This window comes from Syngnathus acus, chromosome 21 (genome assembly GCF_901709675.1).
Source record: "Syngnathus acus chromosome 21, fSynAcu1.2, whole genome shotgun sequence".
Classification (NCBI taxonomy): domain Eukaryota; kingdom Metazoa; phylum Chordata; class Actinopteri; order Syngnathiformes; family Syngnathidae; genus Syngnathus; species Syngnathus acus.
The window spans coordinates 13090178-13321626 of record NC_051105.1 but is presented as its reverse complement, the minus strand read 5'-3'; the positions used below and the strand labels follow the sequence as shown (position 1 = coordinate 13321626).

At 45.0% G+C, this 231449-nt stretch overlaps 3 protein-coding genes, 4 long non-coding RNA genes and 2 pseudogenes across 18 annotated transcripts; 6 read left to right on the top strand and 3 right to left on the bottom strand.

Annotated features, from left to right (window-relative positions):
• Positions 1-4186: 4186 nt before the first annotated feature.
• Positions 4187-5488, top strand: LOC119115097 (piggyBac transposable element-derived protein 3-like). Its single transcript, XM_037239284.1, has one exon. The coding sequence runs from the start codon at positions 4187-4189 to the stop codon at positions 5486-5488; it is 1302 nt and encodes a 433-aa protein (XP_037095179.1).
• A 10103-nt stretch (positions 5489-15591) lies between these two features.
• LOC119115731 lies at positions 15592-15710 on the top strand (annotated as a pseudogene).
• A 4847-nt stretch (positions 15711-20557) lies between these two features.
• On the top strand, positions 20558-20676 carry LOC119115729 (annotated as a pseudogene).
• Positions 20677-44193: 23517 nt separating this feature from the next.
• Positions 44194-45263, bottom strand: LOC119139729. The gene is made up of 2 exons (XR_005101428.1): positions 45139-45263; positions 44194-44334 (listed from the first exon to the last, which is right to left on the bottom strand). It is a non-coding gene; the product is annotated as an uncharacterized LOC119139729 (long non-coding RNA).
• Positions 45264-49639: 4376 nt separating this feature from the next.
• On the bottom strand, positions 49640-89996 carry mmadhcb (metabolism of cobalamin associated Db). 5 transcript variants are annotated; one of them, XM_037280671.1, is made up of 8 exons: positions 89872-89996; positions 81122-81158; positions 75313-75475; positions 74925-75133; positions 62745-62847; positions 62248-62378; positions 58960-59046; positions 49640-49993 (listed from the first exon to the last, which is right to left on the bottom strand). In XM_037280671.1, exons 1-8 carry the CDS (start codon positions 89940-89942, stop codon positions 49799-49801), a joined length of 996 nt encoding a protein of 331 aa, XP_037136566.1. In that variant the 5' UTR covers positions 89943-89996; the 3' UTR covers positions 49640-49798. The 5 variants fall into 5 exon arrangements, with proteins under 5 accessions (XP_037136566.1, XP_037136567.1, XP_037136564.1 ...); XM_037280672.1 differs by having other exon boundaries at positions 75313-75457; positions 89872-89995; XM_037280669.1 differs by having other exon boundaries at positions 75313-75457; positions 89868-89970.
• On the top strand, positions 56077-70900 carry LOC119139744. The gene is made up of 3 exons (XR_005101442.1): positions 56077-56202; positions 66832-66837; positions 70889-70900. It is a non-coding gene; the product is annotated as an uncharacterized LOC119139744 (long non-coding RNA).
• A 6601-nt stretch (positions 89997-96597) lies between the features above and the next one.
• On the bottom strand, positions 96598-165263 carry LOC119139698 (interferon alpha/beta receptor 2-like). 8 transcript variants are annotated; one of them, XM_037280646.1, is made up of 9 exons: positions 165010-165263; positions 163954-164047; positions 157388-157508; positions 149467-149630; positions 145720-145886; positions 133090-133246; positions 130051-130178; positions 104671-105400; positions 96598-96630 (listed from the first exon to the last, which is right to left on the bottom strand). In XM_037280646.1, the coding sequence occupies exons 2-8, from the start codon at positions 164000-164002 to the stop codon at positions 104699-104701; spliced, it is 1488 nt and encodes a 495-aa protein (XP_037136541.1). In that variant the 5' UTR covers positions 164003-164047; positions 165010-165263; the 3' UTR covers positions 96598-96630; positions 104671-104698. The 8 variants fall into 8 exon arrangements, 2 of the variants coding, with proteins under 2 accessions (XP_037136541.1, XP_037136542.1); XR_005101409.1 differs by lacking the exon at positions 96598-96630 and adding an exon at positions 101538-101635 and having other exon boundaries at positions 104615-105400; positions 149463-149630; positions 165050-165263; XR_005101407.1 differs by lacking the exon at positions 96598-96630 and adding an exon at positions 101542-101635 and having other exon boundaries at positions 104615-105400; positions 165050-165263.
• A 32219-nt stretch (positions 165264-197482) lies between these two features.
• Positions 197483-219556, top strand: LOC119139735. Its single transcript, XR_005101434.1, has 3 exons — positions 197483-197783; positions 218699-218703; positions 219545-219556. It is a non-coding gene; the product is annotated as an uncharacterized LOC119139735 (long non-coding RNA).
• Positions 219557-227847: 8291 nt separating this feature from the next.
• Positions 227848-230613, top strand: LOC119139733. Its single transcript, XR_005101432.1, has 3 exons — positions 227848-227896; positions 228770-228772; positions 230370-230613. It is a non-coding gene; the product is annotated as an uncharacterized LOC119139733 (long non-coding RNA).
• Positions 230614-231449: the final 836 nt, after the last annotated feature.

Here is a 231449-nt window from a genome sequence, read left to right as displayed (position 1 = left end):
GAGTGATGGATGGGTTGGCTCTGAAGCAACAACAAAAGAACACCAACATGAAGGGGTGAGGTGCTGCAAAAGACACGAGACATGAAGTGTCCGACAACCAAATCGCACTCCTTGCTGAGGCGTTACCAAACTTGGTGGAGCTTGGGTCAAAGTGGACGGGAGCTTCCTTGTGCACTGAGTTTGACAAAACTGAGGAGATTTGATAAAAAATTGAATAATGTGAGAGCTGAAGAGAAAAGCATCATGATCGGAGATTGAACAGATTTGGATAAAACAGATAGGTTAAAACGGTAGGAAACAAGACCGAGATCTGATATTTTGGCTCGTCAGGCTTAAGAAGTAGAAGTCGAGTTATATAAATTTTAGAATAGGACATTTGGACTAAAGTGAATTCAGTCAAGCGGAAGCTAGGTTGCTCAATGTACCTACTCAATACGATAGAAGTTCGTTGCACCACAGTGGAGGTTGGGTGGTCAGGTAGTTGGATATGTTCAAGACGGAACGGCCATAGGAATTTTTGACTTTCACACAATCATGCATAGGAGTCGCCCAAGGTGACAGTTAACAAGATAATGACTGCGATAGGGCTCAATTACGACTGCACCGACATGGCAAAGTAGAAGCAAGAGAGCTGAGTAAGGGATTATATGCTAAACAGTCCGCTATCGAGTTACCAATAGGAGATTCTATCAAAAGAAGTACTAAGAGGTGGATGTGAAGATAACAGGAGGACGTAGATTTTCGGAGGTTTGATAAGGGTTCAAACTCCATTGTCAAAGATAGAATTAGAGCGAGTGGGAATGGGGACATTTTGGCGTTTTAACAGGGATTGACAGCAAGGGAGATTGAGGATAGAAGATCTGGACAGCAATGACGTAAATTACATTAAAAACTGCTCATTCGAGGGAGAGCTGCAGTTTTGCAGAGGGGGGCAGATCGCGCAAGTGAGTGGATGAAAGGAGTGGTAATAGGCAATGACGTAAGGAAGCAGGGAGAGGTGCTGGATGGTGTGACAGGCAGGATTTTTAGGGGAAAAAAAGGGGGGGAGTGAGACTCGCCAAGTGGGGCAATAAAGAGAAGCAGACTGAGAAACATATTTGAGCTAGACAAAAGGGAAACAGGGGGGAGCCAAAGGATGAAGTAAGAGGTCAGAGGGAGTGGTCTGACTACTCTTTCTTAAATTTGAATTAGGATAAGTAAAAGGGATCGAGTTTGTAGGAGCAATCTGAGGTTATGGAGGCTCCCCCAAAACGCGGGCCCCACAGTTACCCTCTCAGATAGACATATATGACAATTTGCGATGAATCTGATTGGCGAGTTTATGGAAAATTGAATTGGAGATTTTACAATAGGTCTGGTTGACGAGTATGTCCAAATGAGAAGAGTTATGTTTAGGAGTCAATGTTTGCCTGCTCACTGACATACTAACTTTGCTTAGTGTGGGATGAGTGCTGAGTGATAGTGACGAATGAGTGTGTCTGTGAGTGTGGAGATGGGTGCGCGCGCGTGTGATCGTCTATGACTGTGTGTGCGCAGTATGATTGGCCAGAGAGGTCTGAAGTTGGGATGATGTGATCACAATTGAGGATAAAATTCCTCTCACCTGAAGGGGTGGTGCAGATTGGAGGGACTGGAACTGGTAAGTGATGAGTTCTGACCGGAACCATGGTTCAATGATCAATCAGGGGCCCCATCGACAACAAAATGGTAACTGGGCAGTCTGGTACGGATCTTGCGGCCCAGGAACAACTCAGAAGGTGACTTGCCACTTTCCAGCGGGGCTGCTCTATACGACATCAGAGCCAAGTATGGGTCAGTATTGCTACGTGCTGCCTTTACACTGTCTGTACTCCTTTCTCTGCCTTACCGTTGGACTGTGGATAAAGAGGACTGGAGGTCACATGATTGAACTCATATTCCGAAACAAATCTCCGAAACTCATGACTAGCATAGGCAGGGCCATTATCCGAAACAAGAGTTAGCGGAATGCCCTGCCTGAAAAAGATTGCCCTCAATTGTGTTATCACAGCTCGAGATGTGATGCTGGGTAATAGATACATTTCAGGATAGTTTGAATAGTAATCTATTACTAGCAAATAGTCCTTGCCCTCATATTGAAATAAGTCAGTTCCAACCTTCTCCCACGGGTGTGACGGTAGCTCAGTGGGAATAAGGGGCTCCTTTGTTTGCTTGTACTGATACTCCTGGCATATAGCACACTCACTAACCAACCTGTCAATGTTCATATTTGGCCAGTAGAAGACCTCGCGTGCTCTTCTTTTAGATTTTTCTGCACCCAGGTGCCCTTCGTGAATCCTGGTGAGCATTTCTCTTTGCATGGCTGTGGGCACCACAATCCTGTTGCCTCTGAGCAGAAGTCCATCCACCACAGAGAGCTCTGACTGGAAGTGATAATATTGCATACACACCCCTTCTTCCACCCATCATTTAGATTTTCCATTACCCTCCAGAGTATGGGGTCTTTCACCGTTTCCGCTGCAATCTTAGACAATTGTTCCTGCGAGGCTGGCAATGCAGCATAGACCATGTTCACAAAAAGAGCCACGTCCCCTTCTGCCTCAGCATCATGTATGACAGCAGGTGCAGCCCTGGACAGTGTATCTGCAATGTACATTTGTGATCCTGGCACATACGCAAGTTCGAAATCATAGCGCTGCAATTTCATCATTAATCTCTGTACCCGTGGTGACATGTCACACAGGTTCTTTTTAGCAATGCCAGACAAAGGCTTGTGATCCGTCTCATGAATGACCCTCGGAAGTCCATATATGTATGTATGAAATTTTTCACATCCAAAGGCCAGACCCAGACATTCCTTTTCTATTTGTGCATATCTGCACTCGGTAGCTGTCATCGAACGTGATGCATACGCCACTGGATGCCAAGCCCCCTCCTCCTCCTGGAGTACAGCCCCCAGCCCATCTTTCGAGGCGTCCGTAGAAACCTTTGTTCTCTTTTCAGGGCAGAAAATTCGATTAGCAGTTCTGACAGTCAAATTTGGCACAAATTTTCCCAGATAATTTATCATTCCAAGGGCTCTCTGTACCCCTTTTTTGTCCTTTGGCTTCTCCATGTAATGTATGGCTTTCACCTTCATCTCATCTGGTTGAACACCAGGTCTTGTCACCAAGGAACATGATTTCTCTGACACTGAACTGACATTGTTCCTTGTTTAATTTGAGTCCATAGTCCTGTATCCTCTTGAGTGTCTTCTCCAGTCTTGTGTCATGCTCTTTCTGAGTTGAGCCCCAGACTACCACATCATCTACATACACCCTCACCCCCTCCTGCCCCTCAATAATTTGCTCCATAGCACGGTGAAAATTTTCAGGGGCAGAACTAATCCCAAAGGGCAAGCGTCGGTATGAATACCGTCCAAATGGAGTATTAAAGGTGCAAAGTTTAGCACTGTCTTTGTCAATCTTCAGTTGCCAAAACCCATGTGATGCGTCCATCTTAGAAAAGTATTTATCTCCTGTCATTTCACTTATTATTTCTTCTCTTCTCGATATCTGATAGTGTTCCCTTTTAACGTTAGCGTTCAGATCCTTTGGGTCCATGCAAACGCACAGTTTGTCACTTTTCCTTAATCTGACACAGACCATAGAATTCACCCAGTCAGTGGGCTCTTCCACTCTCTGTATGACACCCAGACTCTCCATACGGTCCAGTTCTTCCTTGAGTCTGCTGCGGAGTGCAACTGGGACCCTTCTGGGTGCGTGAATGACAGGTTGCGCATCCTCTCTCAGTTTGATGGAGTATGTTAAGTTTCAGCCTATAGTCTGCATGTAGACGCTCCAATTTCCGCAGCTTCCGACGCCCTCAAATGACGACAAGCATTCGTGCCGATTGTATCCGGTTATAACCAACCTTTGACCAGTCGAACCCGGAAGCGCTGCCATTTTCCCAGTTTATGAGTCACTCGTGCGAGGTGAGCGAAGCCGGACGATCGCGATTCACGATGGAAGATGCAAAAAGGTGAGCTCCGGGAAATTATGATAGACTCGAGATAGCGGGGTGAAACTTTTAGGGAACAATTATCATATAATGGTTATTGACATATGTGATTGCAGTGATGATTCGCCCTAACATATTTCCTCTATGTATTGTTTTATGCGAAACATCTATACATAGACTTTCCGCGTCTATGGGTACACAGTCGGCGATGGATGTCCTCGATGCAATCGAAGATGACGACGCAGTTGTGGATAAAATCTTCATTGCTCCACCCGTGGTCAGTGTGGAGTCTGACGAAGACACGGGCGAGGAAGACGGCGGAGGAACGCTCGATAATCTCTCGGGACGGCAGCTTAGCGCTCCCGCCGTGGTGGTCCTCGCCGACGGACGTGTGATCGGAGATGATGATGGCGACACTGAGGAAGAAGAGGAGCCCCAACAGGCCTCCACCTCAAAGAAACGCTCGCAGAAAGATGCGTTGGACTACAAATGGACCAACAGTAAAACGCGCCTGACAAAATTCCCGGACGCCAGGCCTCTCGCCGTCCCCACGATTGTCGTTGGAAAGAGCGCAGTTCAGAAGCTGGACTTCTTCCTTTCTGATGTATATCCTCACCTTGTTCGAGAGACCATCAAGTATGCGGCGGTGACTGACTCCAACTTCCAGCTCACCATCGGAGAATTGAAGCGCGTGGTGGGGATCTTGCTGCTCTCGGGTTACCACCAGCTCCCCAGTCGCCGACACTACTGGAACACAGATGAAGATCTCCATTGCGCCCTCGTTGCTGGGGCCATGTCACGCAACAGGTTCGAGGAGATCATCCGCTACATTCACTGCGCCGACAACGCGCACCTGAACCGCAGCGACCGGATGACAAAGCTGCGTCCCATGATGGACCTCCTCAACGCTCGGTTCGGGGAGGCGTATCCAATGGACTGCAATCTTGATCTGGACGTGGCAATGATTGAATACTTTGGAAGACACGGATGCAAGCAAGCAATCCGAAACAAGCCGGTGCGGTTCGGCTTCAAGGCCTGGTGCCTGAACAGTGGGACCAACGGCTTCCTGCTCCACTTCGACATCTACCAGGGGGCGAGTGTAGATGCCTCTGAAGTGGAACGCAAGTTCGGCAAGGGCGGTGGCACGCTCCTTCGACTTCTGGACAACTTGCCCGATGCTGTGCGTGCACTTCCGCTACGCATCTACATAGACAACTACTTCACCGGCCTCCCGCTAGTTGCAGAGCTGCGCAGGCGGGGCTACGCTTGCACGGGGACGATCCGAGAAAACCGCATCCCGCGCTCTTGCCCGATCACAGATCAGAAGGCTATGAAGAGGAAGCCGCGTGGTGCCGTGTCTGTCGTGTACGACACGGCAAACAAGATTGCCCTCACTCGGTGGAAGGATAACGCCGTGGTCACCATCGCCTCCACCCTCGCCGCTGAGCATCCTCTGCAGAAGGTGTCACGCTGGTCAAGGAAGGAGAAGAAGAAGGTGGCAGTGGACTAGCCATTTGTTGTCCAGCTGTACAACCGCAGCATGGGCGGCACGGACCGCGCCGACCAGAGCAACGGGCTCTACCGCATCAACATGCGCCGGAAGAAGTGGTGGTGGCCGATATTCACCTGGATGCTGGACGCGGCCGTCTTCAATGCATGGGTGCTGCACCGGCTGGATGAGCACGGCGGGATGTCTCTGCTGGAGTTCCGACGCGAGGTGGCCCGAACTCTGGTTGCAGCACCAGGCTACACTCGAGCTCGGAGATCGGGCAGACCGCGCGTGTGCGCAGTTGCCGATGACTCCCGCTTCGACAGCATGGAGCACTGGCCGGAAGTGGCGGAGCAAGGCCGAAAGTGCGCACTGCCGACTTGCAAGTCGCGTCCGTCCAGTGCGTGCTCCAAGTGCCGCGTGGCACTGTGCACTGTGAAGTGTTTCCGTGCTTACCACCAGCCGGAATAAAATGTGTGAGAAGCACTGGTCGCGTGATCCGTTTTCTGACCGGAAGTGGCGGCGCAAGGCTGAACATAATCACTGCTGAGTTACAGTTTATATCTGCGTTTATGGTACCGCAAGTTTGAAAGTTTGTTGTTGAACGTTTGTTGCAAATAAATACGGCTATGAAAGCCACTTGTGTTCATAGAAACTTCGGCATTTTCTTACGGCTGGTCCCCATACCCTGGGGATGACGGCCGCCGTTGCACATGCATGCCCATTGAAAATTGTGGAAATGGTCCCTTTCATGTTGCAGACAGCTGTTACGTGTAAAACACAACTATCTCTGAACATTCAAATAAATTACATCACGTTACACTTGCAAATCATCAGAATGCTCCGATTTTTGTGCACGTATCAGCACATAGTCTATTTATAGATGCCGCATATTTCGTATACGCGACGTCATAACCAAAAAAGCGCGGCATATTCGTACTTAGGGACACCTAAGGACCCAAAAAATATGCACCTTTTTAGAAATAACAATTTGGGCAGAACCGGGTTTAAGGGCAGTGCTCCAAAGCCCTGAAAGGCATCTGCATACTTGTGCACTATTGCAGCATGAGACAGTCCTGCACTGCTTGACGAGGTACATAGTACATCCAGCGTTTAATTTATGGCATAAACTCGCTTGACCAAGCCTAAATCCACTAAGTCCCCCAGTAATGTCTCATGTCCATCTGGTACAACTGTGAACATTACATTATGCCTGCGGTTCTTGTGTTCGATTGTCAGCCTGCATGTACCTCTTGTCTCAATGCTCTGTCCATTATATGCCTTCAAAGCCACAGTTTTGCTCAATATCTTGGGCCTCACCTTGAGACTTTGTACATCCCTCCAGTTTATTAAATTTGCCTTCGCGCCCGTGTCCAGCTTGAAAGGAACTATGGTGTCATTAACCAGAAGAGGAGCAATCCAAACTTCACTGTGTAGATCCACTGCATGCACATTCTCTACATCCGCAGCCTGTTGTGATTCACAATGCACAGTTCCCACATACAGCTGCTCTTCAGTGTCAATAGCATGACTGTCTTTTTTTGTCTTTTCCATAGGCACATCTTAGCAAAGTGGTACCTGCCTTTACAGTTTGCAAGCTTTCCCATATGCTGGACACTGCCGGGCTGCATGTCTGTTACCGCACCGCTTGCAATCGTATGGCTCAATATTCCTTGACTCCGCACGCCCTCTTGTGCTCGTCTTGTTCACGACGTCCACCAACATGTCCTCTTGTCCAAACGCACTCGCCGCCAATGCCGTTGCACAGGCGTCATCTGCAGCAGCGTCACTTTGTCCAAATGTTTTTACGTGCATGGCGGAAAGTTCACTCGCATGACAGATCTTCACTGCGCCGTCCAACGAGAGGTCACTGTCGCTCAGCATTTTTTCTCTCACACGCTTATCACGTATGCCAAACACAATTTGATCCCGTACCATCAAGTTCTTTAGCTCCCCGAAGTTACATGTTTGTGCTATGGTCTTCAAGTCGGTCAAAAATGCACCAGGGGATTCACCCTGTTTTTGCAACACGGGAACAAAAAACATACCTCTCATAGACTTCATTTTCCGGGGTGTGCAATAGTCATCAAAAAGTCCAAGCACCGTGGCCAGATCACTTTGGTCCTTTTATTCCACAAACGTGAATGTATTAAACACCTCAATAGCTGGCGGGCCGGCCACTGTCAGCAACAAAGACACATTACGTTCCCCTGAATTAGACGAAGCCCCAATCGCAGTGAGGCACAGAAGAAAACGTTGCTTGAAGGATCGCCAGTTTTTGGCCACATTTCCATCCAGTTGCAGTTTTATTCCCTTCATCGTTTTAATATGTCCTCCTCGTGCGTTCGATAACTCCCGGTACGATGTATTGTTGTTAGATGTAACAAAGACATTTCACACGTAATCGTTCTAAGTATGTTCTCTTTTTATGTCCTTCAATGCTCTGGTGGTACACTTTTTGGCAGGCCGTCAACTGTCTCTTTTTACGACAGTTCCTGCTATCAGTACAGTACATGAATGGGAGACTGCCTGGGAATACTAGGTGATGTGAGCTTTTTTTTTTTTTGCACTTCAATCATTAAAGCAAATTTTTACAACACCCATCACGTATGGCATTCGGAAACTGCAAGCCTAACCAGCTCAGTGGCCTAGTGGTAGAGTGTCCGCCCTGAGACTGGAAGGTTGTGGGTTCAAACCCCGGCCGGGTCATACCAAAGACTATAAAAATGGGACCCATTGCCTCCCTGCTTGGCACTCAGCATTAAGGGTTGGAATTGGGGGGTTAGATCACCAACTGATTCCCGAGCGCGGCACCGCTGCTGCTCATTGCTCCCCTCTCCCCCAGGGGATGGATTAAAATCACACGGGGATGGGTTAAATGCAGAGGACAAATTTCACCACACCCAGGTGTGTGAGTGACGATCATTGGGACTTTAACTTTAACTTAACTTTAACTCAGCCAGCCGGCTGGACGCTCGATGCTCACACCCAGGTGGACGAGGGCTCCCCGGGGAACAAGAGAACTGTTCGTGACGCCAAAAATGTGGTGAATTCTTTTCGATGTTCTGCTGGTCTCCAAGATCAAACGGTGGATAGGTGGCTGGCTCAGGGAAGGAAAACTTCAGTGACACACGGCTGATTGGGGAAAGATTTTATTCAACCGATGTCAGAATTGAAGTGTCTCTCTCTAGCCAAAAAAAGAAGCCCCCCTGTCTTCTCCCGCCTTGGGTCTTATACCCCGCGCCCGACTCGCTGCGATTGCGCGGTCGGACTAGATGACAAAAAATCAGCCTCCTGCGCACCGAATTCCACTCAAATTTTGGAATATCTTCTAAGTTTCAGTGACGGCGCTGTCACAATAATGCGTCCGGCCCGCTGTGGTTGCGCGATCGGACCGAAATAACAAAAAATAAGCCTCCTGCGCACAGAGGTCCATTAAAATTTTGGAAAGTACATCCGGACTTTTACAATATTTGCTAAGTTTCAGCGACGGCGTTGTCACAGTATTGTGTCTGGCGGGCTGCGGTCGGACTAGATGACAAAAAATCAGCCCGCTGTGCACCGAAATTTCACGCAAACTTTGGAATATTTGCTAAGTTTCAGCGACGGCGCTGTCACAATAATGCGTCCGGCGCGCTGCGGTTGCGCGGTCGGACGGAAATGACAAAAAATCAGCCTCTCCAGCCGGGATGTCAGCTCCAATTTAGGAATATTTTCTATTTGTGTCAGCGACGGCGTCGTTACACTAATGCGTCCGGCGTGCTGCATTTGCGCGATCGGACCGAAATAACAAAAAATAAGCCTCCTGCGCACGGAGGCTCACTAAAATTTTGGAAAGTACATTCGGATTTTTGGAATATTTGCTAAATTTCAGCGACGGCGCTGTCACAATAATGTGTCCGTCACGCTGCAGTTGCGCGGTCGGGCAGAAATGACGAAAAATCACCTTTTCCAGCCAAGAGGTCAGCTGCAGATTTGGTATTTATTCTATTTGTGTCAGCGACGGCGCTGTTACAATAATGCGTCCAGCGTGCTGCTTTTGCGCAATCGGACCGAAATGATGAAAAATAAGCTCCTGCGCACAGAGGTCCATTAAAATTTTGGAAAGTACATCCGGACTTTTGCAATATTTTTTAAGTGTCAGCAACGGGGCTGTCACAATAATGCGTCCGGCGCGCTGCGGTTGTGCGGTCGGATAGAAATGACGATAAATGAAATCGCGATAAATGAACCGCGATGTAGCAAGGGATTACTGCAATCTGAACTGCAACTGCGGCGCATACGCGGCAGTGTTTTACATAGAGGACAAAGGATTCGATCACAGGATTTAATGACTTGGAGTGATAGAGATTGTTTGATAAAATTCTTGTTTATGATTACATGGGCCTGTGGAATATTTTGAAGTGCAACCGCCGTCAGCGGCGCGCACCCGGCATTGTTGACATAAAGGACGATCGATGGATTTAATGATTTGGAGTGACACAAATGGTTTGATAATAATATTGCTTATATGATAGTTATTTGATATATAATTTATATATCGTTATATGGGCCTGTGGAATATTTTGAAGTGCAACCACCGTCAGCGGCGCGCACCCGGCATTGTTGACATAAAGGACGATCGATGGATTTAATTATTTGGAGTGACACAGATGGTTTGATAATAATATTGCGTATATGATAGTTATTTTATATCTAATTTATATATCGTTATATGGGCCTGTGGAATAATTTAAAGTGCAACCGCTGTCATTGTTAACATAAAGGACGATGATTGGATTTAATGATTGTTTGATAAAGGTGTTATTTATGTTATAGTTATTTGGATAACTGTCAATGTTACATCAGGCAGCTCTTCCTCTCAGCTCTTCGTTTGTGTTTGTCAGGTTAGCATACCGTATCGTTTAGCCTGTTGTTAAGTCAAGTCAAGTCAATTTTATTTGTATAGCCCTAAATCACAAGCAGTCTTAAAGGGCTTCACATAGACAAACAATTGACAATTATTCTCAAAGCATCCCCTGATCTTAAGCTCCCAGAAGGGCAAGGAAAAACTAAAAAAAAAAAACTACCAGGGGAAAAATGAGAAACCTTGAGAAGGGACCACAGATGGAAGGATCCCCCTTTCAGGATGACCAGGCTGCAATGAATGCAGAGAGGACACATAAAATACGTAATATGAAAATCAATGAAAAAGTGGATGTCCAAGTCAAAGCAAAGAGCTGCCGCTTGTTGCTCGTTCATGTCTGTTCTTGGTGTTGGATTTTGTCGAATACATTTTCCCTAAAATGCGACTTGTCCTCTGGAGCGACTTATATATGTTTTTTTTTCACTTTATTGTGCATTTTAAGGCTAATGCGACGTATATTCTGGAGCATCTTTTAGTCCGAAAAATACGTTAGTTTAAATAATTATAATTTATTTTTAATTTAAATTTAAAGTTTATTTAAAGTCCCAATGATCTTCACACACACACCTGGGTGCGGTGAAATTTGTCCTCTGCATTTAACCCATCCCCGTGTACCAATTTCAGGCAAAGTGATGCACATTGAATCTGTTCTGTTACAGACTAAAAAACAATATTAATAGTTATTCTTTATTGTAAGTTGATCTTTCTTTTTTTATTTATATTTTGTTTTTTCTTTAATGTTAATAACATGGTGGGGGGGGCGCGAAATGTTTGATTCTCCCTAGGGGGGTTATCAAAGTAAATTATTGAGAAGCACTGATCTAAAGAAACACAACGTTACAGACAGATGACAAAAAACACTAGATATTAAATACATCAGCTTAACTACGGAAATTAGTTAATATAGCCACAGTGTTTGAACACTTTAACAGTGACAGAGACCGACAGCAGTTCAGTCTAACTGCGCAAATTGCGCTAATAGCTATTAGCCGTCATTCGAACGTCCACGCAATAAACGTCTAAAAAACTTTCACATATTTTATAGTCGTGTTATAGACGTCTATAGCACCACTATTCGGCCGCTTTTTGACGGCTTTTTGACGACTATTCGCATAGCGGTCTAAAAGCGGTCAATCCCGTAGATGTCTACGGGAAAGACGTCAATGAAACTTTCACTTGTAGTCCTTTTTTAGCCGAGTTATAGATGTCTAGGTAGCATATGGCGGTCTGTTAGACCGCTTTTAGATCAGAAAATGCTCAGTGGGTTTATATAGGCTTTTTGTGATGACGTCATTAACAGGCAAAATGGAGAAAAAAAATAAAAAATAGAACTTAATGGCGAAGCCAGAGGAAAATGGCAAAGCACCATCGGTGGGAATGATCGGGGCACAAACGAGGGACTCATCATTTGTAGGGAAAGCCGCTAACCCTTCGACCACAGCCTGTTGAGCTCGAATATGGATTTTCTTTGTATTTGTAGAGCATGTTGAACATCTGAGCTGTAAAAGTCTACAATGACACTGAAGTACAAAGAAGCGAGTGTTATTTAACATATCTGCAATGGTCGCATGGATAAAGGTTTTGTCTTTCGTTCAACCAATTCGGGTTCAATTATTGGCCATCACTCTGTTTAATTTGTAAATGATGGGCAGAGTGGGTCTCGGAACCGCATTGCCTGATATGATACCATTCGTATCCGTAGAAACATTTGTTCTGACAAATGAAAGAATTTTTTAGTTGTTACCTGCTGCTGACAGTTTCGACTGCACACTTCAGTCTTCCAGTCAAGGTGGTCCTTGCAGAAGGGAATCCCAGGTCTGCGTTAGGGTGTACGCCCCCTCGTCCCTGTTGATGGTCCTACTTGCTCGCTTCCTGATTTCAATGGCCTCTTTGATCCACCGCTTAAATTTGTTAAATTTGTTGGATTCTGTTGTTAGGAGTTTTTCCCGTCCCTGTCCATGATATGGTTGTTTCTCCTGCAGTGGTCTGTGATGGACCACCGGGGGCGGACGGGCCGGCTCGGCGGACTTTAACAGGTCTGCCGAGCCGGCCAATGAATAAATGACACGTCACCAACACGTCAGATGACGGCTCTGAGGAAGACTGGAGTGCACAGTCGAAACTGTCAGCAGCAGGTAACAACATAAAAATTCTTTCATTTGTCTGATCAAATGAATCTACGGATAGCATTCAGAAAACATTATGAATCTAATTGAAATAATGATACCATTCGGCCATCATGCCGTCGTTTCGGACGGAATATTTATTTCGCGTATGTCCAGAGTAGTAGCCCAATACAGACAACTGCCGTGGTAGAGTGAGTTCTCAGTTACTCTTGTGGTTATGGTGTTAACCTTGTGATCAGGAAAACCGAGTTTGAGTCCCACACATTCCATCCTTCAGTGTAAATGATAAATGTTACATAAAGGTCTTACATAGGGTCTTCTGAACACCAAAACTCAAACCTTTTTCCATGGAAATCTACATTTTTTTTTAAGGTGTACCTCACAATCAACTGACAATGCCATGATTTTTTTTGCACGTCAATTGCGAACGGAAAATTTTACAACTGCCATCAAGTACCGTCGCCACTTGGCATGGGTTTTCAGGGGCGATTGTGTCTACAGAATGTTAAATTAAGAAACTAATCACGGTTTACGGCCATACTACCCTGAGAAAGCCTGATCTCAGAAGCTAAGCAGGGTCGGGCCTGGATGGGAGACTGCCTGGGAATACCAGGTGCTGTTAGCTTTTTTTTACAAATAGAATTATTTTTGCACTTCGATCGTTAAAACAAATTGTTACAACAGCTGTGATGGCAGTTTCCGAACTGCAAGCCTAGTTTCAACTCCGATTTTGAAACTCGAACCCAAGTTTGAAACCTACGTATAGTGTGGCGTCAGCCATAAGCTTTGTAGTTTACATTGTTTACCGCAGACTATGTCCATTGAATAAAGAGGCTGGCTCCTTGTGAAGTCAAATTAGTAGTCTTTATTTTTTAAAAGAACCCAACACAACACTTTGCCCTCCCATGTCGTGTTTTTCCCCTTTTCATGACATTTACTTTAATAGAGAAAACAGCACGTCGCGACAGCAAATTTGTGCTACTACCGTGATTTACCATGCATAATGCGCAAAATTTAACTACCGTTTTTTCCGTGTATAATACGCAAAATTTAACTAATTTATTGTCCTAAAATCTGGGGTGCGCATTATACATGGGTACAAATTTTTTAAATTATTTTTTTTTTTAAATTTTTTTTTTAAGAAAATCATGGTACAACAAAACCAACAACAGGACTGACCGACAAAGACGTGGAACAAAAAGACAGGGTGACATTACCAAAGACAGGAACAGACACCAAACAGACATCATGACAGTAACACATGCAATGATCCGACGGTGAGCGAGGGGCAGACAGGACTTAAATACAAAACACGTTACAAGAACAATAGTGTGTTTGTACTGTGCTCTGGTCATTTCGTCAAAGAAGGGATAATAGTTGACTGACAATGAATGTGATAGTTTAATACAATCAGCAAATAACAAAATGCGTATTACAGGTAATATTTTATTTCACAACACTTTGCCTTGTTCCTTTCGTCTCTGCTGTTCACTTCAAACACGCTCCAGACGAACGCAATGCTCTCGTATCAGACGCTTGCTCGATCACCTGCTCGTTTGCTGTCACAATGTACCCTACACAAATCCGAAACATTTGTTGCGGCTCCGAGTCACGACGAGGGGCAAGTTTTGGTTTCCAAGGGTGTTTTTATTCCTCTTCAACGTCTCTCCCATACAGAGCCGCCTTTTTCACATGTCCGCACGTCACTTTCCTCTCTTTTCATCTGATCGCGGTGGTGCCTTTACGGGCAGTCGGAGAAATCAACGCCAACAAAAACAAATACATCCAGCCTAGTTAAGACCATACCAAAGACTATAAAAATGGGACCCATTGCCTCCCTGCGTGTGTGACGATCATTGGGACTTAAAAAAAAAAAAAAAAAAAATTTAAAAAAAAAAAAAAAAAAAGAAAATTGGGTGCGTATTATACATGGGTACAGGCTTTTTTCCAGCATCAACATGCCATTTTTAGGGTGCGTATTATACATGGGGGCGCATTATACACGAAAAAAAACGGTAATTTATTGTCCTAAAATCTGGGGTGCGCATTATGCATGGGTACAACAATTTTTGAAGAAAATTTCCCTCGAAATAAAACTTGAAATCACACCTTTCTTCTTGTTTGTTGTCAATCGCGCATCGCATTCAGCCATCCTGCCCAACACACTTAGTCAGTAAAATTCATAATTGACGACACATCGTTTGATGCGATGGTGCAATCCTTGATGGTGTGTTATTGTCAAATATTGTTTGTTTTTTAATCTCCATCGCAGACCGGATATCATACGGAGGCCGCCATGACAGTATGCGCAGAACGGATGCGCAAGACACGTCAGCGATATAAAGAGCGAGAGTTCAGTTCTCTACCTATTAGTTTCAATTCACAGTTTAATTAGCAGTTTCAATCAGCAAATAACAAAATGCGTATTACAGGTAATATTTTATTTCACAACACTTTGCCTTGTTCCTTTCTTCTCTTCTGTTCACTTCAAACACGCTCCATACGAACACAATGCTCTCGTATCAGACGCTTGCTCGATCACCTGCTCGTTTGCTGTCACAATGTACCCTACACAAATCCGAAACATTTCTTCGCTATCGAGTTTGCTAGCGCATGCGCAGTGATACTGACCGGCAGAATAACATCCGGTTGTTCCCAAAGATGATCTTTTTTCTGAAATAATTTTATGTTTACGGACTTAAGGAAGAGTCAAAATTTGGGTGCGTATTTATACATGGGTACAGGCTCTTTTCCAGCATCAACATGCCATTTTTAGGGTGCGTATTATGCACGGGGGCGCATTTTGCATGGAAAAACACGGTACATAAAAAGTTGTCGATGACTTTTCTTGATAGACATGTTTCCATGAAACACCAAAAGTCGTGTTGTCTGATCTTGGAAGAAAGCCCGTTTCGGACCTGGTTGTGACAGGGATGGGAGACCGTCAGGGAATACCAGGTGCTGAAAGCCTTTTTTTCCCCGCGTTAGTCGTGAAAGGAAACTTACAACAGCCATCAAGTAGCGTCGCTGCTTGACATGGGGTTTCAGGGGCGATTGTGTCTATAAAATGGAAACTTTTGAGGCCATATATGGCTTACGGCCATGCTACCCTGAGAACGCCCAACCTCGTCCGATCTCGGAAGCTAAGCAGGGTCGGGCCTGGTCAGTAATTGGATGGGAGACTGCCTGGGAATACCGGTTGCTGTAAGCTTTTTAAATTTTTTTACTTCAATCGTTAGAGCAAATTTTTACAGCAGCCATCGTATACGGCATTCGCAAACTGCAAGCCTAGTTTCAACTTCAACATTGAAACTATAACCCGAGTTTGAAACCTATCTTGTGAATGTCATCCGTAGCCTTGAAGTTCGCATTTTTACCGCTAAAGGGCAGACTATGTCCATTGAAAAATTGTTCGGGGGCATTTGTGTCTATAGCAGCGGTCACCAACACGGTGCCCGCGGGCACCAGGTCGCCCGTGAGAACCGCATGAGTCGCCCGCAGGACTGTTCTAAAATTACCGTTTTTTGCCATGTATAATGCGCAAAATTTAACTAATTTATTGTCCTAAAATCTGGGGTGCGCATTATACATGGGTACAATTTTTTTAAATTTCTTTTTTTTTTTTTTTTCTTTTTTTTTTTTTTGTGAAGAAAATCATGGTACAACAATTTTTGAAGAAAATCTTGTCACGGATGGTTCTTCACAACGTCACTTTCCTCTCTTTTCATTTTAACCTAACTGATCGCGGTGGTGCCTTTCTGGGCAGTCGGAGAAATCAACGGCAACAAAAAAAATACATCCAGCCTAGTTAAGAAATCACCAGAAAGATCACCATGACAATTGTGAATAATAAATAAATAATTATTATATATATTATATATATTATTATTATAATAATAAATAATTGTGATAAATAACTGGAACATCACTCAAATATTGGTGATCCCGTTGAGAGTCTCACATATTTCTTCGCTATCGAGTTTGCTACTGCATGCGCAGTGATACTGACCGGCAGAATAACATCCGGTTGTTCCCAAAGATGATCTTTTTTCTGAAATAATTTTACGTACGGGTCATACCAAAGACTATAAAAATGGGACCCATTGCCTCCCTGCTTGGCACTCAGCATTAAGGGTTGGAATTGGGGGGTTAGATCACCAAATGATTCCCGAGCGCGGCGCCGCTGCTGCTCACTGCTCCCCTCTCCCCCAGGGGATGGATCAAAATCACATGGGGATGGGTCAAATGCAGAGGACAAATTTCACCACACCCAGACGCGTGTGTGATGACCATTGGGACTTTAAAAAAAAAAAAAAAAAAGAAGTCAAAATTTGGGTGCGTATTATACATGGGTACAGGCTTTTTTCCAGCATCGACATGCCATTTTTAGGGTGCGTATTATACATGGGGGCGCATTATACATGGAAAAAAACGGTAGCTCAAATAGCGGCACTTGTCAGTGAGCTGTATCTATTTATTTTACAGTCAAACTTCGGTTTCCGAACGTCCCGGTTCTCGAAAAAATCGGAATTTGAACAAAAAATTCGAGATTTCTTTGCTTCGTTTGTTGAACAAAATTCAGAGGTCGAACCTCGCGAGATGAGCCGGGAGGACTCGAGAAAACCCGACCGCGCGGCCCGGATGCCGACTGACTCCGTAGTTATTGTATTTTCGTTACTTTGAGGATTGTATTAACCCCTAATCATGCCTCCAAAGAAAGCAAGTGGGAGCAGTAAAGCCATCCTAAAACACAAAGACGCTCCTAAAGCAATGCGACAGTGAGCGCCTGGCGCTCTGCGGTTGCGCGATCGGACCAAATTAAGCTCCCTGCGCACTGAGGTCCACTTAAATTTTGGAAAGTACATCAGGACTTTAAAAATATTTTCTAAATTTCAGCGACGGCTTTGTCACAATAATGCGAACAGCGCGGTGCAGTTGCGCGGTGGGCGGTGCGCTGCAGTTGCGCGATCGGACAAAAATGCGCAAATGAGAAAATGCTTTAAAAAAAAAAAGCCGTTTTTTTTAGTCTTGGAACGGACTAAAATTTTTTCTATTATTTGTAATGGGAAAAATAGATTCGGAATTCGACCGATTCGCTTCTTGAACCGCCTTCTGGAATGGATTGTGGTCGAAAACCGAGGTTTGACTGTATTTTTGCTATTCTTGTTAAAATCACACTTATATGTGAACTGGTAATGAAAATAATAACACATAGTGAAAGCCAAATTAAGCAAATTGTTTATTTCAGAAGTGTGTGTCAAACTGGTAGCCCTTTGCCTTAATCAGTACCCAGGAAGTAGCTCTCTGTTTAATCTTATCAAATATAGTAACATCTATGGTGTTTCGGGTCATTTTGGACCTGTATATATTTACTTCAAGAAAAGTGCAAAAACAAGTCTTTTTTTTCCACACAATAGAACTTTAATACAATATTAAACAATATGGAAAACAGAACAGTCATAAATAATAAAAAAATACAATAAAACAAAGATTTGCAAGGTCAAATAAACAACAACCAATCGAGAAAATCACCAAAAGAAATCAAGTACTTGTTCTACAAATACTATGTATGGGCAAAGAACATGCCTGTGTGTGTGTGTGTGTGTGTGTGTGTGTGTGTGTGTGTGTGTGTGTGTGTGTGTGTGGGTGTGTGTAGGTGTGTGTGCGCACGCGTGCTTGTGTGTGTTTACATGCATGTGTTGCAAACACTGTTAGCGTGTTCTTTGCAGATGTTTTTCTTGCAGGTGATGCACACTATGTATGTTTTTCTGTCCATACTGCTAGGGCAGACCTGACACCTCTTTCTTTTTGAGCGAGGTGGTCTCACTGGCTCTGTGGCTGTGGATGTGGATGGAGTGCTTGAGGCAGGACTGGTTGCTGAAGGGGAAGGTGATGCTGATGTTCTTCTGGTTGCTGTGGATGTGGATGGCGTGCTTGGTGAACCCTGAAGCTGTCTGACCAAGTCTGCAGCAACTCGGTCTCGGGGCACCCGTTCCCGTTGCTTGATGTGCGGCTGGATAAGGGAATTCCCGAGCTCCTCAATAAAAATTCTCCGCTTGGTGTTTTTGGTTGCATTCCACCCTTGGTCAATATGGGTCCACAACACAAATGCATTGTATGCAGACACATTGAGGATGTTGTAAAACACAACCATTGGCCATCTCCTGGTCATTCGCTGGCAAGTGTATGTGGCAGTCAGCTTGTCCAGATTGTCCACTCCTCCTTTGTTTTTGTTGTAGTCCAGGATTATGATGGGCTTTTTGTCTCTTCCTGATGACACAGCAGCATCTTTGTGAAGAGTGGACATCAGTAACACATTCCGTCTTTTTTTTGGACAATATGAAACAACAGTGGTGGTATCTGTGAAAACAAATTTGGAGGAAAGTGGAGCCCTGTCCTTCACCAGCAACATTTCAGCGGGCAGCTCAGGTTTATTTTTTCTTACTGTGCCCACCATGGTGAGTTTCCTCTTGAGAAGTTCTTGTCCAAGGTCATAGCTGGTAAAAAAATTGTCACAAGTGATGTTGTGACCCTGCAGTCCAGTAGTCAAATCGAGAACTACACGTTTTCCTTGTTTTTTTTCAGGGATGCCGCTTGCAGATTTGCCTGTGTAAATCTGTAGGTTCCACGCATAGCTTGTTTTAGCATCACAGGCTGCCCAGATTTTTATGCCATATTTGCCTGGCTTGGTGGGCATGTATTGCCGGAATGGGCATTTTCCTCGGAAAGGGAGAAAACGTTCATCCACTGTCACCTCTGGCCCTGGGTTGAACATCAGTGGAAGGAGTTGCACCCATCTCTCCCAAACATCCCTGATGGGAGCAAGCTTGTCAGATTTTGCTCTGGTGTCTCGATTGTCAAATCTGAGGACTCCTGAGATCATTTGAAAGGTCTGAAGAGACATTGTTGCCCGGAAAATATGTCTGCCCGTTGTTTTATCCCAGAGACTCTCAGTTGCCTCATTGCTGGATCTGTAAACTCCAGCAAGGAGTAGAACACCAAAGTAGGCATCCAGGAACGTCTCATCAATGTCTTTCCACGTGTTGCCATGGACTTTTTTCCCCTCAAGGTTTGTCATAGCAATTATGACGTTTTTTAGTGACAATGGCAAAAACAGATCAAAGCACGTCTTGATGTCATTTACTCTTGTCACAGCAAACCTCGTGACGCCTGGGGTCATTTTGATGATGTTTGCAGCAGCTGTCCTTCCATGCACATCAGGAGGAACTGTGCTCCAACGTATGTTGCCACATTTGGATTGGAATGATTCAGCAGGAGCAACTTCAGCACCAGTGACCTCCTCTTCAGACTCATCAGTTGTTTCTTCCAATTGGTACTCCACATCATCTTCGTCCTCAGAGGCCTGCTCATTTCCCTCGCTAAGATCCTGTGTGTCCTCTCCCTCATTTGCAGCAAAGATGTGGTCCAAAGCTTCATTTACATTCAATCTCTTCATTGTTGCGTCCTGTGAATTTGCAGCAAAGGTGTGATCCAAAGCTTCGTTTGCAGTCAATCTTCTCCTTATTGTTGCGTCCTGTCAATTTGCAGCAAAGGTGTGATCCAAAACTTTATTTACAATCGCTCTTCTCCTCATTGTTGCATGCTGGGAAATCGCGATGTGTACTCTGCAAGTCACCACCCCCGCACTCAAAAGCACCGCCCCCACACTCAAATGGCTCGCAAAAAGCCCCTAAATGAAGCTAAAGTGGTTGGACGAAGAGGCTGTTGGTTGATTGTGTGTTTATGATTTCATTGTTGGCATTTTTTATTGTTTTATAATCGAAAATTTTAACCGCTACGAAATGACCCGAACAAGGCAAAAGTAGCTTCTTTCACCAGAGCACTTTATAATTTAGTAAAAAAAAAAAAAATTATAATTTTGTTTAAATGGAAGTCCCTGACAAAGTCAAAAAGCTTCAACGCAGTTAACAAATGTATGAAGTACTTTATGCATGCTAAAACTAAAAAAAAAACAATAATGACCCTAACACGTTCTAAAGGTTAAGATAGGTTGGTGACCCCTGGTCTATAGAATACAAAATTTTGAGGCCAACCTCAGCTTACGGCCATACTACCCTGAGAACGCCCGATCTCGTCCGATCTTAGACGCTAAGCAGGGTGGGGCCTGGTCAGTACTTGGATGGGAGACCGCTTGGGAATACCGGGTGCTGTAAACAGTTTTTTTTTTTTTTTTTACTTCAATCGTTAGAGCAAATTTTTACAGCAGCCATCGCGTACGGCATTCGGAAACTGCAAGCCTAGTTTCAACTCCAACATTGAAACTATAACCCAAATTTGAAACCTATATTGCGAGTGTCATCCGTAGCCTGGTAGTTCACATTTTTACTGCTAGAGGGCAGACTATGTCCATTAAATTAAGAGCTCCCTGTGGAGTCAAATCAGTAGTCTTTATTTTTGACACATTTATTTTTGGACACATTGCTTGTCCATGTAGTGTTTTTCCCCTTTTCATGACATTTACTTTGATACAGAAAACAGCACATTGCGACGACACAGCCTCGCCTAGCCGGTTTCGATCCATCGACCTCTGAGTTACGGGCCCAGCATGCACCCGCTGCGCCACTCTGCTGCACAGCACTCGTCCTTCACGATGTCCTCTAATCCTCGCCTTGCCGTTTCGATTCATCGAACTCTGGGTTACGGGCCCAGCACTCCCGCTGCGCCACTCTGCTGCTCAGCACTTGTATTTCATGATGTCCTCTAATCTTCGCTTTGACGGATTCGATCCATCGACCTCTGGGTTATGGGCCCAACACTCCCGCTGCGCCGCTCTTCTGCTCAGCACTAGTCCTTCATGATGTCCTCTAATCGTCGCCTTGCCGGTTTCGATACATCAACCTCTGGGTTACGGGCCCAGCACGCTCCCGCTGCGCCATTCTGCTGCTCAGCACTAGTCCTTCATGATGTCCTCTAATCCTCGCCTTGCCGGTTTCGATCCATCGACCTCTGGGTTACGGGCCCAGCACACTCCCGCTGCGCCACTCTGCTGCTCAGCACTAGTCCTTCATGATGTCCTCTAATCCTCACCTTGCCTTTCTTATCTTAACTTTTCTTATCTTATCTTAATTTAACTTAACTTAATTTATCTTATTTTATCTTAACTTGCCTTCCCTTGCCGGTTTTGATGACCCAGCACGCTCCCGCAGCGACATTCTGCTGCTCAGCACTAGTCATTCGTGATGTCCTCTAATACTTGCCTTGCCTTGTCTGACCTTGCCGTTTTTGATCCATCGACCTCTGGGTTATGGGCCCAGCATGCTCCCGCTGTGCCACTCTGCTCAGCACTAGTCATTCATGATAACAACTTCATCGTTTTATCCCTTAGCTCACCCAACATTGAGTACTGGTGGCAGGAAATCTTGTGGCCGCATCGCAGCCGGTACTCCTGAAGGTACGTATGGGTTGGGGGCAAAAAAGGCATTCATTTTCTCTTGTACTAACAAATCATCAGTGACATACGTACATCACCATCTGTAAATATTAAGCTTAAATATCCCTTGACCCCAGCAGTGACTACAGGTGGCAGGAAATCTCATGGCTGCACTAAAGCCAGAACTCCTGAAGGTACATGGGGGTGGGGGCAAAAAAAGGCATTCATTTTCTTTTCTACTAACAAATAATCAGTGACATATGTATGTTTCAGGAAGTAAGATGGCGGCGCGTGCACACGCAGCGGCCTCTCTCTGTCCCGAACGGTGTTTTGTTTTGTCGTTTAATGTGGGTTTGTCCGACAGTTTTGTGTGTTCGTCTCGTCGTACTGGGTTGTGCTACAAGTACAGCGGGCTGGTTCTGCTCGACATCGGCGAAAGCGAGTTTTGTGGCGTTCTGGACTTTGAAGCGGGGACATTAAAGGCGCTCGGTCTGCTCCGTCCTGAAGCGTCGCCGGACTCGCCTGCTATTCCTCCCCCGGTTGGAAAGCGTCTGAAGCGGTGTGCGAGGAGGCTGAAGAGGGGCGAGAGCGGGGGCGTCCGGGCCAGGCTGGCGGCCAACCCAGCTCGCCCGTGCCTTCCATTCTTCTGGCGAATGTTCGGTCGCTGGACATCAACATGGTTTGCTTTCGCCTGCTGAGATCTACGAACCGGACAGTGCGTAACTGCTGTGTGCTCGTGTTCACTGGGACTTGGTTGACCGTCATCATTCCGGACTCTGCTGTGCATCTGGAGCGGCTAGCGTGCTATCGGGCGGACCGGGCCATTGTACGAGGGGGAAAGTCGCGAGGAGGTGGGATGTGCGTCTACATCCGTGACGGAGGGTGCCGGGACTCTGTGGTGGTATGCGAGCACTGCTCGCCACTGGCGGAGTTTGTGATCTCCAGGCTGTTAGGGTCCTGAACTCTCTCCCCCCTTCTGCGTGGCGTCCTGTACTTTTGCGCTTTGTTCTGACTGTCTGCTGTGCGCTCTTGCTCCGTTTTGCTCCTCTTATCTACTGTGTTATTTGTTTATTTATTATTTATTCATCACTCTTATTGTTCATTGTTTGTGCCTTCTTGTTTTTATTTTGCGTTGTTTACTTGTATGTTTATCGTGTACTGTGTCTCGTCACCGTGGGATAGGGGAAACGTAATTTCGATTTCTTTGTGTGTCTTGGCATGAAGGAATTGACAATAAAGCTGACTCTGACTCTCTGACTCTGATTACCACCTGTAAAAATTAATCTTAAATAAACTTTGACCCCAGCAGTGACTACAGCTGGCAGGAAATCTCATGGCTGCACTACAGCCAGAACTCCTGAAGGTACATAGTAATTCCTTGTTGTACCAGTCCGTGTTCTAAGTTAAATATGTCCATCCATCCATTTTCTATACCGCTTGTCCCCACGGGGGTCGCGGGCGTGCTGGAGTCTATCCCAGCAGTCATTGGGGGACATCCTGAACCGGTTGCCAGCCGATCGCAGGGCACAGAGAGACGTACAACGATCCGCACTCGCACTCACACCTAGGGGCAATTTGGAGTGCTCAATTGGCCTACCAAGCATGTTTTAGGGATGTGGGAGGAAACCGAAGTGCCCGGGGAAAACCCACGCGGGCAAGGGGAGAACATGCAAACTCCACACAGGGAGGGTCGGATTCGAATCAGCATCCTCCTGAGAGGCAGACGTGCTAACCAGTGTGCCACCGAGCCGCATTATATTAATTTGTGCAATAATTTAACTTTTAAGAATTGTGCATTTTACTCATATTTTTCCTTATTTTCACACGTGTATTTGCCATTGCTACTTTTCCATACTGTCTCTAGCTCTCCCCTTATTTGTTTTTTACTGATGCTATAATGATTTCTGTGAAAGTTTGTCAGTTGTAATTGACTCGTGTCCGTCCCCAGCTTCTTGCCAAAATCACCTGGAATAGGCTAAATTGATAATTTTTTATTCATGCCATGAGGAAAATTCAATTGTCACAGTCGCAATACACAGGGTAACAGACAAATACAGTAGACAGATATATTGAATTGAGTTGAATTGAAAGAGGCATTTGACGTACCCAGGCATCATACGATCAAGTAGGGGAGATCAAGTTGAATAGTGCTGGCGTGAAGCTTTACCCTGCTTCTTCAATAGAAAATGTATGTTGCCTGTGATGCGAGAAAAAAAAAGCACTTACAGAGAAACTCACACTTCCCATTTCTCCTCCCTCTCTTTCGCTCTTGCTGCTCATTTTGGGTGTCATGTGAAAGACAGGCGAAACATAGCTTAACGTTCCTGCGTGGTTTACACTAGACGTTGTTAATGAAATTAATGCAATTTAGAATGCCATTAAAAATATTGTAAGAGAATAAAAGTTTTTTTATGCTGAGCATCCATCCATCCATCCATTTTCTATACCGCTTATCCCCACGGGGGTCGTGGGCGTGCTGGAGTAGGCTCCCAGCATTCATCATATTTCATTCAATTAATTTTGTCACCTTTCTGTTTAAGATATTATTTAACATCCAAGAAGTTAAAAAGTTAAAAGCACTTGGATTTGTCCAGTTTGTCATTGAAACAGGTTCAAACCGTGTGAAAGTTTTCACTTCAGTCAATCCATGCTGCAGGAAGCGTGTCCTTTGGCACTACCTGGTGGACAAAACGGGAAGAAAACACACATGCTGAAATCAATGTTTCAAACATTTCAAGATTCAAGAGGTTTATAGGCCATGTTTGGGCATGCCAAACAAGGAATTTGACTTTGGTCGATCTCAGCCTCTGTTCAACATTTAGGTGACTAACAACATTCAGGACATGTGCGAAAATTGACAATTATTCTCAAACATCCCCTGATCTTAAACTCCCAGGAGGGCAAGGAAAATTTCAAAACTCCTACTAGGGGAAATGAGAAATCTTGAGAAGAGACCACAGATGGGAGGATCCCTCTTCTAGGATGACCAGGCTGCAATGGATGCAGAGAGGACACATAGTACATGTAATATAGACGATTCAAAGATAAAGCGTCGCGAGCAGGATGTTATTGCACAGCAATGACTCTGAGACTCTATGAGTGTTGTGAGTTCATCAGAGCGACAGCCTGGGGGAAGAAGCTGTGTCTGTGTCTGCTGGTTTAGGCATACAGCGCTCTGTAATGCCGTCCGATGGGGAGTAGTTCGAACAGACTGTGACCTGGGTGAGTAGGGTCTGTAGAGATGTTACTTGCACGTTTCCTGGTCCTGGACAGGTACAAGTCTTGGATAGATGGGAGGTTGGTCCCGATTATCTTTTCCGCAGTCCTGATTGTCCGTTGCGGTCTATGCTTGTCTTGTTTGGTGGCCGATCCAAACCAGACAGTAATGGAGGTCCAGAGGATAGACTGGATGATGGCAGTATAGAAGGTCTTCAGCAGCTCCTGTGGCAAGTTGAACTTCCTGAGCTGTCTCAGAAAGTACAGCTGCTGCTGGGCCTTCTTCCGGGCAGCGTCTATGTGGACGGTCCATTTCAGGTCCCGAGAGATTGTGGATGCCAGGAACTTGAAGGTGGCTGTGGAGGGAATAGCATTAGTGAGGATAGTGAGTGGTGGAAGTGGTGAAGGGTCTCTTCTGAAGTCCACTGTCATCTCCACGGTCTTGAGCAGGTTCACCTCCAGGTGGTTTTGGCTGCACCAGTGGACCAGCCGCTCCACCTCCTGTCTGTACACAGTCTCGTCACCGTTCCGGATTAGTCCGGTGAGATTGGTGTTGTCCGCATACTTCAGGAGCTTCACAGAAGAGTCGCCTGAGGAGCAATCATTGGTATAGAGAAAGAAGAGCAGTGGGGAGAGGACGCACCCCTGGGGGGCGCCAGTGTTGGTGGTACGGGTGTCTGATGTGATGGTCCCCAGCCTTACGTGGTTTTGGCTGCACCAGTGGACCAGCCGCTCCACCTCCTGTCTGTACGCAGTCTCATCACCGTCCTGGATCAGTCCGATGAGAGTGGTGTCGTCTGCATACTTCAGGAGCTTCAGAGTAGAGTCACCTGAGGAGAAATCGTTGGTGTAGAGAGAGAAGAGCAGTGGGGAGAGGACGCCCCCCTGAGGGGCTCCAGTATTGGTGGTCCGGGTGTCAGATGTGATGCTCCCCAGCCTCACACGCTGTCTCCTGTTGGTCAGGAAGCTGGTGATCCACTGACAGGTGGAGGCAGGCACCACTAGCTGGATGAGCTTCTGGTGGAGGATGTCAGGAGCGATGGTGTTGAACGCTATGCTGAAGTCCACAAATCCTGGCATACGTCCCTCGGGTGCCGGGGTGTTGCAGGATGTAGTGCAGTCCCACGTTTACCGCATCGTCCACCGACCTGTTTGCACGGTAGGCAAACTGCAGGGGGTCGAGCAGGGGGCCCGTAATGTCCTTCAGGTGGTTCAACACCAACCTCTCAAAGGATTTCAGAGACCACAGATGTCAGGGCGACAGGTCTGTAATCATTCAAACCTGTGATGGCGGGCTTTTTGGCCACCGGTACAATTGTGGAGCTCTTGAAGCACGAGGAAACCTCACACAGCTCCAGGGAACAGTTGAAGATCCGTGCAAAGGTGGGTGCCAGTTTTTCACCACAGAATTTCAGGCAGGAGGGGGACACGCCGTCTGGGCCTGGTGCCTTCCTGACCTTTTGTCTCCGGAACATCTGACACACCTCCTCCTCGCGGAGCTGGAGTGCAGGCGTGGCTTCTGAAAGAGAGAGAGTAGGTGATAACGATGATGGAGGTGTGGACAGAGGGGTTGTGGGTGGAGGTGTGTATGTCGATTGTACTGCAGGAGGTCCTGTTGTGTGGGTGGACCGTTCAAACCTGCAGTAAAACCTGTTTAGCTGGTTTGCAAGCCTTGGGATCTCTACAGGGAGCCCGTGATGCTCTACAGGCCTTTCCACACTGTTGAGGGATCAGGATTGGCAGCGAGGTGTCTCCCCAGGCACTCCCCATAACACCTCTTGGCTTTCCTGATGTCTCGGTTCAGTGTTTCTGGTCTGCCCTTAACAGTTCCCGTTCCCCACTCCTGTAGGCCTCCTCCTTGTCTTTGCGCAGCATCCTGAGGTTTGGTGTAAACCAAGGTTTGTTGTTGTACGCGCAGAAGGTCTTAGTTTGCACACACAAGTCCTCACAAAAGCTAAAGTATGATGTCACAGTATCGGTGAGTTCATGCAGGTCTGAAGCTGCAGCTTCAAAAACACCCCAATCGGTGCAGTCAAAGCAGGCCTGGAGGTCCTGCTTTGACTCCACTGTCCATTTCCTCACAGTCCTCTCCACAGGCTTAGAAGTTTTTAATTTCTGCCTCTAGGTTGGGATCAGATGAACTAGACAGTGGTCCGAGAGTCCTAAAGCTGCACGGGGCACAGAGCGGTATGCGTCCTTTATTACGGTGTAGCAGTCCAGTGTTTGTGTTCCTCGGGTGGGACACGTTATGTGCTGTCTGTATTTGGGAAGTTCGTGTGCGAGGTTCGCTCTGTTAAAATCACCCAGAACAATGATCAGTGAGTTTGGTAGTTTTTTCTCCATGTCTGTTACCTGGTCAGCCAGCAGCTGCGTGGCTTCGATTGCATGTGCGTGTGGTGGAATGTAAACAGCCGCCATAACAATCGAGGAGAACTCACATGGTGAATAAAACGGCCGGCAGTTTATGAAAAGTGTTTCTAGGAGAGGACTCTTTCAACACTGTGACATCAGTACACCAACCTGCATTAATATAGAAACATAGACCACCTCCCTTTGTTTTTCCCGTGAGCTCCACGCTGCGATCTGCGCGTAGTAGCTGAAACCCAGTTAGCTCTACGGTGTGGTGGGGTGTGCGTTCGTCAAGCCACGTTTCGACGAAGCACAGGGCGGCGGATCTGCTAATGTCCGTGTTCCTTGAAATGAGAAGCAGCAGTTCGTCTATCTTGTTAGCCAGAGAGCGGACATTCGCCAGATGAATTTATGGTAGGGGAACACAGAACCCTCTCTGCCTCAACTTCACGAGGGCTCCGGCGCGCTTGCCACGCCGCTGTCTTCGGCATGCTAGCTTGCTCGCTCCACTGAGGATGCCATCTCCTCCGTTCTTCACCTGAGCCTGGCTCACCTGGAGGAGAGGAACACCCACGTGCGGTTGCTGTTCCTGGACTTCAGCTCAGCGTTTAACACCATCATTCCACAACATCTGGTGGAAAAACTGGAACACCTGGGCTTCAGCACCCCCCTTCGAAACTGGCTGCTAGACTTCCTCACCAACAGACCTCAGTCAGTCCGGGTCGGACAGAACACCTCAGATGTCATCACCTTCAGCACAGGCTCCCCTCAGGGCTGCGTCCTGAGCCCCCTGATGTTCACCCTGATGACACACGACTGCGCCCCCAGGTTGCGCCACCAATCACATCGTGAAGTTTGCAGACGACACAACGGTGGTGGGCCTCATCAGGGACAACAACGACCTGGACTACAGAGAGGAGGTGGAGCAGTTGGTGGGCTGGTGCAGAGAAAATAGCCTGATCCTGAATGTGGAGAAGACGAAGGAGATCATCGTCGACTTCAGGAAGAACCAGCCTCACCACGCTCCACTGATCATCAACAGCTCAGCTGTGGAGGTGGTCAGCAGCACTAAATTCCTGGGAGTCCACATCACAGACGACCTCACCTGGACTGTGAACACCACAACACTGGTCAAGAGGGCACAGAAGCGCTTGTACTTCCTGCGGAGGATGAGGAGAGCCCACCTGCCCCCACCCATCATGAGGACGTTCTACCGAAGCACCATAGAGAGCATTCTGACAAGCTGTCTCTCGGTGTGGTGTGGAGGTTGCAGCGCCTCCGATTGGAAGAACCTGAGGAGAGTGGTGAGGACAGCAGAGAGGATCATCGGGGCTCCTCTTCCCTCCATTCAGGACTTGTCATCCCAGCGCTGCGTGTCCCGAGCCCGTAATATTATCAGTGACCCATCACACCCCCACCATGGACTGTTCTCCCTGCTGCCCTCTGGGAAGAGGTTTCGCAGCATCCGCTGCAGGTCCACCAGGTTCTGCAATAGTTTTTTCCCTGCTGTCGTCAGACTGTTGAACATTCAAACGTAGCATTCCTCTGCACACTTGTAAATACTGCTTTTGTCTCCTGCACTGTTTACATACTTTATCACTGCTGCACTTTGTACTTTATAATTATCTTATTTCATATTTTTATATAGAATGTCACTTTTTTAACCAGCCGAAATACCACTACATTGTTGAAAGCCGTATGCAACGAAATTTCGTTTTGTACACACCTAGTGTTGACAAAATGACAATAAAGTTCTGTCTAAGTCTAAGTCTAAGTCTTGTAGAGCGCCGCCGCTCCGGCTAAAATCTCCGTCAAGCAGTCTGAGTCAGTGAGAACCGGAGAGAATGTTTCAGGAGAAGACTGTTCGATGTTTAACAGTTCTTCTCTGGTAAAAGTGATCCGGGGTGGGCAGCAGAAGACGCAAAAACACACATAGTAACACACAAAATAACACAAAGAAGCAGAGAGCGAGTCACCGAGGCGGCCATCCGCGGCGCCTTCTTGAGGGATATTTGTACATTTATGAAAGTGTGCATGTGTTTCACCAGTGAAGAGCGCAGGGCAGCACTGGACTTCTCTCCAACTGCAGCTCGCTGACCTAAAAGACATGGTAACATTGGAACCATTCTACTTTTAAACTTTTAGCCTTACAAGCTGGTTTGGCTTAGCTCGGGAGACCAGATGTCCTCTTTTTCCTGGACATGTCCTACTTTTGAGCCCTAAAAAAACGTACGGGCGGAATTTCAAAAATATAATACATGTACAGTACATTGTCAATAGAATTGCCACTCCGTTCCATTTCACTCAATTTCAGGTTTTTCTGTATCGTTCGCAAATAATTATACCAGTCCTTCTCAAATAGTGGGGGGGCACGGTGCGATGTCGGTGGGGGGGGGGCGTGTGACCCCGGGGAACATGCTTTTTTGGCTGTACTAGATTAAAGGGTAATTAGACATCCACGGCAGTAGGTTGTCGAGTTACATGGTGGATAGGATGGTAAAAGATGGTGCGTGAGTGTGTATTGGATTTGGCCCAGACGAATTGGTTAAGATGAAATTCCAAATTTCAAAGCTTGACATGGAAGAAGAGGGGGCCTGACTAGGGGTTACTTAAAAGTTAGTTCTTCAAAATTACCTATAGTTAAATTGGTAAAGGGGAATTTGTTGGCTGAACCAGTAAACCTTCATTCTCGTTCCAAATTTCACCAGAAGATGGTGCCAAAGTCAGACTGACCTAACATAGTAAATTAATTGTTTAAAAAGTCATCGATTAGATGAAGACTTTTTCTGAAGCACAGCAACACACAATTTTGGATTATGTTATATTATTTTGTTTTGCTATAATATACTTTGAAACTGCTTGAATATTTTAATTTGCTAACTAGGGAAGCCCATGCTCATCGTTGGGTAATGAGAATGAGACATGTTAACCACAGTTAGAGTAAGCTACAATATACATTTTTTTATTCTGCTTTGCAATATTGTATAGTTAATAGCAACTTGAGCAGCATCATAGCACTGATGTTTCATTTACACATGAATGTATTAAGAGTTGAGTAAGGACAAGGGGTTGACAGTGATACCGTGGGTGGAAGACTGCAATCCCACGCTTGAGCTTGACCAGTTTATCAACATACGTTTTGAAGCTGCTTGAGTGTTGTAATCTGCTAACTAAGAGAACCCATGATCATAGTTCTGATTATGTGTTAAATTGACTATTGTGAAAATATGTGTTATTATTGTCACAATGTTTAATCAGTATCAAACATGTATGTAATATTGATGGTCCATTTACAAATTAATGTATAAATGTGTGCGAAGACAAAGAGGCGGAAAGGGTTAATGGTGATACTAAGTGGTGGAAGACTGAGATCCCACACATGAGCGTGACCTCGGTCACGTTCATCCAGTTGAGAATTTCCCGAGGGACACGGTCGATTGCCTTCTCCAAGTCCACAAAAAACATGTGGACTGGTTGAGTGAACTCCCATGCACCCTCGAGGATCCTGCCGAGGGTATAGAGCTGGTCCACTGTTCCACGGCGAGGACGAAAACCACACTCCTCCTGAATCCGAGATTTGACCTCCCGATGGACCCTCCTCTCCAGCACCCCTGAATAGACCTTATCAGGGAGGCTGAGGAGTGCGATTCCTCTGTAGTTTGAACACACCCTCCGGTCCCCCTTCTTAAAGAGGGGAACCACCACCCCAGTCTGTCGATCCAGAGGCACCGTCCTCGATGTCCACGCAATGCTGTAAAGGCGTGTCAGCCAGGAAAGCCCCACAACATCCAGAGCCTTTAGGGACACTAGGTGGATCTCATCGACCCCTGGGGCCTTGCCTCCGAGGAGTTTTTTGACTGCCTCAGTGACTTCGACCTCAGAGATTGGAGAGCCCACCTCAAAGTATCCAGGCCCTGCTTCCACAATGGAAGGCGTGTCGGTGGAATTGAGGAGGTCTTCGAAGTATTCTCCCCACCGACTCACGACGTCCCGAGTCGAGGTCAGCAGCACGCCATCTCCACTGTAAACAGTGATGACGGTGCACTGCTTCCCCCTTCTGAGACGCCGGATGGTGGACCAGAATTTCCTCAAAGCCATCCAGAAGTCATTCTCCAAGGCCTCACCGAACTCCTCCCACACCGGGGTTTTTGCCTCAACAACCGCTGAAGCCGCGTTGCGTTTGGCCATCCGGTACCTGTCGGCCGCCGAAACGGCCCGATAGGACTCCTTCTTCAGCTTGACAGCATCCCTTACCGCTGGTGTCCACCAGCAGGTTCGGGGGTTGCCGCCACGACAGGCACCGACCACCTTATCGCCACAGCTCCGGTCAGCTGCCTCAGCAATGGGGGCACGGAACATGGTCCACTCGGACTCAATGTCCCCCGCCTCCTCAGGGATGTGGGAAAAGCTCTGCCGGAGGTGGGAGTTGAAGCTCTTCCTGACAGGGGATTCTGCCAGAAGTTCCCAGCAGACCCTCACAGTACGTTTTGGTCTGCCAGGTCGGACCGGCATCTTCCCCCACATTCGGAGCCAACCCACCACCAGGTGGTGATCAGTTGACAGCTCCGCCCCTCTCCGAAGCATTCGGCCACAAATCCGATGACACAACTACAAAGTCGATCATCGAACTGCGGCTTAGGATGTCCTGGTGCCAAGTACACACATGGACACCCTTATGTTTGAACATGGTGTTCATTATTGACAATCCCTGTCGAGCACAGAAGTCCAACAATAGAACACCGCTCTGGTTCAGATCGGAGGGGCCGTTCCTCCCAATCACACCCTTCCAGGTCTCACTGTCATTGCCCACATGAGCATTAAAGTCACCCAGAAGAACGATGGAGTCCCCAGAAGGAGCGCTCTCCAGCACTTCTTCCAAGGACTCCAAAAAGGGTGGGTACTCTGAGCTGCCATTTGGTGAATAGACACAATCAACAGTCAGGACACGTCCCCCCACCCTAAAGCGGAGGGAGGCTACCCTCTCGTTCACCGGGGTGAACCCCAATGCGCAGGCGCCCAGCCGGGGGGCAATAAGTATACACACACCTGCTCGACGCCTCTCACCGTGGGCAACTCCAGAGTGGAAGAGAGTCCAGCCCCTCTCGAAAGGGCTTGTACCAGAACCCAAACTGTGTGTGGAGGCAAGTCCGACTATGTCTAGTCGGAACTTTTCTGCCTCGCAGCCCAGCTTGGGCTCCTTTCCAGCCAGAGAGGTGACATTCCATGTACCAAGAGCCAACTTTTGCAGCCGGGGATCGCACCGCCAAGGTCCCCGCCTTTGGCTGCCACCCAGCTCTCTTTGCACCTGACCCCTTTGGCCCCTCCCACAGGTGGTGAGCCCATGGGCAGGGTGACCCACGTTTCCTTTTCGGGTTGTGCTCGGCCGGGCCCCATGGGCAAAGGCCCGGCCACCAGACGCTCGCCTTCGAGCCCCCACACCAGGCCTACCTCCAGAGGGGCGCCCCGGTTACCCACGTCCGGGCGAGGGAAAACGAGATCCAATTTTCTTAATCGTCATAAGGGGTTTTTGTGAGCCGTGCTTTGTCTGGCCCCTCACCTAGGACGCACCAGACAACATGGCTCCTAGGATCATTGGGACACGCAAACCCCTCCACCACAATAAGATGACGACTCACAGAGGCGTAAATAATAATAATAAAAGTACATTTCAGACCAGCAATCTAATGTGAACTTGCAGTAGATATATTGGATAGCAATATTTAGGCATATATATGCATACGCAACACGTTCACTGACTGATCCGTTGATGCACGGGAATTCAGTTCACTCACTGTTTCGTTCGCGAACAGGAAAGTCAGCACTCGTTCACTCACTGATCGATTCTCGCGATGAACTGAAAAAAGAACGAATCACTTCAGGAAGTGAAGTCATTCACTCTCGTTCACTGAAAATGTTCAGAATCTTAAGATTCGTTCCTTTGAACGAATCGTTCACTCACAAGCCAACACTAGTGGGAGTGGCAGTATCATTGTAAGAGTGTACACAAGGAGTATTCGCTATAGTGTAGAGCGCACGGATTATACGCACACACAGTACAGAGCAGGCGATAAAAAGTGCAGTGGGACACCATGGAAAAATATTTAACAGGATTGAAAACAACGGGGGGGCAGCTTGGTAGAGCACTAGTTAGCACAGTTAGGAGGGTGCTGGTTCGATTCCACCTCCGACCTTCCCTGTGTGGAGTTTGCATGTTCCCTAGGTGTAAGTGCGAGTAAGGATGGTTGTTCGTCTCTGTGTGCCCTGCGATCGGCTGGCAACCGGTTCAGGGTGTCCCCCGCCTACTGTCCGATGACTGCCGAGATGGGCTCCAGCATGCCCACGACCCCTGTGGGGGACAAGCAGTCTAGAAAATGGATGGTCACCCGAAAGCTAAGACAAGGAAATATGACGAAGCGTACTCAGCACTCGGCTTCAGTGTGACTATGGTGGGAGACGAGGAAAGACCGGTGTGTTTACTGTGCCTTAAAATGTTGGCAGCGGACAGTATGAAGCCAAAATATTAAGGCGGCACTTAAAGACATTGCACCCCAATCACGCTGATAAGATGCTTGAGTTTTTTCAGTGAAAACGGCCTATATATATCTTCCCGCTTTGTGAACGCTACTTCAGTCAATCAGCGAGCATTGTTAGCATCATATAAAGAAGCGGTCCAAATTGCTCAGTGCAAAATAAACCCCACACCATTGCAGAAGAGCTGATACCGCCTGCAGCCGTGGACATGGTCTGTCATGCTGCCTCATTTTGATTAAAAAAAAAAAAAAAAAGGTTTTTGTTTTGTAGGTTAAAATGCTTTATATATTGTGGTACTGAGTTAATGTTTACTTTGAATTGAATATTATTTATTGCTGTTATTTAATATTATTTATGTTTATTATTTTATTTTATTTTTTTCAGCAAAAAATGGCAGTTGGTCAAGAATGTTTATAGTTTAAGTAATTTATTTTTTAATTTCTGGCAAGGTGATGCACTTGGAATCTGATCTGTTACAGACTAAAAACAATGCTATTAATAAAGTTATTCTTTGTTGTACGTTGGTCTTTCTTTTTTATTTATTTTTTGTTTTTTCTTTAATGCTAATAAGGATACAAGCATGGGGGGCGCGAAATGTTTTCTTCTCCCTGGGGGTGGGGCATCACTGAAAATAATTGAGAAGAACTGTATTATACTGTGGCGCTTGCATACAGAATTCCCCTATGGAACTAATGGATTGTTATAATACGCCTCTTTGGCACTTGTGATTAGCTAGGGAGCTTCAACTATGTTGTTATATTGGTGTAACCTTTCTCTTGCTTTTACTGGCTTTCCCTTTTCTATGACACTCTTTGCACATATGTAGAAGTCAATCTCAGTTAAGACTACAAGGTCACACATTATCACACAGGCTAGGCAGAGTCGCCTCCTTGAAGGAGGACGTAGAGTAGTAAAAGAATGGAGGTGGGGTTAGACCTTCTTCCGCAATCTCGCAGAGCAGGCTCCACAGCTGTGTATCAATCTTTCCGGCATACATTAAATAGTTAAACTGAGAAGGCAGGCTATTGGTAATTACTGTTAGCATAGCGAGCTTTAAAGATAAAGAACTGGGACCACCTGGACACCCCAGGAACATACGCCATGATCCTGTTTGTGGACTTCAGCTCGGCGTTCAACACCATCGCTGCTGACATCCTCCAACAGAAGCTCATCCAGCTCGCGGTGGTTGCCTCCACCTGTCAGTGGATCACCAGCTTCCTGACCAACAGGAGACAGCGTGTGAGGCTGGGGAGCATCACATCTGACACCCGGACCACCAATACTGGAGCCCCTCAGGGGTGCGTCCTCTCCCCACTGCTCTTCTCTCTCTACACCGATTTCTCCTCAGGTGACTCTCCTGTGAAGCTCCTGAAGTATGCAGACGATACCACTCTCATCGGACTGATCCAGGACGGCGATGAGACTGCGTACAGACAGGAGGTGGAGCGGCTGGTCCACTGGTGCAGCCAAAACCACCTGGAGCTGAACCCGCTCAAGACCGTGGAGATGACACTGGACTTCAGGCGAGACCCTTCACCACTTTCACCCCTCACTATCCGCAGTAATACTATTCTCTCCACAGACACCTTCAAGTTCCTGGGAACCACAATCTCTCGGGACCTGAAATGGACCGGCCACATAGACTCTGTCCGGAAGAAGGCCCAGCAGAGGCGGTACTTCCTGAGACAGCTCAAGAAGTTCAACCTGCCGCGGGAGCTGCTGAAGACCTTCTACACTGCCATCATCCAGTCTGTCCTCTGCACCTCCATCACTGTCTGGTTTGGATCGGCCTCCAAACAAGACAAGCACAGAATGCAACGGACAATCAGGACTGCAGAAAAGATAATTGGAATCAACCTCCCATCTAGCTAAGACTTGTACTTGTACCTGTCCAGGACCAGGAAACGTGCAAGTAACATCTCTACAGACGCTTCTCACCCAGGTTGCAGTCTGTTTGAACTACTCCCCTCCGGACGGCATTATAGAGCTCTTTACGCCAATACCAGCAGACACAGAGACAGCTTCTTCCCCCAGGCTGTTGCTCTGATGAACTCACACCACTCTTAGAGTCTCAGAGTCATTACTGTGCAATAACATCCTGCTCTCCACACCTTTTTTGAATTTGTCTACACTGTTTGTACTGTGTCCTCTCTGCATCCATTGCAGCCTGGTCATCCTGGAAGAGGGACCTTCCCATCTGTGGTCTCTTCTCAAGGTTTCTCTTTTCCCCTAGCTGGAGTTTTTAGTTTTTCCTTGCCCTTTTGGGAGTTTAAGATCAGGGGATGTTTGAGAATATTTGCCATTTTTCACATGTCCTGAGTGTTGTTAGTCACCTAAATGTTGAACAGAGGGTGTGATTTACCGAAGTCAAATTCCTTGTTTGGCACGCTCAAACATGGCGAATAAAAACTCTTGAATCTTGAATTTTGGCCCCTTATAAAATAAAAATATAGCTTTCCTTTTAACCAGCTCAAACATTCAATGAACATTCAATGAACCAAAAATAATATTAACATTAAACATGAATGATAAACAAAAAACACAAATTAAACAGTTAAGAAAAAGAGCCTTTAACCTGAACTCTCAAACTGCACTAATGTCCTCCACCATTGATGTTTCATATTTTATCCCGACTGTGTCATGTCTCGTCCCCAGTTCTGTGTCTGTGTGCTTGCCCCTCCCTTCCTGTGTGCCCTTGTTTAGTGTAATCACACGCACCTGCCTCGTTACCTGTGTCTTATTTAAGTTCTGTTTGCGTGTCACTCGCGGTCGGAGCATTGCACGAGAAGTGTGGACAATGCATGTCTCACTGTCACGCGGTTTGTTTTGTTCCTGTCTTTTGTTTCACGCTTTGGCGGTCAGTCCTTTTGGTTTTGTTTAGTCACGTCAGTTTGCCGGGTTTGTATTTTGAGTTATCTGCAATAAACCCTGGTCCAAGCTGCACTTGGTCGCCTCGCTCCATTACTCCCCCCCGTTCGTGACAGAATGCTCCGACCAACACAGCGACCAGCGCTTGGACCCTTCGCCATCAGCTCCCGTCCGAGAAGGTTCCGGCGCCATCGGACTTCGCTCCGCGACGCCCGATCGACCTCCATCGTCCGAGAAGGTTCCGGCGCCATCGGACTTCGCTCCAGCGACGCCCGATCCACGTCCATCGTCCGAGAAGGTTCCGGCGCCATCGGACTTCGCTCCAGTGACGCCCGATCCTCGTCCATCGTCCAAGCAGGTTCCAGCGTGATCGGACTCCACTGCCGCTGATCGCGGTCCTGACTTTACAAGTTTCCGCCGAGCACGGTCCCGATCCCCGAGTTTCCACCCGAGTGCGGTTCTGTATCCCCGAGTTTCCGCCCGAGTGCGGTTCTGTATCCCCGAGTTTCCGCCCGAGTGCGGTTCTGTATCCCCGAGTTTCCGCCAGAGTGCAGTTCTGTTCCCCCAGTCGCCGCCGTGCGCCGTTCGAACCACTTCGAGAACCAGTAGGGCCTTTTGGACTAGTGTTTCGAGTAAATCTACGGATCGATATGGAAGGGAAACATAGGTAAGTAGTACCAATGCGTTAGATCGAACTTTAATCAGTTCCGATCATTTTATAGGAGATCGTTTGAGAAACGCGATTGTTTACACTTTGCTGAGGCTCATGGGAGATTGCGAGCTGAGGCTCATGGGACTTTGCGGATGGCTAATGCTATAACCAGGGCTGTGGACTCGGACTCGGGGACTCGGGCTCGGTCATTTTTGCCGGACTCGGACTCGGTGCTGATTTTGACCGAGTCCACCGAGTCCGACAATAAAAAAAATACGTTCAATTTTATTTTCATCATGCTGCTGAGAATGCGCGTAGGAATACTGTCCACAGCCCTGCTACGGTTATTTAATGTTTTGGTTGCCCTGGTTACAGAGGCGTTGCTACACTAAAGGGAGGGAAGATTGTGTCTGTAGCAACGCTGATTAGCTAAAGAATGTAGTGTGGTGTTAATTAGCACTCAACCAGCTGTTCGTCTCCTATTGTTGGCTGACTCGTCCGCGAGTGAGATCAGATAACTTGAATTGCCGCTTTCCTGTGGAACAATGCAACTAAACCTTTGCTAGACTTTATCTACTTAGTAAATTAACACACAATAACAATAAGTAACTTGTCCTAAACACTTAAACAAACATTGAGTAAATATGGGATAACTTGTACGCAACTACTTCAAACTGTATATAACGCTTGACAAAGAAAAACAGTTCTGACCAACAACAATCTATGAACCAAATCAGAACACTTCGCCTATGCAAATATGCTCTGCTCATTGTTGGTGAAGGCCTCTTACAGGAACAAAAACACACACACATAACAAAAGGACAGTAAGGACTCGGAGACAGATGGCTGACAGGGAACAAAAGACATCTCTGTCACTAAAGAGGAAGAATTTAAATAGCAACCCGCGACGGTGAGATTAAAATCAAGACTCTTGCCATCAAGGACACCGACGGGGGGCATGACAGTGAGGCGGTCAAGAATGTCATCAACGCCGTCATCAAGGATTTTGACCTGCATGTCCTCTCCATCGTCGTCGATAACGCAGCGACCATGAGCAAAGCCGTGCGGCTCATCAATGAGGATGACAAAGATGCTGATGATACTGAAAACGAAATGGATGAGGACGAGGGGGGCGTCAATCTGGACGACGAGGTCCAGCTTGAGAAGTTCGCTGGGATTCAGGATGCCGATTTTCGAATGATTCATCACATGCACTGTGCTATTCACACGCTGCAACTGGCAATTCGTGACGGATTGAAGGCGGAGCATGTCATGAAACTACTGGATAAAGTCCGACGGGTGGTGAAGAGACTGCGGACCCCCAATCTGCTTGCTGTCCTTCGTCGTCGAGGAGGTCTTCTCCCTGTCGTCGATGTGCCCACCCGTTGGGGAAGCACCTACCTCATGACAAAACGGCTCCTTCATCTACGAGAGCATGTCCAGGACTTGGCGGCTGCTTCTCCGGAACTTCTCCTTAACGAGTCAGAATGGAAAAAGCTTGAGACCTTGGCCACGATCCTCAAGATGCCATACGATGTCACGGTCAAGCTCCAGTCGGCCTCAATCACCCCCGGTAGCTTTCTCAAGGAGTGGTCGGCCTTGAAGGCAGCGTTGCGCAAGCAGCCCCTTCTGGCTTCACCAATCGCCAATTCAATGGAGCAACGAGAGGACAAGCTCTTCGACAATGATTTTTTTCTGGCAGCCGTCTTCGTCGATGCGCGTTACCGCATTCTCCTCAGCGAAGAGCAGATGGAGAGCGCCAAGAATGGCCTCCGTGCCGTTGTGAGGCGAATCCGGTCTCGTACCCACCAGCACCTGGAGGGGCCGTCAATGGAGGCCGAGGTTGATGGCTCCACATCGACGGAGGAGGATGAGTTTGAAAAAGAACTTGACAGCATTGAGCGCCGCCAGCGTTTGTCGGCCGCCACCTCGCCAACCGACATAGATGAAGAAATTGGGGCAATGTTGGCACTTGGTCGAATGAAAGAGAGCCCATTTGTTACAGCTGATCGTTATCCGTCCGGCCTCAAGGCAGCGACTCGGACACTAAAAGCAATGCCAATCAGCCAAGTCAGCGTAGAGTGCCTGTTTTCCGGGCTCAAGTTTATCATGTCTGATCAGCGCGGCGCGATGAAGGCTGACTTGGTTGAGGCGATTTTGTTCCTAAGAACAAACTTAAGTCGTTGAATTGAAACTTGAAAGTATCTGTTTATTGTAGTTCGTTTATATGTTTAATAAAGACAAAGCCATCACAAAACTGTTGTAATTATTTAGATTTTGATCTAAATTAGCCTTGAATAAAGACTAAGCAGTCACATGAATTAACAGAAAAAATGGACAGCCGGACTCGGAGCAAAAATCCGACCGAGTCCACAGCCCTGGCTATAACGATAGCTGCTATATGTACCAGGCTATTTCATGTCAAAATTGGCTGCTCTGTTAATGTTTCGAGTAAATCTACGGATCGATATGGAAGGGAAACATAGGTAAGTAGTACCAATGCGTTAGATCGAACTTTAGTCAGTTCCGATCATTTTATAGGAGATCGTTTGAGAAACGCGATTGTTTACACTTTGCTGAGGCTCATGGGAGATTGCGAGCTGAGGCTCGTGGGACTTTGCGGATGGCTAATGCTATAACGATAGCTGCTATACGTACCAGGCTATTTCATGTCAAAATAGGCTGCTCTGTTAATGTTTCGAGTAAATCTACGGATCGATATGGAAGGGAAACATAGGTAAGTAGTACCAATGCGTTAGATCAAACTTTAGTCAGTTCCGATCATTTTATAGGAGATCGTTTGAGAAACGCGATTGTTTACACTTTGCTGAGGCTCATGGGAGATTGCGAGCTGAGGCTCGTGGGACTTTGCGGATGGCTAATGCTATAACGATAGCTGCTATACGTACCAGGCTATTTCATGTCAAAATAGGCTGCTCTGTTAATGTTTCGAGTAAATCTACGGATCGATATGGAAGGGAAACATAGGTAAGTAGTACCAATGCGTTAGATCGAACTTTAGTCAGTTCCGATCATTTTATAGGAGATCGTTTGAGAAACGCGATTGTTTACAGAGGGCTCGTTGGTTATTGGCTAGTGCAGGGGTGGCCAACCAGTCAGAGACTAAGAGCCACATTTTTTACTGTGTCATCGCAAAGAGCCACATCATACACATGAGCACACATGAACCCCCCCCCCCCCCCCCACACACACACACACGCACACAAACACGCAAGCGCACGCACACGCACGCGCATACGCACACGCACCCCTCTGCTCAGCCAAATTTATTGTGTGACATTATTATGTCACGCACCAACATGATAATGACAAATTGACTCCTACAGTACAACCACAGACCAAAGACCACATTTTCAACAATGAACATTGTGTGCATTGTCTCACACAGACAAACTCTCAGTTCAACAAATTCCACAAACAAAAACATAATAAGTTTTTTCACTTACTATGCGTGGCGGGACAGACCATTCGTTTGAGTTCGTCGTTTTCAGGAGACAAGATTTCAATAACGTCACTGAGGCATATTTTAACGAACTCCACTTCATTGTATGGCTTTTTAGCCCGTGCAATGTTCCAAGCCAGTTGAAACAATGCAAGTGTGACAGTCTCTGAGTGCTTCGTAATTTTTTTGAAAAACTGTACCTATTTTTCTGCCTGACTTTTCAAAGTCTCCAAACTTGTGCTTGCGAAATTCAGTCCCTTTTGCAAAGTCCTTATCGATATTGGCATGAAGTGAGCTGAAGTGGCGCTGACCATTTGAAGCTTTTAAATGCGCCAATGACGTCCGACATATGAGGTAGAATGGCTTGCCATAGCGTTCAACAAAAAACAACTTTAACTCTGTTAAAAACGTCCTGTGTTCATCGTCATATATTCGTTTAGCTGTGCATTTTTTCCTTGCCATTTTGGCAAGCGTCTTGTCAGCTTTTCTGGACCTAATGGGCCCCCGTAGTCACAGTCGCCATTCATTAAAAAGCCAGCAAAACCAATCGCTCTGTTTGTCCCTCCTCCTTTGCGGGATTTCACCTCACGCGCATGCGCGTTTGACCAAAATACCATATTGAACTCAAGCGAAGCAAATACGCACGAAAAATAAACACAAATGTTGATATGAACGTAAAAGAGCCGCATGAAACTAGCCAAAGAGCCGCATGCGGCTCGCGAGCCGCGGGTTGGCCACCGCTGGGCTAGTGGATGCATACCGCAACCCTCGTCAACCTCAGTTTGTTGCAGTATAGCTTCTATTTTATGCGCCTTATAATCCGGTGCGCCTTATATATGGACAAAGTTTTAAAATGGGCCGTTCATTGAAGGTGCGCCTTATAATCCGGTGCGCCTTTTAGGGCGGAAAATACGGTAAGTTGATAAGTTTGAACATTAAATATGTTGTCTTTGTAGTGTATTCAATTGAATATGGGTTGAGAAGGATTTTCAAATCGTTGTATTTTGTTTTTATTTACATTTTACACAATTTTCAACGGCCACTGTCGTTTTTGCTCCTCCAAGTCTTCTTTCGGTAACATCTCTGCAAAGCCTATGCCTTCCCATTTGCAAATCACAGAACCTTTTGTTCTCCGCCACACCTCATCTCTTACGTCTCTGTGCAAATAGAATAACAGCTTGCCTTGTGCGGTTGTCTTCTTTTTTCTCAAGTCTGTGAACAACATCTATTGCGAGGTCCATTTTCACTGCGAACTCTGGAACAATCCTGTACAGCAGTGGTCCCCAACCACCGGGCCGCGGACCGGTACCGGTCCGTGGGTCACTTGGTACCGGGCCGCCAAGCCACGCAGAAAAAAAAAAAAAAAAGTTTTAATCGACGATCAATTAATTCAGGTCAAGACGCTCGTCCCGGTCACGTGACATGTTTCCCCAGTCGAGCCCGCAAAGCTAGCAAAAATGAGTAAGTATTTATTTTGAAAAATATAAAAAAATTGGCGATTCTCTCCCAATTACATCCGTCGGTTCAGGTCAAGACGCTCGTCTCGGTCACGTGACATGTCACCGCAGTTGAGCCCGCGAAGCAAGCAAAAATTAGCAAGAAACAGAGATGTTTGGAAAGCTTCTTCGGAAAGGGAAAAAAGCCCAATGAGGAGACGGAAGAAGAAGAGGCTACGACTTCTAAGAAAAGGAAAGCTGCATTTAAAAGACTATGACGCGCCTGTCATGCCTCGTCCACAGTTTTGTGATGTCATCGTTTCTGTGTGCTCGCCCCTCCCTTCCTGTGTGCCCTTGATTAGTGTAATCACACGCACCTGCCTCTCGTTACCTGTGTCTTATTTAAGTTCTGTTTGCGTGTCACTCGCCGTGGGAGCATTGCTTGAGATGTGCGGACAATGCACGTGTCACTGTCATGAGTTTGTTTGGTTCCTGTCTTTTGTTTCGGCGATCAGTCCTTTTGGTTTTGTTGTTTAGTCACGTCAGTTTGCCGGGTTTGTCCTTTGAGTTTGCTACATTAAACCCTGGTCCAAGCTGCATTTGGTCGTCCTCGCTCCATCAACACTCCGTTCGTGACAGTGCCAAGCCCACTCTGCATAATATGTGGCGACAGGCTAGCTAACGAGGCAATGAAGCCCTCAAAACTGCTTCGGCACATGGAGACCAAGCATCCTGCATTAAAAGACAAACCTTAACCACTTCGGGTGTCATTGTCTCCGATTACGCCTAGATGGGACCGGCTCGTTTCTGAGAAACAAGCTCAGTGCTCCCACTAATTCAATGTAATGGTGAGTTTTATTTTAATGTCGTTTATACTTGTTTTTATGCCAGTCGTATCATTTTATTTCATCGTATTCATATATTTGTTATAAATGTATTATTTATTTATATAAATGTATTATTTAGTTATATAAATCTATTATTTATTTATATAAAGGCCGGTCCGCGAAAATATTTCTGACACGTAACCGGTCCGTGGCGCAAAAAAGGTTGGGGATCACTGCTGTACAGTATGTGAATCACAGTCTTCCGAAGATTTTCATCTCTCGTTTCCTTAATACCTCTGACTCGAAGACATGACCGCATGTTATAGCGTTGTTGTTCAGTTTGTTCTTCAATTCTTTGTTTACGTTCAGCACACCGATATTCTCATTCTTGAGCTCCGCCACTCTCTTCATTAGCTATGCTCCGAGTTGAATTGAACGGTTTTAGTTGACAATCATGGCGGTGTTCTGCCCATTTTGTTCTCTGATGTCTAATTGCAACTCAATCCCAGACATTTTCCCAACACAAGTATCACTTCGAGAATACAGTAATCCCTCGCTACATCACGGTTCGTTTATTCTGGTTTCACTACATTGCGGATTTTTTTTCCAAATTAAAAAAAAATTCAAATTCAAAATAAAACTTCTAATTTGGGGAATTATGGCACGAAAGTTGCCCACACGCCAGCAAAAGGCAGGGAGTGCCGACACAATTGCAGTGCGTACACTTGTACCTTTTTATATATTTTTTTAATAATAAGAGTTCTAAAAACATATTTACAGTGTTGTAACTTGTTATAGAAAAATAGTTATAATAATAAGAGTTCTAAAAACAGATTTACAGTATGTACACTTGGAAAAACGTAATAATAATAATAAAAGCATATAAATAAAAAAAACAAGCAATAAAAACATATAATTCTCCATGTTATGTTATTCAGTCGTGCTTTGATTTGAGGTAGGGTGCTTAATTTTGAAGGCCGTTTTCAGGCGATACCACTTCCTGTTTCACGTTCGTGTACATACATGTTACAGTGGTACAGCAGTCATTGACGATGTAAGTGGGTCTCCTAATAAGAGAAATGAATGATCACATATGTCTAACCTTAAGGACAATGTCGTATTGCTCCAAATGTTGGTTTACATTACAGGTCCGTTTTCGCGTGTTAGCACGATCGCGAATTAGCATCTTTCTGCTAACTCGTTAGCCTGCCCAGTAGTTCTTGTTAACATGTTACACGCACACACGTAGGATATATATATATATATATATATATATATCAAATGAGGCCTCGCCTCCAAATTTTGTGAGCACTCATGTCCTCGCAAGAAGGGTGGGAGTGTGGCCCATAATTTCCTAATCTGATCTCAGACTTATTCCTCGCTTGAATAATGCATTTGAAACAAAAGAAGTTTTGTAAAACTTGCTCCACAGATGATAGAGGTTTTTTGATTGATGACTTGTTGACTCATGTTATCTTCAAACTGCACTCTGGTGAATGATGCCTTCCTCTTACTATCATATATAAAAAAATGGTTATAACAATAAGAGTTCTAAAAACATATTTACAGTGTTGTACCTTGTTATAGAAAAATTGTTAGAATAATAAGAGTTCTAAAACCATATTTACAGTATGTACACTTGTACCTTATTATAATTTTTTTTATAATACAAGCTGTTCTAAAAAAATATTTACAGTATGTGTTGAGAATTCTCCATTTTATTTATGTTATTCAGCCGTGCTTTGATTTGGGATTTGTAGGGTGCTTTATTTTGAAGGCCGTTTTCAACGATACCACTTCCTGTTTCACGTTCGTGTACATATGTCGATTACAGTGGTACAGCAGTCATTGACGATGTAAGTGGGTCTCCTAATAAGTGACAAATGAACGATCACGTGTGTCTAACCTTTAGGACAATTTAGTATTGCTCCAAATGTTCGTTTACATTCCTTTAGAAGTCCGTTTTCGCGTGTTGGCATGATCGCGAATTAGGATCTTTCCGCTAACTCGTTAGCCTGCCCAGTACTTCTTAACGTGTGTGTTATTCACCTACAGTCACATCTACATGTTACACGCACACACGTATAATATTTATATTTTCAATATTTATACAACATTTTCTGTGTTATTTATACTATTAATGTATTATTTACATGTTTGAAACAATTATTTAATGTTCTAATAATAAAATATGCACTTAAATTGTTTCATATACATTTATTGACAAAAAATGTACAGATGAGTGGGTGACCCTACTTCGCGGATTTCACTTATCGCGGGTGGTTTTTGGAACCAATTATCCGCGATAAACGAGGAGTTACTGTATCATCATTGGTAGCTTGTTCATCCTCTTTCTCTTCAGTAGTCTTAGCTTGCTTTCTCCTTCATCGACTTACTTGGCGTTGACAGCGTGGAGCCTTGTCTGCGTTTTGCCTGCGTTGTCACATCCATTGAATAATAGTCATGTTCGTTTTCCTTCGTTATTCCTAGCATTTTAGGTCTCGTAGAGGCTAGATGTTTTAATGTTGCTGGTTTTAATATCTTCTGTGTGTCCATCGTTTTACTTTGAGTTGAGTAAAGTAAGGTCAAACAATAGAATTTTGCAGTTTTTTAGCGGGCTTCCAAAAAACGCGGCAACTACTCCGCCATCTTCCCAGCCTCCCCGGTCCGTGAAAATATTGCCTGACTAATCTGGTCCGTGGTAATAAGGTGGTTGGGGACCATTGCTATAGAGGTTTCTTCCAGCCACTAAAGGGCACTGGGCTATTTTTGATGACATCTTGTTGCGTCACCCTTTTCAGGGTCATATCTTAACAGGTGTTGTGCTCGATTTGGTTCCCCCGTGAGATTTTGTTCCCCCTGCTGCGGGAGCGCGCACGCCTTGTTTGGAAAGCGAAAATCCGATGCCGTACGGCGTCAGCACTGTTGTTTTCAATAAAAACATGAAGAACTCACGTTTGCGCCAGTCAATTAAAATTTTTAGAAAGGATTATTCTCATTTGATGTCTTTAAATTCATCCGCGTTCTGCCGTTGAAGCGGGGTACTTTCAAAGACCAGTCGTACAGACGGAACACTCATTCACTTCACCAAAAGGCAACAACATAATTACATGAGCTTTTTGCATAAACTTCGATGCAAAGAAACTCCTCTTTTTGGGTATCATTACATGCTACAAGGAGTATATATTACAAAGGAGACTTTATACTTAATTGTGATCATCATTCATCCATCCATTTGCTTTGGAAATACCTGAGTAATAAAATGAATGCTCCAGCAGACCACCCCATAAAAAATGGCGGACGCCACCACAGAGTCGTAGAAGGTCCTCAGGAGGCCGTCCCTCACTCCGAAGGACCTCAGTCTGCGCAGCAGGTGGAGTCTGCTCTGGCCCTTCTTGTATAGGGCCTGAGTGTTACCAGTCCAGTCCAGTTTATTGTTCAGGTGAACACCCAGGTACTTGTAAGAGTCCACAATCTCTACGTCCGTTCCCTGGATGTTCACCGGCGAGGGGGGGTCTTTGCGCCGGCGGAAGTCCACCACCAGCTCCTTTGTTTTCCCAGAGTTAATCTGGAGGCGGTTCTGCTGGCACCAGTCCACGAATCTGTGATTCAGTCCTCGGTACTCCGTCTCGTCTCCGTTGTTAATGAGACCGACGATGGCGGAGTCGTCCGAGAACCTCTGGAGGTGGCAGGTCGATGTGTGGTGGGTGAAGTCAGCTGTGTAGATGGTGAAGAGGAGGGGGGCCAGGACGGTCCCCTGTGGATCTCCTGTGCTGCAGACCACTGTGTCAGACACACGGCCTCCTGTCCTCACAAACTGTGGTCTGTTTGTGAGGAAGTCCAGGACCCATGATGTCAGCTGCTGGCAGGCTCCAGCATGATGCAGTTTGTTCCCCAGCAGTTCTGGCTGGATGGTGTTGAAGGCACTGGAGAAATCATAAAACATGATCCTCACAGTGCTTCCAGCCCGCTCCAGGTGAGCCAGGGACCTCTGCATGAGGAAGATGACGGGGTCCTCAACCCCGATGCTCGGCCGGTAGGCGAACTGCAGGGGGTCGGCGGAGGAGCTCACCAGGGGGCGCAGGTGGTGGAGGACCAGCCTCTCCAGGGTCTTCGCCAGGTGGGATGTCAGGGCCACCGGCCGGTAGTGGTTGAAGTCACTGGGGCGAGATGACTTGGGCACCGGTACCAGGCAGGACGTCTTCCACAGCTGTGGTACCCTGTGCAGCCTCAGGCTCATGTTGAACATGTGCTCCACGATCCTGCACAGTTGCCCGGAGCAGGATCTGAGCAGCCTGGAGGTGATGCCATCTGGACCCGTCGCCTTCTTCACCTTGAGCCTGGCCAGTCCTCTCTCCACCTGGGCTGTGGAGAGCACCATGCTGGGTGGGTGGGGGGTAGTGGGGGGGGGGGGGGGGTGGGGGGTTGCAGGGCAGATGGTTGGTGGGTTCGGTGGAGTTGAGAATGGGCTGGGGGGTCTTGGAGGGGGTGTAGCAGGGGGCGGGGTTGAGGTGAGAGTCCTCGGAGCAGAAGAGGCTCCAGTCGGGGGAAGTTGCAGCAGGGCTGGGTGGGTGGGGGGAGGAGTGGATGGTTGTTCAAACTGGGTGAAGAACCGGTTCAGGTCATTCACCCACTCCTGATCCCTGTCCAGCGCAGGTCTGGAGTTGCTACGTCCTGAGATGGTGTTCAGGCTCCTCCAGACCCCGCTGACATCGTCCCGCTGCAGTTGGTCTTCCATCCTCCTCCTGTAGTTGCTCTTCCCCTCCCTGATCTTCTTCCTCAAGTCCCTCTGCACCGTTTTCAGCAGGTCCCTGTCTCCCGATTTAAAGACCCTCCTTTTGTCCCTGAGCAGGTCTTTGATCTCAGGGGTGATCCAAGGTTTGCTGTTTGCAAAAACTCTGACTGTTTTGGTGGGTATGGTGGAGTCTACACAAAAGTTAATGTAGTCTGTGACACAGCTGGTGAGACCGTCGATGTCGTCCCCGTAGTCCTCACAGAACACGTCCCACACCGTGGTCTCAAAACAGTCCTGAAGAGTCTCCAGAGATTCTTCCGACCAGATCTGTCTGGTGTGGGTGACTGCTGGTTGCCTGTGCACCAGAGGCTGATACACGGGGAGAAGGTGGATCAGATCGTGATCAGATCTTCCAAGGGGGGGTAGGGGGGATGATGTATATGCCTCCTTAAGGTTGGCATAAAAAAGGTCCAGTGTTTTATTCCCTCTGGTACTGCAGGTGACATATTGGCTGAAAGTTGGAAGTGTGGATGAAGGAGAGGCATGATTGAAGTCCCCGGTAATAAGAAGGAGGGCATGTGGATGCTGTGTTTGCAGCCTGCTTACACTGCTGTGCAGGACATCGCGGGCTGCGTCGGCATTAGCATTTGGGGGAACATACGCAGTTATCGCGATAACGTGCGAGAGTTCCCGCGGCAGGTAGTGTGGCCTCAAGCTAACGGCTAGCAGCTCAATGTCCGCGCTGCAGAGTTGCTCTTTGATAGTGATGTGCCCAGGGTTGCACCATCTATCGTTCACAAACACAGCAAGCCCCCCTCCTTTCCTCTTACCGCTCTCTCGTGTCCTGTCTGCCCTTATCAGGTTGAATCCGTCCAGAGCGACGGCAGAGTCCGGTGTTTGCTCCGTTAGCCAGGTCTCCGTGAAAAGCAGCATGCTACATTCCCTGTATTCCCGTTGGTGCCGTGCTAGCGCCGTTAGCTCATCCATCTTATTGCAAATGGACCTCACATTCCCGGTGATGATGGTGGGGAGTGTGGGCTTGAAGCGGCGTTTCTTTTTCCGGCACATAACACCCGAGCGTTGTCCTCTTTTCCTCCTCTTCAGCTCGGGGGAAACATTGGGCTTGTAGCCTGTTAGCTTCCCTTGGCTACAGAGGGCTAACAGCTGACCACGGGTGTAAACAATGGAGCGTTTACTGCCTGCTTCGGTGAATGCTGGAGTGATGAACCAGGTGAAAAATAGGACAAATAAAAGGGCCAGCCTCACTGTTTTTGCAAACATGTTTCTGCCCGGTAAAAAAAGAAAACACAGTACTGAGAGACAGAAAAAAAAAGAGTAAAAAAGAACATAAAACGAGACAATATACAGACGAGTCGACGGAGCTGCTGCAAACGTGTCGCCACTATCGCGGCGCCAACATACAGGTTTGTATGTTTGCAGAGCTCCTTCATCACTGTCAATAAACGTTATGTTAATAAAAGGTATGCGTCCACAAATAACCATCTCTTCCCTGACAATCCTTTTTGTGTAAACATGCGGCTTATATGTGAAAGAAAAAAAATCCCCCTAATTTTAGCTGAGACGGCTTATAATCAGGTGCGTTTTATAGTCTGGAAAATCCGGTATGCATTTGACAGATACGGAAAAATTATTTTAAATATTACAGGACAAAAATGTTTAATTTGAGATTTTATTGTGAAACAATAACAACCTTTTAAAGTTTTCATGCAAGCATTACATTCAGTCCACTAAATAATGATACCAACACGCAAACCGTAGATAGATTTTAGCTAAGAACATTTCGATTACAAAAAAGCATATGGACTTGTGTTTAAAAGCCATGACAATTCTTTATATTAAGGTTGCTGGGTGGTGCGTTGGTAAATATTATTCCCACAAACACATGTGACCCCCACAAAGGATGTTGAATAACTCTACAGCAACCCAGGTCTTCAATCTGAAAGCCAAGAAGACGGTACCTGTCGTCTGTCTCAAACAATGTCTTGTTTGTGTAAGGTCCAAAAAACTAGGGAGGAAAAAAAAGCGAGTGAATTAAATGAAAGAGGGAAATTACATACACAAGAAAACTCATGTTATGCTCGGAAAATATACATGCATAAGTGTTATTAAACTGGTATGCCATTCAGCAAAACTGTCAAACCAACTTGAAATGTTTGTATTATTTAAACAGTTTTTAGTCAGACAGGGAAGATTATTTTACCTGCTTTACAGTAATCCCTCGCTACTGCGCGGTTTACCTATCGCAAGCTCGGTCCATCACGGATTTTTTGTGAACAATTACCGTAATTTTCCATGTAGAATACGCCCCCGTGCATAATACGCACCCTAAAAATGGCATGTTGATGCTGGAAAAAAGCCTGTACCCATGTATAATACGCACCCAAATTTTGACTCTTAAGTCCGTAAACGTCAAATTATTTCAGAAAAAAGATCATCTTTGGGAACAACCGGATGTTATTCTGCCGGTCAGTATCACTGCGCATGCGCTAGCAAACTCGATAGCGAAGAAATATTTCGGATTTGTGTAGGGTACATTGTGACAGCAAACGAGCAGGTGATCGAGCAAGCGTCTGATACGAGAGCATTGTGTTTGTATGGAGCGTGTTTGAAGTGAACAGCAGAGAAGAAAGGAACAAGGCAAAGTGTTGTGAAATAAAATATTACCTGTAATACACATTTTGTTATTTGCTGATTGAAACTGCTAATTAAACAGTGAATTGAAACTAATAGGTAGAGAACTGAACTCTCGCTCTTTATATAGCTGACGTGTCTTGCGCATCCGTTCTGCGCATACTGTCATGGCGGCCTCCATATGATATCCGGTCTGCGATGGAGATTAAAAAACAAACAATATTTGACAATAACACACCATCAAGGATTGCACCATCGCATCAAACGATGTGTCGTCAATTATGAATTTTACTGACTAAGTGTGTTGGGCAGGATGGCTGAATGCGATGCGCGATTGACAACAAACAAGAAGAAAGGTGATTTCAAGTTTTATTTCGAGGGAGATTTTCTTCAAAAATTGTCGTACCCATGCATAATGCGCACCCCAGATTTTAGGACAATAAATTTGTTAAATCTTGCGCATTATGCATGGGAAATCACGGTATTGCAGATAGATTCGGATTTTTTTTGTTAAGTCTCACACATACGTACACACATTCACACCGTCATACGCAATAAAGCACACAAGACAGGCAACAAGACAGGCAAGTCCACCCCTACACCCGATGCGTTGCGGCTTTTTGCGGCACTTGCAGCTTGGAGATCAGGGCTTTATCTGCCCATATGACACTAATGGCCAATGGGAACTTGTTGATCTGTGTCCTAGCAGCTGATTGGCTTAGCAGTTTTGTGCAGCACACTTTATCTCAGCCTCGTGCACTTTATTCATTCCGTCTGTGTCAACATATAGGCAGCACCTCAGACTTGTACTTCATTACACACAAGCGAGCTCACGCACGCACCCACACGCCCGCACTCACGCAGACGCGCGCGCGCACACGCACACACACACACACTATCACGTCTCTGCTCTTCAATCGCCAAGCAGAGTAGAGCCGAGTGTGTGCTTGTCACTCCCGATTAGATTGTCCTGTTTGCACGTCAAATGCAGGAATCGAAGCACACAAGTGCACCCCTACACCATCAGCGACTACCCGATGCGACACGCGCCTCAGAGGTCTAGCGCGGACGGCGTGTGATGCCATAGGCCAGCAGGGCAAGAGCGGAGACGTGACACACCCACGCATGAAGGAAAAATGCACCACCGTGCAGAAACAGCCGGGACAACGGCAGTAATGTGTGGGCTGCCGGGGTGCGTCAGCCGGTCAGCACCGCAAGAGCGGAGCCGTGACACATTCACCAGGGTGAGAATCGCAAATGTGAAAAAACACTGAAAAGTAGCCGGGGGTCTGGGGGGCCGACCGGGGGTCTGGGGGGGCCGATGATAAATATATACCGTATTTATTCTAATTAGCGCCCAGGGCGATAATTAGAGAAGGTTTATGTCCAAAAGGGGGGTGGGCGATTAATAGAGAACACTTTTTGTCCGATCGCCAAGGGGCACTGAAATGGGCGATAATGTGTATATTTTCCTTGTGTAGTGCAATACCTGCATCTCACTGGTGTTCTTAACACTAGAACAGCGGCTGTTTTGATCTACCTCTAACAGCGGGGTGCGTCAATTGACGCTCCATCGATGCGACACGTTACCGTCGCAAATCACATGTTGCGCACGTCATGTTATCGCGATCGTCTTGTTCGAGTGCACGCCCCGATAACGTAATTGTGTGAGGATATTGTAGCGGAGTGACGAGTGTAATTGTATCATAGTTTATGGAGAAAAACAATTTAAAGGGGACATTCAACGTGCTGTCAAATCAGTCATATTTAAACTTGCGCAATGACGTCGGCATGCGGTCGCGGAGGAAAACGTAAGTTTGGGGGGGAATTTTTAGCAGCATCGGCGATAATTAGAGGTATCAATGTTTTTTATTTATGTCATCGCTAACACACTGGGCGATTATTAGAATATGGGCGATAATTAGAATAAATACGGGATATATATATATATATATATATATAGTGCCTTGCGAAAGTATTCGGCCCCCTTGAACCTTTCAAAATTTCGCCACATTTCAGGCTTCAAACAAAGATATAAAATTTTAATTTTTTGTCAAGAATCAACAACAAGTGGGACACAATCGTGAAGTGGAACGAAATTTATTGGATAATTTAAACTTTTTTAACAAATAAAAAACTGAAAAGTGGGGCGTGCAATATTATTCGGCCCCTTTACTTTCAGTGCAGCAAACTCACTCCAGAAGTTCAGTGAGGATCTTTGAATGATCCAATGTTGTCCTAAATGACTGATGATGATAAATAGAAAGCACCTGTGTGTAATCAAGTCTCCGTATAAATGCACCCGCTCTTTGATAGTCTCAGGGTTCTGTTTAAAGCGCAGAGAGAACCATGAAGACAAAGGAACACACCAGGCAGGTCCGAGATACTGTTGTGGAGAAGTTTAAAGCCGGATTTGGATACAAAAAGATTTCCCAAGCTTTAAACATCTCAAGGAGCACTGTGCAAGCAATTATATTGAAATGGAAGGAGTATCAGACCACTGCAAATCTACCAAGACCCGGCCGTCCCTCCAAACTTTCATCTCAAACAAGGAGAAGACTGATCAGAGATGCAGCCAAGAGGCCCATGATCACTCTGGATGAACTGCAGATAACTACAGCTGAGGTGGGAGAGTCTGTCCATAGGACAACAATCAGTCGTGCACTGCACAAATCTGGCCTTTATGGAAGAGTGGCAAGAAGAAAGCCATTTCTCAAAGATATCCATAAAAAGTCTCGTTTAAAGTTTGCCACAAGCCACCTGGGAGACACACCAAACATGTGGAAGAAGGTGCTCTGGTCAGATGAAACCAAAATCGAACTTTTTGGCCACAATGCAAAACGACATGTTTGGCGTAAAAGCAACACAGCTCATCACCCTGAACACACCATCCCCACTGTCAAACATGGTGGTGGCAGCATCATGGTTTGGGCCTGCTTTTCTTCAGCAGGGACAGGGAAGATGGCTAAAATTGATGGGATGATGGATGGAGCCAAATACAGGACCATTCTGGAAGAAAACCTGTTGGAGTCTGCAAAAGACCTGAGCCTGGGACGGAGATTTATCTTCCAACAGGACAATGATCCAAAACATAAAGCCAAATCTACAATGGAATGGTTCACAAATAGACGTATCCAGGTGTTAGAATGGCCAAGTCAAAGTCCAGACCTGAATCCAATCGAGAATCTGTGGAAAGAGCTGAAGACTGCTGTTCACAAACGCTCTCCATCCAACCTCACTGAGCTCAAGCTGTTTTGCAAGGAAGAATGGGCAAGAATTCCAGTCTCTCGATGTGCAAAACTGATAGACATACCCCAAGCGACTTGCAGCTGTAATTGCAGCAAAAGGTGGCGCTACAAAGTATTAGCGCAAGGGGGCCGAATAATATTAAAGGAACACTTTGAAAACACATCATACTTCAATGGTGAAAAGAAAAAGTTTGATATCTATACTGATATGGACAGTTTAATGTCTCAGGAACAAAAGGATGCCACATCTTTTGATGGAAATAAAAGTTTTCAGCCTACAGAGGGCTCAGTATATAGACACCCCAAAAATCAAAGTGAAAAAATGATGTGGCAGGCTCGTTCGTCCATTTTGCCTAAATTCAATTTCTGCAACTCAAAATTCTTTTCAATATCTTGTGTGGCCCCCACGAGCTTGTATGCATGCTTGACAACGTCACGGCATGCTCCTAATGAGACGACGGATGGTGTCTTGTGGGATGTCCTCCCAGATCTGTCTAAGGGCATCAGCAAGCTCCTGTAAAGTCTGAGGAGCAACCTGGCGGCGTATGATGGACCGAAACATTATGTCCCAGGGGTGTTCTATCGGGTTTAGATCAGGTGAACGTGAGGGCCATTAAATTGTGTCAATTCCTTCATCCTCCAGATACTGTCTGCATACTCTTGCCACATGAGGCCGGGCATTGTTGTGGATCAGGAGGAACCCAGGACCTACTGCACCAGCGTAGGGTCTGACCATGGGTGCAAGGATTTCATCCCGGTACCTAATGGCAGTCAGACCTCCGTTCTCTAGCCTGTAGAGGTCTGTTCGTCCCTCCATGAAAATGCCTCCCCAGACCCACCACCGAACCAGTCATGCTGAATGATGTTGCAGGCAGCATAGCGCTCTCCTTGGCTTCTCCAGACCCTTTCACGTCTATCACAGGTGCTCAGGGTAAACCTGCTCTCATCTGTGAAAAGCACAGGGCGCCAGTGGCGGACTTGCTAATTCTGCTGTTCTATGGCAAATGCCAATCGAGCTCCACGGTGCTGAGCAATGAGCACAGGGCACACTACAGGACGTCGTGCCCTGAGGCCACTCTCGTGAAGTCTGATTCTGACTGTTTGGGCAGAGACATTCACACCAGTAGCCTGCTGGAGGTCATTCTGTAGGGCTCGGGCAGTGCTCAACCTGTTCCTCCTTGCACAAAGTAGCAGATATCAGTCCTGCTGATGGAATGAGGACCGTCTACGGCCCTGTCCAGCTCTCCTAGAGTAACTGCCTGTCTCCTGGAATCTCCTCCATGCTCTGGAGATTGTACTGGGGGAGACATCAAATCTTCTTGCAACAGCACGCATGGATGTGCCATCCTGGAGGAGTTGGACAATCTGCGCAACTTCAGGAGGGTTAAGATATCGCCTCATGTTCCCAGTCGTGATAATGACTCTAGCTAAAGCCAACACTTGTGGAAAAACTGTTAAAAAAGATCAAGAGGGAGGAACATGAAATGGCCTCCACCTGCAAAACCAGTTCTGTTTTGGGGACCATCTCGTTGTTGCCCCTCTAGTGCACCTGTTGTTAATTCCATCAACACCAATGCAGCTGAAACTGATTAACAACCCCTTCTGCCACCTACCTGACCAAAACCTTATCAGAAAAGTCTAATTGAATTCATGCCATACCCTGATAAAAAACTGTTCCTTTAATTTTTTTGAGCAGTGTATTTTGATCAATGTCATAATCACGATTATTAATCACAATGATTTATTACCTACACTACTTACATAAAAACTAATATAATTGCACAATGGTTTTCTAATCATCCATTAGCCTTCTAACACAATTAGCAAATACAATGAACCATTAGAACACTGGAGGGATGCTTGCTGGAAATGGGCCTTTATATACCTATGTAGGAGTTGCATTCTAAGCCTACAGCCAAAAATTGATAAAAACAAGGCAGACCTCGAACTTTCATCATCTTTTCCCAATAACACTAGTGAAACTTGGGACCCTACGATAATGCTAGATCAGTGGTTCTTAACCTTGTTTGAGGCACCGAACCCCACCAGTTTTATATGCGCATTCACCGAACCCCTAGTTGGTGAAAAGTTATTTTCTTTAAATTCAAGACATGGATATTTTTTACTGGTGCACAAAATGAGCTGTGCATGAACATCACCTTGTTCAAAGAACAAAACCAACCAGCATGAACTCACAACAAATTACATACTGGCAAAATAGAATTTACAGGATAAATCAGGTTTGTTTGGACCTCCTCAGTGGAGGCTCTGTCGAACCCCTGAGACCGACTCACCTAACCCCTAGGGTTCGATCGAACCCAGGTTAAGAACCACTGTGCTAGACGATTTAACTAACGAGCAGCAACAGGTAGTGAGGGAAATGCTCTGGGAAGATTGCAGGGCATTTGGTGAAGACGAAAATGATGTCGGCAGCATTCCTACTCTCCGCATGCACATTTCCCTTCATGATAATACACCAGTCCAAAAAACATACATTAGCGTCCCAAAACCCCTACACCAGGAAGTAAAATCTTATCTGCAGGATTTAATCAACCGGGGTTGGGTCACGAAATCAAAGTCCCTGTACTCTTCACCAATAGTGCGTGTAAGAAAGAAATCGGGAGACTTTAAACTCCTTGTAGACTACCGCGAACTTAATCAGCACCTGACAGACACCCAATTCCCTGGATACAAGACATGCTTGATACCCTGACGGGTAGTTCGTGGTTTACAGTGCTTGATCAGGGGTCACCCAAGGGTTTTTGAATGAAGAAAGTCAGCCACTAACAGCATTCATCACGCCTTGAGGTCTATACCAGTGGGTGCGGATCCCATTTGGCCTTAGTTCTATCCTGGCCATATTTCAGGAATGCATGGAGGAGTGTCTGTGGGGGTTGCGGGATGACATTTGCCTACCCTACCTTGATGAGAACTTAGTTCACAGTAAGTCGTCAGGACCATGTTGAACACCTGAGGACAGTTTTGCAAAGGTACCAGAAGGACAGTGTCAAACTAAGTCCTAAGAAATGTGAACTAAGCCTAAAGTCAGGTTTTTGGGCAGGGTTGTGTCGAAAGAAGGTCCACACATATCCGGGATTTGCCTCTGTTTTACTTTGGAACAGGCATCGTGGATGCACATCATTGAGTTGGTTGTGTCACCCGCTTGATATTTCCTGCCTTCTACATTGTGTGTAATTCCTCTTTCACTTTGTCTTATGCTCGCTGCTCCTTTTCCTTCGCCGCCATCCTCACGGAAATGTTCGATTGGGCCTAAAAATAAGGTGAGCGGAATACCTTCTTTGAATAGAAACACTTCAGCCTACCTCCAAGGGGTAGATTGTTGAAACTTCTGAGCAGGAGGATTGGGATTTGTGTTTTAGATGTACTGTCGTTACACGATATTGTGTGTTGCAGTAAATGCCAGAAAGAACAATTTTTACGTCTTTATATAAAGAAGCCACAGGGGTGAAAGAGTGTTTTAAAAATTATTTGTTCAAATAGATATCTGTTCAAGTAGGTGGTTTTTTTGGATGAGTAATTCTTTTGTCAAACAGTCCCTTCCTGGGAAATGTCAAGGGGTGTAAGTGTTCAAAGATGATTGTCAAACAGCCCCTTTAGATGGCAAGAGTCTTTCTTCAAATACGTGTGTTAGGGTTGAAAAAATTATCTTGATCGTATGATTATGTTGGAATTCAAGATTCAAGAATTTTTATTCGCCATGTTTGGGCGTGCCAAACAAGGAATTTGACTTCGGTACATCACAGCCTCTGTTCAACATTTAGGTGACTAACAACACTCAGGACGTGTGAAAAATGACAAATATTCTATGATCTTAAACTCCCAGAAGGGCAAGGAAAAACTCAAAACTCCAACTAGGGGAAATGAGAAACCTTGGGAAGAGACCACAGATGGGAGGATCCCTCTTCCAGGATGACCAGGCTGAAATGGATGCAGAAAGGACACAGAGTGCAAATAGCGTAGACAATTCAAAAAGGGTGTGGGGAGCAGGATGTTATTGCACAGCAGTGACTGTAGACTATATTGATTAACCAGTTGCTGCACTGCTTGACCAGCTGCAGAGGAAGAAATCAAACTTCTTCTGTTTCCCCCAACATCGTAAAACAAAGTGCTAAGACCCCCTGCTCTGATTTGAACAGATGCCGGGGATTCACCAAACCTGTCTACGCTAACCCCCACCCTGTTTTCTTTCAATCAATATGCCCTTACAAGAGGTCTAAGTCAGACTGCTTTCAAGCATCTCTGTGCCACACAGGGTGCTGATGGCATCTCCGCTTGCAAGCGTAAAATGGCCAAACTGTTGCGCGTGTGGTTCTTGCAAAGAAGTTAGAGTGAGAAACACTCTAACAAAGTTCTCAGATACTATTTCGCAAACAGCCCCAGACAGGGGTGTAAGAGTGTTTAAAATAAGTATTTGTACAAGTATTTGTTCATAAAATATTTGTTAAACAGCACTAGAGAGGGATGCAAGTGTCTTGATGTATTATTAATTCAAGAAACAGCCATCATTCATAGCGCTATAGGCCTACAGTAAGTACATCAAGGGTGAATGACTGTTTCAAACTCCACCTGAACCTCGATTTTATACGCTTGGACTCCACGCGACTTTCTGTCTAACACAGTTTGGTCATGAACCCCATTTTTTTTTTCATCATAAATACATTTTCAAGTAGTATTTTAAATGGATGATATAGGGACCATACGAAGCTAAATGACTAGCGCGTAAACCTTAGCGCTAGTGATTTGATGAATTTTCATGACCAATTTAAAGTTGTTTCATAATAATAAGTACTTGATCTTTATGATTGCTTTATTACAGTGTTACGGATAGCTAGGATTGTTTTTGATTCAGAAAGGGGGAAGTTCATGTAAGCACCTCATCTACACAGTCACTCACAAGTCAAAAAGCGTGGCCGAACACAGTAGGAGACTAAGTGGCTTCTTTATTTTCTCTTCCATCCAGTTCACATAGCATGAAAATGACTTACTCAATCTGCCTGATATTGTCATCAACGCATTGCCTCTTTTTTAATAAAATGCTGTTTAGTTTCGTTTCGTTTATACATGGTCTTACCGCCAGGCCTGAGGACGGATCTATGAAGTCTGCCCAGAATCCTTCTCTATGGAGAATGAAGCAGATCTCCTTCGCTCCATCTACAAACTACAAAGGTCATAGTTTAGTTTTGTGTATTTGCTCAAGCACCTGCCCTTCAGATGGGCAGTTTTATTTTTGAACCCCACAGTTATCAATTTCCAATCTACTATATGTAATGTTCCCTACATGAGTTTGGTGGAGGGGTTTGCGCATGCCAATGAGCGTAGGAGCTACGTTATTGGAGGATTTATGCCCCTGGCAGGGTCACCCATGGCAAACAGGTCCTAGGTTAGGGGCCAGACAAAGCATGGCTTAAAAGATCCCTTATGATGAATACAACAAATCGATGTAGTTTTTGCTTCCCTGGACGCGGATCTAGCTCCCTCTGGAGCTAGGCCTGGAGGTGGAGCTCATTGGCGAGCGCCCGGTGGCCGGGCGGGCCTGCAACCATGGAGCCTGAATGGACAATGTGTATACCTTTCCGATAGGCTCACCACCTGCGACAAAGGGGTCGGGTGCGGTTTGAGCTGGGTGTCAGCCAAAGGCGGGGATGTTGGCGGTCTGATCCCCGGATACAGAAGCTGGCTCTAGAGACATCTAACCTTATCTCTCTGGCAGGGAAGGAGCCCAAGCTGATGTGTGAGGCAGAAAAGTTCAGCTGTTCTTTGTTTTCGACTCTCCCATGATCTTGCTGGCAAAGCCTGTAGACACGATGGCTGGCAGACAAGGCCGTCAAACAGACGCTACAAATGGCACGTTTTACGTACCTATGGCACCAGGTATGTGGAAGTGTGTTTCTGTAGACAGCGTTTGGGCTGGGACTTTGAAATGGCCTCTGTTTCAACGTCAGTGATGGGCGCGGACTCTCTGTGCCTTTAATCTGCTTGTGGACGTTACAAACTGCCACCTTATTGATGTGGTCTCTTTTGCTATGTACCCCTGCATGCTTGGAGGGGCTGGCGCACTCTGCCTATCAAATAGACTACCTACCAGTATGAATACCTGCTCACCGAGTTCCATGACTTCACCAAACCACACGTTCTCCGTTCTTGACAGCTGTAGCTAAGCTTGGCGTGGAGCACCACATCACCATTGTAGGCCCAACGGTCTATAGTCGTGCGCAGGGCCTTAACTCTGCCAAACTTGCAATTGCCAAAGAGGAGTTCGCTACCATGAAACTCCTTGGTATAGTCCGCCACTCGAACAGCACGTGGGCTTCCCCCTCGCACATGATGACCCGATGGCGGTCGGCAGCCCTGTGGTTATTTCTGTCACCTAAAATATGCCACAACCAATTTTCCCTCTAATTTTTCAAGTGTCTGTGCAAACACACAAGCTCTCTGTGCACACTGTGGACCACTGTGTGCAACACCAGATTGATTGATTAAAGACAGACAGACAGACAGACAGACAGACAGACAGACTGATTTAAAAAATAAATAGAATATTGTCAATGAGAACTTTAACTTGCTCGGGGTCGGATTTTGTTTTGTGTGACAGCTCGTTCCTTTTCTGTCGGTCTTTTGCGCTCTCTCGCAATAATGTACCGATCCCTTGTCCCATTTTGAGTCTTTGTACAATTCCAACTGCTTTCAAATGACATTTCTGCTGAATGTGACGCCAACTTCCATTCCTTCCATATTTTTCCCTCCGTATACTCGCCCGCCACTTTGGGTTCACTACATGTTTTTCAGAGGAGACCTTTCTCATTCGAAAAAGAGAAAATCTCACCCAGTTTCACCGTTTCCTCTTGTACTTGCACACACTCCGACAGCCATTCAATCTTAAAAGAACTGCCGCATCTCCTTTATTTTGGCTTGGCGAGTGGATGTGTGGCTGCTCATTCGTTTCACCATGATTAGCTAATTTAGCATTTGCATCGCTTGACTCCGCCGCACTGTCGTTAGCTAGCTAACCTGCGCGGCACAGATGGGCAGGACACATGTTCAGGCACTGTCAATCCTATGATTGCTTATGTAGCATAAGTGAACCATATCATATCATTGGCTGGACACCTGTCAATTACTGATTTACACTACAAAAAGGCACAGGAAGAAAATAATTCGTCCACTTAATTAGATTAGATTACATCTAACATTAGATATTAATCAATCAGTTTATGCAGAATTTTGTGCTTTTTTTGTTTTTTGTGCGCAGAGACTGCGCGACCAGTGCGCAATTGCGCAGCTGCACAGTTTAGAGGGAACACTGGCCACAACCCCCAACCGGTATTCCATCTTGCAAATACAGGACTTCTCTGCCCACCTGACGGGGGCCACCATCTTTTCCAAGGTACATTTGATAAACGATTACAATCAGTTACCAGTACACCCGCAGGATGTACCTAAAACAGCAGTCATTACAGCTTTGCACGTTTGAGTTTCTGTGGATGCCTCAGCCTCAAAGGGGCAGCACAGACATTTCAGTGCCTTATGGACTATATGCTGTGTGACATGCCGTTTTTGTTTGTCGACTTGAATGACATCGTCAGACATTGTAGTGTGAGCAGTGGGTTGTGGGACCTGGCAACCAGTGGCAGGCAGCTCTGTGTCAATGACAGGTAGTACAGCACCTTTGACAGAGTGCTCCTAGGCCTTTTCCTTAACCCCTGGTTTCTCTTGGAGGCCCACCAGTTCACTGCCTTCGTGGACCACAAATATTTGCCATGGCCAAGACATTAAAGCCATGGTCTGATCAGCAACAATGCCAACTTGCTGCCATATCTGAGTTCACTACAGACATCCAGCACATGGCCGTCCAGGACAACGTTGCTGACTGCCTTTTCCGGTTGGTAATGAGGACATTCACCTGCGACTTGATTATGCTGCCATAACTGGCGACCTGTGGCATTCAAGCCTACCGTAAGGCCCAACTGCACTTCCCCATTGTTTGTTGACAAAATAGATCTTACATCTTGAATTTCTCACGGTGGCGAACTGTTTAGCACGTCCACCTCATGGTTCGGAGGTTGTGAGTTTGATTCTACCTCTGGCCCTCTCTGTGTGTACATATTCTCCCCGTAGGTGAGTGCGAGTGTGGATGGTTGTTCGCCTGTGTGTGCCCTGCTACTGGCTGACTGCTGACTCCAGCATGCCTGCGACCCCCGTGGGGAAAAGCGGTACAGGAAATGGATGGTGTAAGAACATTTTCTGTTCAGTCACAAAAGGATTTAAGAAATGTTTTCTTTGCTTTCTTTAAATTCAGTGACAATTTTGTTTAAAGGGTATCAACATTTTTTCCAGTGTCTGCATGTTTAGGATAGCTCACCTTGTCAAGCATGTGGTCTCTCTCTTCTTCCACTGCTAAACACCATGCTGTCATATCGTTCTTAGTCTTTTGAGTCACGGTGATCACTGTCACATGAGAGCTTGACGCCTCGGGAAACAGGTATTGCAGATCTGGTTATCACAATATTTAAGAGAAATCACCAACAGTTAGGAATATATGATATTCCTGTTGTAAAAAACAAAAAAACTCAAAAATGGGATACCTGTCTTTAAGTGTGGGGTTCTGTAACATGACAAGTGAAGGTAAACAGAAGAAAAACAATTCTAATACATTTTCACTGATTCAGAGACATAGACATACTAATTTGCGAACCACTGAACTGAGAAGTAATGCGCCAATGATTCAACACACCTCACAAACATTAAAGATGGTATTTCAAACACATAACATACCTCACACTACGTACCTAACCTAACTACCTCATAAACTACATTTTAGGAGAATGTTACGTTTATAGTGTAGGCTCTGTGAATTACCTTGTTTTAGTTTTTCGGGGCATGACTGTATGATGCACTCCACAGATGAGTTGTCTAAATCCTGGTTTTCTTTACGGGTGCTGTGATTCGTAGCTGGGTCGTGCTGCACATTCATTAATGAGACCACACATGCAAAAACATACACAACAAAACTGTTAAGGTTTAGATTTTTGTTCAGGGTAGTTTCGCTGTGATTCCAAATTTTAATTCCAGATGATTAGTGTTCCAACATCACATATCACTGCCAATTACAATGTTATGTTGTATCACATTAGCTTTCACAACAAAAATTGAAGTATTCAGATAGCCACCGACAAGCCGCACCATTAAGTTTGTATAATATTTTGTACAGTAATACTTAAAGTGTAACTCCGGGGCTCTTACATTTAGGTCTTGATGGGTAAAGAGAGCAATATCCTAAAGTTTGCTAAGTATCTGGTGCTTCAATTTTTGTGTCTAGTCTTGTATTTGCTAAAATAACTCCCTGGTTTATTTTAATGCACAATGCTGTGTATCTGATGTCAAGTCATTGACTGGGCTGTCAACTTGCATCTACCACTCGCGATTGAGTGATATGCCAGATTGCTTATGGGGATGTCTAGCGTAACGTTGCTAACCGTCATTTCTGTTAGGGTTGATAGATTAGTTTGATCCTATGCTTATGTTGGAATGTAACCTGTAATAATTAACCAAACGTGTCCTGTCTTAACAAAAGTAGTAGAACAAAGTGCTAAGATCTTTTGAACTGATTGACCAGCTGCAGAGGAAGCAATCAAAGTTGTTCTGTTTACACAACGTCGTAAAACACCCCTGCTATGCTTTGACCAGAGGCCAGGGGCTTGAACCCCATCCTGTCCACTCTCACCCCCACTCTCACCCCACCCTGTTTCTCTCAATAAAAATGCTCTTGCAAGAGGCCTGAGTCAGACCTCATTCGATCATCACTGTATGCACAGCGACGGATGTCTCTCCACTTGCAAGTGCTTAAAAGGGCATACTGTTTCCCGTGTGGTTCTTGCAAAATAAGTTAGAGTGAGCACCACTCTAACAATTTCCGTGTCCAAGGGTCTGTTACTTAGATACAAACACAATGCCTGTCACATTTTACACTTCTCAAAATGACTGAAAAGAGGTCTGAATTCATACAACTCAAATAGAGTTGTAAATGCTAGTGTGCTGGCAGGCCTGAAACATAAAGTACAGGCTTGAATGAGAAATAGAATTAACCGTATTTTCCGGACTATCAGTCGCAATCTTTTTTCAATTTGGCCGGGGGCGTGACTTATAGTCAGGAGCGACTTATGTGTGAAATTATTAACACATTATATCATCTCACATATGATTTTCACACTAAACCCCAAGAGGTTGCTCTAGGCCTGTGGAATAATTGGAACTGCAACTGACGATGAGTCTGACGTAAGCGACGTAGAAGAGGAAGCGCTGCATCTTCTACTTCCGGAGTTAGCGGAGTTGTTTATAAGTGACACAGAGGATGAAGATTTCGTTGGATTTAATGATTTGGAGTGACACGGATGGTTCGATAAACTTGTTAGCATGTTATTTATGCTATAGTTATTTGAATAACTCTTAATATGTTACGTCAGGCACATTCTCAGTTCCTTGTTTATGTGTTTATCTAACGTTAGCATACCGTACCGTTCAGCCTGTTGTTGCCTATTCTATTTTTATTTTAAATTACCTTTCAAGATGACATTTCTGTTCTTGGTGATAGATTTTATCAAATAAATTTCCCCCGACTTATACTCCAGTGCGACTTGTATGTTTGTTTTTTTCTTCTTTATTTATTTTATGACTGTGTGGGGCAGCTTGGTGGCACACTGTTAGCACGTCCGCCTCGCAGTTAGGAGGGTGCCGGTTCAATTCCACCTCGGACCCTCCCTGTGTGGAGTTTGCATGTTCTCCCCGTGCCCGCGTGGGTTTTCTCCGGGCATTCCGGTTTCCTCCCACATCCCAAAAACATGCTTGGTAGGCCAATTGAGCACTCGAAATTGTCCCTAGGTGTGAGTGCGAGTGTGGATGGTTGTTCGTCTCTGTGTGCCCTGTGATCGTCTGGCAACCGGTTCTGGTTGTCCCCCGCCTACTGCGCGATGACTGCTGGGATAGGCTCCACCACGCCCGCGACCCCCGTGGGGACAAGCGGTATAGAAAATGAATGGATGGATGGATGGCTGGTGCGACTTATACTCCGGAGCAACTTATAGTCCGGAAATACGGTACAAGCTTGAAGTGAGTAAGTAGCTAAGCGGCGGGCTGGCTAACGGGGTCCACGGAGGGCCTCCTCGCTCTACAGCGGGCTGGCCAACTCCGTTTGTTTGTCCACGGAAAGTCTCCGAGCTACGTTGATCCTTTCTTTCGGCGTGTTGCGACACCTGACTACCACACATCTACTATTGGGCATCTTAGCTGCCTTAAACTTTCAACAAATAGTGCATTCCAAAACAACAGGACGTTGACTAAGTATAATAAGCAAGTCAGAAAACAAGGGTGATATCCCTTAGCTTCCTTCACTGACATCGTAAGGCTGATGTAAAAAGTGGGCGTCAGTAAGTCCACCGCAACTACGTTCCAAAATACTGTCAAATCACTTCTGAATTATTTTGTCAGGGGGAACTTGTAGCACTGACATAATCTTTTAATAGTCCTATCATATAAGAGACAATGTTGGACCAGCTTTACTGTTTTGAGACGTATCATGGAAAATCCACTTTGTTAGCTTTTATATTCATTTTATTGTGTACTTGGAGTCTCCAAAATTGTAGAAAAGTTTAATCTATCCCTACATGTGCTGCAGAGATAATTTTATGATCTGTTTGGGGGTTATTTTATTACTCTGTTGAGTTTTCTCCGTTTTCTATTACCGTTTTTTTCCATGTATAATGCGCAAAATTTAACTAACTTATTGTCCTAAAATCTGGGGTGCGCATTATACATGGGTACAATTGTTTTTTTTTTTGTTTTTTTTTAAGAAAATCATGGTACAACAATTTTTGAAGAAAATCTTGTCACGGATGGAGTGTGGAAAGGAGCGGGGCGACCAAGTGCAGCTTGGACCAGGGTTTATTGGAGGAACTCAAAACACAGACTTGGTAAACTAATTGTGATAAATAACTGGAACATCACTCAAATATTGGTGATCCCGTTGAGAGTCTCACATATTTCTTCGCTATCGAGTTTGCTACTGCATGCGCAGTGATACTGACCGGCAGAATAACATCCGGTTGTTCCCAAAGATGATCTTTTTTCTGAAATAATTTTACGTTTACGGACTTAAGTAACCCGGCCGGGTCATACCAAAGACTATAAAAATGGGACCCATTGCCTCCCTGCTTGGCACTCAGCATTAAGGGTTGGAATTGGGGGGTTAGATCACCAAATGATTCCCGAGCGCGGCGCCGCTGCTGCTCACTGCTCCCCTCTCCCCCAAGGGATGGATCAAAATCACACGGGGATGGGTCAAATGCAGAAGACAAATTTCACCACACCCAGATGCGTGTGTGACGATCATTGGGACTTTAAAAAAAAAAAAGAAAAAAAAAAAGTCAAAATTTGGGTGCGTATTATACATGGGTACAGTCTTTTTTCCAGCATCGACATGCCATTTTTAGGGTGCGTATTATACATGGGGGCGCATTATACATGGAAAATTTTTTTAATCAATTACATCACACCCATTGGGGCAGGACTACCAAACTAGTGTGGCCAAACAGTTTAGCAAATTTTTATGTTTTATGTTTTTATGTTTTTTGGAGCATGTGCTCTGGTATGCTAGCAGGCCTGCTAGCACTAGCCAGCTTTGCTAGCCTTGCTATCTGTTAGCCGTGCTAGCCACCATCAACCTACACAGCAGCCCAACTGCCACCAGACTGCTGCAGCCTGCCACCTGGCTTCAGCAGCCCACCTACCATCCGGCTACTGCAGCCTACAGCAGTTACCATCAGACTAAAGGGGCCCAGCTACCATTAGGCTACTGCAGCCAATAGCTACCACCAGGCTACTGAAGCCTGCAGCAGCTACCACCAGACTACAGACTGCAGAGGCCCAGCTACCTACCACCAGGGTACGGTAGACTACAGTAGTTACCTCCGGACTACAGATGCCCAGCTACCACCAGGCCGCTGTAGCTTCCAGTAGCTACCCCCAGGCTGCATAAGCCACCAGGCTGCTGCAGCCTACAGTTGCCACCACTGGACTACAGAGGCACAGCTACCACCACGCTACTTCAGCCCAGCTGTGATTTTTGGCAAGCTAATCCAACTCAAGAGGCCCAATCTTAGTGCATGCTAACACTAGCATGTCTGTCAGGACATCACCCCCGGACCACCTCACGCTGGCCGAGCTGTCCCATGGATTCCTCAACCTACAGAAGCAAGTTTCCCTCCTGACCTCCACCCTCCTCCAAGATCCAACCCAAGCTGACACCCTGCTCCTGGTGCGACAAGCCTGCAATGCTGCTGCAGTGGAGGAGCCACCGCAGAGCCCTTGCTCCACAGCCCGTCGCCACTCAGAGCTCTGGATAGAACCGCACGTCAACCGCAAGAGGGGGGGATGGGACTCACGCATCAGCACCTCACCCTCAGGTGACGTCCCCACACACCCAAACCGTTTCAGGCTCCTGGCTGAGAAGGAGGCTCGTCTCCACTCACCCAGGGCCAAGAAGCCAAGAAGCTCCTTCTCCTCCACCCTCAAACCACCAATAGCCTTTCACTTACACCCCCAACCCTAAGCGGTCCTCTCTCCCCCCAAACTGGGAGAAGTTATTGGAACAGACTGGTCGCTGTGCGCTGTTTCAGGCACCTTCTCCCCCTTGCCATCCGCCTCAAACCCCCCCCGGCCCTCCTTGCCCCCCTACCCCCACACCTTCCTCTTCGCCCCCCCCCTTCCACGCCCCCTGCCACAGCCCCCCTGGGAAGTACCGAGAGTACTCTCCCCTTCCCCTCATCAACCTCCATCACCCTTGCCAACCCCGCCCCCCCTACTGTAGCCTTCCCCAATACCTGGCCCGCTGACGGCAGGACAACCAGCAGAGCATCCACCATCCACAACCCACCTCCTAGGCAGACACGGCGATGCCAAAACCCCCGCCCCACCCTTTTCTACCCACCACCATTCCAGCCACACTCCTGGCCATTTCAACGCAGGCCAGCTCTCCTCCCTACCCCTCCCTACCCACCGTCCTCTCTGCCGCGTGCCTTAACAAGCCACTGGCCAGCTCACTGTAGACCAGCTCTCCTCCCTACCCCTCCCTACCCACCATCTTCTCTGCCACACGCTTTAACACGCCACTGGCCAGCTCACTCTCGACCAGCTCTCCTCCGAACCCCCCGCTACCCACCACCTTTCCTCCCACCCCCTCCCCGTCACCCCCTTTTCAAGCCCTCACTTCCCCGACCCCTCCCACCACACCACGCTCAGAGCCACCAGCAATCTGACAGGACACGGACCGCAGCCCTGCCGGCACCAAACTGTCCACCCACCCATACGCGCGTCCCCTCTGTGCTGGTGATTGGATCCTCAATGGTACGCCACGTTTCCCTCCCCAAAGCTGAGACCCACTCATTCTCCGGAGCCAAGGTCCTCGACATCAACACCCGCATCCCCCAACTGACAGCTCACCGTCCACAGATCTCCACTGTCATCATACACATCGGGACCAATGACATCAAACGCCAGCAGTCAGAGACGCTCACACAACATTTTCGCACACTCATCTCCACCGTTTCTGCAACTGGTAATGAAGATTATCTCCGGCCCCTTTCCATCTCCACGACTCACCGACACCCAGTTCAGTCGGATCCGTGATCTACACATCTGGCTCCAGGCCCATTGCACCGCCAACAAGATCCCCTATACTAGGGGTGTCCAAACTACGGCCCGCGGGCCAACTGCGGTCCGCGGTCCAGTTTTTATTGGCCCGCAGCAAATTCTGAAAACATAATTGAATGTGGCCCGCACAACAGCTTGAGCACTTCTCAGTTTCCACACTAGATGGAGCCCGCCACACAAAGCGCTTGACGTCCGATTAGCCCCCCATCCCCCCCCCGGGAGGGAAGCGAACGCGCAGCGTTTGATTTGACGTCACACTAGCCGCCCCCCCCGGGAGAGAAGCGAACGCGCTGCGCTTGACGTCCGACTATCCAATATTATAAAAAATATAAAAACAAAGGAATATATCATAATTGGCGACTTGAACTTAGACTACAAAGACAAATCATCCAAACCTCTAAAAAGCATGGCAGAAAAATTAGGACACCACCAACTGATAAAAGAACCAACGAGAATGTGTCACACTCGCAGCTCTATTCTTGATCTCATCTTCACCAATCAACCCGCAAAATATAGCATATCAGGAGTCATCCACGTAGCTGTATCAGACCATTCTCTCATATACACAGTTAGGAAAAACCCGAAACCTCGGAAAAATCATCAACAGTGCACTATTTCAAATATACCAAGATCTAAGCTACCACAGTATGAAACCGAAATAAAGAATATTGATTGGAGCAATCAACTAGCACTCACCGACCCAGAACAAATCTTAGCAGATTTCCAGAATCGTATAGAAGCCATACGGAAAAAATACACTACTACCAGAAAACTCAGTCTACGACAGAATAAATTACCATGGATAAACTCTGATATTCTCAATTTAATCGCACAGAAAACCACTGCACTGAAATTGTATAGGTCGATAAAAACTATTGAAAATAAAACAGCTCTCACACATCTTAGAAATAAATGCACTTTAGAGATAAGTACGGCTAAAACCACTTACTTCCAGAAGCAAATCACTCAGGCCGCTACGAACCCCAAAATCCTCTGGCAGACACTAAAATCCATCACTGGGCAAACTCATGCAAATACAAACAACAACTTACAAATATCTTTACAAAATACACTCACTACTGATCAGGAACAGATTGCAAATGCATTTAATAATGACTTCATCACCTCTATTAAAGAACTGACAGAACACTTTGATCCTCCGTCTCCACCCACACCTATAACTCCCTCATCAGACAAGCTAACCTTTTCTGAGATTACGCTCTCAGAGTTATCCAGTATTCTCAGCTCACTCAATAACTCAAAGGCCAAAGACATATATCAACTAAACACAGACTTTTACAAAACCCATGCCAGTAGCTTCCTGCCCCTAATGCTCCATTTAATGAATCTCTGCATAAGACATTCCATATTTCCGACTGCGTGGAAAAAAGCAAAAATTACCCCCATATTTAAATCAGACGACCGAACAACCCTATCCAACTACCGTCCCATATCAATCCTCCCACCTATATCAAAGTAAAAAAAAAGTCAAAGTCTGCTTTATTGTCAACCTCTTCACATGCCAAGACACACAAAGAAATCGAAATTACGTTTCCACTATCCCACGGTGACAAGACATAGTACACGACATACATACAAGCAAACAACACAAAATAAAAAACAAGAAGGCACAAACAATGAATAATAAGAGTGATGAATAAATAATAAATAAACAAATAACACAACAAATAAATAAATAAGAGGAGCAAAACAGTGCAGCTACCACCCCAAACAGCAATACAACTGGAGAGGACGCTCTCAATGGTGCCACGGTAAAATGTAGTCATGACGGCCGGAGGAGCACACGCTCGCCTGAGTTTCCGCAGGAAGTACAGGCGGCGCTGGGCCTTCTTCGCCAGTGATGCGGTGTTGGTGGACCAGGAGAGATCCTCACTGATGTGCACCCCCAGGAACCTGGTGCTGCTCACTCTCTCCACCACAGCACCGTCGATGGTCAGCGGCAGGTGTCGGGTGTGACCCTCCCGGAAGTCAACAACAATCTCCTTGGTCTTGTTGACGTTCAGCAGGAGGTTGTTGTCCTTGCACCACGTGGTCAGAAGGTCAACCTTCAACCTGTATTGAGTCTCGTCACCCTCGGTGATGAGACCCACCAGAGTCGTGTCGTCAGCAAATTTCACCATGCGGTTGGCGCTGTAGGTTGCAGCGCAGTCATGCGTCAGCAGGGTGAAGAGCAGCGGACTGAGCACGCAGCCTTGGGGGGCCCCCGTGCTCAGCGTGATGCTGGCGGAGATCTTGTCGCCAACACGTACCACCTGAGGTCTCTGACTGAGGAAGTCCAGTAGCCAGTTGCAGAGGTAGGTACTGAGGCCCAGCTTGGCGAGTTTGCAGATGAGTCGTTGTGGCACAATGGTGTTGAAGGCAGAACTGAAGTCCACAAACAGCAATCTCACATACGAGTCCCTACTCTCCAGGTGGGTGAGGGCCGAGTGGAGAGCCGAGCAGATGGCATCCTCAGAGGACCGTTTGGCTCGGTACGCAAACTGGAAGGGGTCTATGGTGGGGGGTAGAATGGATCTGATGTGCTCCATGACAAGCCTCTCAAAGCACTTCATGATGATGGGCGTCAGTGCCACGGGGCGGTAGTCATTGAAGCAGGACGGGGCAGGTTTCTTCGGGACAGGTACGATGGTGGCAGCCTTGAAACACGAAGGGACGACGGCTTGCTGCAGGGAAATGTTGAAGATGTCCGTGAAGACACCCGTCAGCTCCCCAGCGCAGTCCCTCAGCGCTCGACCCGGGATGTTGTCAGGGCCCGCCGCCTTACGAGTGTTGATAGCGGCAAGCGCCCTCCTCACGCTATCAGCAGAGAGGCACAGGGGCTGCTCTTGTGGAGGAGGAGGGGCCTTCAGCGGGCAAGTGCTGTTCTGAGCGTCGAAGCGAGCAAAGAAGCGATTGAGATCGTTGAGCAGACGGATGTCGCCCTCACAGCTCTGCGGCGCGGGCTTGTAGTCCGTGATGGTCTGAATGCCCTGCCAAAGGCTCCGTGCGTCCTTGAAGTGGGCGGTAATCCTGCAAGAGAACGCCCTTTTCGCCTCCTTGATGCCCCGGGACAGGTCGGCCCTCGCTGTCCTCAAGCCAGCCTCATCCCCCGCTCTGAAGGCTTTGTCCCTGGCCCTCAGCAGCCTGAGGACAGCCCCAGTCAGCCACGGCTTCCAGTTAGCCCGAGTGACGATGTATTTCGAGTGGGTCACATCATCAATCAACAAAACTATCCAATACATTTCGTTCCACTTCACGATTGTGTCCCACTTGTTGACTATAATATCAAAACTTTTAGAAAAAACCCTGTCAAAACAACTTATAGAACATCTTGAAACAAACAACCTTCTCAACAACTCACAATTTGGCTTCCGATCAGCTCGTTCTACACTATCTGCACAGCTACTACTCACAGAATATATACGCACTTCTCTTAATAAAGGCCACATCACAGGAGCAGTCTTTGTAGATTTCCGTAAAGCCTTTGACACAGTTAATCACCAAATACTCCATAACAAACTAGCTTCCTTTCATCTCTCCCCCTCAGTGCTAACTATGCTCTCATCATACCTCTCGGATAGAATCCAGGTTGTTAATATTGGTCAGGCCACATCTACTCCATTACCATCTCCCACTGGTGTTCCCCAGGGCAGCATACTGGGCCCATTATTATTCATTATGTACATCAATGACATGCCTAACATATGCAAACAAACTCAAATCATATTATATGCTGACGACACAGTTACAGTGCCTTGCGAAAGTATTCGGCCCCCTTGAACCTTTCAACATTTCGCCACATTTCAGGCTTCAAACATAAAGATATAAAATTTAAATTTTTTGTCAAGAATCAACAACAAGTGGGACACAATCGTGAAGTGGAACGAAATTTATTGGATAATTTAACATTTTTTAACAAATAAAAACTGAAAAGTGGGGCGTGCAATATTATTCGGCCCCTTTACTTTCAATGCAGCAAACTCAATCCAGAAGTTCAGTGAGGCTCTTTGAATGATCCAATGTTGTCCTAAATGACTGATGATGATAAATAGAATGCAACTGTGTGTAATCAAGTCTCCGTATAAATGCACCTGCTCTTTGATAGTCTCAGGGTTCTGTTTGAAGCGCAGAGAGAACCATGAAGACAAAGGAACACACCAGGCAGGTCCGAGATACTGTTGTGGAGAAGTTTAAAGCCGGGTTTGGATACAAAAAGATTTCCCAAGCTTTAAACATCTCAAGGAGCACTGTGCAAGCAATTATATTGAAATGGAAGGAGTATCAGACCACTGCAAATCTACCAAGACCCAACCGTCCCTCCAAACTTCCATCTCAAACAAGGAGAAGACTGATCAGAGATGCAGCCAAGAGGCCCATGATCACTCTGGATGAACTGCAGATAACTACAGCTGAGGTGGGAGAGTCTGTCCATAGGACAACAATCAGTCGTGCACTGCACAAATCTGGCCTTTATGGAAGAGTGGCAAGAAGAAAGCCATTTCTCAAAGATATCCATAAAAAGTCTCGATTAAAGTTTGCCACAAGCCACCTGCGAGACACACCTAACATGTGGAAGAAGGTGCTCTGGTCAGATGAAACCAAAATCGAACTTTTTGGCCACAATGCAAAACGATATGTTTGGCGTAAAAGCAACACAGCTCATCACCCTGAACACACCATCCCCACTGTCAAACATGGTGGTGGCAGCATCATGGTTTGGGCCTGCTTTTCTTCAGCAGGGACAGGGAAGATGGCTAAAATTGATGGGAAGATGGATGGAGCCAAATACAGGACCATTCTGGAAGAAAACCTGTTGGAGTCTGCAAAAGACCTGAGACTGGGACGGAGATTTATCTTCCAACAGGACAATGATCCAAAACATGAAGCCAAATCTACAATGGAATGGTTCACAAATAGACGTATCCAGGTGTTAGAATGGCCAAGTCAAAGTCCAGACCTGAATCCAATCGAGAATCTGTGGAAAGAGCTGAAGACTGCTGTTCACAAACGCTCTCCATCCAACCTCACTGAGTTCGAGCTGTTTTGCAAGGAAGAATGGGCAAGAATTCCAGTCTCTCGATGTGCAAAACTGATAGAGACATACCCCAAGCGACTTGCAGCTGTAATTTCAGCAAAAGGTGGCGCTACAAAGTATTAGCGCAAGGGGGCCGAATAATATTGCACGCCCCACTTTTCAGTTTTTTATTTGTTAAAAAAGTTTAAATTATCCAATAAATTCCGTTCCACTTCACGATTGTGTCCCACTTGTTGTTGATTCTTGACAAAAAATGTAAATTTTATATCTTCATGTTTGAAGCCTGAAATGTGGCGAAATGTTGAAAAGTTCAAGGGGGCCGAATACTTTCGCAAGGCACTGTATGTACTCCTCTACGTGTTAAGTCAAATCCTCTGATTGTTTTTCTGCCCTGATCTATGTAAAACATAATGTCCTCTGATTGGTTCATCGGGTCTTCATATTTCGCCTGTACATTACAGAAACCACACAAAACAACTTTACAGATTTTGGAATTTGGTCCACACAAAAGGCACACCTTATCAAAAGGTGCACATTCGTTTTCTGAGAAAATTGAAGGCTTTTAGGTGTGCCTTATGTTGCAAAAAATACGGTAGTTGTATCAGATGAATTGCAATGAATGTGCAGTATTATTCTTGGGGAACACAATAATGTGTTAAATGCATTCGTTAGCTTCTCGCTAACCCGAGCATTAGCTTACTGGTTAACTTGACTGCAGTGCTTGTACAAGACATGTTCATAAATATTGTGAGGGGATTTATTTTGTTACGTGTTATGTATGTAGGACAAGTCTTCTGCCGTTGACATCTTTTAATCTATCAAAAACTTTGCTGCGCAAGTAAATGCTACCTCGGCTAAAAAAATACAAATATGTCAGACCAGAAAGAAACACATGCGATTGGCTGGCAACCGGTTCAGGGTTTCCCCCGCCTACTGCCCGATGACCGCTGGGATAGGCTCCAACACGCCCGCGACCCCCGTGGGGACAAAGCGGTACAGAAAATGGATGGATGGATGAATCCCTACAATGTCATAGAGGAAGTGAGGCAGACAAACCCAGTAAAATCTGCCTTGGATTGTGCAAAGGAGGAAGTGAAAACATCCCAGAGAGCACCATCTTTGCCACTGTCAGATAATCCATTAAGGGATGAGAATGGCAAATGTGAAAAAAACACTGAAAAGTAGCTGGGGGTCTGGGGGGGCCGATGATATAACAAAACGCCCAAAGCCCCACACTCTACACACCCTACTGCCCCATAACACACTGAACCCCAAACCGACCACCACTGTGCTATACTTACAAAAAAATCTTTGATAAGCAGTCCAGAGATACATCTCTCAGGTCTCGATGGGGTATGCAGCGGATCAGGGATCATCTTTTTTGTCAGAATCCTCTTTTGTTCTGAAACCTTCAAATTACATTCAAACCCTGCACTACCAGGCATGCAGTAGAGGTGGTCTTTGACATTAGAAGGACTCATGGTCTCATCATGCTGCAATCTAAGAGGTCCTGAAACAGAAAGCAACTGCAACTGTAAATAAACAAGCAGTATTTCAGTAGTATAACAGTATTTTTTAAATCTGGTCCAGAAATTTGCTCAAATTCTGAACAAAAAGCACTTAGTCAATACAGCGGCCTTTTAATTTTCTCCCGATTTAAAATGTGAAAGAGAAAATGGCAAGCCATACCATTTATGGATGTAGGTACTGCAGCATGGGGATCACCAGAGCCATAGGATCCAATAGTAGAGTAACCCATGGTGCTGGCAATGTGCTGCACCAGACCATTAATCCCAGGGAGATAGGTTGCCAGCCTGGTTTTACTGTACAACACCTGATCGAATAAGCACACCTAGTTTATGTTAGTTGCAAACAAACACATATAAAACACCAGAGGCTTTTCAAAAAATTACCAAGCACCGAGACTATAGCAGATGTCCTAAAGGGAGTTGACACCGACTTGGCACCTTCTCGGCCAAATCACGAAGTTGTTGTGTGAGGGTGTAACGCCTTTAATGAATATACGTGTGTGTATAAAATGTTCTGTGTATGTTCAGTCAAAGTCAAAGTCTGCTTTATTGTCAATTTCTTCACATGCCAAGACACACAAAGAAATCGAAATAACGTTCCCACTATCCCACGGTGACAAGACATAGTACACAATATACATACAAGTAAACACAAAAAAAATAAAAACAAGAAGGCACAAACAATGAATAAATAAGAGTGATGAATAAATAATAAATAAACAAATAACAATAAATAAGAGGAGCAAAAATGGAGCAAGTGTGCATACAGCAGACAGTCAGAATATAGCGCAAAAGTACAGGACGCTACGCAGAAGGGGCGAGAGAGTTCAGGATCCTAACAGCCTGGAGAATGAAGCTGTTGGTGAGTCTGGTGGTGCGGGAGCGCAGGCTCCTGTACCTCTTCCCAGAGGGCAGAAGATCGAACAAAGAGTGAAGGGGGTGACTCACAACACTCACAATCGTGGTCGCCTTGCGGGTGAGATGGGAGGTGTAAATGTCCTTCAGGGAGGGGAGTGAAGCACCAATAATCTTACCAGCCGTGTTCACTATGCGCTGCAGGGCCTTCATGTTGTAGTCAGTGCAGCTACCACCCCAGACAGCGATACAACTGGAGAGGACGCTCTCAATGGTGCCACGGTAGAATGTAGCCATGACGGCCGGAGTCTCGCCTGAGTTTCCGCAGGAAGTACAGGCGGCGCTGAGCTTTCTTTGCCAGCTCAGTCCACTTGTGTACAGTATTCTCCTTAATGTTTTAAGGGGAGCTGACACACCACGAAAACACAGCTAGTAGGCAAATGGTTGTCTGTGTGCCCTACTGGCAACCAGTTCAGGGTGTCCCCTGTCGACTGCCCGTAAATCAGCTGGGATAGACTCCAGCACGTCCTCGACGAGCATGAGGATAAGCGGTTCAGATGATGGCTAGATGGATGTTTCGCAACATGATAGTAAGAGGAAGGCATCATTCACCAGAGTGCAGTTTGAAGCTGATGAGTCAACAAGTCATCAATCAAAACACCTCTATCATCTGTGGAGCAAGTTTTACAAAACGTCTTTTGTTTCAAATGCATTATTCAAGCGAGGAATAAGTCTGAGATCAGATTAGGAAATTACGGGCGACACTCCCACCCTTCTTGCGAGGACATGCGACATGAGCGCTCACAAAGTTTGGAGGCGAGGCCTCATTAAGCGGCAGCGGCACTCATTAAGTTTTAACCAGGTCTCACAAAGACCAATCATGTTAAGATTATGGTCTCTAATGTGGTCATTAACTCGTAGCCCTTTTGCAGAAAGTTATCTAATACAGTAATCCCTCGTTTATCGCGGATAATTGGTTCCAAAAACCACCCGCGATAAGTGAAATCTGCGAAGTAGAGTCACCCTCTTATCTGTACATTTTTTGTGTGTCAATAAATGTATATGAAACAATTTAAGTGGATATTCTATTATTAGAACATTAAATAATTGTTTCAAACATATAATATATTAATAGTATAAATAACACAGAAAATGTTGTATAAATATTGAAAATATAAATACTATACGTGTGTGCGTGTAACATGTAGATGTGACTGTAGGTGAATAACACACACGTTAAGAAGTACTGGGCAGGCTAACGAGTTAGCGGAAAGATCCTAATTCGCGATCATGCCAACACGCGAAAACGGACCTCTAAAGGAATGTAAACGAACATTTGGAGCAATACTAAATTGTCCTAAAGGTTAGACACGTGATCGTTCATTTGTCACTTGTTAGGAGACCCACTTACATCGTCAATGACTGCTGTACCACTGTAATCGACATATGTACACGAACGTGAAACAGGAAGTGGTATCGCCTGAAAACGGCCTTCAAAATAAAGCACCCTACAAATCCCAAATCAAAGCACGGCTGAATAACATAAATAAAATGGAGAATTCTCAACATACTGTAAATATTTTTTTAGAACAGCTTTTATTATTATAACAATTTTTTATAACAAGGTACAAGTGTACATACTGTAAATATGGTTTTAGAACTCTTATTATAAAACAAATTCTATAACAAAGTTCAACACTGTAAATATGTTTTTAGAACTCTTATTATTCTAACAATTTTTCTATAACAAGGTACAACACTGTAAATATGTTTTTAGAACTCTTATTGTTATAACCATTTTTTTTTTTATAAAAAGGTACAAGTGTACACACTGCAATTGTGTGAGCACTCCCTGCCTTCTGCTGGCGTGTGGGCAACTTTTGTGCCATAATTCCTCAATTTAGAAGTTTTATTTTGAATTTAGATTTCTTTTCATTTGGGGAAAAAATCTGCGATGTAGTGAAACAACGATAAATGAACCGCGATGTAGCGAGGGATTACTGTATTCATAAAACCGAGATTCAATCTTCGGTAAATGTTCATACAGTCTTCACTTAGTACATTCTTTAAGATACTTTCTTTTAGTAACACAGAGGCGAGTTTGTTTACCTGCTTGACAAAACATGTCATTTCTTTAAATGAGATTCATTCTAGTAGGTTAATCCAAGTTATTTCCCATGGGAGAATGTTTAGACGAAATTTGAGTGAGATTGCGTTGTCCAAGTCCAGCATTAAATTTAAAATGATTATTTACACAGCGGGATAAGCGGTTCAGATGATGGCTGGCTGGATGGATGGATGGGTTGTACAGATCAGCAATTTCAGTTAAATATACCATAGAGCAGATGAACGCAGTGATATTTAAGAAGTAAAAGGAAGTTTATTAGATTTACAGAAGATTTAAAGGCTTTTTGAAGACAAGATTTACGACAAACTGGTCCACACCCTTTTGGAGTTTGCTTCTTCTTTTTTTCTTTTCAAACTCAGCCTGTCGATGTCACCTAAGGCAGGCAGACAAGCAATGCAATACGTATTGTTTACTGGCTTGGCTTGTCCATTCTGTTTTTACCAAGTCTTTAAAATGCCAATTTGCCACTGTCAATGGTCCACCCGCTTTTGGAGTTCGCTTCATGGTTTTTTTCCAATCTCAGCCTGTCTTTGTCCTGGCAAGCATTGCAATACGTATTGTTTCCCAGCTTGGCTTGTCACATTCTGCTGTCATCAAGTGTTTGAAATGGTGATTTGCCACCAAAATTCATATTCACATTACTACTCTTGTTCACTTTAACTTGTGAAAATCTGAAAGACAACATTAGCAAAACCATTTCAGCTTCTTAACAGCCAGACATGGGGGCTCTGTGTCGCAGACACCCCGTCATCAATCAGTAGCCAGAGCTCACTCCCTGACAACGACCTCATTCACTGATGCCAGTGAGGGGCGGCCAGCAGCACGTTCTTCGCCAGACTTGCCAGTCTCATTGGCCAGCTACGTTGCTGGGAAGCTCTCTCGCTGCCGCCGTCGGTGTTTGCAGGACTTGCTGGCGCATCGGCCGGCCCCATTACTAGGAAGCTTTCTACCCGCAACTGACCGTGTTTGATGACGCTGATGAGGCAAGCATCATCTCCTCTGGACTTGCCCGTGGCGGCCACCCACCGTTCAGTGCCGTACATCCCGCTGCCAATCAGCTGGCCTATGTGCGTCATGCTGCTGCCAATCACCCAGCCCGTGTACATCAATTTTGGATTACAAACTTTTGAGACAACCCCCAGAGGTTGGCTTGTCAAAATTGAAAATTTGGAGCACCGGACTTCCAGCGAGGGGGCTGGGAGTGCTATCATTCCCTTTCTCATTCTCGCTTCAGTATATCCAAATATGGGAGACTGTATTTTCTTCTTCATTTTTTGATTTGGAAGTGTGCAGTGTTCTCATGATTATATTTTTTGTACTTTGGAGTACAACTAGGGCTGTGCAATTGATCTAAATTAAAAAATATTATTAATACATAATGTTGATATTCAATGTATTATGTTTATATGTTGTACTATGTTTAAAAAAACCTTTGTTGAATTTATAAATTTACACTTTTTTTTACTTTAAAATAAAGTATTTTAAAATTGTGTTTGGTCAAAAGGGAACCTATGTGTAATAACGTGTGTGTGTGTGTGTGTGTGTATGTGTGTGTGTGCGTGTGTGTGTATATAAAGTGTTTCAAAGGAATTTATTTGCCTTAACATTTTTTTACATTATATTTTCTTGTGTTGCAAAAAATAATTATCGTTTTAATAATTGTGATTTCAATTATTACCAAAATAATCGGATTAATATTTTTTCCATAATGGAGCACAGGGTCCACCAGAATGATCTGACACATTTGTAGGTTTAATAAAATGCAAATAAATTAAGAAAACTTTTTTTTTTCAAAAAGTATATATAATGCCCTTTTGTTTTGTTTTGTTTCATTTCATTTTCGTTTTGTTGTCGAATAATGTTATTTTCTGGAGTTCTGGCGGTACGAGGTAGGCCAATTGATTTTTGTTTCAATGCTAATCCACTGGTTCTAAAGTTAGTAACCCATAACAAGATTGTATTTCTAGTAGGTACGGGATCATGTCTACCAAGTCTGAAGCGCAAACGGAACGCTCGTTGTGTTGCAGTTACAGATTCGTTCTTGATAAACGTTTCCACAATGAAAGCGCGATGCTCACCGGTCCAATTCATGTTAGCAACTGAAACGAAACAAAATAACATTACTCGAACACGAAAAAGAAATGAAACGAAACAAAACAAGATGGCATTATATGTACTTTTCGAAAATAAAAAAAAAACGTTTTTGTTTCTTTAATTTATTTGCATTTTGTTCGGGTTTACAGATTATCTTGATCATATGATTATGTTGGAATGTAGACTAGAATTATTAACTTTGTTTCAACCTTTTACCTTTCCTTGACTCTGAAAAGTTTAACCATTCAGTTGTTGAAACTTTCCAAATGGTGTGGAAACATTCTTGCTTAGTTAGTCATCTAAAATGCTCCACTAGTTTCTGTTTCCACGACCTTGTAAAACAATGAGCTGGGACCCTCCGCACTGATTAACCAGTTGCTGAGGTGACCACCAAACATGTCCAATGTCACCCCCACCCTGCTTGTTCTCAATAAATATGCTCTTGCAAGAGGCCTGAGCCAGACCTCATTCGATCGTCGCTGTGAATGACTCTCCACTTGCAGGTGTTTAAAAGGGCATACTGTCTCCCGTGTGGTTCTTGCAAAATAAGTTAGAGTGAGCACCACTCTAACACATTTTAATAAACCTGCAAATGTGTCAGATCATTTTGCCGGGCCCAGTACAACTGTAATGTCAAATAATTTTTTAGGCCTCTCTGAAATCTTAGGCAATTTTCATAAAATAACAATTCAAAAGTCAAAAATGCTGTAGTTTTGTGCAGTCTCTTACATTTGAGATGACAATCTTATGTTTTGTTCAAAACTCTTGAATCTTGAAATCCATGTGGTGGTGTATAAAGGTCAAAATAAAAAAACATTGCAATCGTCCAAACACCTCTGCACCTAGTTGTACCTATTAAATGTCATGAAAATAATACAAGCACTGAACTTACAGTCGCCATACTCCTCTTGCAGTTTACAGTTGGGTATCTGTGGAGTGAGAAAAAGTGTCAGTAAGAAAGCATTTCCAAGCATATCAAATTATCTGGGAGGACATGCCTCAAAATGATGTCAGTGTTTGAAGAGACAAGGATATACATATTTTACTCATGTCAATCTGCTGAAAGAAGTCAATATTTTCAAGCATAGGGATGGAAGGACATGATTAAATATTGGCAGACATTTATATGAAATTTCCATTTTAAACCCTGATATGATGACAAAGCAGCACCACAAGTATCAGAGGCCTATTTTAACACCAAAATTAATTTAAAATCATAAAAAAAAAAAAAAGTACACGTGTCAGACGTTGGCGTACATAAGAAACAGGGATGGTCTGATCCGATGGATCGATATTGAATCTGATTCAGGCCAAAATACCTGGATCGGTATGTGTTTTTTTTAATTAGGACCAGTCTGATCCAGTCCAAAAGCCCAAACTATATCATTTATACTTAACTTCACTTTGCGTGACCTGCCTTAAAACAGATTAGCTATTGCCACATTGTGTTTTCGTCACATGAACAGTTTTTCAGTGAACGTTGTTTTTAGATGTCAGTATTAACAGCGATGAGAATGGAGAATGGAGAATTGAAGATTTATTCTTGAATGATATTGTGACAATAGCCTAACATTAGCTTACATGTAACATGTTACTTTCTAAACCCACATTCTTGTAAAAGTAAAAACGTACCTTTGTGTTTTTTGTTTCGATGTGCTCCTTAATGTCCCTAGCGCCGCGATCTCCATAGCTTATCACATCTTGACAAAGAATGCACAAAACCTTCCCCGGGACATCTAATTTACGGATATGTTCCATCAGGCAGGTGGTTACGGACTGTGTTCCGAGTTGTAAGATGACGCTGCTCTCGAGCCATGCCCATCTTAAGCAGCTCTTGATCCCGTTCGACTTGTCTATTTCCCTGGCACGATCCTAGTCTTTTTTCTCTAAAACATTCGCCATGCTGGCGAAAACTTTTGCTGGTTAGGCAAATGAGTAGGCAAATGATGTGACGTAAGTAGCGCCAAAAGTTAAAGTTAAAGTCCCAATGATCGTCACACACACATCTGGGTGTGGTGAAATTTGTCCTCTGCATTTAACCCATCCCCGTGTGATTTTAATCCATCCCCTGGGGGAGAGGGGAGCAGTGAGCAGCAGCGGTGTCGCGCTCGGGAATCAGTTGGTGATCTAACCCCCCAATTCCAACCCTTAATGCTGAGTGCCAAGCAGGGAGGCAATGGGTCCCATTTTTATAGTCTTTGGTATGACCCGGCCGGGGTTTGAACCCACAACCTTCCAGTCTCAGGGCGGACACTCTACCACTAGGCCTACTAAGCATGTTTTTGGGATGTGGGAGGAAACCGGAGTGCCCGGAGAAAACCCACGCGGGCACGGGGAGAACATGCAAACTCCACACAGGGAGGGTCGGAGGTGGAATCGAACTGGTGTTACATGACAACTTGCTCCCATATTACCGTAATTTTCGGACTAAAAGTCGCTCCGGAATATAGGTCGCATTAGCCATAAAATGCACAATAACGTGAAAAAAAACATATATAAGTCGCTCCGGAGCATAAGTCGCATTTTGGGGGGAAATTTATTCGACAGAATCCAACACCAAGAACAGACATGAACGAGCAACAACAGGCTAAACGATAGGTATGCTAACGTGACATAAACACAAACGAAGAGCTGAGAACGGGCCTGACGTAACATTCAGAGTTATTCAAAAACTATTACATAAATAACACGTTTATAAAACCATCTGTGTCACTCCAATTCATTAAATCCATCGATCGTCCTTTATGTCAACAATGGGTGCGCGCCGCTGACGGCGCTTGCACTTCAAAATATTCCACAGGCCCATATAACAATATATAAATTATATATCAAATAACTATTATATAAGCAATCATATTATCAAACCATCTGTGTCACTCCAAATTATTAAATCCATCGATCAAATTCCTCGTCCTTTGTCAACAACGCCGCGCGTGCGCCCTGACGTCAGCCTTGTCGTTATTCCACAGATCTTTGCCTGCTTTGTGATGTTTTCACCGATTCACGACCACGGTCCATTGGGCGCCGTTGAACTGGGCTGCCCTTACACCTGTCTATGGACCCCGTGGAGGCTATTTTGTGTGTTTTGGGGTGTTCTCTTGTATTGTGGGGTGCTGGTTGGCCGCTGTTACTTTTTTTCCTTTGTCTTTTAGCTTTGATTTGCTTTGATGGCTTTTATCTTGAGCACTTTCTGACTTTCTTTGTGGCGCCGTTGTGTGGCAGCCTTATGAGAGCCTGTTGAGTTGCACTTATGCCATCTGTGTGTCTTTTGTGTACCCACTCTGTGGTATGGGGATACTGCTGGGGCCTGAATTTCCCCACCCCTGGGGATCAATAAATATTCAATCAATCAATCAATCAATCTACTATATACGTAACTATATTGTAGCGTTAACAAAGTACAAGGAAAGACGTGGGTTTGGTAAACGGCTCTTTATTTAACAAAACAAACTTCCAGGCGTGTGGCGTCGTGGACTTCCAGCCACGGAGGTGGAAGAGAGATCCATAGAATAGGACCGGGCGTGCGTAAAAGCCATGACCGAGCCCCATCCACCGTCCCCGGACAGCCACCCGGCCGAGCACCGGCCCCCGACTTCTATCCACGGAGGTGAAAGAGAGCTCCGTAGAGTAGGACCGGGCGTGCGTAAAAGCCATAATAGTTTTTTAAACCTTCTGTGTCACTCCAAATCCTTAAATCCTTCAAACTCTTCGTCCTCCGTGTCACTTGGAAACAAAGCCGCTAATGATGCCGGTAGTACGTGGGGCCCTTCGTCATCTTCGTCATCCCGTGATCAATCTTTGTCTTTTTTGTAAACAACCGCCGCGCCACGCCGCTGACATCACTTGAAATTCAAATTAAGTAATCCCTTGCTACATCGCGGTTTGTTTATCGCGGTCCCCCCTTTTTTTTTTTTTTTTTTTTGAAAGAATTCACATATAAGTCGCTCCTTAATATAAGTCGCCCCCCCACCCAAACTATGGAAAAAAACGCGACTTATCGTCCGAAAATTACGGTATCTTCCTCCCTGTCTCGAGTTACGACTGTTAGGGTAAAGCGAGTTGCACAGTTTTGTGTTTCGCGACTGCAGATTCGTCACAAGCGACATGGAATTTGCCTGATTGCTGTTCAAATTCGCAATAAAAACGTTGAACGAAACGTCTCGTTAACATTTCTGACTGGCTGCAAGAAATAGCAAACACTAAAAAATCTGCGGGATTTGAACCCGTGACGTAAAGAAATAAAGGACAGCTCACTTGGCACCGTCTTAACTCCTGTGCTATCGCATACTCACTGCAACTGGATTAAATTATCTTCAATGTAGTCAAAACTAAATTACCCGGCGAGGGTACGCGTTGATCTGATGCCTTGTGTATACCCACCCATGTTAACTGGATCCTCGGAAACAACTTGACATGGTCGCGTTCCCAGGCTTCACGCTAACCTCGCAGCAGGGCATCATGCATTTATGACATGATCAACTTTCTAGACACATAACGAATAGGTCCAAGCACGAAAGCAGCGGTGTTATATTGATCGGCTTTGTGTATTAATTCCTATTAAGAGAGAATAGAATTTCACAAATGGTTGTCTGTCATGCAACGCACGGAGGGTGAGCGATGGGATATACAAAAGTTTACCGCTGAAAAGGTGGTACACTTGCACAAACCCCATCCATCCATCCATCCATCCATCCATCCATCTTCTTCCGCTTATCCGGGGTCGGGTCGCAGGGGCAGCAGCTTTAGGAGGGACTCCCAGACTTCCTTCTCCCCAGCCACTTCATCCAGCTCATCCCGGGGGATCCCAAGGCGTTCCCAGGCCAGCTGAGAGACAGTCTCTCCAGCGCGTCCTGGGTCATCCCCGGGGTCTCCTACCGGTGGGATATGCCCGGAACACCTCCCCAGGGAGTCGTCCAGGAGGCATCCTGATGAGATGCCCGAGCCACCTCATCTGGCTCCTCTCAACGTGGAGGAGTAGCGACTTTACTCCGAGTCTCTCCCGGATGACCGAGCTTCTCACCCTATCTCTAAGGGAGAGCCCGGACATCCTGCGGAGAAAACTCATTTCGGCCGCTTGTATCCGGGATCTCGTTCTTTCGGTCACGTCCCATAGCTCGTGACCATAGGTGAGGGTAGGAGCGTAAATCGACTGGTAAATTGAGAGCTTTGCCTTTTGGCTCAGCTTTCTCTTCACCACGACGGACCGGTACAGAGACCGTATTACTGCGGTGACAAAGGATAGCCTTGGCGGAGTCCAACCCTCACTGGGAACGAATCCAACTTACTGCCGGAAATGCGGACCAAACCCATGCATCGGTGATACAGGGACCGAACCGCCCTTATCAGTTGGCTCAGCACCCCGTACTCCCGAAGCACCCTCCACAGAACCTCCCGAGGGACACGGTCGAACGCCTTCTCCAAGTCCACAAAACACATGTGGACTGGTTGGGCGAACTCCCATGCACCCTCGAGGATCCTGCCGAGGGTGTAGAGCAGGTCCACTGTTCCACGGCCAGGACGAAAGCCACACCGCTCCTCCTGAATCCGAGGTTCGACCTCCCAACGGACCCTCCTCTCCAGCACTCCTGAATAGACCTTATCAGGGAGGCTGAGGAGTGTGATTCCCCTGTAATGGGAACACACCCTCCGGTCCCCCTTCTTAAAGAGGGGAACCACCACCCCAGTCTGCCAATCCAGAGGCACTGTCCCTGATGTCCACGCAATGTTATAGAGGTGTGTCAGCCATGACAGCTCCAAAACATCCAGAGCCTTTAAGAACTCCGGAGTCCCGCAGGCCAAAACGGCCTGATAGGACTCCTTCTTCAGCTTGACGGCATACCTTACCACCAGTGTCCACCAGCGGGTTCGGGAATTGCCGCCACGACAGGCACCAACGACCTTACGGCAACAGCTCCGGTCGGCCGCCTCAACAATGGAGGCATGGAACATGGTCCACTCGGACTCAATGTCCCCCGCCTCCCCTGGGACGTGGGAAAAGCTCTGCCGGAGGTGGGAGTTGAAGCGCTTCCTGACAGGGGATTCTGCCAGATGTTCCCAGCAGACACTCACAGAGCGTTTGGGTCTGCCAGGTCGGACCGGCATCTTCCCCCACCATCGGAGCCAACCCACCACCAGGTGGTGATCAGTTGCCAGCTCCACCCCTCTCTTCGCCCGAGTGTCCAAAACATGCTGCCGCTAATCCGATGACACGACTACAAAGTCGATCATCGAACTGCCGCCTAGGGTGTCCTGGTGCCAAGTGCACACATGGACACCCTTATGTTTGAACATGGTGTTCATTATAGAAAATCTGTGTCGAGCACAGAAGTCCAATAATAGAACACTGCTCGGGTTCAGATCGGGGGGACCGTTCCTCCCAATCATGCCCTTCCAGGTCTCACTGTCATTGCCCACGTGAGCATTGAAGTCACCCAGTAGAACGATGGAGTCCCCAGAAGGAACGCTCTCCAGCACTTCCTCCAGGGACTCCAAGAAGGGTGGGTACTCTGAGCTGCCGTTTGGTGCATAGACACAAACAACAGTCAGGACCCGTCCCCCCACCCGAAGGCGGAGGGAGGCTACCCTCTTGTTCTCCGGGGTGAACCCCAATGTGCAGGCGCCCAGCCGGGGGGGCAATAAGTATACCCACACCTGCTCGACGCCTCTCACCGTGGGCAACTCCAGAGTGGAAGAGAGTACAGCCCCTCTCGAGAGGGCTTGTACCGGAACCCAAACTGTGTGTGGCGGCAAGTCCGACTATGTCTAGTCGGAACTTTTCTGCCTCGCACAGCAGCTCAGGCTCCTTTCCAGCAACATTCCATGTCCCAAGAGCCAGCTTCTGCAGTCGGGGATCGGACCGCCAAGGTCCCTGCCTTTGGCCGCCGCCCAGCTTACACTGCACCCGACCCCTTAGGCCCCTCCCACAGGTGGTGAGCCCATGGGAAGAGGAACCCACGTTTCCTTTTCGGGCTGTTCCCGGCCGGGCCCCATGGCCCCAGACGCTCGCCTTCGAGCCCCGCCTCCAGGCCTGGCTCCAGAGGGGGGCCTCGGTGACCCGCGTCCGGGCGAGGGAAAATGAAATCCACTTGTGTTTTTCTTCATAAGGGGCATGCTTTGTCTGGCCCCTCACCTAGGACCCGTTTGCCATGGGTGACCCTACCTGGGGCATGAAGCCCCAGACAACATGGCTCCTAGGATCATAGGGGCACGCAAACCCCTCCACCATGATAAGGTGACGACTCACGGAGTGGGCCCTCCAGCCAAGGAATATTTATTGTTCTGTTAAGTTTGACATCATAGCACTCTTTGCAAAACGTTGACATTAATAAGTCCTTAGAGTCATTTGAATCCACGCGCACCCAATGTTCAAGTTTGACAGCTTCCTCGCGAGAGTCTAATTCAGGGGTCACCAACCTTTCTTAAACCGAGAGCTACTTCCTGGGTACTGATTAGGGCAAAGGGCTACCAGTTTGACACACACTTCTGAAATAGCCAATTTGCTCAATTTAGCTTTCACTATGTGTTATTATTGTCATTTCCAGTTCACATGTAAGTGTGATTTTAACAAGAATAGCAAAAATACAGTCAAACCTCGGTTTTCGACCACAATCCGTTCGAGAAGCGAATAGGTCGAATTCCGAATCTATTTTTCCCATTACAAATAATAGAAAAATTTTTAGTCCGTTCCAAGACTTAAAAAAAAAAAACGCTTTTTTTTAAAGCATTTTTTCATTTGCGCATTTTTGTCCGATTGCGCAACTGCAGCGCACCGCCGAACGCACAACCGTAGCGCGTCGTCCACCGCGCAACTGCACCGTGCTGGTCGCATTATTGTGACAGAGCCATCGCTGAAATTTAGAAAATATTTTTAAAATCTTGATGTACTTTCCAGAATTTAAGTGGACCTAAGTGCGCAGGGAGCTTAATTTTGTCCGATCGCGCAACTGCAGCACACCGCCGAACGCGCAACCGTAGCGCGTCGCCGACCGCGCAACTGCACCGTGCTGGTTGCATTATTGTGTCAGGGCCGTCGCTGAAATTTAGAAAATATTTTTAAAGCCCTTATGTACTTTCCAAAATTTAAGTGGACCTCAGTGCGCAGGGAGCTAAATTTGGTCCGATCGCGCAACCGCAGCGCACTGGGCGCTCACTGTCGCATTGCTTTAGGAGCGTCTTTGTGTTTTAGGATGGCTTTACTGCTTTCTTTGGAGGCATGATTAGGGGTTAATACAAACCTCAAAGTAACGAAAATACAATAACTACGGAGTCAGTCGGCATCCGGGCCGCGCGGTCGGGTTTTCTCGGTTCCTCACGGCTCACAGAAGCAACGGCCGTTTTCGTTTTTTGTGGACTTTGTGTATGGCCAAGCCAAGGCTCGAAATGACCCAAACTTCAGCCTCTCCATCGGTAGCCAGCCGTACGGCAAAGGTGAGAAAGCTCCATTCAAACGAAAAATCATCGGGGCTCCTCTTCCCTCCATTCAGGACTTGTCATCCCAGCGCTGCGTGTCCCGAGCCCGTAATATTATCAGTGACCCATCACACCCCCACCATGGACTGTTCTCCCTGCTGCCCTCTGGGAAGAGGTTTCGCAGCATCCGCTGCAGGTCCACCAGGTTCTGCAATAGTTTTTTCCCTGCTGTCGTCAGACTGTTGAACATTCAAACGTAGCATTCCTCTGCACACTTGTAAATACTGTTTTTGTCTCCTGCACTGTTTACATACTTTATCACTGCTGCACTTTGTACTTTATACTTATCTTATTTCATATTTTTATATAGAATGTCACTTTTAACCAGCCGCAATACCACTACATTGTTGAAAGCCGTATGCAACGAAATTTCGTTTTGTGTACACCTAGTGTTGACAAAATGACAATAAAGTTTGTCTAAGTCTAAGTCATCTCGCGAGGTTCGACCTCTGAATTTTGTTCAACAACCCAAGCAAAAAAATCTCGAATTTTTTGTTCAAATTCCGATTTGTTCGAGAAACGGGACGTTCGGAAACCGAGGTTTGACTGTAAAATAAATAGATGCAGCTCGCTGACAAGTGCCGCTATTTGAGCTAATTTAACAGTCCTGCGGGCGACTCATGCGGCCCTCACGGGCGACCTGGTGCCCGCGGGCACCATGTTGGTAACCCCTGGTCTAATTTATGTTGTATTGTGTTATTAGGTTATGTTTGTGTTACACAAGTAAAAATCACCTTTATTGACTTTACAGTTATTTGTCTCTATTCATCACAATTTAACGGTCCTTACACTACTATTTCAAAATCCATCACCGGCACCCTCCTAACTGTGAGGCGGACGTGCTAACCAGTGCCCCACCGAGCCGCCCGATATAAGGACCGTATGAAGCTAAATAACTAGCACGTAAACCTTAGTGCTAGGGATTTGATTAACTTCTGAGACCATTTTAAAAGCATTTGATAATAAGAAGTTATGCTGTTTGATCTTTCTGAATGCTTTATTACAGTGTTACGGATAGCTAGGATTGTATTTTATTCGGAAAGGGGGAAGTTCGCCGAAGCCCCTCATTCACAGTCACACACAAGTCAAACAGCGTGGCCGGACACAGTAGTAGAATAAGTGGCTTCTTTATCCTTTCTTCCATCCAATTCACATCGCATCAAAATTACTTACTCAATTCTCCTGATATTTTGATTGGCGTATTGCTTCTCCAAATAAATGTCAACAGACTGTGTGGGGAGCATTCACGGTCACGGGCGGTAGGCGGACCCCTTCGGCTGCCCAACAACATGCCTGACATAAATTAACGCAACAAAGAACTCCTTCAGTTGCCTAAAAACATGCCTTTCTATAAAAACAAGACTTTCCATACAACGCACTTTGGGGGTTAACGCGATTCCAAAATTCTGGACCCCAAAATCCGCGTCAAATCGAGGTTTAGGTGTATTATTATCAACTTTTAAAGTGACTAAAAGAATCTGATCAGTACAGACTTTTAAGGATGTTGGTATTCATTCAACACATGCACATCCTAGCGAACCTTAGACATCTCTTCGATATCTCGTCTAAATTTAGACCAAAATTCGGTTGATCAATAGAGGTCAGGGTCAACTGATTGGTTTGGCCGAATGTCAGGGCGATGTTTTGTGCTTTATTTGCAGGCTAAAATGTCACTCATAATAACAACATTGAGAAAAACATTCTGAACTTATCATTTATTGGACACAGATTAATAAATGTAGTATTAAGTGTGAAATATATAAAACATGCAAGATTAAAAAGTCAATCATTTAGATACATCGATGGATCGTTCATCAAATGGATAGGTAGAGAGAGAGAGAGAGAGAGAGAGAGAGAGAGAGAGAGAGAGAGAGAGAGACAGACAGACAGACAGACAGACAGACAGACAGACATGCACAAGGGATATGACCGCTCACTAGGGGTCGCCGCTGCGTCAAGAGAAAAGGAGATAAAAGAGCAGCGTCAGCGCAAGACTGCGCCATAAAAAAAAAAAACTTCTCACACACACACATCCTCATATACACATTCCTACACACACTTGCTCACAACACACACATCCACCTGCCTTCACGTCCCAATACACAGCGTAGCTTGGATTTATTTAGACATCTCAATCAAGACCTCATATGTCTCTAGACTAAATCTGGACAATTACATTAAATACATTAAATGACCCCCCAAAATAACTGCACAACTGCATTAGAGTAAAATAAAATGACAAGAAGTGACAGGACAAGGTACTCGAGGTGTACATTTGAAGACAGTAAGAAATTTGAGGACCTAACGTGGAGGTCCCACTCAGATTTTCCCAGTTCCGACCACAAAGCGTTCAAGGCGAATGCAATGGCAATAACAACCATGGCTGGTTCAGATAGATTGTTGGTCTCGTTCATCACAACCCATTTTGATCTTTTGCAAACCTTTGTAATTTCCTAAATATATATTTTGACGTCTAATAGACGTCTAAAATGGTCCGTGGCGCAAAAAAAGGTTGGGGACCACTGCATTAGGCGGCCGTGTGATTACGCAATCCTCAGAGGAGGCAAGGCAAGAAGTTGGCTCCTCCGAACGAATCGTCTTCGGTTTTAAAATATTTATAAAAATTCAGCAATTTGTGTTCAAAATGATACAAAACTACTGAAATTCAAAGGAAAATGACTTTATAATAAAAACAATTGAATTTGCAAGTGGGACACAATCGTGAAGTGGAACGAAATTTATTGGATAATTTAAACTTTTTTAACAAATAAAAAACTGAAAAGTGGGGCGTGCAATATTATTCGGCCCCTTTACTTTCAGTGCAGCAAACTCACTCCAGAAGTTCAGTGAGGATCTTTGAATGATCCATTGTTGTCCTAAATGACTGATGATGATAAATAGAATGCACCTGTGTGTAATCAAGTCTCCGTATAAATGCACCTGCTCTTTGATAGTCTCAGGGTTCTGTTTAAAGCGCAGAGAGAACCATGAAGACAAAGGAACACACCAGGCAGGTCCGAGATACTGTTGTGGAGAAGTTTAAAGCCGGATTTGGATACAAAAAGATTTCCCAAGCTTTAAACATCTCAAGGAGCACTGTGCAAGCAATTATATTGAAATGGAAGGAGTATCAGACCACTGCAAATCTACCAAGACCCGGCCGTCCCTCCAAACTTTCATCTCAAACAAAGAGAAGACTGATCAGAGATGCAGCCAAGAGGCCCATGATCACTCTGGATGAACTGCAGATAACTACAGCTGAGGTGGGAGAGTCTGTCCATAGGACAACAATCAGTCGTGCACTGCACAAATCTGGCCTTTATGGAAGAGTGGCAAGAAGAAAGCCATTTCTCAAAGATATCCATAAAAAGTCTCGTTTAAAGTTTGCCACAAGCCACCTGGGAGACACACCAAACATGTGGAAGAAGGTGCTCTGGTCAGATGAAACCAAAATCGAACTTTTTGGCCACAATGCAAAACGATATGTTTGGCGTAAAAGCAACACAGCTCATCACCCTGAACACACCATCCCCACTGTCAAACATGGTGGTGGCAGCATCATGGTTTGGGCCTGCTTTTCTTCAGCAGGGACAGGGAAGATGGCTAAAATTGATGGGATGATGGATGGAGCCAAATACAGGACCATTCTGGAAGAAAACCTGTTGGAGCAAAAGACCTGAGACTGGGACGGAGATTTATCTTCCAACAGGACAATGATCCAAAACATAAAGCCAAATCTACAATGGAATGGTTCACAAATAGACGTATCCAGGTGTTAGAATGGCCAAGTCAAAGTCCAGACCTGAATCCAATCGAGAATCTGTGGAAAGAGCTGAAGACTGCTGTTCACAAACGCTCTCCATCCAACCTCACTGAGCTCGAGCTGTTTTGTAAGGAAGAATGGGCAAGAATTCCAGTCTCTCGATGTGCAAAACTGATAGAGACATACCCCAAGCGACTTGCAGCTGTAATTGCAGCAAAAGGTGGCGCTACAAAGTATTAGCGCAAGGGGGCCGAATAATATTGCACGCCCCACTTTTCAGTTTTTTATTTGTTAAAAAAGTTTAGATTATCCAATAAATTTCGTTCCACTTCACGATTGTGTCCCACTTGTTGATTCTTGACAAAAAATTAAAATTTTATATCTTTATGTTTGAAGCCTGAAATGTGGCGAAATGTTGAAAGGTTCAAGGGGGCCGAATACTTTCGCAAGGCACTGTACATATTATTATAATATTATATACAGAATATATAAATATAATTGGTTCACATGACCTCGAAGTTGTTGATCAAAAACGCCAATATTTACAGTAATAAATTCATTAAAAAATATTTCATGCATTGAAATGAAATTCTAAGAGGTGTATCTCAACCAGCCCAAGTGGGACTACCATCCTTCACTGTTTGGAGTCAACAAGTCCCATGACCTAGGAGCTATTGAGCTAAGGCTAATATTTCCAGTAATAAATTCATAAAAAAATATTTGAAGCATTGGAATGACATTCTAAGAGGTGTATCTCAATCAGCCCATGTGGGGCTATCATCTTGCAATGTTTGGGGTCAATAGGTTACATGACCTGCGAGCTATTGAGCATGAGTCCTTGGGCATTCTTAATAGTTCTGACAAGGGCTCAACTGATTATCGTTCTTCCAAATAAATCGGGCAGATATCTTTTCAAAATAATCATTATCAGCCTATTAGGCTGGGTATTCTTTAAGTCTCTCAAACAGTACATACATGCTGATTTTCCCTAAAAAAAACAAGACAAATTGCGTCCCGGGAGAGATGGGGGAAAAACCCCATTGTATAGCTGGTAAAAAAAAAAAAAAAAACTGGTGGCAATGTATCACCAGCAAAGCATTCCCATTCCAACATACTTCACTGTGGGAACCACACATGTATGATCCCTCCACTCACCTTTTCTGCACCTTACAAAGACATGGGGATTGGAACCAAAAGTCTTACATTTGGACTCATCAGCCCAAAGGACAGATTTCCACTGCTTTATTGTCCACGGTTTATGTTCCTCGGCCTATTTTCTCCCTTTTTTTGTTCTTGCTTAGAAGTTTTTTCCCACCCAGGAATTCGACCAAATTCCAGATTCATGCCATCTTCTCTAAACAGTAGATGGCGTAGTCGTAGTATCTATCCTTTATTCTTCTGTTTTAATCCCATGATTATTTTAATCCACTTTATTAACTGCATCTGGATTAATGCTTGATTTTAATCATTTTAATTTTATTTCATATAATTTTATGATTTTTTTCAAGGTCTTCATATTTTGTTCCTCTTTCTGTAATGCTTTGTTTATGTAAAGCATTTTGAATTGTCTTGTACTGTATTTTTCGAGCTATAAATCGCAGCTTTTTTTTCATAGTTTGGCCAGGGTGTGACTTATACTCAGGAGCGACTTATGTGTGAAATTATTAACATATTATTATATCATTTCACATGTTCTTGTCACACAAAACCGCAGGAGGGCGCTCTAGGCCTGTGGAATAATTGGAACTGCAACTGGCAAGTGTATTTTAACGTCATGAAAAGGAAGGACTTGACCAGACTGGGATTCCACTCTTTGTTCGGGTTTTTAATGAGCGAAACAATCAAGGTGAAAAACCGGTAGTCCCTTTGGTCTCCTCTTCCCATGAGTTTTTTCCTTTCTCCGTGAAGCTCAGTGTGATTCGTTGCTACTGCTGTGTTGCTCGCTGATCGAAAGGATTGTTGTTTGCGGCTGCTGCTCACTGGACAAGAGGATTGTGCTGTTTGCTGCTTATGAACCCTGGTGTGTGCGTGCTCCCAATGAGGATAGATTGCGCTCAGCTGTTGAGGCGCTCTGAGGAGCGCCACTGCGTGCTGCGTGTTCACGTCATACACCTGCAGTGACCCCTTGTGGTCACATGCACCCACAGACAGGTGCGCACCTCCTAGGTCGCCGCAACCATGACGATGAGTTTGACGTAAGCCACGTAGAAGAGGAAGCGCTGCATCTTCTACCTCCGGAGTTAGCGGGGTTGGATGAAGATTTCATTGGCTTTAGAGTGACACGGATGGTTAGGTAAACTTGTTAGCATGTTATTTATAGTTATCTGAATAACTCTTAATATGTTATGCCAGGCACGTTCTCAGTTCGTTCTTTATGTGTCGTGTAACATTAGAGTACCGTACAATTACCGTTTTTTCCCATGTATAATGCGCCCCCATGTATAATACGCACCCTAAAAATGGCATGTCGATGCTGGAAAAAAGCCTGTACCTATGTATAATACGCACCCAATTTTTATTTTTTTTTAAAGTCCCAATGATCGTCACACACGCATCTGGGTGTGGGGAAATTTGTCCTCTGCATTTGACCCATCCCCGTGTGATTTTGATCCATCCCCTGGGGGAGAGGGGAGCAGTGAGCAGCAGCGGCGCCGCGCTCGGGAATCATTTGGTGATCTAACCCCCCAATTCCAACCCTTAATGCTGAGTGCCAAGCAGGGAGGCAATGGGTCCCATTTTTATAGTCTTTGGTATGACCCGGCCGGGTTATTTAAGTCCGTAAACGTAAAATTATTTCAGAAAAAAGATCATCTTTGAGAACAACCGGATGTTATTCTGCCGGTCAGTATCACTGCGCATGCAGTAGCAAACTCGATAGCGAAGAAATATGTGAGACTCTCAACGGGATCACCAATATTTGAGTGATGTTCCAGTTATTTATCACAATTATTTATTATTATAATAATAATATATATAATATATATAATAATTATTTATTTATTATTCACAATTGTCATGGTGATCTTTCTGGTGATTTCTTAACTAGGCTGGATGTATTTTTTTTGTTGGCGTTGATTTCGCCGACTGCCCATAAAGGCACCACCGCGATCAGTTAGGTGAAAATGAAAAGAGAGGAAAGTGACGTGCGGACATGTGAAAAAGGCGGCTCTGTATGGGAGAGAAGTTGAAGAGGAATAAAAACACCCTTGGAAACCAAAACTTGCCCCTCGTCGTGACTCGGAGCCGCAACAAATGTTTCGGATTTGTGTAGGGTACATTGTGACAGCAAACGAGCAGGTGATCGAGCAAGCGTCTGATACGAGAGCTTGTTTGAAGTGAACAGCAGAGAAGAAAGGAACAAGGCAAAGTGTTGTGAAATAACATATTACCTGTAATACGCATTTAGGTAGAGAACTGAACTCTCGCTCTTTATATAGCTGACGTGTCAAAAAAGAAAATTGTACCCATGTATAATGCGCACCCCAGATTTTAGGACAATAAATTAGTTAAATTTTGCGCATTATACATGGAAAAAAACGGTATTCAGCCCGTTATCGCCTCTATTCTATTTTTATTTTAAATTGCCTTTCCAGATGACACATCTGTTCTTGATGTTGGATTTGATCAAATAATTTCCCCCATAAATGCAACTTATATATAAGCTTTTCTTCTTCATTGTGAATGTTATGGCTGGTGCGACTTGTACTTTGGAGCGACTTATGGTCCAGAAGATTTATTGATTGATTGAAACCTTTATTGTCACTTCTGGGGAAAATCAGTTGTCAGTTGTCAAACAGCTCATGAAGTTTAAAAAGAGGAAGACAAACAGAAAAACAGAGTTGACAATGTAAAATATAAACACACTGCTGGTCCAATAAATATGCAATGCAAGCTGGAAGTTTGCTAAAATGCATCATGTGCAAACAAAAGTCCCAAGTCAGTTAGCCTATCAACTCTAGCTCCCGGTCTCCCCATGCCGGCAGGGCCTGGTTGTAGCGTTGGAGTGCAGCTGGAATAAACGACTGTCCAAATCTCTTTGTGCTCTGACGGGGGAGGACAAATATGTCGCTGAATTTGCTCCTCATCCCCGTCAGCTCGATGTACTGTGGATGGGAGGGATTGGCCAACATGATTTTCCCCATCCTCTGTTCAGCCACCACCTCCAGGCTGTCCAACCCGGCCCCCACCACCGAGCTGGCCTTCTTCACCCGCTTGTTCAGCCTGGTAGCGTCCCTGGCACAGATGTTGTCTCCCCAGCAGGCCACAGCAAAGAACAGGACACTGGAGACCACTGACTGGTAAAACATTCTCAGTAGCCTATTAGAAACATTAAACAACCTCAGCCTTCTCAGGAAAAACATCCTGCTCTTCCCCTTCTTGATAAGAGCCTCGGTGTTGTCGGTCTAGTCCAGTTTGTTGTTAATGTGTACCCCCAGGTACCTGTAGGAGTCCACTCTTTCAACTTCCACTCCCTTGATGGTGATGGGGGCTGAGGTCCCTCTCTTCCTCCTAAAATCCACCACCAGCTTCTTGGTTTTACTGGTGTTGAGCAGAAGGTGGTTGGTATCGCACCACTGCACAAAGTTCTCCACCAGGGCCTTGTACGATATGGTAATACGGTATATGAAATGTGCTTTACAAATAAACGTGCCTTGCCATGCTATTCCTTGAGCTTTGTGAAGCATTTAGGTGGGCTCTTATCCGGGGGGGGCTGTTTACTTGTGGTTTCTGAGGCTAGTTAAGTCTGATGAATTTGCCTTGGGGCCCTAAGTTTTCAATTTCCTGGGGCAGTCCTGAGCCAGTTTCATCATAATCTTAAATGGTCTCTGTGACTGTACCATGGGATAGTTTTAGAAAACTTTAAATCAGATTAGAACAGTACTCAAATAGGGACACTCACTGTATTGCAACTCTCCATTTTCAACACAACTGATGGTCTCAAACACATTAAGAGGTCAAGAAATTCAAACTATTAACTCTTGAAAATGCACATCTTTTAAATGAACGTTGTCAGCATCTTTCCGTTCAGGAGAAGATGGAGTAAATCTGTTTTAATGGCTCAGTGGCACCTGCAGGAGTGGCTGAAGAGCCCGACCTGTGAGTGACAGTCTCTATTACACTTGGTCTAAATCAGGGGTGTCCAAACTTTTTTCATGGAGGGCCACATGCAGAAAAATATATGAAAGGCTGGGCCACTCACTAGAGATGAGGTTTATTGCCTCACCTCTAGTGTATTAAAGTTAACAAAGTCAAATTTCAAATGTAGGTAAATTATGCTTAATAATTGAATATGCTTAAAGGAAAAAAAAACCTACATCACAACTTTCCATTAATGGATTTTTATTTATATTTGTTTCAAAAAGGATTGGCAGCTCATTTTCAAAACAGCAGCCTTAGATTGCCTCTTAGTCAGGATGGTGATCCCGCTTCATAGCACTGTATAAAGGGAGAAAATAAGATATTTATGCAAATAAGTTATTAAATAATTGAGCTTGTGAACACATGAATACTGTAAAATATCTTTTTTAACTCACCTTTAATAGGAACAGCGTTGCACTTAGTGGGAGCAGTGATGCTGCGCTTTGGACTGAAGGATCGCTGGCAGGTCAGGAGTGAGTTTGGTGGTTGAGCTGCGAAGGACATCACACAGATGGCTGTCGGTCATTTTGGTTCTCAATCTGCTTTTGTTCAGAGTTAACAGAGAAAACGTTTGCTCACATATGTATGTCGAGCCGAACAGACTCATCATCCTTTTTGCGTGACATCGCATCAGAGGAAACTTGGCCTTTTCCAAGCTCTGGTAGAAGTCGGGTAGGGAGAGAAGCTGATGTTGATTCTTCAGAGAATCATCACACTGCATTTCGATAAGTTCCAATTGGAGACTGTCTTCCACTTTTTCTGCATCCATCAGGAAGGGAGTCGAGAACAGCTTGATTTCTTTCTCAATGATAGAGAAATCTTGGAAACGCTGACTGAATTCTTTCTTAAGAGATGTGACCACAGACACATATTTCTCCTTTTTAGCAGAGAGGTTGCTCTTTGGAAAACCACACTTGATTTCGGACAGCGTGGGGAAGTGCGCAACATTGAAGTTGTGCAGTTGTGACTCAAAGAGACGGAGCTTCGCGCAGAATGATTTCATGTGCGCATACAGCTGTGGCACAAGCTGGTATTTGCCTTGCAGGCTCTTGTTCAGTGTGTTAAGATGACCAGTAAGATCAACTAGAAATGCCAGGTCTGCCAACCACAGAGGGTCACTCAGTTCACGGAGAGGTTTGTCCTTCTCTTTCAAAAACTGATCAATTTCTGATCTCAGGGAATAAAACCGCTGCAGCATGGAACCGCAGCTGAGCCAGCGCACATCACAATGATAAAGTACGTCCCCGTATTCAGCATCGACATCAGATAGGAAAGCTTGAAATTCTCTATGATAGAGCCCTCGTGCTCGAATTATGTTCACCGTTTTCACAACTGTATTCATCACATCGCCAAGCTGGACTGTCTTGGCACAGAGGGCTTCTTGGTGGATGATACAGTGCATTTTAGCAGCCTCACCTCTACTCTCTCGCACCCTGGCGGACACCATAGAGGCCATTCCTTTGCGCTCGCCTGTCATAGCCGGAGCCCCATCCGTTGTAACTCCACACAGCTTGTCCCATTTAAGATCCATCTTGTCAAGTGCATCTGACACAGCTTCAAACATGTCCTTTCCCGTTGTTGTGCCCTTTAGACTCCTAAGATCAAGCAGCTCCTCCGTAACGCAAAAGTTATCTTCTACTCCTCGCAGAAAAATCAGCAGCTGTGCGGTGTCTGTAGCATCTGTGCTCTCATCACATGCAATCGAGTAAAAGTCAAAAGCACAAGCTTTATGTGACACTTGATGTTCTAAATTAGCTGACAGATCTTCGATTCGCCGCACAACTGTGTTTCTGGACATGCTCACGTTGTTAAATTCCTGCATCTTTTCTGGGCACACTGTTTCTGCGACTGTGGTGAGGCACTGTTTTATGAAGTCACCGTCTGAGAAAGGTTTCCCGTGCCTCGCTATGCGCTGAGCTACCTTATAGCTTGCTATTGTGGCGGTTTCTTGTGTTTTGTTAGCACGGAGAAAATACTGCTGTTGAGCTAGCAGGCAAGCTGCCATTTGCTTAACTTTCTCTTCTCGCTCAGCACCAGTGTAGGACGTGTAGGTCTGATGTTTGGTTTCATAGTGTCTTCGCACATTATAGTCTTTCATCAATGCAACACTTTCTTGGCAAATCAAACAGACACATTTCCCCTTGACTTCTATGAAGAAATATTCATTTTCCCACCGTTTCTGAAATTTTCTGCACTCACTTGCTATCTTGCGTTTCTTTGGTTCTCCCATTTTTCTCGTGGCAAATGTTTTCTTTTATTTATTTTATTTAGTGGAAAACCTGTCTTGTTGAAAACTGGCGCTCCACCTAGTGTTGAAACTAAGAATTACAACACAGTCCAGTGGAAGTTTCATGTGAGGGCCATATTCAATTATATTTTTAAAACTTGCTGCGGGCCAATAAAAAATGGACCATGGGCCGCAGTTGGCCCGCGGGCCGTAGTTTGGACACCACTGGTCTAAATGAACATTGTTTAATTCTGTCTTGCACTCTCTTCTCCTTCCTCCTAGCCCTTTTTCTCAGCAAGGCCCTCATGTTTTGCTTTTTCACCCTCTTACACTGCTTCTCGTGCAGTCCTCGGCATCAATACGACACTGCTTTAGGTCCTTCTTGGATACATCCTGCAAAGGTGGCCGAGTGTCTCCCTCCCTCTCTCTCTCTCTCTCTCTCTCTCTCTCTCTCTCTCTCTCTCTCTCTCTCTCTCTCTCTCTCTCTCTCAGGATGGCCACCATGCTCATTATACCGGCATGTACCAGCGCCTCCGGGTCTGGTACCTCATCCTTCGAGATTTGCTGAATGTGAGGCAGTATCTTTGGCGGAAACTGGAGTTTCCTCCACTGTCTCGCATCTGGTTGCAGGCCTTGTTGCCATAGAGGGGAGTCCTGAGCATGCAGGCTTGGTAGACATGCAGCTTGGTCTTCTCCATAAGGCTGGAGTTGTTCCAGACTCTGGTGTAATGCGGATAAGACTGCTCTTGACTGCTGCCTCAGGGTGCGCAAGCTTGTGATGGTGGACCCAAGGTAGATGACGTTGTTCACAGCCACGAAGCATGTGTCCATCAATGGTGGTTGTTAAAGGGTGGTCTGTGCCCTGTCCCATGACGTTCGTCTTGTTCTTGCAGGCATCAGAGATTCAGCTATAAAGTGAATGTAATTCTGGTCATAAAGCATCATCCACATCATAAAGCTGACTGAGAAAATGAAAAGCATGAGAAACAAGATGGCCGCATCGAGAGTGAGCACGTCTTGAGCTCGAGTCTGCCAACTGCTTCCATATTAGCGTACTGAATCCTGAGCGTCTTTCCAATTCAACTAATCTAACCTACATAGGAGCCTTAATCTAACAGGACATTTCGTGGACTACTTATGGTACGATGGCTGCAGCAAATGATGCTACAGGCAGTGTTGGCTGCTATTCAACAGGTGAGAGCTGATATGCTGCCTCACCTGGACACAAAAATTGATACAGTCCAGACCAGCTTGGATATGATTCAAAGCTCACTATCCACCCAGTCTGAGCAATTCGATCTGCTTGAACAACACATCTCATCTAATGAAGACAACGTAACGATCTCATGACCCGCATTTAACGACTGGAGTCGGACAAACAAAGTTGAGGATCTTGAAAATCGCAGCCGACATAACAACCTTTGTTTTGTTGGTGTACCTGAGTTTGCAGAATCTGGAGACATGGTCAGACTCATGACACAGCAGATCTTCCACATTCTGGGGCTGGAGAACTTCCCATCACCGCTTAAGATCTAGAGTGCTCACCGCACTCCTACCACTTTTCCGAAGCGTCCAGATCCCCGCAACAAACCAAGAAGCATCTTAATCAAACTTCTTGATTTTCAGGACAAGAATGTTTGAGTGAATGTTATGTATGTTGTACACGTTTGTTATTTGTTATCTGTTTATTTCCATTTTTGCAAAACTTTGTTTTTTTATTTTTACCTGGTACCCCTTTGAAAATGAGGTGATACATATAAATTTGAACAAAATACCAAGATGTGCAAAGTTGTCTCCGTTAAAAAGTGCTTACCGTAAATTCCGGACTATAAGCCGCGACTTTTTTCCAACATTTTGAACCCTGCGGCTTATAGTCAGGTGCGGCTTATATAAGGATTTTTTTTGTGATTTTTGTGATCTTGATCACTTTTATACACTGCGGTATCTTGAAGAAAAAAACAACAACAAAAATACTATTTTGAAACACTACTATGGCTGCTGCTTATTCTGGCTGTGTTGCTTGTGACTATTATGAGCTTTAGTAGGAATGCACGCTAGGTGACCTGCGTCAAAGGGCTCTAAACCCTTTCTCTTACTCTGCCATGTGACTCAGAGATTACACAAAGCAGTGGCGCTGTTTGGACCATCTGCATTATATTAAAACCCAATCAATCAGCATTTAAATTAAATTCTTCTGACATTTTGCTCACCAAAAACAAGTTGTAATGAACGTGAACTTTTAATGCATTTTTTTCAGAAGGTTACTTTGAACCCCGAGGCTTAAATGGCGGCGCGGCGTATTTATGGATTTTTACGGCCTTCAGGGGGCGCTCTAGCAGGAAGCAAGAGCGAGACAGACGAAGAAGAGATAATGCGCCGAAGAAGACGTGCTAGTTTGTGTTTTGAACATTTCGCGCATCACGCACACACCCTCATCATGGAAAACACACGAAGAAATGCATTTGATGCAGCTTTTAAGTTAAAAGCAATCGATTCGGCTGTCAAAGAGGGAAATAGAGCTTAAATGGCGGCGCGGCGTATTTATGGCTTTTTACGGCCTCCGGGGCGCTCTAGCAGGAAGCAAGAGCGAGACAGATAAAGAAGAGATAATGCGCCGAAGAAGACGTGCTAGTTTGTGTTTTGATAGGCGTATAATTCACACGAAGAAGAGACAGAACGAGATCAAGACGGACATTACTGAAAGGGAGCTTTTATACACAAACCGTCATTATGGGGGACAAAAGAAATGCATATGATGCCGCTTTTAAGCTAAAGCCAGTCGATGTTGATGACATTGTGTTACGTCACCCTTTTCTTTATTTCGTGGTCCCGTCTACTCTGGAGCTATACGTGTCGCTCGCTAGTTTAATGTAATTTAGCGCTTCGTGCATGAATAAAATTACCGTTTTTTTTCATGTATAATGCGCAAAATTTAACTAATTTATTGTCCTAAAATCCGGGGTGCGCATTATACATGGCTACAATTTAAAAAAATGTTTTTATTTTTTAAAAATTGTTTTTTTTTTTTTGAAGAAAATCATGGTACAACAATTTTTGAAGAAAATCTTGTCACGGATGGAATGTGGAAAGGAAGAGGGCGACCAAGTGCAGCTTGAACCAGGGTTCATTGGAGGAACTCAAAACACAGACTTGGTAAACTAACATAACTCTCTAACAAAACCAACAACAGGACTGACCGACAAAGACGTGGAACAAAAAGACAGGGGGACATTACCAAAGACAGGAACAGAAACCTGTGTTATTGTCAAATATTGTTTGTTTTTTAATCTCCATCGCGGACTGGACGTCATACGGAGGCAGTATCACTGCGCATGGGCACTATGGATCCGATGCGAATAGTCCTCTTCTCTTCTTGACTGACAATGAATGTGATAGTTTAATACATACAAACAGCAAATAACAAAATACGTATTACAGGTAATATTTTATTTCACAACACTTTGCCTTGTTCCTTTCGTCTCTGCTGTTCACTTCAAACACGCCCCATACGAACGCAATGCTCTCGTATCAGACGCTTGCTCGATCACCTGCTCGTTTGCTGTCACAATGTACCCTACACAAATCCGAAACATTTGTTGCGGCTCCGAGTCACGACGAGGGGCAAGTTTTGGTTTCCAAGGGTGTTTTTATTCCTCTTCAACTTCTCTCCCATACAGAGCCGCCTTTTTCACATGGTGCCTTTATGGGCAGTCGGAGAAATCAACGCCAACAAAAAAAATACATCCAGCCTAGTTAAGACCATACCAAAGACTATAAAAATGGGACCCATTGCCTCCCTGCTTGGCACTCAGCATTAAGGGTTGGAATTGGGGGGTTAGATCACCAAATGATTCCCGAGCGCGGCGCCGCTGCTGCTCACTGCTCCCCTCTCCCCCAGGGGATGGATCAAAATCACACGGGGATGGGTCAAATGCAGAGGACAAATTTCACCACACCCAGATGCGTGTGTGACGATCATTGGGACTTAAAAAAAAAAAAAAAAAGTCAAAATTTGGGTGCGTATTATACATGGGTACAGGCTTTTTTCCAGCATTGACATGCCATTTTTAGGGTGCGTATTATACATGGGGGCGCATTATACATGGAAAAAAACGGTAGCATGAACAGACCCTCATCACACTCGAAGAAATGCATAAAAGCGACGACGAAAGAGAGACTGAGAAAGTGTGAGGCGAAGGATATCTAACGCTATTCCAATCGGACGCTGAGGAGGAAGACTTCGATGGTTTCAGTGCACAGGAGGAAGATGAAGACGATGAAGCTCTTTTTTTACTTTTACTGGTATGTTTTTTAACGAGCCCTGTTGGTGCTGTACTACCGTGTTGCTGCTCTGTTACCGCAGCTTCTCAGTGACTTTTACCGGGTATGTTTTTTTTAATCCAGCCCTATTAGTCTTGTGTTACTTCCGTGTTGCTGCGGTGTTACTGCCGCGTCACGGGCAGTGTTTGGAAAGAAATGTTAAGGTATGTTATTAAAACTTTAAAAAAGCTTTCTGTGTCCAGTCTTTCTTTGTTAATAACTCGCGTGCACACTTCCGTGTTGCTGCGGTACTACTGCTGCGTCACAGGCAATGTTTAGAAAGACATGTTAAAGTATGTTATTAAAACTTTAAAAAGGCTTTCTGTGAACGGTCTTTCTTTGTAAAAAACGCGTGTGCACGTGCGGCTTATAGTCCGGTGCGGCTTATATAAGAAAAAAACTAAAATATCCCCCAATTTTAGCTGGTGCGGCTTATAGTCCGGTGCGGCTTATAGTCCGGAATTTACGGTACTTTGAAAAAAATGAACAGGTAACTGAGGCAACATGTGTGTCTAGTAATTTTTTCTATGACTGTATGTTGCAGAAGCAAATCAGCGTCGCACATATCCTAAGAATTGTTCTTCGTCCAACCTATCTTGTGTTTCAACGTCATCACACTTACTCTCATAGCGAGTTTCACCAAAGCATGTATAGACCGTTGATGTCAAGTCATTTAAGTCTGTATGGACCAAAATTTCATTTGTCTCTCTGAACATTAAAGGTTCAGAAAGCCTCAAAGAATCAACAAGTTCTTTCTCGCATATGGTTATAGCAGTCAGAGTCACAGATGATAGGTTGACATTTTCAGACACGCTGACAGTATTCTCATTAATTTCCTCTTCCAACTCAAACATGAGTTGCTCCTTGACTTCCATTTCAGGTTGCTGAAACAAAATAGTGCAATTTTCAACTCCAGTCTTGAATTGATCCAGCTCTGCTGAAACAGTCCCAGATGATAACTTAGATGCATCTGCTTCAGTGTGTGACCTCACAGTCAAACTTGTCCTTAATACATCACCAGAATAACGACAGGAACTTTCCTGTGAGGACGTTTCACCATCTCTGTTAATGTAGAAATCATTTCCTTCACTTTCTTCCTCTTCATCCACTTCCCCCTCATCCTTCCCTGAGCATGTGGTTCTGTGGGCAGGATATAATGCTGTGGCAATAGTACACTTCTGTTTGTATGTATCTGTGCAAACTGAGATGAAATCAGGGCTCGTTTCCTCTACTGCCAGAGATTTGGCATGCATCTACAGTGGGGGGGGGAAATAAATAGCAATTAGTACTTTTTTTTCATTCAAACTTTGATTTCAGGTCACTCCAAGTTAAAGCATGATCACTGCACGGACCTTGGACAAAAACCAAGGCTACCAGACAAACACAACAGCAAGAGGGGGAAAAAAGAAACGCAAAGAAAAAAAGGGGGTTAACGTCAAAGGCCTAGTTAGATCAGGGCGTATTTGCAGAATGACAAATGTTGTGACGTGGCCTTTATACAACACCAGAATGGATGTGATTTACGTGTAGATGTTCAGCTTTAATTATGGGATTTTGTGTATTGTGTTTTTGATGTATTTATTTACAGTGCCTTGCGAAAGTATCCGGCCCCCTTGAACCTTTCAACATTTCGCCACATTTCAGGCTTCAAACATAAAGATATAAAATTGTAATTTTTTGTCAAGAATCAACAACAAGTGGGACACAATCGTGAAGTGGAACGAAATTTATTGGATAATTTAAACTTTTTTAACAAATAAAAAACTGAAAAGTGGGGCGTGCAATATTATTCGGCCCCTTTACTTTCAGCAAACTCACTCCAGAAGTTCAGTGAGGATCTTTGAATGATCCAATGTTGTCCTAAATGACTGATGATGATAAATAGAATGCACCTGTCTGTAATCAAGTCTCCGTATAAATGCACCTGCTTTTGATAGTCTCAGGGTTCTGTTTAAAGCGCAGAGAGAACCATGAAGACAAAGGAACACACCAGGCAGGTCCGAGATACTGTTGTGGAGAAGTTTAAAGCCGGATTTGGATACAAAAAGATTTCCCAAGCTTTAAACATCTCAAGGAGCACTGTGCAAGCAATTATATTGAAATGGAAGGAGTATCAGACCACTGCAAATCTACCAAGACCCGGCCGTCCCTCCAAACTTTCATCTCAAACAAGGAGAAGACTGATCAGAGATGCAGCCAAGAGGCCCATGATCACTCTGGATGAACTGCAGATAACTACAGCTGAGGTGGGAGAGTCTGTCCATAGGACAACAATCAGTCGTGCACTGCACAAATCTGGCCTTTATGGAAGAGTGGCAAGAAGAAAGCCATTTCTCAAAGATATCCATAAAAAGTCTCGTTTAAAGTTTGCCACAAGCCACCTGGGAGACACACCAAACATGTGGAAGAAGGTGCTCTGGTCAGATGAAACCAAAATCTAACTTTTTGGCCACAATGCAAAACGATACCATCCCCACTGTCAAACATGGTGGCAGCATCATGGTTTGGGCCTGTTTTTCTTCAGCAGGGACAGGGAAGATGGCTAAAATTGATGGGAAGATGGATGGAGCCAAATACAGGACCATTCTGGAAGAAAACCTGTTTGAGTCTGCAAAAGACCTGAGACTGGGACGGAGATTTATCTTCCAACAGGACAATGATCCAAAACATAAAGCCAAATCTACAATGGAATGGTTCATAAATAGACGTATCCAGGTGTTAGAATGGCAAAGTCAAAGTCCAGATTTGAATCCAATCGAGAATCTGTGGAAAGAGCTGAAGACTGCTGTTCACAAACACTCTCCATCCAACCTCACTGAGCTCGAGCTGTTTTGCAAGGAAGAATGGGCAAGAATTCCAGTCTCTCGATGTGCAAAACTGATAGAGACATACCCCAAGCGACTTGCAGCTGTAATTGCAGCAAAAGGTGGCGCTACAAAGTATTAGCGCAAGGGGGCCGAATAATATTGCACGCCCCACTTTTCAGTTTTTTATTTGTTAAAAAAGTTTAAATTATCCAATAAATTTCGTTCCACTTCACGATTGTGTCCCACTTGTTGTTGATTCTTGACAAAAAATTAAAATTTTATATCTTTATGTTTGAAGCCTGAAATGTCGCGAAATGTTGAAATGTTCAAGGGGGCCGGATACTTTCGCAAGGCACTGTATATTAAGGAAGTAAGGCCACTCTATGCAGTTAGTCCTTTTAAGGGACTCAATAATACTAGGAAAAGCTATATTCTTGAAAACTTGTATAAATGTTTTTCAGTCAATGACTGGAGTCCAGATCCCATTAACATGCATGCACCAACATACAGTATCTCACAAAAGTGAGTACACCCCTCTCATTTCTGCAATGTTTTAATTATATCTTGTCAACACTGAAGAAATGACACTTTGAGACAATGTTAAGTAGGCACTGTAGAGCTTGGATAGCAAAGTAAATTTATTGTTACTTCAAAGTAACTCAAAATACAACAATGAATGTGTAAAGTGCTGGCAACAAAAGTGAGTACACCCCACCTGAAAATGTCAAAATTGGACCCAAATGTCAATATTTTGTGTGGCCACCATTATTTTCCAGGACCGCCGTAACCCATTTAGGCATGGCGTTCACCAGAGCTTCACAGGTCGCCGCTGGAATCCTCTTCCACTCTTCCATGATGACATCACGGAGCTGGTGGATGTCGGAGACCTTGCGCTCCTCCACCTTCTGTTTGAGGATGCCCCACAGATGTTCAATAGGGTTTAGGTCTGGGGACATGCTTGGCCAGTCCATCACCTTCACCCTCAGCTTCTTTAGGAAGGCAGTGGTCGTCTTGGAGGTGTGTTTGGGGTCATTATCGTGTTGGAATACTGCTCCGCGGCCCAGTTTACGGAGGGAGGGAATCATGCTCTGCTTTAGTATTCCACAGTACATGTTGGCATTCATTATTCCCTCAATGAACTGTAGCTCCCCAGTGCCAGCAGCACTCATAAAGCCCCAGACCATGACGCTCCCACCACCATGCTTGACTGTAGGCAAGACACACTTGTCTTTGTACTATTCACCTGGTTGCCACCACACACACTGGACACCATCTGAACCAAATATGTTTATCTTGGTCTCATCAGACCACAGGACATGGATCCAGTAACCCATATCCATATCCTGAAGACAAGCAGACTAAGATTTCAAAGCTAATCTATCCACAATGTATAATTGCAAATTTCAACTCTATGACTGGTTAAACTTAACTCCTCCTGTTCAAATGACCGGATTGGATTACAGAGGCCTTCAGCCTATCCCTGAGCAGGAGGCGGGCCAAGTTTTCTTGCGGTTATAGGTCGGGCTACTTCCTCTTCTCCCTGGACACTCGCTTCTTGGCCTCTCTCTTGCTGGAACCTTTGGTGAAAGTCTCCCCTCTCTGCTGTTGGAGGGGGCCTGAGGTTCTTTGTTCACGGAACAAGCACATTACCTCACTACTTTGGTCCTGAAATCTATTTCTTGTTTATTTGGCTGTGTGCCAGCACTGGTCCACATGTCGCTGCTTGCCAAGGCAATGCGTGTGAGCTCATATCGGTCCCTGCCCAACTCCACCATGGTGGGTTCAGCATGCCAGAACTTCTTGCAAGTCCAAACCAGGCCGGATACTGCAAAAGGCAGGTGTGTATCACCAGGGCAGCACTGGTTGAGAGCTCCCCCTGACCACATGCTGTGCAAAGCCAGCCTATTTCAATTTTCCCGTTTTTATTTTTATATTTTCTTCCTACATGGCCTGCCTTACTGAAAAGACACTCCCAAACTGCCTCCGGCTTCAGACAAGAACACAATCAGAGTCAGTCAGAGTCAGCTTTATTGTCAATTCCTTCATGCTAAGACACACAAAGAAACCGAAATACCGTTCCCCCTATCCCACGGTGACGAGACACAGCACACGATTAACACACAAGTAAAACAACGGGGAGAGAGTTCAGGACCCCAACAGCCTGGAAATCACAAACTTCGCCAGTGGCGAGCAGTGCTGGCATCCCACAACAAAGTCCCGGCACCATTCGTCACGGATGCAGACGCACAGTCCACCTCTTCGCGATGTTCCCCCTCGTACAATGGCCCGGTCCGCCCGATAGCACGCCATCCGCTCCAGATGCACAGCAGCTACGCACTGTCCGGTCCGCAGAACTCAGCAGGCATGTTGATGTCCAGCGATCAAACGTTCGCCAGAAGAACGGAAGGCACGGCCGGGCGAGCTGGGTTGGCCGCCAGCCAGGCCCGGACGCCCAACCGGGGGAGGAATAGCAGGCGAGTCCGGCGACGCTCCAGGACGGAGCAGACCGAGCGCCTTTAATGTCCCCGCGTCAAAGTCCAGATCGCCACAAAACTCGCTTTCGCCGATGTCGAGCAGAACCAGCCCGCCGCACTTGTAGCACAACCCGGTACGACGAGACGAACACACAAAACTGGCGGACAAACCCACATTAAACGACAAAACAAAACACCGTTCGGGACAGAGAGAGGCCGCTGCGTGTGCACGCGCCGCCATCTTACATCTTGCACTCAGTGAGTGCAATCTACCAGTGTACAAATACTAGTGCATAGATTAGAGCACAGGTGTCAAACTCAAGGCCCGGGGGCCAGATACGGCCCGCCACATCATTTTATGTGGCCCGCGAAGACAAATTGTGCATCAAATTCGTGTCATTACTAGAATTGCAAATCGTATTCACTTTTAATAATATCTTTTTTTTTCAAATATTTGACCAGTTTTTACTCATCTGATTTGAAAACGAGATATTTGTCAGTTTGTTTTGTAGCTTTTACTGTATATAATATAAGGTGCTCATACATTTATTTGGGTTGACAGTCATAATGGCCCTCGGAAAGAAGCTATGACTACAATGCGGCCCGCGAAAAAAACGAGTTTAAAACCCCTGGATTAGAGGAAAAGGAGTTAAGCTTTCTCACTTTTTTGCACATTCATACCAGATCGCTGATTTTATCATTTATCTTGTCTATCCGATGATATTCTTATTTCTTTGCTATTCTTTAGTTTTCTTTCCCAACATACTCATTATGATTCCCTTGTAGATTTACCCAATAAATGTCCACATTATTAAACGGCATCGGTTATTGTGTGTGTGCGTGTGTGTGTGTCAGTTCATGTCAGGTATGGGGGCACGCGTCGCGGTGACGCTTCGCTGCGCTCACCTTCTTGCCCCACTCCATTGGTGACCATACGGCGTAGGACCGAGCGCATGCCCGGCCCGACACCCTCACAGTCTCAAGATGCTTCCCGAGCTGCTCTAACCACCGCGCACGCGGTCGCTCTACTAGGCGCTTCCACCCCCTCGGGTCCGGAGCGGACAGGATCCTGTTCGCTGGATCCGAGGGCTGGTAGCGTACCACGTGGCCGTAGAAGCGCAGCTGTCGCTCCCATATCTGTCAGTTGACGGACTCCATCCCCGCTTGCTCGAGAACCGTCTGTTATAGTGCAAACTAGAGTCATAAACGAGAGTACACTACAGCAATTACACACCGACCTCCAGGCTAAAGACTGGGGCAATGTTTATCTGTGCAGTGATCCAAACACGGCATATGACAGCCTGGTCCTGGCAATCAGTGATGCAATATTAAATACCATCCCTGTCAAGACTGTCATATGCGGCAAGAGGGAAACCTGGGTAACCCAAGGGCTAATTCCATCAAGCAGAAAAATAAATTATGCAAAAGATATTTAAGACAGACAACAATTGAAAATAAAAATAAATATACCGCCTACAAAAAAAAACTTACACATTTATTAAGGATAAGTAAAGCCAACCATTATAGCAAACTCCTGCAAGATGCGCAGGGTGACTCAAAAAAATCTTGGCACATATTAAACAATGTCCTAAACCAGTGGTTCCCAAACTTTTGCAGGCTGGCGCCCCCTTTGGCTCCCCAGTGAATTCCTAGCGCCCCCCCCCCCCCCCCCCCCCCAAGGACCGGCATTTATATAAATAAATAATACATTTATATAAATAAATAAATAATACATTTATAATATCATTACCATTACGTTGAATTAGTGGGAGCACTGAGTTTGTTTCTCAGAAACGAGCCGGTCCCATCTAGACGTAATCGGAGACAATGACACCCGAAGTGATTTAAGGTTTGTCTTTTATTGCAGGATGCTTGGTCTCCATGTGTTGAAGCAGTTTTGAATGCTTCACTGCCTGGTTAGTTAGCCTGTCGCCACATATTAGCTTTGCGGGCTCGACTGGGGAAACATGTCACGTGACCGGGACGAGTGTCTTGACCTGAATTAATTGATCGTCGATAAAAAAAAAATTCTGTGCGGCTTGGCGGCCCGGTACCAAGTGACCCACGGACCGGTACCGGTCCGCGGCCCGGTGGTTGGGGACCACTGCCCTAACCAGCTCAACACAACACGGCGCGTTCTGGCGAGTCCCCAATTTCATGTTGACTTGAACTCAAGATGATGTTGACCGCCAGAATGCGGTTTTTATTATAAGATAAAATTCTGAACATTACAAGCTTGAAATTACAAACCTGAGCTTTTGCTTTTGTAGTCTATGCTGTCGGATCTGACTGGGCCAGAGCGGCGTGTTGTGTACAAATCGACTGCCGCCCCCCTACCGCCCCCCTACCGCCCCTTTCTTCCTCACCGCCCCCCCAGATCTTTCCACCGCCCCCAGGGGGGCGGTACCGCCCACTTTGGGAACCACTGTCCTAAACAGACGCCATAAACAAACTACGCTCCCCGACTCCTTTACTAACAGCAACATTGACCTCGCTAATTAATTCAATGACTACTTTATATCCATAGGTGAGAATTTATCAAATAAGATCAGCCAACTTCAGGGAGCTTCGTATCAACATTACCTGACAGGTATTTACCCAACCTCTTTCTTCCTGAAATCAACAGACAAAAATGAAATTCTCAACATCATAAAGTCCATGAAGACCTCCAACTCAGCTGGTCAGGATGAGATTAACAGCAGAATTTTAAAATCTATAGCAAATGTAATTGCTGACCCACTGTCTCAACCTCTACCTATCCACAGGCATTGTTCCCGAAAGGACAAACATTGCAAAAATCATCCCTATATACAAATCTGGTGACAAAAATTATAAGACCAATTACCGGCCCACATCTTCTTGGTATGGCGCCGTGACTGGCTGCCTCCCAGCAGTGTTCTCTCTTTTCCTCTTTATTTCCTTCTTTTCTCCTTTTTCTTTCTGTCTTTTTGTCCATTCGGCGATGCTGGTGCCTTCTACCGCACCTCGGTATCTCTTCGGATTGGGTATTTTTATTTTATTTTTTTCTTCCTGGGACCGGGATCATCAGTCGAGACCGGCGTTACTCTACGACGGCTTCCTGCTTATCCGGCCAGTGATGACCGGGTCCCTCGCCTTGGCCTTGCAGCCGCAACCCCTGTGGGGAGTCCGCTCCCTCGTGCTCGTCGGAACCAACGACTTTCGCCATGCTAGCCCCGTGGTGACCATCTGCACGTGCCCCGACTGGGTGCCCCGGACGCTGCTCACACGTTTGCCTGCTTTGTGATGTTTTCACCGATTCACGACCACGGTCCATTGGGCGCTGTTGAACTGGACTGCCCTTACACCTGTCTATGGACCCCGTGGAGGCTATTTTGTGTGTTTTGGGGTGTTCTCTTGTATTGAGGGGTGCTGGTTGGCCGCTGTTACTTTTTTTCCTTTGTCCTTTAGCTTTGATTTGCTTTGATGGCTTTTATCTTGTGCACTTTCTGACTTTCTTTGTGGCGCCGTTGTGTGGCAGCCTTATGAGAGCCTATTGAGTTGCGCTCTTGCCATCTGTGTGTCTTTGTATACCCACTCTGTGGTATGGGTACTGCTGGGGCCTGAATTTCCCCACCCCTGGGGATCAATAAATATTCAATCAATCAATCAATAGCTATACTACCCACCCTCTCCAAAATATTGGACTTTTGATAAATTGAATGATTATGGGATCCGTGGCTTAGCTCTTAACTGGTTCAAAAGTTATCTTACTCAGCGACAACAATATGTCAGCATTAATAACACTAAGTCGCCACAGAAATGCATCAAGTGTGGGGTCCCACAAGGCTCTATTCTTGGCCCGTTGCTCTTCATCATCTATATAAACGACTTGGTTAATTCCTCTAAAACTCTCCATAAAATAATTTTTGCAGATAACACCAACCTGTTTATATCACGCAATAATATTTATGAACTTCATGACCTCAACAAGGAACTACAGAGGGTGAACTCTTGGCTTAAAGTAAACAAACTTTCCCTCAACATTGGGAAAACCAATTATATGCTATTCCACTCTAACAAAGAACAATTAAAAATGGAAAATCTTATCACTAAAATAAAAATAGATGGTGAAGAGATTAAAAGGGTCCACTCTACCAAATTCCTTGGGGTCCACATAGATGACTGTTTAAATTTCAAAAGTCACATAGACTACCTAGCTCATAAACTGTCAAAATATGTTGGTCTTTTCTTCAAGCTGCGGCCCCTGCTGCCATGCTCATTCCTTCTCACTTTATATAAAACTTTATTTGAACCACATCTTAACTATTGTAATATTATTTGGTGCAACATCTATCCCATCCATATCAAGAAACTGGAAATATTACAGAAAAAGGTCATTCGCGCCATCTCCTGGACAAAACCAAACTCACCCACCCGTCACCTGTTTGCCCGTTATCGTATCCTTCGACTCAACGATTTCAATTACTATCACAACGCTTGTGTAATATATCAGGTCATCTCAGACTCAAACCACAGATTAAAACAGCTCATTCAAAGTCAAAGTCAAAGTCAGCTTTATTGTCAATCCCTTCATATGTCAAGACACACAAAGAAACCGAAATTCCGTTTCCTCCATCCCACGGTGACGAGACATACAAGTAGGCGACACAAAACAAGAAGGCACAAACCATAAATAATAAATAATAAATAAAATAAAATGAGCGATGAATAAATAACAGACCAATAACCCATTAAATAAGAGGGGCAAAACCGAGCCAGTGCGCATACAGCAAGAACAGGACGCTACGCTGAAAGGGGGAGCGAGTTCAGGATCCTAACAGCCTGGAGTACGAAGCTGTTGGAAAGTCTGGTGGTGCGGGAGCGCAGGCACCTGTACCGCCTCCCAGAGGGCAGAAGTTCAAACAAAGAGTGAGCGGGGTGACTCACATCACTCACGATCTTGGTCGCCTTGCGGGTGAGATGGGAGGTGTAAATGTCCTTCAAGGAGGGGAGAGAAGCACCAATAGTCTTACTAGCCGTTTTCACTATGCGCCGCAGGGCCTTCAAGTCGTGGTCAGTGCAGCTGCCACCCCAGACAGCAATACAGTTCCCATCTGTTCCCCAGCACACCCACAATACTAGACACAAACACCTCATTGTAGGTAGAAAACGCAAATTAATGAGAACCAGTATGAGTGTGGTGTGCCGGGGACCACAGATTTGGAATGAGCTGAGCGACAGCCTCAAAATATCACAATCTGTCTCCATATTCAAACATCAACTAAAACATCAACTGTTGAACTCTTACACATAATTATACTTTATGGGATCACAAACTGGATGTTAAATGTATATTGTTATGTTATGTTAAGTGTACATTGTCATGTTAGTGTCATGTTATGTTAGGTTATGTTAAATGTCCGTTGCGTTACACGCAGCATGTTAAATGTATGTAAATGTCATGTATGTAAATGTCCTATGTGTATGTCTATTATAATGATAGCTCACCAACAACTAACTCTACACAGAAGGCTCCTACCATAAGCTTTAGTTAGCTTCCTCAGGAGACCTATTCACATGCCTAAAATGATATGTCCAGCAAGCTGTATACATGATCTGTGTGTGTGTGAATAAACGTAACTAACTAACTAACTAACTAACTAACTAACTAACTAACTAACTAACTAACTAACTAACTTTGACACACGGTCTCGCCAGTGGATCCCGAGGATGCGACGGAGGGAAGTGCACACAAAGGTGTTCAGTCTTCGCCTTTGCGCGCCAGTCAATGTCCATGCTTCACAAGAGTAAAGCAGGCCGGACATGACCAGCGAGCGAAAAACTCGAACCTTTGTCAACGTGCTCAGATATCGGGAGTGCCAAACAGTCCCATTCAGTGAGCCCATCGCTCCATGCGCAAGACTAAGCCGACAAACGACCTCAGCCTCACACGAAGTGGAGCGGTGAACTACGCTGCCGAGATAAGTGAACTTGTCTACGATCTCCACCTCCTCGCCCGCCACATCGGCTGACTCGATAGCAGCATCCAGAAAGTCACCGAAGGCCTGGATACAAGTGCTGAAAAGTGATGGGGCACCCCTGCCTCACCCCAGTATTGACTGTAAAGAAGTCAGAGGTGGTGCCTCCGGACTTAACAGCACTTTCTGTGTCGGAGTATAGAGCCGAGATGAGATGGACAAGCTGCGGGGGGATCCCGCGTAGCCCCAGAAGTCTCCACAGAGCATCTCTACTGACTGAATCGAACGCCTTCTTGAAATCGATATACAGGCTGCAAGCAGCTTTCTATCGAATTCTCGAAAGCGCCCGGTGAGGACACGAAGCGCGAGGATGCGGTCTACGGTTGGTTGATCTTTTGGTGTGAAACCAGACTGTTCAGGGCGCTGGTGGTCTAAGAGCTGATGACTTATCCTGTTTAGAAGTACACGGGCGAAGACTTTGCCTGGCACAGAGAGAATGGTAACCCCTCGGTGGTTGTTACACTCCCGGATATCACCCTTCCCCTTCCAGATAGGGACGACAACGCCCCTTTTCCCGTCGGTTGGGATGAGCCCCGAGTTCCATACGGAGCAAATCAGTGCGTGCAACCACCGGAGGGCGGCATCCCCTCCAGCTTTGAGCATCTCTGCACAGACACCACAGATTTCCGGAGTCTTTCCATCCCTCGGCTGGCCCAGAGCCTTTCGGACTTCCTCAAGGGTAGGCGCATCAATGCTGAGGGGTGGGTTAGGCACCAGTTTCTGGATGCTTACAGCAGAGAGCTCGCAACGTGGACGTTCGGCCCGATACAACTCCTCGAAGTACTCGGCCCAGCGCTTCAGCCCATCTTCCTCCGAGAGTACACTGCCATCAGCCGCAAGGATCGTCGAGCTGCGCAGGCAGGGCCTGGACGAGTGGAGTTCTCGAATTGCCTCGTAAGCCGGGCGAGCGTCACTTTTACCCAAGTGAACCTCGACCGCCTCACAGGGATCTCGATCTCGCCAGGACTGAGTCTCTGAAGCACTCCCACAGTGCCTGCGGGTCCTCCGTTGCGCCTAGCCCACCAAGCCTCCCAGCTAAGTTCCCGGCATACGCGTCCGCCACGCCAGGCTCCTGCAGTCGACTGACGTTCAGCCGAATCTGGCCGGGCGCCGCTCTCCTCGGAGCTCGAAGGCGTAGTTTCAGCGTTGCCACAAGAAGCCTGTGGTCGGTGTTGAAGAACTGTGCACTTCGGAACACACTGCAGTTCTGCAGCAGGGTCCAGCGACCGTCCACAAGTACATGGTCAATCTCCTTCCTGACCAGGCCAGTATTTGAATACCAGGTCCAATATAATATGAATATGAATGAATATGGATATTCACCTGCCCTGATCTCGCCAGAGCCCGGCCGCTGCACTTCAGAGAAAGCAGCCACCGCGATGCCCAGCCGAGCGAGCTCTGCCGACAAGGCGAGCACGCGAGAGTCATCCTGGAGTGAGAGTACGTTCCAGGCGGCCAACCGAACCGAACGCCTCAGGTTCAACCGAGGGTTTCATGATCGGGTAAGCGACACCTCTGCACCACCACAATGCGAGGCCGCACCCATATCGTCCCGGTTGCTCCGAGGTTTGCCCTCAATCAGGCTGTGGGGGTCTTGAGGGCTTTGCCTCGCCGCCTTCATACGGCGCCATATTTTAGCATCGGGGGTACTTCCCCGGAGTGAGTTTCTAGTATGGTTTTGTCGACGTTTTGTTGCGGGAGAAATTTAAGGGGGTGGGGGTGCAAGCCCCACTCCCCCGTGGCTATGGATGCAAGAGATGCCACCCTTTTCAGCACCTGGGCAAGTGCCCAAGTACCGCCGATAGCTAGCTAGTGTGTGTGTGTGCGTGCGTGCGTGTCTAAATTAAAGTTAGGGACCTCTAAGTTTTTCCAAACCAAATTCATTCAGTTACTAACTATGGCTTCCTTTGGATCTATGGACTGATTTCAGATTTCTGTTAGTTTAAAACCCTATTAAACTATAAGGAAAAAAACAACATGGTGCCCCTAGTGGTGGTTGATTATACTGCTGGCAGTTGATTTACACCACTCATACCAAAATAATTATTGAACTAGCTAATTGATAATTATTTACTTATTTTAATTAATTTTATCCTTAATTACCCCATCTTTACTACACATTCAATAACAAATGTCAGACTTTAGGAATTCTGGACAGATTTCATCCACTCCAGGGGCTGGGCCAATGAAGACCATTTTAACTCCTTTGGTAACTTCAACCTCAGAGACAGTAAAGCCCTCCTTAAATTCCCAGAGTATACTTTATCAAAGGAATGAATGTTGGTGGAATTGAGATACACGAGACACACAAATCTTCATATAGGTATACTGCCCACCAACTCATAATGTCGCGCATCGAGGTTAGCAGCACCCAGTCGCCACTGGAGCTACTGTGGTGTACACAGTACTGCGCCGCTTCCCCCTCCTGAGAATGGATAGTGGAGATCGTGGGGAACTCGATCTCCATGAACTCACTGAACTCCAACATCTGAGTTTTTGCCTTAATTTACCACTGAACCAATTTCACTTGCCTGCTGTACCAATCAACTGCCTCCCACTCTCACGGGCCAAAAAGTATGACTTGACAGCATCCTCTACCACAGGTGTCCGCCAAACTGGTTGAGGGATTGCCGCCACGACAGTCGACCACCACTTCATTGACAGGTTTAGTTTGCCTCAACAAAGGATGTGCAGATCATGGCCCACTGGAGCTCAATGTCCCCCGGGACGTTAAACTTCTGCCTGAGGTAGAAGTTGAAATACCTTCTGACAGGGGATTCTGCCAGATCCTCTGACCAGATGTTCATTAGATGTTTGGGTCTGGCAGGTCAGATCAGCATCTACTCCCATCAGCCAACTCACTACCAGCCAACTCACTACCAGGTGGTGATCAGTTCACAGACACACCCGAGTGTCCAACACATGGCTGCAAGTCCAATGACACGACCAAAAAGTCGATCATTAAACTGGGGCATGGATAGACAACTATAAGTTTGAACCTAGTGTTCATTAGCGACAATCCAACATGAGCAAAGAAGTCCAATATGAAAAACCATTTGGGTTATGATCAAGTAGGGCATTCCTCTCTATCATGCCACCAAGAGTTTCACTGTAACTGTCCATGTGAGCATTTAAGTCCACCAGCAAAACAAGGGAGCACTCCACAACATCACCTGCAAAGAACTCCAAGAAGGGTGGATATGCTGAAATGCTATTTGGTGCACAGGCATTACCCCCTAGCAGAAAGGAGAGGTGGGGTACCCTTTCGTCCACCAGGGTAAAACCCAACGTACAGGCACCGAGATGTGGAGCAATAATTATGCTCATCCCTTGCTTGGCGCCCCTCACAGTGGGCAACTCCAGAGTGAAATAGAATCCAACATTTCCAAAGAGTCCTGATATTAGATTTGAATGTCGAGGCTAGTCTGACTGTATTGAGTCAGAACGCAACTCCACACACAAACTCCTTACCGGCAGAGAGGTGACATTTCACATCTGTAGAGAAAGCTGGGAATGGATGGCCAGGGTCTCAAACCTGAGTCACCACCCAGCTCTTTAAGCATTCAAATTGCTTGGCCCCACTTGCAGGTAGTCTCTCTCTTTCGTGTAACATCAGAGCTCCAACTTGGTGTTGTGGAGCCACGCTAGCATCTCTGGTCCCAGGTCAAAGAGGCCGGCCTCCGAGGGTGGTCTATATAGAGGGCAGGTGTTGATGTGGTCGGCTGTCTGCTCGGGGTCACCGCACTCGCATGCAGCACTGTCCGCCAGTCCCCACTGCCGCATAGATGTGTTGAAGCGCCCAACACCAGTTCTTAAACGGTTCAGTGTGGTCCACTGCTGGCGAGGTAGTTCGTCTCCTCCTTTGGCGCCGTCTCCTGGTTCCCAGATGTAACGGTGCATGAGGGAGGGACCAGCTGCCTCCCACTCCTGCTTCCAAGCTGCTGCCAGCCAAGCATCTCTGGAGATGTCCTCAGGGATGGAATTGAGCATCTCTTGTGCTACCATGTTGTAGGGGTGGCGCGCCTTGAGTCTGCTTGGTGGAGCTGGAGTTGTTGTGGTGCTGTGCAGGATGTGCCAGTTGTTATTTTTTGCCTTCCTGGCGAGAACGAGGGTGGCAGCCTCTCGACGAAAGTTGGCCGGCGTTATTCCGCAAGGACAGGCAAGAGGGACACAGGAGTGGGCTTCAGGCATCCTGTTATAGTTCGGAGGGCGTTGTTAATTGCCACATCTACCTTTTTGGCATGGGGGCTTCTGTTCCAAACTGGGGCACAGTAATCTGCTGCAGAGAAGACCAGCGCTTGAGTTGATATCCGCAAGGTCTTAGCAGAGGCTCCCCACGATGTTCCAGCAAGGCGGCGGATCAGTGCAACCCTTGATGTCACCTTTGCCTTCAGTTCTTCAAGGTTGTTAGAAAAATGTATATATATGTTATCATGCGTTCTCTAATCAATGCTTTACCGCAATATTACTGCAATATATGCTTGCTGTTTGGCCTTGCTGTTTTTATGATGTACCACAGAAGAGAAAAGGTACGGCTGGGCCAGGAGAGAGGTCAGACAGGACGCAGCTGATAACTCAGCAAAAAGAAGACATCTACCGAGACAGTTCCTTCTTAACAAAGACCGCTTTGTTAGACAACATGCCTCATTGCTGTCTTGCACTTCAGATGAACCTACAAGTGACCATCAAAGTCTGGGTTTTCCAAGCTATCTTGATCGTTAGATTATGTTTGTGCGTATCCAGTAATTAATAACCTAGCTTGTCTCATCCTACTCAAGGTCGTAAAACCTCCCTTGCTAGAGCTCAAGGACTTTCTCTTCTCAACTCAAACTCCTTTTTCTCACGTTCTTATTATTTTGCTTACGAGGCAAAGCCCACGTGCTCCCCCCCCTTCCTTTAGGGGCTTTTGCCTCACAATTGTGGGTAGGGCAAATCCAAATAAAAAGAGCGGGAGTGTACACAGATATTTAGTGTTGTGAGATTGTTGTAAACTATCTGTACTGCACTCCTCGCGAGAAAAGACTTGATATTCTGTCTCACATGTGGTTTGTTTGCTGATGCTCTTCTCTTAATAGTTGTTCAGTCAGCGATTTAAACCTGACAGAAATTGGGGGCTCGTTCCGGGACCTCGACACACCTTGAACGGTTCCAGCGGACTCTTCGACACAGGCGAAAATCCTCGGCCGAGGTAAACAAAAGCCCTTTGACGGGACTGTCTCGATCAGTCCGGCTGGACACCGGGAGGGTTGACGAGGCTATCCGAGGAGGAGAATCAGCAGACCGTGAGTAGGAATATTAATTCTACTAAAAAGAAATGGATGAGCGGTGACAAGAGGTCACCTAATGAATGAGCGGTGACGAGGTCACTTAAAACGAGCAGTGACAAGAAGTCACTTAAAGACCTTGAGAATTCTAGACCCTATCAAGTGCAATAGGAGCAGTTAAATTCCGCAGGGGCGTTGTGGAGCCCCCTAACTTGTACGTTAGTTAAATTCCGCAGTGGGAGGGGCGGACTCCTCTGTTATTCCTAAAAAAAAACGCGCGTGGTGTGTTTGTGTTTGTGTACGGTTTGACTGAGAGTGATCTCATTTGAGCGCTCCTCTATATAAACACACAGGATTGTAAACAGTGGCTTTGTGTGGGGGCAGAGGCAAGAACTCTCCGCTCCCTTCGGGGAGGTGAAAGGAGACTTACCACACATCGAACTTTTAACCACTGTCCTGTGAATAAAGTTGGTTTTAGGACACTGTAGGTGCCATTCAAACCACCAACTCCAAAATTTAGAAAAATAAACCATGGGAAACTTAAATAGTAAGCGAAAGTCCCTACCCCGACATGAACTAAAATGCAAAGATTGGAAAATAATTGAAAGGCAGGATCCCGACCGACTGAAAAAAGATTTCGATAAATGGGTTAAAAAATATAAATTTGAGGGAGAACTAGAAGAAGTACAAGAGCGGGAAGAGAAAACACATGCTACAAATTCAAAACTAAAGATCATAGCGAAGTTGTATCCGCAAATACATGACACACACACAATTGAGAAATCACCTCCTCCTTATGGGTTGATGGACAGAGCCACTAGGCAGAAAAGCCCGCTAGAAATGGATTGGTCAAGGGAAATCAGAGCAAATTATACAGAAATAGGGAGAACAAAGCAAAATGATAATGAAACCTTTGATGAGTATCGAGTGCGCATGACAAAAGTTTTTAAAACACACAGTGGACTGGTGGAAGATAATGCGCCTCAAGGTGCTTATCAACAGCAATTAAAAAATGCCATCCACGCAGGGTCCAGACCAGCAATACAAGGCTGGGTGATCAAACATTATATAGGCATGAACACCGGAACTTTGGAGGAATACATAAATCATGCCCTCCATGCGGAAAAAGTAGTAATAGACAAACAAAAACGAAAACGAATGAAAGCTACAAAAGACACTTTTCTGGTAGACCAGGATAGTGACACTTTTTACCAAAATGCAGGCAGAGGACAGAAAGGCCAGAGAGGGCGAGCAATGTCTAACAGAGGAGGCTTTAGAGGCCGAGGAAGAGGAGTTGTGCAACCTCCAATAGAATGCTGGAATTGCGGAGAAAACGGTCACATGGCACGTGACTGCACAAATTAACAAAGACAGTTATGGCTAGGCCAAAACCAAATCAAATCAGGTTTCCATGTAATGAAGTGGGAACCTGGCTGCAAAAATTAAAGAGAAATTAGCTTAAATATACAGGAGATATTTGTGTTAAAAGGATAAAGTAAGATAAAGAAACACTGAAGTTAAAATTGGCTAAATAAATGGAAAAGAATTACAAATAGCTTCTAAAAGTAAAATAAAGAATAAATCTGACAAGTAAGACGAGCAAACAGTTGTTCTTAGTGGGATCTATGTGGTCTTATACGTATGTTGTGCGTCATCCTTTTGTGTGTGTGCGTGTGCGCGCAGAGGATCCTCATGAATGTTGTGTGTATGAGTGTGAGTGCGATGTGGGTCCTATGGAAGAAATCAGTAATGGAGAATGTTCAGGAGGCTGTTGAGCGATAATAGGGAAATTGAGAAGTAGACGATGATGTGTTTAAGTTGGTTGGAGAAACTAAGATGAGCAGTGTGTGGAAGTAGAGAAAATAAGACGTGTGTGGCAGAAAGTGACTAGAACGGTGGTTTGATAGGATGAGAATAAGAGACAGCAAATGTTGTGTAGAAGACAGTGAAAGATGTCGAATGTGAACATGATGAAGGGGGCAACAGCAAAGTTGGCCTGCCCTTTGAGAAGGTGAGACTGATAAGCGTGCCTGCGTTCGCGCGTAGTCGCGGGGCGGGGCTGTGCGCTTGGGCCTTTGCTATGCTCGTGTGGGCGGTGGGCCGGCATCATGATTGTTGCAGGAAATGGCCAGCCTGTGACCAATCAACATTGATGCTGCGCCCCCCCCTCGCACGAGGGGTGCTATGGCTGCGGGCGAAGCAGGGAAAGTGTGAGTTTCTCAGAGTATGTTTGAATATTTGTAACAGGGTGATGCTTAAGGAAGATGTGACAATATTTGCATGAAGGATAATAGACACTGATGAGAAAAAAGTATAACCAAAAACGTCAAAACAGAGGATGATGTTGGCGCAGCGTTGTTTGTTGGTATTGTTTGTGAGCTGTGGCTGCTGTTTTTGTGTTGTCTGTGTGCTGTCAGTGTTATGTGTTAAAATTGGCTAATGTAGGTGCACAAAAGAATTTGCTAGACTGTAGTCTATCTGATTTGCACCGCAAAACAAAAGCAATTTTGTGAAAATAAGAAGAAAAGAAAGGCGAGCAATTTTTTGTGGGCAGAAACTGGTCCACACTGCATTAATGCCTAGCCCTGATGAAACAAAATTTGAGAGATGGAAAGAACTTGCTTTCTGGAATTGGATGAAGCAAAATTATTAAATAACAACATTTCAAAGCTAAATTTAGAAGAAATAGTCGATTGGTTGTGTCAAGACTACACAAGTTTTTACATTTGAGAATAAGAGAGTGATTGAGTTAGTTAAAGTTAAGAAACAACAACAATTGACTATTATATTAATTTACTGGCGGTTATTTTGTTGGTTTTTATCTTTTTATCTTGATTGGTTTGACACCTTGAGGGAGAAAAGATTAGGATGTGGAACACGGGTTGAGACAACCAGTTACACACGCAAAGCATGTGTGCACTGGGACACTGAGAAGCATTTTGAAAGGTGTGTCAAATTAAATGAAGATGAAATCATATGTAGTAATACAACACTTTACTACCTATGGATGCTCTAAATCATACAATTGAGTAAAATAAAACATACATTTTGATTTTCATTCAAATTGCTAAGATTCTTGTGATAAACGATGAGAGAATGATTGAAAAGAAACTGCAAAAAACTACAAGAAACTACAACTACGCTAGTTGTGGAAGCAGTCCAATTGCCACGAAAAATAGCTATATGCACGTGTGCAGGGCACACATGAGACTGATAAGGTGCCAAGAGGTAACAAGCTTGCGGACGGAACCGCATAGCTGTAGTGCAAAAGACGCTTCAAATTTTGTACACACAAGAAGCAGATTAAATTACTGAAACGTTTTTAAAGATGTGCAGCGACAAAGTCCATAGGCTGAAATTCGATTATGGACGAAAAGGGGGCAAGAGTGGAGAATGGTATCTATAAATGACCAGAAGACTGACCTATCCTACAAAAAACCTATACAAGTGGGCAGCAATATTGAGCCATGGTTGTGTGTCGCATGGCTCAAGAGGGGGGATAATGGGGCAGTTCAGTCAGCTTTATACAACATATGAATTGATTCATATTCAAAACATTTATAAAACTAAATTTTTGTAGAGTTTAACATGTGCTAATCACAATCCACAGGGTTATAATGCCTGGTCATAATAGATGCATTCTCAAAATGGTTTGAATTGGCTTCAACAAAAACACTGAATGCCTTAACAGTGGCAAAAAACGTTATGTAAAGAAATAATGCCGAGATATGAGATTTCAGAAATTAATTCTCATGACAGGACATAAAGTGTGAAAATGTGCATGGAAAAAACTGGAAGATCATGGACAAAATGTTTAGACCCGGTCAAACTGTTCATAAATATTACAATTACTGTGGGTTTAACCCCGTATAAAATTGTTTGGGCGACAATATAGATTACCATGTTTTGGAACCAAGTGGGAAACTAAGGATGATTAAAATTTGGTAGAAATAAAAAAGAAAAAGGAAACAATGTTGTTTAAAAGATCAATTTGACCTTTGCAGGATGATCTGCTGTGTCGGATCTGGACTGCAATGAAAATATGATGTTTATATGTGTACTTTGTCAACAACCACTGTAGATGTTAAAGAATGGGATGATTATATCTAAAATTAATGTGGATATTTTGTTTCAGGTAACTATAAGAGTTACTGAAAAACGAAACAATTGATTGCTAATGGCAAAACAAGCTGTAAAGACAAGAAGCAAAAATTGAATATGTCATATGTATGGATTTGCAACCGATTCTTTATGTTGTATCGTTGCCATTGACCAAAGATTGTGTGAAATCTGTCACATCTACTGATTGTGAAATGTGTGACAGAGCATTCTATATAGTAATATCCATTGAAAAAAGAAAAAAGAAGCCATTGCTTTCAGAGAATGTAGTCAAGCTAAATTGTATATGTATCAACATGCCAAGATCTGGGAAAAAGCTGGAAAAACAAACAAACAAAATGTCTTTAAATTTGAGAGGCGACAATGATCTGACTGAAATTGATGCAATCAGAGTCCCCAGAGGAGTTCCTGATTAATAAGAATTAATTGACCAAATTGTAGCAGGATGGGAGTCTTCCATTTGCTGGTGGTGTACGATGAACAAGAACGTCGACATGATACATTACAACCATTGCAACATGCAGAAATTGGGCAAAGGACACAAGCGGGACTTGAGGCAGTGCACGAACAGCTAGCCACGCCTTCCCTAATGTCAATCCAGAACCGCAATGCTCTTGTTATGTTGTTGTCTGAGAAAGGAAGGGTCTACGCAATGTTCAGGGAACAATGCTGCACCTTCATCCAGAATGACACCGCCCCTGATGGGAGCCTGACGAAGGCGATTGCAAGCTTGCAATCCCTCAAAACGAGGATGAAAGAGCACAACAAGTGGATGACTGCTTTTGGGAAGTATAAAGCCCTTGTGTCCTCAATTACTGCTATACTCACCTTGTGTGGTTGTTGTTGTATTCCATGTCTCCGTGCTCTGTTTAATCGTCTCATCACTACAGCAATATCGCCCATGGAAGACAAGATGGCCGGGGTATGCCTCTAATGTCTGAACGCCAGCATGTTGATGATAACGATGATGATGATGGAATTTTTGCACTTGGGTCTACAGACTTCTTCCCAGATCTGGGTGTTTCCGAATGATAGTATCGCAACGTTTATCCTTTCTTGGTGTAAACTTATTTGTGCTCATACTTGTGATCCTACGGCTGAAAATCTTTTTGAAGTGGCCGGTTTTCGGTGATAAGATGGTCTCTGAGAACTTATGATACTCAGGGGGGAATTGTTAGAAAAATGTATATATATGTTATCATGCGTTCTCTAATCAATGCTTTACCGCAATATTACTGCAATATATGCTTGCTGTTTGGCCTTGCTGTTTTTATGATGTACCACAGAAGAGAAAAGGTACGGCTGGGCCAGGAGAGAGGTCAGACAGGACGCAGCTGATAACTCAGCAAAAAGAAGACATCTACCGAGACAGTTCCTTCTTAACAAAGACCGCTTTGTTAGACAACATGCCTCATTGCTGTCTTGCACTTCAGATGAACCTACAAGTGACCATCAAAGTCTGGGTTTTCCAAGCTATCTTGATCGTTAGATTATGTTTGTGCGTATCCAGTAATTAATAACCTAGCTTGTCTCATCCTACTCAAGGTCGTAAAACCTCCCTTGCTAGAGCTCAAGGACTTTCTCTTCTCAACTCAAACTCCTTTTTCTCACGTTCTTATTATTTTGCTTACGAGGCAAAGCCCACGTGCTCCCCCCCCTTCCTTTAGGGGCTTTTGCCTCACAATTGTGGGTAGGGCAAATCCAAATAAAAAGAGCGGGAGTGTACACAGATATTTAGTGTTGTGAGATTGTTGTAAACTATCTGTACTGCACTCCTCGCGAGAAAAGACTTGATATTCTGTCTCACATGTGGTTTGTTTGCTGATGCTCTTCTCTTAATAGTTGTTCAGTCAGCGATTTAAACCTGACAAAGGTGTTGTTTGAAGGATAGGGTCCGATCCAGACGCACGCCAAGGTACTTCGGGGGTTGTTGAACCTCCAGGCGTTTGCCCTCAATGCTCACTACAAGTTCTTTCCTTGCTTCCCTGGTGCTGAGATGGTATGACGCAGCAACAGTCTTTCCAACGCTGAGCTGGAGACGCCACTTTCGAAGGTATGCTACCATGGTGCGCATGTCTTCATTCAGGCCGTCTTCCGTTGCCTTCCACGTTGGTCGGCTCAGCATGATGGCAAGGTCATCTGCATAGCCATACTTTCTGGATGCTGTGTCCGGTAGGTCGTATATATGGATGTTAAATAGCATTGGTGAGAGAACTGACCCTTGCGGTACCCCGCTCCTCAGTCTTCGGAGCCTACTGCACTGTCCAGTGCCGGTTTGGAGAGTAAAGCTGCGGTTGGAAAGCGTCTCCATGGTGAACTGCACCATGTGCCGGTCCGGTATGGTCCTCAGCAGCTTCAGGTGGAGTCCCCGGTGCCACACAGTGTCATTTGCAGCAGTTAGGTCCAGGTATACCACTCCAGCTTTCTCCTTATCTTGGAAACTGTTCTCGATGTCTTGGGAGAGTGGGGTAATCTGGTCTGCTGTTGACCTTCCTCGACGGAAACCAGCTTGTTCCCGTGGGAGCTGTGAGTCCATCACTGGCTCTATGCGGCTGTGTATCATTTTTTCCAAGATCTTAAATGGGACACTCAGCAGTGAGATGGGCCTGTATGACTTGGGGTCCTCCACATCTTTATTTGGCTTCAGCAGAGCTATCACAGAGGCCCTACGCCAGATCTTCGGGAGCTTTAACCTCCGGTAGCATGATGTGAAGAAAGCACTAAGCCATCTAGATGTTGTTGGGCCCTGGTGGATGACGAACTCCGGGTGGAAGTTGTCACGGCCCGGGGATTTGCCCGGCTTGAGCTTGCTCATGGCCTCACTGAGTTCCTCTGCTCTAAAGGCTCCCGAGAGATTGGAATTGACGTTGGCTGCTCTTGAGATACATGACACCTCACGCGATATCAGTCGTGCAAAGTCTTTGTCTGCATCCGGGAAGCGGCCATTCTTCAGGAGTTGGGAGGCGATTGCGTCTGCAGTGACTGGGCATCTGTGGGCTGATGTATTTCTGCCTGTAAGCAGCCTTGCAGCTGGAATGGGTGAAGTAGATTGATTCAACGACTTCTGTCCATCTCGCCTTGCAGGTGGCGTCCAGCTTTTCGAGCAGTGCTGCTGCCGTTGCGTCCTCCTCTTTTCTGGAGCTGGCTCTCTGGTGTTTACTCAGGAGGCGGCTACACCCCTCATCCCAGCCTGGAATGTAGTTCCTGTTATACCCACGTGGGATGGTCTTCTTTGCCGCACGCAGGAGGACCTGGCAGTAGGCTGCATAGGCTGCATTTACATCTGTGGACTCTGGATCTGGCAGGCCGGCTGACCTCCTTTCCGTCTTCTCAGCATACGACTCCCAATTGGCTTTTTGGAAGTTCCATCTCTTCACAGGCTTCCCTGGCACCGGTTCCACCAGTGATGGAACTTTGATGATGGAAGGTCGGTGGTGTGAGCGGGGGAACCTGTCAAGGACACGCCTCTCCGGTCTTGGGTCGTTGCTGCGGCAAATGCCGAAGGCCAGGTCCGGGTTGGTGGTGGTGTTCCAGCGTGCAGAGAAGAAGGTTGGGGGTTCCTTGGGGTCCACAGCAGCAGGGCATCAGTGTTGGAGGGCCATTCACACAGCGCCACTCCGCTAGGTGTTGAGTGGTTGTACCCCCAGTCTGTGTGCTGACAGTTAAAGTCGCCTGTGTAGATTGCGGGTGCAGTTACAGATGGGAGTGACGTTGTGGTTAGCTCCGATGGTGGGGGCTTGTAAACGTTGATGACTGAAGTTTCCTGGATTTTAGTAAGCAGCCACTTGATGTTGGAGCCTGGTGGGGATTAGCTACAGGCTGCCCAGCTTATTCCAGTGCAAACGAAGGTTGCCACACCTTGTTGCTTGGTGTTGATGGACCCGGCAAGATGGAACCCAGGGATCTTGAGGATGTTGTTGGTCGTGCAGTGCGTCTCCTGTAGAAGCAGGACCGCGGCCCCATTGGAGTCGGCCAGGTGCCGAAGAACTTCAAGTTTGGCGGTGGTAAGGCCCTCGACATTAAGTTGAAGCACTGACAGGCCTCGGTTTTCGACGGTCGGGATGGCAGCCCGTCCGCCATTCCTCAGTCTGCCGGCTTTGCGTTTGTTTGGAGACATTAGTTTCACAAGCGGGTCTTCCACCCCGACCTTGCTGCTCACAGGGAAGACCGCGTGAAGGTTGTCGTCCATCTTCCCCGGTAGTGAGGCCATGGCAAGGGAGAGCCTCTTTACGGTGTGTCCAGTCAGCCAGAACACTCTCCAGCAAACATACTTGAAGATGTTAAAGGGACAGTAAAGCAAACCCAAAATTGGCACTTATATGATAGGGCTGTATTAAAATGTCAGTACAGTGATCACTCACTAGTTTGCGGTTCGTTCGTTCGTTCGCGGGTTTTTAAGAATATAAAATATTGCAGCTATTTTGGTGCATCGTGGCTTTTTGCGGCGTTACTTCAAGCACGGTGCTTTGTCTGCCTATATGACTTTACAGCGCACTATTGGCCGGTAGAGGAGACGAGCCCAATGGGAACGTGTTGATCTGTAGCCTTACCGCTGATCAGCTTAGAGCACTTCTAACCACGCTTTATCTCAGTATCCACTTTTCCACTTCATTCACGTCAGCAGAATCAGCAGCATCTCTGATTTGCCCTTTGTTTTGTCACCAATGAGGCAGGACAACCAAATGCAACACGAGCTCTTTATTTGGGGAATGGGGAAAAGAAGACAAGGGTTGGAATGCCGGCAGAGCAGGATGACGAGGCAAACTGACAAGCCGGTCAGCGAGCGCACGTCATGAGTCATTGAAGCAGACGGGCATAGCACACTTGTGATCGAGGACAGGCAAAGAGTCGAGCCAAACAGAGTCCAAAGCAGATCATAAAAACAGGCTTTCGCTACACAGCAAATCGAATTTTCACTTGTCTTGGAACCAATTATAAGCGATAAACGAGGGATCACTGTACTATAATTCCCCCCTGATAAAAAATAAATTAATAAACTGGGCTAGTTAATGAAAAATGTCAAGTGGGATAGGTTTCTCCCTGCGGTGGTGAACACGGGATGGATGTTATATTAATGTAATAATGATTGCAAAACTTGTATTACTCCTGACAGCCTCTAGAATTGTATATTATACTTAACAGTTTTAAACAATTTTAATTCCTAATGCAATGCAACAGTTTTAATTCCTTTTTGTCCATTTTATCAAAACACATTGTAAAACACACTTTTTTTTACTTACAATTAGTGCTCTTGGAAGAGTTGCTTGAAATTTAGAAGCGAATCCATTGTGGTACAGACAATATGTTAATGTCATCAAGGCACCAATGCAAAAAATCCCAAGACCTATCAATGTGCCGGGAACAGGTACTGTGGAAATAAACACACATGCACACAGACGCAAAATAAAATGTTTGTTCCTTCAACTGCCCCTAGAATGTTAATCCATTAGATAAAGAAAAGAGTCTGAAGGAAGAAGCAAGCAACAATTGTATTTGACGAATGATTAATTCAAAACAAAGGCCACGTTTTACACCTTGTAAAATTGAGGATGTATTTTGAACATTTTGGTGAAACACTATGTTTGGGCAGTTCTTTTGTCTCCCACTTTCAAAAGTATATTTTGTTACATATGGGTGTTTGACAATATACTACAAAATGCCCCACCAAATACCTTTACCATTGTGACAGTTGTAAAAAGTCAAGCATATTGGTGGCCTTGCTCAAGCACTGACACCGCTTGTATGTTACTGTAGCAGGTCACCACTAGCAGTAAATTGTCAGCACCACTGTGGGTATCAGACAAGATCAGAAAACATAGGGAAAACCAAGATCAAATATTGTAGAAAGTAAAATATTAGTGCAATAACAAAATATACATAATAAAATAATCAAATTATAGGATTTGTAATTCATTAATCTAATAACAACATTTTAAGAACATATCCGTAGATTCTTTTCTTCAGACAAATGAAAGAATTTTTAGTTGTTACCTGCTGCTGACAGTTTCGACTGCGCACTCCAGTCTTTCTCAGAGCCGTCATCCGACGTGTTGGTGACGTGTCATTTATTCATCGGCCGGCGCGGCAGATCTGTCAAAGTCCGCCGAGCCGGCCCGTCCGACCCCGTTGGTCCTTGGAGCAGGGAATCTCAGGTGTGCGATAGGGTGTACGCCCCCTCGTCCCTGTTGATGGTCCTGCTAGCCCACTTCCTGATTTCGATGGCCTCCTTGATCCACCGCTTAAATTTGTTGGATTCTGTTATGATTTTTCCCCCGTCCCAGTCCATGATGTGATTGTTTTTCTTGCAGTGATCTGTGATGGCTGATTTGAGGTTTTCTTGTTCTGCCTTTTCTCTAAGTGACCTTGTGAATTGCCCCACTGTCTCCTTTTCGCATTCTTTTTGATGTTCCCTTTTCCTTATGCTGAATGACCTGCCTGTTTCCCCAATGTATGTTTTGTTGCATGACTTCCACGGTATCTCGTAGATAGTGTTGCACTTTTGTTCCGGTGTTATTTTATCTTTGGGATGCACGAGTAGTTGTTGGAGTTTGGTGTAATGTTTGATGGCTGTGTTGATGTGATGTCTCTTCATTGCTCGTTGTATTGGTTCCGTTATCCCTCGGATGTTTGGTAAAATTATGATGTCTGATGGTTTCTCCGTCTGTTGTGTACGTTTTGTATTCCTTTTCCTTGTCTTGTCCTCTTTATTTTTGACTTGTTGTTTTCCTTTGTTTATGGCCCATCTTGGATATTGACAGTGTGAGAGCTTGTTCAATGTGTCTTTCCTCCTCCTGTCTGTCTTTCGCTTCAGTTATGCTGGTGGTCCGGTCGTATAATGTTCTGACTACTGATAGTTTGTGTGCTGTAGGGTGTTCTGATGTCCAGAGGAGGTATTGGTCCGTTTGAGTAGGTTTTCTGTATACTGTAATCTTGATGCTGCCGTCATCTTTGTGGTGGATGTTCATGTCCAGGAAAGATATCGTCCGGTTTATTTCCTTGTGTGTGAATTGTATGTTGCCAGTGTTGTACATGGTGTTCAGATGGTTGGTGAGTTCTTGTGTGTGTCCAGATTTAATTTTTCCCAGGATGTCATCAACATATCTTTTCCAGAGTGTGGGTTTGCAGAGCGTGGGTGCTGTGTTGATGGCTTTGGTTTCTCGGTCCTCCAGGAAAAGACTGCTCGGATAGTTCACATAGCATTGCGAATCCTTCTGTCCGTGTGTATATTATGTTTTTAAAATGGAAGTGTGTGGATTTGGCTACAAAATTAAGTAATGTGGTGGTTTCACTAACTGTCAGGTTTGTGCGTTTTTTGAGGGTCCGGTCTTCCTTAAGGCCTTCTTGTACAATGCGTAATGTGATGTCAACAGGGTTTTTTGTGAATAAAGAAACTACATTTTGGGAAATGAGGATTTCATCTTTTTGCACTGTTATATTGTTAAGTTCATGTTTCAGTTGTTTTGAATTTTTGCAGTGGTGTTCTGTTGTGCCAAGGAGGGGTTTGAGTATTTCAATGAGTACTTTTGATAGATTATATGTGACCGATCCAATGCTGCCAACTATTGGGCGTAATGGGATGTCTTTTTTTATGTATTTTAGGTGTACCATATATCCGGCGGACTTTGACAGGTCTGCCGAGCCGGCCGATGAATAAATGACACGTCACCAACACATCGGATGACGGCTCTGAGGATGACTGGAGTGCGCAGTCGAAACTGTCAGCAGCAGGTAACAACTAAGAATTCTTTCATTTGTCTGAAAAAAAGAATCTACGGCTAGCATTCAGAAGACATTATGAAGCTAATTGAAATAATTTTAAGCTCATATCTGGTAAAGGGTCCCCAAATAAAGATTTTGGATTCTAGAACATTACAAAATTGCATGACTAATCAGTTGGATACAGAGAAGAGACGATTTGAATTCTACCTTGAAATTGGTGAAGTGTGCTTGATAAATGAAGTTCAAAAGGAAAAAAGGTCACACACATCAGCAAACAAGCGCTGCATGCTGTGCTCCAAGCTTTTGCAGTATTTTTGTTGGTTTTGTGAGTTTCATGAACGACATTCTCATTGCGCTGAAGTTTAATAAAATATGCTGAAGCAGACGCCATCAGACACGGGCCAAGTTTGACCTTATTTGACAACTGAGGCATAATTTCCCCCTTTTGTGTTCTTTCAGTTTCCAAAATTATTCAGCCTTTATGTGCATGACTGGAGGCTCCACTCTGTCAGAAAAAGTCACAATTTACAAACTGTGGTAGCTTTTACTGTTCACCTTACCTCTGATCAAATCTGCAGTCGTACTTGTGAAGGTGCATACCCAGGTTGATGGCTTAGTATTATTATTCATGGTAATCTCAGTTTGAATCTGTACACAGTACTCTTTGCCCGTCTCCAAGTTGTCAATTTTAACACTACTGGCTTCAGTTTTGCAAACCTGTAAATCAGAGGTAAAATAAGTGAATGCACAAATACAGCGTTGGGAATTTTATCAATGCCCCTTTCACTGACAATTGATACAAACACACCAGCCTGTTTCGCACGTGGGTTACTTCGAGAGGACTGCACTGACTATACAGGTGCTGGACAGTAAATTAGAATAGCGTCAAAAAGTTGAATTAGTTCAGTAATTGCATTCAAAAGTGAAACTTTTACATTATATTCATGTCCTGCACACAGACTGATGTATTTCTGAGACGAAGACTGAGAGACCATTTAAAGGCCTTTGCAGGTGTTTTGAGTTATTCAGCTGATTATTGTGGCACCAGGTGGCCTCTATATTGAACCTTTTCAAATTATTCAAATTTTCGGAGATACTGAATTTGGTGTTTTCATAAACTGTCAGTTATAATAATCAAAACTAAAATGAATAAACACTTGAAACACATCAGTCTGTGTGGAAGGAAAGTATACAGCATACAAATTTCACTTTTATAATGGAATTACTGAAATAATTCCACTATTTGATGATATTCTAATTTACTGACCAGCACCTGTATAGTCAGTGCAGAGAAAGAGAGAGAGAGAGAGAGAGAGAGAGGGGGAGAAAGAGAGAGAAGTTATTTTTCATCATAATCTTTTTAATGATTTAATGATTTTTTAATGATTTTCCCAAAAAATACCTACTACTCACTAAATTAAATAACTATATACCATATTTTCCGGACTATAAGTCAGTTTATTTCATAGTTTGGCCGGAGGTGCGACTTATAATCAGGAGCGATTTATATGTGAAATTATTAACACATTATTACTTGATCATTAACACATGACTTACTTACTAGTATAGTTGATCACTTCACGTTATTTCCAAGGCAATATAGGTATAGCAACCCCAAAACCATTAATTTCATCACTCGATTTCAACAGTTTTGCTGAAAACATATTCCTGCTTGGTGGGCTACCAAGGTGAATATAATACAGTCAAGCCTCGGTTTTCGACCACAATCCATTCCAGAAGGCGGTTCGAGAAGCGAATCAGTCGAATTCCTAATCTATTTTTCCCATTACAAATAATGGAAAATTTTTTAATCCGTTCCAAGACTTTTATAAGCATTTTTTTCATTTGCGCATTTTCGTCTGATCGCGCAAATGCAGCGCACCGCCGAACGCACAACCGTAGGGCGTCGCCGACCGTGCAACTGCACCGCGCTGGTTGCATTATTGTGACAGAGCCGTCGCTGAAATTTAGAAAATATTTTTAAACTCTGATGTACTTTCCAAAATTCAAGTGGACCAAGGTGCGCAGGGAGCTTAATTTTGTCCGATCGCGCAACTGCAGCGCACCGCCGAACGCGGAACGTGAATTTTGCTCTTGTCATTTACATTATCTTTCAGAAAATAATAGTTTGTGTCAGGTCTACAGGTCCATAACATCAACAGTCTTAACATGGCCACTTCGTAGCTTGCTTTAGTAATATTTATTTTTGACTCACAGTCCCGTGTGAAGAATCGCTGTTGTGATGCCAGTTCAGCTTGGAGCTGCTTCACTTTATCAGCGCGGTCACTCCCTGTTAGCTGGTAGTTTGTGTTCGCATGTTTAGTCTGATAGTGTCTCTTTAAGTTGAAATCCTTAAACAAGGCAACCGTCTCTTTACAAACTAACCTTTAGGACAATGTAGTATTGCTCCAAATGTTCGTTTAATTTCCTTTAGAGGTCCGTTTGCACGTGGTAGCACGATCGCGAATTAGCATATTTCCGCTAACTCGTTAGCCTGCCCAGTACTTCTTCTTTGCTGCGGGCCAATAAAAACTGGACCGCGGGCCGCAGTTTGGACACCCCTGGTTTAGACGCATTAGGCTCAAGACTAACTGCTGACATTTAATCTTTTAATTTCGAATAAAGGTGATTTTCTATTTAAACCTTTTTTCTTTAACTTTTATTCTCTTAAATCATTAACTTTCGATTGAGACTTTGTTTAGACGCATTAGGCTCAAGACTAACTGCTGACATTTAATCTTTTAATTTTGAATAAAGGTGATTTTCTATTGAAACCTTTTTTCTTTAACTTTTATTCTCTTAAATCATTAACTTTCAATTGAGGGATTGTTTAGATTTATTAGGCTCAAGACTAACTGCTGACATTTAATCTTTTAATTTCGAATAAAGGTGATTTTCTATTTAAACCTTTTTTCTTTAACTTTTATTCTCTTAAATCATTAACTTTCGATTGAGGGATTGTTTAGACGCATTAGGCTCAAGACTAACTGCTGACATTTAATCTTTTAATTTTGAATAAAGGTGATTTTCTATTTAAACCTTTTTTCTTTAACTTTTATTCTCTTAAATCATTAACATTCGATTGAGGGATTGTTTAGACCAGGGGTGTCCAAACGTTTTGCAAGAAGGGCCAGATTTAATAAAGTGAAGGGGCCCGGGGGCCAATAGTTTTTTCAGACATTTTTTAACTACAAACATTTCATGCAAATACACACTGTTATAAAACAAATTTCATTGTCACAATTGTATTTATTTTTCAAATGACAAAATAATCAAATATAAGCCATTCAGGCAGATGTGAACAACTCTAAAACACAAATTCTGCCTTTCATTCATATCTGAAGAGTCAGATAACATTGAACAAACTGTTTGAAATACCTTACATTTACATGAGTTTAAAATTATTTTTGCCTCATGAACATTTTAAACAGCAGTTATAAGTACCGTATTTTCCGCCCTAAAAGGCGCACCGGGTTATAAGGCGCACCTTCAATGAACGGCCCATTTTAAAACTTTGTCCATATATAAGGCGCACCGGATTATAAGGCGCATAAAACAGAAGATATACTGCATCAAACTGAGGTTGACTAGGGTTGCGGTATGCATCCACTAGCCAATAACCAACGAGCCCTCTGTAAACAATCGCGTTTCTCAAACGATCTCCTATAAAATGATCAGAACTGACTAAAGTTCGATCTAACGCATTGGTACTACTTACCTATGTTTCCCTTCCATATCGATCCGTAGATTTACTCGAAACATTAACAGAGCAGCCTATTTTGACATGAAATAGCCTGGTACGTATAGCAGCTATCGCAATAGCATTAGCCATCCGCAAAGTCTCACGAGCCTCAGCTCGCAATCTCCCATGAGCCTCAGCAAAGTGTAAACAATCGCGTTTCTCAAACGATCTCCTATAAAATGATCGGAACTGACTAAAGTTCGATCTAACGCATTGGTACTACTTACCTATGTTTCCCTTCCATATCGATCCGTAGATTTACTCGAAACATTAACAGAGCAGCCTATTTTGACATGAAATAGCCTGGTACGTATAGCAGCTATCGCAATAGCATTAGCCATCCGCAAAGTCTCACGAGCCTCAGCTCGCAATCTCCCATGAGCCTCAGCAAAGTGTAAACAATCGCGTTTCTCAAACGATCTCCTATAAAATGATCAGAACTGACTAAAGTTCGATCTAACGCATTGGTACTACTTACCTATGTTTCCCTTCCATATCGATCCGTAGATTTACTCGAAACATTAACAGAGCAGCCTATTTTGACATGAAATAGCCTGGTACGTATAGCAGCTATCGCAATAGCATTAGCCATCCGCAAAGTCTCACGAGCCTCAGCTCGCAATCTCCCATGAGCCTCAGCAAAGTGTAAACAATCGCGTTTCTCAAACGATCTCCTATAAAATGATCAGAAGTGACTAAAGTTCGATCTAACGCATTGGTACTACTTACCTATGTTTCCCTTCCATATCGATCCGTAGATTTACTCGAAACATTAACAGAGCAGCCTATTTTGACATGAAATAGCCTGGTACGTATAGCAGCTATCGCAATAGCATTAGCCATCCGCAAAGTCCCACGAGCCTCAGCTCGCAATCTCCCATGAGCCTCAGCAAAGTGTAAACAATCGCGTTTCTCAAACGATCTCCTATAAAATGATCGGAACTGACTAAAGTTCGATCTAACGCATTGGTACTACTTACCTATGTTTCCCTTCCATATCGATCCGTAGATTTACTCGAAACATTAACAGAGCAGCCTATTTTGACATGAAATAGCCTGGTACGTATAGCAGCTATCGCAATAGCATTAGCCATCCGCAAAGTCTCACGAGCCTCAGCTCGCAATCTCCCATGAGCCTCAGCAAAGTGTAAACAATCGCGTTTCTCAAACGATCTCCTATAAAATGATCGGAACTGACTAAAGTTCGATCTAACGCATTGGTACTACTTACCTATGTTTCCCTTCCATATCGATCCGTAGATTTACTCGAAACATTAACAGAGCAGCCTATTTTTAAATGAAATAGCCTCGCGGGTACAACAGCTATTCGGTGACGCCCCCTGACTCCAGTAGCCGTAATGTTGGGAAGCGATGCGACCTTGTAATTTACTAGTCGTACTAAAACGTACTGAAACATTTTGGCAGAGCACTGTGTACAACCAGTATGGATCAACAAATTCATCAATTGATCCATATATAAGGCGCACTGGCCTATAAGGCGCACTGTCGGCTTTTGAGAAATTTTTAGGTTTTTAGGTGCGCCTTTTAGGGCGGAAAATACGGTAATGCAAATTTGTCTGTTATTATTAAAGCTTAAAACAAGTGAGTTTTGCTCTTGTCATTTACAACAGTGGTCCCCAACCACCGGGCCGCGGACCGGTACCGGTCCGTGGGTCACTTGGTACCGGGCCGCGGAGCTGCACAGGAAAAAAAAAAAAAAAAAAAAAAAGAATTTCTTTTTTTTTTTCATTGACGATCAATTCATTCAGGTTAAGACGCTCGTCCCGGTCACGTGACATGTTTCCCCAGTCGAGCCCGCAAAGCTAGCAAAAATGAGTAAGAATTTATTTTGAAAAATATAAAAAATTTGGCGAATCTCTCCCAATTACATCTGTCGGTGCATCTGAAAAATAAGGACTCTTGACACAGGGCGCTCGTCTCGGTCACGTGACATGTCACCACAGTCAAGCCCGCGAGGCAAGCAAAAATGAGCAAGAAACAGAGAAGTTTGGAAAGCTTCTTCGGAAAGGGAAAAACGTCCAATGCGGACACTGAAGAAGAAGAGGCTACGACTTCTAAGAAAAGGAAAGCTGCATTTAAAAGAACATTTCTGGAGTCCTACTTAAAATATGGATTTATCGCCACAGGTGACTCTGACGCGCCAAGTGCACTCCGCATATGTGGCGAAAGGCTAGCTAACGAGGCAATGAAGCCTTCAAACCTGCTTCGGCACATGGAGACCAAGCATCCTGCATTTAAAGACAAACCTTAACCACTTCGGGTGTCATTGTCTCCGATTACGCCTAGATGGGAACGGCTCATTTCTGAGAAAAGAGCTCGGTGCTCCCACTAATTCAACGTTTTATTTTTATGTGGTTTATATTTGTTTTTATGCCAGTCGTATCATTTTATTTCATCCTATTTATATATATAGATATTTAAATAATAAATATATAAATATATTTATTTATATAAAGGCCGGTCCGCGAAAATATTTCTGACACGTTACCGGTCCGTGGTGCAAAAAAGGTTGGGGACCACTGATTTACAAGATCTTTCAGAAAGTAATAGTTTGTGTCATGTCTACAGGTTTATAACATCAACAGTATTAACATGGCCACTTCGTAATATTTAATATTAAGTACCGTTTTTTTCCGTGTATAATGCGCCCCCATGTATAATACGCACCCTAAAAATGGCATGTTGATGCTGGAAAAAAGCCTGTACCCATGTATAATACGCACCCAATTTATTTTTATTTATTTATTTTTTTTAAATTTTTTTTTTTTTTTTTAAGTCCCAATGATCGTCACACACGCAGGGAGGCAATGGGTCCCATTTTTATAGTCTTTGGTATGGTCTTAACTAGGCTGGATGTATTTTTTGATTTCTCCGACTGCCCGTAAAGGCACCACCGCGATCAGATGAAAAGAGAGGAAAGTGACGTGCAGACATGTGAAGAAGGCGGCTCTGTATGGGAGAGACGTTGAAGAGGAATAAAAACACCCTTGGAAACCAAAACTTGCCCCTCGTCGTGACTCGGAGCCGCAACAAATGTTTCGGATTTGTGTAGGGTACATTGTGACAGCAAACGAGCAGGTGATCGAGCAAGCGTCTGATACGAGAGCATTGCGTTCGTATGGAGCGCGTTTGAAGTGAACAGCAGAGACGAAAGGAACAAGGCAAAGTGTTGTGAAATAAAATATTACCTGTAATACGCATTTTGTTATTTGCTGATTGTATTAAACTATCACATTCATTGTCAGTCAAGAAGAGAAGAGGACTATTATCCCTTCTTTGACGAAATGACCAGAGCACAGTACAAACACACTATTGTCGGTCAGTCCTGTTGTTGGTTTTGTTGTACCATGATTTTCTTAAAAAAAAAATAAATAAAAATAAATTAAAAAAAAAAAAAAAAGTTTTTATTTGTACCCATGTATAATGCGCACCCCAGATTTTAGGACAATAAATTAGTTAAATTTTGCGCATTATACACGGAAAAAAACGGTAATATTTAATTTTTATTTAATTTTGACTCACAGCCCCGCGTGAAGAATCGCTGTTGTGATGCCATTTCAGCTTGGAGCTGCTTCACTTTATCAGCGCGGTTACTCCCTGTTAGCTTGTCGTATGTGTCAGCATGTTTAGTCTACTAGTGTCTCTTTAGGTTGAAATCCTTAAACAAGGCAACCGTCTCTTTAGAAATTAAAACACAATTGCCTTGATTTTTAGCGAAGAAGTATTGTAATTCCCATTTCTCTTGAAAGCGACGTTCCTCAATGTCAACTGTCCTCCTTTTCTTTGCAGTCGCCATGGCAGAAATGAGCAGCGAGGGGTGGTGCTGCCACCCTTTGGTAATAGGAGGAATTACAGGTTCAAGTTTCTTTTTTTTTTTTATATTCAGTTTGACAGTGCAAGCGGTCCATAAATAATACATTATAAGACCGAAGCTGCGGGCCATATGAAATCTGATCGGGGGCCGGATTTGGCCCGCGGGCCGGACTTTGGACATGCCTGGTTTAGACGCATTAGGCTCAAGACTAACTGCTGACATTTAATCTTTTAATTTTGAATAAAGGTGATTTTCTATTTAAACCTTTTTCTTTAACTTTTATTCTCTTAAATCATTAACATTCGATTGAGGGATTGTTTAGACGCATTAGGTTTGAGACTAACTGCTGACATTTAATCTTAGAATTTCGAAAAAAAGTGATTTTCTATTTAAACCTTTTTTCTTTAACTTTTATTCTCTTAAATCATTAACATTCGATTGAGGGATTGTTTAGAAGCATTAGGTTTGAGACTAACTGCTGACATCTAGTCTTTTGATTTCGAATGACAGTAATTTGCTATTTAATCTTTTTTCTTCAATTTCTAGTATCCTAAATCATATAATTTCAATTATATGATTGACGACTTAAATCTTTTTTATCTGAATTACATTGAATAGTGGGGACATGTTAATCTTATAAACCTTATATTTCTTTTCTTCTACTATCTTAGTCATACTGTAAACCGTTGAGTTCTTTTTTAAGTGAAGACAGTTTTAATCCTGACATCAAGGAGTGTCAGATCTGGTTCGAAACCGTCATCTTAAGCTCAGCTAGTGTGAGTGCACGCTAGTGAAAATAAACGAGTTCCCGCGGTCTTAACAAAAACAGCTAAACTATTCCGAGCAGATAACAAAAGCAACAATCTTAACAGGAGAGAGAGCCACTGCAGACGGCCGCGATTGAGGAGATCCTGGGTCTCGACAAAGTAGTTACTCAACCCTCGGGTTTCTTTGATTTCAGCAAGACTGGCGTCCGAAAAGACGGAATTGATCTAGCGATAGATTAGTTACCTGAACAGTGGTGAGACTCGTAACGAATCCTCTCTCCGAACCGGCTTAAATAAATTCACGTCTCCCCTGCATACTGCGTTACAGCAGAGGGGTTCAAGTACAGAATTTTACCCTTTAAACGGAGAGCCGGACACTTACAATTGTTAAGTGCACGATTGACACACCTCAGATCCATTCTGAGAATTGCCACAACAAAACTAACTCCAAACTTTGATGCACTGGCAAAAAAGGGAGAACAACACTGTTCCCATTGAAATGCGAGTTTCTCTACTGCAGGGGTGTCCAAACTTTTTGCAAGGAGGGCCAGATTTAGTAACGTGAAGGGGCCCGGGGGCCAATATTTTTTTTCGCTTCTCTTCCGGGGGGTGTGCTACTGGGACGTCAAACGCTGCGCGTTCACTTCTCTTCCCGGGGGGGAGGGGGGGGGGGGTTCGTGGGGTGTGTCGAGTGGCATGGTGGTACAGATGGTGTAAAATTAGGTATTGAATTTGGCCCAGGCACATTGGCTATCCCAAAACATGTCGTAGTTCAATATTTCACCAGGAGATGGTGTTAAAGCTTGACATAGGGGTGACCGGATGGAAATTAACAAATCTAATCAATTACATTGTTAGCAATTGGGAGGACACGACCTGTTCAAACACGTAGCAACGCACAATTTTGGAATAAGAGTTTGCTATGCCATAATTTTAAGATGTAACAGCTTGAGCAATATCCATATATGTGTTTAAGTTGGAGGAACCCATTATGGTGTTAAGTACTATTATGTGACAAGATATATGTGATTCATGTTGCAATGTTTTGTCCAACCTGTATTTAACATTGGTGTTCCATCCATACCTGAATGTATTAAGTTGAAGAGGAGACATTAAGGGCTATATACTAAATGCCGGAACGAGCAAAACAGGAAACACCTATTAAGGGTGATTGCTGCTTGAAGCAAGGTTGCCAGGACAACCGAGGTACACCCACGTATTCCGGTGAGGTAATTCCGATGAGGTAATGCCGGAACGAGCAAAACAGGAAACACCTATTAAGGGTGATTGCTGCTTGAAGCAAGGTTGCCAGGACAACCGAGGTGCACCCACGTATTCCGGTGGGGTAATTCCGGTGAGGTAATTCCGATGAGGTAATGCCGGAACGAGCAAAACAGGAAACACCTATTAAGGGTGATTGCTGCTTGAAGCAAGGTTGCCAGGACAACCGAGGTGCACCCACGTATTCCGGTGGGGTAATTCCGGTGAGGTAATTCCGATGAGGTAATGCCAGAAGCATATAAATATGACGGCAGGACACAGAGCGGCGCGCTCCTCCTCCCCAGTCGGGGCGGCGCTTCTCCGAAATCACGGCGATGGCCGTGTCGCTGCCCGGACTAAAAGAACGAAGATGGACTTTGCATTCTTTTTCAGATTGAACCAAAATCTACTAAGATGAATTTCCAGAGTCTTCGAATTGGACTTTGTCAAATTTTAAGCTTCGAGGAAGGCAGAGGAGACAGCCGCTGGGGCAGAAAGGAGAAGTCGCCAATTTTACTTTTTAGGCTAGGCTCCTCACGGCCAGACCTTTCCTCTTTTTTAAACAGAATTCGGATTTTGGAACAAAGGAGAGCCGATCACTCGACTTGTTCAACCAAATAGGATTTTAGACCTTTAGTCTCCTCTTTTGTTCTGTGTGGGTGAGTCTTGTTTTTTGTTTTTTCGACTTGTAAGTCTTTTTCTGGCTTATTCATTAAATCTCTTCTTAAGCCTTAATTCGGTTATCGATTATTTCGTATTAACTATGTCGAGCATGGTTTTATATGCGGTAATTACAACTTTAAAATGTCTTTATTTCCCTATCATAGTCATTCTTTAAATCCGTTCAATTCTTTTTAAAGTGAAGACAGCTTTAATCCTTAACATCAGGAATTGTCAGATCTGGTTCGAAGTAGTTATCTTGAGTTCAGCTAGAGCGAGGGCGCTCTAGTAAATTAACGAATCCTTGAGGTCTTAACAAAGACATCTAAAAAATATCCGTAACGTAATACCAGCATCAAACAACCGAAGGGAGCCATCATTACGGCGCGGTCATATCGACGACTCGCCTCGAATAGAGTTACTCGGCTCGCGCGTCGGATGACTTAAAAAGGATTGGCGTCGTAAAGAAATTAGATTGATTCTGGTAGAATCAATTTAACTCGGGTGGTCAGCTACGGACGAGTCCCTTCACCCCCGGCTTATTGAACCCGTTACTGGGGAGCCGGTGCCACTATAATAAAGTGCGCGTTTGACAGGTGCTAATGGGACGTCAAACGCTGCGTGTTCGCTTCTCTTCCGGGGGGGGGGGGCTGCTAATGGGTCGTCAAACGCTTTGCTTGGCGGGCTCCATCTAGTGTGGTAACTGAGAAGTGCAACAGAGTTGAGCTCAAGCTTCTTGTGCGGGCCATATTCAATTATGTTTTCAGAATTTGCTGCGGGCCAATAAAAACTGGACCGCGGGCCGCAGTTGGCCCGCGGGCCGTAGTTTGGACACCCCTGCTCTACTGTGTTGTGAAAAAATAGCAACTTGCACATTTACGCACAGCAGCGGTACAGTAGCTTAATTAACATGCTGCACATCGCTCTCAATTTAAAGACCCCTTTCTTTCGTTGGGTAATAATATGTTCTGAATGTTGAAAGTGATTCGATTGATTCAGTCTGGTTTTAGAGCTAATCATTCCACCGAGACAGCACTTGCTAAAGTGACCAATGATCTCCTCTTAGCTATGGATTCTAACACTTCATCGGTATTATTATTACTCGATCTTAGTGCTGCCTTCGACACTGTAGACTTCGATATTTTATTAGAGCGCCTTAAAAGCTGTGTTGGTATTGCAGGGACAGCACTACGCTGGTTCTATTCCTATTTATCAGACAGGACTCACAGAGTGGTCCATGGTAATGCGACTTCTGAGCTCTATAACGTTACGTGTGGTGTCCCGCAGGGATCGGTACTCGGACCAATTCTATTTAATATTTATATGATCCCGCTTGGGGACATAATACGTAAATATAACATTAGTTTTCAATGTTACGCGGATGACACTCAATTATATATGCCGTTATCGATGACAAACCCGCGGGACTGTTGTAATCTTGAGGCGTGCCTTGCGGAGATCAAGCAATGGATGTCACTCAATTTCCTCCATCTTAACCCAGATAAAACTGAGATGTTGATAACTGGTCCAGCTCATTATCACCACTTATTTAAGGAAACCACTATAACTATGGATAACTGTACTATCACTCCGAGTGATACTGTAACTAATCTCGGGGTAATATTTGACCAAACACTCTCCCCTTTCAAAAGCACATTAAGAACAAAACTAGAAATGCTTTTTTTCACCTCCGGAATATGTCTAAGATTCATCCGATTCTCTCGACCGATGATGCGGAAACTATTATACATGCGTTTATTACGTCGCGCCTGGACTACTGTAACGCATTACTCTCTGGTCTTCCTAAGTCCAGTATCAAAAGTCTACAGTTAGTGCAAAATGCGGCTGCAAGGCTGCTATCACGGACAAGAAAATGTGATCACATTAACCCAATATTAGCCAACTTACACTGGCTCCTGGTCCATTTAAGATGTGACTTCAAGGTTCTCCTATTAACTTATAAATCCTTGCATGGTTTAGCACCCTCATATATCGCTGACCTAGTTGTTCCTTACGTTCCTCCGCTCGCAAAACGCTAGTCTTTTGATGACCCCGAGAGCCAAAAAATGTCTGCAGGGTCTAGAGCAGGGGTGGCCAACCGGTCAGAGACTAAGAGCCACATTTTTTTACTGTGTACCGCAAAGAGCCACATCCCCCCCCCGAAGCGAAGCGAACACGCAGCGTTTGACGTCCCATTAACCCCCCCCCCCCCCCCCCCCCCCCCCCCCCCCCGGAGCGAAGCGAACGTAAAGGAGCCGCATGAAACACGGCAAAGAGCCGCATGCGGCTCGCGAGCCCGAACGTAAAGGAGCCGCATGAAACCCGGCAAAGAGCCGCATGCGGCTCGCGAGCCGCGGGTTGGCCACTCCTGGTCTAGAGCATTTTCTATTCGGGCTCCAGAGCTTTGGAATGCCCTACCAATGGACATTAGAACTGCTACCTCTGTAGAAACATTTAAGACACGATTAAAGACACATTTCTATGATATGGCCTTTAATTAACCTGTGGTGTCCGATTCGGCTGGAGTTTGTGTTTTCGCTCCCCCAACCATACTGTAAATATGTTTTTAGAACAGCTTTTATTATTAGAATCATTTTTTATAACAAGGTACAAGTGTACATACTGTAAATGTTTTTAGAACTCTTTTATTATTATAGCAATTTTTTATAACAAAGTACAACACTGTAAATATGTTTTTAGAACTCATTATTATTATTTTTTTTATAAAAAGGTACAAGTGTACGCACTCCCTGCCTTCTGCTGGCGTGTGGGCAACGTCCGAGACATAATTCCCCAAATTTGAAGTTTTATTTTGAATTTTCTTTAATTTGGAAAAGAAATCCGCGATGTAGTGAAACCGCAATAAACGAACCGCGATGTAGCGAGGGATTACTGTACTTTAACATCTGTGAGTAGAATTCCTTACCTCAGTTTTGTTAGATTTCTTCCACAAGACCCTGAACTTTCCTTTGTAGAAGGCCAGGATGTCATTGTTTGGTATTCCTGAGCTTTTGTCAGCCTTGGGCAGGGATATGTTGATAAGAATGCAGTTGCCACAGTCAGTCACCATTACCTTTGGAGGACCTATCAGAGCTAGGAACAATAAGAGAACATATTTTTAACATAGGTTGCGTTCACACTGCAGGGCTTGATGCCCAATTGGGATTTTTTGCCAAATCCTCATTTTTTATGTGGTTCTTCACATTACAAAATCAAATGTGATAATTTTGGAGAATTAATTAAAGCCATTATCTATTAAATTAAAGCCATCGCGCTCAAGCGTAATTAGTCTGTTGCTAGAGTATATGATGCCCTTGTGCATTTGATAAGATAACTACATGTCACTTGTGAAGGCATATAAACTGAACCTTTGCATTAACAAATGAACTTCCCACTCTCACAGCCAATGTGTCGTGTTATTATTTTCCACAAAAACATCTACCGTATTTTACAGACTATAAGTCGCGTTTTTTTTCACAGTTTGGGTGGGGGGGCGACTTATACTGAGGAGCGACTTATATTCACGAATTTTCATAATAAAAAAAAAAAAAGTGAAACCGTGATAAATGAACCGCGATGTAGCAAGGGATTACTGTAGTTTGAACTGCGAGTGACGTCAGCAGCGCGGCGGTTGTTTACATAAAGGACAAAGGATTCGATCACGGGATGACGAAGATGACGAAGGGCCCCAAGTACTACCGGCATCATTAGCGGCTTTGTTTGTAAGTGACACGGAGGACGAAGAGTTTGAAGGATTTAACGATTTGGAGTGACACAGAAGGTTTGAAAAACTATTATGGCTTTTACACATGTCCAGTCCTACTCTACGGAGCTCTCTTTCACCTCCGTGGATGGAAGGCGGGGGCCGGCGCTCGGCCAGGTGGCTGTCCGGGGACGGTGGATGGGGCTCGGACATGGCTTTTACGCACGCCCGGTCCTATTCTATGGAGCTCTCTTCCACCTCCGTGGCTGGAAGTGCCACCTCCGGGGATGGAAGTCCACGCCGCCACACGCCTGGAAGTCGACGCCGGTGCTTGGGGCCGTGTGGCGGTGAACTATTTATGTTATAGTTATTTGATATATTTTATTTCGTGTAGCAACTTGTATATGTTTTTATCGTTACAGTTCAGTAGTTGTTGGCTCGTTAAACTCTTGTTTTGTTAAATAAAGAGCCGTTTACCAAACCCACGTCTTTCCTGGTACTTTGTTAACGCTACAATATTATTATATTCTAGATCTGTGGAATAACAACGAGGCTGACGTCAGCGGCGAATTTGATCGATGGATTTAATGATTTGGAGTGACACAGATGGTTTGATAATATTGTTGTGTATATGATAGTTATTTGATGTATACTTTATATATCGTTATATGGGTCTGTGGAATATTTAGAATATCTAGACGTCAGCGGCGCGGTGCATACGCAGCATCGTTTCCATAAAGGACGATCGATTGATTTAATGAATTGGAGTGACACAGATAGTTTGATAAACGTGTTATTTATGTAATAGTTATTCGAATAACTGAATGTTACGTCAGGCCTGTTCTCAGCTCTTCGTGTTTGTTACGTTAGCATACCTATCGTTTAGCCTGTTGTTGCTCCTTCATGTCTGTTCTTGGTGTTGTATTTTGTCGAATAAATTTCCCGCAATATGCGACTTATACTCCGGGGCGACTTATGTTTTTTTTCACTTTATTGTGCATTTTATGGCTAATGCGACGTATATTCCGGAGCGACTTTTAGTCCGAAAAATACAGTAATTGTGAACGCAACACAGCCATGATGTGACATACATACGCACAAAAAACGTGTGACGTACACACACAAAAAAAGACATCACGTGGCACAGTGTTTACAGAAGTAAACAACTAAAGAAACTAAACCACTAAAGATGTCAGGCCCCATTGCTGCATCTAATAGTACCGTAATTTTCGGACTAAAAGTCACGTTTTTTTTCATAGTTTGGGTGGGGGGGCGACTTGTAATGAGGAGCGACTTATATGTGAATTTTTTCAAAGATTTTCAAAAAAAAAAAAAAAAAAGTGAAATCACGATAAACGAACCGCGATGTAGCAAGGGATTACTGTAATTTGAATTTCAAGTGACGTCAGCAGCGCGGCGTGGCGGTTGTTTACAAAAAAATTAAAAGTTAAAGTTAAAGTCCCAATGATCGTCACACACACACCTGGGTGTGGTGAAATTTGTCCTCTGCATTTAACCCATCCCCGTGTGATTTTAATCCATCCCCTAGGGGAGAGGGGAGCAGTGAGCAGCAGCGGTGCCGCGCTCGGGAATCAGTTGGTGATCTAACCCCCCAATTCCAACCCTTAATGCTGAGTGCCAAGCAGGGAGGCAATGGGTCCCATAATTATAGTTTTTGGTATGACCCGGCCGGGGTTTGAACCCACAACCTTCCAGTCTCAGGGCGGACACTCTACCACTAGGCCACTGAGCTGAAAAAGGACAAAGATTGATGACGGGATGACGAAGATGACGAAGGGCCCCACGTACTACCGGCATCATTAGCGGCTTTGTTTCTAAGTGACACGGAGGATGAAGAGTTTGAAGGATTTAAAGATTTGGAGTGACACAGAAGGTTTGAAAACCTATTATGGCTTTTACGCACGCCCGGTCCTACTCTACGGAGCTCTCTTTCACCTCCGTGGATTGAAGTCGGGGGCCGGCGCTCGGCCGGGTGGCTGTCCAGGGACGGTGGATGGGGCTCGTACATGGCTTTTACGCACGCCCGGTCCTACTCTACGGAGCTCTCTTTCACCTCCGTGGATAGAAGTCGGGGGCCGGCGCTCGGCCGGGTGGCTGTCCGGGGACGGCGGATGGGGCTCGGTCATGGCTTTTACGCACGCCCGGTCCTATTCTATGGATCTCTCTTCCACCTCCGTGGCTGGAAGTCCACACCGCCACACGCCTGGAAGTTTATTTTGTTAAATAAAGAGCCGTTTACCAAACCCACGTCTATCCTTGTACTTTGTTAACGCTACAATATAGTTATATAGTAGATCTGTGGAATAACGACGAGGCTGACGTCAGGGCGCACGCGCGGCGTTGACAAAGGACGAGGAATTTGATCGATGGATTTAATGATTTGGAGTGACACAGATGGTTTGATAATATGATTGCTTATATAATAGTTATTTGATATATAATTTATATGTCGTTATATGGGCCTGTGGAATATTTTGAAGTGCAAGCGCCGTCAGCGGCGCGCACCCATTGTTGACATAAAGGACGATCGATGGATTCAATGAATTGGAGTGACACAGATGGTTTTATAAACGTGTTATTTATGTAATAGTTTTTTTAATAACTCTGAATGTTACGTCAGGCCCGTTCTCAGCTCTTCGTTAGTGTTTATGTCACGTTAGCATACCTATCGTTTAGCCTGTTGTTGCTCGTTCATGTCTGTTCTTGGTGTTGCATTTTGTCGAATAAATTTCCCCCCGAAATGCGACTTATACTCCGGAGCGACTTATATATGTTTTTTTTCATGTTATTGTGCATTTTATGGCTAATGCGACCTATATTCCGGAGCGACTTTTAGTCCGAAAATTACGGTAAATGAAACTTTTATCACCATATATGTGCACCATATGCTTCATGTTTTAAGTGGGATTAAACAAAAGTTTTCATGTAAAAATGTTCATGCTTACATACTTTGTTCAAAAGGAGTGAACGAGATTTCTTCAGACTCTGGAGACCAGGTTCCATTGAAGAATGCTTGGACAGTCAAATAGTACTTATAATCATCCAACCTCAGCTGTAAAGACGTTGCAGTTGTGTAGTCATTCAGTGCTTCTTTTACCTTTTCACCGCTTAACCTGCACAAAGACATTTTTCAACGTATTCAAGTTTCCTGTGCTGCGTTCAACCTCAACATTATGCCAAATAAGTAAATTAAGGCAATAATGGCTACATTTACAGTAAGTAATGTCAAGACATTAATTTTAAGTGATTTCTAATTGGAATTCATAAGCGTCATGGAAGAATGTAATTTATAGTTGGAATAAATCCTGACTTGTAATATGTTCAAACGTCCTGATACTTGACTTGAGGGCCATGAGAAGGTCAAATATGCAGAATGCAATCAATAAATAATGGCATTAGGGTTGTTCAATCTAAAAAAAATAAATAAATAAAAAACCATCATGCAAATTATTCACTATGACTGTTACAAGGAATGGGTTTCCTGCAGGTGCCTCCATATGAGGTAAGTGGTGTCGCCATCTGATGTGAATTAATTATCCTATCAGCCAAGATTAAGTTCTCTTGCTGCCTTCGTGTGCGTATTAGCTAGCGCTACATTATCAGACCATATGACATTATTTAGGCCCATTCACTGGATTTAATATGCTTTATATCATCCTTGAGAGTCGTTGGTGACTTGTTCTTCTCTGTTCCAGAAACCACACTCGCACTCCCAGACATACATCCCACATACACATACAAAAACCCATCCATACCTGTCGGTCGGCACAACCAATCATCAGCTCACCTACGCAAATACACAATAACTTACCTGATTGGAGACTGGACACTACTGGATACCAAACAGTGTGGACATATTAATTAAATATGGAATTAAATAAACCAATGTGTTATTAAATGTGTCAATTAATTAAATTTCCCTTGTAAGTGAGAGTGCGAATGGTTGTTGAATTGTGTGCTGTGCGATTGTCTGGCAATCAGTTCAGGGTGTCCTCTGCTCACTGCCCGAAGTCAGCTGCCATAGGCTCGAGCGTGCCCGTGGCCCTCATGAGGAAAAGCAGTTCAGAAAATGGATGGATGGTTATAGGAAAACATAGATACTAGGGGTGTAACGATTCATCGATACACATCGATTAATCGATATAATGCTCTACGATTTATTGGCATCGATGCTAAACGTAAACATCGATTTATATCGCCGTGTTTGACCTCGGACATTCGACGCGACTTTATTTTGAAATCCAGTTCATTGTCGCTTGCTTCCTCTTTCCGGGAGCAGTACGCGGCGTGTTATGTTGTGAGCAGAGCAGGCACGTGAAAGGGGAGCCGACAACTACGCGGCTCCTGGGCTGGTGCTATGGCTAGTGTCCAAGAAGACGAGGAAATTCACTCCCCTTTGGGCTTCAAGTCATTCGTTTGGAAGCACTTTGGATTCCAAAGAAAAGATGGCTCAACGGACAATTAAAATTATTGTAAATAAATAGTTCAGTAATGCACTTTAAAGTTAATGGTATTACAAAAAAAGAAAGAATATTCATTTTTCTTTACTTATATGAGAAAAAATATAGGAATTTGATAAAGTTCAGTGTTAAAAGAAGCACTTTGTATACTACAATACGCTTGTAATTTCCTAAATAAAGAGTTTGCAGTACCTTGTTGATTTTGCGTATGAATTGTTATAAATCAGGATATTGTTCTATATTTTTTATTTAAAAAATAAAAATATCGATCGTGTAGCACTATATCGTGATGTATCGTGAATGAATCACAGCAGGCTTTAAGATATCGGCAAATATCGTATCGTGGTTCTTTGTATCGATATATCGTATCGTGACAAAACCCGCGATTTACACCCCTAATAAATACATAATTATCCCTCTCTTGCATTACAATTTTCATGGGCTGTGTTACTATGTGCAATGAATTTATTTTAACTGTCAAACTCACCCATCAAAGTTTGTTGGGCAGGTCCTCACATGATTGGTTAGCCTGCTCATCAAGTCAGGGCAAATCAATTCCACAATAATGGATTGATACAGAGCTAGTGGCATACTCTGATAAGTTGGGTGGCGCCATTGCGTTCTTCGTTGGTGTGAATACATAAACCAACTAAGCGTCTTTGGGTACTTGAAAAGTGCTATATAAATTGAATGAATTATTATTGTTAGGGCGGACAGAGTGGTGCTCGCTCTAACTATTATTATTAGTGTGAAGGTGAAGGCGAATAAACTAGTGTGGAAGGCACCTGCTGTTGTGAGCACGGAACTACCTGATCTGGCATCTACAGCAGGTCAGCAAGTGTTGGCGAGGCTGCTGTCTATCAAAGACAACCCCGAACACCCACTGTACAGCAGTCACTGGGCAGATGAGCAGATTTAGTGACAGGCTTCTGACACCGTCTTGCTCCACGGAGAGGTTGAGGGGTTCCATCCTTCCCTATGCCGTGATCATTTTTAACTCGTCGCGGGGTTTGGGGGCGCGCTCATGAAAGTGCCACTGTTTATTTATTTGATCCATTAATTATTAAACTATGTTTATTTATTTGATCTATTTATTCATTTGATCTATTAATTATTTATTAATATGCTATCTTCTGTTATCGATGTTAGTATTGTCTATCTGTTTATCTATCTGTGTGTTACTGTATCTAACTGTTAGCTCCTGAATTTCCACCGGGGTTCAACAAAGTATCAAAGTATCTATCTATCTACACTGCTCAAAATAATTAAAAGAACACTTTGAAAATACATCAGATTTCAATGGTGACAACAAAAATGTTGGATATCTATACTGATATGGACAGTTTAATGTCTCAGGAACAAAATGATGCCACATCTTTTGATGGAAATAAAAGTTTTCAGCCTACAGAGGGCTCAGTATATAGACACCCCAAAAATCTAAGTGAAAAAATGATATGGCAGGCTCGTCCATTTTGCCTAAATTCAATTTCTGCAACTCGAAATTCTTTTCAATATCTTGTGTGGCCCCCCAAGTGCTTGTATGCATGCTTGACAACGTCGCGGCATGCTCCTAATGAGACGACAGATGCTGTCTTGTGGGATGTCCTCCCAGATCTGTCTAAGGGCATCAGTGAGCTCCTGTAAAGTCTGAGGAGCAACCTGGCGGCATCTGATGGACTGAAACACTATGTCCCAGAGGTGTTCTATCGGGTTTAGCTCAGGTGATCGTGAGGGCCATTCAATTGTGTCAATTCCTTCATCCTCCAGATACTGTCTGCATACTCCTGCCACATGAGGCATTGTCGTGGATCAGGAGGAACCCAGGACCTACTGCACCAGCGTAGGGTCTCACCATGGGTGCAAGGATTTCATCCTGATACCTAATGGCAGTCAGACTGCCGTTCTCTAGCCTGTAGAGGTCTGTTCGTCCCTCCATGGAAATGCCTCCCCAGACCATCACTGACCCACCACCGAACCGGTCATACTGAATGATGTTGCACACCAGTAGCCTGTTGGAGGTCATTCTGTAGGACTCGGGCAGTGCTCAACCTGTTTCTCCTTGCACAAAGCAGCAGATATCGGTGCCGCTGATGGGATGAGGACCGTCTACGGCCCTGTCCAGCTCTCCTAGAGTAACTGCCTGCCTCCTGGAATCTCCTCCATGCTCTGGAGATTGTACTGGGAGACACATCAAATCTTCTTGCAACAGCACGCATGGATGTGCCATCCTGGAGGAGTTGGACAATCTGCGCAACTTCAGGAGGGTTAAGAAATCGCCTCATGTTCCCAGTCGTGATAATGACTCTGGCTAAAGCCAACACTTGTGGAAAAACAGTTAAAAAAGATCAAGAGGGAGGAACATGAAATGGCCACCACCTGCAAAACCAGTTCTGTTTTAGGGACCATCTCGTTGTTGCCCCTCTAGTGCACCTGTTGTTAATTCCATCAACACCAATGCAGCTGAAACTGATTAACAACCCCTTCTGCCACATACTTGACCAAAACCTTATCAGAAAAGTGTAATTAAATTCATGCCATACCCTGATAAAAAACTGTTCCTTTAATTTTTTTGAGCAGTGTATCTATCTATCTATCTATCTATCTATCTATCTATCTATCTATCTATCTATCTATCTATCTATCTATCTATCTATCTATCTATCTAGCAAGTGCTCCTCCGGCCGTCATGACTACATTTTACCGTGGCACCATTGAGAGCGTCCTCTCCAGTTGTATCACTGTTTGGGGTGGTAGCTGCACTGAATACAACTTGAAGGCCCTGCAGCGCATAGTGAACACGGCTGGTAAGGTTATTGGTGCTTCACTCCCCTCCTTGAAGGACATTTACACCTCCCATCTCACCCGCAAGGCGGCCACGATTGTGAGTGATGTGAGTCACCCCGCTCACTCTTTGTTCGATCTTCTGCCCTCTGGGAAGAGGTACAAGGAGCCTGCGCTCCCGCACCACCAGACTCACCAACAGCTTCATTCTCCAGGCTGTTAGGATCCTGAACTTTTGCGCTATATTCTGACTGTCTGCTGTATGCACACTTGCTCCATTTTTGCTCCTCTTATTTATCGTGTTATTTGTTTATTTATTATTTATTCATCACTCTTATTTATTCATTGTTTGTGCCTTCTTGTTTTTATTTTTTTGTGTTGTTTACTTGTATGTATATTGTGTACTATGTCTTGTCACCGTGGGATAGTGGGAACGTAATTTCGATTTCTTTGTGTCTTGGCATGTGAAGAAATTGACAATAAAGCAGACTTTGATCTATCTATCTATCTATCTATCTATCTATCTATCTATCTATCTATCTATCTATCTATCTATCTATCTATCTATCTATCTATCTATCTAATTGTTTCATGGCACATTTGTTTGATTTATTGAATTCAATTTTAATCAATAAATAAAACATTTAATGAAAATTTTAATTAAACAATTCTTGCAACCAGTTCAGGTTGTCCCCCACCTGGTTGTCTCACACCCTCATGAGAATTAGCGGCTTAGAATGAATGAATTTCATGGTTTGCTTTATCTTTTATTCATGCATGCGTCCATGCCTGCGTCCATGCCTGCGTCCATGCCTGCGTCCATGCCTGCGTCCATGCCTGCGTCCATGCCTGCGTCCATGCCTGCGTCCATGCCTGCGTCCATGCATGTGTCCACCATGCATGCGTCCACCATGCATGCGTCCACCATGCATGCGTCCACCATGCATGCGTCCACCATGCATGCGTTCATTTTGGCACTTTTGGTTCTACATACCATGTGATCCTGAACAGGAAAGGTAATATTGACAAGGACGGGAGGGAGGTACTTTCGACGGTGCATTGAGACTCACTAAGCTCTCTATGGCAGCAGATCCTCTGTAGAACTAAGTTGTTCCATTAGTCATGGGATGTTGGTTTCAAGCACTGAGATATTTTCCACTAATATAGCACATCAAGATAGCTTTATCACAAACAATAGCATCCATCCATTTTCTGAACGCTTACCCTCATGAGGTTAGACACCAAATTGTCTTATACAATGGCTAAACTTTCTCCTAATAACAAATAATTATTTTAACTAATTAATGAACTAATAACAATTGATTGTGTGTAAGTGTGTGTGTGTGTGTACACACACACACACACACACACACACACACACACACACACACACACACACACACACACACACACACACACACAATCAAACCTCGGTTTTCGAACGTCCCGGTTACCAGCTCAGTGGCCTAGTGGTAGAGTGTCCGCCCTGAGACTGGAAGGTTGTGGGTTCAAACCCCGGCCGGGTCATACCAAAGACTATAAAAATGGGACCCATTGCCTCCCTGCTTGGCACTCAGCATTAAGGGTTGGAATTGGGGGGTTAGATCACCAACTGATTCCCGAGCGCGGCACCGCTGCTGCTCACTGCTCCCCTCTCCCCCAGGGGATGGATTAAAATCACACGGGGATGGGTTAAATGCAGAGGACAAATTTCACCACACCCAGGTGTGTGTGTGACGATCATTGGGACTTTAATCTTTAATCTTTAATCTTTTTAATCTTTAATCTTCTCGAACAAATCGGAATTCGAACAAAAGATTCAAGATTTTTTTGCTTCGGTTGTCGAACAAAACTTCAGAGGTCGAACCTCGCGACATGAGCCGAGAGGACCCGAGAAAAACCGACCGCGCGGCCCGGATGCCGACTGACTCCGTTCGTTGTTATTGTATTTTCGTTACTTTGAGGATTGTATTAACCCCTAATCATGCCTCCAAAGAAAGCAAGTGGGAGCAGTAAAGCCATCCTAAAACACAAAGACGCTCTTAAAGCAATGAGACAGTGAGCACGCTGCGGTTGCGCGATCGGACCAGATTAAGCTCCCTGCGCCCTGAGGTCCACTTAAATTTTGGAAAGTACATCAGGACTTTAAAAATATTTTCTAAATTTCAGCGACGGCTCTGTCACAATAATGTCACCAGCGCGGTGGAGTTTCGCGGTTGGCGGCGTGCTACGGTTGCGCGTTCGGCGGTGCGCTGCAGTTGCGCGATCGGACAAAAATGTGCAAATGAAAAAATGCTTAAAAAGGTGTTTTTTTTTAGTCTTGGAACACCAGCTCAGTGGCCTAATGGTAGAGTGTCCGCCCTGAGACTGGAAGGTTGTGGGTTCAAACCCCGGCCGGGTCATACCAAAGACTATAAAAATGGGACCCATTGCCTCCCTGCTTGGCACTCCGCATCATGGGTTGGAATTGGGGGGTTAGATCACCAAATGATTCCCGAGCACGGCATCGCTGCTGCTCACTGCTCCCTTCTCCCCCAGGGGATGGATCAAAATCACACGGGGCTGGGTTAAATGCAGAGGACAAATTTCACCACACCCAGTGTGTGTGACGATCATTGGGACTTTAACTTTAACTTATATACACAGGGTCCGGCCATAAGATCAGACACATTTGTAGGTTTAATAAAATGCAAATAAGATTCAAGATTCATGAAGTTTATTGGCTATGTTTGGGCATGCCAAACAAGGAATTTGACTCCGGTAGATCTCAGCCTCTGTTCAACATTTAGGTGACTAACAACATTCAGGACATGTGCGAAAATTGACATTTATTCTCAAACATCCCTGATCTTAAACTCCCAGGAGGGCAAGGAAAAACTCAAAACTCCTACTAGGGGAAATGAGAAAATAAAATTAAAGAAACAAAAACGTTTATTTTTATTTTCGAAAAGTACATATAATGCCATTTTATTATGTTTTGTTTCCTTTCATTTTCGTTTAGTTTTCAAATAATGTTATTTTGTTCTTACCGCTTCCACATTTTCTGGAGTTCTGGCGGTGCAAGGTCGGCAGGTTGATTTTCGTTTCAATGCTGATCCACTCGCTTTGAAGTTAGTAACCCATAACACGATCGTGTTTCGAGCAGGTACGGGTTCATGTCTAACAAGTTTGAAGCGCAAACGGAACGCTCATTGTGTTGCAGTTACAGATTCGTTCTTGATCAACATTTCCACAATGAAAGCACGATGCTCACCGGTCCAATTCATGTTAGCAACTGAAACGAAACAAAATAACATTATTCGAAAACGAAACGAAAATGAAATGAAACGAAACAAAGCAAAACAAAACAAAATGGCAATATATATACTTTTCGAAAATTAAAAAAAAACGTTTTTGTTTATTTAATTTATTTGCATTTTATTAAACCTACAAATGGGTCAGATCATTTTGCCAGACCCTGTATACAAATAAAGTTATAACAATGCTACGTTCAAACTTCAAATGCTTCCTTGCAATACGAAGAGCAAGCACATTTAAAATGCTTACATGAGACTCCTAACAGTCTCCACTCCATTGAAATTCTGTCATAGTTGGATTACAAAAAAATATGTTTCATGAATTTACTCTACCTTGAGAAGACCGTGTACTGTACACCTGGTGGGGTTCCAGGCCCAGGATCCCAATGCAGGATGTGAAGGAAGTTAACGGAGTTAACAGATAGATTAGATGGCGTAGGGAGTGTACCAAGGACTGTGTAAAACATGACAGTCATGTTAGTGTCGCAGAAAAAGTTACAGAAACACAAACACAAAGCATCATCATAATTTTGATTACCGTATTTTCCGGACTATAAGTCGTGGGTTTTTTCATAATTTGGGTGGGGGGGGGGCGACTTATACTAAGGAGTGACTTATATATGAATTTTTTCACAAATTATTACTTGGTCATTAACACTTTACTTACTAGTATAGTTGATCACTTCACATGTTATTTTCACTTAAAACCGCATGAGGGCGCACTATGGCTGTGGAATAATTGGAGCCTCACTGACAATGAGTTCCATTCACTGACTTCCAAAGTCGGGAGATTTAATGATTTGGAGTGACACAGATTATTCGATAAACTTGTTATTTATGTTATAGTTATTTGACATATAGTTTATTTAGAGTAGCAACGTGTATGTTGTTAGACTTCAGTAGTTTCCGATTTTCTAGGGAGGCCGTGAAGGCAGCAGTGGGGGGAGGCGGAAGAGCGATCCAGGGCGCTTGCGTGTGTTGGCTCACATGTTGAGCTCTTGATTTGTGAAATAAAAGAGCCGGTTACCAAACCCACGTCTTGCCTGGCACTTTGGTAACGCTACAATATAGTTATATACGTAGATGTGTGGAATAATTGGAGCTGCCAACTGACAACGAGGCTGACGTCAGCGGCGCACGTAGGTCCGGAATCGACAGATGGTTTTTTTGGGGGGTTTTTTGACACAGAGGATGAATATTCCGGTGGATATAATGATTTTGAGTGACACGGATGGTTCGTTAAAATTGTTGTTTATATTACATTTATTTGATATATCTAGTCTGACGTCAGCGGTGCACATAGTTCCGGTGTTAACAGCTGTGTTTTTTTTTTTTTTTAAGTGACACGGAAGACGAAGATTCTGATGAATATATTGATTTGGAGTGACACGGATGGTTCGATAAAATTGTTGTTTATATTACATACTATATTTGATATATCTAGTCTGACATCAGTGGCTGCAGTTGCGCGATCGGACAAAATTAAGCTCCCTGCGCACTGATGTCCACTTAAATTTTGGAAAGTACAGCAGGACTTTAAAAATATTTTCTAAATTTCAGCGACGGCTCTGTCAATAATGCGCCCAGCGCGGTGTAGTTGCGCGGTCGGCGACGCGCTACGGTTGCGCGTTCGGCGGTGCGCTGCAGTTGCGCGATCGAACAAAATTAAGCTCCCTGCGCACTGAGGTCCACTTAAATTTTGGAAAGTACATCAGGACTTTAAAAATATTTTCTAAATTTCAGCGACGGCTCTGTCACAATAATGCGACCAGCGCGGTGCAGTTGCGCGATCGGCGACGCGCTACGGTTGCGTGTTCGGCGGTGCGCTGCAGTGGCGCGATCGGACAAAAATGCGCAACTGAAAAAATGCTTAAAAAAGGCGGGGTTTTTTTTTGCTTGGAACGGATTTTCTTTTGCCATTATTTGTAATGGGAAAACATGAGTCGGAATTCGAACGATTCACTTCTCGAATAGCCTTCTGGAACGGATTGTGGTCGAAGACCGAGGCACCACTGTATAATAAGTTAATATTGTTATGGAAGTTAAATTTATATCCTCATCATACAGCATAGTATAATCAAGTGGTCCGTCATTCTCTCCAGGATGTGCTGCAGGAAAAATAGAAATCAAACACGAACGCTCCTTATGTATTTGTACCCTACTTAGCCATTGGATAGTAGGCTAATATAGCTAATATAGACGCAGCCCATGTTGCGTTTATTATAAGGCTTATATCAGACTATTCTTTTTTTTGCGGCTCCAGACAGATCTGTTTTTTTGTTGGTCCAGTATGGCTCTTTAAACATTTTGGGTTGCTGACTCCTGGCGTAGGCATATGAACTCGTTTTTTTTTCTTTTAATTCACGAGACGTCATCTACAACCTACAGACCTTCCATTTCAGCTAACTATGTACATAGCTTGGCATGAGTCAGACATTTGAAAGGCAAGAAACGAGTTTGAATTAAACATAACAAAAAAACACTATTTAAAAAGAAAACGTGCTTAACCATGGTAGAAGAGCCAAAGACCCCAAAATGATGTCCCAAAAGCGTATCAATGAGAATGAAAGGATGGCTATTATTTACAAATAGCTCTCTTTTACTTTTATTTTTTATTTTTTTCCACCTGAAGTCAACTCTTCAGCGTGCACTCCGTACCCTTCCCCCGTGATCTTGTGGTCTCGTGGGCGGAGATTTCCGGAGCCGCAACGCAGTTGATTGCCGCCGTTGTGAGCTGTAGTGCGCCAGTGTTCCGCGGATAAACTGCACCGCAGCCATTTCGTACCCGGTGTGAGCGAGGCGTAAAGCTTATTCTGACAATCATTTGTGGGCGGAAGGAGGGAAGGACGGAGAGAGAGAGAGAGAGAGAGAGAGAGAGAGAGAGAGAGAGAGAGAGAGAGAGAGAGAGAGAGAGAGAGAGAGAGACATTGGGCACACGCTTCACACTTCCGTGTTAGCAACCGTTGGGAGGTACATCCGGTGCTGTCTAGTAATGTATTTAGTGTACACGTGATCACCAGCTCATTCAAATGAATGGGAGCGAGTCTGTTGTATTCTCACTATTTTTGTTGCAATGCACGTCTTCCTCAACTGTAATTTTTTTGTGCGCATCTGTGGATTTTATTTTCAACAAAAAGTCGTACAATAAAACACTGTATCGTATGAGGAGCCTCAAAACCTGACAGGTCAACGTACCATTGCTCATTATGCAGTGGTGATGTTTTTTTGTCCCTATATCAGTGTTTTCCAACCAATGTGCCATGGAACACTGTTGTGTCGTGAGAGATGTTATAGATCAGGGGTCACCAACTCCGGTCCTCAAGGGCGCCAATCCAGCCTGTTTTAGGTGCAGCCCTGCAACAACACACCTGATTCAAATGATCAGCTCATCAGCAAGCTCTATTAAGGCTGATAGCGATCCTGATTATTTGAATCAGGTGTGTTGCAGGGGGGATACATCTAAAACAGGCTGGATTGGCGCCCTTGAGGACCGGAGTTGGTGACCCCTGTTATAGATGTATATAATGTATATAATAATCTCGCTGTCTCTTGCACTCTTTTTCTCTCTCTGAATAGGACTATTTATATAGCACTTTCACGACATCTTTTGTCGCAACATAACTAATTTTTTGTGGCGGTGACATTTTTTCCAATGAAAAGGTGTGCCGTGGATGTAAAAGTTTAGGAAACTGCCCTATAGCCAACGCTACCATGAAGACATAGATAGATAGATAGATAGATAGATAGATAGATAGATAGATAGATAGATAGATAGATAGATAGATAGATAGATAGATAGATAGATAGATAGATAGATACCGTAAATTTCGGACTATAAGCCGCGACTTTTTTCTCAGATTTTGAACCCTGCGGCTTATAGTCCGGTGCGGCTTAGATAGGATTTTTTCCGTGATTTTTGTGATGACTTGATCACTTTTATACACTCGTAAAAAGGCTGTGGACCGCTGTTGTGCGGCACCGCTTTGCTGGGCGGAGGGATGTATGACACGATCACTGGGGAGAAAAGTGGTGTGTTGATCGCATGTCCATCCGCCAGGCAAATAGTGCCGTAAAATTTACACAAAGATGAGACAGAACGAGATCAAGACGGACAATACTGAAAGGAAGCTTTTATACACAAACCGTCATTATGGGGGGCTTATATATGATTTTTTCTGTGATTTTTGTGACGACTTGATCACTTTTATACACTCGTAAAAAGGCTGTGGACTGCTGTTGTGCAGCACCGCTTTGCTGGGCGGAGGGTTTTGACATGGTCACTGGGGAGAAAAGTGGTGTGTTGATCGCATGTCCATCCGCCAGGCAAATAGTGCCGTAAAATTTACACAAAGATGAGACAGAACGAGATCAAGACGGACATTACTGAAAGGAAGCTTTTATACACAAACCATCATTATGGGGGCTTATATATGATTACCGTCTTTTTCCATGTATAATGCGCAAAATTTAACTAATTTATTGTCCTAAAATCTGGGGTGCGCATTATACATGGGTACAACAATTTTTGAAGAAAATCTCCCTCGAAATAAAACTTGAAATCACCTTTCTTCTTGTTTGTTGCCAATCGCGCATCGCATTCAGCCATCCTGCCCAACACAGTCAGTAAAATTCATAATTGACGACACATCGTTTGATGCGATGGTGCAATCCTTGATGGTGTGTTATTGTCAAATATTGTTTGTTTTTTAATCTCCATCGCAGACCGGATATCATACGGAGGCCGCCATGACAGTCTGCGCAGAACGGATGCGCAAGACACGTCAATCGCGCATCGCATTCAGCCATCCTGCCCAACACACTTAGTCAGTAAAATTCATAATTGACGACACATCGTTTGATGCGATGGTGCAATCCTTGATGGTGTGTTATTGTCAAATATTGTTTGTTTTTTTAATCTCCATCGCAAACCGGATATCATACGGAGGCCCCCATTACAGATGCGCAGAACGGATGCGCAAGACACGTCAGCTATATAAAGAGCGAGACTTCAGTTCTCTACCTAAATGCGTATTACAGGTAATATTTTATTTCACAACACTTTGCCTTGTTCCTTTCTTCTCTGCTGTTCACGTCAAACACGCTCCATACGAACACAATGCTCTCGTATCAGACGCTTGCTCAATCACCTGCTCGTTTGCTGTCACAATGTACCCTACACAAATCCGAAACATTTCTCCGCTATCGAGTTTGCTAGCGCATGCGCAGTGATACTGACCGGCAGAATAACATCCGGTTGTTCCCAAAGATGATCTTTTTTCTGAAATAATTTTACGTTTACGGACTTAAGTAAGAGTCAAAATTTGGGTGCGTATTATACATGGGTACAGGCTTTTTTCCAGCATCGACATGTCATTTTTAGGGTGCGTATTATACATGGAAAATTACGGTATTTTTCCGTGATTTTTGTGACGACTTGATTACTTTTATACACTCGTAAAAAGGCTGTGGACCGCTGTTGTGCGGCACCGCTTTGCTGGGCGGAGGGATATATGACACGGTCACTGGGGAGAAAAGTGGTGTGTTGATCGCATGTCCATCCGCCAGGCAAATAGTGCCGTATAATTCACACAAAGAAGAGACAGAACGAGATCAAGACGGACAATACTGAAAGGAAGCTTTTATACACAAACCGTCATTATGGGGGACAAAAGAAATGCATATGATGCCGCTTTTAAGCTAAAGGCAGTCGATGTTGATGACATTGTGTTGCATCACCCTTTTCTTTATTTCGTGGTCCCGTCCACTCTGGAGCTATACGTGTCGCTCGCTAGTTTAATGTAATTTAGCGCTTCGTGCATGAATAAAATTAGCATGAACAGACCCTCATCATGGAAAATGATAGAAGAAATGCATAAAACCGACGACGAAAGAGATACTGAGAAAGTGTGTGGCAAAGGATAACTAACGCTATTCCAATCGGAAGACTTCGATGGTTTCAGTGCACAGGAGGAAGATGAAGACGATGAAGCTCTTTTTTTTACTTTTACTTGTATGCTTTTTTAATCAGCCCTGTTAGTGCTGTGCTACCGTGTTGCTGCTGTGTTACCGCCGCGTCTCAGTGACTTTTACCGGTATGTTTTATTTAATCAAACCCTATTAGTGCTGTGTTACTTCCGTGTTGCTGCGGTATTACTGCCGCGTCACAGGCAGTGTTTGGAAAGAAATGTTAAGGTATGTTATTAAAACTTTAAAAAAGCTTTCTGTGTCCAGTCTTTCTTTGTTAATAACTCGCGTGCACACTTCCGTGTTGCTGCGGTACTACTGCTGCGTCACAGGCAATGTTTAGAAAGACATGTTAAAGTATGTTATTAAAACTTTAAAAAGGCTTTCTGTGTACTGTCTTTCTTTGTAGAAAAACTCGTGTGCACGTGCGGCTTATCGTCCGGTGCGGCTTATATAAGAAAAAAACTAAAACATCCCCGGATTTTAGCTGGTGCGGCTTATAGTCCGGTGCGGTTTATAGTCCGGAAGTTACGGTAGATAGATAGATAGATAGATAGATAGATAGATAGATAGATAGATAGATAGATAGATAGATAGATAGATAGATAGATAGATAGATAGATAGATAGATAGATAGATAACAACACACAGGTTGCCGTTGATATATGCCCGCACAAACACTTTTGTTATAGCATAACATTAGAATTAAACATTAGTTGCAGTAAAATATGATTTTAATAGAACTTTTTATTGACAACTTTATTTTATGGCTGTCAGTAAATTCTAATAAAACTACTACACTTTCACTTCATCTGTTTTATTCTTTATAGAAAATCTTAGTTTTCATTGAACCCATTGTAAAATTATTGCTGTATCCTGAGAGATGCAAGAATATCAAGAAAATAAATGTTGTCACACAACACGATTTTACTCACCTGAATCAAGCAGAAACACCACATTTAAGGAACAAAACACCCAGTTCATCTTGCCCTATGCCTAGGCCATCGCAGTTATTCCTTAAGGAGTGCACTTGCCATGTTGAAAAGAAAAGATGTCAGGCATAATATATATTCAAAATGATACAGTCATGTGATACTTTTTTCTTACGTGCAAGATACCACACTAACATATCCTCAAGTTAATAATAAGGTATGTGCATTTCTGCATAAGTAAGGCTATTGCTCAAATCGAAAAGCTTTCTGTGCACCTGCCAAATTTTAACATAAATTGGTTGAGACAGTTTGTTAGGTCCCGTGTGATGTTACTCTGACATGCCATGATTGCATTACTTCCAACGCTTATAACCAACTGCAAATGCCTCTTTATGCTGCTATATTTCTTTCATGCAATGTATATTAACCATTTATGGAGTACTGGTTTATTTGACTCAAAATTACATTTTTTCAATGAATGTCTCAGGGTATACAATTTTTTACAGCAATAAATCATTATTTATTTTAGCAACATTCACATACAGTACCTCTTATATTATAGTATATTGTTTTACTAAATGGTTTTAGATTATATTCTGCTGAAAATTTCTGTTTTGTAGTCAATGTAGTAGTTTTCACATGATTTTTCTTGTGCTAAGATTTACATACTGTTTAGCATTGTGACTGAAATTGCGCAATTAACTACTTAATTAGAAAGAACATCATTGTAGTGCCGTATGTGTTTAGCAAGCTTTCCTATGACTAGGAATAAAATACGGATTTAGAACATTTGGAACTTGTAAACAAGGATTCCACAAAAAGGTCACATAAAAAATCTCAACTACCCCGAATGACTTTGGTCAGGAATTGGTACATTTCACTGTCTTTAAACAGTAACAACATGCCTAATACAGTACAATACTATAATAGTACAATACGCAGAAAGTATATTGGAATAGTCGAGCTCTGTTTGATAATTGTGGTTACGTGTAAATCAACAGATCTCTGAAATTTTACACACATCTATATTAAGTACTCCAAAGACAATTCCAAACTTGCTGTCACATGCTTAAGTATCCAAATAGTAACGTTCACTCACCCGGTTTCCTGACAAACCATAAGCTCTTTCCGTCGTTCTGGCTAGTGAACCGTAATGCCGTTCAATTCTTCGAAATACTCGCTTTACAGCTAAATGCAAAACAAACATTCAAGACTGTCGCCACAGAATGACTTGACTAAAATCGCCCGCTTGTCTGAAGGTGGTTGCCGATATGCAATTCTGTTGGGGTGTTGGCGGTTATTATTCCATAACCTGTGTTTAGAGACAACGTCCTGTTAGGTTTTCAAAGTAAAGTCTAAAGGTTCGTTCCAAACGTTCATTCGGCGGCTGAAATATATTTGTTTTGGTTTCTGTTCTTGTGCTTTCCAAACGTCACACGGTGGTTTCCAAGTTCCAACTTTCCAGTTTCTTTCATAAGTATCGCAGGTATATTGGGGTTATGTTTTGTACTTGAAAAAAACAAACAAACTCATATTTGAAAAATTAACACTTGAAACTGAAATTAAACCTATTGAGTTTGAATTTTGAAAAATCAAACAATATATTCAAATCAATAATACTTGTATGAAATGTTTTCTCGGGTTGAAAATAGTTTTGATAGATAGGTCAAGATTAAATATTAGTGAATGTTAACTTCTCATGTTGGCATATGAATTAAAGTACCGTTTTTTCCCATGTATAATGCGCAAAATGTAACTAATTTATTGTCCTAAAATCTGGGGTGCGCATTATACATGGGTACAAATTATTATTATTTTTTGTTTTGTTTTTTGTTGTTTTTTTTTTATCCGGATATCATACGGAGGCCGCCATTACAGATGCGCTTTCTTCTCTGCTGTTCACTTCAAACACGCTCCATACGAACACAATGCTCTCGTATCAGACGCTTGCTCGATCACCTGCTCGTTTGCTGTCACAATGTACCCTACACAAATCCGAAACATTTCTTCGCTATTGAGTTTGGTAGCGCATGCGCAGTGATACTGACCGGCATGAGGGTAGGAGCGTAGACGGTAGCTTGGGTAGCGGAACGAAGTGGGCCATCTTGCTGAAACGGTCGATAATGGTGAGGATGACTGTTGCCTTCGGACGGAGGAAGGCCGGTGACGAAGTCCACCGCCAGGTGCGACCACGGGCGCCGTGGGATGGGCAGCGGCTGAAGCGTGTTTTGTTCCAATTACAGGTCGGACGGTCGCGGACAAACTCCTGGTTGTCATTCCTCTTGGTGGGCCACCAAAAACGTTGCTTGACCAGGAACACTCCACTCCCGGGTGAAAGGCAAGGGCGGAGTCATGCCCCCATTGAAGCACCTGGGGACAGAGATTCTCTGTAACAAAATGTCTGTCATCTGGACAGGGGCTGGAGCCCGGTTGGTCCATTTCACTTGCTCCTCAATGTCCCAGGAAATGGCCGCGACCATGACTGACAACAAGGACCGGAGCTGGTAGCTGACCTTTAGCCGTTGGGCGAGGTTCGAGTCCATAATGTTGGCCTCCGCTCTGAAGTCGACCAGGGCAGTCAGCGTGTTGGTGTCGTTGGCGAGCATGAGACGGGCTAGCAATAAGGTCTCACAAGGATCCCTTCCTGCGCAAGTCTCTGCCTTTCAAGGGGCACGAGACCGCTCGATGACCCTTGCCTCCGCAGTACAGGCACAGATTAGAGAGAAGCCGCCACTGGCACTCCTCCAGTGGAGGCCTGGTCCGCCCAACCTCCATGGGCTCTACCCGAATTAACGGAGGTTGCGGCTAGAGTAGGCAGAGTTCCTAACATCGGTGCTGCTGGCCCTGCTCCTTTCTCCGCGCCTGGATGCGGCGATCAATTCACGTGGTCAAGTCAATAGCTTCGTCAAGCATGGTGGGAAGCTCGTATGACACCGACTCATCGGCCAAACCATAGTAGAGTACATCCACCACCGCTGAGTCGTTCCATGAGCTTCATCAGGCCACTATGTGAAAGTCCAGGGTGTAGTCGGTCAGCATGCGGCTACCCTGGCAGATCTTTAAGAGGTCTCGGGACGCATCTGTCTTGGAAGAGCCCTCATCGAAACACCTTGATCATTCTCTGTGCAAATGAGTCAAAGGAGGTGCAGATGCCGGTCGGGCTGTCGAATTTCACGGTGCCCCAGAGGTAAGGCCTTCCGGTGATATGGGTAATGGTGTAACCCACCTTGGCGCCCTGTGTGGCAAAAGTTCGGGGCTGGAGGGCAAATTGGATCTGGCAACTAGACAGAAAGGCCCGGATCTGGCAGGGATCACTATCAAAATGTTGCAGGCTCCCGACCTTGGGTTCCGCAGTCTCCAGGGCTGGCACCAGGGACACAGGAGATGGTTCCTTGAAGGGTCAACGCAGTTGCGCCAGGCGAATGGGAGTGGACGAAGTAGTGGTGGCACCAACACTCCGGAGCACCTGATAGAGCAGTTGTGTGAGGTGCTTTACCTCATCTGAGAGTTCGCTTGTCCAAGCGTCCCTCGGCACGGACAACAGGATCCACCTCCGGCAGTGTGCGCTGGTTATGGGTATGGTCAGTTCATGCTGACATGGACCAGACAGAACAACCAAGTGCGTCATACTCTGTTTATTGTTCTTAGGGGAAAAGGGACGTGGAGATCGGGGGCAGCGTGGCCGGAGGGCGAGCCGAAGACATAGTCGGGGACAGGCGTCAGTCAGGGCTGGTGGCGTTCAGACATAGTCGAGGACGGGCATTCGGTCGGGGCTGGCAGTGTTCAGGCGTGGTCGGTCACTTGAGACAGAACGAGATCAGCAACTGGAGACTAGCACAGGCAACAAGCACAAGGCAGGAGGCAAAGGAGCAAACATGTGGCATACGGGGACATACTGACAAGGACTGAAAAAGCGTGGCTTTTGAAAATGGGAGTTAATGAGCTGGGAATAGGTGTGGTGATTATTAACGAGGGACAGATGTCAGGCAATGAACGCTGAATGCTCTGTGACTGATGTAAACATTAACGGAGAACTGACCAGGGTGCTAGAAGAGCTGGAGCTTCACATTGTGAGGAAAGAAATATGCAATCACTCTATAAATGTTCAGCCCCAAAACTAACACATGCATAAAATTAGATCTGCTCAGTAGTCTGCCTCTTACAAAGGAGTAATCACACCTTGGATAGCTATTCCACCAAGTGGACTGACATGAATCATGGCTCCAAAACGAGATATATCAATTGAAACAAAGGAGAGGATTATCAAACTCTTAAAAGAGGGTAAATCAAACAATTTCCATATGTTTTCCCTCTGCTTGGTCTAAAGCAGTACCCGTTACTGATTGCCAAAATAATTTTTCTTGATATACTTGATTTATTGATTTTTTTAAATTTCTTGTCTTAAAGCTAAAACGTTGCCATTCGAAATGATTTCAGTTTTGTATCATGTCTGTAATCTGTTTCCCCCCCCCTACAAAATCAAACAACTGAATAAACATCTTCCGAAGCCCGTGATCTCATAATTTTTGCCAGGGGTTGTAGATGCTGAGCGAGCCTTAATTATCTTCTCGACCACCTTCATGCTTGGCTGTTTCTGGCACAACTCTGTTGTTGAACGAGTAGGGTTGATGAGGGCTTTGTTGGGTTCTCGCTCTTGCTCTCTCATGGGATACCTCACTGAATCCGGAAGGAAGTGATTCACTTCCTCATTTGATCACTCATGCCGGCTGCTGCGCTTTTCCCCGAGCAGTTGTTTTGTAAAGGCAAAGGGTTTGGCTATCAAGGCTGCCCGCTTCTTAGCTCCCTCTCTTCCTCGTCTCCAATGCCACTCTGCTCTGCGAAGGATTATCCATTTCTTCTGCAGGATGTATTACAGTTCTGCTGAAGGTCTAGCCTTTCCTATAGAAATCTGTGTTCTGCCTAAGGTAGGGATTTCCTGCAACTGGTGTGCATAATCCTGACATTCCGACTCAATATTTGTGTGTGTTTTTTTTTTAAAGTTCTTATCTTCATGCAGGAGGTGGCAAGAGGCTGTATTAAGATCTTGTAATCCATATATTACCACCTGCTGGTCTTTTCGTGTCACGGCAGTGATCCCGGAAGTTGTGCCTAGAAGTTAAATGGTCATGGAATAGTAAATTAGCCAGCTCATGGGGTTTAAATCTCAAGTCATGTGTATTATAAAACCTTGGTTTTGATAAGATTTCTCATCTATTGGAATGTGGCACCTCCCCTTTGGAATGCAATGGACGGACCTTGGACATGAGGCCTATTCAAGGACAAATACCTATGAATAAGGACGGAGGGTTGAGGACGTAAGGGGGTACAGGTTGCAGACGAATACATTTGGTAAAGTGCCCATGATGATCATGAGTTGCCACATAGTAGACTTGCCGCCCATCACCGTTTTCCCCGGAATAGTTCTTTTATCAGCTGTGGCCCCGTCTTTGGTAAAGCCTGATTTTACGGATAGGGCAACTATTTCTTTGAATTATTTTGGCCCGCGCCCGCAAAGTCTTTGTCTTTGTTTGCGGCTGAGGTGAAATGTATCACCGTGAAAGGCACATTGCAACCCTTGCCAGAAGGCACCGGCCTCACTGAGGACACTCCTCCTCCACATTGGCACACATTGCGCTCCAAGAAGAGGTCATTAGGTGGCCTTAAATCAGTGTTGGGGAAAAATGGAAGTGCACTTTTCCAGGCATCTGCATGTCGAAACATTGTGGCCACGTCTTGTGAACATCTTGGACAACTCTCCAGGTCTTGCTGAAAGACCGCCCAGGAACCAAGAAAAAGCACAAGACTGGATGGAAAACCAGCCATGCAGCGCTTGCGGGTGTACCCCAAGGTTCTACGCCGGCACCTCTACGTTTGCACGTTTCTCTAAGTGCATTTTGCAATAAGCTGTCAAACGTTGCTCAGCATTTGTCAAGCTGATCTTGCTTTTTGAAAGTAGGCACCTTAGTTCTCTGAAGGCCTCCGCTAAATCTGAAAGGCATAATGGCGCATTGGGGAAGTTGTTGACTGGATTGAAATGGTGTTGAGTGAGGGGCTTCAGCAAAAATGTCTAAATCAAAATTTGGATCAAGGCCCCGTTTTCATCATTCATTCATTCATCGCATGGCCTAGAAGGCCATAGGGATGTCATGGTGGATGCTTGGGCAGTCAGGGATCTCCAGTGCTCACGATCTTCTGTTGTTTGTAGCAGGGTTTGGAAGCTGCAGCCAGTCTTTGACGTTATCCATCCAGGCCTTCCTTTGCCCGCCTCTTCTCTGCTTTCCCTCTACTGTTCCCTGTAAGATGGTCTTTAACAGGGAGGTGTGCCTTGTGACATGCCCATACCAGGTCAGCTTGCGACGTTTGACTGTTGAGAGCATTCTCCTTAACATTTGCTTTCAAAGGACTGTGTCCTGCGCTCAGTGTCCTGAGCGTCCAGCTCTCACAACCACAGAGTAAGGTGGAAAGAACGAGTGACTTGTAAAGTCTGATCTTCACCTGGAAGCTGATGGTATGGCTTTTCCAGATACTGGTCAGTCTTGACATGCATGATGTTGCTTTGCCTATTCTTGTTCTGATCTCTTTTGTGGAGCTGCCATCTTCGTTCACAAGGGACCCAAGGTATTTAAAGTCCTTTATTTCCTCCAGGGTTTGTCCATTCAATGTGACGTTCGGTGGAGATATTTGATTGTGACTGTTGACCAGGATCTTGCTTTTCTCTGCCCTTATCTCCATTCCGTAAGCTCTCGCCACCTCTTCCAGTCTGATGGTCAGTTCCTGGAGTTCAGCCTCACTTCCTCCCACAAGGTCGATGTCATCCGCGAAGCGAAGGTTGGAGATAGGTCTTCCTCCGATGGTAACGGAGGTGTGGAATTCTTGGAGTGCTTTTTCCATGATGTTCTCCATGCCAGACACACTCAAAGGCTTTTTTAAAGTCAATGAAGTTGTGGTATAAATTGCGCTGGTGTTGAAGGTGCTTCTCAATCAGTAGTCTGACGTTGAAGATATGTTCGGTGGTGTTCCATTTTGGTCAGAATCCAGCCTGTTCCTCGATGAGGATTTCCTCTGCCTTGTTCCTCAGTCTGTTCAGTCTGTTATCTGCAGCATTACTTCGCTAGCGTAACAGATGAGACTGACGGTTCTGTAAATTTGGCACTGCCTTGAATTCCCTTTCATATGGAGGGGGATTATCAGAGATTGGGTTAATTTTTGGGGCCACTGCTTGATTTCCCAGATCTTTTGGCAGATGTGTCAGTGCTATTATAATGCCCCCCCTCCAATCTTCCAAAGCTCTGCTTGGATGTTATCGATGCCTGATGATTTGCGCATTTCTAGGCTTTTTACTGCCTCCCCGACTTCAGCTTGCAGTATTGTTGCATCCTCATATTCTCCACTGGACTTCATGGCATTGGCTAGTATGGTGGGGTCTGGTGATATTGTATAGTTGTATAGTTCCTGGCAGTACTCTGTCCATCGTTGGGTTATTTCTGCTTTCTCTGTTAGTAGTGAACCATGCTTGTCTTCTATTATTGTGGCTATAAGTTGTTGTGTACTTGTCAGTTTCTTTAGCGTTGTGTAGGCTGCTTTACTGTTGCCCTTCATCTGTGCTTCACACTGTTCTGTGATCCACTTCTCTTTTGCTTCCCTCATCATCTCCCTGATGTTTCTGTTCACAGAGGTATGTTGGGTTGCTGGCTCTGTGTTATCCTTCTGTCTTCTTTGTCTAAGGTCACATTGATCTAGGACAGATGTTAGGCAAACTACGGCCCGCGGGCCACATCCGGCCCACGGGGCCGTTTAATCCGGCCCGCCAAACCTGAATAAATTAATTTTTTTTGGGTCATTTTCCCTGCAATTACTATGTTTCCCCAGTAGATGGGGAAGCGCCCGCCCGCGCATTTACTCCCGGGAGCCGTGTCAGAAAGCTCGGTGCACACTCACAAGTGCGTGTGCGTACTCAGTAGTACGTAGTAATTTCATCTATCAGTGCCGAATTTCGAGTGTAGGCTGTGACGTCAATATTCTCGTAATTCGCGCGCTGAGTTTTCAGATACAGTTTTACGCTAATGCCACCCACAAACCTTCCCCTGGAATCCTTCCATTAAAATGAGTGGCCCGAAGAAAAGAAAGGTGGACGCTGAGTGCCGAATGTTAAAAAAGAGTGGACAATTTGGCTCGACCTACGTGTGAGAAGACGTTCAGCCACATGAACGTCAACAAAGCCCGTCACAGATCTAGGTTAACGGACCGACACCTCGGCTCTATCCTAAGAATTACCACAACAAATTTTACTCCAGACTATGATGCACTAGCAAAAAAGGGAAACCAACAATACTATTGATTTCTTTATTACTTTATTTAGATGTATTCTTTCACTGATTCTTCAAGATGATGTATTTGGTCAGAATGTTTGCCGTTGGATGTGATTTCGCCTCATTAGATAAACATATTTCATAAATCTGACCTGCAGGTGCTGAAGTGATGGAAAATGTTATTCATCATAACAGTGTCGTATTTAATAAGAATCACTGATAATAGTTTTTTGGTGAAATATTTTTTTTATGCTGTTAATAAATGCATTTGTTTTCAAAAAGCTTTTTTTAATATCCATGCTTTAGTATCTACTAAAAGTAAAAACCTTTTATGCAATGACCTTTACATGTCATTTATATTACTTCACACAAACACTACATCCATCTGCTCCTGGTTCGGCCCCCCGGTCAAAATTTAGAACCCAATTCGGCCCGCAAGTCAAAAGGTTTGCCCACCCCTGATCTAGGATGTCATCAGTGATCCATGATTTGTTTTTCTTTCTGTCCTTCCCTAGTACTTCAGTTGCTGATTCTATGATTGCTTTCTCCATGTTATCTGTCATTGAGTCTACGTCTTGCAGTAAGTTAAATGTTGCAAATTTCCCTCCAATGTCAAATACTCCTGCAACTTGTGTGTCTTTAAGTCTGTCTGGACTAAACCTGAAGCGTGGATTTTTTATTTTTTTTGGAGTCTTCAGTTTAAGTTAAACGTCATTAGTACCATGTCATGGTCAGTGTCTGCACCCGGAAAAATTCTGGTTTGGGCTTTGTTGATGCTTGACTTGAACCTTTGTGGCGTGAGTATGAAGGCAATTTGGTGATGTATATTTCTGTTTGGTGCATGCTAGGGGTGTAACGATTCATCGATACACATCGATTCATCGATATAATGCTCTACGATTTATTGGCATCGATGCTAAACGTAAACATCGATTTATATCGCCGTGTTTGACCTCGGACATTAGACGCGACTTTATTTTGAAATCCAGTTCATTGTTGCTTGCTTCCTCTTTCCGGGAGCAGTACGCGGCGTGTTGTGTTATGAGCAGAGCAGGCACGTGAAAGGGGAGCCGACAACTACGCGGCTCCTGGGCTGGTGCTATGGCTAGTGTCCAAGAAGACGAGGAAATTCGCTCCCCTTTGGGCTTCAAGTCATTCGTTTGGAAGCACTTTGGATTCCAAAGAAAAGATGGCTCAACGGACAATTACAATTATTGTAAATAAATAGTTCAGTAATGCACTTTAAAGGTATTACAAAAAAAGAAAGAATATTCATTTTTCTTTACTTATATGAGAAAAAATATAGGAATTTGATAAAGTTCAGTGTTAAAATAAGCACTTTGTATACTACAATACTCTTGTAATTTCCTAAATAAAGAGTTTGATGTACCTTGTTGATTTTGCGTATGAATTGTTATAAATCAGGATATTGTTCTATATTTGTTATTTAAAAATATATATATATATATCGATCGTGGAGCACTATATCGTGATGTATCGTGAATGAATCACAGCAGGCTTTAAGATATCGGCAAATATCGTATCGCGGTTCTTTGTATCGATATGATATCGTATCGTGACAAAACCCGCGATTTACACCCCTAGTGCATGCCATATTGCTCTCCGGGAGGTTTTATGTGGAAACAGCATATTGGCTACAGTGAGTTTATGGCTTTTAGCAAAGTTTAGAAGTCGCAGTCCTCTGTCATTCGTTTCGCCTAGCCCAAACTCTCCCGCTGTTCCTCCTCAGTGGTCGTATGCATCGGCACCTATTTTGGCATTCCAGTCTTTTTGGATGACTACAAAGTCCTTCTTGGGAGTTTTCTTGATGGCGTTCTCTAGCTCCTCATAGAAGGTTTCAACTGCTTTATCATCATAGTCTGACGTTGGAGCATACACTGGTTATGTTCATGGGCCGCGCAACAATCCGGATGCTGATGAGACTGCTGGATATAGGTGTGCAGCTGATGACTGAGTTTATTTTTCTTTTGTTGACAATAAAGCCAACTCCATAGAATAGAATAGAATAGAATAGATCTTTATTGTCATTGTCACATGTACAACGAAATTCAAAAAGTACCAACCGATCCGCGCATGCGATAAAAAATATATAGAATAAATAGAATAAAAAAGATAAAAAAAACAAGATAAAAACCCACAGAAGAACATACACAGACATAATCATTTACGTTTAGCTGCATTCAATGTGACTACCGCTGTAGGGTAAAAACTGTTGGCGAATCTGCTAGTCCTCGACCTAATTGATCTGTAGCGTCTGCCTGATGGCAACAGTTCGAAAAGGGAGTGGCCAGGGTGGGAAGTGTCCTTCAGAATGTTCTGTGTTTTTTTGAGACAGCGGGTTCTGTGTAGGTCTTCCAGTGTGGGGAGAGGCCAGCCAATGATCTTCTGTGCTGTGTTGATGACCCCTTGGAGCTTTTTCCTCTGAGCAGCAGTGCAGCTGGAGTACCAAACACATACAGTACGTTAAAGTGCTTTCTATGGAGCAGCGATAGAAGGACACCAGCAGTCTCCGTGTAATGCTGTACCTCCTCAGCACCCTTAAAAAGTAGAGTCTCTGTTGGGCCTTTTTAAGCAGCTCAGAGGTGTTCACGCCCCAGGTGAAGTCCTCCTCGATGTGGACTCCCAGGTAGCGGAAGGAGGACACCCTCTTCACACAGACCCCGTCGATGATGAGTGGTGGAATGTCCGTTTTATTTTTCCTCCTAAAATCAATGACCAGTTCTTGGGTTTTAGCCGTGTTTAGGAGCAGATTGTTCTCTCCGCACCACTCCGATAGCTGGACCACTTCGTCCCTGTAGGCAGACTCATCCCCCTTTGAGATGAGCCCCACCACGGTTGTGTCATCCGCAAATTTCACAATGGTGTTGCTGCGGTGGGCGGGGGTGCATGCATGTGTGTAGAGCGTGTAAAGCAGTGGGCTCAGTACGCAGCCCTGTGGGGAGCCGGTACCAAGACTGAGAGGTGTGGATGTATGACGGCCCACTTTCACCCTCTGGCTGCGACCCGTCAGGAAGCTCTTAATCCACCTGCAAGTATTATGTGGAAGTCCCAGGCCCTCCAGTATGTCCACCAGTCTGTGGGGGAGGATGGTGTTAAAAGCAGAGCTAAAGTCCACGAAGAGCATCCGCACATAGCTCCCCGGCTGCTCCAGGTGGGACAGTGCAGCGTGGAGGGCTGTAGCTACTGCGTCCTCTGTGGATCTATTTGCCCTGTAGGCAAACTGGTGGGGGTCAAAACCTCTGAACAGGAGTGCTGTGATGTGACCCCGTACCAGCTTTTCAAAGCACTTCATGACCACCGGGGTGAGTGCGACTGGCCGGTAGTCATTGAGGCTGGTGATGTGGCGTTTCTTGGGCAGGGGGACTATAGTTGAGGATTTTAAACAGGATGGGACAGTGGACTCAGTAAGGGACTGGTTGAAAATCTTTGTGAAGACCCCAGCCAGCTGATCTGCGCAGTCCTTCAGGACACGCCCAGTGACGCCGTCAGGACCCGCAGCCTTCCTCGGGTTGATGGTCCGCAGCGTGCGCCTCACCTCGTGCTCCTTCACTGTGAGGGTGAAGCTGCTGCGGTCTGTGGGATGTGATGTGGCCCCTTCAGGTGGCTCGGACTCGAACCGGGCGAAGAAGGTATTGAGGACCTCTGCCAGTGAGGCGTCCCCTTCAGCAGCTCCGATGGTGGTTCTGTAGTTGGTGAGATGCTGGACTCCCTGCCACACCTGCTTGCTGTTGTTGCTGTCCAGGTGATCCTCAATCCTCTTCTTGTAGGCAAGCTGGGCCTCTCTGATGCCTCTCCTCAGGTTGGCTCTGGCTGTGCTGTAGAGAGCCCCGTCCTCAGACCTGAGGGACAGGGCGGTGTCCCTCTCCTCCAGCAGCCGAAGGACCTCCCGGGTCATCCAGGGCTTCTGGTTGGGGTATATCCGTATAAGTTTGTCCATTGTGACAGTGTCTGTGCAGTGCTTGATATAACACAGAACACTGTCTGTGAACACGTTCAAGTCCCGGTGTTCGAAGATGTCCCAGTTAGTCCTGTCGAAGCAGTCCTGCAACTGCTGAGAGGCGTCATTAGGCCAGGTTTTAACAGTTTTAGTGATGATAGGAGCTGATTTCCTGATGGTGGTATATGCCGGGATTAATAGCAGTGACATATGGTCAGACTGGCCCAGGTGAGGTAGCTGTTTTGCCCTGTAGCCTAGCTTGATGTTGGAGTAGACCTTGTCCAGAGTGTTTACTCCTCTAGTGGCACATTTAACATGCTGATGGAAACTAGGGAGTGCTGCTTTCAAATCTACATGATTAAAGTCCCCTGCCATGATGTGGACTGCGTCAGGATATCTGCTCAGCTGGCTGCTAATACTGCCATGTAATAGTCCGATAGCTAGCTTAGCATTAGCCTCCGGAGGTATGTAAACAACAGTCGTCATGACTACGGTAAATTCACGAGGGAGGTAAAAGGGCCTGCATTTAATAGTCACGTACTCCAGGTCCGGGCAGCAGTGACTGTCTACAGTCACCATATTAGTACACCAGTTGTTATTGACGTACATACAGAGCCCTCCCCCCTTGCTCTTACCGGAGTTCTCAGTCCTGTCATGACGCTGTGTGGTGTATCCTGCTAGCTCGATAGCAGAGTCCGGTATGAGTGGATGAAGCCAGGTTTCGGTGATCAGTACCATGCAGCAGTCCTTCACGGTCTGGTTCGCAGACATCTGTAGCCTTAGTTCATCCATTTTGTTAGCAAGAGACCTGGCGTTGGTAAGAAACAGGCTAGGGAGCGGTGGTTTGAACGGCTGCTTCCGTAGCCTGGTTAGCGCGCCGGCCCTGCAGCCTCGTTTTTGCCTCCTCTCTCTGCGCTGCCTTCGCTTCCTCCCAGCGGGGATGGTGATCCAAGGGGAGCCGGGGCGCCTGATGATATCCTCCGGTATGTTTTTCGAGCGGTGAAACTCCGCTGCGACACTCAACTCGCAGCAAACACCTATCCTGAGGAGCTCCTGCCGGTTGTAGGTGGTGTATGATTGACATACAGTGGGTACAAACACTAACAAAAAACAAACAATGCGTAGATCGGGAGAGCACTGAGCCGCTGCAACTGCGTGCGCCGCCATCTTTCCGTAGTCCGCCATGTTGACGTCTACAGTCCTCTCCACTATACCATAGCGCGTGGCCTTCTTCTGTGATGGTCTCACCACTGCTCGTCCACCTGACCTCAGCCAGACCAAGGATGTGACCAAGGATGTCCCATCTGTATCTGTCTAGTTCATGAGTCAGTTCTTTCACTGTCTCACAGGCATACAGTGTGCGGACGTTCCATGTCCCAGTAATGGTGTCATTTATTGGGAAGCTGGGTGTTGATGTTGATCTTGTCCCAATAGTGAACTTGTCACCCCCACCAGGGGACAAGGCAGTGAGTTGTTGTTTTTCCAGGCCTCGACCGGTCCGGCATGTACGTAGATACTTGACTGTTTTTCCATCATGACATTTCATTAGGCAAATAAGCTTGTTGCTGACTATCTCCTCTCCAAGTTGGGCCACAGGTATGGAGATCCTGGGCTGCCCAGATGTCAAGATCCCCCTCTCGTCTGAGCTGGCATAGTCCAAAGGAAAGGATGAAACAATATGTTTGGCACCAGCAGTTGCTTGCTAGTACTAACTGGGCGCAACTCCTACTAGTAGGTTTGTATCAGGATTTCTCCCTAGCCTTATGACCTCCCGGTCTAAATCCACAAATCAGTGGAGGCAAAACTAGGTTTGGGCGCCTACTACTCGCCTGATGGCTTCTTCAAAGAGCACTTGAGGTATTTTATAGAAACAGGTGTGCCACCACTCTGTCCCACCTCGCTCTCCAAAACCATCAAGTTGGATGCAGTTTAATGACATATCCAGGTCATAATTAATTGCATCATGATAGATAGATAGATAGATAGATAGATAGATAGATAGATAGATAGATAGATAGATAGATAGATAGATAGATAGATAGATAGATTGATTGATTGATTGATTGATTGATTGATTGTGTTAGGGTTGATAGATTAGTTTGATCCTATGCTTATGTTGGAATGTAACCTGTAATAATGAACCTAGCTTGTCCTGTCTTAACAAAAGTAGTAGAACAAAGTGCTAAGATATTTTGAACTGATTGACCAGCTGAAGAGGAAGCAATCAAAGTTGTTCTGTTTACACAACGTCGTAAAAGACCCCCTGCTATGCTTTGATCAGAGGCCAGGGGCTTCAACCCCATCCTGTCCACTCTCACCTCCACTCTCACCTCCACTCTCACCCCCACTCCCACCCCCACCCTGTTTCTCTCAATAAAAATGCTCTTGCAAGAGGCCTGAGTCAGACCTCATTCGATCATCGCTGTACGCACAGCGACGAATGACTCCCCACTTGCAAGTGCTTAAAAAGGGCATACTGTCTCCCGTGTGGTTCTTGCAAAAATAAGTTAGAGTGAGCACCACTCTAACAGATTGATCGATTGATTAGCTCAACGTTTAGTAGCATTGTGTCATAACTGTTTCACAATATTTGACTGTGTGCCGGATGACTGACTGAAGATTCATACGTTAATGACTGAATGAAATCCACAAAGACGGGTGTGATTTCAAATTCTGTCAAGGTCGTTGGCCACTTGCTCATGAAATGTTTGACGAGTTGGCTTGAACACAGATTGGCATTCTCCTGTCGTTGTAGTGCACTGGCTCTGACTTTTTTTTTTGGTAGCCCTCATGACTCATGCTGCCTCATGCTGCATGTTAAAAACGTTTTCAGCCCAGTGCTTGCTCAAAGTACTTTGGATAAAAAAATAAAACTATATAAATCTAAATAAAATATTTTACTATATATAATGATGATAATAATAATAATAATAATAATAATGATAAAAAAATAAAATGGTGCTGTGCCATCAGTGTCTGGTCAAGTACCGTCTTTTTCCATGTATAATGCGCAAAATTTAACTAATTTATTGCCCTAAAATCTGGGGTGCACATTATACATGGGTACTTTTTTTTTTTTTTTTTTTAAGAAAATCTCCCTCGAAATAAAACTTGAAATCACCTTTCTTCTTGTTTGTTGTCAATCGCGCATCACATTCAGCCATCCTGCCCAACACACTTAGTTAGAAAAATTCGTAATTGACGACACATCGTTTGATGCGATGGTGCAATCCTTGATGGTGTGTTATTGTCAAATATTGTTTGTTTTTTTAATCTCCATCGCAAACCGGATATCATACGGAGGCCGCCATTACAGATGCGCAGAACGGATGCGCAAGACACGTCAGCTATATACTAAAGAGCGAGAGTTCAGTTCTAAACCTAAATGCGTATTACAGGTAATATTTTATTTCACAACACTTTGCCTTGTTCCTTTCGTCTCTGCTGTTCACTTCAAACACGCTCCATACGAACACAATGCTCTCGTATCAGACGCTTGCTCGATCACCTGCTCGTTTGCTGTCACAATGTACCCTACACAAATCCGAAACATTTCTTCGCTATCGAGTTTGCTAGCGCATGCGCAGTGATACTGACCGGCAGAATAACATCCGGTTGTTCCCAAAGATGATCTTTTTTCTGAAATAATTTTACGTTTACGGACTTAAGTAGGAGTCAAAATTTGGGTGCGTATTATACATGGGTACATGCTTTTTTCCAGCATCGACATGCCATTTTTAGGGTGCGTATTATACATTGGGGCGTATTATACATGGAAAATTACGGTATAACTTAGGAACTCCTTAGCGGCACCTCAATAACTGCTTCAAGATACGAGTGCTTTAAGTGGGCCGGTACGCAGGCGTACAGAGAAATGGTACTTCTCGGTTTTAGCCTCTAGCGTACAGGTGTTCTAAAATGTCTTCCTACCCGTCAAGATGTCCTACCAATGCCCAGTGCACTTGTAGGAAGGAATTTGGTCTTTCATATACATCCCTAAACTTCCCTTTCCCTAGCCACTTCTTCCAGCTCTCCTGTAGGGATCCCGAGATGTTTCCAGTCCGGCTTCGAGACATAGACACTTCAGCATGTCCTGGGTCGTTCCTGGGGTGTCCTGCCAGTGGAACATGCCCGTAACATCTCCTCAGGGATGCGTCAAGGATGAATCCTTATCAGACTCCCAAGCCACCTCATTTGGCTGCTCTCAATGCGGAGGAGCAGAGGAGGCACTCTGAGTCTCTACCGCACTGGTGTCAAACTCAAGGCCCGGAGGCCAGATACGGCCCGCCACATCATTTTATGTGGCCTGCGAAGACAAATTGTGCATCAAATTCGTGTCATTACTAGAATTGCAAATTGTCTTCACTTTTAATAATATCTTTTTTTTTTTTTTTAATATTTGACCAGTTTTTACTCGTCTAATTTGAAAACGAGTTATTTGTCAGTTTGTTTTGTAGCTTTTACTGTATATCAGGGGTCCCCAAACTTTTTCCTGTGAGGGCCACATAACTTTTCCCTTCTCTGATGGGGGGCCGGTGTCAGTTTGTAACAGAAAAAGTGTGACGATCGTAGGGGAGCTTAAAAAATATATTGTTTTCCAGAAAGCCACACATAACCAAATAACGGTTATTTAATAACCCTTTCCAGGTTCTTTACAGAAAAAAAGTCAGGAAACAAATAATAACACTATTAATGAAATAAATAATAACTAAATAACCCTCTCTGAGTTCTTCACAGAAAAAACAGGAAATAAATAATAACTAAATAACTCTCTCTGGGTTCCTCATAGAAAAAAAAGCCATGGAACATTAACTTTCTGTTGTGCCATGCACAATCTTAACAGATAAAAGTTCAGCTCAGTTGTCAGAGCAGAATCTCTCTGACACATATGAGCAGTCTCTTAAAGTTCTTGTGTTCCTTCCTTATAATCCTTTTGTAGATTCCAGTAGGCTTGTAGACACCGCTGTCTTTTTTGTTAAAGTTTGCTAGTGCGTCATAGTCTGGAGTAAAATTTGTTGTGGCAATTCTTAGGCGAGATCCGAGGTGTTGGTCCGTTTACCTTGATCTGTGACGGGTTGATGTTGACGTTCATGTGGCTGAACGTCACGTCGCGTACGTCGAGCCAAATTGGCCACTCTCTTTTAAACGCTCGGCACTGTGTCCACCTTGCTTTTCCTTGGGCGACTCATTTTAATGGAAGGATTCCAGGGGAAGGTTTGTGGGCGGCTTTAGCGCAAAACTGCATCTGAAAGCTCAGCGCGCGAATTACAAGAATGCTGTCGTCACAGCCTACGCTCTAAATTCGGGACTGATACAAATAGAGCGCGAGTGCGCCATGTCCGTACTACTGAGTACGTACACGCACTTGTGAGTGTGCACCGAGCTTTCTGACACGGCTTCCGGTAGTAAATGCGCAGGCGAGCGCTTCCCCACCTACTGGGGAAACGCAGTCATTGCAGGCAAAATGACCAAAAAAAAAAGTTTAATAATACAATTTGTTCAGGGTTGGCGGGCCGGATTAAACGGTCCCGTGGGCCGTATCCGGCCCGCGGGCCGTAGTTTGGTGACTGATTTGGAGTGACACAGATGGCTTGATAATATTATTGTTTATATAATAGTTATTTGATATATAATTAATATATTGTTATATGGACCTGTGGAATATTTTGAAGTGCAACTGCCGTCAGCAGCGCGCAACCCGGCCGGCATTGTTGGCATAAAGGACGATCAATGGATTTAATGAATTGGAGTGACACAGATGGTTTTATAAATGTGTTATTTATGTAATAGTTATTTGAATAACTCTGAATGTTTCGTCAGGCCCATTCTCAGCTCTTCGTTTGTGTTTATGTCACGTTAGCATACCTATCGTTTAGCCTGTTGTTGCTCGTTCATGTCTGTTCTTGGTGTTGGATTTTGTCGAATAAATTTCCCCCAAAATGCGACTTATACTCCGGAGCGACTTATATATGTTTTTTTTCACATTATTGTGCATTTTATGGCTAATGTGACCTATATTCCGGAGCGACTTTTAGTCCGAAAAATACGGTACACCTCATGAGCTGGCTAATTTAATATTCATGTCCATTTAAGTTACGGGAACTTCAGGGTTCACCGCCGTGACACAAAAAGACCAGCAGGTGGTACTTTTTTACACGATTTGTTTGGAATCAATTCTATTTCTATTTTAAGTGTTGTAAAAATTATTTTACAAAGATCAGTGACTCACTTTAGTTTCTTTTGCCAACTCTTGAATGAAGAAACAAACTTTTTTTAACATCACATCATTCACATTCAGTACGAGTGTAAGGATTACACACGCCAGGCAGAGCCATGAAATCCCTATCTTTGGCAGACCACAGATTTTTATAGGAAAGGCTAGATAGCAGTGTTGGTGCTGTAGCAGGCAAGCAGACAGCCAGGCCGCAATTGGCCCGCTGGCTGTAGTTTGGACACCACTGCTTTAAAGGCTCTGGATGTTGCGGGGCTGTTCTGGTTGAGACGCCTCGACAACAAGGAAGCGAAAAAGGCATTCTCTCGCAAGATTACCGCCCACTTCAAAGACAGCAGGGACGCACGGAGCCTATGGCAAGGCATTCAGACCATCACGGACTACAAGCCCGCACCGCAGAACTGTGAGGGCAACATCCCTCTGCTCAACGATCTGAACCGCTTCTTTGCTCGTTTCGATGCTCAGAACAGCACTTGCCCGCTGAAGACCCCTCCCCCTCCACACGAGCAGCCCCTGTGCCTCTCTGCCGATAGCGTGAGGAGGACGCTTGCCGCTATCAACACCCGTAAGGCGGCGGGCCCAGACGACATCCCAGGTCGAGCGCTGAAGGACTGCGCTGAGGAGCTGATGGGTGTCTTCACGGACATATTTAACATTTCCCTGCAGCAGGCCATCGTCCCATCATGTTTCAAGGCTGCCACCATCGTACCTGTGCCGAAGAAACCTGCTCCATCCTGCTTCAATGACTACCGCCCCGTGGCACTGACACCCATCATCACGAAGTGCTTTGAGCGGCTTGTCATGGAGCACATCAGATCCATTCTCCCCCCCACCATAGAACCCTTCCAGTTTGCGTACCGAGCCAAACGGTCCTCTGAGGATGCCATCTGCTCTGCCCTCCACTCAGCCCTCACCCACCTGGAGAGAAGGGACTCGTATGTGAGATTGCTGTTTGTGGACTTAAGCTCTGCATTCAACACCATTGTACCACAGCGACTCATCTGCAAACTCGACAAGCTGGGCCTCAGTACCTACCTCTGCAACTGGCTACTGGACTTCCTCTGTCAGAGGCCTCAGGTAGTACATGTTGGCGATAATATCTTCGCCAGCATCACGCTGAGCACGGGGGCACCCAGTCCGCTGCTCTTCACCCTGCTGACGCATGACTGCACTGCAACTTACAGCAGCAACCGCGTGCTGAAATATGCCGACGACACGACTCTGGTAGGTCTCATCACCGAGGGCGACGAGACTCAATACAGGTCGGAGGTCGACCTTCTGGGCATATGGTGCAGGGAAAACAACCTCCTGCTGAACGTCAACAAGACCAAGGAGATTGTTGTTGTCTTCCGGAAGGGTCACACCCAACACCTGCCACTGACCATCAACGGTGCTGTGGTGGAGAGAGTGAGCAGCAACAGATTCCTGGGGGTGCATATCAGTGAGGACCTCTCCTGGGCCACCAACACTGCATCACTGGCGAAGAAAGCTCAGCGCCTCCTGTACTTCCTGCGGAAACTCAGGCGAGCAAGTGCTCCTCCGGCCATCATGACCACATTTTACCGTGGCACCATTGAGAGCGTCCTCTCCAGTTGTATCGCTGTGTGGGGTGGTAGCTGCACTGAATACAACATGAAGGCCCTGCAGCGCATAGTGAACACAGCTGGTAAGATTATTGGTGCTTCACTCCCCTCCCTGAAGGACATTTACACCTCCCATCTCACCCGCAAGGCGACCACGATTGTGTGTGATGTGAGTCACCCCGCTCACTCTTTGTTTGATCTTCTGCCCTCTGGGAAGAGGTACAGGAGCCTGCGCTCCCGCACCACCAGACTCACCAACAGCTTCATACTCCAGGCTGTTAGGATCCTGAACTCTCTCCACCCTCGGCTGCATAACGTCCTGTACTTTTGCGCTATATTCTGACTGTCTGCTGTATGCACACTTGCTCCATATTTGCTCCTCTTATTTATTATGTTATTTATTTATTTATTATTTATGCATCGCTCTTATTTATTCATTGTTTGTGCCTTCTTGTTTTTACTTTTTGTGCTGTTTACTTGTAGGTATATTGTGTACTATGTCTTGTCACCGTGGGATAGTGGGAAACGTAATTTCAATCTCTTTGTGTGTCTTGACATGTGAATAAATTGACAATAAAGCAGACGTTGACTTTGACTTTGAACATCGCATGGACATCACGGGGTGGACCGGGATGGTGGTCTCCCTTTTTAAGAAGGGGGAGGGTCCGTCAGTAGGCCAAATCTCAGATTCAAGAGGAGCAATATGGGTTGGACTTTGCAAGGCTGCCTTTGTCATAGTCCCTGTTCATAACATTTATGGACAGAAATCGAAGCACAGCCAAGGCTTCGTCAAGCCATTATTTCCAACCCTCACTGGAGCTGTTAGCAGCCGAGTGTGAAGTGGTCGGAATGAAAAGCAGCACCTCCAAATCTGAGACCATGGTCCTCAGTCGTAAAAGGATGGAATGGCGTCTCTGGGTCGGGGAGATCCTGCGCCAAATCAAGGAGTTTTAGTATTTTGGGGTCTTGTTCCAAGTAAGGGCAGGATGGAGCGTGAGATTGTTAGAATATGCCTCTTTGGCACGCTACGTAGCTTGAGCTATGCCGTTATCATGCTGTGACCTTTCTCTTGCTTTCACTAGATTTCCCTTCTCTATGACACTCTTTGCACATAGTACATATTAGTTAATCTCAGTTAAGATTGCAAGGTCACACATTATCACACAGGCTAGGCAGAGTCGTCGCCTTGCAGGAGGGCAGCCGAGAGTAGTATAAGAGTAGGGACCTTGGAGGTGGGGTTAGACCAGGTATAGGCAAATTATGGCCCGCGGGCCATGTACAGCCCGTTTGGCTTTGTAAAATCAGGCCTGCCAAAGTTGTTTAAACTATCGTATTTTCACAACCATATAGGTAAGGTGCACCTAAAAGTCGGGAATTTTCTCCAACATGGCCTTATTGTGCGGTGTGCCCTAACGTGTGACCAAAGCCTGTGGACGCGGTTGTGTGAATTGGAGCATTTCTAGGCGGCACGCTCTTTGTATAGAGGAAAGGCGGAAGTAACTGAGGCCAGCTTGCGGATGTTAGACTGTGAAGGTTTCATGTCAGAGATCACGCCAAAGGCACGCCCTACTATCCACTATTGCCCCCCGTGTGTAAATAGTTCTGGTGTCACAACTCGTCTCCGTTCGTTCCCTTATGCGTCGATGTTGTCATGGTTTTCGTTTGCGTCTCTTTGCAATCGCCCCTCCCCTCCTGTGACTACCTAAATCAGTGTAATCACCATGACCTGCCTCTCGTTACATGTTGTGTATTTAAATCCCGTCTGCGTGTCACTCCTTGGTCGCGTTGTTCTGTGTCAGTTTCCTTTCAGCTCTGTGTCTGTTAGTGTCTGTTACTCTGTAAGTTTTGTTCTGTGAGTTTGTTTCTGTTCGTCTGTCTGTTCCTCTGCGAGTTTGTGCATCTGTCGGTTCCCCCTGTCAATCTGCCTCCGTAAATTATGTTAGTTTGCCAATTCCAGCTTGTTTGTTCCCCTCATCCTCTTCTCCAACACCCTTTTCCCTCAATAAACCCTGGTCCAAGCTGCATTTGGTTGCCCTGCTCCATTCCTGCCCGTGACCGCTGGTATGTGCGTTGTACAACACAACACAACATTGGTTTGGCAAAGCAGCATTACTCTCTTCTTTGCCATTTTAACATTGCACGTCTGAGCCCTTCTGTGAAAATGAGCGGACCGAAGAAATGTGGACAGTGAGTGTCGAGTCTTTAAGAAAGTGGACAACAAAATATGTTTTCACCAATGTCGGAACACCAGCGGCATGTCTGATATTCCAGGAAACTGTTGTGGTTTTTACATCAACTGTCACTTTGCAATGTAGCATGCAATCTATGCTAGCCGGCACACGAGCAAGAGGTCACGCAGAGAAGTTGCGAGTGAATTTACACACTCAACAACATCAACTTACAAACATTAATTAAATTTTCCTGTACCAAGGCAAGTTTTTTGCTGGCATTCAAATTGGCAAAGACTTTCTCAGAAGGTGAATTTTTGAAAGACTGCATGACGGAGACAGCAAGTCTCTTATGTTTAGAGAAAAAGGCAAGTTTGAAAAGATCTGTTTATCATGAAGGACAGTGACTCGCCGGGTGGAACCGATTGATGAAAATATTGCCGGTGAGTTAAACAAAAAGTAAGAGTCCTTTACATTATATTCATTAGCACTGGATGAAAGTAATGAAATAAGACACTGCCCACCTCCTAGTTTTTATATGGCGTATTAACAAAAGTTTTGAGATAAAGGAAGAGTTTTTAACCATGGAGTCCCAAAAAGGAAAAATGCAGTGAGAGGACTTGTATGACAGGGTGTCGACTGCCATCGAGAGAATGAAGCAACCTTGGAGTAAACTTGTCAATATCACCACAGAAGGATCGCCAAATTTAACTGGACGGGCTGCTGAAAAGAATCCAGGTTAAAGTGAAAGAGAAACCCTGACCTGTTTTCCTTCACTCCATTATTCATCATAAATCTCTGTGTAAGTCTGTGCTGCAACATAATCACGTAGTGATTCCAGTGGTAAAACTTGTGAACTTTATACGAGCAAGGGGACTACAGCACCGCCAGTTCATTGCATTCCTGGAGGATACCGATGCAGATCACCAAGATTTGCTTTACCACTCTCGTGTCCACTGGTTAAGTTGGGAAAAGTTTTTCAAAAAGTGTGGGAGCTCAAAGAAGAGATTTGCATGTTTTTGAAGTTAGTGGGGAAATCCAACGAATTGAGTGACAAGAACTGGCTTTGTGACTTTGTTTGCTATTTTCCCACATGAATGAGATGAACGTGAAGCTACAGGGAAAAGATCAGTTTGTGCACGACAGGGGTCTCAGACTCGCGGCCCGCGGGCGAACTGCGGCCCCCGGGCCCCTGTCATAATATGAAAGATTAATGTTTGTGCGGCCTGCAAGATTGATATGAATGACACGTGTGCGGAGCTGAAGGAACCAATCACGGTGAGGTATATGGTTCTGGAGGGCGGGACATCAGCCGAGTTGTCCAGTGCTTCGCTCACTTATTAATTCATTCCTCCAGTCAGCTGGGCGGAGGAGAAGCCATGAAACCGCTCGGATGGCGCTCGGAGGGCGCTCGGAGGGCGATCGGAGAGCGAAAGTGCGCATGCGCCACAGCCCCACGCAACTGAAAGTTAAAGTTAAACCCGAGACCTACTCCAAGTGGAATCACATATTACAGAGCCCCAAAGATTTCTCTTTCAAAGCCTGCAGTGAAGAGAAAGGTCGGTGATGAGCACAGACAATTTCAGGAAAAGTGGGGAGTGCAATATTTCTTTGTTGAGCACAGGGGCACCCCGACGTCTTATTTGCACTGAAAAAGTTGCAGTGCACAAGGAATACAATTTGAAACGTCATTATACAACTAGACATGCCGAGGAGTACGAAAAATACCAGGGAGATGAGAGAGCCAACCAGGTTGCCAGTCTCAAAAGACATCTACTGAGGCAACAAGATTTCTTTAAGAAAGCAACCAAAGAGAATAATGCAGCAATCTAAGCAAGCTACATCGTTAGTGAAATGATTGCTAAAGCAGGAAAGCCATTCACAGAAGGTGAATTTGTCAAAAAGTGGATATTACAGGCTGCACAAATTGTCTGTCCAGATAAGAAATGTCAGTTTAACAACATCAGCCTTTTTGCCAACACCGTGGCAGAGCGCATTTCTGACCTGTCAGGTGACAGTTATGATTAACTGTGTGAGAAAGCAAAATGTTTCAGTGTATATTCAGTGGCTCTTGATGAGACCACAGACATCACAGACACTGCCCAGATTGCAATATATGTCCGTGGTGTTGCTGACAATTTTGAAGTGATGGAGGAGTTGCTCACAGTAATTCCAATGCATGGCCAGACCACCGCTAAAGAAATATTTCACCAGCTGTGTGATGCCATTGAGAATGCCGGTTTGCCATGGAAGAGCTTTGTTGGAATAACTGATGGATCTCCATCAATGACAGGGATGAAGAATTGACTGGTAGCACTTGTTAAAAAAAACTGGAAGAGGAGGGTGTGGAGGAGGCCATAGCTCTGCACTGCATTATCCATCAGCAGGCCCTTTGCAGCAGATGCCTGAAGTTCTACAATGTGATGTCTGTCGTTGTGAAATGCATCAACCAAATCACATCCAGGGGCTTAAAGCATAGAAAGTTCCGTGCTTTTTTAGAGGAAATGGAGTCAGAATATGGGGATGTGCTCTACTTCACTGAGGTACGTTGGCTCAGCAGGGGAAACGTATTGAAGAGATATTTTGAGTTGGGAGCAGAAGTAAAAGGCTTCATGGAGAAGGACGGGGTGGCTGTTCCTGTGCTAAGTGATATAACACATGAGCTTAATGTACTGAACAAGAAGCTACAAGGCCAGGGGCAACTTGTCAGTGCTGCCGATGACAACGTGAGAGCATTCTGTACAGCAGTGGTCCCCAACCACCGGGCCGCGGACCGGTACCGGTCCGTGGGTCACTTGGTACCGGGCCGCCAAGCCACACAGAAAAAAAAAAAAAAAAAAGTTTTAATCGACGATCAATTAATTCAGGTCAAGACGCTCGTCCCGGTCACGTGACATGTTTCCCCAGTCGAGCCCGCAAAGCTAGCAAAAATGAGTAAGTATTTATTTTGAAAAATATAAAAAAATTGGCGATTCTCTCCCAATTACATCCGTCGGTTCAGGTCAAGACGCTCGTCTCGGTCACGTGACATGTCACCTCAGTTGAGCCCGCGAAGCAAGCAAAAATGAGCAAGAAACAGAGATGTTTGGAAAGCTTCTTCGGAAAGGGAAAAAAGCCCAATGAGGAGACGGAAGAAGAAGAGGCTACGACTTCTAAGAAAAGGAAAGCTGCATGTATTAAAAGACTATGACGCGCCAAGCCCACTCTGCATAATATGTGGCGACAGGCTAGCTAACGAGGCAATGAAGCCCTCAAAACTGCTTCGGCACATGGAGACCAAGCATCCTGCATTAAAAGACAAACCTTAACCACTTCGGGTGTCATTGTCTCCGATTACGCCTAGATGGGACCGGCTCGTTTCTGAGAAACAAGCTCAGTGCTCCCACTAATTCAATGTAATGGTGAGTTTTATTTTAATGTCGTTTATACTTGTTTTTATGCCAGTCGTATCATTTTATTTCATCGTATTCCTATATTTATTATAAATGTATTATTTAGTTATATAAATCTATTATTTAGTTATATAAATCTATTATTTATTTATATAAAGGCCGGTCCGCGAAAATATTTCTGACACGTAACCGGTCCGTGGCGCAAAAAAGGTTGGGGATCACTGCTGTACAGAACTCAGCTCCCAGCTCTCTCAGACAAACCTTTGCCATTTCCCAGCATGCAAGGCACTCGTGGATGCAGGCACACCATTCTCAGTGGTGAGAAGTATGTTGATGTTAATTTCAAGCTCAATTTCATTCTCCAAGGCCTCGCCAAACTCCTCCCACGCCCGGGTTTCTGCTTCAGCAACCGCCGAAGCCGCGTTCCGCTTGGCCATCCGGTACCTCTCGGCTGCCTCTGGAGTCCCACAGGCCAAAACGGCCCATAGGACTCCTTCTTCAGCTTGACGGCATCCCTGACCGCCGATGTCCACCAGCTGGTTCGGGGGTTTCCGCCACGACAGCCCCACAACATCCAGAGCCTTTAAAAACTCTGGGCGGATCTCATCCACCCCCGGGGCCTTGCCCCCGAGGAGTTTTCAGTGACTTCAACCCCAGAGATTGGAGAGTCCACCTCAGAGTCTCCAGGCCCTGCTTCCACAATGGAAGGCGGGTCGGTGGAATTGAGGAGGTCTTCGAAGTACTCTCCCCACCGACTCACGACGTCCCGAGTCGGGGTCAGCAGCACGCCATCTCCACTATAAACAGTGTTGACGGTTCACTGCTTCCCCCTCCTGAGACGCCGGATGGTGGACCAGAATTTCCTCGAAGCCGTCCGGAAGTCGTTCTCTATGGCCTCGCCAAACTCCTCCCACGCCCGTTTTTTTTGCCTCAGCAACCGCTGAAGCCGCGTTCCGCTTGGCAATCCGGTACCTGTCAGCTGCCTCCGGAGTCCCGCAGGCCAAAACGGCTCGATAAGACTCCTTCTTCAGCTTGATGGCATCCCTTACCGCCGGTGTCTACCAGCGGGTTCGGGGATTGCCGCCACGACAAGCACCAACCACCTTACGGCCACAGCTCCGGTCGGCTGCCTCAACAATGAAGGCACGGAACATGGTCCACTTGGACTCAATAGCCCTCTCCTCCTGTGGGACGTGGGAAAAGCTCTGCCGGAGGTGGGAGTTGAAGCTCCTCCTGACAGGGGATTCTGCCAGACATTCCCAGCAGACCCTGACAGTACGTTTGGGTCTACCAGGTCGGACAGGCATCTTCCCCCACCATCGGAGCCAACCCACCACCAGGTGGTGATCAGTTGACAGCTCCGCCGCTCTCTTCACCCGAGTGTCCAAAACATGCGGCCGGCCGCAAATCCGATGACAGAACTACAAAGTCGATCATTGAACTGCGGCCTCGGGTGTACTGGTGCCAAGTGCACACATGGACACGCTTATGTTTGAACATGGTGTTCATTATGGACAATCCATGTCGAGCACAGAAGTAATAATTAAACACCGCTCGGGTTCAGATCGGGGGGGCCTTTCTTCCCAATCACGCCCTTCCAGGTCTCACTGTCATTGCCCATATCAGCATTGAAGTCACCCAGTAGAACGATGGAGTCCCCAGAAGGGGCGCCCTCCAGTACTTCTTTCAAGGACTCCAAGAAGGGTGGGTACTCTGAGCTACCGTTTGGTACATAGACTCAAACAACAGTCAGGACTCGTCCCCCCCACCCAAAGGCGGAGGGAGGCTACCCTCTTGTTCACCGGCGTGAACCCCAATGTGCAAGCGCCCAGCCGGGAGGCAATAAGTATACCCACACCTGCTCGATGCCTCTCACCATGGGCAACTCCAGAGTGGAAGAGATTCCAGCCCCTCTTGAGAGGGCTTGTACCAGAACCCAAACTGTGTGTGGAGGCAAGTTCGACTATGTCTAGTCGGAACTTTTATGCCTCGCACACCAGCTCGGGCTCCTTACCAGCAAGAGAGGTGACATTCCATATCCCAAGAGCAAGCTTCTGCAGCCAGGGATCACCACAGGTGGTGAGCCCATGGGAAGGGGAACCCACATTTCCTTTTTGGGCTGTGCCCGGCCGGGCCCCATGGGCGAAGGCCCGGCCACCAGACGCTCGCCTTCGAGTCCCACCTCCAGGTCTGGCTTCAGAAGGGGGCCCCAGTGACCCGCGTCCGGGCGAGGGAAAACGAAATCCATTTGTAGTACTCGTCATAAGGGGTTCTTGTGAGCCGTGCTTTGTCTGGCCCCTCACCTAGGACCCGCTTGCCATGGGTGACCCTACCAGGGGCATGAAGCCCCAGACAACTTAGCTCCTAGGATCATTAGGACACGCAAAGCCCTCCACCACGATAAGGTGACGACTCACGGAGGTGTTCATTCATTATTTTGTGATAAATTATTGTGTTAATTCATTATTTTGTGTTAAAATAAAGATATTTGAGAACATTGGAATGTATTATCAGCGCTTTTCTTGTGGAAATCCTGATGCAGCCCAGCCTCACCCAGACTCTGCCTCCAGCGGCCCCCAGGTAAATTGAGTTTGAGACCCCTAGTGTACGACATGTACACAAATGTGAGAGCCTTCAAATCCAAGCTGACTTTATTCTCCAGACAAATTTCAAACTAGTCTTTCTCTCATTTTCCCACATTAGCCACACAGAAAGAGGCCACCCGAAACGCAAAGAAGTACAGCAAACCACTGGACGTTTCTGACGTTGGTTCGCTGATCTTGAAAGAATCGAAAAATCACTTCAGCTATTGTCCTGTCCCCTGTCACCGGACCCTGAAACAGCACCACTGGACCAGCAATTAGAACTGATTGATCTTCAGTCTGACTCCACCTTAAGTTTAACGCTCTTAAACTGAATGACTTTTATGCTTCACTCAACAAAGCCACATTTCCAAACCTTTGGAGAATGGCACAGATCCTGGTTTTGTTTGCCTTGACCTGCTTGTGTGAACAGACATTCAGCGTCATGAACACAAACAAATCCTGTCACAGATCCACGTTAAGTGACCAACACCTCAGCTCTATCCTGAGAATCGCCACAACAAAACTAACCCCAGACTTTGATGCACTGGAAAAAAATGGGAGACCAGCAGCACTTTTCCCAATGAAATTTTACGCGAGTAAATCTCATGTTCTGAAATAAATGCAATTGTAAAATCATTTTTAAATAAGCCTTGCATATGTATGCTTTGCTGCCTGTAAAAGGCCAAAACCTTTAAAATAATGTTTTTTGCATATGATTTACATTGGTACAAATAAACACTCCATCCATATGCTCTTTAGCCAGCCCGCCTGTCAAATTTTAGAACTCTGTGTGGTCCATCAGTCAAAGAGTTTGCCCACCCCTGGGTTAGACATTCTTCTGCAATCATGCAGAGAAGGCTCCACAGCTGTGTCTCAGTCTTTCTGTCATACATTAAATAGTTAAACTGAGAAGGCAGCTTCCTGGTAATTCCTATTAGCATAACAAGCATTAAAGATAAAGAACTGGGACAAAATATAACAAATGGTGCCGAAACACCTGCTCATGCTGCTCTCACATATCCGCCATGTCAGCAACAAGGGGATGGACCATCTCCACTGCATGGAAATTAAGTGAAGGAGCATATAAGCCAGAAGGCAAAGCTTTCGATTTAACGATTGATCCACATTCCTACTCTCACCTATGGTCAGAAGCTGTGGGTTGTGAGCAATAGAAAAAAAAAAGTGGCCAAAATGAGTTTCTTCCTCAGAGTGTCAGTGCCTTAGAGATAGGGTGAGAAGCTTGGTCATCCGGTAGAGCAGGGGTGTCAAACTCATTTTTTTCGCGGGCCACATTGGAGTCATAGCTTCTTTCGGAGGGCCATTAAGACTGTCAACCCATATAAATATATGAGCACCTCATATTATATACAGCAGTGGTCACCAAACTACGGCCCGCGGGCCGGATACGGCCCACGGGACCCTTTAATCCGGCCCGCCAACCCTGAACAAATTGTATTATTAAACTTTTTTTTTTGGTCATTTTGCCTGCAATGACTGCGTTTCCCCAGTAGGTGGGGAAGCGCTCGCCTGCGCATTTACTACCGGAAGCCGTGTCAGAAAGCTCGGTGCACACTCACAAGTGCGTGTACGTACTCAGTAGTACGGACATGGCGCACTCGCGCTCTATTTGTATCAGTCCCGAATTTAGAGCGTGGGCTGTGACGACAGCATTCTTGTAATTCGCGCGCTGAGCTTTCAGATGCAGTTTTGCGCTAAAGCCGCCCACAAACCTTCCCCTGGAATCCTTCCATTAAAATGGGTCGCCCAAGGAAAAGCAAGGTGGACACAGTGCCGAGCGTTTAAAAGAGAGTGGCCAATTTGGCTCGACGTACGCGACGTGACGTTCAGCCACATGAACGTCAACATCAACCCGTCACAGATCGAGGTAAACGGACCAACACCTCGGATCTCGCCTAAGAATTGCCACAACAAATTTTACTCCAGACTATGACGCACTAGCAAACTTTAACAAAAAAGACAGCGGTGTCTACAAGCCTACTGGAATCTACAAAAGGATTATAAGGAAGGAACACAAGAACTTTAAGAGACTGCTCATATGTGTCAGAGAGATTCTGCTCTGACAACTGAGCTGAACTTTTATCTGTTAAGATTGTGCATGGCACAACAGAAAGTTAATGTTCCATGGCTTTTTTTTCTATGAGGAACCCAGAGAGAGTTATTTAGTTATTATTTATTTCCTGTTTTTTCTGTGAAGAACTCAGAGAGGGTTATTTAGTTATTATTTATTTCATTAATAGTGTTATTATTTGTTTCCTGACTTTTTTTCTGTAAAGAACCTGGAAAGGGTTATTAAATAACCGTTATTTGGTTATGTGTGGCTTTCTGGAAAACAATATATTTTTTAAGCTCCCCTACGATCGTCACACTTTTTCTGTTACAAACTGACACCGGCCCCCATCAGAGAAGGGAAAAGTTATGTGGCCCTCACAGGAAAAAGTTTGGGGACCCCTGCTCCAAATCATTAAATCCATCCACCGTCCTTTATGTCAACAATGACGGCCGGGTGCGCGCTGCTGACGGCGCTTGCACTTCAAAATATTCCACAGGCCCATATAACGATATATAAATTATATATCAAATAACTATTATAGAATAGAATAGAATAGATCTTTATTGTCATTGTCACACATGTACAACGAAATTTAAAAAGTGCCAACCGATCAGTGCATGAAAATAAAAAAATAAATAGAATAAAAAGATTAAAAAAAATACAAACTAAAAACCCACAGAAGAACATACACAGACAATCATTTTCTTTTAGCGGCATTCAATGTGACTACCGCTGCAGGGTAAAAACTGTTGGCGAATCTGCTAGTCCTTGACCTAATTGATCTGTAGCGTCTGCCTGATGGCAACAGTTCGAAAAGGGAGTGGCCAGGGTGGGAAGTGTCCTTCAGAATGTTCTGTGTTTTTTTGAGACAGCGGGTTCTGTGTAGGTCTTCCAGTGTGGGGAGAGGGCAGCCAATGATCTTCTGTGCTGTGTTGATGACCCCTTGGAGCTTTTTCCTCTGAGCAGCAGTGCAGCTGGAGTACCAAACACATATACAGTATGTTAAAGTGCTCTCTATGGAGCAGCGATAGAAGGACACCAGCAGTCTTTGTGTAATGCTGTGCCTCCTCAGCACCCTTAGGAAGTAGAGTCTCCGCTGGGCCTTTTTTAGCAGCTCAGAGGTGTTCACGCTCCAGGTGAAGTCCTCCTCGATGTGGACTCCCAGGTAGCGGAAGGAGGACACCCTCTCCACACAGACCCCGTTGATAATAACTGGTAGAATGTCCGTTTTATTTTTCCTCCTAAAATCAATGACCAGTTCTTGGGTTTTAGCCGTGTTTAGGAGCAGATTGTTCTCTCCGCACCACTCCGATAGCTGCACCACTTTGTCCATGTAAGCAGACTCATCCCGCTTTGAGATGAGCCTCACTACGGTGGTGTCATCCGCAAATTTCACGATGGTGTTGCTGCGGTGGGCGGGGGTGCATGTATGTGTGTAGAGCGTGTAAAGCAGTGGGCTCAGTACGCAGCCCTGTGGGGAGCCGGTACCAAGACTGAGAGGTGTGGATGTATGACGGCCCACTCTCACCCTCTGGCTGCGACCCGTCAGGAAGCTCTTAATCCACCTGCAAGTATTGTGTGGAAGTCCCAGGCCCCCCAGTATGTCCACCAGTCTGTGGGGGAGGATGGTGTTAAAAGCAGAGCTAAAGTCCACGAAGAGCATCCGCACATAGCTTCCCGGCTGCTCCAGGTGGGACAGTGCAGCGTGGAGGGCTGTAGCTACTGCGTCCTCTGTGGATCTATTTGCCCTGTAGGCAAACTGGTGGGGGTCAAAACCTCTGAACAGTAGTGATGTGATGTGACCCCGTACCAGCTTTTCAAAGCACTTCATCACCACCGGGGTGAGTGCGACTGGCCGGTAGTCATTAAGGCTGGTGATGTGGCGTTTCTTGGGCAGGGGGACTATAGTGGAGGATTTTAAACAGGATGGGACGGTGGACTCGGTAAGGGACTGGTTGAAAATCTTTGTGAAGACTCCAGCCAGCTGATCTGCGCAGTCCTTCAGGACACGCCCAGTGACGCCGTCAGGACCCGCAGCCTTCCTCGAGTTGATGGTCCGCAGCGTGCGCCTCACCTCGTGCTCCTTCACTGTGAGGGTGAAGCTGCTGCGGACTGTGATGTGGCCGCTTCAGGTGGCTCGGACTCGAACCGGGCAAAGAAGGTATTAAGGACCTCTGCCAGTGAGGCGTCCCCTTCAGCAGCTCCGATGGTGGTTCTGTAGTTGGTGAGATGCTGGACTCCCTGCCACACCTACTTGCTGTTGTTGCTGTCCAGGTGATCCTCAATCCTCTTCTTATAGGCAAGCTGGGCCTCTCTGATGCCTCTCCTCAGGTTGGCTCTGGCTGTGCTGTAGAGAGCCCCGTCCTCAGACCTGAGGGACAGGGCGGTGTCCCTCTCCTCCAGCAGCCGAAGGACCTCCCGGGTCATCCAGGGCTTCTGGTTGGGGTATATCTGTATAGGTTTGTCCACTGTGACAGTGTCTGTGCAGTGCTTGATATAACACAGAACCCTGTCTGTGAACACGTTCAAGTCCCGGTGTTCGAAGATGTCCCAGTTTGTCCTGTCGAAGCAGTCCTGCAACTGCTGAGAGGCGTCATCAGGCCAGATTTTAACAGTTTTAGTGATGACAGGAGCTGATTTCCTGATGGTGGTATATGCCGGGATTAATAGCAGTGACATGTGGTCAGACTGGCCCAGGTGAGGTAGCTGTTTTGCCCTGTAGCCTAGCTTGATGTTGGAGTAGACCTTGTCCAGAGTGTTAACTCCTCTAGTGGCACATTTAACATGCTGGTGGAAACTAGGGAGTGCTGCTTTCAAGTCTACATGATTAAAGTCCCCTGCCATGATGTGGACTGCGTCAGGATATCTGCTCAGCTGGCTGCTAATACTGCCATGTAATAGTCCAATAGCTAGCTTAGCATTAGCCTCCGGAGGTATGTAAACAACAGTCGTCATGACTACGGTAAATTCACGAGGGAGGTAAAAGGGCCTGCATTTAATAGTCACATACTCCAGGTCCGGGCAGCAGTGACTGTCTAGAGTCACCATATTAGTACACAAGTTGTTATTGACGTACATACAGAGCCCCCCCCCCCCCCCCCTTGCTCTTGCCGGAGTTCTCAGTCCTGTCATGACGCTGTGTGGTGTAGCCTGCTAGCTCGATAGCAGAGTCCGGTATGAGTGGATGAAGCCAGGTTTCGGTGATCAGCACCATGCAGCAGTCCTTCGCGGTCTGGTTCGCAGACATCTGTAGCCTGAGTTCATCCATCTTGTTAGGTAGAGACCTGGCGTTGGTAAGACACAGGCTAGGGAGAGGTGGTTTGAACGGCCGCTTCCGTAGCCTGGTTAGCGCGCCGGCCCTGCAGCCTCGTTTTTGCCTCCTCTCTCTGCGCTGCCTTCGCTTCCTCCCAGCTGGGATGGTGATCCAAGGGGAGCTGGGGCGCCTGATGATATCCTCCGGTATGTTTTGCGAGCGGTGAAACTCCGCTGCGACACTCAACTCGCAGCAAACCCCTATCCTGAGGAGCTCCTGCCGGTTGTAGGTGGTGTATGATTGACATACAGTGGGTACAAACACTAACAAAAAACAAACAATGCGTAGATCGGGAGAGCACTGAGCCGCTGCAACTGCGTGAGCCGCCATCATCATTATATAAGCAATAATATTATCAAACCATCTGTGTCACTCCAAATCCTTAAATCCATCGATCAAATTCCTCGTCCTTTGTCAACAACGCCGCGCGTGCGCCCTGACGTCAGCCTCGTCGTTATTACACAGATCTAGTATATAACTATATTGTAGTGTTAACAAAGTACAAGGAAATACGTGGGTTTGGTAAACGGCTCTTTATTTAACAAAACAAGAGTTCAACGAGCCAACAACTACTGAACTGTAACCACAAAAACATATACAAGTTGCTACACGAAATAAAATATCAAATAACTATAACATAAATAGTTCACCGCCACACGGCCCCAAGCACCGGCGTGGACTTCCAGGCGTGTGGCGGCGTGGACTTCCATCCCTGGAGGTGGCACTTCCAGCCACGGAGGTGGAATACAGCTCCATAGAATAGGGCCGTGCGTGCGTAAAAGCCATGTCCGAGCCCCATCCACCGTCCCCGGACAGCCACCCGGCCGAGTGCCGGCCCCCAACTTCCATCCACGGAGGTGAAAGAGAGCTCCGTAGAGTAGGACCGGGCGTGCGTAAAAGCCATAATAGTTTTTCAAACATTCTGTGTCACTCCAAACCATTAAATCCTTCAAACTCTTCATCCTCCGTGTCACTTACAAACAAAGCCACTAATGATGCCAGTAGCATGTGGGGCCCTTCGTCATCGTCGTCATCCCGTGATCGAATCTTTGTCCTTTATGTAAACAACCGCCGCGCCGCGCCGCTGACGTGTCTTGAAATTCAAATTACAGTAATCCCTTGCTACATCACGGTTCGTTTATTGCGGTTTAAATTTTTTTTTTCTTTGAATTTTGAAAATATGTGAAAAAATTGACATATAAGTCGCTCCTCAGTATAAGTCGCCCCCCCACCCAAACTATGAAAGAAAACGCGATTTATAGTCTGAAAAATAGGGTAATTCTGTATTCTTGTGGATTATGATTGAATTTGATTGGATCTCTCATCCTCAATATTAAATTAGCCAGATCATGAGGTATATACGACCTGAATTTTCTTTGTGGCGCCGTTGTGTGGCAGCCTTATGAGAGCCTATTGAGTTGCGCTCATGCCATCTGTGTGTCTTTGTATACCCGCTCTGTGGTATGGGTACTGCTGGGGCCTGAATTTCCCCACCCCTGGGGATCAATAAATATTCAATCAATCAATCAATCAATCAATCAATCAATCAATCATTCAATCAATCAATCAATCAATCAATCAATCTGTATTCTTGTGGATTATGAGCGAATTTGACAGGATCTCTCATTTATTGGTGTCACGGGCAGAGACAGAGCGATCACGTGCAGCACGGATCTTTTTTGAGTTGGGGCAGGGGGTTGGAAAGCTGGATAATAGGGATCAATACGGACAGAAGGACAGAATTTGTCTTATTTTGTGTGTTTTCTGTGTCCTCTGCTGTCCTTCCCGGATCACTTTTACCAGAGAAGCGCTGTTAAACATCGGACAGTCTTCTTCTGGTATTTTTTCTCCTGTTCTCTCTGATTCAGACTGTTTGTCGGAGATTCTAGCCGGAGCGGCGGTGCTATACAAGCTAGCGCGACGACGGCGGCGCGGAAAACGAGCCGGAGCACTCGTAAGGCTGAGGCAGAGAGGGTTCCGTTCTGCCCTACCGTCAATTCATCTGGCGAATGTCCGCTCCCTGGCGAACAAGATGGACGAACTGCTGCTCCTCACTTCAAGGAACACGGACTTCAGCAGATCCGCCGCCCTGTGCTTTGTTGAAACGTGACTCAGCGAACGAACCCCCCACCACGCCGTGGAGCTAGCGGGGTTTCGGCTAACTCGTGCAGATCGCAGCGCGGAGCTCTCCGGAAAATCAAAGGGAGGTGGTCTCTGTTTCTACATTAATGAACGTTGGTGTACTGATGTCACGGTGTTGAAAGAGTTTTGCAGCCCTCTCCTAGAAACACTTTTCATAAACTGCCGGCCGTTCTATTCACCAAGGGAGTTCTCCTCGATCGTCATGGCGGCTGTTTACATTCCACCACACGCACGTGCGAGTGAAGCCACGCAGATGCTGGCTGACCAGGTAACAGACATGGAGAAACTTCTACCAAATTCACTAATCATTGTTCTGGGTGATCTTAACAGGGCGAACCTCGCACACGAACTCCCCAGATACAGACAGCACGTAAAGTGTCCCACCAGAGGGGCACAGACTCTGGACCCCTGCTACACCGTGATCAAGGATGCATACCACTCTGCGGCTCGTGCAGCTTTAGGACTCTCGGACCACTGTCTAGTTCATCTGATCCCGGCCTACAGGCAGAAACTAAAAACTTCTAAGCCTGTGGTGAGGACTGTGAGGAAGTGGACAGTGGAGTCAAGGCAGGACCTCCAAGCCTGCTTTGACTGCACCGATTGGGGAGTTTTCGAAGCTGCAACTTCAGACTTGCATGAACTCACTGACACTGTCACATCATACATCAATTTTTGTGAGGATCTGTGTGAGCAGACTAAGACCTTCTGCACGTACAACAACGACAAACCTTGGTTTGCACCGAACCTCAGGAGGCTGCGCAAAGTCAAGGAGGAGACCTACAGGAGCGGCGACCGCGACCTGTTCAAGCAGACCAGAAACACACTGAACCGAGAGGTCAGGAAAGCCAGGAGGTGTTACGGGGAGAACCTGAAGAGACACCTCTCTGCCAATCCTGATCCCTCAACAGTGTGGAAAGGTCTGCAGAGCATCACGGGCTACAAGAAACGAACCCCCCGTCCTGTGGAGAGCCCAAGACTTGCTAACCAGCTGAACAGGTTCTACTGCAGGTTTGATCGGTCCTCCCACACAACGGAACTTCCTGCAGCACAATCTACATACTCACCTCTCCCCACAACTGCTCTGTCCACACCTCTATCATCGTTGTCACCCACTCTCTCTCTTGCAGAGGCCGCGCCCGCACTCCAGATCCGCGAGGAGGAAGTGCGCCAGATGTTCCGGAGACAAAAGACCAGGAAGGCACTGGGCCCAGACGGCGTGTCACCTTCCTGCTTGAAAGTCTGCGCTGAGCAGCTGGCGCCCACCTTTGCACGGATCTTCAACCGTTCTCTGGAGCTGTGTGAGGTGCCCTCGTGCTTCAAGAGCTCCACCATCGTTCCAGTGGCCAAGAAGCCCGCCATCACAAGTTTGAATGACTATAGACCTGTCGCACTGACATCTGTGGTCATGAAATCTTTTGAGAGGTTAGTGTTGAACCACCTGAAGGATGTCACGGGCCCCCTGCTTGACCCCCTCCAGTTTGCCTACCGGGCAAACAGGTCAGTGGATGATGCGGTCAACATGGGACTGCACTACATCCTGCACCACCTGGACACCCTAGGAACGTACGCCAGGATCCTGTTTGTGGACTTCAGCTCGGCGTTCAACACCATCGCTCCTGACATCCTCCAACAGAAGCTCATCCAGCTTGCGGTGCCTGCCTCAACCTGTCAGTGGATCACCAGCTTCCTGACCAACAGGAGACAGCGTGTGAGGCTGGGGGGCATCACATCTGACACCCGGACCACCAATACTGGAGCCCCTCAGGGGTGCGTCCTCTCCCCACTGCTCTTCTCTCTCTACACCAATGATTTCTCCTCAGGTGATTCTCCTGTGAAGCTCCTGAAGTATGCAGACGACACCACTCTCATCGGACTGATCCAGGACGGTGATGAGAATGCGTACAGACAGGAGGTGGAGCGGCTGGTCCACTGGTGCAGCCAAAACCACCTGGAGCTGAACCCGCTCAAGACCGTGGAGATGACAGTGGACTTCAGGCGTGACCCTTCACCACTTTTACCCCTCACTATCCGCAGTAATACTATTCCCTCCACAGACACCTTCAAGTTCCTGGGATCCACAATCTCTCGGGACCTCAAATGGACCGGCCACATAGACTCTGTCCGGAAGAAGGCCCAGCAGAGGCTGTACTTGCTGAGACAGCTCAAGAAGTTCAACCTGCCGCGAGAGGTTCTGAAGACCTTCTACACTGCCATCATCCAGTCTGTCCTCTGCACCTCCATCACTGTCTGGTTTGGATTGGCCTCCAAACAAGACAAGCACAGACTGCAACGGACAATCAGGACTGCAGAAAAGATCATTGGAATCAACCTCCCATCTATCCAAGACTTGTACCTGTCCAGGACCAGGAAACGTGCAAGGAACATCTCTACAGACCCTTCTCACCCAGGTTGCAGTCTGTTTGAACTACTCCCCTCCGGACGGCGTTATAGAGCTCGGTACGCCAAAACCAGCAGACACAGAGACAGCTTCTTCCCCCAGGCTGTTGCTCTGATGAACTCACACCACTCTTAGAGTCTCAGAGTCATTACAAATTCCTTGTTTGGCACGCTCAAACATGGCGAATAAAAAACTCTTGAATCTTGAATCTTGAGAATTACAGGTCGGGCAACTGACGGGTATCATACAGGTATCAAACAGACATGGAGCAAGCCAGACGAACCAGCCCAAAGTAATGGGTTTGCAGGATTTAAGTAAGAGAGTGAACGAGCTGGGAGCAGGTAATGAGCAGCAAGTTCAGGCAATCATTGCTGCTTACTGCATAACAGGACGGGAGGGGCAGGAGCAGAGAAAGAGAACTGTCCGTGTTTCTGATCAGTGCCAGGCGTGTCTGAGAACAATTGACAATTGAAGATCAGTTGTTTGATGGCAGGTGGCATGAGCACATGACAATTGGACTGTGGGAAGCCTTTGACTGTGACACAAATGTATAAATACAATTGTTTTTAAATAAACGTGTTGAATTTTAAATGAATACTTACTTCATTGTTAAATGTCAATTAGTATGAATAAAATAAGTGATTGAACTAGTTCAGCTGTTCTGAACTAGTGATTCCAGTTCTTCTGAGTGAACTGAATCTTTAGAATCAGTTCACTCAAAAGAATCGTTCACCGAATGGTCGTTCGCGAAGATTCACGAGTGAGTGACAGACAGCATATCTGTTATCCCAGCCGACACGCGTTTGTTTGAGCTCAAATTACCTGAGAAAAGATTATGCATGTTTTGTACAATCGCGTGTCAAGAATGTGTATTTGACTACTTGCTGTTTACATAGGTTTATTGCACAATGCACACAAATACAAACGGAAATAAATAAAAAGATACTGAAAGAAACATTTAAATGCAAAAGTGCGATATAAAATAATTTTTTGTGCAAAATAATACTACACTAGAGCTAGAAAATGAGAAAAAAAGTGACCAAAAAATTCAGTAACCAAACAAGCAAACACAAAAATTGTGCAAAATAATACTTAAGAGGTAGAAAATAAAAAAAAGTGACCAAAAAATCCAGTAACCAAATAAGCAAACACACCAAAATTGTGCAAAATAAGAGCACCAGAGGTAAGAGGTAGAATATTATTATTATTATTTATGTACGACAATAATCATTATGTTAATAATAATAATTATTATTATTTTTAAAAATTCAAGGCAGTCTCTTCATGCGGTTGCACATGAGCCGTTAGCTTGGAGAAAACGAGCACGAAAGAGGTGGTGTTTCAGTAAGTGGTTCTTTTTTTCCTTGGTAAATCTACATTTGCTGAGTTTTAACTGGCTTATATAGTTCACGTTCACTCACTGAATTGTTCACGCCAGGAGATGCAACATGTTCACTGACTTCACTGTATGTCACGACTCGTCTCCGGTCGCTCCCTTATGTGTCTATGTTGTTTCTGTTTGCGTCTCTGTGTACTCGCCCCTCCCCTCCTGTGTCTACTCACAATCTATGTAACAGTGACGTGCGGTGAGGGTTGGGGTTGGTGAGGCACTGACTCAGAGTCAGATTTACAAACGTACTGTATGACGCTAAGGCACTGACTCACAAGTCAGATTTACATGCATACATGGTTGTTATCCCATTCTTGATTAAATTTAATAACATTTTAAACACACCACTGTACATTTAAACACACCACTGCAGTATTCTTACCTTTACTTGTAAATTAAGTCCATTCTCCTGTCCTTCTGGACGAAGATCTCGATGACAGGGAAAGCAATAAAGTCGATTTTTTGCAGCACAACCACAAAGCCAGTCTTTTTTAGAGTACCAATCCTTTTGAAACGAACGTGTTGTAGTCCGTCCCGGGAGGCCCGTAGTTTGAATTAATCCTCGCAAATCTGGCGTTGGTCTTCCCTTACTTATGATTTCTTGCTTTGACTGAAAGTCAAGTTTTGAAAAATTTCTTATCTTCGAGATTATATCCTCCATTTTCAGGGAAAATAAAGCCAAATAGCAACGCGTTAGCACCGAATGTTGTTGGTTGTTTTTCTTTTCTTTTTTTTCTTCTTAATTTACTCTCGCATTTACTCGTGTCGTGAACTATTAGCCGCAGGCTCACTATCGCCCCATCTTTGAGGCAAAAGTACTGGCTGCCTCAAGGCCCGTATTGTCCCGCTGACTGCAAGCACGCGCCGTTTGCACGTGCTCAGTACGCCTTGAGAGGCACTACATGTCACTGCCTCAGCCTCCATGATTCTCGTCTCCCGTTGTTATTTGAACAAGAAATACAGCTATTTTGACTATGAAAATGATCCAAATGTATAGGAAACACACCAAAATTGCATTAAAAACATAGACCACAGGACAGATATTATATTATGTTTTATTATATTATTCATTTTTTAACAACTTATGGTGACAGCTGAGGAAACCATGTTGAGCCCTTTACCGCCCCTGGTGGCAAGGTGAGGCACTGCCTCACCTGCCTCCTATGAGTGCACGTGCCTGCTATGTAATCACAATCACCTGCCTCTCGTTACCTGTCGTGTATTTAAATTCTGTCTGTGTGTCACTCCCCTGTCGGATTGTTCTAATAATAATAATAATAATAATTCATTCAATTTATATAGCGCTTTTCAATAACCCAAAGACGCTTTACAGGGAACAAAAAAGGGACAGTAGGATATAGTTAATAACAGGACATCGGTCAGCAGTGCGAAGGAGATGGATGGAGGAGCAGGGGGGGCGGTACGGGAGGTGGGAGTGACGGGGGGTTGGTAGTCCAAAAAGAAGAGATGGATGAGCCATCGGGGAAGTGCCGGTCCAAATGTTGGACCAGATGGTGATGCCGGTCGACCTCGACTGCACCCGCTGGAACGGCAGGCCCCAACGCACCACGGCGGCACACAGCAGAGCCGCAGTTGGCGAGCCCGCAGGGAGTGGAGCCCGTCGCCCGAGAACGCCGGACGGAAGGCCAGAGAGCCAGGCCAGAGCTGCCGTAGAGTCCACAGCAAGCACAGCACAGCAGGTGGGGGAGGGACGTCTTGTCTTGTCTCTTTGTCTTTCTGTTCAGTTATTCTCGTCTTTGGTCTGTTAGTCGGTTTCTCTTCGTCTGTCGGTTTCCCCTGTCACTCTGCCCCCACAGTTTGTTAGTTTGCCTGGTCCTGTTGGTTTGTTCCCCTCATCCTCCCTTCCAACTCCCTTTTCTCTCAATAAACCCTGGTCCAAGCTGCATTTGGTCGTCTTTCTCCATTCCCGACCGTGACACTGGAAGGCAGTTCATTCATTGACTCGTTCGCGAACGGAAAAGTCGTTCAGTTGTTCACTCACTGATCCGTTCTCACGATGAACGGCAAAGGCAAGTAACTCACTCACCGACTCGTTCACTCACTGATCCATTCAGTTGATGAACGGGAAATGCAGTTCACTCATTGACTCGTTTGTGAACGGGAAGTTACGTCATTTTACTTCTTCGTTTCGTTTTACGGCGTGGTGGCACCAGCTTCAATGGGCATTACCGACACCTACTGTGTTGGATAAGTTACGTTATTGGTTGGAGTCATATGAACAGAAAATAAAATGAGTTACTTCAGGAAGTGATCCGTTCATTCACGTTCACTGAAAGGATTCGTTCTTTTTGAACGAATCGTTCGCGAGCGACCCAACACTAATCTGGACCTGAATAATCAAGTTTTGAGGTCAAAGGAAGTAAAAAGAAATCAGGTTTAGATCACAAGCATGTTGAATCTGCTTGCAATAATTCCTCCAGCACTCTGATATTATTAGAGTGTGTTAAACATTTAGTGAGAAAGTCTATTTACTGCACGTAGTAGCAGGCCCTGGCCCAGTAAATGTTAAATAATGATAGTAAATGCCATACAGTTTTGTATTAATATTTGTAATGACATGACAAAATTACTATTTATACTCATAAAATTAATAGTCATTAATTTTCTAATTCATGAAGAGAGAGAGAACCGGTCGTTTCGGGCCCTTCTGCTTTTGTGTGGACTTTGTGTGCTCGCTACCTGATTGAGTAGATTTCCACAAGAGGGCAACCTTAACCAAGTTTTGCTGTCATCCTCAAAAGTCCATTGTGTTTTCATGGGAGCCGTGAACTTAATTATCAACCATTGCTCTGCCTCAGCTATGCTGTTTGTGTTTCGCAAACCGATTCTATGGAGCCAAAGCAAGGCTGTAAACCTTTTAGTTTTGGGAAAAGAAAACAAAACTAAATAAAACAACCAAACAAAATAAGCAAGATGTATATATGTGCTTTTAAAACAATAAGGTAATAATAGGAACACTTCATTTCAAAATCTGAAATCACAACACATTACAGCATATGTGTCAAACTCAAGGCCCGCGGGCCATATCCGGCCCGCGAGATCATTTTATATTATTGTTACTAATGGCCCGACGATATGAAGCGATGATAACACAATAAACTACAGATCCCATAATGAAGGCAGCGAAAGCACTGCATTATGGGAGCGTTTTTCCGCGGCAATCAGGTCAAGTGCTTGTTGCTGCAAGTTATTGCGAAGCTAGCCCCTCATGATGCCGAAGAGAAAAGTTGATTCTGAAAACAGAGCCTTTAAAAACCGATGGGAGGTTGAGTATATGTTTACTGACATTGCCGGTAAGCCCGTTTGTCTCATTTGTGGCGCTAATGTGGCTGTTTTGAAAGAGTTTAATCTAAGACGGCACTATGAAACAAAACATCTGGATAACCTGAAAGACCTGAATGCAGAGCAGAAGATACAGAAGGTAGAAGAGTTAAAGAAGAAGCTGAAGCTAAGAGCAAAGAAAACTGAATGTTTTGATTCATTATTTGTTATTGCTGAAAAGCACAAATTGTTTTTATATTTCCAGGTTTTGTTTTGTTTTGCAGCATGTTCATATTTCTATCTTGTATAATTTTGACAGGAGATATTTTTATGGAGAGTAAAATCATTTGGGATATTTAAAATTTAGTTTTTTTTATTTAAAATGACATAAAAGCAAAGAAAATCAAACGTTTTGATTTATTATTTTAATGTTTACTTGAAGTACAAGCACTGTCACCATTTTAATTTATTTTTTCAGGCGTTTTTTTTGCAGCATGTTCCAATTTCTAACTTGTATAATTTTAACTGGATATATTTTTATGGAGATCAAGATATTTTAAGTTATTTAAAGTTTAAGTTTATTTATTCCAGAATAACATTCCTGTCCGTTTGTATTTATATTTATGTTAAAAGTTAGTTTTAGTGTGTTCAATAAATGTTTGTTCTGTTCGGCCCGCGACCTGAAGTGTGTTTTGAATTTTGGCCCCCTGTGCAATTGAGTTTGACACCCCTGCATTACAGTAAAAATCTGGAATAGAAAAGAAGTCAGAAAATCCAAATATTTACACAACAAAAACACTCTAAAACCAGTGCAAAATTTAATCCGCATTCAAAATTCAAACAGGATGTCATGACACTCAGAGAGAACCAATCACCCACTGACTTCTGAAATGTTTTATTACTGATTATTTTGTTCAATTATATTAACAAAAACAAGAAATTTAAAGATTTATTTAGAATTTGCACTGGGTCCTCAGGCATAAAAGGTTTCCAATTCTAAAAGTTTACACACAGACTACACACAATGAGAAATTCAGACACGTCATCTGTAACAGACTCACTAAACCTAACCTGCTTGTTAGCAGGTTTGTTAAGTGGAATCCTGATTCTCTGCCCAGTAGCTTTCCATCTAAAGCAGACATGGCCTAAATATATATCCTTTCCAATTGAATGATATTGCTTTCTAATAAACTCAGTCATGATTTCTGTTGATGCATAACATAGCTATGACCTAAACGCAACCTTGTGTTCACTGGTGAGAAAAGTCAGCCATGAAGTTAAACGCCTGTTAACTGTTAGTAGTCATGCCTCATGGGCACAAGTGCAACTTCATCCATCCATCCATCCATTTTCTATTTCGCTTGTCCCCACGGGGGTCACAGGCATGCTGGAGCCTATCCCAGCAGTCATCGGGCAGTAGGCAGGGAACACCCTGAACCGGTTGCCAGCTGATCGCAGGGCAAACAGAGACGAACAACCATCCGCATTTGCACTCACACCTTGGGGCATTTTGGAGTGCTCAATTGGCCTTTCGGGATGTGAGCGGAAACTGGAGTGCCCGGAGAAAACCCACGCGGGCACGGGGAGAACATGCAAACTTCACACAGTTAGGAGAACCGGCACCCTCCTAACTGTGAGGCAGACGTGTTAACCTGTGCGCCAACGAGCCGCCCCAAGTCCAACTTGTGCAAGAAAAATAATCACCAGGGTTGCAAGCGATTGATGATGGAATTATTTACCGTATTTTTCGGACTAAAAGTCCCTCCGGAATATACGTCGCATCAGCCATAAAATGCACGCTAAAATGACAAAAAAACATATATAAGTCGCACCGGAGTATAAGTCGCATTTTGGGGGAAATTTATTTGACAAAATCCAACACCAAGAACAGACATGAACGAGCAACAACAGGCTAAACTGGTATGCTAACGTGACAAAAAAACAAACAAAGAGCTGAGAACGGGCCTGACGTAACATTAACAGTTATCTAAATAACTATAACATAAATAACACCTTTATCAAACCATCTGTGTCACTCCAAATCATTAGATCCATCGACTGTCCTTTATGTAAACAATGCCGCTGTGCGCCACGCCGCTGACATCGGACTGGTCGTCAGTTGCAGTTCAAATTATTCCACAGGCCCATATAACGATATATAAATCATATATCAAATAACTATTATATAAACAACAATATTATCAAGCCATTTGTGTCACGCCAAATCATTAAACCCATCGATCGTCCTTTATGCAATCAATGCCGCGTATGCACCGCGCCAGTCGAGCTCACGCGGATCCCCCGACGCCGCGTGAGCTCTGGTCTTTTCAAGATTCAAGATTCAAGAGTTTTTATTCGCCATGTTTGAGCGTGCCAAACAAGGAATTTGACTTCGGTAAAACACACCCTCTGTTCAACATATAGGTGACTAACAACACTCAGGACATGTGAATAATGGCAAAAACAGTGTAGACAAATTCAAAAGGTGTGAAGAGCAGGATGTTATTGCACAGTAATGCCTCTGAGACTCTATGAGTGGTGTGAGTTCATCAGAGCAACAGCCTGGGGGAAGAAGCTGTCTCGGTGTCTGCTGGTTTTGGCGTACCGAGCTCTATAACGCCGTCCGGAGGGGAGTAGTTCAAACAGACTGCAACCTGGGTGAGAAGGGTCTGTAGAGATGTTCCTTGCACGTTTCCTGGTCCTGGACAGGTACAAGTCTTGGATAGATGGGAGGTTGATTCCAATGATCTTTTCTGCAGTCCTGATTGTCCGTTGCAGTCTGTGCTTGTCTTGTTTGGAGGCTGATCCAAACCAGACAGTGATGGAGGTGCAGAGGACAGACTGGATGATGGCAGTGTAGAAGGTCTTCAGAAGCTCTCGCGGCAGGTTGAACTTCTTGAGCTGTCTCAGGAAGTACAGCCTCTGCTGGGCCTTCTTCCGGACAGAGTCTATGTGGCCGGTCCATTTCAGGTCCCGAGAGATTGTGGTTCCCAGGAACTTGAAGGTGTCTGTGGAGAGAATAGTATTACTGCGGATAGTGAGGGGTAAAAGTGGTGAAGGGTCTCGCCTGAAATCCACTGTCATCTCCACGGTCTTGAGCGGGTTCAGCTCCAGATGGTTTTGGTTGCACCAGTGGACCAGCCGCTCCACCTCCTGTCTGTACGCAGTCTCATCACCGTCCTGGATCAGTCCGATGAGAGTGGTGTCGTCTGCATACTTCAGGAGCTTCACAGGAGAGTCATCTGAGGAGAAATCATTGGTGTAGAGAGAGAAGAGCAGTGGGGAGAGGACGCACCCCTGAGGGGCTCCAGTATTGGTGGTCCGGGTGTCAGATGTGATGCCCCCCACCCTCACACGCTGTCTCCTGTTGGTCGCTGCCCGATGACCTCCCTCCCCACAGTACAGACACGAGCTTTGTGCGAGGCGTCGACGGTGCTCCTCTGAGGGGACCCGAGCTCGTCCCAGCTCCATAGGCTCGGTTGGTGGCGTGGTTGGCGGGTCCCGAGCAGATGGGGGAGGGTGACCACGCGGATTCCACAGGGATCTCCGCTCCCGCTCGCGCCGCCGAGATCGGATCCGCGGTCCACTCGGGCCGCAAAATTCATCGCGTCCTCTAGGGTCCGAGGGCGATCGTAGGACACCAACTCGTCCTTCATATATTCGGCAAGCCCGTTGAGGACGGTACTCACGAGCACTGGGGTCTTCCATCTGCTGCTGCCAGCATGGATCTAAACATAGATCATTAACACATTACTAGTATAGTTGATCACTTCACTTTAAACCGCATGAGAGCGCACTATGGCTATGGAATAATTGGAGCCTCACTGACAATGAGTTCCATTCGTTGACTTCCAGAGTCAGGAGATTTAATGATTTGGAGTGACACAGATTATTCGATAACTGGTATCATCTGAAAACGGCCTTCAAAATAAAGCACCCTACCTCAAATCAAAGCACGGCTGAATAACATAAATAACATGGAGAATTCTTAACACATACTGTAAATATCTTTTTAGAACAGCTTTTATTATTTTCATAATTTTAATCACAAGGTACAAGTGTACATACTGTAAATATGTTTTTAGAATGTTTTATTATTATAACGATTTTTCTATAACAAGTTCTAACATTCTTAAATGTGTTTTTAGAACTCTTGTTAATATAACATATTTTTTTATAAAAAGGTACAAGTGTATGCACTGCAATTGTGTGGGCACTCCCCGCCTTCTGCTGACGAGTGGGCAACATTTGTGCCATAATTCCTCAAAAGTTTTGTTTTGAATCTTGGTTTTTTTTAAATTTGGAAAAACAAATCCGCGATGTAGTGAAACCGCGATAAAGGAACCGCGATGTAGCAAGGGATTACTGTAATTTGAACTGCAACTGACGACTAGTCCGACGTCAGCGGCGTGGCGTACACGCAGCGTTGTTTACATAAAGGACGAAGGATTCGATCGATGGATTAGATGACGTGGAGTTACAGAGATAGTTAGATAAAATTGTTATTTATAATTATATGGGTTTGTGGAATGATTTGAACTGCAACTGACGACGAGTCCGACGTCAGCGGTGCGGAGCACACACCGTTGTTTACATAAAGGACGAGGAATTCGATCATTGGATTTAATGATTTGGAGTGACACAGATGGTTTGATAATATTGTTGTTTATGTGATAGTTATTTGATATATACTTTATATATCGTTATATGGGCCTGTGGAATAATTTGAACTGCAACTGACGACGAGTCCGACGTCAGCGGCGCGCGGCACACGCGGCGTTGTTTACAGAAAGGAGGACGAATTCGATCGATGGATTTAATGATTTGGAGTGACAGATGGTTTGATAAACGTGTTATTTATGTTGTAGTTATTTGAATAACTGTTAATGTTACATCAGGCCCGTTCTCAGCTCCTCGTTTGTGTTTATGTCACGTTAGCATACCGTATCGTTTAGCCTGTTGTTGCTGGTCCTTGTGTGTTGTTGGTGTTGGATTTTGTCAAATAAATTTCCCCCAAAATGCGACTTAAACTCCGGTGCGACTTATATATGTATTTTTCCTCTTTATTGTGCATTTTATGGCTGGTGCGACTTTTACTCCGGAGCGACTTTTAGTCCGAAAAATCCGCTACTTGGTATCGGATCGATACCTGATTTTGCAGGATCGCCCACCCCTGCTGCAGAGATCAAATAAATTACTTGGGTAAGTTTTGTGTTAAGATTTGTCTGTGGCTGTGTTTTCAATGGTGTAAAAGCCATCAAGACCGCTTCCTTTTCTTGACATGCCAACACACACACACACACACACACACACACACACACACACACACACACGTTAATACTACGGCTGTGTAGATCGACCCATGTATTGATAAAATAACAAACGGCCAGTATCGATCCTTTGCATTGATTTCTTTGTTTATTTTCAAATAATTATTTTGTACAGTGACGGACATTTTACGATAAGAGTCATATTAAGCTTTGTTTGATCTTTTCTATCTATCTGCTAGCTGTTTATTATTGTAGCACAACATAAAATATACTGCCTGAGTTGCTTGAAGTTAACTGCAATTGCCAGTACAAGGCCAGCGGTAAGGAAACCAAAACAATGGTAAATAACGTTTCACTGATTAGCTTATTTATTGAATCAAATCAAAACAAGCTCGGAGTCTGGACTAAAGAAATTTAAGAGAGGCAGAGACTGAAAAATGCAGATTACTACTTCTTTGTACACTGCAATCTAAAACAACAATCCAGGTATGTTTATATATATATATACGTATATATAAGGGACGTGCGGTCAGAGGAGGCAAGGGACCCTACGCCTCTGCCATCATGAAAAGGGGAAAACCAAATTCAATTGTTTTTATTATAAAGTCATTTTCCTTTTAATTTCAATAGTTTTGTATCATTTTCAACCAAAATTGCAGAATTTTTATAGTTATTTTAAAACCGAAGACGAGTCGGTCGGAGGAGCTAACTTCCTGTCTAGCCTCCTCTGAGGATTGCGTAATCACACGGCTGCCTATGTTGACAGGCTATGCCAGGGGTGGGCAAACTTTTTGACTTGCGGGCCGAATTGGGTTCTAGATTTTGACCGGGGGGCCGAACCAGGAGCAGATGGATGTAGTGTTTGTGTAATGTAAAGGTCATTGCATAAAGTTTTTTGGCCTTTAGTAAAGCATGGATATTCAAAAAAAGCTTTTTGAAAACAAATGCATTTATTAACAGCATTAAAAAAAATATTTCACCAAATAACTTATATCAGTGATTCTCATTAAATACGACACTGTTATTATGAATAACAGTTTCCATCACTTCAGTGCCTGCAGGTCAGATGTATAAAAGATGTTTATCTTATGAGGCGAAATCACATCAAACGTCAAACATTCTGACCAAATACATCATCTTGAAGAATCAGTGAAAGAATACATCTAAATAAAGTAATAAAGAAATCAAAACGGCAACACGGTGACGGATATCTGAAAATCAGAGCAGAGCTTAAACTCACAAACACCTGGTGATAGAGGTGCGGAAACAGCAAACACTTCCTTAATGACGTCATGATGGTGCCGCAGATGGCAGCCACGGTGAGTCGCTCTCTGTTTATTTGTCTTATTTTGTGTGTTTTCTGTGTCCTCTGCTGTCCATCCCGGATCACTTTTACTAGAGAAGCGCTGTTAAACATCGGACAGTCTTCTTCTGGTATTTTCTCTCCTGTTCTCTTCGATTCAGACTGTTTGTCGGAGATTCTAGCCGGAGCGGCGGTGCTGTACAAGCTAGCACGACGACGGCGGCGCGGAAAACGAGCGGGAGCACTCGTAAGGCTGAGGCAGAGAGGGTTCCGTTCTGCCCTACCGTCAATTCATCTGGCGAATGTCCGCTCCCTGGCGAACAAGATGGACGAACAGCTGCTCCTCACTTCAAGGAACACGGACTTCAGCAGATCCGCCGCCCTGTGCTTTGTGGAAACGTGGCTCAGCGAACGAACGCCCCACCACGCCGTGGAGCTAGCGGGCTTCAGGCTAACGCGAGCAGATCGCAGCGCGGAGCTCTCCGGAAAATCAAAGGGAGGTGGTCTCTGTTTCTACATTAATGAACGTTGGTGTACTGATGTCACGGTGTTGAAAGAGTTTTGCAGCCCTCTCCTAGAAACACTTTTCATAAACTGCCGGCCGTTCTATTCACCACGGGAGTTCTCCTCGATCGTCATGGCGGCTGTTTACATCCCACCACACGCACGTGCGAGTGAAGCCACGCAGATGCTGGCTGACCAGGTAACAGACATGGAGAAACTTCTACCAAACTCACTAATCATTGTTCTGGGTGATCTTAACAGGGCGAACCTCGCACACGAACTCCCCAGATACAGACAGCACGTAACGTGTCCCACCAGAGGGGCACAGACTCTGGACCACTGCTACACCGTGATCAAGGATGCATACCACTCTGCGGCTCGTGCAGCTTTAGGACTCTCGGACCACTGTCTAGTTCATCTGATCCCAGCCTACAGGCAGAAACTAAAAACTTCTAAGCCTGTGGTGAGGACTGTGAGGAAGTGGACAGTGGAGTCAAGGCAGGACCTCCAAGCCTGCTTTGACTGCACCGATTGGGGAGCTTTTGAAGCTGCAATTTCAGACTTGCATGAACTCACTGACACTGTCACATCATACATCAGTTTTTGTGAGGATCTGTGTGTGCAGACTAAGACCTTCTGCACGTACAACGACGACAAACCTTGGTTTACACCGAACCTCAGGAGGCTGCGCAAAGTCAAGGAGGAGCCCTACAGGAGCGGCGACCGCGACCTGTTCAGGCAGACCAGAAACACACTGAACCGAGAGGTCAGGAAGGCCAGGAGGTGTTACGGGGAGAACCTGAAGAGACACCTCTCTGCCAATCCTGATCCCTCAACAGTGTGGAAAGGTCTGCAGAGCATCACGGGCTACAAGAAACGAACCCCCCGTCCTGTGGAGAGCCCAAGGCTTGCTAACCAGCTGAATAAGTTCTACTGCAGGTTTGATCGGTCCTCCCACACAACGGGACTTCCTGCAGCACAATCTACATACTCACCTCTCCCCACAACTGCTCTGTCCACACCTCTATCATCGTTGTCACCCACTCTCTCTCTTGCAGAGGCCGCGCCCGCACTCCAGGTCCGCGAGGAGGAAGCGCGCCAGATGTTCCGGAGACAAAAGACCAGGAAGGCACCGGGCCCAGACGGCGTGTCACCTTCCTGCTTGAAAGTCTGCGCTGAACAGCTGGCGCCCACCTTTGCACGGATCTTCAACCGTTCTCTGGAGCTGTGTGAGGTGCCCTCGTGCTTCAAGAGCTCCACCATCGTTCCAGTGGCCAAGAAGCCCGCCATCACAGGTTTGAATGACTATAGACCCGTCGCACTGACATCTGTGGTCATGAAATCTTTCGAGAGGTTAGTGCTGAACCACCTGAAGGAGGTCACGGGCCCCCTGCTTGACCCCCTCCAGTTTGCCTACCGGGCAAACAGGTCAGTGGATGATGCGGTCAACATGGGACTGCACTACATCCTGCACCACCTGGACACCCCAGGAACGTACGCCAGGATCCTGTTCGTGGACTTCAGCTCGGCGTTCAACACCATCGCTCCTGACATCCTCCAACAGAAGCTCATCCAGCTTGCGGTGCCTGCCTCCACCTGTCAGTGGATCACCAGCTTCCTGACCAACAGGAGACAGCGTGTGAGGCTGGGGGGCATCACATCTGACACCCGGACCACCAATACTGGAGCCCCTCAGGGGTGCGTCCTCTCCCCACTGCTCTTCTCTCTCTACACCAATGATTTCTCCTCAGGTGACTCTCCTGTGAAGCTCCTGAAGTATGCAGACGACACCACTCTCATCGGACTGATCCAGGACGGTGATGAGACTGCGTACAGACAGGAGGTGGAGCGGCTGGTCCACTGGTGCAACCAAAACCATCTGGAGCTGAACCCGCTCAAGACCGTGGAGATGACAGTGGATTTCAGGCGAGACCCTTCACCACTTTTACCCCTCACTATCCGCAGTAATACTATTCTCTCCACAGACACCTTTAAGTTCCTGGGAACCACAATCTCTCGGGACCTGAAATGGACCGGCCACATAGACTCTGTCCGGAAGAAGGCCCAGCAGAGGCTGTACTTCCTGAGACAGCTCAAGAAGTTCAACCTGCTGCGAGAGCTTCTGAAGACCTTCTACACTGCCATCATCCAGTCTGTCCTCTGCACCTCCATCACTGTCTGGTTTGGATCAGCCTCCAAACAAGACAAGCACAGACTGCAACGGACAATCAGGACTGCAGAAAAGATCATTGGAATCAACCTCCCATCTATCCAAGACTTGTACCTGTCCAGGACCAGGAAACGTGCAAGGAACATCTCTACAGACCCTTCTCACCCAGGTTGCAGTCTGTTTGAACTACTCCCCTCCGGACGGCGTTATAGAGCTCGGTACGCCAAAACCAGCAGACACCGAGACAGCTTCTTCCCCCAGGCTGTTGCTCTGATGAACTCACACCACTCATAGAGTCTCAGAGGCATTACTGTGCAATAACATCCTGCTCTCCACACCTTTTGAATTTGTCTACACTGTTTTTGCCATTATTCACATGTCCTGAGTGTTGTTAGTCACCTATATGTTGAACAGAGGGTGTGTTTTACCGAAGTCAAATTCCTTGTTTGGCACGCTCAAACATGGCGAATAAAAACTCTTGAATCTTGAATCTTAAAGTCGGCCTTAAGAACTTTAAATGTTAAGATTAGTTGCAAACAGGTGGTGCATCAATGTCCTTGAGCATCCTGCATTGTTTGAAAATGAGAATGGTCGCTAGTTTCAATCCCTGCTATTTGTACAAATTATTTTCAAAATTCTTTTTTTTTACAACAAACTAGAGAAACTCCCCTTCATTTTCAGTGGGAACAATGTTGATGGTCTCCCTTTTCTTGCTAGTGCATCATAGTCTGGAGTAAAATTTGTTGTGGCCGAGGTTTTGGTCCGTTAACCTAGATCTGTGATGGGGCTTTGTTGATGTTCACGTGTCTGAACATCTGCTCACACACGTCGGTCGAGCCAAATTGTCCACTCTTTTCTAAACACTCGGCACTCAGTGTCCGCCTTTATTTTCCTTGGGCCACTCATTTTAATGGAAGGATTCCAGGGGAAGGTTTGTGGGTGGCTTTAGCGTAAAACTGTATCTGAAAGCTCAGTGCGTGAATTACGAGAATGCTGACGTCACAGCCCACACTCGAAATTCGGCACTGATAGAAATAGAGCGCGGAGTGCGCCGGGTCCGTACTACTGAGTACTGATGTGGCCCGCGGGCCGTAGTTTGCCCATGTCTGGGCTATGCAGTTAGACTGAACTGCGCTCTGTCTTTATGTCGCTGTTTAAATGTTCAAACACTGTGGCTATATTAACTAATTTCCATAGTTAAGCTGACGTATATAATATCTTGTGTTTTTTGTCATCTGTCTGTAACGTCGTGTTTCTTTAGATGAACAAAACGGCTTTGAAAAGATACCTTACGGAGGCTACGAAAAAAGGTTCTCCAGCCTTATGGCAGGGGGTGCTAGTGATCCCGGGATGCTTCATGCCTACCTGTAGAATAAGAGATCTCCAGTTCACGGTTAGGTGCCGAAAATTTTACCTTGGGGGTGACGTCAGTGCCTCCCCAGTCATGAACCTCACTGCATGTCACTGATATATATATATATATATATATATATATATATATATATATATATATATATATATATGATGACATAATTATGACATAGTTAAGTATGTATATATATACGTATATATATACATATATATATGTATATATATATATATATATGACATATTATGACATAATAAAGATAAGAATTCAATTTGCACAAAACATGTTATTTAATAGGACAAGCAATTTAAAATAGCATATTATTTAACACCTTAAAGTACTTAGTATCAGTAACAGCACATATATATATATATATATTTGTGGATATGAAAAACACATGAAATATTTATTATTATAATATAAATTATTTGTTGATCTGAAATATGTGAAAAACATTTTGACGCAAATCTCTCCATACGCTGGAGTTTCTCTTTATAAAGTTCACATACGTGCGTCTTTTCGTCTATTACACAAAATTGTGAGCAAATTCCCTGGATTATATGCATGTAAATTCCCATCCAGTTGCTGTCTCCACAACGCTCTAGTGGGTCCTCCATCACTCCATAAAGTAACTGAAGCAGAAGGAATTGCAATAACAACATTGAAGTGTAATAACAAGAAGACTATTTTCCTTGGCTTGCTCGTTTCCTCCTCCATTTCGAAACAAAGAGGTTCAGCCTGAGCAACTCCCCTCCCTCTGCTTCCCATTGCTTTCAGTTACGACAATGTAGCTTAGGTGAGTGGGTGTGGGGCCTATATGTGAAGTGAAAGAGGAGTGGTTAGGATTTTCTAGGTCAGGGGTCTGATCTGTTCAACCCCACTTTACTGCAGGAATTGCATCAGCCTAAGGCCCAGTCAGGCACTGATGAAGGGAACCAAAAAGAGGGACGTTACAGACAGGAAGGGTGATCAGCAATTACAGACTAAGATAATTGTCTCAATTGTGGGGATTTAGTTTAATGTGGAGACTCTGATGTTGAATTGTTTGCAACAAGTCAAAGTTTGCAAACACGTTTGTCACCTGTTACTGACACTGACAAAACCCAAAATTCGCTACATTCACAAACACTCATGGCTCAGTGATTGAGATGAGGGTTTAAGAGATGAACACAAACAATATAGTCAGTCAGTCAAACAATATATTGGAAATGACTACAGTACCTTAAATTTGGCACTTGGTGTATCATCGAGCATCTTACTGGTATCATCTGAACATATGTTAACTTCCAACACTGGCAAAACTTTATAGAGACCGTTTTCGGCATTAGTTTGAGAAGTTAACCACCACAGCACTTTCTGCAGCATCAACCTCAGAAGGACCCTCATCTTTCACTATGCCGCTTGTCCTCATGAGGATTGTGGGTACACCATTGACAAGCAACCACTCACACTCAGTCACATCTATCAACAATTTTGAGTTTTTACTTAATCTAGCATGCATATTTTTAGATTGTCAGTGGGAGTAAGAGTAACCAAACCAAACCCAGAAAAGCAAAGGGAAAACGCGCAAGCACCACATAGGAAGACATGCTAATCAGTGCTACCAAAGCATACCATACCAAAACAAATCCAGAAAATCCAAATGAGCCCTTAAATTATGAACAACTGATCAATGTGAAATTGATTAGGCAGGATAAAAGTTGACCCCAAAATTAAAACATAAAAGTAAATAACATTACTTATCATCCATGGGGCTGTCAATATCGGCTGGTATGGCACTGAAATACTGTAAAACCATCCAAAAATATTTCTGTTCATTTACAAAACCATCAGTGTTCATTATCTCTTACACATCTATTCAATACGTCAAACTATATATCCTAATAGGTTTCAGACATGCAAGGAGGGAATGATGGTGACTGAAAATTAAGGAATGCTTGTGGGAAAGGATGGGGTGGATGTTGGTAAAAGGAGACCATTTAGAAATGGTCAAGAAGATAAGACGTGAGAGGAAGGAAATTAGAATATGAGTTATGTGTGGGCGAGAGGAGATAAAAAAGGCTTAAATCAACTCAACTTGAGTATACAGTAAATTCTAAAAAGATATATAGACTGATAAATAGCTTGATAGATAACACGACTTGGGCTACAACAGGCCTGGGAAAAAGCAAGCTTGCTCATGTGTGTGTTTAGTTTCGGCCTGAAACGCCTTTGTGCTTTTGTTGATCCTACACCGATAATGTCTGCCTGGACAGGAAGCAGCACAATGCCAGGCAAGCCCTGAGGAAAGCCTGAATCAGATCAACTCAGACACAAACACATGTTCCCTGACTCTGACACAAACAAGGCAAAATGCATCTACATTACAGCAACATTTGCTACATGCTGATAATTCTTAAGCGATCGTTACATGCCTTCACATTCACAGAGAGACACTCTTTTCCAACATATGCATAAAATATTAAAGCGGTGTCTTGATTAATATATTAAATTTATTACATGACTCCCTTCTAATGTTAGGGAACCAAAGTAGTGTTTTCCTTTGAAATACAGTATGCAACAACGCAATTATGTTGACCTAAAAAAAATCAGTATGTAGATAACAATAATATATGAATAAGTAAAAATCACTAACATTAAGAAATAACATGTTTTTGCGTTTTTGTTAGCAAATAACGCTCAAAATATACTGTATGCGTTGAATGAAAAGAAGCAGAGAATAATGAATATGATATATTTCTGACCCTTTTTAAGAGAAAATATTTACCATTTCACATTTAAATAAATAACCTAACCAGAGATATTCCCATTGTGACTTTTACATTCATTATTGCTGTTCGGACCAAAAGATTCAATTAATGAATACCGTAATATGATTTTCAGGCCATATCATTAAACCTTCAGCTTCTGTCTGAAAGCGTGATGTTTTAGTAAAGTTAAGTGTTTTAATGGTTTTGATCTCATTCGCTGTCAGTTTGTAAATGTACATTGTTATTATTGTTCAAACCAAAAGATTCAATTAATGAATACCATATTATGAATTTCAGGCCATATCACTAAGCCAGTGGTTCTTAACCTTTTTCCTTGTTCGCACCCATTCAATTTACCCACCAGTTCTTGCACCCCTAACCCTAAATAATTATTATAATAATAATTGGTTTACTTTACAGCTATAAGGCTTAATTAGCATTATCCCTAATGCCAATTAACACAATGACTTCTTGATTTCCAAAATCTTTCACTTTATTCGGTTACCCCGACCATTATCCCCGAAAAATTTTAAATTTCCCCCAGGGTATCCTCGCACCCCATAGGAAGCATTCTCGCACCGCTAGTTAAGAACCACTGCACTAAGCCCTCAGCTTCTGTTTGAAATAGTGACGTTTTAGTAAATTTAAATATATTCTAATAGTTATGATCCCATTCACTGTCGGTTAGTAGATGTACATTGTGGATAGTGCGCACTGATGCTTGATTTCAAGAAAATCGTAACTTGAATCTAAATCGCAATATTTGTCTGTACCTCGCCATGATCTAAATCGCTCTTCAAATTTTACTTTCACATCTCAAACATCCCCTGATCTTAAACTCCCAGGAGGGTAAGGAAAAACTCCCCAAAAAAATACTGGGGAAAAATGAGAAACCTTGAGAAGAGACCTCAGATGGGAGGATCCTTCTTTCAGGATGACCAGGCTGCAATGGATGCAGAGAGGGCACATAGAACACATAATATAAAACAATCCAAAGAAAAAGTGGATGTCCAATTCAAAGTAAAGAGCTGCAGGAAGGTGCCCTCAATTGTCCTGGCAGTGTCTTCGAGGGTGGTAATCCACCGCAGTTCTCTCATCCCGATTGGTCGATGATCGGCTGACCAGGCTTTTTTGGAGCTGAAGAGACACTTCATCACCTCCCCCATCCTGCGGATGCCGGATCCTGAGGGACAACTCTTTGTGGTTAAGCTTGCCCTGGAGGAGTGGAGGCACTGGTCGGAGAGCACGGCCACGCCATTCATAGTCTGGACAGATCACCTCAATCTGGATTACTTACGTACGGCCAAAAGGTTGAACATGCGCCAGGCCTGGTAGTCCCTGTTTTTTCGGGCGCTTCAACTTCTCCTCGTTTGGGTTCCCGCACTGCCAAGGCTGATGCCCTGTCAGGCATTTCCAGGAGTGGAGGAGGAGGGACGGCCAATGCCCACCATCCTTCCTGACTCCGTCGTGGTTGCCGCCGTCTCTTGGGAAATTGAGGATCAAGTACGAGCGGTGGCTTAAGACCAGCCCAGACCCAGCGCTTGCCCAGAGGGTCGCCTCTTCGTGCCCGGCGACCTCTGCGTGCCCGGCGACCTCTGCGTGCCCGGCGACCTCTGCGTGCCTGTCCTGCACCACTCCCGTCTCGCCTCGGGGCCCCTAGCACGGAGTTCAAAGTCAAAGTCAAAGTCAGCTTTATTGTCAATCCCTTCATATGTCAAGACACACAAAGAAACCGAAATTCCGTTTCCTCCATCCCACGGTGACGAGACATACAAGTAGGCGACACAAAACAAAAACAAGAAGAGTTTGTGATGGCCCTGCGTTTCTGGTGGCCCACTCTGAGGGAGGACATCCGTGATTATGAATGAGGCTTGCCCCATCTCCAACCGTTGCAAGGCGTCTAACCGACAATTGGCCAGGCTAATCCAACCGCTGCCTGTGCCTCATCGTCCTTGGTCCCACCTTTCGGTCGATTTCATGACCGGCTTGCCTCCTTCCGAGGGGAACATGGTCATCCTCACTGTGTTGGATCGATTCAGTAAAATGGTCCGCTTCATTCCGCTTCTCAAATTGCCCACGGCGAAGCAGACGGCCCAGATTGTGCTACGGGAGGTGTTTCGTTATCACGGCCTCCCGCAGAATATTGTGTCGGACCGGGGTCCGCAATTTGCCTCGACCTTCTGAGCAGAGTTGTGCTACCTCCTGGTAGCCACAGCCAGCCTCACTTCTGGATTCCACCCCTAGTCCAATGGACAGGCGGGGGGCCCAAATCAGTGTTTCCCAACCAGTGTGCCACGGCACACCGGTGTGCCATGAGATATTCGGCTGTGCCGTGGGAAAATGTCTGATAATAGTTACGGAGCACATTGTAAAAAGGATTGCCAAATCACTGGTCAGTTAGCGCAAGGCCTGGTCATCCACTTACTAATCGCGCATGCATGGCTAATCGGAGAATCTTGAGATTTCTTGTTGTGTCGGTCTTATTGTTCTGCATCGGCACATATTTAGTTTGCTGCTGTGTGCATTTGATAACAGTGACACTCTGATGACCGTGGTGCGTTTGCATACTGATGGAAATCCCAGCATGTAGTTCAACCGGACAACCTGGATTGTTCATTTTCACCAACACAAAATACTCAGTCAAGTCGTGACACCATGACTGTGATCACCACTCAGTTGCCATGCCAGAACGCAGTGTCTTTAAACGTGACTTTGTTCTTATCGTCGTAATATTTATAGGGCTAGTCTAAAACAGTTAGTCAAGTTGCTTATTTTGGATTTTAATCACAATCACTTTCAATAGTTTATTCCTTACACTGTCTAAAACCTTTTTAAAAAAATCACTTTTTAAAAAAAATACAATTTAAAAAATCTAGTCTATTTATTTATTTGTATTAAATTATTCCACTTTCTCTATATATACGTACATACATAGGAATAGGACTTTATTTATATAGCACGTTCACAACATCTTTCGTAATATAAGATATTTTATTATAGAAGCTGGTGTAATGCCTAACAGATTTTTGTTGGTGGTGTGCCTCGAGATTTTTTTCCAATGAAAAGGTGTGCCGTGGATGAAAAAAGGTTGGGAAACACTGGCCGAAATCAAAAAAGTCCCTCCGCTGCATGTCTGCGAATCACCAACGTGGGTGAGCCCAACAACTGCCCTGGATAGAATATGGCCACAACACACTCCCAAGCTCCACCACAAGCATGTTCCAGTTTCAGTGTGTGTTTGGCTATCAGCCGCCACTCTTCAATCTCCTGGAGCGGACTGCTGCCTGCTCATCTGCGTTGGTGTCCATCCACCGCTGTCATCATGCCTGGGCCAGACCCGGGCTCAATTCCTGCGGTCAGTCGGCAGTTACGCTCGCCAGACCAACAAGTGCTGGATGCCGGCCCCGGCATATCGGGTGGGTCAGCAAGTGTGGCTCTCTGCACGGGACTTTCCAATCCAGGTGGAGTCCTGTAAACTGGCACCTCGCTTCATGGGACCGTTCCCGGTCTGCAAGGTAATCGGTTCCTCTGGCATTTATCTCCGCCTCTCGAGCTCTATGAGGGTCCACTCCACGTTTCACGTGTCATGGGTGAGTCCTATCCACGAAAGCTTGCTGGTTCTCATTCCCCCACCTCCCCGGCTCATCGACGTGGACCCCACATACGCGGTTCGCTCTCTGCTTTAGTCCCGTCGGCGCGGCAGGGGGCTCCAGTACGTGGTCGACTGGGAGGGTTACGACAACTCCCACTGCTCTTGGGTGCCGGCCCACTGGCTCCTCGACCCTTTTGTCCCTCATTGCGGCGTTCCACCGCCTGCATCCGGACCATCCTGCCCACTGGCGGGGGCGCCCAGGGGTTCCAGGAGCGCCGCGGCGTCCGTCTGTTGTTTCCCGTGCTCCAGGTGTTCCGGCGCCGCCACTCCCGGTTTCGGCTCCTGATGTCATGGATTCAGACATCTCTGCTGAGTATTGATCCGCTGCAGAGTATTGATCCGCTACCGTTTCCCTCTTGCCCTGCTTGGGGATGTTGGGTGCCATCCCTTGGGAGGGGGGGGGGTTGTGTGACGTGCCGTTCTACTTGTCACTCAGCCAGTTAACTTCCACCACACTATCACTCACAGCCACACCCAGTCATCATCTCAATCACCTGCAACTGTCCCTGCTTGTCAGCCAGCTCCTATTTAAACACCAGTCACTTCCTTGACAGTTTGTCCGTGAAAGTCACCCGTTCATTCCTGTGCCTCGTATCTTGTTTCTTGCTCTGATTTCCAGTTGCAGTACATTGACCAATTACGCCTGAACGGCACCTGCCCTAACCAATCGCCTGTCCACTGATCATGCTCAAACACCGCCTGCCGTTACAAATCGCCCATCCACCGATCAAGCCCGAATGCCGCCAGCCCTGACCGAACGCCCGACCACCGACCACGTCTTCGCCTCGCACCTTGATTACGGCATGCTCAATCTTCTTCAGCCCTCAATAAAACAGTGTACTGCATTTGGTCATCCTGTCTAACTGCTCGCAGACAAAATGCACAATTAAATTAAATATCTTAAAATTAAAGGATTTATTTGAATTAAAAACTCAGTTAATTGTTTACAAGGCTATAAATAATAGCCTTCCCAAAATCATTCAAACATCCATCCATCCATCTTCTTCCGCTTATCCGGGGTCGGGTCGTGGGGGCAGCAGCTTTAGGCTACTTTGTCCAGCTCATCCCGGGGGATCCCAAGACGTTCCCAGGCCAGCTGAGAGACGTAGTCTCTCCAGCGTGTCCTGGGTCGTCCACGGGGTCTCCTGCCGGTAGGACATGCCCGGAACACCTCCACAGGGAGGCGTCCAGGAGGCATCCTGATGAGATGCCCGAGCCACCTCATCTGGCTCCTCTCAACGTGGAGGAGCAGCAGCTGTACTCCGAGCCTCTCCCGGATGACCGAGCTTCTCACCCTATCTCTAAGGGAGAGCCCGGACACCCTACGGAAAAAACACATATCGGCCGCTTGTATCCGGGATCTCGTTCTTTCGGTCTCGACCCATAGCTCGTGACCATAGGTGAGGGTAGGAGCGTAGATTGACCGATAAATTGAGAGCGTCGCCTTTTGGCTCAGCTCTCTCTTCACAGCTACGGACCGATACAGAGTCCGCATTACTGCCAACGCTGCACCGATCCGCCTGTCGATCTCACCCTCTATCCTGCCCTCGCTTGTGACCCCAAGATACTTGAACTCCTCCACTTGGGGCAGGATCTCATCCGGAGAGGCATTCCACCCTTTTCCGACCGAGAACCATGGACTCAGATTTGGAGGTGCTGACCCTCATCCCAACCGCTTCACACTCGGCTGCGAACCGCTCCAGTGAGAGCTGGAGATCACGGCTTGAAGAAGCCAACAGCACCACGTCGTCTGCAAAAAGCAGAGACGCAATGCTTAGGTCCCCAAACCAGACACCCTCAACACCTCGGCTGCGCCTAGAAATTCTGTCCATAAAAGTTATGAACAGAATCGGTGACAAAGGGCAGCCTTGGTGGAGTCCAACTCTCACTGGGAACGAATCCGACTTACTGCCGGAAATGCGGACCAAACACTGGCATCAATGATACAGGGACCGAACTGCCCTTATGATTTGGTTCGGCACCCCGTGCTCCCGAAGCACCCTCCACAGAACTTCCCGAGGGACACTGTCGAACGCCTTCTCCAAGTCCACAAAACACATGTGGACTGGTTGAGCGAACTCCCATGCCCCTTCGAGAATCCTATCGAAGGTATAGAGCTGGTCCACTGTTCCACGGCCAGGACAAAAGCCACACTCCTCCTCCTGAATCCGAGGTTCGACCTCCTGACGGACCCTCCTCTCCAGCACCCCTGAATAGACCTTACCATGGCGGCTGAGGAGTGTGATTCCCCTGTAGTTGGTCCCCCTTCTTAAAGAGGGGAACCACCACCCCAGTCTGCCAATCCAGAGGCACCGTCCCCGATCTCCACGCAATGTTGCAGAGGCGTGTCAGCCAGTTCAGCCCCATAACATCCAGAGCCTTTAAGAATTTGAATTGTCTATATTATGTGTACTATGTGTCCACTCTGCATCCATTGCAGCCTGGTCATCCTGGAAGAGGGATCCTCCCATCTGTGGTCTCTTCTCAAGGTTTCTCATTTCCCCTAGTAGGAGTTTTGAGTTTTTCCTTGCCCTCCTGGGAGTTTAAGATCAGGGGATGTTTGAGAATATGTGTCAATTTTCACACATGTCCTGAGTGTTGTTATTCACCTAAATGTTGAACAGAGGCTGAGATGTACCGAAGTCAAATCCCTTGTTAGGCATGCTCAAACATGGCCCAAAAAGATTCTTGAATCTTGAACTCCGGGCGGATCTCATACACCCCCGGGGCCTTGCCCCCGAGGTGTTTTTTAACTGCCTCATTGACTTCGACCCCAGAGATTGGAGAGTCCACCTCAGAGTCCCCAGGCCCTGCTTCCACAATGGAAGGCGTGTCGGTGGGATTGAGGAGATCTTTGAAGTATTCTCCCCACCGACTCACGACGTCCTGAGTCGAGGTCAGCAGCACGCCATCTTCACTGTAAACAGTGTTGACGGTGCACTGCTTCCCCCTCCTGAGACGCCAGCTGGTGGACCAGAATTTCCTCGAAGCCGTCCGGAAGTCATTCTCCATGGCCTCGCCAATCTCCTCCAACGCCCGGGTTTTTGCCTTAGCAACCGCCGAAGCCACGTTCCGCTTGGCCATCGGGTACCTGTTTGTTTGTTTGTTTATTTCGAACATCAAAGCAATACAAGAAAAAAAGTAAAAAATACAGAAAATAACTCCATAGTACAATAGAACATAAAAAGAAAGAAAAAAAAAATTATATTGCATTATAACTTTCCCTTTATTGTAAATTCATATTTGTTCAAAAGGGAGTAGAAGGAAGCCTAAGCTTATCTGACTCTACCCCTTGTAACTACATGTTTCTCTTTGATTCTGTCAAAAATTTGACCATAGTCAAATATATTTAAAAAAAAAAATAATAATAATTTTTAAATAAATACAAAAGCAACTTATTATTACGGTATCCCGTCAATATTTTGTCCTTATACATTTTTTTAAACTTAGGTAAGGTACTACAGTTCTTTAGTTCTTCACTGCTGGTGTTCCATAATTCCACGCCTTTAACTGTTATACAATGTAACTTTAAGTTTGTTCTCACCAAATCTCTTTTAAACATAAGTGTTCCTCTTAAATAATAGGTACTTTCCCTCCACTCAAACAACCTCTGGATACTGTTTGGCAATTGATTATTTTTTATTTTGTACATGAGTTGGATGGTTTTAAAGTCGACTAGGTCGTTGTATTTCAGTGAGTTCAGTTTAATAAAGAGAGGGTGAGATGGTTCTCTATAATCAGCATTATTTACAAGTTGTATTGCTTTTTTTGAAGAGTGAAGATTGGATCTGTGTTTGTTTTGTATGCATTGCCCCACACCTCCACACAGTAAATAATGTATTGGAGTATGAAGGAGCAGTACAAGGAATATAATGATGACTGATTTATAAGGTCTTTTACTTTACTTATATAATACTGCTAGTGATTTTGAAATTTTTGATTTGATATACATTATATGTGGTTTCCAACTTAATTTATTGTCTATAAGCACTCCAAGAAATTTTACTTCATTTACTCTTTCTATTTCTATATTATTTATTGTAAGAATTTTGCCTGTTAGTCGGACGGTTTCCAAATATAATATACTTTGTTTTACTTAAATTTAGTGTACCGTAATTTTCGGACTATAAGTCGCGTTTTTTTTTCATAGTTTGGGTGGGGGGGGCGACTTATAATAAGGAGCGACCTATATGTGTTTTTTTTCAAAAATTAAAAAAAAAAAAAAAAAAAAAAGTGAAACCGCGATAAACGAACCGCGATGTAGCAAGGGATTACTGTAATTTGAATTTCAAGTGACGTCAGCAGCGCGACGCGGCGTGGCGCGGCGGTTGTTTACAAAAAGGACAAAGATTGATCACGGGATGATGAAGATGACGAAGGGCCCCACGTACTACCGGCATCATTAGCGGCTTTGTTTCTAAGTGACACGGAGGACGAAGAGTTTGAAGGATTTAAGGATTTGGAGTGACACAGAAGGTTTGAAAAACTATTATGGCTTTTACGCACGCCCGGTCCTACTCTACGGAGCTCTCTTTCACCTCCGTGGATAGAAGTCGGGGGCTGGCGCTCGGCCGGGTGGCTGTCCGGGGACGGTGGACGGGGCTCTGACATGGCTTTTACGCACGCCCGGTCCTACTCTACGGAGCTCTCTTTCACCTCCGTGGATGGAAGTCGAGGGCCGGCACTCGGCCGGGTGGCTGTCCGGGGACGGTGGATGGGGCTCGGTCATGGCTTTTACGCACGCCCGGTCCTATTCTATGGATCTCTCTTCCACCTCCGTGGCTGGAAGTTTGTTTTGTTAAATAAAGAGCCGTTTACCAAACCCACGTCTTTCCTTGTACTTTGTTAACGCTACAATCTAGTTACTATATACTAGATCTGTGGAATAACGACGAGGCTGACATCAGGGCGCACGCGCTGCGTTGTTGACAAAGGACGAGGAATTTGATCGATGGATTTAATGATTTAGAGTGCACAGATGGTTTGATAATATTATTGCTTCTATAATAGTTATTTGATATCTAATTCATATATCGTTATATGGGCCTGTGGAATATTTTGAAGTGCAGGCGCCGTCAGCGGCGCGCACCCATTGTTGACAAAGGACGATCGATGGATTTAATGAATTGGAGTGACACAGATGGTTTTATAAACGTGTTATTTATGTAATAGTTTTTTTTAATAACTGAATGTTACGTCAGGCCCGTTCTCAGCTCTTTGTTTGTGTTTATGTCACGTTAGCATACCTATCGTTTAGCCCATAGGTCGGCAACCCCTGGCTCCGGAGCCACATGTGGCTCTTTCATCCTTCTGTTGTGGCTCCCTGTGACTTTGGAAAATAATGAGTATTTTATAAAAATTAAATTTTATTTTAGTTTGTTCATTTTAAAATATAATTGTGAATTTGAAGATTATGGTAAACTTGTAACATTAAAATTAAACGTTTTTAATATTTTTACCGCCCAAAATATGCGTCACATCCGCCGATGTGCGACATTCGAATTCCTGGCATCCCTCACGTCTGGCAGCCATCGTTTTTCCAGCACACTACCAGCGTGATAGCTATATATTAAGTGAAGTAGTCCTTTTTTTTAATTCAGGAGGACAACTGGCTGCACACTCCAGTACACGCGATGGGACAGAAGCAGACTCCGCATTTTTTTGGTTTGCATTGTTCGTTCAGTGCTGGTGGATAATATTTGGATAAGTTTGGATTTTTATCTCATAAATAAGAGGACAGGTGACTGCAGGCTGTTTGCATTTTTTGTTCAGTGGGTTGGGTAAGTTTGGATTTTTATTTCTTAAATACGAGGACTCAAATAGACACCGGGTATTTTATTTGAAATTAAGCATCAACCAGGTGTAAAATGCTTTTTGTTACATGCAGAAATAAAATTCTGTGTTCTCTGCAGTGGTTCGTTGATTTCATATTCATAAATGCAATAGTTTTTTGTACATAGCATAATATATACATGCATCCAGCTCAGTGGCCAAGTGGTAGAGTGTCCGCCCTGAGACTGGAAGGTTGTGGGTTCAAACCCCGGCCGGGTCATACCAAAGACTATAAAAATGGGACCCATTGCCTCCCTGCTTGGCACTCAGCATTAAGGGTTGGAATTGGGGGGTTAGATCACCAACTGATTCCCGAGCGCGGCACCGCTGCTGCTCACTGCTCCCCTCTCCCCCAGGGGATGGATTAAAATCACACGGGGATGGGTTAAATGCAGAGGACAAATTTCACCACACCCAGGTGTGTGTGTGACGATCAATGGGACTTTAATCTTTAATCTTAATAATATATAATGATGTCAAAATGGGTTGTGGCTCCAGGTGCTTTCTTTTCATTGGGGGGCGGTCCCAAATGGCTCTTTGAGTAAAAAAGGTTGCCGACCCCTGGTTTAGCCTGTTGTTGCTCGTTCATGTCTGTTCTTGGTGTTGGATTTTGTCGAATAAATTGCCCCCCAAAATGCGACTTATACTCCGGAGCGACTTATATATGTTTTTTTTTTCACTTTTTTGGGCATTTTATGGCTAATGCGACTTGCACTCCGGAGCGACTTTTAGTCCGAAAATTACAGTCAGTTTATTTGTGTCAAACCAACTCTGTAATTTTTCCATTTCAATACCCACAGTATCCAGTAGTTGATCAAGGTCATCCCCACTGCAAAGCAGGTTTGTGTCATCTGCAAAAACTATGGCCTTGAGTAACCTGGAGACCTTGCACATATCATTGACATACAAAATAAATAACAAGGGGCCTAATATTGAGCCCTGAGGAACCCCACACTTTACCTGCTTTAGTTTTGATTTACAGTCCATAGGTTGCACATATTGATTCCTTTGATAAATAACTGTTTAACCAAGTGAGTGACATACCTTGTATCCCATATCTTTCAAGCTTTGGTAACAGTATTTCATAATTTACAGTATCAAAAGCTTCCTTAAGATCCAAGAAAACACCTACAACATAGTTTATTTTCAATAGCTGTTGTTATTTCAGCTACGAAATCTAACAAAGCTAGTGTGGTGGTCCTATTTTTTCGAAATCCATACTGTTGGTCACACAGAATATTTTGTTTTGTAATAAAATCATCAAGCCTTTTATAAAATATTTTTTCTAATATTTTGGAGAATTGTGGGAGTAGAGATATTGGCCTGTAATTTGAGAATATGTGTTTGTCCCCAGCTTTATATATCGGAATAATTTTAGCAGTTTTCATTTCACTCGGAAAAACACCATTTGTCAAAGATTGGTTGCAGATATATGTGTAAGGGGTTTCACCAAACATTCAATAATATTTTTAACAAGTGACATATCTATCCCATTACAGTCAGTTGACCTTTTACCTTTAAATTCTCTAACAATTTCTATTATTTCCTTCTCATTCGTTCCCCTTAGAACCATACTTTCGGCTATGGGTACATCCTTAATTAGATCACTTGTACTACCTTTTTTGCTACTTCCTCTGCCAAAGTACGCCCAATACCAACATAGTAATCATTAAACTCCTCTGCAATCATAGTAAGATCATTTATAGTTATGTTATTACTGTTCAGAAAGTAAGAAGGATATCCTAGCTTTCCAGTTCTGTTTTTAATAATCTCATTTAACACTTTCCATGTTATTATTATGTTACTCTTTTTCCAGTCTTGTTTTA

Bases quoted from the DNA above. Each gene is read 5' to 3' on its own strand.
- LOC119139698 (XM_037280646.1), bottom strand. From the start codon at position 164,002: ATGAACTGGGTGTTTTGTTCCTTAAATGTGGTGTTTCTGCTTGATTCA. The intron at 130,179-133,089 runs GTAAGGTGAACA...TTATTTCCACAG, and splicing joins GACTGCAGATTTGATCAGAG to TACCTGTTCCCGGCACATTG. The intron at 105,401-130,050 runs GTAAGTAAAAAA...CCCCCACTGTAG, and splicing joins CTCTTCCAAGAGCACTAATT to ATGCATGCCAAATCTCTGGC.
- mmadhcb (XM_037280671.1), bottom strand. From the start codon at position 89,942: ATGCTCCCCACACAGTCTGTTGACATTTATTTGGAGAAGCAATACGCC. The intron at 75,476-81,121 runs GTAAGTTCAGTG...AACATAAACTAG, and splicing joins GCAAGAGGAGTATGGCGACT to GTGTGCTTATTCGATCAGGT. The intron at 62,379-62,744 runs GTAATTCACAGA...TGTGATAACCAG, and splicing joins CCCCGAAAAACTAAAACAAG to ATCTGCAATACCTGTTTCCC.
- LOC119115097 (XM_037239284.1), top strand. From the start codon at position 4,187: ATGGATGTCCTCGATGCAATCGAAGATGACGACGCAGTTGTGGATAAA.